A 247,346-nucleotide genomic window follows, 5' to 3' on the forward strand; every position below is an offset into this window, starting at 1 on the left:
CGCGGGATGTCGGAAGCGAGGAGCCTGTGCTGTGTGCTGTGTGTCGTTAAAGCAATTTAAAAAAAATAGTATTATTATTCGCCGATAGATGTCAGGAAGATACATTTTTCAGTTTAAATTGGGACTACTCAAACACCACCTTTTTGTTATTTTCTATCATTTATTCCTTAGCTAGATCGATTTATCGCCCCCGAAACCCCCCGTATACTAAATTTCCTGAAAGTCGTTGGAGCCGATCCCGAGATTCCAATTATATATATATACTAGCGGATCCGACAGACGTTGTCCTGTCTACACGTCTTTAATTTCAAAATTTCAATTTTTAATAAGCCATTTTGATGAAAATTATTATTCAAATGTTATGACAATATCGAACGATCCAGCACATGGTCACACACGATATAACACAATGATAACAAATTTTTTTTTAAATTTCGGGACAGACTAAAATTAAAATTCGAATATTATTTAAAATTTGACACTGCGATGGTAGCGCCGTCTGTCGGATCCTATGTAAAACATTCCAAAATCAACAACAACTAATAAATTGAAAATTAATTAAAAAAAACATTGTCCAGCGGACAAAATTGTGAATCTAAACCATTCCCAGATCCCCTTGAACACACACAAAAATATTCGTCTAAATCGGTCCAGTCGTTTAGGAGGAGTTCAGTCACATACACACGCACACAAGAAATATATATATTAAGATACAAGAATTGCTCGTTTAAAGTTATAAGATAAGATATAATTCGATTATTTAAAACCTTTTTTGCATTTTTGAGACGGTATTTAATTAAAGCAGGTTATATATATTATTATTAGTAATAGTTTCTGTTTCACATTACTCTATTTTACTTCAATATTCCATATACCCATGAGTATGGAGCAACTTTGGAATAAGATAGCAAAAGACGTGTAATGAGCTATGACGTACTTGGTTTCGCACTTGAAAATTATTTTGATTTGATTAAAGATACAAATATAATATTAAGGACAAAATTAACTAACACAATAAGGACTTATGATAGTCTGCTTGTATATAAACATGGTGATCTGTATCGCTCTGTATCTGAAAGTTACAGAGTACACTATTAAATTCAAATTCAAAATCATTTATTCATTTAGGTATATGTACACTCATGAACGTCAAAAACAGAAACTAAAACTTGACCAAGACCTATTATATTTCTCACAGTAGTTGCCTGGAAGACGTCGCTCAAAAGTGATAAGGCCGCCAGTTGCCTTCTTTACAGTTAATTATTTCATTTGTACTATATTTTTGTATGCAATGTACTACATAATAAAAAAAAATCATCTATTCTCCCCTCTCTCCGTCATATATGTATAATTATTATTTATCCATGAAACTGTTCTAGGATACAATAATTACTCTATGTTTTATGTTTAATTTCTTCTTTTTGTGTCTATTTGTGAAGTGTAAAGATACAACACTATCTGTTTGTTCTTAATAAGTAATTCAATATGCTGCTTCGTGTTGGACAAATTAAAGGCGGAATCTTTTCAGATTCACGAATCCTAGATTTGACCTTGATAGGATGACGTCACAGGTGTATTGAAATGCACGCAGGCGCACAATGTACAAGCGAAATCGGCCACACGAAGTTTTGGACATGTAATAAAGTGCGATCTACCCGTTTACTCGTAAACGACTTTATATCTTCCATTATATTGTTAATAGGAATTAGTTTTTTGTTTCTTTTTCAGACTGTACGAAACAACCAATATATATATTATATACAGAACAGAGTGACGCTTACTTTGTCAAAGTCATTGAATGTTCTCTATTGAATATATTGATTGCCACTTGGCTGGTGGCTGAAATTGGTCCTACCGTCGCCATTTTAAAATATCAGATTGACATTGTCAGTTAGCTCTCAAATACAACTATCATAACATCTATCCAGAATCTTCGGAACCTTGTCTAAAGGGACTCCTTTTAATAATATTTTTTAATTATTAAATTTTAAGGTTATTAGATATGTATTATGTTTTTTATTTTGAATAAATTTACCATTTAAATTCAACTATCTACTAACATCGAATAAAAATCGAACTAAAAAGTTCTTCATTCCTTGCATTATTAATTACAATTTGAATTAGATATCGGATTGCTAGGCATCATAACAGGTAACAAACCAGTTGTTCCTAAGTTTCACTCACATATTTTATAGAAGCCTAGAACTGTAGTATACCTTGTTTTATTAAGACAGTTCAAAAATTTATTAAGTTAGCCTGCATGACTAATATCCATTGCATCGACGTTCTTAAAGGCCAAAAAAAATAATGTGGCACTGTAATTATAATTACACAATTAACGAGTAATTTAAGGAAGTAATAAAAATTATATGTTTATTCATTATAACAGTGCATTAGAATGTATTACATTTTTACGTAAAATTATCTGTGTCCAGGGTTCCCAGCTCTTAAAAACAAACTTAATAGGTTAATAATACGTAATTCGTAATTACGCTTTTATAACTTGTTAGCGATAAAGCCGCCCTTATCAATTTATGTATGATTTTATTTGTAGTTTGAAGTATAAATAAATACATAAATAAAGGTAAGGCATCGTCTTAGTATAGGATGTAACAAGTTTTTTAAGCGTCATTCTTCGCTACATGTACAGAATGCATCTATAAAGAAAAATAGACAAATCAAGTCACCAATGCGTTATAGTGTCAAATATTTGAACGTTAGAGGTCATTATGGGATAAGTTTGTCTTGCGCAGTAGAGAACGATTTGCACATAAAACCTTTGTGATTTCACCGCCCCATTAACTTTTCCTTATCTATCAGCGTAAACGTATCCATTACTAAAGGAAATTTTCTCTTATTTACGACACATTCATTAACTTAGCGGATTCTACGTTTAATTATCACGATAAATAATTGCTTTACAAACTGAGCAGCCCCTTAAAAAGAAAAAAACTTGGCGTTTATAAAGAGTGGCGGAGAGTTTATTGCCAGTTCTTCTCTTTTGTTCCACGCCCTTAATTTGAGAACTGGCGGTAAATTTAGAAGCATTCAACGTATATTTCTTTTTTGACGTTCATAAGTGTATATTGAGTTACCTACATTAATAAATGATTTTTGATTTGATTTGATTCAAGTCTGAATTAGACGATCAAGCATTTGTATGTATGAAGTCTTGTGGTGCAAGTTAAACAAGGGGGAGGACATTGTTTCATTTCCTCAGATAAAACATAGTTAACTAGATTATCATTGCTTAAAAGGCCGGCAACGCACTCGCGAGCCCTCTGGCATTGAGAGTGTCCATGGGCGGCGGTATCACTTAACATCAGGTGAGCCTCCTGCCCGTTTGCCCCCTGCTCTATATAAAAAAAAAATATTTGTCGTGTTTGCGGTATATTTCATAGAATTTTTTTCAGTGCGTCTTTTAAATGACTTTAAACGAAGTTGTTGATTTAAACATTTAGTACCTGTTTTTTATAAATTGTGTTTTTGGTATTATATATAAGTACGAATAATATACTAATAAAATTATAAAATATGAATTATATTTTTCGATCTTAACGACAGAATAATAAAAAATATGAACTGGTTATTTAAAGAAAAAAATCCATCATCATTCCTAGATCTAGATCTAGCTACATCGATTTATCTCCCATGAAACCCCCCGTAATTTCATGAAAATCGTTGGAGCCGATCCCGAGATTCCAATTATATATATATATATATACAAGAATTGCTCGTTTAAAGATATAAGATAAATAAATCAGTAGCACTGTTTATGGTCTGGGCTTCGGCATTTATTTGTTAATCGAAAATGCAAGGATGCGACCACGCTGTCGACTATTTGTGCCTAAGGCGAGCCGGTTTCCTCGCGATGGTATTGTTTTCGCGCGAATGTTAACTGCGCATATAGGACGAACGTCCATTGAGTGCTTGGGGCATAGTCGGCGATCGAACCTACGACCTCAGAAATGAGATTTATAGACACTAGGCCAACATTGCTGTAATGATTTAAACAATTTATATGATGTTAGAATTAAGTTTGTTTATTTAAGAGCTGGGAACCCTGACACAGGTATTTTTTACTTAAAAGCTTTTCCAAATGTTACACCTAGGAATGGAAATGTACTTAAAATGAATAAACACTTTTTTTATTTGTGTATTTACCCAATTTAAATTACCAACGAGTAAATTCAAAAATGTGTAACAAACACGTAATATAAATGAATGTCATTTAACAATATTAAAAATGGAATTACTTTAATAACATCAGTGACCAAGAAATACAAGAAGACTTTTAAAAATATTTGCAAAGGCCAAGGTTTGTTTTGGTTATTTTACAATAAACTAGACGACCTTGAGAACTAATTGGCGATACCAAGGGCACACTGGTGTGATTTTTTTATTGTGGCACTTACAAAATATTGACGTTTATCGGCTGTAACATTATCACAGCCGAATTTTATTTGGCTAAGTTCTAGACTTGTCTATACCTAGAATTTTCTAGTTGTAGATGTAATGCGTGAGACACATTAAATAAATTGTGTATCAAAATCTACATATTCATTATAACATTAAAAATAAAAATAAAGGATTTGGAAATAAATAAGGCTTTAATATTAAAAAATAAAATATGTTTATTATGGAATATAAGTTCTGTATCTAGAGTATCACTTATTCCACGTCATTAAATTTGAATCGGACATCCCTACTCATCGGCCAAGAAGTTATTCGAGAGAAAAAGTAGGCACAAAAAACTCTCGGTACTCTTTTAAAATGGGAAATCATCATACAAAATGTTTATGTCACACAACACTTATTTTAAAACATTATATATCTGCAAACAGCTGAAGGGCCAGAACTGGATTTTTTTTTGGGACGCCTATCTTCGATTATCAAAGACAGAAGTATAAAGGTATTCTTTAGTATATACTCAAAAAGTTCTTTTGTAATTTGTCGTTGCCGTCCTTTTCTCGAGGCAGCCCAAGGATCTTTTTATGGATTAAACTAGAAGAATGTAATTTTCAGTTACCAAACAGGGATAGGTACAAATATTTCTTAAATTTGTCATTCACTCTGACTGATCGATCACGTAATCTCTAAGGCAGACAGATCCTTCAACTTTAGATTACAATTTGTGTTAAGTGTTAAAATCAAGTTTCAAACAAAACATATTTTAAAGATATTAACTAATTACGTAATAACAAAGACAAAAGGTCCCTCAACTAGGAATTGCGTTATTGACCCACTAGGTATCACAGACACATCTCACAACTTTCACAGTAGACAGTAGAACTGTTTCAGACAGTAGAACTGATTTGCGAGACTTGGTTTTACAAGATATGTATTGTGATGTCATATAAATTTAATCTACGTTCTGTAAATGCGGCGTCGTATATGATACCTAGTGGCTAACCTATTCTCGAAAATGTCCGCAAAAGTTCTACCTTTTTTTCTTTTTTTAAAGGTTAATATAAACATTATATTTTAAAGTTTTTACATTACAGTATTTAAAATTACCCTGAGACTAAAGCTTTAGATGTTTGGGGATCTTTTTACACATCGCAAAGACCAATATAATACTTTAATAAATTTAATAGAATTGAATAACATTTTCGTAAGAGAATTCTCGTTACCGGGTGTGCAGCTGTTACAAAATGGCGCCGACAAATGTTATTTTGAGGACTGAAATCTGAAACAATAAGGTCTTATTACAAGTGAATTCTCATTGCAACACATACTTGCTTTTAACATATAGCAGAGGATTGATTTTCGGACACTAAAATGAAAACGTTGAGTTATAGAGGAAACTACATTTATGTTGTAATTGGTCAATCAAAAATCTTGATAATTAGACTGCATTTACATTAAAAACAGGGAAAACAGTCTTGAATAACTCAAAAAACAAATGTATTAATTTTTAAAGTTTACCATATATAATGTATATCCTACAATACTTTATTTTCTAAAATACATGCATGACAGATTGTTTAAAAAAATTAAAATATAAGACTTCTAAATTTTCTAATAACAATAAATTTTTAAAAATCAAAACAGCGGATTAGGCATGAGATAAGCACTTAATGATTTATTTATTGATCAGCTAACTACCGAGTATGTGAAGCCCTCGTATTAAAAATAATTGGTATCGAGGTAGATAGCGTTCTCATCCAACTTGAGTGTAAAATGTTATAATAATTTCCTGTAAGAAATCAGTCAGTTGTATGCTACTTCTAATAATAAACCTGAGTTACACGATGTACCTAGTCGTATCAATATTCGGTAGCAGTTATTTAATACATTTGACTCAACAAAAATATTAACACAATTTAAACTTTATTACCGACTCATAAATATAATATTGAACAAAATGCAATCGTAAGAATCTCTTGGTTGTAGAACGGTTTATATATTGTGCTAGCAAATCGCTTTTATTGAAATATGTTCTCCATATATATAATATAACCTGTATGATAGATTTAGGCTTTGCATATTTTTTTGTATGTTGTCTATGGTTTACTCCAGTACTACATTTAAATAACTGTATTGATTCATCTTATGTGGCCGAGTAGGTAATGTGTTCTTTCAGTTGCCGTAACATCTTAAAATAATAAATGTTATAATTAAATGCTAATTAAAACTTAATTAACACAAAATACCGTGACCACATGAAATATTTTAACGAGTTATGTCACTTTATGTGTTTGAACCGCAAGTCTACGTGAACGGAATGCGTTATATTAATGAATAACTTTTGCAGTTATGGCATTGACTCAATGTGACGTCCGCACACATACTACGACTAACAATATATTTATTCATGAACACTTCGTTGCGTACAGAAATATAATACAGATGACAATTGGCGGCCTTATTGCTTTCGAGCGATGACTTCCAGCCCACCTATGTAAGAAAAGAGCGCTAACAAAAGAAAAAAGAGAAAAAATAGAAACATAACTTAGCAGTTAAAAATATGTAAATAGTGAAGAGCTGAAAAAGACATGAAAAAGAAAAGTACACGAATTTTTACATGAGTTAGTAAGAAAAGGATACGATTTGGACAGGTAATGCTTGAACAGTAGAGAGTTAGAGGAAGATAGAGAAGGAAGTTAAGTGAATTGAGACAGGAAGTGAATTCCATAGCCTCACAGAAGCAAGAGTTATCAGATGGGATTTCTATTATATAGTTTTCGGAAGAGCTTAGCTAGAGTTTAGCTATTGCTATGGGCTCCCGAAATTTGAAATAACTCATAAACATAATAAAATATCAAGTCTCTTATAAATCTACATTTTCTATAATTGCTGGTTAGTATTATACATAGACAAATTCAGCGAGTCTCATACTTGAGGACGTAGCTTTGAACCCCGGTTGTGAATCAATGGACTTTCTCTTGTGAGGAAAAAATCATGGCGTGGTCAGGTACTTGGTTAATCGGCTTAGTACCACTGTTAATGTAATTACGAAAAAAATATAGTATAATTAGAATTTACAGTTTGATGATATTAGATTAATGTTACATTTTTATGTTAATACTGTTACATCATTGTAGTTCCACAGTAAACATCTTGATACTTTATTTTAAAAAGTACATAATGCTCGTGAATAAATAAATATGTAAAGTAAATAACGCATAATAGAATGAATTTTAACCACTGCGCTGGTCTTTTTCACAAGATTTGAAAGTATCTAATATTAATATTATAATACTAGATCGATTTATTTTAAACACACAAATATACAGTAGGTACAATATTTATAATATTCTTGACATACAAAGTAATAAATAATAAAATTATAGTTCTATTTTTAATTGTATATATAATTTATTATACCATTTGTTTTCATTACACAAACGCTCAATTCTACTAAGTAATTAAAAGACATTTCAAGCGGCAATAAAATACTGTGTCTGCGCACGGCTTAAGCTTAAAACCACTCTATTTATAAGGCTTTAAATCGCACACTCGCGACTGTTCCAACGCTAAGCGAGATAACATAATTTAATTATTTTTATTTTTGTTACGGTTTCGTTTAGAATTTAAAACATTTTATACATATTGGTAGAAGCCTTCTTGCTGAAGGATTATTGCAACGTAATTAGAAAATAGAACTCCTACTTTACTAATATTTTGTTCTTTTGCAAGATATAAAAATGTTTATTTTTATAATAAAAGTCTTAGGGCCTGTTTCATTAGGTATAGATAAAGTACCAAATAGCAACACATAAATTATTCGAAAGATAAAAGTTTCGAATAAGAAACTTCGCGTTTCAGGACGAATAGCGCTGACAGTCGTGAAACGCAAAAATACTGTATATCCTAGCAATAAGTAATAAATAGCTTATTTGGAACTTATCCGGACATTGTGAAACAGACCCGTACTCCGAAAACATTTTAAGGTTATAAGAAGAATGGCAATTTACATTGCTCATACCAGAAACAATACACCGAGCAACTAAATATCTATTATAGCATTAATGTGGTTGACATTTTAATTATAGATAGTCGCAAGTTCAATCTCGTCATGGCCCGAAGCGATGCAAGGTGAAGATGACGTCACTTCGCCAAATTAAACTCAGCTAGTTAGTGTGACCCTGCACCGAGATAGGTCCAAAAACTATAGAACAGAATTATATTTATTTGTTGTATTCTAAACATTATATCTGCGTTAATTATATTGCCTTCATTATTTTTTGATTGAGCATGTACCACGGAAGAGCTCAGTCACTGAATATACAGAGTTTCCCTAGTGTCAATTTTGCCACTGTTTTTAATTCTTTGAATTAAGATTTTTTTATTTTTCTTATGGTAATGAGTTAGTCACCGCTCCACATCTATTAGAAAGAATTATGAATAAAATAGTCAAGAATTTTTACAGCTTCATTTAGTAGCGATGCGGCCATTTACCAGTTACTTTGATAAATATCAAAGATTTACATAATTTGAGGTACAGATAAAAAGCAAAATCATTTTGTTTAGTCACAGAAATAATTACCAACTAGAGATATATAACCTGACCTCAGTTAACACATTATATATTTTCATTAAATTAATTAAAAGTGTCAAAAATTAGGTTGTTGTTTGGTTTTTTTCTATCGAGCGAAGTAATGGTGTATCGATCTTTCAATACATAAATATCGATATCGATACATAAACTACTCAACTCTATTATATATGTTTTCCATTCGCGCTACTTTAAGAAACGATTACAAAAATTAGGAAAAAACAAAGTAGAAAAAAAAATTGGAGCAACCGGATAGGTCCTTAAAGTGGACTAGCCTGGTATCGTATGTTTTTTGAATGTATATAGAGCGATTCATCCCCTGTAATATATAATCTTCCACCTCTTATCCAATACAATCTACAGGTGAAATATAAAAGCTGCTTAGTTTTTCGTAGATTATATTTCATTCTCGTTCCCAGAAAATGAAATATTTCACACTTTGTAGTGACTGATAAATATTAGACTATATATGATTAAGAGATTTTGTTAGTTTTTTTTTAATGTAGCAGGAGGCAAGAGGCTCATCTAATGTCAGGTGATAGCGCCACCCATGGACATCCAGATTCCCAGAAGGCTAATCTTAAGCTCATGTTCTTTTAAGACCGGCAAACGCGCTCGTGTAGGGTAAAACTCATGGGCAAAATAAAACAAATAAATAAAAATTTACTTTATTTGACACATAACCAACATTATATATACAATATTGACTGTGGTTAACCTTATACATAATATACTTCTATAAGCACTAGCGTTTAAACTAGGCCTAGCCTGTATCTTAAACGCTAGTTTCTTCCAGTGTCATTAAGAAATTGGTTGAATTGTTTGCCATTAGACGTTTATTGAATTTTATTGTTTTGAACTAAACTGAAGTAGAACTGAAGGTAGAATTAAATTTAAGTTGTTGCAATTGGTTAGACTGGAGTAAGTGTGAACTTAGACAAAGATTTTAAGTCTTGTGGATGAACTTGGATATGAAATATGAATTTAATGTTAACGATAGTTTAGTATGGCAATATTTATTAATAAGATTTTATATTTAAATTAAATTTTCAACAACATATTATTAGGGCTGAAGTTAGAAATTTTAAATAACCTAAATTTATTATTTTATATTAAGTAACAAGCGGTATCAATTAACATAAGCCTCGTGTCATTTGCACTGTCAAATAAAAAATACAGTTGACAGTTAGCTTACAAAGTTGTTTTATTTATTTGAACAACTGTAAAACAGTATTCGAACTTAGGAACGAGTATTGTATGTGTTCGGTTGTCTTTGTCCATAGGGTTTTTCAATCTCAAATACCAGAGGACAGTGCGTGTAATTATTAAATTACTTTGAAACACATGTGTTGGCAAGAATTTAGTACCAGGTGCTAAGCCTATAAGCACACCTCCATACAAAGACATGTCGTGCCGGCTTCTCAATTTGCACTGCCCATTAGCATTGATCAAGGGGAAATGGGTCTTATGTTGTGGTGACAAGGGTCATAAAGGTTCGTGATAGGTTTGTCTCTTGCTTGCGATCCAATTAGAGTGTCGCACACTCACGTGACCTGGTTTTTTTATGGTTGACGCAAGCCTTTCGATGACGATGTACTTTGAGAATAAAGTTAGCACATGTTACAATGATCTAATATTTGTATCTAATCGGAGGCAAACTGGCAGGAGCCTCTTGATACGCTCTTTCTGTAAAGGACCCTAAGTCGAAGTGATTCGGAAATATTCCAGTCGGCAGCTGGTTCCACAGATTAGATTAGATTTAGCGCTGACTACCCAAAGACAAATCGTTTCTGAATCTATGGTATGACTCTTACCCAAAATATATTAATAATAATAATAATAAATCGTGTATTTTCTAAGAAATGGGTACATCCAGATTGATCGCAAGGTTCAAACAGAAGACGCACAATCAGCTATATAGAAATAGGTCATAATGTCATAATAATAGTTCAAGTGATTAATCATTGTTTTCAACTCATGATCTGAAAAGTTTCTTAACATTGCATTTCAAATAATATTTAAGACCATTAAATATGTTTTTCCTGTTTTATAAAGAATAAATATAGGTTATATATGTATTTATCACGCTTGAAAACAATGAGCTTATCTGGTTTGTTTTTAGTAAATATATTGACATTAAATTACTCACTTTAATTAAAATAAAACACACCAAAATAAACTTACGAACATTGGGATTAATTACTGGGACCTGTGTTCATTCAATTTCATCGTCCCAAATTTCAAATAACAGGTGAAAATTTAGTTTAATCAACATTTCCTGTATCGGTTTTAGCCCGTGTTTGATTAAGCATGATTATAATGAAATTGGGCTACCTGATAATAGATAAAACCGCAGGATTTTAAAGAAAATACACAATTTAAATAAACTTATACTAAAGCCGTGAGGAAACATACCAAAAAAAAATGTTTTATGTTCATGTTTACTTTTTGTAATATTTCGTCTTAGTCATAGTCATAGTCATAATATCTTTATTCATTTAGGTAAACATGTACACTTATGAACGTCAAGTAAAACAAATTAAATTAATCGTAAATTTACATTTACCACCAGCTCGCAAGTCAAGGGCGTAGAGCGGGTAAGAAGAACTGGCAAGAAACCGCCACTCTTTTCAATCGCCAAGTTTTTCATACAAATTGTTTGAACTGGAGCAAATCAATCCCAAGGATTAGAATCATTTAGGTATTCGTCACATTTATAAAAGGCTTTATTAATTAATTTACTTTTAACAAGGGCTTTGAATTTATTTAGTGACAGTTCTCTAATTTCACTTGGGAGTTTGTTGTAAAAACGAATACAATTTCCATATAAGGAGTGGTTTATCTTCTGGAGCCTGGTTGGTCGCACACTCAAATTAGTTCTATTACGCGTATTATACTGGTAAAAGTCACCATTTGTTTTAAAATCGTTTAAGTTTTTTTGTACATACAACAAGGCTTCAAGAATATATTGACCGGATAATGTTTATTAACATGTTACAAATGTGACTTCAGCCTATAAATTATTATTTCTATAGGCTATTAGGCCGCTAACTCATCGGGACGCCATGGCGACGCCAAGTGAGTTAACTTCCACACATTTCAATACAAATTGTTTGGATAGCCAGCGACGTCCGTGGCATCTCGGTGACTTTGCGTTAAATTTCTACCAAAAATACATTGACAAGCAATATAACCCGCCGTCTTCCTCAGTTGATATGTCAATTGTCAAATAGAATGACAATTGACAGTGGCATTTGGCGTCACATTTATTTGTATTTATGAAAATACTTAACCTCAATCACCCTACAATTAACATGTTACAAAATAGTATTCTCTGTATCACTAATACGAAGTGTGTGCCAAAAATTAAATCTGGCCGATTTATTGGAGGTCAACGGAATAACACATTTGGCAATACTTAAGATTAAATAATTACAACTGGTTCATTTGTATTTGGATTTGTGTATATCAGAAATGTTTATCAGAAAAACTGCTGTTTTTTAATAATCCGTTAATAATAATAATAATATATATTTTAGATACATAACATATCTATATATATAAAAGAAAGTCGTGTTAGTTACACCACTTATAACTCAAGAACGAAAGAACAGATTTGAGTGAAAATTGGTATGGAGGTAGCTTAGAGCCAGGAGACGGACATAGGATACTTTTTATCCCGTTCGACAGCGTTCCCGTGGGACTTGACATGAAACGTCAGTCACTATAAAAAGTGGTATAACAAATAAGAATCAGACTTGGAATAATAAAACGCAAATGATAGCTATGTAATTGACGTATAATGACAGCTATGTAATGACGTATATATGACAATTTGATATTTGTAAGAAATCAATATTCAAAATATTTCTATTAAATAAATACGTTTAATTATTTTTACAATTTACAATTTAATTATAATGATAGTGCTATTGCCCATTCGTATAAACAGTGAAGAGAACTATAAAACTCGGTATTGTCGTATGTATACAGTTCATCCAAAGAATGATGAATGTTTCTATTTGTTGTTGTTTTCGAATGACGCATTTAATCGAGTATTGGAACGGGAACGTGAATATGATCACCAGGAATTAGATTTAGTAGTTCAAACGAATGTACCCCTGTTGAAATACCAACAAAAGGAAGTTTATGATACTTTAATGAAGGCAAACGATGATGAAAATGGTGGTTTATATTTCCTAGATGCCCTTGGTGGAACTGGCAAGACATTCCTCATGTCATTAGTTTTAGCAACTGTTCGGGCGAGATCCAACATAGCGGTTGCAGTTGCTTCTTCTGAAATAGCAGCCACATTGTAAGAAGGATGCCGTACGGCTCATTCAGAATTAAAATTACCGTTAAATCTTCAAACTATTGGAGAACCAACGTGTAATATTGCAAAACACTCAGCAATGGCCAAAGTTTTAGCGGCATCGAAAATCATCATCTGGGACGAATGCACAATGGCGCATAAACGTGCATTGGAAGCACTTAACCGAACATTAAAAGATTTACGCAATGAATCGAGATGTTTTGGAGGAGCAATGATTTTACTGTCTGGCGATTTCCGCCAAATACTGCCAGTAATTCCAAGATCTACGGCTGTCGACGAAATAAACGCTTGCCTCAAATCGTCAAATCTATGGCGCTATGTGACGAAACTGCAGCTGACAACAAACATGAGAGTTACATTGCTTACTGATAAAAAAGAAGAAAAAGAATAAAGATGTAGATGACCTGAACTACATAATGGTATGCGTTTGGTGGTTAGAAAATTGAAGAACAATGTAATTTACGCTACGATAATGATAGGAAAATTCAAAGGTGAGGAAGTTCTTATTCCGAGGATCCCGATGATCCCAACCGATATGCCGTTTGAATTTAAAAGACTTCAATTTCCGATACGTCTTGCATTTGCCATGACCATCAACAAATCACAAGGCCAATCCTTAAAAGTTTGTGGTTTAAATCTAGAACATTCATGTTTTTCCCATGGTCAATTATACGTGGCATGTTCACGGGTCGGAAGACCATCAGCGTTGTTTGTTTTTGCGCCTGATAATAAAACAAAAAATGAAAAAATGTGTATCACAAGGTACTTAAGTGAAGAGCAACCTATGTACTAAAATACAGAAATAATAATGAATGATTAATGTAGGTATTTAATTTTTTTGTATTTTTTCCAATAAAAAAACCCAAACTGCTTATTTATTGCCATTAAGGCGGAACAAAGTTCGCCGGGTCAGCTAGTAATGCTATATATCTCATTCATTTTTAGATGCCTGCGTACTCCCTTCATTCCCGCCATTTTTGTCTGCACTGAGCCGAACCCTGTTATGTATCTGCTTTTTCATTAAATAAATAAATAAATAATCTAGACTATCCACCTTCTTAATAATCTACCTCTTTTGCGTTGAGTCTACTACCCACATTCTAATACTTTGTTGCTCCACTTTTTTGTTCCTCTAGCGATTTCCACTTACAAAGTTTGATTGATTTGTATTGTGCTACCCTAGTTATTAAAGATTAAATCAACACAAAAAGCAATGGAAAGTAGTATACCAAGTATAAAAAAGATACAAAATATAAAAAGTAATTGTAGGTATTATACAACATACTAAAGCAGCCGATGACCTATCACAAGCTGTGTTATTCAAATAACAATGGGTCATGTAACACGATACCTACACAACGGATGTACATTAAAGACAACATAATGGAAGGGACCTCTCGGGAAAAGACGAGTGGGCAGGATAAAAAATTTGGTAAGCTGATGACGTAATAGAAATTGTATAAAAAGATTGGCAGACTATTGGCAAATATAGAGTTACCTGGAAAGGGATGGAGGAGGATTTACACAAGAGGGCTCCATATCCACAGGTGACTAACATATTACTACTAACAACTCAATACCTACAAAACAGATGGACGTTAAAGATAACACAATGGACCACCCGGGGTTAGAAGAGCAGCCAAAAGAAGATGGTTTGCATTTAAGACATTTAATAATTAGGTTGTTTGCTGACCGATGTCCATATAAACGAATTAGGTATGGATGGATATTCCAAATCGATTTCTATTTAGTTTTTATGTATTTTTTTTATTAGTAATTGTTTTGTTTAATTCATGTCTTTGTCATAAAATAATTATATATTGCATTAATTCTCAAAGCTTAGATACTATCACAAAAACTTCGTCTGAAAATTCTGAAGCAACAAAGAAAGGGTCTAACCCTTTTCAACCTTTTTGCAAAATTGTCACTGGAAATATGTACTGTCAAACGTTATTTCTATGAATCTAACTGATCCCTACGATAATGTAACAAGCAAGCCGGTGTCGTTGACGACCGTGTACTTGTATTATATATTCCATATATATAATATATATATATTGTCATTATATATTGTCTACAACAGGACAAGACAGACAATTTGATAATGCGTTTACAATATTTGGTTGTGCAGGTGTGGACTGTTTTTACGCCACAATGCGCAAGTGGTCTGTATCCCTAAAACGCGTGCGGGGGAGTATTAACAGCACGCTGGAAATGAATACATTTTGAAATTTCAATGTATTCATGACTAAGAATAGACTTCCATTCTTTCCTTTAATTCTTGGTCTGCCCAGTTTGGCATCAGCCATGTTTCACGTACATTCAAGTAACATTTAATTGCTAAGAGTTATTTTAGATATATATTTGGTATATACACAAAATAAAATATATTTTTACACAAATGATGCCTTCTGTGATGCATCATTTGTGATCAGCCTTCTGTGCCTGACACATGTCGTAGATTATTCGATTTTAAGACCAGCCTCCACAGCAACTGTAAACAATCCTTGGAATTTCCTATATATAATTATTTCTCTTAGGAAATCCTTTGCTTCGATCCACAACTTCTTAGTTTTGAATGTAAAGTATGTCGCAATAGAAATTTTATACATAGTTTAAATTATTCCTAACTTTTATTTAATTATTTCGAACCTAGCTAAACTTACGCAATATTTTTAATTCTCTAAAGGATTTAAAAGTAAAATTAAAGAACCATAATTTCAAGAACCCGCCAAATCTAGACAAGATGGCGTCGCATCATTTCTTATGACGCATGTTAAAACATTATCAAACGTTAAGTGTGTGTGTGAATTATCATTGCGATTTGTATTATAATAAAATAAACCAGTGGCGCTACAATCTTTATAGTTCAGATTTGGTATCTGTTCGTGATAATAATTTGTCAATGTAAAAGGCAATTAAGTGATTAACTTGATCTGATTAATTTCTTTGGATACTTTTCGAAGTATCCGACGAAATTAAGTCCGAGTATTAGAATTAGACCCAGAAATTATTTACAAGCATGCAACGTCATCGGCGATTCGAATAATCACACGAGTGATAATATCTATCACGTGAGTTTCCCGAGGCTACCCCTTCGAATACCTACAGTTTATCCACTTTAATGCTAGCTTGGTTATGGTATTTTTGTCCCTTCTCTAGTTTTAAATTTACCTGGGCCAAATTTGGGACCAGAGAAGGAAACGTTAAACATTACTTTTATTTTTGTCTCTGATAAAGTAGGTTAAAGTCCTTCAACGATAGTAATTTAAATGCTTACCCAGTCAACGGATATGCAACTATTTCCGGTTCTGTAATCTGTTAATATTCATAACAGGATTGTAATCATTTTGCGAAATTATTAAAGTGCAAAATACATATATTTTGTCTAGAAATCTAAAATTCAAGAGTAATTTAACATAATCCAGAGTAATCCTAACAGTCGCAGTATTTAAGTCAATTATATTTATTTAACAAATGTGCTTTCTTGGTTTTAAAGCGTGCATTTTAATTATTGTGACGTGGAGCGCATTTTTTAAATTTTATCATCGATTTTCATATGTAATGGAGGGTGTTGTGGTGGCTTTCTTTTAGCTTTTCTTTTAACACACAAATATAAACAATCTTACCTACATAACAATTAAGAATGTAAAAAAATAAAAATTAATAATTCATTTCAATGAAGTATTCAACTGATATAACCATTCTGTGCCCGCCGTAAGGACGCCATCCCACACGGCACATTAATTTAAAATGTACACATTATATCACATCGTATTTGATACAATTTCCAAGAGCTGACATCTATGTCGTTTATTATTATTAGATATTATAACTTAAACTACTATTTTACATAACTAAATATATATATATATATATATAATTAAGATACGCTTAATGTTTTAAATAAGGAATAAGCCAAGGCTGTACATTTTGCTCACTTAGGTTTTGGTTGTTCACTTGAATCACTTATAAGCAAGACAATTTACTAAATCGTCGGAGTCACGTCCCGAGAGTATGGCAGTCCGCAGGCACTCTCTTCATCTGCATTAAACTAAGTCATGGGAGTTACACCCGGAGAGCATAGCCAGGCGTCGGCACTCTCTTCAATTGTTTAATTATAATTTTATTATAATTCTATTATATCGCTCATAGTCTATTGTTATACGGAAGTGGTGAATATAAGGTAATCTACAAATCTTCTATTATTTCTACCACCTGATGACCCAGGAACCGTACAATACATTGGACACAATTATACAGTTTTTAAAATTTTGCCAAAAGAGTCCAGGAGGGTTTTCTCGTCACACCGCGCTCAACGACATCATACGCCGCTCTCTTGACTCCGGCAAGATGGGATGTCGCTGATCACATGGAGATTAGGACAGGATGCTACTTTTGTGGACACGTTAGCCCCGTATCCCCTCTCTCGGACAAGATGTCGCGGCTGCCAAAGCAGGCCGAAAATAATAAACATCTCAAATATAAGTCTTTCCTTTAACTTCGTGATTCCCTTTCGAGTAGAGACTCTTTGGCCGTGTGTGCCTCTCTAGAAACGATCATAAATCAATTTCAGCCTGTTGAAAACGTTTCCAAGCTGTAAGCTGAATGAATATAGTGTATTTATTAAGATAACTAATTTATTATTTATTATTATTCTTTCATGTAAGCTGTGTATTGGGTGCTTCCCGGAATCATGCTTCAATACAAAGAGTCCCCTCGTGAGTTGTGCGATATGGGCTACTCGATTGTCAGAAAGTGGATCTGGTTAGCAGTGGTGTATCTATGCCATCTGAGGCCCGTGTCAAATTGTTTTGATGGGGCCCTATCAGTAAGTATTGTCACGTTTTACTCAGTTTTGCGCTAGCGGTTTTTGGTCTTCAACAAACCGTACTTTTAAAGCAAAATCGGCATCAAAACGTCCTGCCTGTCTCATTTTATGGGTTATTCATTTAAATGGGTTTAATGTTTTTAATGTTATTGAAGTTTCATATCTTATAAAGAAAGTGAGTCGTCACTTTCTTTATTAGATATAAAACTTAATAAAATATTCCATCTTTTGATGCCCAAAAAATATATAAATTTGTTGAACTGGTTCAAAAAAAATTGCTTTGTATTTTGACAGTCAATGGTAACGTGCTCAACTCTAAAAATAAATTAACATCTTTTTGTTTTGTTTTATTGAAATGCTTAACAATTACCTTGAAATTTTATAATGGTCTTGTCTAAACGTTGTCTCACTTTGGATTTCAAGCAACACCTATATAAATATACTTTTTAAATAAAATAAAATACTTAGGTACGATTTAACAAATATTTTTTAGCTCGCGGCCTCCTAGGCAGGGGGCCCTGTTGGGTTGGAGGCCTGTCACCTGTGGCATTATGCCAGCCCTGCCACCCTATTGTTACGTCACTGATAGTTTTTCGCTGCACTTTCTTAAGTTCTCGTGTTATTTTTACACGTGTATATCCTTCCTGTCCTCATTTTAACATGCTTACAAATATACATATAACTTATTAAGTTTTAATTTTACATACGTAAGTTAAAACACGTTCAACTAATCCAATCAAGTGTGAACATACCAAGTATTGCATGGATACATGAACATTCATACTTACGCAATATTGCTTTATAACACAAACAAAATGAAATGTTTAACACAGTAATCTTCAAGCTGACTTCATGCGATTTTGTCTTAGCTTCATTTTCTCATTTAAGAGGACACATTGCAAGGTCCAGAGACAAAAGATGGACCACCAAAGCCATCCTCTAGAAGGGATGTCCAGGAAAAAGGAACGTGGGTAGACAAAAGCTATAGGCTAACGGCTTCATAAATTTATTTGGGGAGAAATTCATGGAGGAAGCAAAGAACTGGCGCAAAAGAGTTTAAGATGAGGCCTTTACCTAAAAGGTCTATACTGCAGAACACGTATATAAATAACAATAACTAACCATCCAGCAAGTATATAATACCAAACTAACACCTATCTGATCTGTGTTTTTTCTATAATATGGAATTAAAGTAGCTCGCAGAGACAACGGTATATGGTAATGTGCAATTCTGCAAATTATTTATGGCGAAAAACAAGGTTTTTGCGATATCAAGGGTCACAACCAGTCTGTTCCACAGATCCCCGTTATCAAAGACGTTGTACCAACTGAATGCTGTCACCGACACTATTGACACATTTACATAAGCATTCCATTATTCCATCGTAGAGGAAATTCTAAGTAGCAAAATTGTGTATATTATCCCTCCTCCGTATGCGACATGATACACAAAATTGTTCCGTGTGCCCCGTACCGAATTACCTGCATAATTCGCCAATGTTTCGGGTTTTATCGAACTATGACATCCATTGCCAGGATAATGATCTTTTCCACCTCAAAAAGAAAGATGCGAAGAAGTACTTGCAGAAGCGGGAAGACTGATTTTGTTTAAGTAGTAGTTTTAATTTCTAAGTATTATTTGTTGTTTTCAAATGTTAAATTTCAGTTTACTTTAGTTTTTTTTAAATGTTTTTTTGACTATTAATGCACTTGTTGTTTTCTATTTTATATACATATATTGTTTATCTATTTAATCTGTTTTGGCTTTCTGTATTGTCTTAGTGTTTAGGCTTTTAATATGTATAAGTATAAGCTGTTATATTACTTATAATTAAATAAATAAATAATTATGCATTTAATATTACGAGTATATTGTAATTTATTTTGATCGACATTATCGTATATATAGTCTATAATCCTTGGTACAGGGCCGCCCCCACCGAGAGGTAAGGAAGTGATAACAGTACCCCATGTGGGGAAGAATTTCTGCTGTATACAATCCTAATCGATGGCCGGGAGTGAAATACTATTGCCCTGCTGAGCACACCAAGCTAATTTAGTCTTACCCTCAAGATGACCGCAAAACATCGTTCGATATGTCATCGCCAAATATGCCGATACGGGCTTTAAGAAGAGTGTCATCGAAATGTCTCACGATTCGCAATCCATTTTCTATTCTGATCTCTTCATTTTAAAGTATTCAGTTGTCGCAGAAATTCTAGTTATTGTGTCTGAAATTTTACCGCCTTTATAAATGAATTGAACTTGCTTTCTCATAAGGATATTTGAATAAAAAGAAAGAGATAGAGAGACTAGTCTGGTAGACGAAGGTTGAGAAACCCAACCGATGTTCGACGTTCACGACGTTGCACAGAACCGCTACACAGCTCTCAATCAATTACCTGTGCTAATTAACTTAATGAGGGCTTGTTAAACATTTTCCTTATATCTTGAGACGGCGAGCGCCTTTCATTAAAACTTTTAACATACATTTACTTAATTAGGCGATTTCCACTTTAGACATAATAAGTTTTCAAATCCTTTTTAAGTATTTACGAGATTATTACTGAGGTGATTAGCTTGAAAACTCTACAACGTGTTCAATTTTAATTTGCAATTGCCATACAAAAAAATTAAATCAACAGCAAGTAACACGCCCATAGAACGGTTTAGAAGGACTGGCTACAACTCTTTAATTGCGAAATACTTTGTTTACATGATATATACTGAATATTTTTAAATTGAATGTAAAAGTAAGTGTTTTGTTTTTCTTTACCATTTTTAAGAAATTGTCAAATAGAATAATACATATATGTAAGACATCGATTGATGTATTGATGCGAGAAGCAATTTGATATAGTCTTTCATACTGAATAATGTAATCCATACAAATTCGGCCACTGGGACGAATGTCTATTGAAATCAAATTTTAAAATTAAATCGGCTTTTTAAATTACTTTATACCATTATTAATAGTATTAAAAATGAAACTAAGAAGTCTCCTACAAATGTCGCCATTTTGATCTACTCTAGCCATGATTCATCCCGGCTATCCTTCTCATGCCATCATCACCATGTCTCACCGGTTCCCGTGTTTCTATCCCCAGTGTTTCCTCCTTTCGCACATTTTTCTTCTTACCGTGACCTATTGCAATAATTTTTTACATGTTATTATTAAATACTCTGCAAATGTGTACGTATTTGTGAACCGGTATACGCTCAAGTCCTCTCATAGCCTGATAAGACGGATGTTTACGTGACGATATCGCGAGATCAGACGCCGTTCGAAGAAAACGTGTCATCGTAATTTGTGTGAAAAACAAAAGCACGTGATTAATTTCAGTGGTGGTTTTTGTTTATGTTCAGATATATGGTATAAATGAACACATTTTTCTTGGGGTCCTTCAAGAAAAGAGCGTACCAATTCTTAAAAGGCCGGCAATGCACTCGCGAGCCCTCTGGCATTGAGAGTGTCCATGGGCGGCGGTATCACTTAACATTAGGTGAGCCTCCTGTTCTATAAAAAAAAGGTAACGGCGGATCCTGGGGGGGCATGAGGGTCATGACTCCACCCTGAGCTGGTTCCAAGTCTTAGGTGGACCACTAATTGAATATAATCTTGACTTGACCACGACTGGCGCCAAAGCTGGATCCGACCTTGGTTTGGAGCTAGGTAACATCTCACGATAATGGTTTAAAATTTGAGCTTGTAACACTAGGGATAATGGGGATGCGACGCTAACAAAAATACCTTGGTTTTTCTAAGGGTTGATAAATCTAAATTACACTTATTGGATATTATCGGAAACGAGACTGTTACAATTAATGAGTGTGGCAAAAACGATTATTACTTACATTTGTTTAGGCTTCCAATTAATAACTAAAATACTGTATGTGTTACTTAACTAATGTTAGGTTACATAAAGGTTTGGAATTTATTAATCAAATTTATGTAAAATTCGGTCAGAAATAAAAAATCTAATAAAGGAATATTTTGCAAAATTATAGTAGATTTACGCAAGATTTATATTCACATTCAAACTCATTTATTCATATAGGTTACACAATATACACTTATGAACCTCAAAAAATAATTAAATTTACCGCCAGTTCTCAAATCAAGGGGGTAGAACGGAAGAGACGCACTGGCAATCAATTCTTTTTAATCGCCAAGTTATTTGTTTTATTCGGTGTTGGTTAGTAAAATTGTAAGTATTTTTTCAGTCCCAAAATATGAATTTTATACGTTCTTTAGTCAGACATGTGTAAGCAAGTAGTTGATATACCAGTCAGTGGTTTTTGGTTCTACAAAAATAATAGCAAACTTGGGTTGATTATTCCAGTTTAATTATGATAAATACTTGTACTATGCATAATATATTGTTTCATAAATGTAATTACTGGAGTGATTGATTAAACACTCAATGTGAATTGACGTAAGTTATTTCGTCAGAAGTCTCAATAGAATATCACAAATACATTTCCACATAGTACAAGTACACAAGTGTTTGAACTTTGTGTTACGTAACATATATATAGGAATATGTTTCTTATGTATGACACTTCTCACTGAACACAATCTTTGTAAGCAATCCCTACTAATATTATAAATGCGAAAGTAACTCTGTCTGTCTGTCTGTCTGTCTGTTACCTTTTCACGCCTAAACCGCTGAACCGATTTTGATGAATTTTGGTATAGAGATAGATGGAACCTTGGGAAAGGACATAGGGTACTTTTTATCCAGATCCCGATCCCGATCCCGGAATTATACGGGTGGAAACGCGGGGTGCAGTTATGTATCGCATAATTCAAATACTCCTAGCCAGCTTTTAGAATACTTTCTGCCTGACATGTCCATCAGGCCCATCGGCCTATACACTATGAATGTGTGAGTGTGACGATGCATGGTGTGGTGTGGCGGGGCTGGCGGGCGCGGGCGCGCTGCGCGGCGCGGCTGCAAAGACGTGCGGGGGACGCGGATGGCTCGGTGGGAGGAGTGTAGATCACAAAGTATGCTTACCCGAACGGGCAGACACGTGAGGGCAGACGTTGTTGGCGGACGCATGCGATATCTACAATTTTGAGCTGCAACGTATTCGCTTTCTTTACGTTTTCATTGGTGTTTAGGGTTTCTTGGATAAGCATTTTGTGTTATTTACTTAGTTGTTTTGGTTGTTATTATTAGTTTAGCATAAGTTAGTAGTAGGTAGAATTATAGTTAATAGGTAAAATAAATACTTTAATTCATTTTTTAGGATAGGTATAAAATTGTAGTAGATTAGTAGGCAGGTTTTTTTAAGTTTTTTCACATTTAGTAAGTAGTTACGGTACCTAAGAAGGTCAGCATAGTTTTTATTGAGTATTAATAGGTAAGTAATGTTGTTTTGTGAATAAAATAGTTCCAGTAGTTTCGCATATAATTTTATCGATTCATTTTGTTTTTATTCCATGTGGATAGTATATTTTTTTTAACATTTAGTTTTAGTTTAGCAATTCGTTTTGTTTTTGTTTTATTTCATGTGTATAAGTACCTACCTTAAGTATAGTTTCGTACTCAGTACCTTTAACTAAATTTTTTTGTCAGCTAAAGAATTTTTTTTTGCATAAGTACTTACCTGTTTTTATTACTTTAGGTAGGTAACTGGTTAAGTAATATGCCTCGCAAGCGTAAATCTAATTTAGCGCGTAGCTCTAAAAGAGCTCGAACTGCGCAAGTAGCTAGATCCCACGAATCTGAGGAGCAGACTCAGGCCCGGCAGATTTTAGATGCTGAGCGACACGCAACGCAAAGAGCTGCCGAGACCTATGAACAAACTCAGGCCCGGCAGATTTTAGATGCTGAGCGACACGCAACGCAAAGAGCTGCCGAAACCTATGAACATTCTCAGGCCCGGCAGATTATAGATGCTGAGCGACACGCAACGCAAAGACCTGCCGAGACCTATGAACAGACTCAGGCCCGGCAGATTTTAGATGCTGAGCGATACGCATCATTGATAGCTGCAGAGATGCCAGAAGAATCCCAAAGACGACGTGTGTTAAATGCTGAACGGCAGTCAGAAAGGAGAAATGCGTTTACAATGTATACATGGGGAGCATATATGAGCAAGTGACATCGTTCCCTGTAGAATTTCTTAACTCCTTAGAATTATCGGGGGTGCCTTCCCATAAGTTGAGGCTAAAAGTAGGTGTCCCGGTCCTGTTGATGCGAATGCAAGAATGTGTAATGGCACACGTCTACAAATTACACACCTGGGACGCAATATTGTGAGAGCAATAATTATGACAGGAACAGCAAAGGGAGAAGAAGTGTTAATTCCCCGTATTCCAATAATCCCTACCGATTTGCCATTCCAATTCAAAAGAGTACAATTTCCCCTGAAAGCAGCATTCGCTATGACGATAAACAAAGCTCAAGGACAGACACTCAAAGTAGCTGGTGTTCATTTAGAAAAAAACTGTTTCTCCCATGGGCAACTGTATGTGGCGTGCTCACGAGTATCGAGTCCACAAAACCTACATGTTTTGACCAAAGAAGGAAAAACAAAAAATGTCGTATACAAAAACGTATTAAACTAAGTTAAGTCAGGGATCAGGGTCAGGAAAAGTCTACCTATGTTAATCTCAATAATTCAATGTGCCGGCTTCATTAGAATCGTTTCATTATAGTTTCAGAGCCTATTCAGTCCAAACAAATTTACACGAAGTAGTAGTTCTACGCAGACGAAGTCGCGGGTAACAGCTAGTCTATATATAAAAATGAATCGCAAAATGTGTTGGCACCTAACTTAACAATACCTGGTTCAATTTTACCAATTATTTTTTTAAAGGATCGTTAAAGTCCAAGAATGATTTTTGCGGCTATTCAGTAAAGTTTAAATTATTATGTCGGTTAATAACCCGTCTATGATATGTCATTAGGACACAATTTTTAAAAATTTGTCCCCTTTATGATCCCACTGTCCTTTTAGATTATTTTTCAATCAGGTTTGAACCCTAAGTTCACCTCTTAGTTTGCAGCAGACATTCCAATCAAGCGCAGGTACTTGGGTCACCCGGCTGAACCTCACAAACCTCCATCAGGGTAACGGTTCTGTTCAGGAGAATTTTTTACGCCGACTATAAAATAGGTAGGAAGGAAATTGCCACATTCAATCTTTTTACGGAACGACACGGACGATATGCAGCGTCTTTTTCGAGGAAAAGAGAGAGACCAATTGAGAGTGAGAAAAGGATATCAAGAAAAAATACGCGCTATTGGTTGATGTATTCGTTTAGTAGTTGCATATTAGAACTTTTGCCTTACGTTTACCATAGTAATAATTAATGTACAAAGAAGTTTCACTTTTTGCATGTGGACTTTGTACGCACGCACTTTTTTAATGAAAAAGGGAAAAATGGGCTTGAGGCTCATTTGATGTTAAGTGATACCGCAACCCATAAACACTATGAAAACCTAAACTATTCCACGTAATAAGAAACATTTTTATCAGATTATATTATTAAAATAGACAGACATACAGACATATCATTTACTGCTAACGAAACACAAAAAAAAATAATAATAATCAGAAAAAAAGTTACCAAAATTCCCATTTCATTGCATTCTTTGCGATTTCTTGTATCACTTTGATTGGTCAGAATGGTCTAATAGAGCACTGAATTGCAAATATATTAACATTCAATAAACGAAGTCAAGGAGATCAGTCTCGTCCATTTCAAGTTTCAACAACTATTAGGTCGACTGCATAATGTGTACGAAATACGATGTGAAAACAATTTAAACAATTCCTTATATGTATTTGGAATATCTAATTTAAATTATGTTATAATCTAATTAGAAGATAAGTTTGACACCAATTCTAAATAACTTAACTTACCTTTTATTATGACTATATTAATATTTGTATTGTATGATAGGTATTATAAAATTAATATGACATTTGCATGCCTATTTATATATGGCAGATTTTTATAATTAATGAATCTAATTGTACCACTACCATAGCCAATAAACGATTTCATTTCATACCCGATTTTTATACGCAATACGGTCCTATAATTTAAGGAACATTAAGTTTATGTTTAATACACGACGAGTAATTCCTCCATCAGCGTCGTCTGCCTTCAGGTCGTTCGTTATGAAGAAGATGAAGTATCAACTTAAATCCATATAATATAAAAGCTTGGCTTCTTTCCCCCTTTGAATAGCTCGGCTAATTCTTTGTCTGAGGTAGCTGCCAGCTAGTTAGTCGTCTGTTATGTCAACTAACCTTTTTGCTATAACCTTAAAAGTTGCCACATTACCCACGGACCAAGGGTCTAGACGCCGAATGGGACAAAATAATATTCGGAGCCTAGACCACGGTAGTTGCATGCTTTAGCTTTTTTAGCCGCATCACAAGCCACACCAGCTCTGATGTGGATTCCATGTAGATGGGATGGCTAGTGTCTCCGAACAGACTGCATCCCATACTAGCAGTCGGCTCATCTTCCATGGAATCAAACTCATACTCTCTTGCCATCACCTCTTGCAATTCCAGTTGGCTCAAGTAGACAAATACATGTATTTGATATAAATATATATGCGAATAATAATGAAATACTCGTAGTATTATCGTCGTATAACACAAAATTCCGATAAATTAGTACAGTTTTCCAAGACAACCTGCAAACCTATTTGTATAACATTAACAGAGTTAGGTTACATCTCCGATAGTCGGTTACTTGTTATGGTAATTAGTGTCACCGTTCTCATATACTAGAAATATACTCGACAAATTCTGTTTAAGCAATATGTATCTGCGCAGGAGTCATAAAATGGTTCTTCTTTTAAATATCCCCTACATTTAAAAAAAGAACCATTTTTAATTAAAAAGATCTTAGATATTGTTATTTGATGATTAAGTCAATAGTATTTATTTACCTTTTCACACATTGTGTATGCCCGAAAAATTAATACGTATTATATATGTACCTATTACTTTTGAGAGATTTGATTACTTTGTTTATGTAATAGAACTTGAACGGCCCCTTTAGACGATAAGCAAATATGTACTAACTTACGTATCGTTACAAATGTCTGTCATCGAGTATTTTATTTATATAGAGAAGGGCCTACAGGATATCCAGAAACGGTAGGTGCGTTCCGACCTGTGAGAGACCGCCTGAAAGATGTTCAGCCAGTTGATCAAACTAGGCAAATGACTTGGATCGATGACGTATCATTACTTGGTATATGGACTGTTATACAAACATGTTGGCACGGCGAAGTCCCGCAATACTTACAATATTTACTTCCCTAATCATTATAGGGAGATATAAAACACTGTAATCTGTGATATAACAATAGTCATAATTATATAACGTTGCACCGTTAATTGATATGCACTTGGAGAATCATAGCAATTCTAATTTCTTTAATGTAATTGAATTCAATTTTATACATTCTTTCACGAAGCGTTCATACGATGTTAATAGATTCATTACCATTTACTTTTCGTTATTACACTTGCTTTCATAGATAAGATTACTTTTATTTTCCACAGATGTTTTAAGTCAATGTCAGGTTCAATATATCAATTTTGAAATCAATTAATTTCTCTTGTATTATTTTGGTAATAAATATTATCTCATAAAAGATCGATTTTCTATTGAATTTGTAGCTATACAATTATAAACTAGGTAATACATATAATATTTTTCTTTTATACTACATTGTATGAAGTGTTAGCCTAGTGGCTTCAGCGTCCGATTCTCATTCCTGAGGTTGTAGGTTAAGGAAAACATCGTGAAAGCCTGTTTGCCTGTGTACCCAAAAATTCGGACTATATTTGCATATTAGATTGACCAATAATCGTGAAACAGATACAGAAATTTTAGTCCTAAACCAGACCTGAAACGCTTGTAGCACCACTGTTTTTTTTATCAGTTTGGTGTCGGTAGAATCCTCTACGTTAAATGATAAATCAAGAGGCAGTGAGACGTCATGAAATCTAGATTTCTATTCGAGATTGAGAGTGCAATTGAAACAATTGCTTTATTAGAGTGATTTGTTTATGACAATGGTTGAATTTTTACACTAGCTTTATACTGCCAGTATTAAAGCAACACACACAGGACCCAAACATTACATGCTAACATTATGCTAATTTATGTCGTTTTGACTCTGTGGTTTAAAAAGTAACATTATAACAACTCTCACTATCAAATACTAAGTCTTGTATCAAAATTAGAAGTATCACTAAGATTAGTTTTTATTTAAAGAATTGTTTAAAATATGTACCATAGAGTAATTGTATAACATAGTTGTGCTATAAAGTTATAACATTTATGTAAATATATAAAACAAAGGTAAGTTGCACCATTTCTAACCAAGATCGTTTTCTTCTTTTTTGATGGATTTTTCAAATAGCAGAATCACTAAAATATCGCATAGGTTATTGAATAACAATAAAAAAAAATTGTACGAATGCAACAATGTGGTGCCATCTCTTGACAAAACAATTCCGTATTTGCAAAAAAAAGTTGTAACAATGTACAACAATGTAATAAAATCTTAAATTAAGTTTTATTAACATTAACACAATACTATAAGACTGTAAGGCGGAAGGAGCTTCGCCGGGTCAGCTAGTTAATAATAATAATCATAATGTCATAATAATAATAACAGTTGAATTATTTATAATTATTATCAGAATTTATGATCTCTCCCACTGAAAGGCAAGTTTCCTTTAAAGTACTAATCACATTCCCTTTAAAAGCGTTATACGGCAGTGATCTATAACTTATATTAAATAGTCTGACAGCCATGGCGTAACCATTTTTCAAATACATAGTCATAACAAACTCGTAAAATTGTAATTAAACTCTATTAGGAATAATTATGAACGTCTCTTTGTTTGAAGAATTTGTTCATGAAAATAATAAATAAATGGCATAATTAAAACAAGTTTTAAAACAGTTTGAAAATAAACCCGTGTTTAAATTATATGTGTGATAATTATTTATTTAGAAGAAGGATCTAAGTCAAAAGTTATATGGAACAAAATAAATTATTAATAAAAAAGTGTTGTTTATTACTTTTTTTTAATTATTATTTTTATATACAATATATATATATTTTCTTTCTTGACTCAAAGTTGAATTAGTTCGGAAATCCTTCAGTGGGCAGCTTGTTATCATCATAGTAATCACAATTTTTGAATATCTTAATAGATTACGTACGCCTTAATAGATTGCCATTTGACTTTTTTCGAAAGGACTTTTAGTTTTGCTGGTAATCGAGAAAAACCGTTTTTATCCTTCCTCCCTCACCTCCCGACCTCAGATCGCCCGTAAATTATTTTTCCTTTCATTTTTATAATATTCCCCTCCTTTTCTAATGGATTTCATCCTACTATTATTATTTTTTTCACTTTTTATTATTTCTAAAGGCTGCCCTGGTCTATTAGATGGATGAGATTTCATTACTTGCCTAGCCTGTTGAATGTTAATTTAGTTTCACTTTCTGCCACTCTCAAACTCGAAACAAAACTCTTCCAACTGTCAATATGGCGTCGGCAAACCACAACTTTGACACAACACGGCGTTATCCGAAGTTTAATGAACAAGTACAATGGAAAAGTATAGTGACAATAGCAATGTGAATTTAGCTGTGAGTAACTCAATTTAATTTTTAAAGAAATATGTTCTATGTTTCTTTAATTTCTGCTACATGATTATTGTATCGTACGAATGGCCTAAGGCATTTATTAAATGTTTTTACAAAACCTTTTTTCAGGCCGCTAGTTAAATAGCGTTATTTAGTTAAATGGCTAGGCTTTTAATTGAACGACTTATTAGGCCAGTTGGCGATAGCTATATCTTAAAAACTAAAGATGCTAGAAGCAGTCTGAAAAGTATAAAATAATTATATCGTATAAAACAAAGGCGCTTTCTCTGTCCCTATGTATGGTTGAATCTTTAAAACTACGCAACGGATTTGATGCGGTTTTTTAATAGAGAGATTGATTGAAGATGAAGGTAAAATATATAAAAACATCCCACATCGAACAGTGAAGGAAGGCATCGTGAGGATACCGGCTTGCCTTAAACACAAAAAGTCGGCACAAAAGTGTGTCAGGCACAGGAGGCTGATCAATCAGCCTCCTGTGCCTGACACACTTTGTGCCTACTTGCCCATTAGATTGCAATGATCATGAAACAGATACAAAAATCTGAAGCACAGGCTTAAAACGGTTATAGCGACACTGGTTTATATATATTTTAGTTTTGTTTGATAACAAAATTGAATCCTATCAAAATTTTGTATTTCATACATATAAAATATAAACAGTTCTTCCGAAGCGAAAACATGTTTTTGTTAATTTTATCGTTATCTATTTTGCTATCACATGTATCATAAGTTTGCATCATCATACCTATTTCTTAAATTATATGTTAAATAAAATCCAATTAAATTTATCAATAAAGCTTTTTATAAATTTGACGATTATTTAAATTATCCTTAACCTTGGGATTGCTATCTCCATATCAAACAATTGGCTTGACTAAAAACTTGGCGATTAAAAAGATTGGCGGAGTATTTTTTGTCAGCTCTTCTTGCCCGCTCTACACATCTTACTTGCGAATTGGTAGTAAATGTAAATATAAAATGAATTTAACATCTTTTCTTTTGACGTTCAAAAGTGTACTAGATTGCTTATATGAATAAGGCTATTTTGAGCAAGTTGTGTTGATTTTACTACATGGTGTTCACTAATAATTAAGCCTCATTTACTTCTTGAACTATTCATCTTTACAAATAATACTAATTAATATTTAGTGTAAAGAAATAATTATAAATATATATATGATTTTTTTTATCCAAGGACCACTTATAAGAGTATCTAGGCATCCTGCAACTGGCTCGTTCTCTCTGTATCTTAAGCGTAGATGTCGATAAACACGGTGTTCAGCAAATAGAGAAAACATTCTTTTTGGAAAATATACTGGCTGGCTGGCATAGCCCAGTGATTAAATGACTATTTTTGAAAATTAAAAAAAAGTCATTTATATGTCTCGGATAGGAACGTGTTCTTTAAAAAGGGACAAATTTAAAGTTAGCAATAAAATATCTCTGCTTGGAAAATTTTACTCCGAACCTAGGAAAATGGAAATACTGCAGCTGATTCCATATAGTGGTGGCAGCAACTCTCTTAAACGCTATCAACGCCAGCACACCAACTAACATAGGTGTCCATGGGTCACGTAACTGACTTTTACGGCTTGTTTGTTCCCCATTTATATAAAAAATAATAGTATTTTAAATATACGCAAACGCGTACTAAAAAAACATTGTTGAGTATTCAGGTTGGATACCCATTCAATTGAATTCACAAAGCGAAAACAAAATATACAAGGCAGCATGAATTAATCATAAGATATTAGCATTTTTACACTCAATGACACCGTATATTTAGTCCATCAAAACTTCATTGGCAAGTCTTCAAACTTTAAAAAATTCTATTTGTATCTGACATTGCTCTTGCTCTGTGAAGGCCAAATGACAGGCTGGGCTCGTCTCGCTATTGTTCATCATTTTAATAATAGTGTTATCGTATATATAAAATTCTTGTGTCACGGTGTTACTAACCGAACTCCTCCGAAACGGCTCGACCGATTCTCATGAAATTTTGTGTGCGTATTGGGTAGGTCTGAGAATCAAACAACATCTATTTTTATTTCATCCTCCTAAATGTTAAGGGTGGTAACGCCACCCCTAAATTTTTTTATTTATTTTTTAGACAAAATTTTTCGTTTTTTTTACGATACACCATACAAAAATACATGCAACCCTAAATTTTCACCCTTCTACAAGCATCCCTTATGATTTTTTTGTTAATTATAAACTTTAATTTTTTGGCACAAAAACATGGCAAAACAACGTTTGCCGGGTCAGCTAGTACTGTTATAATAATCAGGGAAATCTAGAAACTGAAAAATAAAACAAAATAAAAATTACGTGAACAAACGACAATTTTTATTTTTAATTCGGCTGGTCCTGAAAGAGAAAGCGACCACGTCCATTACATTACATAGAACAAATGAAGAACAGGAAAATAATATAATAAAAGGTGCTCCACGTCATCAAATTATGCACTTTCAACGCAAGAATAACAAAACAAGACAGTTATATCTGAACGGATCAGAGAGAAAAAAAAAGAGAAATTAATATGGAAGAAGCTTTTACCCATAAATATTTATTATGCCATACAATACTAGACTGAAAAAAATAATTTACAACTTATACTAACAAAACTAATACTCGTGTTTTTACACTAATAAAGCTTTACATAAATCAAATACATATTAAAAAGCAGATATATTTATTAGTTCTGAAAATTGTATTGACGATGAATACAAAATTTCGTTTGAACTTTGTGGGCTATAAATTATACATTTTATATTTGTAATATTTGATTTGATTTTCATTTTCATTCTGCAGCCGCACAATATGGACTGCTGCTAGTTAAAAAACAATTGACTGTGTAGACGGGTTTGTTTGTTTTATAACTAACGTTTTTGACTTGTTGTATATGTCTCAAAAACATTGAAAAATTAAAGAAAAAAACGAAAAAAATCCAATACAAGTTAGTGAGCTTTATATGTATTTAGTATTCATTGTTTTACTTTTATTTAAAGTTACGCTTAACAGTAAGCAAAAAATTACAAATATTTTTATTTTTATTACTTTTGTTATATTTTTGTGTTTATGTTTACCAAAATTATCATATATTTAAGTAAAGATAGCTTGTAATATGTACTGCAAATATAGTATGATATGGTAAACTTCAATACACAAATAAAATTATAAATTAAGTTCAGCTAATATGTAACACGACAATGACTGATAGGCGGCACGAAGTGAGCCGGTTCATTAAGTTATTGATAATAATGCATTTGAGCCATGCCAACTTCTCTTCCCGATATTATACTTTCCCTCTACTAACATGCCGATTACCCTAGATTTTTCCCCTTATAATTAATTGAAGGAGGTAGCAGCATGGCACGACACATGGCCCAGGCACGCAATTTTTCATTGTTTATTTTTTTGACATTGCAACTCAATTTAGAACTTTCTCATTAGATACCTTAAGCAAGTGAGGATAACACCACATCTCAAATGCTAGTAAGCTTTTAAGATTCATCATAGGTCGCCAAGGCAGAATACCACATACCATCCGTATCACATTGATGTCTGTCGTTCTACAACTGCGCGTTTTTTAAGGCAATTTTTCCGCGCACCACCTCTATGTTGAATTAGCCGCCCTCTGAAGTATTTCCGAACCAATTCGACTGGGGTTCTTCAAGAAAAGAGCGTACCAATTCAACGCACATAAGATGAGCCTCCTACCCTTTTGCCTCGTGAGATATAGAAGCTTCACAGCCTTAAAGAACAGCCAACATTAGTACATAAATATTAAGTATATTTCTGATTGTTTTATTATTGTGTGCGCGATCTGATACACGCAAAATTTATTCGATAATCGTGTGCAAAACCAGAGACGTCACCACGTTGTGTAAACAGTGTTTAATATGTCTGCGTTTATGTACACATAATAATTAGAGTGTGACGTCTTTGCCATCCGCGTTCATTGTACTGGCAACTACTAACTATTCGCATTTCTTACTATCGTTGGTTGACTTGATAGAAATAGCACGACTGGCAGACTATTGGCAAAGATAGAGACATCTGGTTTTAATTTAAGGCAATTTAAAAAAGGCAGGCTGATGACTTCATAGAAATAGCAGGGAAAGACTTGAATACTATTGTCTATTGGCAATGATAGAGTTACTGGTTTCAATTTATTTATTAAATAGTAAAAAGGTGGACTAGATAGAAATAGCTGGAAAAGATTGGCAGACTATTGGCAAAGATAAAGACATCTTAAAAAGATTTGGGGAGGCCCTTACCCAAGTGGGGTCCATATATACAGGCGGCTTTATTATAACATACTATCGTGGGTTAGACTACATGCACTCTGCGGAAATTACATGGATTAAGAAAGCTATATTATATGCCTTCAATTCTTCCTTAATCAAAATTCGTTTATTCAGTTTAGATGCGTCATAGGGTATGCTTATGAATGTCATAAACGTTTACAAGATTCGCGAAAGAGCAAAACTACGCTAGCATCCTGTGTACCCACGCCGGTGTCTTTTTGGATCTAATTACAGGTTTTCTCAGGATGTTTTTCTTTACCGTTCGATGTGTACCAAATGTGTACTAGAAATAACGACGACCACGGAGATGAGTGAAGAGAAACCACTGGGTTGGACTATTCAGTTATCGAGTGTAATGCCTATAAAACATAAATATTAAAAGCTTTAGGGATTTGTAAATTAACGTATTTTCATACGTCAGTCACGTGACGCAAAACGTTTACAGATTAGTTGAATCGACGATTATGTCATCATGTGTGTAAATTATATGTGTTCACCTATCTAATACTAAAACTGTCTTGGAGTTTAATTTTGTCGGAGACTGATTTTGACCAACATATAATAATATAGTGGTTGCCTGAAAGAAATCGCTCGAAAGCGATAAGGCCGCCAGTTGCCCCCTTTTCATTTAATTGTGTTCAATTTTTATATTGTATTGTAACGAAGTGTTAATAAATATATAAAATATAATGTATGTTTAATGATCGTAACAAGCATGAAGTGTTTATTTTAAAGGCATGATACGTAACTTCACTAATAAATAATCTGAAATAAAGATTAAGAATTACCAATGACTAGTATGTCTACTATGATTGTGCATCTAATTAAAAATGAACCTCCAACGACAGTCTCTAAAATCTATGAAATTTGTATTCCAAATATTTACGTAACTACAAAATAATAACCAATTAACAATAGCATTGATGTCACTTCAAAACAGTTTGCTCGTTTACATAAGCTAAACTAATACACTATCGTTAAAATTGTTTCACACCAATATTCAGTGTTGCCAACTTCAATTTTTCCCCTTATTTATAAACGTTGAATGTTTTGTTATCACAAGCCTTACACTTTATTATTCCATTGTCTCTTACGAATGTATTCTGATCTTGACTCCCGATTGTAAATCGAACATTTAAAGCATTTTGGTCTACGGAATAACACACCTGAATCATTTTGTTTCAAAGACAAGACAAGTAACATTTAATGCAACGAAGTGAAAGTTGCTGACGTTTTGTGATAATTTAAATAAATCTCTTAATTAAAAATCTAATTTGTTTTCATAAAATAATACATATTATAGTAAAAAACATCTATTGAAGTCGAAAAAAGAATATTTAAAATTATATTGTGTATTTTTCGGCGACAACTTGCATCAAACAAAGATTATGTAAATAAAATAACAGATAAACGTGCGTCACGGCCACTAGACTGTATAATCTATGGTATAATTTCTCTGCTTGTTTTTTAGTAGCTGTGTTTGATTAGTTGCCGGGGCGTGTCTGCGTCTAAACATTTGGGAGAATTATAGCTTCGTTACATAAAGCCGGATTTCGTAGGTACATACATTTTTGGCAAGTGTTTCATACATAAAAATAATTATTCCGTTTAAAATAAATATGAAATAACTCAATGCTAATTGGTATGAAACGAATGTAAAATGAATGTTATGTAAATGTTAAAGAAAGTGCCTGCGTCTGGCTATACTCTCGGGGCGTATCTCTGATTCAAGAAATCCCCACGCTTTTAAAACTAAGAAAGCCTGAGTGACTAGAAAACAGCCTCGGCCTGTACAGATATGAACCTTCAACATCATTTGATCAGAGTTCGATTTCTGGTAAAGTAAAACGAAGTTTTGTTTTGAATTGAATTGCTCATTACGGGCTATATTCGGTGATGAGACTAAATATTTGATACTCTTAATAGTTTAGAGTAACACATCTTTAACTACACGTACACTTGCGATGCAGTTAGACTTTTTCATGATTATTTTTCGTTACGCGCCATCTTTTTCTTGACCCTACCACGGTTGATTCGAATAGATTCGAAGCCATTAATAACAATAATTATCATTGTTTGTTTTAATTCTACTACAACTCATGAAATTTTGTTATAATCTTAGTAGTGACAGGGTATATTTCTGTAAAGTTGCATATAGTAATCATTTTTCGAAAAATAAGGTCTAAAGAGTTTCTCTTCACACATATTTTTTTATAGTTCAACACATCATAATGCTATATCTACAGTATACAAGCTATGTTCTCTAAAATAAATTACAAAGACCTAAACATTAATTTTATAAAAAAAGTACAATAAAATTACAACGAAAACAGTGGATTAAGTATTTAGTATCACTTTACAATACTTTTTAATCGATCATCTCACAACCGTTACAATATTATTACATAATAGCCCAGACCCAATTTAAAAAGTCTGAAATCTTTAGCTGGTTTCTGATTGGCAGTTAAATATTTCTCGTAAGTTAGATAAAATACTAGTCTGGAGATCTTATCAGATCGACACGAATACCTTTGCCAACAAATTGTATTGCAATATAAAAAAATTCCACGCCACAGAATGTTGCCCACTAATTCCGATTTTACAAACCAATAGACGTCGTTGGTTTTATCGTCCATCTGTACCAGTCTCGCGTCTTGGATTATTAAAAATTAAACCTCCCCCCCTTTCCCCTTCTCGGGTAAAGGCCTCCTCCAGCTTTTTCCAACTGACTTTCTTTCTCCATTTGCTTCCTGTTACCGCTTTTATTTCTTCTATCCACCTCTTCTTCTCCTCCCCCTTCATACAGTTGTCTGTAAAGTCCACCTTTTATCTGTATATGCTACTTACACTACATATACTTCTGTTTTGCGACATTTTGTAAGTTATGTATTTTTCTTATTTGAAAATTTACTTCTTTCCATTGCTTTCTGGCATGCTACCAGTTTGTTTTTTATTTTTGTTTTACAAGTCCACGTTTGACAGCCGTATGTGAGAATAGGGAAGATACAAGTGTCCAAGACAATTTTCTTAAGGTGATATTGACCTTTTAAGATTGCCTTCATAGACAAAAATAAAAAAAATAATGTACATATTCCACAGTCTATACTGTAGTGTTTGTAGCTTCCGCACAATTTGTCATTAAGTTTTATTCTCGTTCATTTTAAGGCATACTTCTTCACTTTCTCCGTTTAAGGTAATTATCATATTTTCTAGTTCCTTACTTGTTTCAGTATATTATAACATATTATGTACAGTACATGTTATCGCTTAGGTTAAAGTTATGTTATGTTGTATGTAAGTTATGTTATGTATGTATTTTGTTAGTGAATAAAGGCTTATTTATTATTATCATACGTATGTATGTTGTGCACTGACTTACGTTTCTAAGAAGCTACTAAATCGATTTTGATAAAATCTCGACTGTTTCCTAAGAATATTAGGATCGTATCGATATTATCGTTTATCGTTATCGTTTCAAGAATTTGTGCACCAACGTAAGTACTACAAAATTTTGCAATATACACAGGTATCATATTCCAACAGGTCAAACTGATAATCTCCTTCGTGAAATCGGTAAAAGACTCCACAGACTACTTACCTTGTTACCAAGCCAAGTCCAGGATAGGACTAGTTTTGCCCAAAATCTACGACTAGGCTAAGTCTAGCCTTGGTCTTGCATTTGGGCAACACTAGATGGGACGGAGTTTTCTCAATTTCTATTGTTTTATTGATACGTCGAATTTTGTTACGGTTGTTCCGTAAACATTGAAATGCCAGCGTCCATTATTACACGTTACACGCAATTCACAAAGGATTGGACTGAAAACGGCGCTCTAAAAGAATCGCTTTTTGAATAAAACCTTTGATAGGTTCCCGAGACTGCATTGGGTAGGGCACGTGTTATGTTACCTAATATTAGTTAATTTACAAATATATATTTTACGATTTTTACACATTCATAGATTTTTCAATTTTTTAATTCAATGGAACATTCTTGTTTCCCATAATTACCAAAACGTCTGTATTTGTATTGAAGTGTCAAGATTTAAAAACGCTTAGATAAGCACATATTTAAAACGATTAAAGTTAGTTGTTACCCAGCTTCAAAGTCTCTGATTTAACATATTATATTTGAACACATTTACATCTATCGACAGTGAACTTATCTCACGCTTAAATTATTATAATATTATAACCTAAAAGCAACCATTTTTATTAAATTACATTCTGGATGCGGCAGAATCCTGCGAAATGATATGATAATTTATTTAGTCATTTGCGTCGCTAATGTAAACAAAGGTTACTTTTTTCTTTCACTTCGATACTACTACCTCAGGGCGCAATGAAAAACAGTGACCCATTTCCATATCTAATGTAAATGAAAGGAACATCAAAACCTAAAACTAAACTTAAATCCAGTTCTTGGATGGACAAAATGTAATTCACAGAAACGAAGGAATTCGACGTTAATAGACTATAGAATATTAAATGAACACGCTGTCTCTCGCTGTCAATAAAGTATCCGATTTACTGTCAAACCTTTGACAGATAATAAAAGGAATTAACTATGGACAATATCGTACATTCTCAAAGAGTTAATTTAAGCTAAGACGAGTTTATCATCTTGGCTCTGGCCCAAAACGGACAGTGGATTTACGAACAACGGTTGAATATAACTATTTGTTACTTGACTAACAGACTAAATATTGGCAGTGTTGCCAGTTTAGACTTTTCCATTACTTCAAATCAATTTTGGAGAGTAGTATAATAACATTTTTACAGAAAACGAAGTGACTATATATTATTCACGGCAACGCACTTGCGAGTGCGTTGCCTCTCTCTGGCATTGAGAGTGTCCATGGGCGGCGGTATCAATTACCATCAGCTGAACCGTATGTATGTTCTAAAAAATATGTTATTTATAGGTAGTTTTACTTCCTGAAAGCAAGATTCTTTCTGTTTATCACTATAATATTTATCAATTTCTCGTAGCCAACTCTAGAGTTGCGAAAAACAGTATAGTATAGTCTATACATTATTTTTGAACATGGTTTTATTCGTGAGTGTCTGTCTTATGTATCGAGACAGTAATAATAGATAATTCGAGATGTACATACATAATACTATACTATACTATACTATACTATACTATACTTTGAGACTAAATCACTGAATAAATTCAAAACTCTACTTAAACGTAAATTAATCAATAAAGCTTTTATAAATATGACGATTATTTAAATTACCCTAATCCTTGGGATTGATTGGCTCCAGTTCAAAAAAATTGTATGAAACAAAACTTGGCGATTTAAAAGAGTGGTCGAGAGTTTCTTGCCCGCTCTATGCCCTTGACTTGCGAACTGGTAGTAAATGTAAATTTAAAATCCATTAAACATATTTTCTGTTGACGTTCATACATGTACTTATATCTACTACCATAGAGTTTACTGTACTACCAATGATTAATTTTCTGACATTTTGAGTGATTTCGCAAACGAAAAAACATAATGTTTTTATCCGTTTCATTTAAATAATATTAGTAAGTATAATTGAAATTTCCATTTGTCAACAGGTCTCACCGGTTCCAACGCCAACACGCTGAACGAGTGTGATGATAGACTTATGATATACGATCGTACTAATGTGTGTTATACAATTATATAACCCTTAAAAATTATTTATTAATTACTTCCATTAGTTATTTTGTTGTATAATAATCTAAATTTTTAAATTTCGATTAAACTTAAACACGATATACATAATTATACATTCGTATAGGTATTAATGGAAAAGCGTGTTTTTTATAAAACACGCAAAAACAAATAGTGCATCAACTATCAGTCAACATATTTTTATCTTATAATGTGGTGTATCAAATAATTAAAAGAAACAAGGAAACTAGAGATAACCTTTTTAGGTCTAGACCTCAGATTTCTGTATCTGTCTCGTGAGTATTTGTTATATATTGGGCAAGTATGTGATCCACTTTCTGTGACACACGCCGTCGACTGGGTCTAAGTCAAGCCGGTTTCCTTACGATGTTTTCCTTCACCGTTCACGCGAATCTTACATGCGTGCATAGACGAAAGTTTATTGGTGCACAGCCGGGGATCGAACCTACAAGCTAGAGAATCAAATGTAAGATCAACAAGACGATTAAGCCACTAGGCTAATAATTCTCTCGTCTCCTATATTCCCATTAAACTGTGCTGCTAATATAAATTAAACATAATTTATGTATCTCACTATCTAATCAGCTACATTGTACGTTTTTCTAATAATGTAAGTGTTTGCGAAATGCAATACTAGAAAATCCATTAGGAGATAAGGTGCGGTACAATGTATTATGTTGTAGAATATTCAACTATGTCCTCTGACGTTAACCTGTTTCCTTTATAAATGGGTGTTTAAAAATGAAAGCAAGTGGTACATGGCAGAGAGTGGCACAGTGCGGAGAGGAATGGCGAGATTTGGAGAAGGCCTTTGTCAAAAAAAGGACACTCATACATAGAACTAAAAGGCATTTATTATTACAACAGCTGTATTGTAAACTAACTAAATATAACAAATATTACTCAATACATTCAAATCGAAGCTAAGTGTAAGACAAAGTTACTTTTAATTTAATTTCTTATAATTAATTTTTATTCATGTCTTTGTTTACTTTTATTTTTAAGTTTATTGCGTGTACGGCTATCGTTTTATTGTAATTATTTTGAGAACGACTACAATGTGATGTTTATCTAAAGTATTATTCGCATATAAGTGACAATTTTTGTCTTTTTTGAGAAATAAAGTCTTTAAACCTTTAAATTATAATATATTTGGCTACATCTGTGGTATAATTATTTGAATTAATTGTTATATATAATATATGATAGCTGTAGCAACGAAATAAATATATGATAAAATCGTTAAAAAAATTGAATGTCAAATGCAGACATCATGACAATTAATTTATATATTCAACTAGCTGACCCGGCGAACTTTGTTCCGCCTTTATGGCATTAAATAAGCAGGTTTTTTTTTATTGGAAAAAAATACAAAAAAATTAAATACCTACATTAATCCTTCATTATTATTTCTGTATTTTAGTACATAGGTTGCATATTTGCTCTCGTGATTGAGAAGCACGAAGTCGTGCCATACTATCGCGGCGCTGTTCACGTGCAATTTGTTGTTCTTCTTCAGTCCTTTCATTTGCAGTATTTCGAATTCTTCTTGCATTACGGCATTGTCGGGAAAGATTCGATCGTCTTTGAAAACTCAAATTTTCAACCATACCGAGTTTTATAGTTCACTGTTTATACGAATGGGCAATGGCACTATCATTAAATTATAATTGTTAATTATTTATTTAATAGAAATAGTTTGAATATTCATTACATAGCTGTCATTATACGTCAATAGCTATCATTTGCGTTTTCTTATTCCAAGTCTGATTCCTTTTTGTTATACCACGTTTTATAGTGACTGACGTTTCATGTCAAGTCCCACGGGAACGCTGTCGAACGGGATAAAAAGTATCCTATGTCCGTCTCCTGGCTCTAAGCTACCTCCATACCAATTTTCAGCCAAATCTGTTCTGCCGTTCTTGAGTTATAAGTGGTGTAACTAACACGACTTTCTTTTATATATATAGATATATTATATTTTAGTTTATTTATTCAATAAGTAAATGACAGATACGTACAGATACAAACACAAGACATCAAAAACATAAACAAGTTATAATTATAGATTTGTCCTTGAATTGTTTCATAGATAAGAGGAAAAAATCTATAAAAAGAAGAGTAACACTACTGATATAAACATATATAATAATAGGCACAATTATTTTCAGAAAGTTTACACACAGAGATGTGGTTTACGCAAACGCTGGGTTTGTGAGAGTACAATCAAAGCCTGAATAAACGGAGGGACAACCACCTAATCCACAAAAGACACTTCACTGTAATTTAACTTAATGTCCTATGTCTCCTACTGGGGTGGAAGGCATCTCCAATTATCTACTACGCTCGCTCTTGACAGTCGCGAATTATCCAAATAACTCCCAAATCTTTTCAGTAACATCTGCAAATGTAAGCAATAATAAAAGGCAACACCACGATAACAGGACCCTGTTAAGGAAATTCAAATTCATCAAAACATTATTATAAGTATAAACAGAGGAAGACAATTTAGAAGGTGGATAGAACAGACTGAGGAAACAGCAGGTATATGGCAGAGAGTGGTACATAGGAAAGAGTGACACAGTGCAGTGAGGAATGGCAGTATTTGGAAGAAGCATTTGCCAGAAAAGGACACAGATACCTTCAAAGTATGAGATAGATATAAAAATTTGTTTTAGGGTAAAATGATGAGCAGTGTTGGCCTAGTAGCTTTAACGTGCGACTCTCGTTCCTGAGGTCGTAAGTTCGATACCCGGCTGCGCACCAATAGACTGTCTATGCGCGCATTTAAAATTTCTCGATCGGTGAAGGAAAACATCGTGAGGAAACCGGCTTGCCTTAGACCTAAAAGTCGACGGCGTGTGACAGGCACAGGAGCCGTATTGACTATTACATTGACAATTCATGAAACAGATACAAAAATCTTAGGCCTAATAAGGTAGCCTCACAGAGTTTTAAGTGTAAAAGTATTTCAAATAAAGCTATATTTACCATAAGTATAAAGATATAGTCGAATATTTGGTAACAGGTATACGTGACCTCGACTTGTACAATGTAAATGAACGTTTAACGCTTTATCAATATGATAATAATATTATTATCAATATTTGGACAAGAGGCTGGAACAACTCGAATACAACGCGAGTGTTCATTTGATTATTGCAAGCGCAAATAAATGAAAAACTAAATTATAAACAATTTAATTCAACACCAACTCGTATCAATTCTAGATAATTTAGATAATTATATCTTTATACGGCTGATGACTGCTTACATATATAAAGAAACTACCAGTAATACTTTTTCACTGTATCATTTCTCCAAGAAGTCACAAACATTGGAAGAAACTTTGTAATGAAAATGAAAAGTTCCAAACTCCACTCCGTTCCAGTTTCCGTAATTAGACGCTATTTAGTCCTTTGGGCGTAAATGCTGGCTTATTAAGCTATTGTAGCTCCGTCAAGAAGCTGAAGAGTTTCCTAGGCACTTCGCAGGCATCTGATCGACTTCATTCATCACTGCTCTGATGATTTCTGTTCGTTGGAAAGCCACAGATTCCTCTCGGCCTCTGCACAAGGGACTGACGATAGGTAATGTAAATTGATACAACTCTGGGTACACACCATAATTTGTATATATTTTAAGTGTATTCTTTAACCATTTTGTTATATTTATGTTAACCTAAATTGTCATACTTTTAGATAAAAGGGTTTGTAACATATAGATATAGAGAACTTTAATAAATATATAAATATTTTTTAAATCATCATGAAGACCCGCCGTCTTCATGATGATCTGATGATGAGCCTCTTTATCAAAGGAGAAAAAAGTGATCGTGAATATTCATGTAACGTAAACTTTGGCTCTCGATTCAAAACGTTCACTTCGATTCTTGATGTTCGTGTACCTTCTGAAGTGGCATCTTATCGCTGATAAATATATTGTATTGACAACCTCCCTTATCTCACAAATACGTGCATTCAACTCGTGCCTTGCGAAGGAAACTCAAGGTTGTTTCAGGGCATTCCCGAACTGAACAGCTTTTGGCAGTATGTATATCGAAAGTAAACATATAACAACTAGCAAACTCGACAAAGCGTTGCTGTGGCTAAGGTTTTTGTTATATTACAGAGTAATAAACTATTCAAGGGAAAGGGAGAATTTATGTGAAAGGTAGATAGGTTTTGTGAAACGTTGGTACTTTTGACAAAGTGTCATATGTTAGAATTGTATCAAATAACTTGATAACTTTGTATCCACATGGCCATTGGCTGAAGCCCAAAAAGCCCTTAAGTAGATCCGTCTATAACGGGGGCTAAAGCCCCCCACAAAGGAGAGTAATGATCTCTTTTGTAGGAATAGACTTCGGAAAAAATAATTTTCACATTTCGAATGGTAAATACTAAAATAATATACTTGATTTCACAATAAATTGTTGATTGAAAAACTTGACAAAAATCTTGTTCATTTATTTGGAAAATAATTTGGGGCCAGAGGCCTTCATACCTCTCAATCCGGACCTGATGTCTGCGTTCTCTCACCACACCTTACATTACCTATCACGTTTTAAAAATAAGTGGAAAATACATCCGTAATAGTACTTAGAAGAACTTTCTTCTTCATACTCTCCATTACCGAAGGTTTTCAAGTACTCCGCCTCCAGTACACCTCTCCTGAACTATGTTAAGGAAGAAAGAAGAAGCACACAAAAACGAGCGCTTGTAAAATCTTTCTTGCCCTAATGTTATCAAACAAAGACAATCCAAAACCAAGTCTATTCGTGTTTCAATTTTAGTAAAATATCATATATCATTGCCACGTTTTATTATCTAAACTTATCACTATACATATTTATCATGCTAATCCCTCTAAATGAGTTTGAATGAGTATTCATTAGGAAATAATTTGGGTACAATAGAATATACGTAGTATACAATAGTATACAACGCTAAACTGGTTCAAGTGACGTAATCAATTTGACTGAATGGTTAAGGTGTGGTTTAAACGTATCCGGAATATTTTCCTCTATTGAAAGATTCAGTGCCCTTATTTCATTTTTAATTTGGTTTAGGTAGTTATTAAACTTTTGCTTTTGCGACGAATCCCCGAGCGTTATCTTACATTATACATTAATTCTTCGAGCCGTTTCTGCAAAACTGGTCGTAAGTAACGCGCTATTTCATGTATATAAATAGACTGATGCAAATAAAAAAAATAAAACGGGTAAATGAAAGGAATCATGATTTTTAAAAACGAATACACGAGAAATAGCAGCAAAATTGAATTTGGAATTCCTAACCAAAGAGGAGATATTTATTGTTAAAGTGGCCTGTACGACAAAACGCCAATTTCATATCTAACGACCATACATAATGTAATAATTCAGTATATCTTCAATAATATTTTAAAGATGTCGTTTGTTTATTTTGTTTTTTATCTATTAACGAACTTATGGTTTCTGTTTCATATATTCTTTATGTTTTGGCTTTGTAACTATATATTGTCCAAGTGCATTCTTTCATAATATTAATATTTAACTGTAATTAATAAATCAATTAACACATGCGCTTAAAAAAAATTACCATCATAAACTCATATCTAAGATATGTTTTAGTTACCTAGTTACATCATTGACCAAATTTTCAAACATTTAAATTACACATAATATTCATGACAAGGAACGCCAACAATTTCGCCTCAACCTCACAATGTCAGTTACTCAATGCACTCATAACTCAGACTCCTACATCACCAAAATTACCGTAACCTTCGAGCATTCATAAAACGAGTTCCACTTGCTCGACGTAAGTAATTTCGACAGTATCTAGTTACGTAAGACGCATGGAATCTTCAGCTGTGATAATAAATTGTACTTTTATGCTGAGACTATCAATATTTTCAGGGTAGGGTAAAGTAGTTCCATAGACTAGTTTCGGAATAAAATATTAAGGGATTAAAGGGATTAAAGGGAAAAAAAAATAGGGCACTTTCTTGGACCTTTAAGAAAAACGGGAATTAGAGGCAAAAAATATGTATACTGCCACATACACTTTCTTGGCCGGTAAGAGCGTCGCTGACATAGATATAAGTATTGTCAGTAAATAACAATAAACAATTATGAAACTTGTCAAATAAAATTTGAAGTCATGCAGGCTAACCTAATAATTTATTGAAATATCTTAATAAAACTGATGATACTTTGTAGTTAGTATTTAGAAAATACAGTTCTAGATGGCTTAATTAAATGTGACACAAATTTTGTTTGGACTTTTACTAGATGGTTGTATTTAAGAGCCAAGTGACAATGTCTGTCTGACATTTCAAAATGGCGACGGTTATACCAACTTCAGCCGCCGCGCCGGCCCAGAGAAGTATGTGGCACTGTAATGCCATTGTAATGCACCCATGGAATGCTGAGGCAATCCAACTCCTTGACACAACAGAAATAAGACGCCCAAAGAGAATTCTACCTTTAGAGTTAATAAAACTAGTGTAGTGAATGTAAGTGCAAGTGCGGTATCTCAGACACACGAAAGTGCCAAAACATTATACAACACTAAAATATTTTAGTTAACATAACCTGAGTTTAAGCTATTCACTTGTATTGTAGAAACTTAAGTCAACATAATATTACTTATCACTTAGCCATAAATCTTTGATAGGCTAGATGGTCATTTATACAAAATACCATGTATGTTAATGTAAATGAATTTCACTGTTACTCTGGCCTCCCATTCATAGCGAGCATATTGGGTGGTTTATATAAATTTTTTGAAGACGATAGAATTACGACGAAAAAACACGATCAAACATTACAGAATATTAACCTTGGTTAAAAGAAAGTACTCGTTCATCCATTAGTATGTACAGTTGTAGGTCATCGCGTGTTGCGTCATAATAATCCGCTAATTTGATTAATAGCTTGCTGACAATTACTCTCGAATCCACAGATTGTGTGTGAAGTGTTACAAAATTAAAATTGCATTAATATTTCACACTGTCAAGTATTGGCTTTTGTTAGCATTCATAATTTCAAGAACCCGCCAAAATACTGTTATAGGCAACATGGCGTCCCACGCCATGTTTGTCACACCGTAACAATTGTAAAATTTTAACGTTTCATGTGTAAAATACAAACACACTATGTAATTTTAAAACATTCTCCAACAAGATCAAGCTCCAAGATAGTATGAGGATTAGGCAGGTAAATACATATTATTGACTGGTACGTCGTTGAACCAAATAATCTGCTGTAATAGTTTTGTCCACGTCACTGAATTATAAAAATCAGTTCTTTTAACTATAGACGTTTTGATAAATTAATTATTTCCTCGGCGAGATTTTTTACACATATTTCTTTCAATAACACTTTTCATAACACTATCATATTTAGTCCTTCAATATGAAATACAAAACATAATTGGTGCGTAGATGTGCGTACTCCTCGCCAGATTGTAGGCCTCATTCATCACATACAATATCGTGATATTTTAAATTACATCGTGAAGTTTACAAAACTGATGAATCACAACTTATTACGTAATATCATCTGAGACTAGTTTTTGATAAAAATCAACGACAATGACGTTAATTTTGCCTGTAAAATATGTTTCTTTTAACGACACTTTATGAATTTAGAATGATCCGATTCGTTCTTCGTTCGTTCGTTCTTCTCGTCTGTCGCCCTTGATTTGTGAATTACCCCAAGCCTACCAGATTCATATAAATTAGTATCGCCCACATGTTCCCGCCGCCATTACTGGATTTGAGAACAACGCTTCATACATTTTAGAATTAGGCTGACGTCCAAGAAATTTATCATTCCAGCTGTACCACGTCCATCCACGCTTTCAACATTTTGCAACCAGCGATAATTTAAACAAAATCCGCTTGCCATTTTAATTTTACAGTTCAATAATTGCATTGGCTACCCCAACGTCACTTATGACAACCCCCAATTTAATGTAGTTTTTTATATAAAACGAGGAAAAAGGGAGGGAGGCTCACATTGTTAGAAGGCTCCCATGTGCGTTTCCGGGCTTTTAAGAACTGTTACCTACCCTCTTTTCTTAAACAACCCTAAGTCAAATTGCTTCGAAAATACTTCAGTGGGTTCAAAAAAAACTGCTGCTGGTTCTACAGTTCTTACCGTAATGTACGCTTCGTCTTAAAGCTCAATATTAAAATCGGAGTTGAAGTTTCGTGTCTTGAAATATGTTTTTGAAGTGAAACTTGAAACGGAACGTACCGAAGATGTGCAGCGTTTCTATGGAAGAAAAGGGAAAGAGCGATTTATAGAGAGTGAGAAAGGGAGATCTAGAAAAAATACACGCTAATGGTTGATGTATTCGTTCTGTAGTTACATACTAGAACTTTTAGATGACAATTCTGTCGCATAATGTCTTGTGCAGTAAACGCAGATTTTTATTTATTTATATTATCATTAGCACGTATACAGTGTAAACAGTATCAATATAGTTTCACAAATATGGAATATTTGTACATTATCATCTATTGGGGTTTTTACCTTAATAATAATTACTTTACAAAGGAGTTTCACTTCTGACTGTACTGATTGTACTTTGTACGCAGGTACTTTTTTTCCTAAAGTACTGTACAAAATGTATCCAAGAAATTGTGTCATGCTGTGTATAACAAATATCTTCTCCTCTCCTTCTGATCAAACATGAAATTCTGCATCTATGGTACTAAAAGCTATATGCAGCTAAAAATACGATACCTTTATAAGTATGCAATTACCAGTCCAACGACCGTGCCAATTTAAGCGATAAGAACCTAGAAATGTATTATTTATGTTTCCAAGCAATTCTAAATAGAATAATGAACGTAATAAATTTAAACTACTTGTGGTCACTAATTGATAACCTTATAAAGAATACGGTCGCGTTCAAATTGGTCCATTGTCTATGAAATAAAAAATCCAAACGCAGAATAAAAATGATACATGAATTAAAAACACAGCTAGACCAATAAATATAATTTATGATTTCGATGGAAACTTTCAAAGAATTAAACTCTTAAGACAGTATTAGAATTAAACAAACGAAAACATCAAATGTACGAGGACGTTACATTTAAATAGTGACAGTTTAGTGTCATAAAAATCAATAATTGAAATAGTTTTTTATTTAATTATATTTTACTAATTGTTTTACTCCATAAAGCTTTTTAAATCCAAGTTTCATACTTACTGTGACACACTTTAGTTGTGCTGTAATTATAGCACTAAGTCTCTCGGCCCCAGTGTACTTTTCATATAAGACTGACAATTTATCAAATTACCTACACTTGTGTGGATTATGCATGTTAGGTATCCCTAAACATAAAACAAATCACAAAATTACCTCTTCATTGCCTATAAAATAAATCAGTATTATTTTATCATTTTAGGTAAAGTATTCACGTTTCTCTAATCATAGGGTAGGTATACAGAAACAGAGATAAAACAGTGCAATTAGACTACGTATAAATTTAACTCTACTGTGACGAATTTCAGTAAAAATGATCCCTCGTACGCGAGTGAGTACGGGCAAATATAGGGAGGAAATAGACATTAAATCGACGTATTACAGAAGACTTGCTTTAAAAGAAAAATTACCACTTAAACCTGCAATCAGATGCCGGAACCCCTAGGTAGGATTATTTTTGTTTTGTATAAATACAACATAATAGGTTTCCTTTATTTCAGTTTTTGTAACACTCGGTGGATTTTATATCAATCTAATCTAAGAGCTAACAAGCAAAGTATGTAAAATACGTTTCTTATCAAAAACGTTGAGATTACAAACATAATATGAGAAAAACAAACCATTATCATAAATATATAAGATATATTCGCAGTAAGTGATTCTTATAAGAGATTTATTCAGTAATTATCTTCAGGATTAGTCTATGAATTAAGCAGATAATATAGAATCGAATTTAAACGGCCATCCTCTTTACTTTATCGGCATTAAATATTCAAGAAAATAGACAAATTTTCTAGAGTAACAACGAGTCATCTCTTGCTGTAACACAATTTGACGTGTTACTGCTTTGATAAAAAGAAACAGCAGTACTTTAGGTAATACAGTACAATTAATGATTTATTCGTTACAAATAACGGGGTAAAACTATTAAATTTTCTGTTTATAACATAGTAATAATTACAAATACATAATAGCCCGATTAAAAAAAGATGTCTCTCCCAATTGGATTAGGTGAACTTAAAACCTTTACTTAATATTTAAGGATGTTGACTCTCAATTAATGATTGAATACATCTGTGAGAGTTACAATTTAATTAACATGAAACCATCTTTCGAGTAGATGATTGTATAGGCTATCCCTCTTCGCAACATAAAAACTAATTCATAGAAAGAGATGCCAATACTTAAATCCGTATGAGACTTTTAAATTTACTTCTTAGTCAAATTTAACAACCATGTTGGTATGCAAAATCCACACCCATTCGTAATTTATGAATTCCAAGTGTTATTTTGATAATATTTACTATATTTATCTTTTACACAAAACCTAACATTCTAGCCTAATTATTAAACCATACAACATAGCAACTATTTCATTAAAATTATATTCTGGATCTATTTTAAATATCTTTACTGAGGAAGCTGCTTTTTATTTTTATTTGTGTTTGGTTTGTTACGTAAAGCGAACAGCTGGATCTATTTCTGTTGCGTCTCCAGCACGTCATGGCACCGACGGTCAATGCTAGTCTAGTATTAATAGACGACATTTTACCTGATATTTTATACTATGAGTAATAACAAATAATCTGAACGTTTTTTTCTCTAGCAAGTTAATTCTTTTGTCTGTTTTGTCCTTATGGTTTCGACCGAAAAATACATCAATAAAAATCCAAGATGTCAGTAACATACGAAAAGAATATAAAATAGTTATAAAAATATAAACTTCACACAATCATTAATCATGCGTATATAGTTGGGGGCAGACATTTCAGCAAGTGTTTCAATGATTCGATTAAAGAAAACAACCGATTGGTTATACATATTATACACACTATGAGCGCTGCGCTCGTGGTTAAAACTCTTGAGAGTAATGGTTTATTAATGACTGAATCTTTTAACTACAGACATCGTTAAATCTGCATTACAATTGACAATTCACTTAAGCCGATTTCATTAGAGCATCTTAAATAATTGTTTCATCAAAATAACGTACGCTAGTCCATGTCCATGCTGACTGTTTTAATCATTAAATGCTTATTATGACGGCAGCATAAAAATACGTAAACAGATATCAATGGATGACGTTTGTCGCCCACATTGGTAGCGCATACACAATATACAAGTAGAATAGATAATCTAATGTTTATGCTAATTTAAATAAGAATTAATATCTAAAAGTTTACGTAACCTATATCGCTAATTTTCTATTTAAAATTTACGAACTTTTAACTATATTAATAATTCAGATTTTATTATAAGGTAACATAAAATTCTGTATTTCATTGGCAGACAAGACCAGTGTACAAATCCACTTTATGAGGAAGTTGCATATTACGGCAAACGACCCCACGTGCAACAGACGTGTTCTGCCAAATGCGAGATCCATTAGACAACTTTATAAATTCAACCTTTGAGTTACACAGATCAAAATGATATTTAGATTGGCCTGAAATGTATTATATTGTATTGGTTTAAATCAAACAAATATTTACTGTTACATCGATATTTTAATTTCATCGTAATTTATGGAAGATCAATACATGATGACAAATAATGATTGAAATTAACTGACTTTTTACACTTGAACTTCAATGCTATAGGCACTCGATATAATAGATCTAGACGTGAACATTTTATAAATTAGTACGCAGATATAAAAAGACAGCTCTCAAATACACACCGTCACTAGGATTTAATATTCAAAACGACTAAAATGTTCACATTAGAAAGATTTGCATACATGGCAATGAGTTATTTTGAAAGCTAATGGAATGAAGTGTAATCAAAGCCAATATTGAATTTTATCCTAAAATGTGGGTCCAATCACTCTAGTTATATACAATGATTATTAAAGTTACATCATTTAATTTCTTATAAGTTTTAAATGAATGTATTCCTAACAGGAACACATTAAAGACATGACTATAGAAATAATGTTACATTATGAATGTCTAACTGGCGTATTTATGTAACAGGTTTGCATCAATTACTAAACAATTCTAAAAAAAACCTCATTCATCAACTCTTTCCTATTACCATATCCTGTTTATTAAGTCTCAAAACAAATAACCTTGTAATGTGCCAAATCATATGAATACATTAGCTTTTTTCCCTTAAAAATAAGTAATTCATAAAATTGTTTTACAAACATTATTCTATTTCTTGATATATTAAAATTTTAGACATAACTTTATTTGTGATTGTGACAGTATGATAAGTATACTGATAACATTGTTATATCTACTGAAGGAATAGTGTCTATCACATCAAATAAAGCTGCACTAATATGCCAATAACTTGCTACACCTATCCACCAGTTAGGACATCAAATTGCAGTAAAATTTAATCTAAATTAAATTAGTACATAGGAAACTTAACTAACCTGTAAAATATTAAAAGACAAGCAAATTGGTCAATATCTACTAGTACAAGAATTTCTGAATAGATTTAATAAGTTTGATATGACTTTGGATTCAGCGTAAATTAATATTTAAACATGTTAGATGAATGTGCAAGTTAAGTAACCTTCCCAGGACCTAAACTAATGACTATTGACACATACGCGCACATACCACATGTTAAATTCACTACAAATAACTATGATATTTGTACAGCCTGGATTCAAAGTCCTACATCTAATAGCTATCAAACTGACCACTGAGCTACAAATGAAATAGGAAAACACTATTCTCTCACTAACATCACATTATACAAGATTAAATGGTTAATTATACTTTTCCTAAGACTGCCTTTCAAGGCAACATTCATATTTTGTATTCCTGTATATAATACAACCTAATTATATTACCTATTATTACTGTTGCTATAATACATTCTCATATGGATGCAGTATTATCTCACAATTCCCTTATTATCTTGTGCTTAAGTAATCAATAATAATTTAAAGGTCATATTGCTATCCATGGAGAATGTTAGGAAATTTATTGCTCTTTAACTATGATGCTAATGAGAGATAGCTTTCCAATGAGACATTATATGCGGCTGTGTTCATCTTCGGTTACTGTACATTCACTAATAAAAGGAACTATATAAAATTACACTTAAAATTTAAGGTCTCCTTACATCAGATCACAAACGAGCTTGGATTGCACAACTGAACACTACATTATGGTAAATAAATTAATCTCTTTCATCTTTATTTAGTTATCCTTAACTAAAATATCAAATGATTCAACAATACATTTTCTAAAAATAAAATCAATAACAAAAGCTCAAAATTACAACTTACACCAAAAAACTTCTTACTTAGGATAAAAGGGACGTGTATCACCATTTGCTTAAAATGATAATATCAAAAGCAAGTTTTGTTTACAGAAATAATTAGTGGTACCTAAACATAGAGCATACTAGCAAAACCTCACAATTCTCAAATATAAGACTGTCTAATGAAAGTGATATCTATAACAACAATAATTAAGTAATGTCTTCTGATGTCTGACAAATCTAAAAGCAACAAGAAAAATTGCAGTACACATTGTATCCACATTACAAAAACAATATAAATTATTTAATAAGCTAACTATCGCAATTTTAAAGGCAGACTACAAAACTGATTAAACAGCCAAAAATGAGGGCTTACATTCCTTGTGGCTAGTATCATCAGAAATGATATAAATATCACCATAGGATAGATATATTAGCCTTCTTATCTATCTGGCAGTAAGCAAATGCCACATATCAGGGATCAGTTCTATCCTCACCAATTTTAACAGTTCAGATGTCAACATTGGGCACAAAAGTTTATATTCACCCAAAGCTATTGCTGAGAGATGTTCATCATTCCCCATGACTAATGTCAAGGAAGGTTCACTAAAACATAACACCTACTCACGGTATTTTCCGCGCGCAGGCTCCAATAGAGCGCTCAGAATTCAGCAAATTCCTTCGCGCACTTCTCAGTTGACGAAATGCGAAGAGCTTCTTCTTCATAATCATCGAAGTTGCTGGTATCTCCTGGACCCTTGCAGCGTGGGATGAAAGGTGCCTCAATCTTCTTCTGGAATACAGCTATCCAATCAGTGCTTGCAAACCATTTGTGACCTTTAATATCATTAACGCCCGCTTTTAGATTACCATAGCGTTTCGTCAAATCCACTTGGAGAAGGTTGCGCAACAGGTCTTTCAGATCAGAGCCAAAGTGTGAAGGAAAGCGAACCTTGCCAGACACGATTTTTTCGTATATTTGAATCGGCTGGTCTGCAAAGAAGGGCGGGTATCCAGCTGCCATCTCATAAACAAGTACCCCAAGTGCCCACCAGTCAACAGCTTTATTATAACCTTTGGACAGAATGATTTCTGGAGCCAGATACTCAGGTGTTCCACATAGAGTCCACGTACGACCTTTCACGCGCTTCGCAAAGCCGAAATCAGTTACTTTTAAATAGCCTTGCGAATCAATTAACAAGTTTTCAGGCTTCAGATCACGGTAGATAAGGTCCAAATAGTGTAGATACTCGAATGCTAGGACTATCTGAGCCGCATAGAATCGTGAATGTGGCTCCGAAAAGCGACCTACCTTACGCAGGTGGGAGAACATTTCACCACCAGGCACATATTCTAAAACCATATACAAGTTGGAGTTGTCCTTGAAATGGAACTTAAGGCTTACCAAAAACGGAAAATTTATAGCTTGCAGAATTCGTTTTTCGTTCAGCGTATGTTCTACTTGTTTTAGTTTTACGACCTTCTGCTTATCTAATATTTTCATAGCATAATACTCTTTCGTGGGTTTATGCTGAACTATCATAACTCGCCCGAATGAGCCTGTTCCGAGCGTTTTTATTCTTTCAAAGTCGTTCAATCCGGCGGTGTTGGTAGGATTTTTCTTCCATTTCTCCTCGAAATCCTCTTTAGCCTGATCGAGGAATTCTTTGACGCTTTCGGCGGCGTCCACCTTTTTATTAGCGGTGGCAGCATTATTGCCCATGGCGTAAACTAGAACTTATTTCAATGCCCCGAATTGCCGTTATACGGGCTACCTTGTACTAATCGATGCCTGCCTGAGCGAACGTAAGAAATAGGCAGGTCAACACAAACCAATTGGAAACGCAGACATTCTTTACGTTCCTTGCACATACACACGTCACAAAAGACACTTATAACAGGCACTCATTGAAATTATTAGATTTTAAAAGTTTAAACTCGAAATCTGACTAAAATTTTTCGTCACATTCACAAGAAATAAAATGGCTTCCTCAGAAACTCGATCGGCAGAGCGAGAGCGAACGAACGATTCATTCGCTCACGAGAGGCGGTCAATTATAAAAATGTTGCCACTTTATATTTATGGAACTACTAATTCCATTTCTACTAATATCATTTACTCTAATTTTTTTTAAAGAACACAAATGCAAAATAATGCATTAGCTTCATTAAAAATAAAACATAATCTGAATTTGGATAATTTGATATATTAGGAAAACAAATAATTTGTTTAAACTAATTTTACAAACAGAAGATTTGACTTCTGTTTAATTTAGAAAATAAAATCTACAGATTCCTTAACCATTATCTCCCCTTTAGAAATCTGTGGATATACATTTTACATTTTTTGCTGCCTTTAACTAGTAATTTAAAAAAATACAATTAATTTAAGTGGCTTAAAATTTTTTGGACGGGTCTGTCAAGTACTAGCTCCTGTATTCAACGGAACGCGGTTTAAATGATAGACATAGACAGACAGACATAGACATAAATCGTCCATGACCAATCTTTCCGAGTGTCTTGATCTTTTGGCATAGTGTAGAGATATGGGGTCTTTCTGCATCTTCTATCGCGTTTTACATGGAGAGTGTTCAGAAGCGTTGTTAGGATTAATACCTGCAGCTGAGTTTGAGATGAATTATCGGACTTAGAACCAGAATACGAAGCTCCACCCATATCATATCGACGTCCGTCGTTCTACAAGTGAGCATTATTTTAGGTAGTGTTTGCCACGCACCGACACAATGTGAAACTATATGCACACTTATGTATTTCTGAGCCAATTTGATGTATCTTGTTCTAGACAAGAGGAATCTCTTGACATAAGGTAAGCCTTATGCCCGTTAGCTCGCTGTTCTAAAGAAAAGGCAAATTTGATGGTGCCAATCATCTTCATGGTTCTCTAACAATCCCGTTAAGGGTGATAAGGGACACTATTAAATCGGTCCCAATTTAAAAATACAAGACGAAAACGATATCATTTTAATGTTTAGTGATTTCTTTTTTAAAACTAAATTAAAAAATACAACACGAAAATGATGTCATTTCAATATTTAGTGATTTAAACTACTATTTACTACCAAACCAATAGATTTTACATCTGGCAATTTATTAAACTTTTCTCATAACACTAAATAGATGGCGTTCTTAAGAATGAAGTATTATTACATTTTTTCCAAACAGTTCTATCTAAAAACTCTGTTAATAAATATACTATATTGAACTTTGTATTAACAATTATATATTTGTGTCTCTGCGTGTTTAATAATGATAAATAACTGAAATTATTTATGTTATTTTCATAAAGTATAACGCCATCTATTAGATTAAAGCAAAACTAACTAAACCAAGATGCAGCGATTAAAATTATAAATTTTTAAGTGAAGTGAAAAGTAAATCCAAAATAAAATAAATGTAGCACAAATTAAACAATAATTACAACAAATAATATAAAGCACTCGTTTTATCTTTCTTAAATATTTTATGCAGAAAAGAGACAAGACTTGTTAAAAAATTATAACTAAAAAAATATCGTATTTGATTTACAAGCTTATAACGTATCGTAGGTACCGACGGTACCGTGTCTACAATCGTTATACATATTACGTATAGGCTTATTACACTATGCGATATTCAGACTGACTTAGTAAGACTGTCTTAAAATCTAATTAGCAAGCTCGCTATTACACTAGACTGAATACCGCATGCTAACTCATTTTTACTCATTTGCAAGCGTACGTAGTCGGTGACGGATGTCGCCATGTGACTTAAGAAACTACCTTAGAGTAGGAGCTGCCGAGTTTGAATGACTATTAAAATGTTATATTAGTAATTTATATTATTATATGTAATTTAATAGATACTCCATACATTCAATATGGCTCTTATTACACTAGGCTGAATCTCAGTAAGACTGTCTGAATATCGCGTGGTGTAATAAGCCTAATAGTGTAATTAGTGTATTGAGTATTCTCATTTCCCATTCCCACCAAAAATCCCGCCTAAAGCTGAGTTCACAAGGTCATAGTCACAGATATCGTTTGCGATTTGCAGTTATGGTTAAAATATTTACACTATGCCTAATCAAAGTTGGTATCTAAATATTTCTTTTCTCCTCTTTATATTGACGACTATTCAATCTCAAATAACCTATTCTAGAGTACATATAGGATATGCAACCTATTATGAAGTTCCATAGTATTTGTTAAATACTTTAAGATTTGGCCGTTTAGATCGTTGGTAATAAAAATTTATAAACATTTTGTTTTTCCGCTCTAATTTTGATAATTATTCAGTTACCTAGAACCCTCAGAATATTATCAAAGAAGATGGTCACCGGACCGAGTAGCGACGACGCGCACACAGCGAAAATAATGTTACAAAAGATTATATTAAACAATACCGTATTCTAAAGAAATAAGGTCCACAATTTTGTACTCATATATTTTACTTGGAAAAAGGTAGTAGGTCGTTGACTTCGAAAAAATCTTGGCTTATGATGGTAAAGAGGTATTATTAAATTTCCCGAACGTTGTTTCTCACAAAAATAAAGAAGCCCCGCCACGCCAAGGCAAATCGGCAATATCTAAGAACAAAAATGTTCATATCCATTTTGATTACCTATTGTGGTAGAGAAATATAAAAATAAAAATTATCTAAGTAGGTACTTCGATTGTAGGTATATTACCTTTGTTGTGTACACCTTTTTGCAGTTTATTGTAGTCTTATTGAACTATTCATACTTCATAGTAATAAAAAGTAATAACTTGTTGTCTAGCTTAGTAAGCTAAGTCTACCTATATAATTATGAAGTTTAAATTTAACCTATGCTAGGTTTTACTTTTAACAAACCAATTTATAAAACGACTTTTCTTGTAAACTTATAGGAGATAAACATACGAGAAAATGTATGATTAATGTATTATTTGTCACTTGATATGATGCTCAATGAAAAATAAAGGAATATAAAATACATATACATACAGTATAAATAACCCAAGTCCCATTAATCGAAAATTTAAAAAATTTCAACAGGAGTAGACTGAGAAAGGTAGACTACTACCTCTTGCTCACCTCCATTAATTCAAGGTTGTTTAAGTGGAACAAGCATATAGTTAGCTATCCTTTTCCATCGCATAGAATACTTTATAGATGTCTCATAACGAAGTTGGCGCGAAACCGTACGCGTATGCGAAACGTTGCGTCTGAAATTTTCTTCCTTCCTCCTTCATTTGATCGTCGGTGTTTGTAGCGTGCGGTGATCGTTATTGTGCAAAGTGCGGAGCACGTGCTAAAGCATTTAATCAACTACCAATTTATTTTAAATTTATTAAAATAAATATGGCAGACGCAGCTGTCGACAAAAAGTAAGTTTTTTAATTTTTTGTGTTCTGTTTTATATATAAAATACACAGTTTTGGCGGCTTGTAAACGTGACCAAAATGGCTACCTTAATAATTTTCTATAGTTGTACGTATGAATTGATTTGCTTGTGGAAATATAACATATTAATAATAACAGTTTAAAAGGGGTACGTGCTTTGGTGTATTTATAAATTTAAACTTAAGTTAGTCATGAAACGTTAGTTTCATGACTAACTTACAACACGCGGGAAAGTTGTAAGTCATAAATATAAGTATGTCAAGTAATTGTACTGTAGTGCGTTGAATTGTATTAGTAGATAAATGTGTTAAGCACATTTTAGCATTCAACACAAGGTTCTAGAAGGTTTAATTGCACGGGAAAATTGAAAGCACGCCGCGGCCGGTGCGTCGGTTTCAAGATGGCGCGGGCTGCGCAGCGTTCCGGCGCGGTAGCGTCACCGAAGCGACGAACGCGCCCGTTTCAAATTTATGAATATGTACTAGCATTTTGCAACATCGGAGTTATCGCGAGGGCAATATTATGTTGTCATAAGTTATTTTTAACGCTTTTCATTCGTCTTGTGGAATTCAATGCAAAGAGCAACTTATTCATTCAACAATGATTATTACGCTTACGTTCATTTTCCTTGCAACTTTCCCACATTTAGCCTTGCGCAACAACTGCCTAGCTGTTTTTGTTACAAGTGCTTACAACCTTGCTTCCTGTTCTAAGTATTAAGTCGGTCGATGCGTTAACTGCATATTTCTAGTTGCAGCTACTCAACTACGCGACTGACTGCATAATACATCCGTTTTAAAGTGTTTTGCCGTAGAATAGAATAGAAAATGCAGTCAATAACGTCATTTAGTGCGATGGTAAATAAAAAATTGTTAGACAAAACATAAGCATATAATGGGTAAAGTTTACAATTCAGTACCTCGATTTTGAGGTCAGAGGGGGAGGGGAGAAATCTAAGAAATCAAAATGTAACCCACCAGACGCTAAAATATAAGCTAATCAATTATTATTATTACAGAGAGGTCGCGCCCGAAGAGGTTACCTCAACAGAGGTAAAAGAATCTCCAGTTAAGAAATCTCCCGCCAAAAAAGTTGCAGAGGAAAAACCAGAAAGTAACGGCAAGGAGGAGAATGGCAGTGGAGATGCCCCTGAGGAAACCCCTGCCGAGAATGGTGACGAAAGCAACGATGCTGTTGAAAATGGTGACGCTGAAGGTATTTTTTCATTCCAAACTATTACTTAATTTTTTAATTAATTTTCAGTAGGAATTTTTTAACAAATGAAAAATAAAATGTCCATATGCTAGTTGAAATATTAAAATTTATTAAACACTTACAGAGACAGAAAAGAAAGACACTGGTGTAAAGAGGAAATCTGCTGCTGCCGACAACGGTGACGTCACAGAAAAGACGACGCCGGAGAAGAAACAGAAGGTTTCAGAAGAAGCACCTCCCGCTGAAGCGGAGGCCTAAACCTTTTGTCCTGCTTGGTTTACTGCAATGCATCTTGTTCATTAGGGCCCAACTCTTCTTACCTTGTACTTCTACAAACCCATAGATACCTATTTTGTACTCCCTTTTACAAGAGTTGTGCTCTATGGACACCACTAAGGTTTAATTGCGATTAAACTTACCTGTGAAAATGTACCTGTAAAGTGTAAATTTATGTTTGGGTTGTGCATCGCAGTGAACTGAACTTTGAATTAAATTCGGTGTTGTATGCTGTTCTGCGTGACTCGGCATGGGTTTAAGTTAAATCGGTCATAACAGTCTGCCAGTACTGCCAAAGGATTCACCTCGGTGAGATCATTCGATCCGTTCTGTGAACGACGCGTTAAACAGCTTCCGAAATACAAGGTTTAGATAAAGTAAGATTTAAATTTAGATAATTCATTTGTAAATTTAAGTTAGCAGTAAAATGTCGCACATTAATTAATAGGCATTAATACTTAACAGTAAAACATTCCTTGACTACAAATTGTGTTGTGAAATTGTAGTTGCTGAATTAGTAATTTCTCATTTAACAATTGAAAAATATGTTTTATTTTCTTATGTATTTATTTCGAGACATTCTTCGAAGTGAAGATGGCGGTGCCTGCTTTCACTCGTCTGAATCAGTTTTCTATACCATTTTCATATTTATGACGTAATAATTGTAAGTTACGAAGTTCAAAGTTGACGTATAAGGTGATAGTTATTGACATACTAATACTGTGTGCTATTTTTTGTACTTCTTATGGTTCTTACCATATTTTTTTTATTTATTTTGCTTTGATAAATATGTGATAGAAAACTTCGAATATAAGATCTTTATCTATTCCGATACAGATTGTAAGGAAATATTGACTAACTTTAAATGTTTCTGGCAATAAATAGTTCAATCTAAACTATTCGTTTTAATTATTTTTAAGACTATAAAATCTTCAGAGGTGCATCAACTCGACGTGTAACCTTATATTATCCCTATTTAATTTATAAAAAATCATTGCGATAAATTAAAACTTAAATATTTTTTTTTACCAATATTTAATGTTCAATGACAACAATGGTTTCACTATTATAAACAGCATTTCTAAGATTAATGTTTTAGGTGACATAACTGCTCTTGCTTTTAATGTAAGTAGTAAATATTAAACGGAGCAACAATTTCATAAGTACCTACGTTGAATGTATGCTATTAAAGTGATAAGCGTAGAACCCATCAATTACTAAGGGTGAATCAAGGCCGGACGTAGCCGTGGTTACTGGCACAATACACAGTCCCCCTATGTCTATCAGTGCTCTTCTAAGAACCACATGGGAAACTCGAAATCTAAACATGCTGCTGTTTTTAACATTTATCCAAACCATATTTCATTATGCGTTATCACAAACAACTCAGAATATCAACGTTTGTAAGTAACGGTACTTAATTCAAATCGTTTTACATCGTTGCGCATACGTGATCTAACTGCTTAAATTTCAGTATTAATTAACGAAGAAAATAACGCTTTGGCCGAGAAATCTTTTGAAGTAGCTAAGGAGTATGTTAGGAGAAATCCCAGTTTGGGTCTTGCTGTCGATCCTATTATTGTCGTCGGTAACCGGACTGATGCTAAGGCATTTTTAGAAAATGGTGAGCATTTGAAGTGACGTGCTAATTTATTTCCGAGTTTATTATACTTGCACGTTTGCTACACTTGGTGTCGCAGCAGACATTGATATTTAAAATAACCATTTTACAGGAAATACGATTATTGCTTTAGCAAGGTCAAATATGCATAACTATTTTCAGTTTAATTTAATTATATCTGATGTTTTAGTTTGTAGAAAATATACAGACATGGTGTCGGGAAAGAAACCACCACACGTCGTACTTGACTTCACAACGACTGGAGTCGGGTCAGAGACTATCAAATCATTTACTTCAGCGCTAGGTTTGCCCACTATTTCTGGGTCTTTTGGCCAAGAAGGTGACCTTCGACAGTGGCGAGGTCTAAACTCAAACCAAACACGGTACCTACTGCAAGTAATGCCACCGGCGGATCTTCTTCCTGAATCAATACGTGCTATTGTTACTAAGCAAGGCATAACAAACGCCGCAATTATTTTCGACGAATTTTTTGGTTGGTAACAGATAATATATACAATAAAACAGCTGTTGGTCGTTGACCTGTTTTAATAGTGACGCATTCTTTGCAGTGATGGATCACAAATACAAGTCTCTTTTACAAAATATTCCAACTCGACATGTGATAACACCCGTAAAAAGTTTCAGTAAAGATGAGATTAAAACGCAACTTCGAAGTCTTCGAGAACTGGATATTGTTAACTTTTTCGTTATCGGCAGCTTAAGAACTATTAAGAACGTGCTTGATGCTGCTAATGAAAATCAGTACTTTGGTAGAAAAACCGCATGGTTTGCACTTAGTTTAGACAAGGGCGATATAAGTTGTGGTTGCAAGGATGCTACTATTGTTTACATGAAGCCCACTCCAGATGCAAAGAGTAGGGATAGATTAGGAAAAGTTAAAACTACTTACAGCATGAATGGGGAGCCAGAGATTACATCTGCGTTCTATTTTGATCTGTCCCTAAGAACATTTTTATCAATCAAGTAATGACCATTTTATTATACGAACGTGCGTTCTAAATTTCTAATTTTAAAACAGACGTGCAATGTAGATCATCTAATTATAGCTCGGGATTTTCCGTGAGAATTTGGGTTTTATTAATTTTCAGATCACTTCTTGACGCTGGCAAGTGGCCAAACGACATGAAATACATGAGCTGTGATGACTATGACGGTAAAAACACCCCCACAAGGACGCTAGATTTGAAAACTGCATTTCAAGAAGTACGTGGCATATCCTTAACAAGTCAATTTAGAGTTGAAAACAAATGTTTCATTTATAAAGACTACTTTATAGGTTAAAGAAACACCAACGTACGCGCCGTTTTTTATCCCCGAAGATGGTTCAATGAACGGTAGAAGTTACATGGAGTTTACAACAGATTTATCAGCCGTGACGATAAAAGATGGTGCCTCGATAGGCAGCAAACCGTTAGGAACCTGGAAGGCCGGTCTTTCAAATCCCTTAACATTAACCGATCCAGAAAATATGACCGACTACTCCGCCCAACTGGTGTACAGGATTGTCACTATTGTGGTATGTTGTACAATTACCATTGAAATATTAATGTACACTTAAAATTTACGTACCTGGCATATTGAAATATTCGTTTGTTTTTAAACAGTTGGGTAAATAACGTCTTTATTAGCACAGGCGCTATCGTTCGTTGACATTTAACTTATCTTTTGGAACGTCCAAAATTCTCATAAGCAAGAATTGAATTAACAAATCTTTGTATAAGATTCTGCATTTGTCATTATTGTTAACTGCTCCATGGGCAATAATTTTTGCAAGTACATTGTAACTAAGTTTTGATGGCATATTTAGGAATATTACATTTTTAGCAAGAACCATTTGTAATACTGGATGAGGATGCACCCAAAGGCTTTAAGGGTTACTGTATTGATTTGATAGAGGAAATAAGAAAGATAGTTAAATTCGATTATGAAATAACGCTCGCACCAGACGGAAGCTTCGGAAATATGGACGAAAATGGGAATTGGAATGGAATTATAAAGGAATTGATGGAAAAGAGGGCAGACATAGGATTGTCTTCTTTATCAGTGATGGCAGAGAGGGAAAACGTGGTGGACTTTACGGTGCCATATTACGATTTAGTTGGAATCACTATTTTGATGAAGCTGCCGCGAACACCGACATCATTGTTTAAATTCTTAACGGTTCTAGAGAATGATGTGTGGTTTTCTATTCTCGCCGCTTATTTCTTTACAAGGTAAGGCATTAATTTATTAAATGCACTTATTTATAGAGTAGCTCGACCGTGAGAGTTGCAGTGATAATGAATGTGTTATCCGCTTTAGCTTTTTAATTGGATAAGTGTGTATCCATTACACACATGGAATTCATCTATTATGAGAGCGAAAGTTGGGTTTAGCTGTAAACTATTTCTGTCTCTTAAAAAGACCCTAAAAATATATATCCTATCTAAATTGAAAAGGATAGACTTCTACAATAGGATTACGATCTCAATGGGTACCAAGTCCTATAGACTAAACAAGACAATCAAAATTTAGATTTTTACATGGATGCTCGTTCATTTTGCTCGACCTTAAAATCACGAAAAAAGTTTACAATTAGTAGCTTGACTTACAAATGCTCTGTAGTCTCTGTGAGCTCTGTGGTTTACTTTCCATTTAAATCAATCGTTTTAAAATAACAAATCGTAATGTGAATATAAGCTACATCCTATCCTGCTTTTGACCTTGTGATCAGACAAATAGCTAAAATAGTGTATAGGTTAAACTAAATTGCGTTGAGAACCCGTTTGTTGGTATAACGTGAGCCGGCGACACATACAATTCTATTGCTTATGGCCGGGGAATGTTACCATGTAAGACAATTGCTGAAAACATTTTTGTGTATAACGCTCTAAGCATTAAAGACGCCTTATCTAATCTACTAAATGTAGTATTTGACCTTTAAGAGTTGATTGTATTATACTTTTAACAATATTAAGTAAATTACAAAATGTTTTTCAATTGGTAGGCCGTAACTCGTACGAAGGTCGATTTGACAGTGCACAGCAATTCTGACTTATACCAGTAAACGCACAGCTAATTTATAAAACTATAACATTTCAATTATTGTTGAAATACTGCTATTAATATATAATAACAATGACAAAAATGTTAAAAAAAGAAAATTAAAAATTTCTTACACAATAATGACTCTGACTCATTTTGAACCCATGTCGGTTAAAATATCAATATTTTATTGATATTAAAGCTCCGGAAATACCGATTACAAATTAAAAGTTCCCGCAAAAACCTTTGATGACGCCATTATAGTGAATTATCGTTGTTAACAAAAAGAATATCAAATTCCTTTCATGTTTGCCTCTACTGTTTGCTTTGCTCCTTTGCAATATAATATGGTTGTTGTATATATAATATATATTTTGCGTAATATAATATAAGTATATGCCTTTAGTCACCTTAATCATAAGTAACGTCGTGACGTGTTTGTAACCAATATTTTAATCATTTTCTGATCGAAAAGTAACTTATTATTTTTAAAACACAGAGTATGTACGTTTCAGATACATAGAAATATAAACAGGGATACTATTTTGAATCTTTCTATTTAAGTATTCTTTTTACAAATTTTCACAAAACCGTTTATTATTTACATGTTAATGTGATTTCGTAAGCGTTGAACACTCATTTGTAAAACTCGAAGCATTAAATATTTTACTTTAGTCATTATTCAAGTCTTGCTTATGTACTTATTTTGTACTCATTGACGGCCAGGCCTTAGTGATACAGTTTTCATATAAAATTATACTACTGACGAAACTTATGAATTTTGAAAAAAAAATGTGAGCTGTCACGGGACGCCTGGCAGATGTGAAACATCGACATTATTTTGTAAAAGTAATATGCAGAAAAGAACAGATTGTGATAGAAACTAAATATGTCATAATGATAAAATAAAATATTACGATTTTTTCCAGATAACGATGACTATTAGTTAAATAAACATTATTTTCATTAAATATTTTGTGAAATTTACTACTGCATTTAGACTATATATCATATAGCGTGGCGATGCGTCACCACGGCATGCGTCGCCACGCCAGAAATCGGTTTTACGTGCGGCTATAGATGTTTAACATCAAAAAATTGTGTACCCTTTAAAATAAATAAAACAATCATAGATTATGTATCGAATGCATAGTCTATGACATTGTTACCGACAGGTTTATTATTTACCTGTGGCGCGTGTAATCATGGGAAATGTCATGGAAATAGGGCAGTCTCCATCTGATAAATACACGGGTCGATGTTTAATGTAGGCCAGCTGTTTTTCTTATTTTCATAGGAATGAGTTCAAGCACGGCACAATATTTAATGGCAAAGTTAAATATTACTTACATACTCCTTACAATACAAATCTCCCGCGTGAATTTTTAATTTTTTTTACCGTTATACAAGGAACATGGTAATCATGTGTCTGTCTCTATTGTTTCTTATTAAAGAAAGAAAGGTTTAGCATGTGCTGATGTTGTACATAATACGGATGATTATATTATTTAAACAACTTAAAAACACCTGCTTTGCTATTGTCTATAGTTTTAGCGCAGTTGGTAAAAATTATGGAAAAATTTTAAATCTGATTCACGTTCAGAGATTCAATTTCATATGAACTGTCCATTCATAGGTTTTTGAATACTTTATAAAAACGATGAAACAGATACAGAAATATGTATGCCCTATACGGACCTTCAAAAAATTTTGTAATCTAGGCTAGAGTAGTTAGAATTAGCACCAATGATTGATTATTTATATAATCTTATCGGTAACCGACTATCGATATCGATAAACATACATTATAATAAACTAGATCGCTCACAACTAAGACTATGATAACGGGATAGATTGGGCTTGAGACAAAATCACTTTATGACAGGTGTGACTCACTAACGCTAAACAAATAGGGAAGGGAATTACATTAGCTCACGCTTTGTCACGGGACCAATGTATCCCGTCTCATGCCTTTTGGGTCTAGGCTACCGAAATAGCGGAATACGGTCTACAGTCTACACGAACTGTCATTTTCATACGAATTTACTTTTTGATTTTCTACATACATTATACGTTAATGCATCTTGTGTCAGCCTCCTAGGGTTTGAGACGAAGTCACTTTACGTCAAGGGTGACCCAAAGGAATTTGTGAAATACATTGTGCTATCTAACGTCTTCTCACATGACCAGAGGCTTGAGACATTGTCACTTTACTACAGCTGTGACTCACTAACGCAAAATTGGAAATGACATTAGCTCACGCTTTGTCACGTGACAGGTTTTGAGACAAAATCCTATTTGTTTTAAATACATTAGAGTTAAATTTAATTAGCTCGTCGATTTCCATTACTTTGCATAAACGTCCCGTATAAATTAGACTTCGAGCAGCTCTGAATACTAGTATCATTTAGAAAATTCAGAGAAAATTACATTCGAAATCGTTCTTACGTCACGAATCTTAGGTCCTTATTCAGAGCGCTGTCAGATATCTTCACACAGAAAAAATGGTTTGACAGTTCATTCAAATAGTTTAGGGTATAACTACCATTGTAATCTTACTTCTGACGGCATAATATTTTATGTAATAAAGTAATATTTAACGATTAAACATACAAAATGTATTTTTCAGTTTAGTAATATTGTGCCTCTGTTCGTGAAACTTTGTTTGGTATTGTGAGATGTTTGAATGATAATATATTAAAATGGTTGTAGTTCTTTAATGTTTGTAATTAGACAATTTACGTTTCAATTCTCACATAATACGGAACTAAAGCAGGATTCGGATACTTTTTATAGACCCGTAAAGGTAGTAGGTAAAAAAAAACGCAGGGTTTTGATTTAAGATTTATTATACAGTCCATATTTTTCTAGATTTTATTGATCCGATTTCGTTACGCAAAAAGCAGAAAGTTTTTGTTTTGTTTGCTGAAATTCTCGTTTCACCTCGTTCCAATATACTTTTGAAGTGTAGACTCAACAACCGTGAAAACCTTAACCGTAGCTGAAACCCAAAATAAGCAACAAATGAGCCATAAACTAAAGGCGGCTTCATGGTAGAGTAGTCAATTGTCATTAACCGACGAACACAGATAATAATTAAAATTAGTATTGTATATTTCCGGTCTTCAACAGGTAAGTACATTTATTTATTAAAAACTTTATTGCAAGTGTAATAAATATAATAACAATATGATAATATACAGTATTTACAATATTGTTAATGATAATACAGTAATGAAAAAATTATAAATAGAAAATTAAATTAAATTTGAAAAGTTTGGCGAGTGTACTAATGCTGGAAGAATTTTCTCGTTGTATACTTATTCGTTGAGCGATTAAAGCACCAGCTCTGGGGTAGCCGGTACTATCCACCTTAACCAGGCGCCAACTTAATTCTTTAAATAGCGCCTGTGCCCATAAACGCCATAGATAATAAAATCAAAGTTACAAAGGTAGTGCAACTATAAGCGTTCTCTTTCATACAACTCATTTGTGTTCGTAATAACACGTTACAAAATAAGCAACTAACAGATTTATCTGTTAAATAAGTTTAATTAAAAAAAACATTTACATACCAATTTAAATGACAAGGGAGAGATTCGTAATATTATTGTGTTTAATAAAAATAAATAAATAATAATATAAAACTAAAATGATTAGTTTCATTTTACTTAAATATCCTTATTTACTAAAAAGGATATTTAAGACAAGAAAGTGTCTAATAACACTACTGACAGTCTATCAGTGAGACTATTACACTCTAACACACTCTTCTTGTGTATTTGGTATTTAATGAATTATGAATACGATACGTTTGATCTTCAAAGTCTTGTAATTAATTACGATCCCGTTTTAAAGGTAACAGTCTCAGCATATTTTATTGCTCCTTCAAAAATACAACTCAAAAGTAGTTTGGAAAATCGATATTTTTTTAATTTGCTTGGGTTGTTGCGCGAGACAAGAGCGACGCCTCGGGCAATTGCCCTTTTCGCCTCCCCCTGAGGCCGCCGCTGTTAATTTGTTTGGGTCTGTATCAAGACTGAATATACCTTGTTAATAAATAATTGCACAGATTAACACATGATTTAATAGTTCTGTGTGCATACCGTATTTATAAGTTAAGAACACACTCGGTGACTCACTTTCGGTCTCAGGAATGGATTAAAATACGTGCCAAATTCAATAGTAGTTCAATGTCGTATAATCAACGCTATTTTGAACCGGCAACATTATTGTTGACAGCTTTAAAGCTTGCTATAAAGATAGTGTTGCTAACGAAAAAAATGTAAATAGCATATTCATTATTAAAACTGTACAAGTAAGTGTAAAATAGTTTTTTTTATTTATTGTAAATGATAAATGTAATTATTATGAACATTATTTTGTAAATGCACAGATAATAACATCAACTGACATTGCATGAAAAATGTCTACGTTTTAACAGCTGCAAAAAGTTACGAATTATTAATACACCTCTTTTGTATTTTTAGTTCGGGCGTTGTGTAGAAAGCGTAACTTATATATAAGTATATAATTATGTAGGAACTATAATATGTTTTACAATCAAGCGAATCACCTTCAGCGGCAACTCGTCAACACGGATGACGTCTTAAGCCATGACATACAAACCGTAAACTTCAAGATTTACTTCGCATGTACATTGTCAAGTCTTACTAAGGACATAATACATGTATTGCCCAACTTTGGGTTTTCATTAAAACATTGTTAACTGTTTATTATTTTAATTGTAATACAGTGCGGTATTGTTAAAATACCACATGAAACAAATTTTCTTTTCTGATGTTTTGCCGTATTGAAAATATTACATAATAATATCGTAGTTAACAATGGGGTTGGGATGGCCACCCTTTTCACCGGATTCTCAGACCGCATATTACTCGAGAAAATTTCATATAATCGGCAAAGCAGTTTCGGAGTTTCTATATGGCTTGCATCGAAAGATGACTTTACATAGAACAAATTGTTAATAAGAATATATACAATATAATAGTCTTTTTATATATATAGTTCATGTTGTTCTGTGACCTGTATAATTCCGAAGCGACCACAATGATTATACAAAATTACGCATAGAAACTGGGCTCATAGACCTAGACTAATTTATTGATAACAATGCGCGCGTGTTATTTATTCCGTGATAAGAATTTCAAAAGCTAACTCTTTTAATTTAATTAAATTAATTATATCCAGTGCCGAAAGGAATTTATATAAAATTCCTATTTTAGTTTTTGGTATACCTATATACCAAAAACTAATAACAAAAATGAAGTTAAATAAACATATCGCTTTTTTTTCTTTTCAACAAAGACGATTAAAAGAAATAACTTTTTTCAATTCGGTTTCAATTTGTGCATTACCAAGAGCGTCACCAGTTGAATGTCAGGGGGGGAGGTGTGAACAAGGAATAGGACAGCAAGTGAAAACGTGGTTAACCTGTATGTAATAATTAGAAATGCAATATAAATAGATTTCGAATTATTTAGTAATTAATTTGTGCAATACAAATACATTTCGACAAATTAATTAAATTAGTAAAAAAATATTTGCCGTTGTCAAAAAATCAGCTGCCTATCCCGTCCCTTGGCAACGCCCTTCTTCGTTTCAATTGTTAGATTTGGGGACCCTTTTAAGTAAAACACACCTCTGTCAGGGTCCCCAGCTCGTAATAATTGCGTAAGTTTTTTTATATCTGTCGTATTTACGTAAACATCTATTGATTTTAATATCTAATATTGCACTAAATTAGAAGTACCATTTATATGAAATGTTCATTACTTCTCTTGTTTACTAGTGCTTATCTTTCCAGGAACTTACTTTATTATAGGCATCTATTATCGGACATAAATATTAAGTTACATTATAACCAGAATAATAATTTGTAATATGCAGGACCGGATTTAGAGTAGGTCAGCTGGGGCTACAGCCCCGGGGCCTCCACAATAGAAACATCGAAAAAAAAAGGTTTTTATTCCGGCTAATGAACAACTTTTGTTGTTATTTCTGTTAAATGCTAAAACAACTTACTTAGTTCCACAAATTATTGATGGTAAAACTCGACTGAAATTTGTTTTTCATTTTATTTGGGAAAATAATTTGAAGCCACTCATTTCACTCCTTTGTGGCTCCAAGGCCTCCAGACCTCTAAAACTGGGCCTAAAATGTGGTATCCACAGAGCCGTGAATGTATTATATCTATTTTCAAAAAGTTAATGTTAAAATACTATCATGAAGAGGATAACAAATGGGCTTTACCCGCATTGTAAAGAGAAATTTGCGTTTTTACTTTCAATCTTCGATAAAATATGGTAGCTACACCGCCATTTCAACGTTTTTTAACCTATAAAAAAAATATATATTTGAAATCAATTTAATTACTCATGACAGTTCAGAAAACGTGTAAAGTATTAAACGGCGTGGTTTCATAAGTAATGTTAGTTGTGGTTTGTACCACAGATTAGGAATGTTTTCACAGATTCTACTCACACACAGCTCTATAGACTAACTTTGTTTATCGCAGCACTGCGTTTTTTCTTCTAGTACAAAACAGTCATAATGTGTGATACAAAATTCTTTATATGAAACTCATTCTCTGCAAATTGAATAATCTTATTCAGAGCGGTCCAGGGACGGATAACTTACGTAAACATACATTTGCGCGCTAAATTTATTCAAAATTCAAAAATCAATTATTCATGTAGGTAACATAATGTACACTTATGAACGTCAAAAAAAGATATATACATTAAATGCTTCTAATTTTACATTTACTGCCAGTTCTCAAATCAAGGGCGTAAAACGGAAGAGAAGAACTAGCAATAAACTCTCCGTCACTTTTTTTAATCGCCTTTGATTACCTTCTTATTCGACGCAACTTCCAAAGGCTGTATAAACCAGAGTTGATTTATGCTTCATATAAAGGATTAAAAACGTTCAGATGTATATAAAAAATTATTCACTAAAATCGAGAATGTCTTGACTTGTTTGGCTGATTATGATCTTAAAATATTTGGAAAATACAAATAATTAAAAAAGAATATTATTAAAAACAACAGTTTTATTTTCAAGTAAAAACTGTTTATATAGGTAGTTGTTATATATATATTCCTTCAGAAATTTGTGCTTCATAGCTGTAGTTTCAAGTCCGATTTCCTTATATATTTAAAAATGATGTATTAAGTGAGACATAGTTTAGCGGTTCATCCAGAAACAATATAAAATCAATAAATTAGATTTTTAATAATTAAATTCTTATTATAGTCCCATATCTTTTAATTTCATAGCTCCATCTCTCTCTATCTTGAGCATTTTTTTTCTCTTTCTTTTCCCTGATGGCCCTTTTCATCTTGTTACCATGTCGGTCTGCCATTGTTCATGCAAGCGGTGTGGCCTAATTTTTGAAGGTTACAAGGAATAATCGAGGCTTAATTATCATGATCTTTAAGGTTTTATGTATTTGTGATATGCACATATAATCTAATGAATAAAACCTCTTTCAGTTTCCTTATGTGGGTATTTGATAAGTGGAGTCCATATAGTTACCAGAACAATCGGGAGAAGTACAAGGATGATGACGAACGACGGGAGTTCACGCTGAAGGAGTGTCTTTGGTTCTGTATGACGTCATTAACACCACAGGGTGGAGGGGAGGCGCCCAAGAACCTCTCCGGACGGCTTTTGGCTGCTACTTGGTGGCTTTTTGGGTAATATATCTAATTATCACTAAGATTTGACAAATTAGTCTACACACAGTGATGCCTCCTGCAGAATGTTCCCCCTAAAACCAACTGTAGATACCCCTTAAAAAATAATTTTGTTGTACAAAGGTATTTTAATAGGCCGTTTTGGGGCCGTTTAATTATTACGTAAGCAAATTTACTGTAATTTATCCCCCCCCCCCCCCTTCTTGACAGCAAAAGTAGGCAGAGTTCTCAAAAAAAATAGAACGTATTAATTTTTTGTAGGAATCCTCGACAATGTATGGATAATATGTGTAAATAATTACTGTTGACGTAATCACCATATAAGTAAATCAAAGAAACAATAGTTCTTATGTAATACTTGAATGGTCCTTTTTGTATTTCAGTTATAGCCACATTTGAGTCTATATTCAATTTAGTTTGTCGGTTAGGTTCTAGGTTTAATATAAATTGTATAGAATCGTACGTTTAAAGAGATACTTACCTAAAAACACCAAGGACATCTTGATTTTCCCTAAAATGGGGGGAAATAACATGAAATTACCTAATTAATTGACATCACTGCGATGCTTTACTTTTTTGTTATTGGCAATACTATGACATTGTAGGTCGGTTGATGCTTAATATGTTGCAAATAAATGAAAGCTTAGGTCATACAAATATTTTTTTAAGTAAGAACAAAAAAAAACACTATTTCGTATACATGTAACTTTCGTCTTTCCGTTTTAGCTTCATCATAATAGCGTCGTATACCGCAAATTTGGCCGCGTTCCTGACAGTCTCCCGTCTGGACACTCCAATAGAATCTTTAGATGACCTCTCCAAACAGTATAAGATCCAGTACGCGCCCCTTAACGAGTCCAGCTCCATGACGTACTTTGAAAGAATGGCCAATATTGAGATTAAATTTTACGAGTAAGTACTCTTAATTACATTAATTTGGGTCCACCATTTTTTAACAGGTCAACAGAAAAATTAGGTGTTAGTGAGCGTAATAATAATCTAGTAGTGCCACAGCCCTATATGTCTTGGCCTCAGATTGCATCCGTTTCTTTGATCATTTCTATTTCATAGACAAGTAGATCGGACATCTGTCTGACACATGTAACATTGGATTTGAGACATGCCGGTTTCTTCGCGAGGTTTTACTTAAGCGAGTGTTAAATGCGCACATAGACAGAAAGAACCTACGACTTCAGGGATAAGAGTCGCCACTAGGCCAAGACTTCTTTTTCTTCTTTATAAAACATAACTTTAAAAACGTTATGGTGAAATAACTGTATATAATAATTAATTCATTGATATCTTGGAATTTAACTCGTCATAGACTATGTTCTATCAAAGAGTAAGTTAAGAAACAATTAACAAGTAAAAACTTGACGTTTATTTTCGTGTTAGTGTCACAGGGTCTGGACACCATTTTCTCTGAGTATTTTGGCGGGTTCTTGAAACTAAGACTTTTTACTTACTTACTAAAAAATTTGAAATTAGTTCAAGTCTGTAAGTTGTCTTGCAATCATGCCCTCTGTGGTTTCGAGAGCGAAACGTCAATTTAGTTCAGAAAATGCAAGTAACATTCACGTGCTCTATTAACTAGCAATTGTAAATCCAGTTCAGAAATTTATAAGATGATTTATTTACGTTTCATACGCTTGAGATTATTATGGCATAGTTACTGATATAACTCTTATCAGAGGCTTATCGGTCACGAAGCCAGCTCATTAACACCGTTTCCGCCATATTGTATATGGAATTTTCACTGTTTTGTTTTAATGCAAAAAACATAAACAACACTTGTTTTGAACGTTTAACATTCGTTGAAAAACTATGTTTTTAGACTCTGAAAAGTGAAAACTTTTGATAGCTGTTTCGGTTTATTATTAACGATTTCTTTTTACAACTTTGTTGTTAATAAATTTATATGTGACGTGAGAATAACGGGATGAACCGATTTTCATATGAGCTTAAACGGGCGTTGCCATGTTGCACAAGATTTAGGTCTGGTGAGTAACTCCAACTTCCATTTTATTCAATTCATCATTGATATTTACGAAAAAGTCATATCATTTAATTAACGGTTAGGTTAATTAAATGTATACATAATTATGGAGTTGATACCACAAGACGTATTCAATTTTGCTTTCGTATAAGTCCAAATACATGCAAGCAGAGCGATGCTGCCTGCGATTTTTCTCCCGTCTCCCCGAATACAGAGCTAATTAAAGATCCATATTAGCATTGCAAAATATGTTTTTTTTTATTACATGAAGTGATCTATGAGTTCATAATCTATTAGTTAATCATCCATAAGTTATTAATCTAACAAATAAGTTTGCAGACAAAAGAAACCTGTGTTTCCCTTGATCATGGCATCACGCGCGAACGGATGGAACGATTTCCTTTTTGTTGTGTTTATTAATTAATAAATGTCCTAAGAAATAGTCGACAATATTTATATTATCACTACATATACAACTGTGTGTTCTATTAAGTATCTGTCAGCGTTTGACAGAATGCACGCGAATAACGTTTACCACAGACTACAATAATAAACTTTTTTTTGAATAATGTTTATTTCTATTAATTTTACCATATTGAATTCAATATTTATATGTAAGACAGGACGTATTTCGTGGCCAGTATTATTTTAAACCGAAAGATAGTGAAATACCGAATCGAGCGCATGCTAAAACCGAACCGGTTTGAAAAGCAATAATTCTTCGTAGCAATATTATTCATTTAATTCTAGAGTGGAGGTTTTTACCCTAATAAGGGCCATACACAAACTAGACCATTAAAAGAAAAAAAAGAAATCTAATACTCAGAAAAAAATTCCTGTATGGATTCATCAATAAATATTTAATAAAAGATGAAATACATAATATGTATAATATACCAAAAAGGTTCAACAATTTACAAGAGGAAGAAATAGAAAAAATGATTTAATACATTTAACTAGGTTACTACCTTGTGAAAGTGAAGGTCCATGAGACTGCATGTGAGGTGTGCTCATGATGCAGGTATTTAATATGGATATGGATATTCTTAATACTCCTTTTAAGCATATTCCGTTATAGTTTAAACAAGTCAAGGCTTTAATAGTCGTCATTTTGTCCCGGGTGTGCGATATAAAACCGAGCTCTTTGGTATTGATGTGAGTAACGTGTACAATAATACATTTCTGTGTTGATTATCAACTTATCTAAGACTGGTTTAACAGGATATGGAAGGAAATGAGCCTAAATGACAGCCTAAGCGATGTGGAACGTGCGAAGCTCGCGGTATGGGATTACCCAGTTAGTGACAAATATACGAAAATGTGGCAGGCGATGAAAGAAGCCGGGCTGCCGAATACAGTAGAAGAGGCTGTCGCTAGAGTCAGAGCTTCCAAGAGTTCAAGCGAAGGTTTCGCGTGGCTTGGTGATGCTACTGATGTGAGGTAAGCAAATAGAATAAATTATTATTCAATCATATTGTTTAATTACTGATTCATATTTTGTTATTTCAACAGATTTTCCCGAGAATCCGGGTTTTTTTTAATCAGACTCATGTCAGGCACCTGTAACATAAGATGATAAATAGATATATAGACAGACAAACATGTGCAGACCCCTGGTGTAGTATGAAATATACGTATATACTAGGAAGTCTGGCCATCTAAACTATCTTGGTTTACATGAGCAAATTGTATTTTACTTCCTGTAAGCAACTTGCTAGATTCCACTTATTTTAAACACGTTTGCGTTATATTTCTTCAGGTACCAAGTCCTGACGAGCTGTGACTTACAAATGGTAGGAGACGAATTCTCCAGAAAACCGTACGCTATTGCGGTTCAACAAGGTTCACCACTGAAAGATCAATTTAATAATGCGTAAGTTAATTTTAATATTAAAGTGCAGTGTAAATGAATTAAATCATCAGGAGGCAAACGAGCAGGTGGGTAATAAAGTGATAACCGCTGCCCATGGATATTAGCAACACCTGAGGCTAGCGGGTGTGTTGCCTTTTTGATAATAATCAATAATTTATTTTTGATTATTTATAAAACCACCGCACACTGAGCCATATAAAAATAGGCATGCAAAAGTTATATTAATTAAGAACAGTTAAGATATTTATGATTTCTGACTAAACTTAAGGTGTTAAAACTAAGGAGAGTTTTGCGAGAGAGAGAGAGAGTCTATAAAGGCAGCTTGACTTTAAAATTCTTATCAATATTGTTACGAGCTAGGAGATCGGATAGAAAATGCCGTAGTACAGTCACGGGTTTATTTTTAAAATAAATCAATGAGGAATTTAAATACACGAATTAACCGCAAATTACTCGCAAAAATTCACTTATTACACACCAAACAAAATACTGTCACTAATCACTTTAATAACGTACACTTCAAACAGTACTTTATCACATGTGTTCACTTTATTCGCATATTTTTCGCTTCGGTGTTTATCTCTTGATATCTAATTCGAAACTTAATTAATCGGTTGCGTTTCGGCACGCTTATAATATGTATGCCTCGCCTCGCCCTGGGAATAATCCTGAACGATGTTCGAGAACACTCTAGGCAGGATTGCTACTCATAGCGATTGTACAATTCTAGAGCGACGTACCATCTATCTCTTTCTTGCACATTGCTCCTTCCTTGTCGTACGCCGTTCTAGTGTAGTCGTAAGTCAACCCGTCATCGTAACAATATCTACCCTCTACTGGCAGTTGGTTCCACAATGAAACCGTGGTAGAAAGCTTCAAAACACATTTTTTATTTAATAATTAAATAGCGTATCGGTTGTACCGGTGTTACATATCGAATATAATAATAACAATTAAATAATTTCGTTGCTACCAAAATGGTAGAAACTTATAATACTTATATAGTTAATAATCCTCTATCTACATGTTCAAACACCTCAACTATATAAATTAGAAGAATAAGTATCAAAATACAGCGAGGAAATGCTGCCAAACTTTACAAATTTAATTTTTTTATTATTTTGTATATGTAGGTTAAGAAAATTGTTTGTATTGTATTTGTTATGGTAACTAATTCATATTTATTATTAAATAAACTATAAATAAAAATAACAAAATATGCTGCTAAGCGCAAAACTCGAAGACGGTTGAACCAACTCGAATTTATGTTATTATACACTGATGTGGATTTGTACAGAAAAATCGAATAAATTATTTAGTTCTTAGGTTATTATTGAAAGCTATGAGTTTTCAGCAAACTTTTCTATATTATGTTGTCAAGTAACTACTAAAAATATTAAGGCGAAACGCGGTCATTAAAAACTAATTTATCTCATTTCATCACATCGTAAACATTTCGATAGAAACGGACGAAAATGTTAGAATTTTTCAATTTAGTTTTTTATATTCAATATATTGTTTTACAAACGCGTTATCAGCGGGTTTTAATTGTAATTAACATTATTACTTAACTCTTTAGTATTACATAAATACTTCCCTAGTTTACGTTTAACATGTACTTCCTGAAACGATAGTCTGAACAATTTATTGTTACATGAATTTCTAAGGCCTATTACGTACGTCTTATTATTCGAGTCGGTACGTTCTAAGTTCTAACTTCAGGTGTTAATTGATTATGTTATAGGATGAATAAAGGTAGTAGTTTCACGATTGTATACAAGGCCCAATATCTATATATATAAAAGAAAGTCGTGTTAGTTACACCACTTATAACTCAAGAACGGAAGAACAGATTTGGGTGAAAATTGGAATGGAGGTAGCTTAGAGCCAGGAGACGGACATAGGATACTTTTTATCCCGTTCGGCAGCGTTCCCGTGGGACTTGACATGAAACGTCAGTCACTATAAAACGTGGTATAACAAAAAAGAATAATAAAACGCAAATGATAGCTATGTAATTGACGTATAATGACAGCTATGTAATGACGTATATATGACAATTTGATATTTGTAAGAAATCAATATTCAAAATATTTCTATTAAATAAATAATTAAATGTAATGATAGTGCCATTGCCCATTCGTATAAACAGTGAAGAGAACTATAAAACTCGACATGGTCGTATGTATTCAGTTCATCCAAAGAATGATTAATGTTTCTATTTGTTGTTGTTGTCGAAAGACGCATTTAATCGAGTATTGGAGCGGGAACGTGAATATGATCACCAGGAATTAGATTTAGTAGTTCAAACGAATGTAACCCTGTTGAATTACCAACAAAAGCAAGTTTATGATACTTTAATGACTATATATATAAAAGAAAGTCGTGTTAGTTACACCACTTATAACTCAAGAACGGAAGAACAGATTTGGGTGAAAATTGGAATGGAGGTAGCTTAGAGCCAGGAGACGGACATAGGATACTTTTTATCCCGTTCGGCAGCGTTCCCGTGGGACTTGACATGAAACGTCAGTCACTATAAAACGTGGTATAACAAAAAAGAATAATAAAACGCAAATGATAGCTATGTAATTGACGTATAATGACAGCTATGTAATGACGTATATATGACAATTTGATATTTGTAAGAAATCAATATTCAAAATATTTCTATTAAATAAATAATTAAATGTAATGATAGTGCCATTGCCCATTCGTATAAACAGTGAAGAGAACTATAAAACTCGACATGGTCGTATGTATTCAGTTCATCCAAAGAATGATTAATGTTTCTATTTGTTGTTGTTGTCGAAAGACGCATTTAATCGAGTATTGGAGCGGGAACGTGAATATGATCACCAGGAATTAGATTTAGTAGTTCAAACGAATGTAACCCTGTTGAATTACCAACAAAAGCAAGTTTATGATACTTTAATGAAGGCAAACGATGATGAAAATGGCAAGACATTCCTCATGTCATTAGTTTTAGCAACTGTTCGGGCGAGATCCAACATAGCGGTTGCAGTTGCTTCTTCTGAAATAGCAGTCACATTGTTAGAAGGATGCCGTACGGCTCATTCAGAATTAAAATTACCGTTAAATCTTCAAACTATTGAAGAACCAACGTGTAATATTGCAAAACACTCAGCAATGGCAAAAGTTTTAGCGGCATCGAAAATCATCATCTGGGACGAATGCACAATGGCGCATAAACGTGCATTAGAAGCACTTAACCGAACATTAAAAGATTTACGCAATGACTCAAGATGTTTTGGAGGAGCAATGATTTTACTGTCTGGCGATTTCCGCCAAATACTGCCAGTAATTCCAAGATCTACGGCTGTCGACGAAATAAACACTTGCCTCAAATCGTCAAACCTATGGCGCTATGTGAAGAAACTGCAGCTGACAACAAACATGAGAGTTACATTGCTTAATGATACATCTGCTGAAGATTTCTCGGAGCAATTGCTGACTATCGGTAATGGTCAAGTACCTGTCGATGAATGGAATCAAAAGACGAACTTATTAACAATGTGTTTCCAAACATTATTTCTAACTACAAAAATAATGAATGGTTGAGTGAGCGAGCAATTTTAGCGGCTAAGAATAAAGATGTAGATGACCTGAACTACATAATTCAAAATAAGATCATTGGAACAATGCTTCATTCAAATCTATTGACTGCGTCACAAATGAAGATGAAGCCACCAACTATCCCATTGAATTTTTAAACTCTTTGGACGTGCCTGGCTTACCACCGCACAATTTACGCCTAAAAGTTGGCTCCGTAGTAATCATGCTTCGAAACATAAACCAACCGTTGCACAGTTTTGCAACGGTATGCGTTTGGTGGTTAGAAAATTGAAGAACAATGTAATTTACGCTACGATAATGATAGGAAATCTCAAAGGTGAGGAAGTTCTTATTCCGAGGATCCCGATGATCCCAACCGATATGCCGTTTGAATTTAAAAGACTTCAATTTCCGATACGTCTTGCATTTGCCATGACCATCAACAAATCACAAGGCCAATCCATAAAAGTTTGTGGTTTAAATCTAGAACATTCATGTTTTTCCCATGGTCAATTATACGTGGCATGTTCACGGGTCGGAAGACCATCAGCGTTGTTTGTTTTTGCGCCTGATAATAAAACAAAAAATGTCGTGTATCACAAGGTACTTAAGTGAAGAACAACCTATGTACTAAAATACAGAAATAATAATGAATGATTAATGTAGGTATTTAATTTTTTTGTATTTTTTCCAATAAAAAAAACAAACTGCTTATTTATTGCCATTAAGGCGGAACAAAGTTCGCCGGGGCAGCTTGTATATTATATAAATAGAAATGTTTAAATAGATAAATGGAACAATAGATATATTGATACATAGATAAATAGATAGATATGTTTTATATAAATCGCAGTGTTTAAATAGATAAATGGAAGAATAGATAAATTGATAGATAGATATGTATTATATAAGTCGTTAAATAGATAAATTATCAATTCATCAATATAGATAAATAGATAGATGGTATAAATCGAAATGTTTGAATAGATAAATGGAACAATAGATAAATTTATAGTTAGATAGGTACCTAGTTTACTTGATAGGATGGAAAAAACTTTTTTATGACCTCTGCACTCCTGCATTCTCTGCTCATGATGTCTTCATGTCAATAAATATATAGTGAAATCTGGTTAAAGAAGGTTAACAACTTAAATCATAGATAGATATACGTTTGGTACATTTAAAATGCACGTAAAACTCACTTAGTAACAAAATTTGCCGGTTATCAGGTTCAAGGTCGCTACGTTTTGGCGAAAAACAATGTCTACCCGAGGTAGTACTGTTGTAACTGAAACACTAATTTACATTTAAATATTGTTAGTATTATTATTTAAGTATTGTGAAAAAAGTGTCAAAAAAATAATTTAAAAAGAAACAGGATTATTCTGATCAGAAAAATCTCAGGTCTGTATATCTCGTTCGTTTCGCTTGACTCATGAAGCAAGAGTAACGTTCTAGAATACGGACCTTAAACCGATTTAAAAATTATATTTACCAATATAAGCGAAGTATCAATGATAAAGATTTTAAAAACCATTGAGATTATTTATAAGTGAAAATATATAATTTAAAAAATACAGTTAATCATTCCTAATTTTAAGAAGCCCCCTAAACACTTCAAGATGGCGTCGCACTAATGCCCCGATGATGTACCGTAGACACGTTAAACAGACGTCAAGTTTTGTAGCATAGCGTAGCAATTAATACAATATTATATAATATTGTATTAATTAAACAAATCCAATATTATATTTCGATATAAAACACTCAATTTTAATTGAACTCCAATATGGTGTTATATATTATATATGTTAGGATTAGGCAGACATAATGTACAAGCATGACGTTATCGTCAATTTGGCTAACCTGTCACCGCTTTGTATCATGTGACTGACGTATGAAAGTACATAATATACAATTTTTTACAACACTTTGTTTCATATGTATCATAAATCTGTTAATCACTTTAAAAAGTAAAAAGACTGCGATATAAACAAACAAAATCACATTGTGCCACGACATTCAGAATAAAAATTCGAATCCATGAGTGAAATTACAAAATATCACGAAAAATTAAAAAATCAAAATATAAATATATATTCATTATTCATATACGAACGTCAATAAAAAAATAGTTCTAATATTAGATTTACAGCATAGAATATACGAGAAGTTCCGGCAATAAACTTGCAGCATATACATAGAATTTTTCTTTTAAATGTTTATTTATTTAACAAAATAACAAACAAAACATTACCACCCCAATGCGAGAAATATTTACATTAATATTTACATTAGTATTTATATGCTTTCGCCGTAAAAAAAAACATTTTACGGCGAAAGCATATAAATACTTATAACCGTCTAACATTAGGAATTGACATATTTTGTCAATTCACTCAACTAGGTTGCTTTGTCCATAGTTTTCCATGTAACGTTAATTTAATACGAGCTATAATTGTTTAATAATAAATTGCATACCAGTAAACATTGATAATCTCCGCTAATTCTGACCTTGAAATTCTGAATAACAGAATAATACTGATATTAAAATAACAAACATACTATTCACGTGACGTATAGTGGGGTCAAATAGGTACTTTACCCGGTTTATTTTTATTTTTAACGAGCGGGGCCAACGGGCTCCTAGTCTTTTGCCCTCACCTGATTAAATGATGAGACATAGACACTCAATTCCAAGTGGCTCGCGAGTGCGATGTCGACCTTTAAAAAATTAAGATTGGTCGTCCACGATTTGAACCTCCAGGTGTGAACAGTACTCCATGTGAGGCAGAATTTGCGATTTATACAGTTGCAAGCGGTGGCCCGGAGTGAAGTACCGTCTTGCCTTGCTGAGCACACCAAGCGTTTTGGTAGCCTTCAAATAATAAATGACCGCGAAACTGGATGTCATTCGAAATGAAAACATATCGAATTACGAATTAATTACATTCGATACATTAACGTAGTTAATTCAAACAAAATTAAAGCACGATAAATTATTTAATCTTTTAATTATATATTTTCAAAACATTCGTCGTCCCCCGCTTTACATACTGAATACTAACAATTTAAGTGTACAATCTGGAATTATTAAAAAAAATTAAACACATTATGTAACATAAGCTGATGAAAGATAAATATCAAATACAGTGTAATTTAAAAATGGCAAAAGATTTACAACGTACTAGGGTTAGTTCTTTTTAAATAAGATTATTACAAATAATAGCATTGTTGTAATGACACAATTTTTGCTTTTGTTGTAAATACAAAAGCGTTTGGACTATAGGCTGAATACTAAATACCTATTTAAAGTATTATATTTGCTCATTGCAGCATACTCCAATTGCTGAATAAACGAAGACTAGAAAAGCTCAAAGAGACATGGTGGAATAATAACCCCAAAGCCGTGAAATGTGAGAAACAGGACGATCAATCTGACGGAATTTCTATACAAAATATTGGTGGTGTTTTTATAGTTATTTTCATGGGAATCGGACTTGCTTGCGTAACTCTAGGCGTCGAATACTGGTGGTACAAATGGAGAAAGCGAGCTGTCATTGGAGATGTCACTCAGGTATGCTAAAAAGAATACAAATTTAGCCGACCCGGTATTAGATAACGTCTGGCGCCATCTTACGGTCCATTTATAATAACTTATCCGAATCTAATTTGATTATAATTTAATGTGACGACTTCACTTTCAAATGAATATACATATATGTTTGCTATATACAAATTGATTCTGCAATTACCATGTATGGCCGAGTGATTTAATTGTACGGCTAATGTGATTCTTTGAAGGTTACCAGTGCCTTTAGGTATAGTTGGCTTTAAAGTATATGTGGCGCCATCTATTTAGATGTTATTGAAACGCTTAAAATTTGGATATGTATTTAACTACTAACAGTAACAACAGGTAGCGCTGGTGACGAAAACAGTAACAGAACTGAACTATAGATTTCTGTTTATGATATTTTAGGTAATTCTAGCTGTTGGTTTGATCAGCTTTTATCGTCCCTGCAAACGAAAATAATAATTTTCTATTACAGGTGCAGCCAGTTAAACAGTCAAAGAATGAAGTTTCGGCCAATGAAGAAAAGAAAAATGAGAATTTCTCGTTTAGATCTAGGAATTTAAACTTAGCTGACCTTAAACGAAAGTTTTAGTTGAAATGAAAAGTCAGACATGAAATCAAAATCTTGTTTATTCTTCAACGTTTGATTATTATGATTATTATTATTTGTTGGAAGTAGGGAGCTTATTTTCACTACCTCAATTGACACACGACTTTAATATAATATGTATACTATAGAAATTTAATATTTTCACTCATGATAAAGTTAATAAATGTTATTTATTATTATAGAGGCAATTAATGCCTTAATGCACCAAATGGATTTTGTCAAAAAAATTAATTGCACTTTTTACTAAAGATTTATAAAATCCCATAATAAAATAGCTTTTGATAATCTTCATATTAAATCGAGTGTTTGCGGTGTTTTAGAGGAATAATAAAAATGATATTATATCGTATTTCACGATGCACAATTTCTTATACAAATTAGTGGGAAATAAATACTTGCACCGTTATTATTTGTTTTATTTACCCACCGTCGGCCGACACTACAAATATCGGTATCACTTCCCAGCACATGATGTATTCGGGGAAGGATAATCAGAATATATATCAGAGAAATGCTCGTATATCGTCACTCCATTTGGACATCGTCATTAGCGGGTTTAGTGGGCATCATGTGGCTAAAGTGTGAGCAGAAAAGACACGAATAATTACAGTATTAAATTTGGACTGATTTACTACTAGATACTTTAAGCTTAAATTATTAATAATCTGGCACCGATCTCACTATTAATCACAATCTACTGAACTACAAATCACATAGACCCAACCTGGTCCAACGTCTCATCGCTGCTACGCTCTACTGAATACTCAATCAGAAGTAAGAAATACCCTGCCGCCGTATAGGTGCCTATATAGGTGGTCGTACTATATATTAACATCGTGGTGATAATTAATATAAACATAATATCAACACTAAATTCTGGAGGAAGCTATCAGAAGCTTGATGTAACGGTTATAGTCAAATATCGTAAATACTTATTTGATATAACTTCGACGATAAGAAATGTGTTTGATAATAATCGTGCCGTTACACACTAGTGTGTTATTAAAGTAATAATTACGATGGGCAAATTATAGCCGAGTGTATACCCAATTAGTGGGATAATAGTCTGTCAGTATTCTTCTGAAAATCACATAGGCAACTCGAAACCCAAACATGCTACTGTTTTTAACATTTATCCAAACCATATTTCATTATGCGTTATCACAAACAACTCGGAATATCAACGTTTGTAAGTAACGGTACTTAATTCAAATCGTTTTACATCGTTGCCCAAACGTGATCTAACTGCTTAAATTTCAGTATTAATTAACGAAGAAAATAACGCTTTGGCCGAGAAATCTTTTGAAGTAGCTAAGGAGTACGTTAGGAGAAATCCTAGTTTGGGACTTGCTGTCGATCCTATTATTGTCGTCGGTAACCGGACTGATGCTAAGGCATTTTTAGAAAATGGTGAGCATTTGAAGTGACGTGCTAATTTATTTCCGAGTTTATTATACTTGCACGTTTGCTACACTTGGTGTCGAAACGTCTGCTGAGACATTGATATTTAAAATAACCATTTTACAGGAAATACGATTATTGCTTTAGCAAGGTCAAATATGCATAACTATTTTCAGTTTAATTTAATTATATCTGATGTTTTAGTTTGTAGAAAATATACAGACATGGTGTCGGGAAAGAAACCACCACACGTCGTACTTGATTTCACAACGACTGGAGTCGGGTCAGAGACTATCAAATCATTTACTTCAGCGCTAGGTTTGCCCACTATTTCTGGGTCTTTTGGCCAAGAAGGTGACCTTCGACAGTGGCGAGGTCTAAACTCAAACCAAACACAGTACCTACTGCAAGTAATGCCACCGGCGGATTTACTACCAGAGTTGATACGTGCTATTATTATAAAGCAAGATATAACAAACGCCGCAGTTCTTTTTGATGATTATTTTGGTTGGTAGAATAAAGCTTATTAAACAGCTGTCAAACTTAATAAATGAGAATTTAATAGTGATACATTATTTGCAGTGATGGATCACAAATATAAATCTCTTTTACTTAATATTCCAACACGACACCTGATAACACCCGTGAAAAGTTTCAGTAAAGACGATATCAAAACACAACTTCAAAGTTTACGAGAGCTTGGAATTTCTAACTTTTTTGTTATCGGTAGCTTGCTAACTATTAACAACGTGCTAAATGCCGCCAATGAAAAGGAATATTTTGGTAGAAAAACTGCTTGGTTTGCAATGACTCTGGACAAGGGAAATATAAGTTGTCAATGCAATGCTACTATTGTTTTAATGCAACCAACTCCAGATGCTAGCAGCCAGGACCGATTAAACAATTTAAAAACAATCTACAAAATGAATGGAGAGCCTGAGATCATATCAGCATTCTATTTTGATTTGTCACTACGAACATTTTTGGCAATCAAGTAATGACCTTTATTACTATAATAATGATAGCCTGTTATACCATACTACTACCATATTACTGTAAAATACTTATCCTAGTACATAAAAAAGTACTTTAAATACTAATAACAAATCGGCAAGCCGGTTAATTACTTATTTACAGCTAGTACATGAACATAGGCCATAGGCCATTATTACTATAGTGCGCTCGCGCTCATTTTACACACGATAATAACATTTTATAACACATTTACATTTTCACATTTAATTGCAGATTCTCGATGTGGTTATTTGCATTTTATGAATTTACAGATCACTACTTGACTCTGGCAAGTGGCCAAAAAGCATGAAATACATGGGTTGCGACGACATTGATGGTAAAAACACTCCCACGAGGATGATAGACTTAAAAACTGCGTTCAAAGAAGTAAGTATTAAATGCTACTATTCTCTCCTCATTTTCGTAGTTTTCATTACTGATGGACGTGTTTGTCTTGAAAAGTCCTAACCGATACGACTCGTTGCCTCCACAGCTCATTCTCAGCAAATCTCAGTGCATTAGAATTGTTGAGACCCAGAAATGTCTAATGGGTAGACCAACGGGTAGGCGAACCCCAACTCCTTCTGACATCACTCCTACGGCCATTACCAGCTCGCCGAAAATATTCAGTTCTCTCCTGACATTATGGCCAAAATGGTGAAGCATCCATTTGCATTTTAATTATTTGACTAATATGTTACAGATCAAAGAAGCTCCAACGTATGCACCATTTTTTATTCCAAATAGCGGTTCTATGAACGGTAGAAGTTACGTCGAGTTCACAACGAATATATCGGCCGTGACGATAAAGGATGGTGACTTAATTGGTACCAAGTTGTTAGGAAAGTGGAAATCTGGTTTCTCAAATGTTTTAAATCTAACAAAAGTATATATGACCAACTATTCCGCTCCGTTGGTTTATAAAATCGTTACTGCCTTAGTAAGTAAATGCGTGAAAACGTGAAATACACTGACAACTGCATATTGATTTTTTTATTGATGCTGGCATCTCATGTTTGATTTAGAATTGGCATCAGGTAAAGTATCTCTGACCTTATCCCTGTGGTCGTGGGTTCCATCCCCGGTTGTTTAACTGTGGACTTTCTATGTGCGCATTTAATATTCGCTCGAATGGTGAAGGAAAACATTGTAAGGAAACCGGCTTGCCTTATACCCAAAAAGTCAACGACGTGTGTGACGGCTGATCAATTGATCACCTCCATACCTATTAGATTGACAAATTATCATAAACAGATATAGAAGTCTGAGGCCCAGTCCTAAAATGCTTGTAACGCCTCGGATTTACTTATTATGTACTTTCAGAAAATACCATTTGTAATAAAAGACGAGCAAGCACCTAAAGGATTTAAAGGTTATTGTATAGATTTGATAGACGAAATAAGTCACATTCTCAAATTCGATTACGAAATCAGTCTTTCACCAGACGGTAAAATTGGAGCCATCGATGAGGCTGGCAATTGGAATGGAATTGTAAAGGAATTGATGGAGAAAAGGGCAGATATAGGTCTGGCCTCGATGTCTGTGATGGCTGAGAGGGAGGACGTGATAGACTTTACAGTACCATATTACGATTTGGTCGGGATCACTATTTTGATGAAGGTACCGCAAACGACAGCATCATTGTTCAAATTTTTGACGGTTCTAGAAGATGACGTCTGGTTCTCTATACTCGCCGCTTATTTCTTTATTAGGTAAGGCTTTATAAAGTTTACAGCAAATAAAAGTAGATACATATACGCCCTTGTAGGAGAGGCGGATGTACATTTTGATATTTTTATTAAGTGGTACTTTGTTCTAACTATTCTTAATTTACTAATACCTAAGAGTTCAGGCACCTCGCATTCGAATTCTGCGTGAACATTACAGAATGAACATTACTTATCCAGAGCTTGATCTATTCCTTAGTGGGCTGATTAATAAAAAAAACAGGACCTAATAATTACATAATTAATTAGTCTTATGTCACAGGTAGGTTATTGTGTAACATTATAAGTGCGATCGTCATTATCATACTGTCATGTAAATATTGCAGTGTCCATCATTATTATTTATTCTAACAAATGATGGATTGCTTTTAACCAAACATTGCTCACGACATTCTTTAAATACAACAACCACGAAAATATTTTTTTTTCGTATAAAACCTTATTGGTTTTTCAAAGAACTCCACCTGGCTTTTTATTAATGTGTGAGATTAATGGGAGCAGTGTTGGTCTTCAGTCGTTCGTAGGTTCGTTCCCCGACTATGCATCAATTGACTTTCTACGACTTCTTAAAACATTTCAATTAATAATAAAATATTAATTGAAATATTTCAATTGTTTAAATTTGGCTCTATGTTCCTAACTTTATAAAGAAAATTGAAAACTGAACAGACGATTTGTAATAAGGGAAAACGTTTCAGTTTCTTGATGTGGATTTTTGAAAAATGGAGCCCATACAGTTACTGGAATAACCGAGAAGTGTATAAAGATGATGACGAGAAACGCGAGTTCACTCTGATGGAGTGCTTATGCTTCTGTATGACGTCATTAACGCCACAGGGCGGAGGGGTGGCCCCCAAGAACCTCTCCGGACGGTTATTGGCTGCTACTTGGTGGCTTTTTGGGTAATAATACAAAAAAGTACAGTATTGATATATTCTGGGACCTACAAAGTCTTACGAGGGAGCAACCCAAGTGTTCTGCAAGAACTCGGTTGATTTTGTGCCTAGGAGATAGATATGTGTGTAGGTCAAGGCGGTTTGCGATATCAAGCTTCAGAACCAGTCTGTTGCAGTCCCAAAATAACAAAGACGCTTTCTGAATTATGTCTTTGACACTATCGACATCTTAAGTATTGCGATATTGTGGCGAATAATAAGTTGTCAATAAAATACTTTATTTACAAAAAAAAAAACAAAGCTTAACAGTTATGAATCACGAAATAGAGGTACCCAAAATGTTTAGTTATATTTATCAGAAGAACAAATTTGTTTTATATCAATGTTTCAGTTTCACCATAGTATCATCATATTCAGCGAATTTGGCTGCATTCCTGTCCGTCTCGCGTATGAATACTCCAATAGAGTCCTTGGATGATCTATCCAAACAGTACAAGATCCAGTATGCACCTATCAACCAATCTAATACCATGTTCTACTTTGAAAGAATGGCAAATATTGAGGCCAAGTTTTATGAGTAAGTGTAAAACTTTCAAGAAAACAAAACAAATTTATATAATGGGCGTCAAGTCGAACAAAAATGCGAGCGCAGCAACACTATGCGGTAACTGTGCGGTTGCGGCACCGCTTCGGCTCCGCAACATTATACAACATACTACTACACTATGTCTCGCACCGCAAGCGCGCCGACGCGACGAGACGGGGAGTAATAAAAAATATTGCCACCGCAACGCCCGTGTGGCACACATAAATAATTGCGGTGCCGCACCGCACCTGTACCGCATCATTTGGCTTTAGCCTTACTCGGAGCGTTTTAGTATGTATAGTAGTATGGTGAATATATTTCATTTCATTTCCATTCAATTTGAACCAGTAGTTAAAGAATACTCATCAAAGATTTTTAATTTTGTCATTGACCGATCATCAAAATTTAAAATAGTTTTAGCAGACACAGAACCTTCAAATTTAGAACACAATCAGTGTTTAGTGTATAAATCGAGGAAATATGAAATATTTTGCAATTTCTGTCCGGTTTAAAACATAAAAGATGCATGGAAGATAGGCGTGGTCTGAATAAGATGTTGGGTTAGCTAATAATGTGAGACAGACAAGAACCCTAAGACAGAAGGTCCCTTAAATTACATTCATCATCATCTTTACTGTCACGATGACCACGAATCGTGCCTTTCAAATGCCTTATATCACACTAGGCTTCAACAAACAGGAAATGGAATTTGTGAAATAATTTTTTGATTGTCATTATTTTATACCAGGATATGGAAAGAAATTATTCTTAACGATAGCCTGAGTGACGTGGAACGAGCAAAGTTAGATGTTTTGGAGTACCCAGTTAGTAACAAATATACGAAAATGTGGGAGGCGATGAAGGAAGCCGGGATGCCGAATTCAGAAGAAGAAGCTATAGCTAGAGTTGAAGCTTCTAAAAGTTCACGGGATGGCTTCGCGTGGATTACTAATGCCAATAATGTCAGGTAAATGTAATACATAGTTAATTTAGTGAAACTGGATATTTGAGGTGTTTCAACTTGATTCAATTTTATTGGTAGATCAGAAAGTGCCCATCATAATCCTACATCGCGTTCACTCTTGAGCTTCCCACGATTCCACCTAAATTTAAAGAAAAAAAAAACGTTATTATACATACTAAGAAAAGGATATTTAGGTTAAAACGAAAGATTAGGATTCCTGTGTCGTAGGCAACTCTCTTCCCTTTAACATAATAAAGGTACTTTATGAATTCGTTATTGATAATTAAATAATGATTGGATTGAATTTATACTCAATGTGTGGTTCATCCAGTTCTACTTGAACTTTCTATCGTGGTTTTAGGCAGTGCTATTGACTGAGTCCCTTTAAAATAAAAGACATTGTATCGACAACTACAATTTGCGGTTACAATCAATGTGATTACCACAATTAAAGCGGAAACACGTAATTAAAACGCCACGCGCCGCAACGTGGCGTCAGTCGTCACCCGATGTGCATCGTGCACATTACCAAGACGAGACCTGGGGCTCCTGGAATCTGGGGCCTCCAGGTCAGCCTGCAATGTATTGTAGGGTTCACTTCGTTCTTCCACAAGTTTCTGTTATAGAGTATATATATTTCGATTCTGGTATTTTTACAGATATCTTGTGATGACGAATTGTGATTTACAAAACGTTGGAAATGAATTTTCTAGAAAACCTTACGCCATCGCGGTTCAACGTGGATCATCACTAAAAGATCAGTTTGATCGAGTGTAAGCTTAATTGTCTATAAATTCGGACGACAGCTATACATTCTCAGCTTTATATCTGCATCAATTTGTGGAGAATTTTTATGATTTACGAATAGTATTTTCAAATATTCTTAAACATCAATTCCATAATAATATATTTAATATTATTATTAAATATATTATTATTATACATAAAAAATTTAACTGTCAACCTAAGAAATATAAATGAAAGGTTTAGATGGAAATAGTTAACAAAACGAACGAAAGTTAATTTTCAAAACATAATGAAAAAATGAAACTCAAATTCCAAATAATTTTAATAAAGATTTTTCTTTTAGCATAATAAAGTTGCGTAACGATCGTATACTAGAAGCACTCAAACAAAAATGGTGGAATGATAATCCAGAAGCCGCTAAATGTGAGAAAGTGGACGAATCGTACGGAGTTTCTATTCAAAACATTGGTGGAGTATTTATTGTTACCTTTGTAGCTATCAGCCTCGCTTGCCTTACTATGGGTTTGGAACATTGGTGGCACGTATTTAGAAAGCGAACCGTCGTTACATCTGTCTCTCAGGTAATTAAGACAAAATAGTGTAGCTCCTAGCAGCTCCAGAAGCTAAATAAATTCCGACGATTAAAAAACCAAGATTTAGGCAAGTATATGTTATAGATTATCTTGATTTGAAATATGGCAGTAAATGTAAAATTAAATTCATTTAATATTTCTATTTTTGACGTTCATAACTGTACATTGTTACCTACATGAATAAATAAATTTTGAATTTTGAATTGAATTTGAATCCATAAAACAAATGAAGATTCTATGAAAATTTTAAATTATTATTAATTGAAATAGTACTGATAATTAGATATTAATAAGTTTCATATTATATTATTCACAGCCTGCGTTTGTAAATAACCATAGAGACCCCAAATATTTATAATCACTTAGTGGCATCAGTAGTGGCCAGATTGAGAGTATTATTTAGAAATCGCAAATGTCACAGCCAGCTATTGCAAGTTAGACTATATGTAGATAACGATCCATAAATATTTTTCCAAGATCTAAGTAACGCTACATAAGATACTATTCGTTACAGATGCAGCGAGAGACAAAAACCTCCAAGCTTCTTCTATTCACAAAAAAACGTGATAAAAAAATTTCTCGATCAAATCTAGTAATATAGTCTTAACACATATATATATCACATCAATTGTAAATTATTATTTTAATTAAAAAGAATATTCACTTGTGATTCCCGATTTTTGTATTAAATATAATTTTCGATTGTGGTATATTTGGATTTTAATCTTTTATATATTGAAGTACGTACTCATTATGGCAGATCCACTCGTTACGGTCCTGACATACCCCTTTTGCATCATCCACTTCACCATGTGGATACTTTTAACTTGTACCTCCCGGATTTGAACCACGCGTCGACAAGGCCTACCCAACCCAACTTCGCTATTCACGGTTGCATATTATATTATTTACGTCATGCCATATTATTATATTCTCTATTCACGGTTGCATATTATATTATTTACGTCATGCCATATTATTATATTCTCTATTCACGGTTGCATATTATATTATTTACGTCATGCCATATTTTTGTCAGAATATTTTCGAACTGACGTGACACTACAGTCTGTTGGAGTTTGTTTTATATATATTTGAGAAATAAACACTTTCTTTAATCATTATCGTTTAATTTAAGCACCTACGTCACAAACTCTAAATAGAAATTTCAGAATACAAATATACAACAACAAATAGTCGAAGAATTTTAAAAGTGATGGATTAATAATCCTAAGTACGGTGTACACAAAGGTTGTATATTTAATGAAATTATGTAGTTAGTAATATAATAAAAGTGCCTTATACACCCGTATAATTGTTTGCATTCAGTACCAGTTGCGCTTTTTGTTATTTATTGTCTATAATTTCAACAACAGATGGCGTTATTTCAAATATATTAATATATATAAAATATTAATGTATAAAATCGGGTTAGTTGATTTTATGCAAATGTTTTAATTATTTATACCTATTAGATGTTTTAGTACTATGGTGAACATGTCATATCTGTGTGTTTGTTTAATATTTATTTAAAACTGTTACTTAAAGAAGTAATTAAGAGAGAGAATTATGTACCCTATATTGTATAATGTGAACTAAGTTATATATTTGTCATTAATAAGCGTGACAAATAAATACGTCATTACTATCAATTCAATTAAAACACCAATATTTTAAGGTACTTTTATTAACTATATGAAAACTCTTATAAAAATAGTATTAATCTCTCTAACCTAGCAATGTACAATTTACTCTATTGAGTATTAAGTCGACATCGGCAAGAATATTTACAAAGTCTAAATAAATAATAACTTTAAACATTTGGTTTACAACTCAATGGTTTTTCCGTGGTTCATGTTCTTCATGTTTTTATTACAAAGTTCCAATTCCAATCTCAGCCCATCGATCTCCGCCTCAAGGGTGCGCGAGCGTTTAAACATTTGTACATAGTTCATTTGCAATTGCTTCTGGTACCGGAGCACTTTGTCCTTTTCCTCCGACCATTTCCTTCTCTCATTGTTAAATTGGGTTTCCTTAGATTCTAGTTCGCATTTCAGCCTGTCCACCATTGCGTTGGCTGGACAGGCTTCGTTGCACGGGTCGGGGAGTTCACCGTTAAGTCTTTGTACTTCTGCGTCCAGCGCACTGTCGTTAGCTGACCAGTATTCTGTTTTGCAGACTTCGTAAATGCCCCTCATGGTCCTTCCACAATCGATTCCCTCATATCCACTAAGAGACACGTCAGACAGCTCTTGTCTCAGTTCCTTCAGTTCAGTTTTCAACTTGTCTATTTCGTTTTTGCTAGACTCCTTATTCTTGTTCAGGTCGGTGACGTTGTCCTTTAGGTCTTTCGTCAGTCTGTCAACATCGGATTGCAGTCTTTTGATCGTTTTTTGTTTGTCTTCTGATTCCGCTCGGAGTCTCATGATTTCTTTTTCCTTTTTGTCAAGGGTTTCACGGAGTTGGCGGCAATCGGCTTTCAGTGTGAGATACTCGTGTCCTTTAGTAGTTTGTTCGTTCTGAAAAGAGAGTTTAGATTAAGAAAGGAATTCGTGAAAGTGTAGTAAAGATTTTGTAATGCAGTATTGCGATGGTGGTTCATTCAATCATTACCAGGGCGATTACAATTATCTAAATAAACCATGAACGAATGCGTGTTATGTTGTAGCGTTAATTTACTCTTGATTCATAAAAAGAAAGAGAAATCATTGAGAAAGTAGATAAGAAAATACCCATTATTGATTTGTGTTATTTTCCTAGATATATGGCCAATAGAAGTGTATTGGGAAAATAGGACCTAATAAATTATGAGAGTAAAATTATAGTTCAGTTTAGCTTAGTTTTCTATTGTATTAGTATTAAGTTACTGTAAAAATAGGAAATAAGGAAATAAATAAATAAAAATAAATAAATAAATTTAATGGTACGCATTGAGCATGCGGTTTTGACAATTCTAAATTTTGTTTCTGATATAATTTTAACAGATATCGCTCTGTTTTTGTTCACAAGAAGCATGAAGCAGAAAAAATGCACCATTAAGATCCATTTTTTTAATAACGTCAAATATTAATTTTCCTTAGCCAACAATCAGGCAAATAATTCACAGAATACAAGTCAATACACACCTGAGCATCCTTAAGCTGTGTCTTCAATAGAGCGATCTCTCCAGCTCGTTGGCAGAGACTCCATTCGGTATCCTCTAATCTCTGCCTCAATAGCGCTCTATCTCTTCTTACTCTGGCCAGTTCACTGTCTCTTTCGTCTCTCGTTCTCCCGCCGTACGTCTGCAGCATGAGTCGAGGCGCGCGTAGTCGTGCGTCGTGGTTGCGGAAGCGGTCAGTTGTACTGAAATTAGAGAAAGATGGTAAAGATACATTCATAATATTAAATATTTAAGATATTGTTTATAGCAAAGAAAAAGGCACATTTTTACAAGTCATATTGAGTTTAGGCTTGATCATAAGATTGAGACAACTGGATTACATTTTGTGCTCATTTCTTTAGTCTATACGGAGCCAATTAAATCGATTGCAGCCTTATATCTCTAAATATATGTCATTATTATACCCACCATTGCCAAAAAGTGATACAAAACTTGACTAAAAATCGACATTATCTTAGTCGTGGCCATTTCACAGATATCATTTTTAATTGCCAAACCAATATTTTTTTTCACATTTGAATTTATGTTATCTATTATAATTGTCGTTATAATTGTCATGTATTATTCTGATCTACAAAACAAAGTTCTTGTTGAAAAACCCTATTTAAGATTACAGTTTCGTTATAAAGTAATATTTTATAAAAACCCGCAGTCAAACTTTGTATCTAGTATAATAACAACCATTCGATAATTAGTAATAATACGTAAAACAAGGGACTGTGTGATTTTAGTTGCATATATTCAGACGTAGCGGGATGTTATACAACATATAGCCAATGTGGATGAAAAATAACTACATACCGCTAAAATCAAAAGTTAAATGTTTATATATAAAGTTACAACGTGTAGGTTTAAATTGATTTCAATTACGTAAATCAAATATAAAATATTAATGAAAGCAAGAAACATCTGCTCGCACAAATAAAGGATTCATCCTAGTTTAAATTATATTCACAAATATCATTAAGATACCTGATATTATAATTTTTGATCAAACGAAACCTGTTATCGATCTTATATAAGACTTAATTAATAGAACGATTTTTAATATATTAGATGTATTATAAAAAGCGGTTGCTAGATAACAGCGAGATAGTATCTTTGATTTAAATAGAAAATAGTATCATTTGTTTATATCAATATTAAGAAAAGGCTAGCTTATTTTAAGCTATTGACAAAATAGTAATTATTCTTAATACAAAGTACTAATTGGTATCCATCGATATTAAGCAGGGCTCCTCTGTGAGACTAGTAACGATTTTGGATTATTTGCTCATAGAAACACGTAATTATAATGATATTTTCATATGAACTCTACCAGAGAATATAAATCTATATACATATAATCCTACTTTACGTGTGTATGTCTCTGAACTCCTCCTACTGGACTGCTTTGAATGAACTTTCTAGGATGCGTTTGGGTGGTTTCAAACAAATCCGCCCGGCAGATGGCGCTGCAGTTGGTATCAAGGTTATTTATTTATACTGTAACTAAACAGCTGGTATTCCAGATACGAGTCTCGGAAAGCTTATCTCATAGAGTTCATAAAATATTTGAATTTGATTACCTATTCGACTCGGCAATTTTTAAGAGTAAAATGGACTATAGTTTGTGTCGAGGAGGTCGTGTCAATTGACATCAATGCAATCTTACCTATAATCATGCTGATCCCTCTCAAGTTCGGAGACTCCGGAGTCAGCTGGTGAAGGAGCAGGCACTGGCTCCTTGCTGTCCACAAGACCACCACTGGACTTTGTTCTGAAATGTTACATTTTCTATTAGCAAAGGTAATACAATTTCGAATAGTCAAATTGTACCCACGTCGGTAAATACTGGCTTAGAAGGTTAAGATTTTATGAAGGTTCAAAATATATTCAACCTCCGTGCCATATAGAGCGTAAAACAAAAACAGTTACAAAATAACATCATTCAGAAACTTAAGTACAAAAGATAAGGTTATAGCCAGTAATTGTCGTTATAACTCTCGCATCTGAATAAGTATTCAGAGCGTGGCAACAATTTAAAAAACCGCTAAAGCAACGACTTATTGCCGATCTCGATGACAGTCGCAATTTTAAGAATGACGGAAATCGAAAAAGTGTTTTGTGTGAAAAAGACAATACTTTTGCGCAAAAATTTAACCCAAATGAAATTGAATACTAGTAAACTTTAATACTAACCAAGTTTAATACTACTAAAAAAAAACACTAAACAAATATAATTAATAATAAAAATAAATCCGGGGATCGAACCTACGACCTTATGAATGATAGTCGCACGCTGAAGCCACTAAGGCAACACTTCGCTATATACATTAGTCTCTCACTAACGAATACTTGACACGTCGTTTTATGTTTATTTTATTTATGTATTTTACAAAATATAGCCAGTGTTATTATAGTTTACATGTATAAAAAAACTATTTCTTACAGTAAAGGAATAGAAGCAAACCCTTTGTCAGTTCACTCAATGGACAATTAATGTCGTAAAAAACATCGCGTCTATTTCCGTTAAACAAATATTTTATTGTATAGTCTGAAACAACTGAAATATTTACCGATTAATGAGTGCGAACATTCACGTCTTCATGAATTGGATTCTTATCGTAACGTACGATTGTAAATTGTCGTTAAACGGTAAAGGTTTTAAAATATTATTCGTTTTAATGCGTCAAAATGGTAAGCAACCAGCATTTTTGTATCTTTTTCAGGTTAGACATTTTAGGGCACGTGTTTTTATTACATATAGAAAGAAGTGATATCAATGTCATATAAATTAGTTTGTAGTACAATTGCGCAGTTAATCGCGTTTCCTTAGTTTGTGAAAGAATTGCGTGAATGACTTTAATAACGATATATAATCGTATATAACTGTAAAATTGCATATGTTATTTATAACTTAATTTAAATTTATATAACACTATCTTTATACGTCATATGTTATACAAAAAGTATTGTATTTTGACATACGTCCATATGTACGCGCCAAGTCTATATAAGTGATAAAGTGCCCCAACGTGTGGCCCGAGCCCCACAGGAGGCAATATGATTGTTAAGGTCCCCTTAATTAAGTATAAAAAATATAAAAATTATTTGGAATGAGCATTGTTCATTATATGTTTTACTTTTATCGATAACAATTACCTAGTTTTTTTCTTCCTTAAAATGAAAAATATATATGTATATTTATAATTTGTTGAATGAAGTGGGGCATAAGAATTTTAGTGAGGCTGAGGCAGTGCACATAAAAGTTTGGTAAAAACTGGTCTTAATATTTCAGTACGCTGTAAGATTGTTTACTCTTTTCTTAAAAATATCGATATTCATGGTAAAAATCTATCTTTAGAGGGCATGACTGTCGTATATTTCTATATACTATTTACGCTCAACGTCCATAATTTATGCCCTTATGTATTTTATATAATATTCACTATCTACTCCTATATATCTAAAGAATCATAAACCAAGGCATGTCTCGGTCGACAGCCCGCCTTGCTTCAGCAGCGAAGCGTGGCGTGTTGCAAGCTCACTCTATCAATGAGATCATCTTAAATTGGCCTTAAAGAATTATGAAATTCTCTATTAGACAGGCTTTATGTCATCTATCGACCTGCTAGATCAGCTGATATTGAAAAGGTCTTTGACTTAGAAAACAAACAATGTGTGTTGGTAGTTTTTATGACTGACTCGATGGCTATATGTTACATTTTTACGTTACGTTATATTATTACATATATTTTGATTATTGGTATTTAATTTTTATTATTTGAAAAAAAAACAAAATTTTATAAATTTTTCATCTTTAATAAATTTGTTTATTTTAATTTTATAAATTTTATTTAATTCGTTTATTTAATAGGTGCAAAATATTCTGCATTAGCGTTCTCGAGCGATGTACAGACAATTACTCAGAGGACAAAAAAATCCATATATTTAAAGAACGAAAGAAAAAAAAAAGAAAAAAGAAAACTACAAAAAAAGGAAAAAAAACACATGTATTATGTTAATTTATTGTGTTAAGTGGATACCGGAATGATTTAGATTTACATTTTTTTTTGTTATTAAGTGTGCACATCGTCTATCTGGTCCGCTAGTTATAGAAAAAAATCTCCTTTTTTAAATTAAGGGTTTTGAAGGCATTGAAAATGAAAATGGGATTTTTTTATATAATTTCATAATATAAAATTTAATGATTTTCGAGCAAATTTCTTTCCAAGAAAACAGAAGACATTGCGTGCTCATATTGACAATTTCTAATAACAGTAAGACGGTTGATGCTTGGCTAAAGTATTTTACGCATGCAAATAAAACTCTATAATATTATTTCATCAAATTTATGTATACTATTAGGGATTAAAAACCATACGAGAGACGAGAAGACTATAACAAAATTTAACTGCTTTCTGATGGCGTGCAATTGGCGTAACAAGTTATCATGAAAATAAAGTTTTCATTCTATTAACATAATAATAATTATAAATCAAGCAGATAATCATAAGTCCTTATGGTTATATGGTGTTAGTAAGAATATTATACTAAATAAAATAAAAATAGGCACTTCCATTGCAACGAGTCATACATACATACATACAGCCTTACTGCCTTTACCGCTAGTATGCTGTTAGTATTTGTATCCCTTGTAAGGCGCGTACACTGATGTAAAAACAATGCATGAAATTAATGAGAATAAAGTTATTGAAAATATAATAAACAAAAAAATATATTTCAAAAAGGCACAGTAAAGGAAACATATTACACCTACAGAACCCAACAGACAAACACACAATACATACGTGCATCAACAATGCACAATGTTTTAATGAAAACATTACAATTATGAAAGAGAAATAAATTAGGTAATTTCTTTCAGGCCACTAGTATGTATACATAAATACTAACTGAAGTTAAAGTACAAGAAGTGATCAAAGTTTTATCATATTCAGGAATAAAAATAAAACCATATATAGCGAAGGAATTCAGATAGCACCTACATTATCAAAATCCGTGTTATCATTGCGTGACACATAAACGATTCCACAAACAGAATTGCATTTTAAAATGCATTCTGTAAAAAATAATCGTCGCAATGACTTCCTTCACATTGATAGAATTAATTTCCTCGCGTCATATTATAAAAGCTAGAAGTAATGGAATTTCATTGATAAAAAATTGTATTTGTTTTATTTATGTAATAATATTACATTCGTATGGTATTCGTATACGAAATTATTTGACTGCATGAATTATTCGGAGGGTTGGAAAGTACAAAAACTAACATAGAAAAAGTCTTTTATTTAGATACCTATTTTGATTGAATTATTTGCCTTCGAGAGCGATCCAACAATTTTAACGATCATACAATATTTCCATGTCTATCATTACAGGTAGTAAGATACCAAAATAACCGTTAATAAATTTTACTATTACGATAACTATACAATCTAATGTAATGTGACGCGAGTCGAAGTCGAACTCCAATAGAATGCTTTGTCTGTGCGCAATAATCACTCATAGATTATTATATGTGGTTTACAAAATATATAACAAAGCCAAATTTTTCAATTTTTTAAAGATGTTTGGAATGTTCAGTACTGTTAGTATTTTTCATTCACCTTACATACAAGGTTAGGTTTAATTAACTCCAGCTAAAATAGCCCTATGGAGGCATTGTTTTATTCAAAATGGTTACAATGCGCTGGGATGTACCGGAACTGCGCAAACGCCTCATTTGCAACACTCGAAAGGTTTTACTAACAGTTATTTTACACATTGTATTAAATCTATAATCAACAGGGTTTATTTGAGGAATTTAATGAAATGAAACTTTCTAGTACGGAAACATATAATTCATTAAATTTAGTTGGCAAAAAACGAATAATTATTAATACTTATCTTACACTAAAGAGCCCCTATGTTGTAACTGGCTTACAAATGTTCCGTGCTACGTGGTGCTTGTTTAAAACACTCTTTTTTAATAAAAACATCGTGTTACGTCTAATAAAACAAAAGTCGTATAAGTGTGTGTGGATATATGAGTTTGTGAATGGGTGTGTGCGCGTATTTATATTTGAGTGTGACAGTGTAACAGCGAAGAGATTTAACTTGCTACAGGATAAAAAATTAGAATTAAGGTGTTAATTATTATGAACATGTTAAGTTGAATGTGCTAAAAACACCGTAACCGGACACCAATCAAATATTATTATTTTAACAATATTTCGCAAACAATTAAATTTAAATACTTGATTTCTTTTGCTGCAATCTGTGGATGATTTTTTTTTGAGTTTTGTGGAACGCTTATCTCAGCAATTGTTCAAATTCAAATATCTGATAGATGAGTATAAAACCATTATGCAGTACCTAAGATGAAAAATCAACTGTACAGGAGGCTCATCAGATGTTAAGTGATATGGTTAGGGTCCTTCAAGAAAAGAGCGTACCAATTCTTAAAAGGCCGTCAACGCACACGTATCAATTAGGTGAGGCTCCTGCCCGTTTCCACCTGTTTTATAAAAAATAAAAAAATAAACACTAATTTTGATCTATTGATCTTGAGACTCCCCTTTCCCTTGTTGGTTATTTAAACACTTGTTATTTTGAACTCTTGGTCATTTGTAGTTTATTGCTGGTCCCTTGAGTTTCAAAATATCGTGAGTCTACTGTATTTTTAGCTCAGTTAATAGCAATTAACACGTACGCGTTTTACGAGCGCACGTGTAAGTTAAATTAGCTTCAGGAAGAAATCAGCGCGTAAAAATCTATAGATATAGGTTTCCGAAATAAGACGTAGCGAACCGAAATGACTCTTGAATGACAAAATGGTGTAGATTTCTGACCTACGAACGTCGTATTTTACTCAATACCGCGGTGAGCCTTCCCAATAACTTCGGGAAATCCAAATTCGAAGTTTGAAATCCTGAATTACCACAGTACACATTAAAACATACTTATAATAGATAATAGAATTACACTCGATTAAGGATTACTGAACCGATTGCAAAAATTATTTCATCTTCAGAATGCTTTCTCTGACGAAGGCCAAATGTGTTTAAAAAGTATTAATATAATGCATATCCAAAATGGAATGCTATTTTTAAAATTATTTCGATACTAAATTGCTCCAGTTGTTCATAACTATAAATGGAAGGAAGCGAACTAGATAATAGAGTTGAAGGAAATTGTGCATTATCTGTGGTGCAGCCAATTGTCTCATATTTATGAATGAGGTTGAAAATTGTTTGTATAAATTTTAATATAGATTAGTTCTTAATTTTTTTGAAATTGTTGTGATTGCGCTTTTGTTTTGTTTGTTTTGGGCACGTGTTACAAGTAACAATTATTTTAAAATGGCATTAATTAAAAACACGTAACACAATGTAAAAAAAAATATGATAGGAGGAATATTGTTTTTGCGTTATGGTCACGTTCACAGATTACAATTTCACTAAAACCTCTTTTGAATTGGGAAATTGTTTGTTTCGATAATGCGTTCTATTTTTAAATAATCATTTATGCAGGTAAAGTCTGGTAGATGGCTTGATAAATATTTCAAGCATGAATCATACATGCTCAATAACCTACAAGTCTGGGACAAGGTATCTTTTAATTACATATGTACATTGTCCTTAGGCAAACTTTACGTACTAGTAAGCAAGAAAACCTTTTTTTTTAATATGAAGAAATTTACAAATGTACAAACATTTTTAAAAGTAAGTAGAATAATGTTCATTCATTTAGATAAGGATGAGTATAAATCAACTTTTTAAATTTGTTTATACCAATAAAATCACAATAAAACATACTACACAACAATACAATAGAATTTAAATGCGTAAATAATAGAATATTTCATGTATTTTTGTATTTGATAGGCCAAGTCATACATAATATAATTAACAATCCCTCACCTGTACATGGTAATCACAGATTAAACAGAGCACATCCCTGTCACTTTCACTGACAATTAACAATCATTTTCTTAATAAAAAATAATAGACACGCGCGGCAGGCGCGATGCGCGCTGTATGAATGCGATGAGCAATACTGTACGTCTAAAATGTCCAGTGTAATAAACAATTTATTTTTTCATTCGTGTTTTTAATATCACAATAGTAATCACCGATTTCGTTTTTTTAAGACCTTTGTGGAGCGTAAAGAAGGACAAATAGTTGAACTACGGTGTCTATCTAAACTAATTATTTTTTTGTTAAATATGAATAATCCATAATTATTGTATACAATTTCAGCTGATTGAAATCATGTGATCTAATCAATGGTGCGATCGCGGTTATCCGCTTGGATATTCATGTCCCATGGTGACAGTTTATCTGAAACAGTGTTCAGAGCGATTCAGAGCCGGAACTAACTGCATACATCCTCTCCCGCGTTGCAAAGATTGGATAAAATCTCGACTCAAAATCTAGCTACTTTTGGTAAATAATTAATTTCATTCAAGTGTTATAAGTAAAATTTTGTTTGTTATTACAATTTTAATAACTATTTTTTTTTAAAGAGCAAACGAGCAGGGCTAGGGTACTCATAGAAATGTTTATTTCTCAAACCACTAGGTATATGTCATAATTATTATGTATTCTAATGGAACTAAGTGACCAAACCAATATTTTTTGTAATCGTACTCTACGTATTATTATAATTAAATAGAGTAATATATGAGATCAAACACTTCCCGTCCAATTGTCTTGTCAATAACTCTATAGAATCTTTTCGTTTTTTCAAATGAATCTTGTTCTCTTCGATAAAAACATTTATTTTTATAGTTTATTGATAATGAATTACGTCTTAATATTAGAATTTCGTTCGTAATATTAAATTAAGTATTTAATGACTTAATTATGCACGAGACCTACATATATTAATATCATAGATCATAACAATTTAAGTTTATGAGGAGATAATGTTTCTGTACGAATTTGAATATATATTTTGCCTCGAGATTTTTTTAATATAAATATTTATTTCTTTATTAGTAGGACAGTTGATAGTTGACTTCATCTGTCAACTATCAAAAGTAAAAAAATGATATAACTCAAAGAAAAAAATTACAGTTACCGATTATGAGTTTCTTAGCTTTAAATATGTATGTATAAAGTAGAGTTTTATCTATCTATCTATTATCTACGTGTAGCAAACATATTTCACTGATAATTGTACGTGTCAAAAGTTTTAAATTAGGAAGTTTTAAAAAGCAAATTTGTATGCAACAAGCATCATTTTAGAGCTCCTTTCATTCACAAATATCTTGTCACATTCACAAATGGAGGGTTCATTAATAAGTTTAATTAGTATTGAGTCACTGACATTTGGTCCAAATTGTCTCGTCCTGGGAACCAGTTGCTATCATATTCTCAGGATATCGAACTAGTTACGGCACATGTCGAAAAAATAGCTTAAGAGGACTTTATGTAAAATAAATGTATGTAATTAGCTCATCTAGAGAATTGACTAAAAAATATGTTTCCACTTCACTCTCTTTAAATATATAATTCATAAATTAGAAATAAAATTACATAAGTATAAACAATCGTTTAGAAATTTTCTATATCAATTTTAATGATTGATTTTATATTATTATAAATTGTCAAAATCAAATTGTCTGTAACATGACGTCAGACTTAAAACTAACCTGATAAATATATATATATATCATAAGAAAGTGTTAAAAACACTATTTAAAGTCTCTATTAAGGGGAAGACAGTTTGTTCTTGTGTACGATTAAACGAACATTAATAATACCCGTGTAACTTGATATGTAGTTCATTGAATAGTATTTTTTTACAACATAAATAAATCCCAAATTCTTTTTGGATTGTTCATTAGTCGGACATGAGTAAAACCACATTCATTACCAAGCTAATCTAGCAGTTAAATATTGCAAAACTTACCTTGATTTTGATAGCAGTAATTTAAGTTTGAGAGTCAGTTTTGCAACTAATACGTGTGAAGTTACGAAATTTAGTAATCTAAGCTACTAACGTTCTAGATAGTTCATGAACTACAAACAGAGCTACAAACCCGATCCTGGGGATTTTTTGATCAGCCTTCTAATCCCGTCAATAATATATTTTTTTATATAACATTTGGTTATTTCTTGCTTCTATGAGTAAAGTACTCATCAATTTTTCTTTTGTCTCTTACTTGGGTTGCCTGAAGATCGCTTGTTAGCGATAAGGCCGCCCGTTGCATTCTTTTATGTATTGTATTATGTGTGTTGTTTTTATTGCAACGAAGTGTAAATAAATAAATAAAATTATTATTGGGTCTAAGGGATGTCGATTCCCCCCATATTTGACCGCATGAGGGAGTATTAACAAAATTCCATTGGTGCACAGCCGGGTTCTAATCAACGACCTCAAGATTTCAAGCCACTAAGCCAATACTGCTTCAGTAGGTATTTATCATTGGTATTTTCATATCTTGAACAATTTCTGATGCGTCAGATGTACTATCGAGTAATTTCTATCATATTTTAGATAACAGTTATCGTTATGAAGTTGTCATCGTCGCGCTATATTTTCTATTATTTAATTAGCAATTTAATTTGATTTGTTTGGGTCTACTTTTAATTGAGAAATGTGTTGCTTTTATTATTACCCACTATGAACATTTTTAATTACCTAACTATCAATTAAGTATTGATTCTTCAGATTTACGTATGTATTTACTAGCCTGCTAACTGTTTCGCTCGCGTGTTTTGTTTGTTTTCGCAGGATCGTCCTCTTCCACTGTTATCGTTATGTTTAATATTGAATATTACCTGCCTTAAGAAGTTAAGAATCACACTATCTCTTAGTTAAAACTGTACAAAAGGCAGTTAGGTAGTTTTTATGTTTCTCGCATTAAACAGGCAGACGCGTACTTCTTTTTACAATGTAAGGATAAAGCCCTTGGCGACCTTGATTCTATAATAAGAATAATAATTCAGATGATTCATAGTAGAGCATTAAGCCTATTGTTAAGTTCAATTGTTAAAAAACAATGTAATAAGGGAATTTATAAAACAAACATGTACAAAAATTGTATGTAAATTTTATGTATGTAAAACATTTATTTATCACGTATGATAATTCCTAATTATTTCAATAATATAATAATTCATGCAATTTAATCCAGCACTATTGATAGCAAATTGACGGTGCGATATTCAAGCCCGAGGTCGTGTGTTTATACCTTGGTTAAAAGATTATTTTTCTGTGCGCAATTATTTTGCTCGATCATTGGAAATATAATATATTTTTTTTTAGAACAGGGCAAACGGGAAGGAGGCTCGCATGATGTTAAGTGATACCACCCATGGACACTCTTTTACGTTACGCTCTTTTCTTCATTGGTACAGAAATACTTCAGTGGTGCGTAGCGAAAACTGTCTTAATTAACAGTCAATTGTGGAAAGATATATATGGTATTCTAACTCGAAGTCCTATTATGAAACTCAGATGTTGGTATTAATCCGAACAACTCTGAACACTCTTCATGCATATGTTCGGATTACCAACATCTGAGTTTCATATATATATGTTTGTACAAAATATGTGAATAAAATAAGGATATTGGGAAATTTATTAATAAAAAAAAAACACTCTTCATGCAAAATTCTGTACAAGATGCTGTAAAGTTGGAAACAAGTTCAAAGTCCACTTAACTAGTTTCCAATGTATTCCTGTAGTATTTGATATGAATGATATAATCCTTAGATTAGCATTAACACAAAAACGACAGACGTCGTCGAACGTCTTTACGGTATGTTCATACGATAATTGTCTGTCGCATTGTTTAGTGTAAATTCTTAGTAACTGCGGTTACGATGTTTAGCAGAGCGGGTTAAACTTTAACAATCCACTGTCTCGTTAAAAAGTTGACGGTTATATAACTTGTAAGGAAATATTTACTATACTAATGTTGATAGATCGAACTGGTGCTTTCATCGCTCAATGAATATCGCGATCGCGCAATAGAGCGATGAAATGCTGTCAAAAATAATAATAATAATATCTTTATTTTCTCACAAATTAATTTTTTATTAATGTATGCAAATAATTGTCATTCTTCTTTTGAAGGAAAATTATTGTTAATGTGAGACTGATGCCTGTTAAACGTTAGAGCACCTGTGTTGCAGATCATCAGGCCTCCACCACTTCGGATCGACAAAAGATAATAAAGAATGGAGAATAGACAATTATGGTTATAGTAGGTAGTAACGTTAACAAAAGAAGAAAATATAAACATAAATCTATAATCTATAATAGTATATATATAAGGAATGTATATATTATAAGAAATGCATATATTATAAGGAAACCACATAATTAAGTTATAAATTAGATAGATAGTATAAAAATAGAAATTTGTGTTAATTTTTTTTATTATCATGAATGTTTTCAAATAATCCATATTTATGGTGAATTAAAAATACATTTCCCGTTCCCTCTAACACCGTTGTCGCTATCAACTTGAATCGCCCTCACGAATAAGAAATAAGATTCATCGCGCTCAAGTAATTAACCATTAATTATCCGTCACTAATCATTAATCTAACAAACCAGCTCGATGGTACACGGTTAAACTCTTGTCTACTCAACTACATTAGCGATATCATTAATTATAGTAAATAGTACTGGCAATTACTGGCAAAAATATTATACGGTGCATGGTTGTAATGAATCCGAGGCTTAAGACTGAGTTAATGATATAGACGTCTTTAGATTGTCTATGGAAGGCTGAAATATATTCAGTCAGATTAATGAGCCATGCATGAAAACGTCAAAATAGTACCTAGACCTGTTCTCTTTTATTGGACGTGAACAACAATGAATTGTTGTTAGAACTCTATTCGAGAGAGATTGGTTAAGCAGCTGGCCCTATGTTAAGCTATTAGAGGAAGCTATGTCAAGGACAAGCTGTAAAAAAAAGCTGCAGGTATTAATAAGTACCTTGGTTCTTCTTATTAGTGTTTATAGTACTTTAACATTTTTATGTACTGGGATAAGTATTTTACAATAAAGGCTGTTTTTATTATAATAAACTTTAGAAAATAAACAAAAAAAATAAACAAAAAAAATAAACAATGAACGTGCTGCTTCCGTATCTGTCAAGCATTTAAATTATACGGTTAACTCTCAATTTAAAGAACATATTTAAAAATGGTTACGAACCGACAATTTTTTTTACATTATTCAGTTAAAAAGTAATAAATAAATCAGTGGTGCTACAACCTTCTTAGTTCTGGGCCTCAATATAATATAATGCAATCAAGGCAAGTAGGTGACTCCTGTGCCTGATTCATGCCGTCTACTGTGTGAGTCTAAGTCAAGCCGGTTTGCTATCGATCCTTTCCTTCGTTGCGCAGCCGGGATCGAACCTACTCACTCACTGCTCACTGCGCAATATTCTGATAATTTCGTACTTTATATGTTCAATATGTAGAATAATTTAAAGAAAAACACTTTTTTAACGGATTGAAGTTATGTATTATTCTAAACTTATAATTATTCAAACATAATTTTAAATTTAAACGACGTTTCGCGTGCTATACAGCGTGAGTGGTCACAGTGACTGAAGAAAAAAGGTGTTGAATGGCAAAAAAGTATCACAGCTGTAGAAAATGTTGCATTATCTGTATTTATTTGAACCTAATTATTACACTGCTAAAATCACTTGTTTGTTTATCGTAAAATTTAAATATACAAATGACTTACACTATAGCGGAGTGATGCCTTTGATGAAGAGGTGCGGAGAGCGGAGGAGGTGGCAAGGCAGACAGGGATGCTGGCTGTGGCGACCCACACCAACGAGCTTCTCGGACGTCTGAGGAACCTAAATAATATAAAACTTATAATAATATATTTAATAGAAATTAATTAGAAATCATTTTCTTGGTATAACTAAACGTGATTTTTTAATCTTCAATAATACAAATAAATCAATGGCGTTACAGCCTTTTGAGGTCTGGGCCTCAGATTTCTGTATCTGTTTCATGATCATTTGCTTATATAATAGGCAAGTAGGCCATCTGTGCCTGTCGCACGCCGTCGATTTTTTCGCTCTAAGGCAAACCGGTTTTCTCACGATGTATACATGGAAAGAATTGGTGCAAAGCCGGGGATCGAACTTACGACCTGAGGGATGAGAGTCGCACGCTGAAGCCACCAGACCCTACATTGTTCCGAATAATATAATAATATAAATGCTAAACAACCAATAAGATCACACAAAAATAAAAATAAATACTTTACATACTAGAACATGTGTGGCCTCGGTAATAGATGTGGACCATGCGATAATTCTATTATGTAAATGAAGAATAACTATGGGAAATAGGCACATGCCAAGAGAACAAAAAAAAGTAAAGCAAGAAAGTACCTAACTGCTGCTCATGGTACAATAAACGCAAAAGAGGAAGACAATTTAAAAGGTACATGGCAGAGTGCTGACAGCAATAGCGGGATTTGGAGGAGGTCTATGCCAAAAAAGATGATAAAAATATAACTGTCTTTAAGTTTAAGATATTAACAATAAAGGGATTTTATTATTATTATGTATATGTATAATATAGTATGTACATCCCTTCTTATAATCATTTAGCAGAATGTCTCATAAATTAAAAAAAATGCATATTAATTTTACTTTCTTTTCGTTTCTTAAATAATATTAGTTTATTACTTACTACCGTATAGAGTCATAAGTGACGGTGGACGACTGGCCAACACTGGAGTAGAGCCATATCGCTCCCCGCCCGCAGAGAGCCGCCCGCCCAATGGCTTGAACGCTATCGGTCGGATAACCGTTTTTCCCTGTAACAAACAAAAGAAAAATTATTTTAAGTTTACACTATAGTAGTTATAACAAACGTAAGGCACTACAACTCTTGGTGTTGTCTTCAGATTTCTGTATCTGTTTTGTAATATATTTTGAATAGGTAATTCTGTGGCAGACATGCGTTGTCGACTTTTTGGGAATAAGGCATTCCTTAATCGTAGCGAGTGTAATGAGCACATAGACAGACACTTGGGGCACAGCTGAGGATTGAACCTACGACCTCAAAGACCAATAAAATCAAACCACTAGACTAACACTACTGTTAGTTAGCCTTCATTAGTTGTACTTCATTTAAATTAAGTATAGGTAATTTAGTATTTTAATTTCCTAATCAAGTTAAATTGAATTAAAACCCCAAAACCACACAAACTACAATCTTTTGTCCTTATTGATTTGAGAATATAAAAAGTGACAAAACATATTTAAGCTCATTGATGTTTGTATCCATACATTACGCTTCGAAATGGGCACAATTCATTTATTACAGTAGAAATAATGTTTGACCTGATCTAATAATGATCACAATAAGGAACATTTCTAATCTTTATAGAAAATACTGATTCAAACGCTCGCTTACCCATTATGCGCACAGTTTAAAACAATTTATCTATTCATCAAGCGTAACCAATTCAGAAACTTACATACATTATGTACAACTATAATTACACCATACATGTCGAGATTTGAAAGGTGTAATCCCAATTGATGACAATATATAAAGTTAAAGATAATTAAATGTTATGTGATGTGTCTTGATAATAATATAAAAATAATAAAATAAACAAATGTTTAATGTTATAAATAACTGTGTTTTTAACTATATTGTATTGTCACTTTTAAGTACAAAAGAAACGTAATTCAGTAGAAAGAGACAAAAGAGTACTGTAGTTAGTAGTTGTATAAACGAATGCTGTTTTTTTATAAAACTGTGGGTAACTAGGTAGGTAGCCTAATGTTAAACGATAGTCATGGACACTCACATTTCCAGAGGGCTCGCAAGTGCGTTGCCGACCTTCTAAGCATTAATTAAATATGTAAATAGCAGAGTCATAGGATTGACCGCTAGGAAGAAATATTTGTACTAATTTATATGTACGATTATTTTTTACAAGTTTTTTTGACCAGCGATTTCGAACGCTGAAGGAAAAATATTGTAAAAAAAACCGGCATCTTTAAACCAATAAAGTCGACTACGTAGACACAGAAGCCTGATCATCTACTTGCTTATTAATTGAAATTACAAAATGAAAAAAAATTAAAGACTACAAAAGTGTAGAAAAAAATAAAGGTTTTTCGGACGGCGGCCAAATCTTAGGCATGCAAGTTGTATTTTTTTATGTTACAGAAGGCAAACGGGCAGGAGGCTCACTTGATGTTAAGTGATAACGCCGCCCATGGACGCTCACAAATCACAATTCCACAAAGCTCGCAAGCCCGCTGCTAAATATATCTGTGTATTTGTATATCGTATGTTAACTACATGTCACGTCACATCAAACGCATAGGTTATTGTATAAAATGACTTTAGTATTAAACTCAGGGCCGGATTTAGGGGAGGGTAACCGTGGCACAAACCTGGGGCCTCCATTTTCTTATTACATATGTATTTGTCAAATACTAAAAATATCTACTTGGTCTCGCAATAAATTATTGATAGAAAAGCTTGCAAAAAAATATTCCAAATAAATTAGGAAAATAATTTGGGGCCTCCAGACCTGTAAATCGGGCCCTGATTAAATTCACAATATTATTGTATAGTACTTTTCGAATCCTATTCGCAACGGTAATTTCAAATAATATAATACATTTATCTCATTTATAACTGCACGGATTTGACATTTTGTACGCAACAGATGCGCAATAGTAAACAAAGGTTAAGCTCCAATGGATCAGTGGTTAATACCGCTTGAGAAACATACGCCTGGAAGTTTGAAGCGAAAGTTCCGCCCATGTACCTTGTACGTATTTTAATGAATGTTTATGATAAATATTAGATACGCACAGGTCGCTTTTCCTATTCAAGGTACGAAAGTCCACTATAATAATAATACTAATCATAATTTATTTATTAAAACAGATAATCAAAAGTAATGGTTATTATTGTGTTGGTTACAATATGGTCTTTAATAGTATATGAGTAGCTTTAAAGTATATTCAATCATAAAATTAAAAAGAGCACATGCATTGCAATCCATGACCCATGTAAGGGTAAACCGAGCGTACCAAACGGCCCGCAACGCACTCGCGAACCCCCTGGTGAGCGTCCTGCTTGTTTGCCGCTGTTCTATACAAAAATCTTCAAGCTATTACCGCCAGCCCTGTGTCATTATTATTTTAACTATCTGCAATCAGCCTAGCTTTTATCAGTATTGTGTGCGTCATTAATAAGACAAAGATCTTTTGTCTTATTAATCAAAAGATCTCACAAGGGCACCCCTCATTCCTTATCATATCGTTACATCTATGTACCCATCACTCATACTATCATACTAGCAAATATTTGAATTTCCAAGTTCGATACAAAATAATCAGGGTTCATTGAACCCGATATTAAAGAAGGCAGTGTCATTTATAAAATAGATTTCGTAACATATTTAACGGCTTGCTTTTAACGACGTTTTTAAACATAATACAGTGATGTTTTGTGTAGTAATTTTTGTCACCAACTGGCGGCCGGCGTTTCTTGTTTGAATTTGTTTCACATGTAGGTTAAAACTGGTACTTGACAAATTAGCCTACAGAGACGCTTAAAGAAAGTGCTAATCTAGCTTGCTCAAGGCTAGATTTTCTAATAACTAGTAGTGACAGAATAGTAAATGGAACAGATTCATAAGATTATCAAATTGAAAGTTTTTAAGAAAATCGGACGAAAGTTAAACAGTCGATTCCACTTTTCAAGAAAACACTATTCAAGAATAATGTAGTTTATTTAATAATTAAGGTATATCAGAGGCGTATTATTTTTCAGCGTATTTACGAAAATATTATGGCGAAATATATCTTGTTTATCAACTGAACAAACAATACAAAAAAAAAACCAATTAAACTACACACCAAAGTTTTAACTGAAACGATAAATTAGTACAAATAAAAGAAATAATAAATATAATCTGATTTAAAAAGAAAATAATTCTAAAGAACATATTGATTACATACAACTGAATTTATAATGAGAACAAATATATCAGTAACTGTCTCGTTTACATGAACCAAATAAACTCAGTTTCTGGGTTATACGTGGCGCAGTGATAATACTTCACGATCGTGTCCAGAAATACAAGAATTGAGATCTCAATTGGAAACGTGACCAAATCTACATTGTGTATGCATTGATGTTAGGAGGATAAGCTGTCTCCGTCGACAGTGCGAAAAGCACTAGAAAGCTCTCTTAGTGACGGGGTGAAATATCGATGGAAGCTTTCTTCAGATTACGTAACAAAACGCAGCTCATTCAACTAATCATTGAAGGGAAATTGTAAGGAGACCTACTCACGAGCAACTGGTTGAAGAATCTTCGGTAATGGGTTGGCCAAAGCACCATTTATCCATCACCCATGATAATCGCTCATCTACGAATTATGTCAGATACGAAGAAAAGTTCTTAACTATATTTATGTCAGACATAGTTTACCGCTTTTCATCAAAATGCAGTAAGAGCTGTCGGTCAAATCGTTATAGTTGTTGAGAGGGTTCTCCAAAAGTAGTACTGCATTGTGGAAAAACTAAGACGTCTAAAGTTCATGTCTAAGCAATTAATATTCGATAGGATTAATCTTCTCGTATATACGTTATTTTGTGGTTAAAATTATATATCTAGAGATAGTTAATATATAAACCAAAATAAACCTATGATTACATTGAAAATAACATGTGTTCCTAGTAGTTGTATTTTTTTACGTTTTATAACCATATATTCAAATAGCCTTTTGAATCGACGTCGTTAGCATGAGATTATCGATAAATTGCTCATCACTATACCTCCCCAGTATAGAATTGTGGTCGACCCACATTGGACACGCCTGGGTGGCTTCCATGATTTATTGCACCTTCATACAAAATCACCGTTGTTACTATTATATGCTATTAACTCTTACCTCCGCTGATACACTCCATCATAGGAGTTTGACCTCTATCCTGTTGATTATAATTGCATAAATCCCATGAATTTATCATCTTGTTTATTTCATTCATATGCATTAATGCACTATCACATACGGTAACTGTGTTTTAATAGAAAGTATTTTAAATAAAAATTTAATTCAATTTATTAAAAAGATTTAACACAGTACAAAAATAGATGTGTATATATATTACAATGTGGCCCAATATAATCTTCACATATTATAGTTTATTTTTAATAACATGCCAATTATTTTGGTTGTAGAACAAAAAATAAAATGAAAATTTAATTAGTTGACAATGAATCATTCATCATGAGATAAGATGTGAAACGTTTCGAAATTTAAATGCATATTTAATTTGAAAATATAATTAAATTTTCCACACTTTCAAGTGAAGTCTTGAAAGGAGACAGCCGAAACTACAACGGACTTAACTAACTATGACATTTCTTTTTCATCGAAGTTTCCTTTAAACAGTCTATCGAACTGTTATTTGTCTGATAATATTTTTGTTCATTCAATAGATTATTATAATAACAACCGCTTATTACGTGTTTTTATACGCGTATTAGACATAAATTGTTTTGCGTGCGTAAAACAATTGAATTTTAGCGTTTTTCAAATCCCTCGGGGCTCTCCCACAGTGGCATAAACATAGCTGTCCTTGTCTTACAAATGTAATATGTGAGAGACGGGTAGTGACCAGACGTAGCCTTTGGCTGTATCCCAGGCTTTCAATATATGCGGAATGACGCAGCCTGGGGACCTCTTTTGAGTTATTTATGTGATACAAGTGTCAAAAAAGTGATGTTAATTGAACCAAAGCTTGTAGTTGTTACTGGTATTGAGTCTGTCAACAACTTGATCTGGGTTTAACTCACCTCAGATTGGCATGTTTTGTGATGTTTTTTATTAATAGGCAAGTAGGTGAACAGCATGTGGCTAAACACGCCGCCCCTTTTAGGGATAGGAAGACATACTGGTTTCGTCACAATATTATCTTTTATCATAGCTGCGAGTTTTAGTGCACATAGATAGAAAGTCCATCAGTTCACACACGGGGTTCGAACCCACGACCGAGATGACAGTCACTCAAAACTCTAGAAAAAAACTGCTCCAAAAATATTATGTTCTAGTTAAAATTGTATTAAAACTGATTTAGTTTTTGTTAATAAGGATCTCTCGTGCGAAATATAAAAAGTGTTGAGTCAGGAAACGCATCAGAGCACTGATCGGCATTCCTGTTCGAAGATTCCTAATTAATTACGCATCAGTAAAACCTTTTTATAGGGCTTACTAGCCTCGGCCCCTAACTTCGGCGGTGTGGATTTTTATCAAGATTTTTTCCGACCTCTTGAATAATACATCTGTAAATTTACATGAAATCATATGGAATCTGAACGGAGACTCCACGTATTGGACGTAAAATTTTTGTTAAATTAATATCATCTCGTGGTCGGTATAATTTATAACAACAAAAAAAACTTGTATTGTAACAATTTGACATAAGGAACATTCGTCCATGTAACAAGATACTAAAATGCAAGTAACGAAGAAACAATGAAATAGCCACAATTTTCTTGTATCTTATCCTTCCGTGTAACATAATTGCTAAGCTTAGAAGCATAACCAAAACACAAGCGCTTATTGAAATAAAAAAAACAAATCTATATGCAATCATAACCCTATTCCATGGCAGGCCACTCCACTCAACATGACAGCACCACAAAAGAGATTCTTCTGCTTCTCTTCCACAAAAGACTGAAGAAATTTATAATTCAAAATTTTGCCTTATAAATTATAAGTAATGGCATCCTGAATTGTGCAAGACTAAAGTAATTAATTTAATCTTTCATCTTGAAAAACCTTCATAATAGAATGTTTTCCGGTAAATAATAACAATAATTGTTGGATGTGGAAGTTATAAACTACCATTAAATATAATAACAAAAAATACGAATTATTTATTGCAATACAGCGAGGAAATGCTGTAAGCGTTAAAGGAACACAAGGAACCAACTTTTAAAATCTATTTTAATTTTCCTTATATAAATTTTTATTGATTTTTATTATAACTATATGTAGGTAAAGAAATGTGTAAATACTGTATATTTGATTGTTTAATAAACGATATTAAAAACTGTACATTGGAATAGCGGGGTACGTAATATTGAAAATGGGATTGATAAGGCAAACTATACACGAAATTTATTTATGAGGGTAGATGAATCTAAGTTGTATTTAAAATTTTCCTTTGATGCAAAATATGTTGTTTTTATTTATATTCAATAACTTCTATAGCAGTTGAATCAATTAAATTGAATGTCCATTGAATTTGATTGCACCAAAGCAAAACTTTACATACATACTTATTACCATATTCATCTACCCTCATAAAAAATGCATTTCGTTTCTTAAATTTAGCCTACGTCATACAAACACAAGAAGAACTTAGTAAAAAAACACAAAGTTCCGCTACTGTAAATGCATTTCAACCAATGTCCGGGTCATAAAAGAAAATACAGTACGTAGCACGATCGTAAATTAGGCGATTACGATCAACAAGACGCTTTACAAGGCCAAACAAACTTGTCTGACAGATAACCCTTGTTAGGACAATGTATGGCCATACACGCTTTCGTTAATGTTTTATTGAAATCCTCAGAGAATTTGGGTAAAAGTTGCCTATTAAGAAGACTAGAAACAATTATTCATTCTCGCCTGTTTTACGTTAGTGCTAATCTTTAACAAGAAAACTATGATCAAAAACGACTTCGAGGACATATTCAGAAATTTCAGAGACATTTCGATAATTCGTTTTATCAATCTTGAAGTTTTAATTACTTACTATTATTAATACGTCAAAATCTGTTATAACGACATCAACGGGACTTCTCATATTTGGTCGTAAAAACCGATAGTCCTAACAGCCATTATAACTAGTGGTAGGTAATGTGTTCTAAACGAAGTCGTCGTAAACGGTTTTGACAGTATTTTCTTTTGCTTTGCTTATATTCCTACTTAATTGCTATTTATTTATATCGTACCTTCTTTAGTATTGGTATGTCCTTGTTAGGTAATAAGTATTCTAAGGCTCTTCAGGACACGTCTACGTAACATGAGTGTTGGTATTATACAATAGTGATCTATCAAAACATTTGTATTAGTCATGTAGGCACAGTGCATCCCCGTTTATAATTCATTCATTTCACTAACCAACTCAATGTAGACTCAATTGAAGATTGCTAAGATTGTGAATACACATTAATAAAAATTGAAACGCATATGCATACGACTTTTTTTGGTTAGTACTTAATTCTAAATACCACTGCTCGTTTTCCTATTTCTCAATAAAGAAAATTTATGCTTACATTTAATTTGTATCTTACCTAAACAACGATTGCAGCATATAAATTCCATCATATAAAATAAAGTTATTTCCTATCATCAAAACGCTGCAAAAACCCAGTTTTATAACATCCTGTGCAATTATATTGCATAAAACATTTTAATCTCGATTGCAGGCTACCTTTTCTATATCAGTTATTAGTTCTGATTTCAAAAGTTTATAAAATATCATACTATTTCATAATCTCACTCTACCTAATGCTTTTACTATAGCGTTGTCTCCCAGCGTAAACCCGATTTGTAAGACATATTGTATAAAGGAATGTTTCGAGGAGACGGAATTTTTTTTGAAGTGATAAATTTATTAGAAGAATAAATATCTGCTCTTTGCCCACTAATAATCTTACTAAAAGTTTCCTGGTATAAGAAACATTTAGTATACGTATTTTATAATTTGGGAGAAATCGGTATGATACGCGTATCATCTTTAAGTATTAGGCGTATCTCGTTATAATTCCGGTATAATATAGAGCATTCGGCAGGTGACCTCAATCTCAAACCGGTCTTTTTACGCTAGGTTAGGGTCAGAATCGCACGTGTCAGGCAGATGCAGAGACTATGAAGCATCTGCTTAGCACGTGTGCCCTTTTCATCCCTATTCATTCCAGGTCCTCAGATTTCTTTATACAAATTCTATTTGGCACCTTTGAAATCGTAAATATTGTGATGCGCAAATTCAATTATTATTAAACAAAATAAAAAAGTTCTTTTATTAACATTTATAGCAATACGATCGTCAATTATTAGCAATTTGCTGTTTTATTACCACTTGATTATACGTGGATGATTTTATAGGTTTAAATTAATGTAAATGATTCTTCGAACGTGTACTTGGTGTAACATATCATTACTGTTTAATATCGACACACCCGATACAGGATGAATAATAAAAACTCTGGTTTCGGTGTCAAATTCACTTTCGTAAGCTTATTTATAAGTGATAATGACAATCAATAGATGCTCGGAACAGGTATCATTTATGGGGCGGTGAAAGTTGCCGAAACGAATGTCAAGGAAAGTAAACACAATATTCAGTAAATCTACGAGCTTTTTAAGAAGTTTCATCGCCTACATTTGGCCTGCAGTCAGACTCAGAAGAGAAATGTTTTTATTGGCTCTTATTTCTCTTAAATAAATAAATAAATCAGTGGCGCTACAACCTCTTTAGGTCTTGGCCTCAGATTTTTTGAATCTGTTTCGTGATGATATTTTAAATCTAGGCAAGTAGGTGATCATCTTCCAGTGCCTGACACACGTCGTCGACTTTTTTTTTGTTTTTAGGTCTAATACATGTCGGTTTCCTCACGATGTTTTCCTTCACCGTTCGAGCAAATGTTAAAAGCGCACATAGAAATAAAGTCCATTGGTGCATAGCCCGGGATCGAACATACTACCTCAGGTATGAGAGTCGCATGCTGAAGCCACTAGGCCAACACAGCTCTTGTTTCTGTTACGCAATTTATTTTTGATAATTCAGTCGCAGTCTTTATACTACATCGTCTCTCCTACTGAATTTGAATTTAAAAAAAATAAAAAAGCTCCCTATAACACACTAGATGTGTTGTGTGGTACTACTTTTATTCATAAAACTGCCAGCAAATATCTCCTCCAAATGTCTCTGATATAAAATAATAAACAATAAACAACACTCCACGATATATTAATAGAAAATTATCATACACAAAGACTGGCTAAAGGCTTTCGAAAGGCCGTTTATCATTCCACTTATCAATCGTCCTTCATTAGATTAGTCCATTGTATCCGCATAATAGAAACTAATATAGCCTGTAGGCGCAATCATTTATCTGTGAATTGTGAATTTCAAATTATCAGGGCTATTCATATCATTACCAGTATGTCTTAGTACATACAAACCAGCCACACGGGAATCATGACCCAACCCTGGTACCTGTTTTATTTTATAGAACAGGGGGCAAACGGGTAGGAGGCTCACCTGATGTTAAGTGATAACGCCGCCCATGGACACTCTCAATGCCAGAGGGCTCGCGAGTGCGTTGCCGGACTTTTAAGAATTGGTATACTCTGTTCTTGAAGGACCCTAAGTCGAATTGATTCGGAAATACCTAAGTCGGCAGCTGGTTCTACAAAGTGGTGGTGCGCGGCATAAACTGGATAGTCTTGCTGGTTTACAGATATTTCATTGATTATGTTACAACGTCATTTTATAGTAAATATAATATTTAGAGATTCGGTATTATATCGAGTATTATTCATAAATATGGAAACTTTTACCCGAACTTTTGCCTTTTAGAATGTAAAAGAGCATACTAGCATTTTAATATGTTAATAATAAAATGTAATAGGCTTCGTAGCTAACGTAACTTTATGGAAACGCAAGAATTAAAAAAAAACAGCAGCTGAAATGGAGACTCAGAGCATCAGTGTGTAGAATGAAACACGACACTCTTATTCATAAATATTTAAACTTTAGATTCAGGAATCCTCGTTCACTTCGCTCACACTTAACCTATGAATTTTCATAGAGAAATTTACAACTTAGATATACCGTTGATGTATAAATAATAACCCTTCATTCATCCACATCTTATTGACATACATTTAACAAAAATAGATAAAAATATAATTTTTACTACTCTCAGATGTGGCCAATGTTCGGAAGAATGTGTTCTCCAATTTTTTTAATATGTGCCATCTTCATCCCGTCGACCCATCACTGTATTGGTCAGCCATTTATTTTTCCTTTTGGACTAGTCCATTCCTTTACTGTTTTAGAGCACCTGTAACCTGCATATTGGGCTACATGCCCATCTCCATTTTGGTTAAAGAGCATGTTACTCAGTAGCAACTATTTTTGTTTTTATGCGTATTGACGTATTCAAACTATTTAATAAGTTTATCCTTGACCCGATTTATACTTCGTGACACGACTTACGCCATTCACGAAGTGAACAATTTGGGTGATACCATTTAAATCTACGATCTAGATTAATGTAATTTGTCTTACTCTGTAATGACGTAAACTGCACGGATTAGTGTGTTTATTACACAAAGTTTAAACTTTTATTTTTTTGTTGCTAATAAAAATCCCATTTATTGCACTCAAATGTCATGATTGATTAATTCTAAGGAAGAGACTAAAAGGTTAACGGTTATTATAATCAATTTTATAATTAAGAACCATTCAAAATTATTCAAATTTTCTAAAGAACTTGATTGAGTTATATTGGGTAGAATCCAGGGTAGAAGGAAACATTCGTGATTGTGAAGCCACGATTGTTACTGGTATTGCGACTGCGGAATAGTTGCTGCACCTAGTTCAGGCTTCACGAGACTGAAGGCCCAGTACGGAAAAGGCAACAAAAGAAAAAATGATTTTACTCCGATTTTTAAGAGTCAACTTAGCGCTTAGTATAACTTGAAATTTAAAAGTCTAGTCCAAAATTAGAAAATTAAAAAAATAAATTTTTAAGTAGTATTTCCGAACCAATTTGACTTGGGGTCCGTATTCGAGCGTACCAATTCTTAAAAAGCGGGTAACGCACTCGCGAGCTCCCTGGCATTGGGAGTGTCCATGGGCGGCGTCATCACATCATCAGGTGAGCCTCCTGCCTGTTCTATTTTTTTTAATTAAAACAATATATGTACCTTCATTATAACAATATTTTATTTTTATTTTGTAATACAGTGGGCAAATGGGCAGCAGCCTAATCTGATGTAAGGTTGCCAAAAGGCTTGCAAGAAAGGCCATTTAAGAAAGCAGTAGAATAAAAAAACATAATCTCTCCTTCATAAAAACTACGGTTCACTTAAGACGTTCTCTAATAAAAAATGCGTATTTGTTTAAACATAATTTTATGCATACACGTTGTTTAAGAACATCAAGAACCTAAATTCTAAGGTAACAATATCAACTGGTAATTTTCTTTCATAACACGTTGCTTCTATTTGTAACATTAGTACAACCTAAACAATAGCTTTTGTTCTTTTCGCATGTGATTTACTAGTTGTGCGTGTAGGCATGATCATTTTGACAGGTTGTAGGCGCAAAACCTTCGAATGGTTTTCGTTGCAATTACGAACATTAGGTCTTTATGTATGTGAAATAAATGTAGGTATTACAAATCTTCATCATTAGTTGTTTCGTTTTTATTGGCTTCTAAAGTATTGCTATAGGCTTTGTCAAATTAAGCTAGGTCTGTTTTATTTTTGTATCATTTAAAGCTAACTTGTATATAAAGGTCAAAAGAGCAGAGTTGGGCTAGTGGGTAAGCAAGCGACTCTCACCCCTTAGGTCGTAGGTTCGATTACCGGATGTACACCAATGGGCTTTCTATGTGGGAATTTAACAGTCGCTCGAAAACACCGTCAAAATAAAGGATACCTTTACTAATAATTAGTATAAATAAAAAAAGAGAAAATTTCTACTTAATAAAATTTTAATTAATAGCTTTTAACACAATTCTAACTGGATTGTAAAGTATTTATATAAAATTATTATTTAAAACAAGAATAATTAATTTAATGCCTATTTAGAATATTGATTTACGACTTTCTTTAACTCATAAAGTCCTTTATGCAAACTATGTTTTAAATTTTACGATGTAGTTTGGATGTAAATTGTGCTTTTTCAAACAATTATTGATTGCCTATAAAATCGACGAAACTTTTAAATATATGGCAACTAAACTAAATTTAAATATTTATATGTCTATAAATTACGTACATAACTATGACTCGGTAGATACAACTTCTCTTTTGTTCCTGTTCTCTTTACAATTAAATTTCGTAGTAAATTACTCACTATTACTAAAATATGCGACCCGTTAATAAAAACATTACTGTACAGTATTACGCATTCGTATGTTATTGAGATATTTATGGTAAATAATTGTTTTTATTTTATATTTGTCTACGTATGAAAACTAACATTATAAGATGATTTCAAATTTAATTACTGTAGAAGAGATTTAATATCGTTGGCAGTTGTTCAGTAATAATAATAGTAATATGTTCAAACATACTATGTTAAACGAAACACTTCGTTTGAAGCTGGATGTCAAATCAAGCAGTAAATACATGAGCTTATAAATAAAATAATATTAGAGGAAGTGGAGTTGCGACGCTGGTTTAATAAATCTAACGTGTGTTTTATTTAAGGATTCTCAAATCTAAGTGATACTTCATTTGGACATTATCGGAAAAGCAATGTTATAAATGTATAAAATAAAGAGAAAACTAAAGGGCTCATTTTGGCTGCGCTGTTTGCTAACATTTGGTTTACGCTTCTACTTATATATGTTACTTTTACTTTTTTAACTTTACAGTTGCATAATTAACAAAGTAACAAGATTTTGTTTGGAGACCTATAAGATTGCTGTCAACTAGACGTTATTTTAGACTTGCCGTGTAACTGCTGACGGATTTTATTACATTTTCTGGCCGAAATTTGTGTAACTTAAAAATTCAACCAAATAATAGGCAATTGGCGAGCGAATGTTCGTATTATTAGTTGATATAATTCTGTTTTGGCGAACGGAATTTAATCAGACACGAGAAAGTGAGAGTTATAACGATCGACTAGTTTGAAAATAAAAGAAAATCTAGATTTCAAATGTTTTGAATTAATTTAAGATTAATTGACTTTCTCCTATTGTAATAATCGCTTATCATAAAGTTTTGTATATAAAATTCATTGCATATACTAACCTATACAGGTATAGGTTAGAAACTATGACACGATTAAAATAGATGATAAGATTTAAAAAAATAATACCTTCATTTGGTTCAACAAAAATTATTGAACGAACGAGATGTATGTTTAGTCGTTATCATTCAAGTGCACAGTAAAAATAAAGTAACAAGGATTAGTGTTTTTTATATCAAACGGGCAGAACGCCTATCAGATGTTAAGTGATACCAATAGCCATAGAGACATTGCCAGTGAATTGTTACGCTCTTTCTTGGAGAACCCTCAATCAAATTGATGCGGAAATATGTATTTCGAAATACTACTTCGGAAATACTACGAATTAAAAGGCGCAGTTGTTTCCACTATATAGAAGTGGTTCGGGTCTAGTGCCTTAAAAAGCGCTCAGTTGTGTACGACGGACTTAAAGTTGGCATTTTGTATTCTGCCTTGGCGTCCGATGATGAAGCTATTACTCACACCTCCGAGCATTCAGACTGGTCCAAAAAAGAAATGCTCACAAGTCAAATAGAGAACTACGTTTTTTCTAAGTCGGTTAAAATATACTTATTAGTTAATCTAAAGGGCGTAGGCGATCTAATCTCAATGCGGGCGTCTTATAATGCCTTGCCTAACATGTATTGCAATGCATATGAGTCATACATGAAGGAAGAATACGTCTTGATTAAACGTGATCTGTTTTTCATCAATAATACATAGATACATTACATATGTACACAATACTTAATTAGTTTATTTATTTATTGGTAATAAATAAATAAACTATATATATATGTATAATATTTTAAAACAAAACACAAAAAAATATACAAACTCAAAACAGATTACATTGATAAACAATATAACAAAAAACAAAAGCTTAAATATATTATTAAGGTCCCTTTGGGTCTAGCAAGATAACTGCAAAAAAATCAAGATACTGGCAGCGTTCCCCCTTTGAATAGCTAGACTTTTTCTTTGTCCGAGTTAGCTGCCAGCTCTCCTGTGATGTCGACTAACTTTTTGCTATTTTTTTTTCTTTTTGCTGTTTCGCATGTACATGTAATATTAGATGAGGCTTCTTCATATACTCAAACTGTTTTAATAGGATAGTAGAACTGTTTTAGTAGGAGTAATTTACTTGGAAACCTTCTGATATCGTGAATGGGCCTGGGATGGATGTTAAGCGATGAGCATGTCATCAGTTGATCCTTCTGCCCAATAGCTTTTCTATACGAAATTCCGTTCGCGGCTTCGAATCCCGCTTGAGTAGCGGATAGCTATGTGTGCGTACGTACACACATGCGTGAAAAACTGTCGATCTGTAGCGACAGAAGGCTGACTACTGAATCTACGTGTATAATAGAAACGCGTACATAGGTCACAACGTAACGCCGCCAAATGTTATACGTATAAGACATCGCATATCTGTGATTCTAAATTAGAATTAAATGCTAAAAGATATGCAAATGTGTGTAAATATGCATAGCCGGTGGTCCAAACCATTGTTTTATTGTGATCCCGACCATCACGCATGTTAACAAGCCGTACAATGCCCCATTTGTGTTATTTCATAATACCCATTGTGTATTTCTATATCAGCGCAAAACTTTAGGAATAGAAAACTAGCTTTGTTTTCTATATCTAAAAATAATACTATGAAACAAAATGTCATACAAAAATTGTCTTGGACAGCCGAAACAAGGAAATTATATTATAAATACTAAATAGTGTATACCTTTATATGAATTAATTCAATCCAGATTGTTACCAATACCAGAAAACTATTCTTAAGGAGATATTGACTTGAGACTGAAGACGTATTTTTGTAGGAGTCTAAAAATTGGAGGTTAATACAGAATAGAAAAATGCATGTTTTTTTATTTGTAATGTAACGAAGTATAAAATCTATAACGATTAATATTTCAAGGTTAGCAGTTTTTTTTTATAAATTTGTTTATCCACGACTCATGTGGTGTGGGACCTTGGAAAAAAAAACTAACCTGAACCTAAATTGACTTTAAGCTTGGACTTAAACAAACAACAAACTTACACACAGAACACAATAGAACAATAAATTTTCATATACAATTTTATTTAATTTGTATATACGGAAGTAGATAATTACGCCGTTACATTTAACTGTCCATTTATATTTTGTCATATTTATTCAATAACATAAAGAATGTTTGAAGTCAATACGATCTTGTCGCTAAGTTATAAGACTTATATTTTGATACCTCATCCTAATGCTTGATAGTGAGGGGAATTCTTTAACGTTAACGCTCAAACAGCCTTTACAGCTTGCGTTCGAACGTACATGGATTCTTCTATCTTGCTATCTACAAGAAACAGCGGCACAGAAGGCTGATCATTCAGAATCGGATCTGCAGAATCTACGAAATACCACACGTATAACTTCGACGTTCGTCGTTCCACAACTGAGTGTTATTTCGAACCAATTAGACTTAGGGTTCAAGAAAAGTGCCCATCAATTCTTATAAGGCAGGCAACGTATTGCCAGAGGGCTCGCAATACGTTGCCTGCCTTATAAGAACACTCACATTGTGTTCATGGTCGGTGGTATTACCGTACTAACATCAGATGTACCTCCTGTTAAAAAATCTAATTAAAAACAATTATTAATGAAATCCAGAACAATAGTTACGGGTATGTTATTAATTAAAAAAATAAATGTTGTGTTATCAATAACATTTATTTTACATTTAAAATATGTATGGATTGCTCACCGTCTAAAAAACACGGGAAATCCCAATAGAAAATGGATTACGAAAAATCGTTGAAGCATTGATATCCGTGCATAGCTTTCAATAATAAGTTTTAGACAAAAAGCACAAATAGTTCCGGTTGAACGACCGCTCTGAGAATTATACTTCGTGACCATGGTGATGTCTGGGCCATAATGTCAATGCAATAACAATTCGAAACAAATAATAGATATTGTTCATCGGCTTGATATAATCATTCCGCAATATGATTCAAGAATCTCGGATATTGCCACAAAATTACCTAAAATTGTCCGAACTCTTACTCCTTCTACTTAATATATTTTATAGTATAGGGGGGGGGGGGGCAAACGCCGCCCAAAAAGAGCAGTCATCATATCCCTTGGACATCCATGTAAGAGGGTACGTTGACTGAGTTAACGGACGGTTGAGGAAAGAGTAGTCTCTTCTTTTTAACAATTAGAGGTCGTATCTGCAAGGTAAGACCCCCCACAAAGTTACAACCTGGTCATGAATTTCTTTTTATATAGCCAACAGGCTTCCTGCATCTGCTTTTCCCATGCTGTTTCACTGATCAAGGCCTATCACACCTACAAAGAACTGGTGCACAGCATCACCATGGGTTCTAACGCATGACCACAGCGTTGATATCTGCCCGCCGCAGACTAGCCTGTTTACTATTCTCTCTCATAAATTATAATCTATATTAATCGCGGTTCTTTGATATTTAAAGTAGTTCCGACAGTAAATACAGATTTATCGCCTAATCTGTGGCGCCACATAATCTCATGATAACAGTATTCTATTGATTTTATTGCAATTATCGACTGCGTGACCACCGGATTTCAAGTCTCTACCCGTTACCCTTGGACTATATGGTTCAATAAGCTCACATTTGCAAAGGTCAATTGGAAAGTTTGATCTGGATTGAACTGGTTACAACTAAATCGCTTTGGAAGGTTAGTATTGGTTTTAATAGAGAAGCGGATCTAGTAATGATGACATAAAACTAACGTATCAGGAAACATTTTCTGGTTTCGGATGTTTTTTCATTTACATACACAACAATAAATGTAAAAAATTAACCATAAATTAGAGGCTACCTTTTGAGGTCTTGGCTTCAGTTATCTGTTTCACGATAATTTGTCAATCTAATAGGCAAGTAAACCTTCTGTGCCCGACATACGTAATCGACTTTTTGGGTCTTAGGCAAGCCAGTTTCCTCTCGATATTATTCTACACCGATCGAGCGAATATTAAATGAGCAGATAGAAAGAGAGTCCATTGGTGCACAGCCGGGGATTGAACCTACGACCACTGATATCAGAATTACAAGCTGAATCCACTTGTAAATATGCAATACATAGATGCAATAACATTAATAATTATCTGTATAATCTGACAGTCAACGCAATGAAACGTCACATTATCTATGATTACAGCATAATCTGTGCTAAATAGCTGGAACAAAAGCATGATGTAATAAGAATAAGGTCAAGTTCGATGACATTAAATCGATTTGCGATAGTTGATTTCTAGGAAACCATGAAAACGTTTATTTGTCGATTCTATATAATGGATTATCTAATCAATTGTATCGGTGTTTAAGTATTGGTATAAATTTAGTTTCATCAAAACGGATGTTTAGACTTTAGCCAGAGTTAAGAAGTAGTATTCTTAAGTATCTGGATATATTTAAATAAAGATCTGGTATTTTTACGACATTCTTTAATATCCAGACAATATTTTTCGAATTAAAAAATAATAATCAACGGCGCTATAACCTTTTTAGGTTTGGTCCTCAAATTTCTGTACGGATTAACGACGGGTAAGTGTTCTACCAGAAGTCTACAACTTATTTAAAAAAAGTATCTCAAAAAAGATACATCTAAGGCCTATATGTCTAGTGATACTTAAAAATAGATGAAGTCTTGTGAGAATTGTATCGCCGGATGCAGAACCCGCCAACATTTTTATCTTTCAATTCAAATAAGGTTGGATCAACATACTTTATTGATTCCGGTTCGGACGTATTATGAACTCCGGAAGGGGCATAAGCTTAATATACTCTTAATGGAATTTACACATTTAAATGTATATATATTCTAATAATAACGTTTAATAAATCTTAGTATATTTTATCTAACACAAAATGACCGATAATTTAATAAATAATTAATTAAAAAGAAAATCAAAACAAATTTAAATAATTGCGTTTAAGGTACACTACCACAGGGACCAAATTATAATTAATTATACTTAATTAGATTATGTATTTTTATTAATATGTTTGGATTTAATAAAAAATACATAATCGTTTATATTGTATTATATATAATACAGTATTATTATATGATTTTTTTAAATATTTTGTTTATAAATTCTATACTAAGATTCTTAGTTATTTTCTTTATCCCACGAGTCTGTTTGTAACCTCAGTCAAGCGTCAGAACTCCCACGTTTTGGCCTACAGCGATCACCTTACAAAAAACAAAATAGTTTTATAAGTATGACCTTTTAAATAAATCAATACCGACTATGCTAAAGCTATTTATAAGTTCGCTAATTTTAACGACAATAATCTTAAAAAAAACCTTTTGGCATTTGATTTCTATACTATTTCATGATATTTTTATAAGCAAGTAATGTGTTTTGAACATGACTTATACCGTCTGAGTTTTGGATTTAACTCTGGTTTCCTCACCTAATCTTTCAATGTGCACAAAGATGGGAAAGTCAATTGGTTCAGGTGGTACTCTGAGATGAGATTCGCACGCTCAAACCACTACACTTCTGAATGTTCATTGTAGGTAGTCTCTCTAAAACCTATAATCTCTCATTATTAGGATCGGGTTTTCTGTTCCATCGCTAATGAAAGTTACATTCCTACAAAAGCTGGCATCGCTTCTGCAAGCCTTATGATCTTAGTCGGCGGCGGTATCTCCTCCTGTCTGTTATATAAAAAAGGGTTCATCTGGTATGCCAGCTTCTTAAGGCCGTATTGTGAAATTGGTCAGCCTTCCATATTTCAAAATTTTAATCAATTCCGCCAACGTTCCGTGATACGCATTAATGCACTAAAATGGCGAACCATGAAACATAAAACTGTTTTTGGCAAATTAGCATAATACAATTTGGTCAAATACCAAACCCACTCAGTATGTCATTGTAGGCTTTTTTGCAATGAGTCAGCCTTAGCCACAGTCTAATTGTAACGCATCAGTTACAAGAATAATTTTGCAATTTTTTATTCTGACATTATAAGAACATTAAGGTTTTGTTCGTTTTAAAAATAAGCGACTTTGTGGCTGTAATCAGACTGTGTTTACAATATCGCATTTTAAAGATATTAAATGTGGATTTATAATAAAAAAAGTGTTCATTAAAATAGGACCTAATTGAATGCCTCGATTGGGTGATAGGGCCTTCCTAATTATTTAGGTATTCTAGTCATTACATTTTTTTCTTATCGTATGACGTAATTGTATGAATTTGAATAAATGATTTTAAGCCAATTAGGGAATGCAAATTTCATTAGATGTTTTCTATAAATCGAAAACTATCGTTTATATATTATTTAAAAAAGAAAAACATCTTTTATATATTATTAAATAATATATAAACAATAGTTGATGCTTATCGACGAAAAGATGTTATATGTATAATAACAAAACCCTTATTAGAGGATGTTTTCTTCAAAATATATAACACCTGATTACACTGCTTTTTTAACATAAATAAATTGACGTAATTTTCCAGTAATTCCACCTAAAATAACGACTAAATCACGACGGTTTAAATTATATAATTGAGAGTAATTCTTATGACAAAAATGCATGAAATGCATACAGAAGGCCACGAGGAGCACGATAACAATGTAATTGTGTAATTTAACACACTATAATTACTTCAAAATATACCACGAAATTTTAATTGTGCACGTTCTTCGCTAATGTCTTCCGCTAAGTATTTTTAACGTGAATTCGAGAAATCCTGGTACAAATTTAGATTACCATATTAAAAAATAATATAAAATTTTGACAAAAAATACAGCTCGAAATTTTCGAGGTCTATAATTATAGGCGTTTATCCAATCATTACTAACTTCCTTAAATCCAAACTGTACAGCCATTCACAAGTTAAAGCTACCTCCAACTCTTTCCAAATATCTTTCTGTCCATGGCTTTATTTTTCCATTCACTTCTTTCTTACGATTCTTTAGCTCCTATTCAATAATTTAGGCTGTCCTCATCTCTATCTTCTATGGAAAAACGTGTCTTGTGTTTGGAATTGAACTAGAGGTTGACCAATGACAGTCAAACGAACCCATCCTTCATTTGTTTACCATTCCCCCTTTACTCTGATGTTTATATATTCGCGTTATCGCGTTAAGTATATAATTAATGTTTTCCTAAGCTGCACTCTACCATTTACAAAATTCTATCCGTCACAACATAACTAGGTATTTAATTGAGATTCCACTAAAACCATAAATTCTATTACCCTATTCCGCGGGGCATTGTATATTAAGGTCAGTATGTGATATAAATTAACTGTTAATAATATCGGGGTGACTGTTACAGAGGTAATATGTATAAGCTATAATATCGTAAGAGTAATGTGCGATTTCATTCATACAATTTGTATAAAATGTGACTCCTTCAAAATGGCGTCGCAAGTGCTAATATAAATACAATCCTCTTTTATCTATTCCTTGAATTATGTTAACGTTATTTAACTTAAAAACAAATAACAAAACATAACGCTATTAATATATTTCGTAATCCAAGTTAAAATAAATGATAAATCAAAAAACAAGTATACAAAAGACGTAGCCAAAGATTGAATACATCGTATTAAAAAATTAAACATTTATAAAAGAAAATATCTATAAAAATTGTCAATATACACTAAGTACTAAGTAATACCTAATTAGGCTGTATTGTGTGGTGGTGTAAAAGTGAGGATATGTACCCACGTAAAAAGGGTGTCTATTAATAATTATTTTTCAAATCTGTATATTTAAAGCGAAACATCTAGTAACTTTGCAGTTATCTCGGACCTCATTTAATCATGAATCCTGTCCTATAAAAGTTTGAATAGCAATTTTGATCGTTTGATCACCTCACGATAACCAGTTCTTATCTCTTGGAGGAATCTGTAGGATTTGTGAATGGGCACAGTGAGTCAGTGAGTGACGTCACCTAAATACTATATACAAGTTTACCATACATATCAACCGTCTTCAAGCTAGGGGGTTATCAGTTTTAGTTGTTTGGCAGTTCTAGTATTACGGAAGCAGATTTAGTGTAATTTATCCCCCACTCCCCTTGTCAGCAAAAGGAAGCAAAGTATAAAAAATAATAGTACGTAAAAAACGTATTAATTTTTTTATAGGAATCCTCAAAAGTGCATTTTGTTTTTAAGCATAGATGAGTAATATGTGTAAAAAAGTAAATAAATACTGATAACATAATTACCAAATAAGACAATTAAAAATCCAATATGGCTATGATAGTTAGCTAGACCAATGCCAGTTTTTATTGTCAAGTGGAAATTTAGGAAAATATAAAAAAAAACAATTAAAAATTTCGTAAAAGCAAACTGTTTTAATTGGGTAGCATAACAAAATATAGAATATATTTTGTTATATGTAGCTACTAAGGGAGGCTAAGTTAAACATCATTTTACGTCGAGACGAAGTTCAGGAAATTAAATCGTTTATTTGCTAAGATTCAATTAGTTAGACTAATTGACTTATTATAAAAATTCGCACAATCATACATAGACATGCAAATGCCATATATGTCATATAATAAGAACTAAAAAGCTTATATAAAAATATAGCTTTATCGGGCAATAAAGGTATCACATTTTTAATTTACTGTGAAGTCGTAAGTTCCGTTAAAACAATATTGAAACAGTACTTATGAAGTACTCAATATCGAAATGATAAAGCGATACAACTTTCTCTACTTAACAAAATAGTTGTGCGATACCCATCATTAAGCTTAAGCGTATTGAGAGCTTTCTCTGTGATTACAAAATTTTACGACTTTTATCTAATAATGTTTACAAAAAGAAAGTGTTTATGGGTGTTAAACATTTTGATGGAGTAAAGTAATTGAGTCTAAAATAGATATTTATATGAAATTAATATTTTCTCACAGTTTAATATTTAAAAACAGGAAAAGGCTACAACTCCATATGCCACTTGTACGAGAATATCCTAGCCTTATATAAGACACTGACAATAATAGAACTCCGCTTTTTAACTTCTAAGGGTTCTGTTTTACGTAGACACACATTTTATTATGTAAGTGATAACGCCATCCATAGATTTCCAGGCCCAGTCTCGTCGTGGTTAATGTGACATCCTCCCTCGGGAGGGGAAGGCTTAGGCCCGTTTGGGGCAAATGTCCCCTTCGTATGGTGTATGTGTTCGCGCTCTGCTGAAACAGGGCGGTACGGGGCGGGCAATAAGCCCCTTGATGGGGCTGCGGCGAGCGAAGACCTGGCGCGCAGCCGCAGGCCCGCAAATGCATTGCCAGCCTTTTAAGAATTCGTACGCTGTTTTCTTTGAGAACCAAAGTCTTAAATTAAATTTATTTTATCTATCAGTCTGTCCTGTTTCGTATTTGTTTGATAATAAGTTCATTTGGAATAACTGTTCAGAATTTTTGAAATCAGTCCAGTAGTTTTGGAGCCTCTTTAATGTAAAAACTTCTAAATTATTAGCGTTGTTCTTCCATTCGTCCATATTAACTGTTTAAACTCTTTCCCCAATATCTCTTTTAATTGTAAATTTAGGGAGGAATAAAATTGGCGACATTTAGAGGTCTTTGCATTTTGCTCACTCAGGTTTTCTTAATTTTATAAACGTATCGAGTTCTTAGATCGTCGAAGTAACGAGAGTATAGCCAAACGTAGCCACTCTCCTCAACTGTTATGCATTCATTTGTTTCATGGCAAATAGCAAGTCATTATTTCTTGACGACTATTAATAATTAAAACTAAAATCCTCTATTATTTAAAGCACCACGATGACCGATACTGAAACCGTACATAAATAAAGAAATTTATTGCTATAGCAAGACAATGTAGAATACTCACAATTGTATACAAATTCACACCTAATATAACAGAACATTAAACCGAGAATATAAAGATGTTCAGACTTCCGTCAACACTTGGTAACGAATGGCTCGACTATTGTGAGCACTGTTTACTAACAAGCAGCAAGTTCTATGGCGAAGTGCATTGCACTCTGTAATAGGCAAAACAAACATTTGAAATAACATATTTGTATCGTGGCTACAATGATAATTTATGCGAATTAACTGTGTACAGTTGTGACGTTGTCATCGGAAAATGTTACTTCCTATGTTAGGCGTAGAGGCTGTTGCTATGATCGCCTTGTCTATGTTATCTCATCTCGAAGTACATAGAGATGGAATAACATAGACAAGGCTAACTGGCTTTTTATTCTAGAAGTGGGTTGACAGCTAAGTACACTGATAGATGACAAATCTTTGTTTTTAATTGTACCGCCGCCAATAGACACTCCAACTACCAGAAGCCGCAAGCCTTTTCCGAGCCTTTTAAGAATTGGTATGTTCTTATCTTGAAAGACCCTAAGTCGAATTGATTCGGAGATTGAGACAGCATGGCATCACTTGGATCTGTTCATAAAAAAGCTGTTAGAGGGCTGAGGATTATCCTACATTGTCAACTGGCCCTGACCCTTCCAGAACGCAGTTATGTCAAAACATACCACACAACTCCCCTTAAATGTACGCTTTTATCATAAAAATAAAATACAAGTTATAAGAATTAGTAATTATTTGTATAAAGCGTACATAGAATTTGACAGAACTATAAGAGAAGGAGCGCAGAGGCACGATCATAAGTCCTCATTTTTGAAGTCGGTTAATACTAGAGCACGTTACCGTTTCATAATACGCTAATAAGATTAATAGACAAGTTAATCTACTTATTTACTTATTCGGTATTTTATTTGTGTCAATAGTTCGAAAGTAGAAAGTATATATTTATAATTTAGTCGACAATTTTATATGTTCACAGTAAAATCATAATACTTTATTATTTGGCAACAACTGTTGGACCTTTTTTAAATTGTAATATTTATATACCTTATTTTGTTTGCGTGTTGATCAGGACTAATCTTAGGCAGACCGGTAGTGGTATATTTGAAAAATCGTTAAAATATTCGATAAGCGTTGAATAACTTGTGTAAATATTTACTTATGGAAATCGACCGCTGCGATAACACAGCTGCAACTCCAACAACACGAGCAGAATATTCAGCTTTAATGGCCAAACAGTCTAATTTGAGACGTTTGAAAAAAAAAAAACGTATTTACACCGCTACTGGTGTTAGCCGCGGACAATATAGAATCTGGCATAAATAAACAATCTTGTCCAAAACAAAAAAAAATACTTTAATTATTTTATATATTATAGTAATTAATCTAAATAATTAAACTACACTAAACAAATTAAATGAGCCAAACACCTATTTTTTATGAATTCAATCTCAAAACTTATAAAATAAATTGATTTCAATATTGGTAACCCAAATAGATAAAATTCAGAATCGGGTTTTATAATCTATATCTAAAGATAATAAAACTTCAAGATAAGTTGTCAGGACGATATTTTATGCACTGTATCCGGTGAATATTTGTAAACATCCATTTCTAATCATACAATAACGAACGCTGTAATAAGATCGTGATAAAGCTATAATGCAATATCTACGTGACTTTAACAAAGAGTTCATACTTCGCAACTAAAAAGTTCAAAGCATAAAAGTTCATTTAATAACTGTTGTGTCTGCAGGCAATTAGACAACAAAAGCGTTAACAAGGTCATTAAAACAATTTACTAAACTAAGCGTTAAATGCCAGTAAATGTCACACTCACCTCGTATAGAGACGTCATGTTGAACTCACGACGTAAAATCAGCAGAATCACAGGCCTAACACATTTTTTTTAAATTAAAAAGAAAATAAAACGTCAAAAACAACTGTCAAAGTTCGCGCCGAACGCAGCGCAGAGTATGCAAGGTTTTCGTAATTCGAATATACGCTCTCGTATCTGATACACGACCCGCGCGTGTGACGCGTTCGGTGTTTAGACTTGGCACTGAACGCTACGGGCTTCTACCGTTGAATGGCGCTGTTGTGCTCAATGAACCGGAGTTCGGAGGGCACAGATCCATTTGACCCCATAGCTTTTGAATTTATTTTGTATTTATAGGGGCTCCCATTAGGATTTATATGACATGTGACCATCGGTGGGCATATAAATGCTTGAATAAATAAAGTTAGATAACTGACAGATACGTTGCTATTAAAGGATTGTATACCATTATAAATCGGAAATACATCAGAATAACTTGGATTTTATTCAGGTCACTTCCTAGTAATCAATGTTTATCAGCTGAATATTAATACAAGATAAAAATACATTCAATAAACCCAAATGTTTTGATATGCATCATAAAATACTACTCAAACACATTTAGTTCCAGATTTCCGAAGCATTTCTTAATTATCCATAGTAAAAGCCAGCGGTGATGAAATTTCTAAACAATGCATGCATATTATTTGCAAGTAATTATTATAATTTATAAACAAAGCATTCGCCAAGCTCATAGGTGCCAATATGAAGGTGTACCGTTAGTGCAGTATATATACTATAGTATAGCAACACTATACCGTTTGTTAATAAACTTAAGTCGGTCAAAAATATGAAAATACAATCCTTATAACATAAACGATCCAATATTGCTAACATTATACAAATTATAAACAAATAAACGTTTAAATAATCCTGTTTTTATATAATTTTTCATTGCATTAACACGTTTAAAAAAAAAGAAATTACCCTATATTGCAATTAAAGAGATATCATATCATACTAATTAAGTAAAAATATCAATACTTTTTATTTAGGTTATTAGGTTGTTAATGGCTATATTTAAAAAGTAAATCATAATAATCTTTTTTTTTAAACTGAAGGTTCCCGTCAGTAGGTATCGGGTTGGCTTACTAAACACCGCCTTGAATATTTAGAGTATCAAACAAAACAATTAGAGGGCCTAGGGAGAATTAAAAACATTATTTACATTTCTATTCCCACGACAATCGCGTATTAACAATCCTGGGAAAAATACTGTAGCGAAGAAGTAAATCGACTAACTGATTAACTGATAACAATCTTGATAGATGTGGGCAATGAAAATTGATTAACGACGATACGGCCCGTATTGTAAACGATAGTTTTTTAATTTGCGGTACGTATGGACAAACTAAACACTTGTTATCAAATCCGAATAAGTTTGCAGAATATGAAGGGTGAATAGGAAATTATCGTTACTACGATGCGTCCAAATAAAGTCAGGAATTATATTCAGCGTTACATGGTTCGTATTTGTGTACTATTTAAAAAAAATATTTTTTATGTTTTATTTCGTGTTGGTGCCGTTAAATTATAAATAAAGATTTTCATTAAATTATATTTTGTAATTATACAATAACAAGGGTAATTTTACCCTGATATTTTATAATACATACACACATACAAAAATAACATTTTTTTTTCGCTTCGGTCGCAGTTCTCTGCTTATGTTTCGAGATCTATTTCTTGTAATAGGCAAGTAGGTGATCAGCTTTCTGCGTTTGAAACACGCCGTGTCCTTTCTTTTGGTCTAAGGCATACCTCACCAGGTACAGCAAATAAACAGTTCTGTTCACTTTGAATTATCGTTACGAATATATATTCGTAATTAAACTCCCAAATAGATTTTGAAGCAATTCATGTGTATTCAAGTGGAGTCCACAATTTACTTTATTATACCTATATTTTTTTGTATATTTGTATGTAAGACGTGTATACAGGAAAATGTCTGTCGGATCCGTTGGTCTAATAAAAACAAATGATAAATCATTGGAAGACTAATTTCTGGTAACATCTTAGACTCAAGATTAAATTCGATACGTACACTTGTTGTTACTATTTATATCAGGTGCCTTAATGGGATTCGCCTGTGTGAACTTGAACTTCATAAGACATATAATACGAGAGATTGTGTTTCAAATCGCCTTATGTTTCATGATTTCTTTGAGGCTTTCACATGAGTAGTAAGATTAAGGTTTTAGTTACAGTTTTCACTTTAAATTGAAAGAAACGTTTTCATTATAAAACTTAACATAAAAAATAACTTCAAAATCATGTCCACTGAAATGATATACAATTGACATTGTAATGGTTACCATAAGAATGTAAGTGCGGGCTTCTATTTTACTATACCTTCTGCTGATGGAGGACAAATTTTTGTTTTTAATTTATTTTATTATAATTAATTACTTACAAATATTGTGTAAAATAAAAAGACAAAGAGTTTATTGCCAGCCTACTCTTCCGTTCTATGCCTTTGATTTGAGAACTGACATTAAATGTAAAATTAATACAGTACATTGTGTTACCTATATGAATAAATGACTTTGACTATTTCTCATATATTAAAACTACTACACCGGTTATACTATAGACATTTTGAAAGTCAAAATTACAAGGTAAAATATTTTAAAAAATCTAGTTTCCCCTTGTAATAGGTAATTTCATGTGGAGAAGAATGGGCAGGGAAATCCATTTCTCGAGAAGCTGTATTAAAAATTACACTAACGAAATTTACGTGTTTACACAAACTTTATCAAAATCCAATAGTATAACGTAAATACGGGACGAATAGTTTCTTTTTTGTAGTCATAGATAGAATGCACAAAAACAAAACCTGTCTGTTTCTTGTTCTCAATATTTCTTGGACCTAACAAATATTTCTTCTAAAAATGATTGAATAAAACAGTGTAACGACGAAAATCTATCAAAACTTTTTTCTCTTTAACTATAATTTCACCTCGATAAGACACTTAGGTATCTTGCCCCAAGCTTAGGTATCTTGAATTCTCCGGTTACAATAAGTAATCTTAAGGTAAACCCTAAAAGTTAAAACCTGTTGAGATCGCACGTGTTTTCGCGAGACGAATTTCGGCGATGATCCGGTTTTATGACAACTTTCTAGTGATTCCCACATATCCTTATAAGTGCTAATGGATTTTATTGGACAATACGATAATGCCTGTCATTTGTTTATGTGCTATTCAACTTCATAGAGCCATAAATGATGAGCTTTTGTATTGTGTGAATTTATTGACATTTGATGTCGCTTCACTAGAGTCATTTATCTATGAATGAAAGTTATTTAAATATTTATTTATAAGTAATCTTGCAGCTTCCCATATACATATTACTAGCAGACTCGGCCAAGCGTTGCTGTGGCTAAGGTTTTTGTTATATTACATAGTAGTAAACTATTCAAGGGAAACGGTAGGAGAACTTATGTGAAAGGTAGATAGCTTATGTGAAACGTTGGTATGTACTTTTAACACAGCGCCATCTGCTAGAATTGTATCAAATAATAAACAAATATTTGCAATAAAATAATATTGCGGGTATAAATTGAAATGTACGCTATTAAGTTACTCGTATCTTTTAAGTTAAATCAAACTGCACACGGTCTGCAATTTGATTGATATCGGTTCAGTAGTTTAGGAGTCCATAGCGGACAAACGACGTTACACGTAATTTATATATTGTATTAAGATAAAAGAAATTAAGAAGAAAAAAGAAGTAGTTAATGTACAAAGCCAAAACAATGATAAACAAAATATATAACAGAAAACATAAGTACATTAATAGAAAAAAAAGTCTGAAATTAAACTTTAAAGAATATATTGAAATTAAAACTAAATTATTACTACTGTTAAAAAAAGTCTATAACTTTCCACTTCTTAAAATATTTCCGCACGTCCTCTTTGTTAAGGTGGAAATTGTCACCTTCATAACTTGTGTAATTATTATGATATATTCATTAACTATGTTTTGAAACAGGAGTATAAAAGTGGAGGAAGAAGATTATTTAGAAGATTAAACTGGTGCTCGAAGTACAATAAACGCAAAAGAGAGAAGACAATTTAGAAGTTGGATGGATCAGATTAAGTAAACAGCATGTACATAACAGAGAGTGTACAAAAATGGAAGGATTTCTAGGCCTTTGCTTAAAAAGGACCCTAAGGAAGTCGAATTGGTTCGGAAATACTTCAGTATCTTTTATTTTATATTATTATTATGTTTTGTACAGTCTCTTCTGACTTTTGTCTGTGTATAAACGACTTAAAATGTGAATGATTTTATGGTACGTTTCGAAAAGCCGTAAGAATTAAGCATATCGTTATAACATTAATTACTGTTAAATGCCAATGTGCTTATAATCGAATCTCGTAAAATTATATTAAGTGCAAATAAAGTCAGCGCATTCATTACTTTGTATTACTATATAATTATTATTGTGAGGTGTTAAATTTAATGGCATTTTTACTAAACTTGGAATTATGACATTAGGTTCTTATTATGTGACATAAGAAAATCATATGACTTTTATAATTAACGGATCTAAACGAACCACATTCTTTGGAAATAAACGATTTATTATTTATTTATTAAATATAACTTTTGGAAATTTAGTCTTGTCGTGAAAACCTGCAATATAGGCAATCGTTTATTTTCATTAAAACCAAAACACTTGTTAACAGTGAGAACTTAAACTATGCAATCTACAAACGTTTTAAACAGTTTTAAGCAATTAAAAATGTCGCAAGTCAGGTAAAATGCGAGTGACAAGCTACCGATCATTGGGAAACAGTTAAAATGTTAAAAAATCGTGACTCCAAGTCACGAGCGACCAGTCTAGTCTACTTCTCGCTGACATGTTCATAAATATACAGTATTGTCTTACTAAATGCCGTGGTATTTAAATTTATAGAAATAAGAGAAAAATACTAATTAATTGCTCTATGCTATAGCAAAGTAAAATAAGTCAGTGGTCACAACCTTTTTAGGCCTGGGTCTCAGATTTCTATATCTGTTTCATGATCATTTGTTTGTAGGTGATACCTGTGCCTAACACACGCCGTCGACTTTTTGGGGCTAAGGCAAGCCATACATACCTCACGATGCTCACGTTTTCCATCACCATTCGAGCGAATGTTATAAAGAAAGTCTATTGTAGCAGTCGGATTGAACCTACGACCTCAGGGATAAGAGTAGCACGCTAAAGCCACAACAAAAACAGGTTCTAATTTTTTTTATTGAAACCCATGAAAAAGCAGTGTGAAAAATTTCCTATATCCCATACGCTGCGGAAACTATCGACAATAGAGCAAAATATATAGAGTACATACCAAAATGGAACATTTGGAGAAACTGCCTTTAGGGAAATGAAAAAGAGTTGATATCAGATTCGTAAACCTAACCAATATGCAAAAAAAAAATCACCGTGACACGAGAATTTTGTACATAAGATAATCACTAACCTGGCTGATGCTAGCGTCAACTAATGTCACTTTTAAATCAATAATTTGACAACACAGTCATATACATAGTTTGAATATTCATATAGCTTTCACAAAAACTAACGTAATACTTTAATGGTAGCTATGAATATGTATCTTCATAATGGATTCCATTAATATGTGAGGTGACAAGTATGATTCAGAAGCAGCCATTACGTCCTATCAGCAAAGGTAAGTATACTACAGTGTTTGGGGATTATTATTATTATTATTAATAACTTCACGTGCATTGAGTTTTAATGTGGTAGTAGTGGTACTTTCAGTACCGCTACCACCAAAAATGCCTGATAGAATGATCAACAGAGTCTATCCAGGATAAAGAGCGCGTCGGTAGAACGAGAAATCATAATTTATGTTACTATTACACAATCACACAATAGACAGTAATAGATTAAAATATTTACAAAAATACTATTCCTTATACAATAGGAACTGTCATAAAGCAGACCATCAGTGCACTCAACGGACAAATAAAAACGTCTGTTAATTTATGCAGTTCATTAATAATTTTAAAGAGGGTAGTTTTCACTTTTCACCGAGGGTACCAACTAGTAACGGCGGTCGATGTCGCTTCTTGACGTAAACATCAGATACGCTGTGGACTACATAATTGTACGATTTTACTGATAGCCAACCTCCAGTAGGAGAAGATGAATAGTTAATCTTCTACTAGTGGAGACTACAATCGTTCAAGGAGGTGTTGGTTATAAATAACTTGTACTCTTTCATATTTCTCAAATGAAGAAACCAGAACTTGAAGATCCCACCACGCAAATGTGATACCAGAGCTATTGCTGATAGTACTTGGTATAACAAATAGCAATAAGATACAGCAAAAGAGCATTAATATTCATAGATAGTTTACAAACAAATGGACGGAATACATTGGTGTATTTGCGAAGATAATGTTCATATTCCCCTATCTATAAAGGCAATCAGACGCAGAATGGCGCTAGTGTCGTACCATTAATTGTATCTGCGCGTTGAGAAATTGTTGTAATGCCTTTAATGCTTTGATAATTTATCAATAGGAGAGTCTTAAGAATGCCTATGTTTTAACATACCTATACTTATTTATAACAAGTTCAATGGATTTTATGGGATCCGAGCATTCATTATTCGTCAGAATCGTAATGCGGAGTACATTATTATCATTACAGTCGCATTGGCTCCAGTAAAATTATATATTGTTAGTTATAAGATTTAGGAATTTTAGTTTAATTTTTTAATGTTTGTATGTAGGTTAGTTGGTGTGGGTAATATAATGGAATTCTATCGCATTAGTTATAACTGTAAAGATAGGAAAATTTAATGGAAAATAAATAAATAAATAATAAATAAATAAATAAAATATTTGTTTCGTAATCCTTTAGCTTATATAAATTAGATATAACAAACAACAATTAACTAAAGATATATCCAAAAATTGGAATATCTGATACAGGTTCAATCATTTACGAAAGGAAAAAAAAACAATAAAAATGATTAAATACATTTAACTAAGTACATAAATAAATTGGAGATGTGTGATGGTCTAAAAGTGAGGGTATGTATCTGAGTGGGTGTGTAAGTAGGGTGTGCTGATGCAGGTGATTTAGCGCTATCCATATTCTTATTACTTTCTCTTCTTATATAACTACGGTGGTGTAATTGTAACAAGACGGGAGAAATTTGAGTTTCATATTGAATGAAGCTTTACACAATCCCACCTGATGCTAATTAAGATGCAGCATTTAATCGTCGCTTCAATGAACCCATATTATACTGTCTAGGGTAGTTGGAAGGGTGCAAATAGTTCCAATCCCTTGCTGTTTTTAGAAGAATCCACGAGCCAAAATGGGGCAGTTCCTGGGGATGTCAACAACAAAGGGTTGAAACTCCAACTTTATTCCTCTTGTCTGTTCTACGTCCTTAATTTGAAAACTGACATTAAATTTAAATTTAGAACTTTTTATTTGTTCATAAGTGTACATCAATAAAAAAAGGTTTTACTTTTAAGATAGTCGGAGCTATAGAAGCGTTTTACGTGATTGTACATAATATTAAGAGTCTACGTACATTCTAATGAGACGTCGCTTGCAAGGGTAATTTACAATCGTATAGCTATTTCATTGAATAAATTCTAGCCTAATTAAGTGTTTAAATATATATGTCCGACTCACGTTTTGCAACTTGAGATATTTCTTAAGATAAATGTCTATTCCAGCCCATTTTATTATATGTATTTATTTTACTTATAAATTAAGTGATACTGCCAGCCATTTACACTCATATTGCCAGAGGACTCGTGCATTGTCGGCCTTTTTAGAATTGTCCCTTTTTTTGAAGGACCCCAAGTCGATACGGTTTGGAAATACACGACATATATTTACAACCACAGATTTTCTTTAACCATATTTACGTACTTTTTAATTTAACCAATTTTTACATTAAAAACAAAATAAAATGAAAGTGTGTTTCTTAGACAACAGATCATTATGTATGAGATTTGTGAACCCTTTAAAGTAAAAAATACCTGTGCCAGGGTTGCCAGCTCCTCCATTACAAACTTAATAGTACTTTTTTTAATTAAAAAAAAATGCTTTTGAAGGATCGAAAGGCGTTGGAGACATATGACATAAGGCTCGCGTACTCCTTACAATAGATTTAAAATACAAAAAATATTAATTCAAATAAACAAACGAATCTCGTTTTATATACAGCTACACCACAAGTATTCAATTTGACAAGCATGCCTGTATTAGATTGCCTTCCCATGACCTCCGCAGATTGAACCATCTCATTGTACGCGTCAATATTAACCCATACATTTTTGATTTCAACCTTTATATAACCTCGACTGATTGCTCTACTTAGGTTTGAGTGTATATTACGGAATATAGTTTAAGTGTATATTACAGATAGCCAGTTAGTGTATATTATAGATAAGATTCTTTTTTTTCTTAATCCTTTTCATAAATTCTATATAATTACAAACAAATACACTGAAAATATAGCCAAAGATGAAATACATCATACATTTTACTACAAAAAGGGAACAAACAAACAAAAAGTATTCAATACATTTAACTAATTGTGATTCAATTTATTTAACTAAGCCTAATTTGGTTGTGTTGTGTGATGGTGTAAAAGTGTGAGTATGTACGTGATGGTGTGTATGTGGGGTGTGCTCTTGACGTAGATGATTTTGCGCTATGGATATTCTTAATACACTTTTTAACCACATTCCGCGATAGCCTAAACAACTCAAGGCTTAAATAGTGGTCATTTATGTAGGTTCTTCAAGTTGTTCAAGTATCGCGCAGCCCGTATGTCCGGACAAAACAAAACATTTTAGGATTTTTCAATGGCACTCGTAAGTAACAAAATTGTTGTTTATATTTTTAATCCCCTATTGGGAATTCAATATAACAATCTTTCAATATTAAGTTTAATTAATTCCTGGAAACGACAGCGCTACGAAAACGAATTGTACAATTTTCCGTTTACTAGTCGTTTTTGTATTCCAATCCATTGGAGTTTGGATTGGTATAGTACTCTCATTAAGCTGCCAATTCAAGCATTAAATAAAGAAGATAAACACGAAAAAACAATGAAACAGCGTGGGAAGCTATCATTCTAATGTACGTAAAAGTTCTAGTGTTTTCAGTGTTTCTATTGTTCAGAAATCAATGTTCTAAATTAATTAATTAATTCGTTCTTTCTTAACATAATAAATCGTGTCCGTTGTGCTGTCAATTTCTAATTTATCTTTAATTACAATGAATATATACTTATAATATAAAGTATAGTATAAAGTATAATATAAAACTTTTCAGTGTGTCAAAATTGAACTAAGAGATAAAATATTTAATTCCGTATTACCTCGACGCCCGTCCAGCTACTGATGTATTTCCAAGCCAATTCGACTTAGTATTCTTTGAGAAAAAAGCGTACCAATTATTAAAAGGCCGACTACGCGCTGGCCAGTCCTCTAGTAATGTGAGTATCTATGGGCTTGGATGCGGCTCATGCCCCTTCTGCCCAAATCCTCGAATTTGAAAATATATAACTAGTTTTGCTGTGATATAATTGTCATTTAACCTAGGGGCCGTTCATAAAATACGTCACACTGAAATCAGCTTTTTTTGACCCCCTCCCCCCCCATTCTCACGCTGTGTCACACTTTTTGTGACCCCCCCTAGAAATATTTCGTCACAAAAACTAAGACCCCCCCCCCCTACTGAGTATGATAAATTCTAGAGAAATAGTATTTTCATTTGTTACTGAATCGAGAGCGCAGGGTACGTGGAAACGTTACTCTCTCAAGTATTGGAAAAACAAAGAAACCCGTTGTGAGCGCTCATGTCATGTAATAAACGGCGAACGTCACGCTGCCCTATACCCCCCCTCCCCCCTTGTCACATCTTGTCACTCGGCCAGACCCCTCCCCCCCTTGTATGCGAACGTAGTTTATGAACGGCCCCCTAACAATAACAAAAAATAAAAATAATTCAAGATTCCTAGTCTTGATATTACATAAATTTCACACAACGTAAGGTACTAATTTAAATAGATATATGACCTAAGCGATTTCATTACGTTCATAAGACTTTAATTATATCAGAAGCAATTGCCAATTACATTGTAATTATATAACATATTGAACTGTCCGGTTGTTCGCATTCTAAAAGCACACGGAACCAGGAAGGCGACAGAGTTCAAGACTGAAAGACATGGATGTATAGAAAGTGGTGGGCTTTAGTAGTTAATAAAATTGTTTTCTAAACAAAAGCTTCGTAAAAATTATTCTTTTAAACTTAAAAATGATAACTAAAAACTTCCACAGGCGCAACTTACCACATTACATTCCAGTATTGACAATTTAAAATTGATAATTGACAGTTGACACTTGATACTTGAATGTTGTTTCACGATTTCATGAATTATATAAAAAATGTATTATTGGCTGCATTTTATTAGCTAAAATTTGTGAGTTTTCGCGTTAGTATTGCTACGCCACTGACAATAGAAAATTCAATAGCAAAACTCCAGCGCAGCGTATGTTATATCACTACACAGAGCAATAAAATATGTTACTGACGTATCCAGCAACTGTAACGCACTTGAACGAAGACAATACGCATTGTACTGTTTTTTGTGGCTATGCGCCTGAGTTTGACGTAATTTACAAGCGTGTAAAGGTCATGAGACTACCGGTTTTGCACAATTATTGCATACGCTACGGGTTCTAACACAATTTTAATAACACGCACTTAGTTCAAAGTAGTAGCCGGCAAACGCACCCGCTAAAATGGGTATCCCTGTGCTGGAATGAATGCCATTTTGGGCGTCCCGTAGCACTATGGACAATGGTAGAACGTTTTACTGATGTTGTTATTGACGCAATTTAAAAGTTTATTGAATAGAAAGAGTAATCTTTTCAGATCTGTTCGCTTCAATATTTTAAAATTAATTTCTTACAAATATTTGTAGGAATAAACTATAATATGAAGATTATGTTACATAGTATGCAGATATATATAATATCTATTTATACCATTATATTATATTTATATCACAAAAAAATTGTCGCTTGAAATAATCGTTTTTTAATTTTAACGAAATTAAGCTTCAGCTAAAGCGAAATTGGACAAAAACATAGTACCTACAGTTGTGCTACTACTAATATGTCACAGGCAACTTGCTAAATTAGCCGTTCAATTAACAGCCTTGACTTTTAACTAAATAGCGCAGTTTAACTAGTAGCCTGAAAGATATTCAGTCGTAGCGTACGACCTACTATCTATCTAATTAAAGATTTAAGTTGGGGCCTGTGCACTGGAACCCCACGGCCCAAGAGACTCTCCAAACGGAACAAAATCGAAGTTGGAGGGAATAATTCTAAATGATTTAGTTTACTGTAATTTAAAGCTATTCCACATTTTTTTGTTATATCTATATAAAAACTAACCCAAGGAATAAATAACGTTACAATTTTTTGTAATTATATATGCACTGTAATATAAACATTTGTTCAAGTTGTTCAAATCTATAAGGAAACGAATAAATTCATCTTCATCGTGACGTGAATTGAGCTTTCTCAAAAACTGTTATCGTGTACACTTATCAAGATCAGTCAGCAAATGAACTGGTTTTTGCACGATTTTTTAATAAAAACTTTGACCCAGTTTACTCCAAAATATCTATATAATTAAAAAAAAACACGGACACGGCACAGAAGTATGCCCAGGGTGAGGTACACAAACTATAGATAAAATTGGGATGGTATAGGGTTTACATGAAGCGATTACGCCCAAACCACTTTGACCTTCGCACCGGATTGGGCAACTTAGAAGTTTGGCTCGCAGTAGCGCAAGCAGTAGGAGACGCTTTTGACGAGGACACGGATTAAGGGAAACTGTTATCGTGCCTCCCGTCCATAGTAGATGGGGCTTATGGGTTTTAGTTAAGTTAATTTAATTCCCATCAAAAACAAAAAGCGATCGCTTACACCGTTAAAGCGATTACTAAAGATTTTAATTATTTATACATGGAATAAGTGTAATTTAATAAAAATATGTGCTTTATTTTTTACGAATAATTAAAATCACTTCCAAGCCTTTGATCAGACTGTTCAGAAACTGTAAATAAATAAACAGAATAATTAAAATAATTAAAAATGTATAAACAAAATTAAAACAAATATAAATATTGTTATTTGTTGAGCGAGGAAAGCGCCAACACTGGGGTGACTTAAAGATTACAACCTAGTTGTATTTCAGGAATGTAAAAACAATTAATTTCCACAAGAAACAAACCCGCACCGTACTTCGCTTGCAAGTACTTTCGCTGCTTGACCTTCATCTGGTGCCCCACTGTACTACAACCTGAGGCAGGCTTTCTCGATACATAGGGCTGTCACACAATATTTAATAATTTTCTACACCAATAGGCTTGTCACGTAATTGTGATTGTGCCATCTTAACATTAAGTTATCGAAATTACAAAAAAGACCTGCAGGTTAAATTAAAAAGAAAGTATGATTAAATTGACATTTTTGCGGCTCCTATGTAACGTCAACGTTGACGAGAGCTTCTGGGGACAATAAACTAATACTTCCGGTGCCTCTTTATTACTAAAGGTCGACTGTTAACAACTAGAATTGCCGGGTATCTTGCGCTACTCTAATCAGCTCCTCGGATGTGATGACGGTCCTTTACGTTCCACAACTACAACTTCTTCCTTCAACCAGCCCGTCTTAAGCCTTGAACTTTACCATCATTATAAGCTGCGCTGTCGTATTGATAATAAGAAAAAATATAGTAACTATTAAACACGCAAAAAATTGTCAGCCTCAAATGCTAACGGTTTTCATACATACGGCTGTAGGAGGAGTTGCTTCTCTTCTGCTTGTTTGATGTCATAAAATTTAATAATATTGCCAACCCTAACACATATATTAACTAGTATTGTTCGGACATGGTCGTTTACGCGTGTACTAATCGAGAATGTGAGAAAATATCCCGCTTTTATCTAAAAGGCATAACTATTTGATAACTCTACGAGAAACCTCTAAGCTTAATAGAAATAGGCAAACAATATTGCAAGGTACAGATAAAAGATGTACCGCTAAAGATTCCCACTGAAGGAGGCCTCTAGGAAAAATAAACTGAAGGCTGAAGACAAAGTAAAGGTTTCTGAGGAATAATGGATGGAGGAAGCTAAGAACAGATCCAAATTAAATTTGAATTTTTATTTATGTTTAAAATATGTTTACCCCCAGCCCCAGCACTAGAAAACCAATTACAATTGGTGCATGTAAAAAAGATTTTATGAATAAGTCTTGGAGGTGCGTCTAATCGAAAAAATTCGTAGCAGACGTGTATACGTTAATGTATGGGTATGTGAATGTGTGCGTATAATGCACCCTGTATTTGTGTGACTGAGAGTTGTATGTGTTAGTTTTTAGAACCTCAAAGTTATGCCAAAATATGTAGTAAGGCCTTTGCAGAATTGAAAGCCAAATTGGCTAGCACATGCGATTTGTCAGATCACTGTATATATTGGGAGATTTTATTATAAACAGGCCAAAAAACATATAAATTAGTATTACTGGACTTTTCAAGAGCTTTTGTTTAACGACCACAATGCATTTAACTTTACAAGCTTATTCAATTTAAGTTCAACGAAGCATTGTTGCATATTCGATTAGCAAAGAGCTTTCAATGGTCATCATGTTTATGTCGACTTTCACTCGATTATCGTCAAAAAGATTACAACTCCCCTTTGTTATAGGACCTTAAATCGCATAACATTTTTAAATAGCGAAAGTGGGTTATTTAATTGACGTAAATATTGAACGGTTGTACAATGAACAACGCAAGTTGGGGTCAAATTCAATCACTTTCTATTTTTTCTTCTGTTTCATAGTTCAATTGTTTTTAAATTGAATAAATTTATAAAGTGACTTGCAGAAACTTATATGAAAGTTCTATACTAGTTAGTACACGAATAACATTTCACATATTCATGAACAGAAGCACCAAATAATTCCAAACACACAAATGGGGCGCTAATCAAGTTTTTCGTACAAAAAAATTATGTTGTATACGTATTAAATTAATCTTTTTTTTGTATATTTATAGGGGGATGTCAAGTGATACTGTTTCATTGCAAGAGGGCTCGCACCTTAAGAATTGGTACGGTTTTTTTCTTGAAGGACACTAAGTTGAATTGGTTCGGAAACACATCGGTGGACAGGTGGTACCACATAGAGGTAGTGCGTGCTAATAACTGCCTTTAATAACGCTAAGTGGAACGACGAAGTGATACGGGTGTTTATTTGTATTCTGCCTCGACGTCCGATGATGCAACTTAGATGCAGGTATAAATCCGAACAACTCCTCTGAACACACCGTGGTACATGCGGTAGAAGATGCAGTGACAGAATTAAGTCAACAGCTAACACAATTAAACAGAAAGAAATAGTACTTTATTATAGTCTAATAACGTTTCACAAGAAGGAATTAATCAGTCAAAAATTCTTTTATTTCCGTAGAACTAAAAAAGTAAATCATAATTTGTCCACTTAGACATACATATAGACATTGAATAACAAAGCGTCTAAAAATCTTCACACGATTCCTTTACGTAATTACTTCTTACCATTTATGGATGGATGTTAGAATATATAACGTAATGCTTGACAAATTATCTAAGACTAATCTATGTATTGTATTATTTAATAAAAGAAGTGTCATTCGAATGGATGGACAGTGAGGACGTGTTTTTGAATCGCTTATGAAATACGGCGAACAGCTTTCGCACATAACTAGTAACAGGTATAAGTAGTGGTTTATTAAACCCCAAACATAACAATCAAAAATACGTTATTTACAATTATCTTACCCTACATAGTAATATTAAAAATAGTTAAAAAATAATCAACAGCAAATTAAAAGTGTACCTATCTTTATCTGTGGCAGCATTGTCTCTCTGTATTAAGATATTTATTCGTTGAGCAAGGAAAGTACCAGCCCTGGGGTCACCACTACTATCTGCCGGGCGCCAACTTAAATCTTTTATTAGCACCTGTTCACTTGAACACTACGGTAAAAGAGTCTACTTCAAAGGAAAACTATAACATAGTGCCTGCCATGCCCTGGCTGTCCACTTCTGGTTTTAGCACTGGATAAAAAAATTATATGCCAAACAGACACAAAAGTTTCAATATTAGTTTCGATGTAGTTCGTAATCTTGCTTTAAGAGTTTATCTTCGATTTTAACTGTTCATCTTAATGCCTGATAAACATAAATTGAAGAATCAAAGAGCGCTTTATATATAACGTTCAAGACTTTTTTGTTGGATTAAAAACATAAATGATTACACATTGACATCCAATCTAATATTTTTTGCTTAAATTCTTAAACGTTTCGTGTTTAACCGTTAATTCTTTGCAGATTTGTCAGAAGCAATTGATGTCAAACGGAAAGTACAGTTGCGTTTTGTCAATCAAATCAATTGTTATACAATATTCGATTGACATTCGTTCAAGATTACGTTGATCTGTGGCATAGTACTTATTTTGACAATTGACGTGTATTATGCAGAGGCATAACAAGATTACAACTGTAGATTTATTATTTTTATTTAGTCTGTCTGTAATATTGTACTGACACTTTTAACCCGACTTAGGACCAGCACCTATAAAGTGAATGTAAAAAATCGGGAAGTTTTATAACGAAAAAGGTGATATAATTATAATTATTTTATTTTCCATCCAACAGTTTCTCCTTCAACCTATCCCGATATGTAATCACTAAATTATGAAATAAACTACTCGGCCGCGTAATTTTTGGTGCACTACACAAAACAGCAGCTGATATATCTATAACCCGAGTCGTTCATAGCTAATAGAGTAAAACAGTGTCACCGTAAATAACTTCCTTCGGCTCCAAAATATCTTTTTAATAACCATTACAGGCAAGTAAGCATATCGGCCAATATCTAATTGCACAGTAAACCTATAAGGTCATCAATTAAAGTCCGACATTGCGCTTTTTTGAAAAAAGGCTTCACATTGAAATGTCACTCTTCTCGCTTTGTTAAAAACTCGTTCGCGTTATTTATTTTTAAGTCTGGTCTAGGTTGAATTATCTGTAAATGGTTTCACAATGAGTCGGCGATAAATTCTATACACTGCGATTCGAATTACATTGTATATAAAAGTATTTTTAAATGGAAAAGGGTTAAAGTCCTTGCCTTATCACAATTAACAGAAAGACTATGTTTTCATTCTCTCCGGAAGTCGAATGAGAACGTCCTGAGGAAGTGCGAGACTAGCGGAAGGCTCATTTGACTTCTCTTCCCTATTAGCTTCTTCTCTATGTACCTTTAAATCACTACTGTACAAGCATTACCTGTCCATATGGTATCCGTAACTTTCGTACTACTTAATTGATCAGAAATTATTGTAATTCATGTCCTTTTTTTTAAATATTGTCCAGTTCACTGTTTACATGTTTTGATTGCATTGTTTTGGTCCATTAGTTTTGTCTAAATAACTTAATTTTAGAGTTCATGTTTTGAGAATTTTCGGGTAAATAATAACAGATTATTATAAGAAAGAAAGAAAAAAGTTTCGCTTCAGTCGTGTGGTCATAAGCACACTCGTTTTTTTTTTAATTATTAAATTGTACGGCTCACACGTGCAAAGCGTACGCATGTTTTACTAAACTCTTAAACAAAGCATTTGAAATGCATAAGATTTATATCGCAATTGTTACACACCATATATGGTAGTGTCAGCCTGCTTGTAGCGAACTATGTAATGACTAAATCGCTAACTAAATATTCGGCTATTGTTACAGATACCTCGTAAATTAGTGAACGAAATTAATTTGTACTAAAGAGAATTATGTCAAGTTGAAATTGTTCAAAACAATATAATGTTTCAGAATATAACTTAAGCGTGGAAATGCTGCCAGCATTGGTACGGAGTGTTGTAAAATTATTACTATTTTCTTGTCTATATATCCATTTTTACCTATTATTATAACTGTAGGTTAAGATTTAAACGGGCAGAGGCTCACCTGATGTTAAGTGATTTGATGGACACTCTTAATGAAAGAGGGCTCGCGAGTGCGTTGCTGGCTTATTATAAAATTGAACGCTCTTTTCTTGAAGGACTCAAAGTCGAATAGGTTCGACAAAAACTGCCTTAAAAAACATATTGTGTGTTTTTAAATTTCCTCCTCTTTTTAAATTTAGAAATTTTCGTTTTTTAATCCGAGATTCATTATCAAACTCAACTCAATTAGTGTTAATATTTTTGTCGGATTTCCCGATTCGGATCGAATTTCCACTGCTGCTATAGCAACAATAAAAATGGACTGATTTTATATTGTAAGCAATTGTTGTAATAAAAAGTCAGATACAAAGTTTTATTTGAGGTTACAACTTTACATAACAATAAAAAAATACTAATAAACTTTTGTCCCCGACATCATTTAGCGCAGCATATTCAATTCGATATTCAAAAAGAGACCAAGGCGGAAATCCGTTAATGTTAGCACTTGTTACAAGCCCTAGACATGGATGGATGCGGTGCGCCGGCGCTAATTGGTGTTTTGCATGCGTCTGTGGTGATTAAGCTTGTTTACTGTTACTGTTCTCGTGCGGTCTGCAACCGGACAGCCTTGGCGAGATAGAAGACTGTATTGAATAAATTAGCGTATTCTATACAATAGACAAGAGCGGATCTATGTGTATGACACACGAAATCAGTTTGTTTTTTTTTACTAAGGACTCTTCCGTTGTTCATATATACGAGTAACAAGACAAAACATTCAATAATGTTATCAACAAAATGTATTAGGTCTTAAATAATGTAATTTGTTCGCCTTCTTGGAAAGCCCTAACCGATAGGTCGACTTGCTGCCTCCACACCACTCTATCAGCTTGTCTTAGTGTATTAGTCAGACCCATAATAAACTTATTTATATGATAAGATAAGACCTGTACTATATGTCTGAGAGGTGTGTACTAGATTTTATATGCTGTCATTTTGTTGGATAAATGCAAATTATTTATATGAGTTATCATAAGCTTTTCAAAGCTTAAAAGCTATTATAATTTAATTAAATTAAAATGGTAATATAGTAATCGATTAGTACACGTCACCACACAAGAAACGTTCACAGCGGGACATTCTAACCCATAAACGTAAGGTATATTAGCAAATGAGTGAAATATTCCGCTAACAAGTTGCAAAGCCAGAGAAACTCACCTACATCGTGGGAGATAGGCCTACCTTTGATAGATAAACAATATAGTGGATATTATTCGATTAATTTTAATAGTGCAATCACATATAATCATTCCACAACTGAACGTTTTAAGACTGATTTTGCTAACACTGATCACTTATGTATTTTCGACCCAAATCGGCTATCCAAATCCTTTTCTTTCTCATTAATTTAATCTCACCTCTGCTAGCATTCTTTATACCGGGCAAACCACGCGAAATAGTTTTTATTCGGCCAAATGGCATGCGTCGAACCAAATCTACAAGTTAAACAACATTTCAAATTCAATAGCGCCACTGAGGACTATGCACTACAAATTGCATTACTGTTTCTGTAAGTCGAGCGAAGGCGCCGGCGGCCGCCCACGCTTTCTCTCAGGATATATGGCTAATGCAACTGTGAAACGATGATGGTTTGAAACAGACGAGTTTCCGAGTAATATAATTTCCCGTATTTATTTATTACATAATCCTACAGCTAACATAAATTTTATAAAACAAAACAATAATTATACTAAAGAAGAATGGAATATATATCGCAGTCAATTAGTTAAATTAGAGAGTTAATTTAATCTCTAGACAATTAATTAAATATCGATATTCAATCAACTCGCTAAAGTACCGGTTAAGATAAGTTAACATTAAGTAAAGTCTTTGATTTAATAACTTTACTGCGACATAATATATATTATAATATACGGAAGGAAAATATTAATAAAATGATTAAATACGTAATACCTAATTCAGCTGTGTTGTGTTGGTGTGTGTGTGAGTACGTACCGTACGAAAGGGTGTATGTGGGGTGCGCTTATGATGCAGGTGATTTAGCGATATGGATATTCTTAATTTTAAGCATATTCCGCTATCACCTATTATATTTCTATTATCTATTCTTATTTTTACAGATACTACAGCTGTAAGTAATTATCCTTACATATACATGCATAAAAAAGATTGATCAGGTGTCCCAATGGCCAATTTCCACTCATTTATTATTGATAGTTTTGTTGGGATTGTAGCTTTGTACAGGAGTTGATAAAATCGAGTCTTTTCGCCAAGTCGTTTTAGGAGCCTTTCCATGTTATTTGCTAATATTATTATTTTGTTATGCATTAACAGTGTATATTCGCGGATGATTGGGGGATCAATGCGACTTCTTCTCCTACTCAACTGTGAGGGAGTTGCATGGATCTGGTGAGTTCTCATGTCTTTCTCACGCATGTACATACATACATTCTATAACATATTTTTATGAGTATATGTCAAAATTATAAAGCATAAACAAAACTAATACGAAATCTGAAGAGGATTGAACTGTAATAAGTTTATTGAACCGTAAAAGAAAAGAAGACGAGCGATTATAATAACATCCGTAGCTCTTACAAAAAGCCGCGTCTGGCGCATCCTGCTTAGTTTACTATAAAGTATGGATTATAAGACACAGCAAAATGTGTACAAACCGAGGTCAGTCGTGCGCTGGCCTTTATTGTATGGGCAATTAGTTATAGTATTTACTGTTCAAATAAAATAGATTTTATACAACACTAAACGTTGTGATTAGTTAATAATAATGAATATTTGCTTAACTCGTGTCATCAACTTTAAGGTTACAAATGAATCAGTTATATTATTATATTTATTGCCGTAGGTTCGATCCACGGCTGTGCACCAATGATTTCTTTATATGTGCACCTTTAACATAAGCTCAAACGGTGAAAGAAAACATCGGGAGGACATCGACTTGCTTTAGACCCAAAAAGTCACGGGCCTGTGTCAGGCAAAAGAGGCTGATCACCTACTTGTCTATTTGATTAAGAAATGATTATCAAACAGATACAGAATCTGAGGCCCAGACCTCTGATTGATTTATTTTAATTTCATAATCAATATATTTTGGTTTTAGTATGATTTTCAAATGGCAAAAAACAAATGAAAAATAAAACGCAATAGAAAATGCGTTTTACATTGTTTTTTTTTGTTTCTGTTCTTATGCATTCTTCCTACACATATGAACTCGATGATGATACCACACTATATGGTAATACTGAAAGCTTTGGTTTGATAATCAATCATGTTGTCTGAAACTGGTAAAGTCATGTTAAATTATTGATACTAAAATGTCTAACACACACCTTAAGTTTCTATAAGACTATTGTTTACTTATATAACAATAGGTACACAAGTGAAATTCGCAACACATGTGAAAGCTTAGACAATGACAGAAGGATCACCTGTCATAACGGATTGTCATTTGTCAGTTGTCACCAATTATTACTTCAAAGCTCTCTGTTCTTTACTGTGATTGATGTTATATTGTTTTTGTACAACTTTCATGTTTTAGCGCGTAGTAATTTGCATGTCGTTTAGAACGGGGTAAACTAGCGGTGGCAGGTTAGCAAATAAACTTCAAGAGAAATGGGGTATGTGTTATTAATAATCCTAGATTAGATATTAAATGCATTGGTTTTTTGTACGAGAGAAATAGTTCAACCCACCACCCATGAACACTAGCAACGCCAGTTTAGGATTTGTAGCCAGCCTTTGCTTAATTGTATTTTTAAATGTTAAATTTTGTGAGTTACTTTTGAGTAAACATTTTTGTATGGCAATAGTTATAACTGTGTAAACAGTTTTTTTAATGGCAATAGAAGTAGTTGTGTCATAAGCTAAACCTTCTTTTTAATAAAAAATATTTTCAAACAGATAATAACGAAAACAGTTCCGATTATCTCAAGAATTTATATTCGAAAGCTGCGTTCGCCTGAAGCGTAAATTGGAAAATTGTATTAAATAATAGTTCACGTTAAAGACATCCAGTTTAGCTTTGTTTATGATACGTCTAGATCTTGACCATTCCTAATAAGCGTTTAAGCTTAGAGGCCTCAATGGTGAATTTATGGGCCTAAGAAGATTGTATGTAAGCTGCGATGGCCGGCGGCGACTGTTCAACGCAGAAATTGCTAATATCGAGTTATCCAGAAATGTTCTTTAGCATTATGTAGCGTAAAACGCTTCTGGTACTAACGGTCACTCGATTTAAAACAATAAATCGGCAAGTTGATTGAACTTTGTTACATTTTAATCCGAAGTTAGCTTCAACCCTAATAGTGCTCAGGTAAAAAATATATTATTGATACTCCTGTCTGTGTACTTACATTTTTATATTATATATGAAATTAAAATTTAATTAGCAGCGTGCGATCGATTCATACCTAAGGTCGTAGGTTCGATTCCCAGCTCTGGAATGGACCAATGGAATTTCTTTCTATGGACTCCTCTAACATTCGCTTGAACGGTGAACATTGTAGTGACGGAACATCGTATGTCAGGCACAGGTGGCTAAGCAAAGCTACAATCATGAAACAGATACAGAAATCTGAGGCCTAGACCTAAAAAGGTTGGTACCACTGATTAATTTTATTTTATTATAAATACATATTTGTATAGATAATATGACGGAAGAACCATAATATATAATATCGGTCTAAATGTTCAAATTTATCTAATTTTACTTATTATTTTAATATTTTACTTATTTTTTCTCGTAATTCAATTGCCTGCGTTTATATCATACATGAATAGTAACATTACTAGATATTTTTTTATTTAACAGGAGGCAAACGGGCAGGAGGCTCTGATGTTAAGTCCGCCGCCCATGGACATTGGACGCTCACATTGCCAGAAGGCTCGCAAGTACGTTGCCAGTCTTGTAAGAATTGGTACGTTCTTTTCTTGGAAGACCCTTTGTCGAATTGGTTCGAAATACTTCAGTGGACAGCTGGTTCTACATAGTGGTAGTGCGCAGTACAAACTGTCTTAAGAAACACTCAGTTGTGGAACATGAATCGTAGTTATTACAAATTTAATAATGTATTTAATTATCACTTTCGTAATTCGGCCTGTAATACAAGACATACACGTTTAATCTCAGAACGTTACCGTACAATAAACTGTAATAAACATTTTAAGTTGTTTAAGTGGTACACAAATATATAAACTCTTCGTTACAATTTCCATACATACGTGGACCATACATCAACAGCTTTGCCGATGAAAGGGACAAGAAATCTTTGATTTACGCATCACTTTCTTCCGAATACCGTTAAAGCTTTTAAAGGCAAGACAGATGGGCGGCTTTTTAATGAAATATCCCAATAAATGACGTGTAATGTCATAAGGTGCTGATGGCTTGAAATATGTGACAGTCTGTGTCGTTTATCGTGATATAAGTCGAAAGTTGGCGTTCCAGAAACCGATATTTTGACTCTATTGTATTACTTCTGTATACCACTTAAAAGTAAATTCTGTAATTCAAATTAATTTAAGATTAATTAAGTTAAGATAGTTTTAAACGAAAGCTAAATAAGTCGTTTAATTATTTCCAATGCTTACTTGAGTAAATAATGAGTCGTTCTTCTAAAAAAAAAATATTAAAGGTGTCATTGGATGTTAAGTGGTACCGCCCGTAGACAGCCGCAAGTGCGTTGCAGACCTTTTAAGAACTGGTCTTTTCTTGGAGGAACCTACGTCAAATTGGTTCGGAAATAATTCTGTGGACAACTTGTTTAACATAGTGGTGGCGGCAAAAACTGTCTTAAGAATCGCTTAGTTGTGTAACGATGGACGTCGAGGTGATACGGTTAGCATTTTGAATTCTGCCTTTATGTCCGATGATGAAACTAATTGACAAAGCCTGCATAACAATATTTTATTAACACCGGCTATAAATATCGCATTTTATTATTATTAATCAATCAAGCAATGTCCTTTAATCTATTCATAAAGGCTTGAACATAATTTTATAAAAACGACTTTATTTAAAAACATAATTCTAGTATAGACATTAAATTAGCATATATAGCGAAACAAAACCCATATTACAATAATTTAAACAAAAGACGGTTATGGTGGCCAGTGGAGCTGGTTTTACGATAATGGCCAAAGTTTAAACGGCGTGTGAAGTGGAACGAGCCAATCTGACCTGGTTATGGAGATCAAGGAAATGATCGATTCTAATTCAATTCTAAAGGTTTATTGGGTGGACTTATGAGAATTTATCTAACGCACAACAGTCTCGAATACAGGATTTAGTATTTTCTTATCTGAAAGAAAAATCTTTAGGTCTCAGATTTCCGTATCTAATTCATGATCTTGCATTTAATTGACAAATAGGTGATCAGCCACCTGTACACACCTTCTAAGCCAAGCGGTTTCACGATGTTTTCCTGTGCCGTTCGAGCGAATGTTAAATACTCACAGTCCATTGGTGCACAGCCGGGGATCGAACCTACGACAACATAGATAAGCTAACAAAAGCCATGTCGAAGATGCCCGAACCTTCCGTTATCATGCTAAAAAGTTGATCATATTTATTCAAATCATGCTCATAGGAGGAGACTTTGTAAATATCAATTTGTGAAAATGTGTATTCAGTACAAATTCTGTTCGGAGTATGACAATTAATATTTTAATGTGTCATGTGTCAATGTGTGTCATAGAGAATTGTGACTTGTGTTTTCGATACCGAAACACGACAATTTTTAAGTTAACATGCCTTGAAAATTTTGTGACATTTTAAAACTGGAACCGATACCATACTATATTTATATATATTGTCTTGCTGGCCTTTTAGTAAATCGAACAGTATTTATATGTATAGGGGGGCAAACGAGCCTGCGGGACGCCCAAAAAGGGCAGTCATCGCAGCCCATAGACAGCCATTTTTAGTTGGTGCGTTGCCTTTAAGGGAAGAAAGTTTTTTTGAAGGCTTCTAAGTGGCATTGGTTCGAAATCCAGCCTGGTGGTGGACATATTATCGGTACGCGGCAAAAAGTGCCTGCAGGAACGCACAGTTGAAAAAGCCTGATGATAAAATTTGGGTACGATCCATGCATTACACATAAAAATTATAACACTACTTTCCCCCACACAAACCAAAGTAACGGTTATTACAATACATCAATACGCAAACTAGAATGAATCAATTTGCCGGTAATTTTAATCAAACAGTCGACGACATTTTTATCTATATACCTCCCGGTTTTTTATTCAAATCTTTCAATTTGTATGCTTCCGGTACGCTTTTAGAAAACTTCAACCAAATTAGTATATTCATTGACTTTCATGAGGTTTTTGTTATGTATATTAATTTGCGAAGTAATACTTATCTTAATTTAAACTTTCTAGTACTTAGTAAATTATGTAATAAATACTTTGGTTATCATTAACTCAAACTCAACATAACTTTATTCATATAGGGAACCAAGTACACTTATGAACGTCAAAAGAAAAGATGTTAAATTGATTGTTAATTTACATTTACAGTTCGCAAGTCAAGGGCGTAGTGCGGGCAAGAAGATCTAGCAAGAAACTCTCCGCCACTCTTTTTAATCGTTAATTTTTAAGTCATACAAATTGCTAGTGAAACAGAGTAGCGATACATATTTCAACTGGAGAATGTCAATCAAAACAAAACAGAATCGGTGGATATTCATAGTAATCCAAAAAAAGCGTAATTCCACGTGTTCACCAAGGTTTTATAGAATCTAAAAATAAATTATTTTAAATCTGAAATATGAGATACAGGTATCACTTATTTCACGTCATTAAATTGATATCGGTAGACATCCCTACTCATACGTGTAGGCCGAGAGATAAAGGCGAAAAAAATTCTCGGTACTCTTTTAAAATGACAAATCATCAAACAAAATATTTAAAAAAATATCGCAAATTAATTAGAAGTAGCCTGCCCAGCACTAGTCCCAGGCTCTTTTATCAACTATATAATCGTTATAAACTTTATAGTAAGCCTTAATCGGCAAAGAAGACAAAAGTATGTAGGCCGAGAATTGAGAAAAAAGACGGCGTAAAAAGGTAGTCTATTAAAATTTATATAATCTATGGCGTTCCTTAATATAAATTAATAAATTACAAAAAGACTGTTTTATAACAATGACAAATATACATATCTTTGTTAGAAACGTATTCCTTTGAAATACTCTTTAAAATTAAATATCACAGCCAATATATTCTAATTTGTACTATAGTTTTGAGGATAAGCAAATCTTATACAAAAACTAGATCGCGTTATTGCAAAATAAAATATTCCACACCGCAATTTTATTGTGTAACTGACGCGACGTTCTAGACTCTAGTTTGTGGTTGACTATGCGTATTTTTTGTATACGTAATTAATTATTATATAATATGCTGATATAATATATGATAGCATTTTTCTTTATTTTTAAGGAATCAGATTATAATAATTATTGTGACAGAATGTATTAACTATTTCTTTCTTTATTTGGTTATTGGCTAATATTTACTTTTGAAGAATTAAAGCAAATATATTTTAAAGAATGTTACAGCAACACTTTTTAAACAAAGTTTTATTCATAATAAATATTATTCATAGTTCAAAGCGCGGCATAGATACATAATGTAAGGGTAATGAAGGTATCATTAGCGTTTTAAATAGTCTGTCGCGTGATTGACTTATATTGACTGAATAAATGTTGCGATGATCATTGAAACAAAATGGTGGACGTCTAAGGTCGTTATATAGATTACTATATATAGGTATTATTAAATCCTGGATTGAAGGCTTATTTATTTTTATAATAATTAACTTACAAATTATTACAAATAAACATAATCAATACCGTATATTTCATAGTACTCATTGGTACACAAGAATGTGCCTATACTTTGGTTGGCGTATAGTTATTATTCATTGCTAATTAATACTATAACTTACATTGCCGAGGAAGCCGCTGCATGGTTGTATAGGTGGCGGCATCGGCGGCAGGTCTGGAGTTCTTCGCGGAGAACCATCGCCTGGACCCATCTCAGCGCATTTCTAAACAAAAGGTTGTTATTTAATATTGTTTTTGTATGTTAATGTATAAGATACTTGGCCAAAATTACGGACAGACAAGAAGTTGAGGCAGTGTAAAATTGTCATCTCAGTACAGTAAAAAAGAGATATTTATATATATATATATATATATATATATATATATATATATATATATAATTTTTCTTTGTAAAGTTTAAAGAAAGAGTACAAAAAACGAAAATGCTAGGAATCCCTGAATTATAATATTCTTCAGAAATGCAAACATATATGTATATATGTATACTTGTACTATTCCTGAAATATACCTGGATCAAATTCAACTCAAAATAACTTTATGCATATAGGTAACCAAGCACACTTATAAACATCAAAGGAAAATAAATTAATTGTAAATTTACATTTACTACCAGTTCCCAAGTCAAGGGCGTATCGCGGAAAGAAGCTCTGCCGTAAATATTAGAGCTGAAGCAAATTTAAAAGGATTCTTGATCTTCTTTAATTATTTAAAGGATTAGGATCATTAAAATAATTGTCAAATTTATAAAAAGCTGTCTTGATTAATTTTAACGTATTAAATTTAAGTATTGAATTTATTTATTCTTGGGTGTCTGTTATAAAAACAAATACAATTTCCATATAAGAAATAGTTATCATCTCGTTATAATTTAGTCTTCGAAAAATTTGTGGAATTACAAAACCTATAACATACAACCTGACAATCCTGAAATCGAATAGCATATCGTTAATAATATCTTGTTATCACGATTTTCCTTCTCGTATCGCACACATCGTATAGTTTGCACATGGGACCTGTTTGAAGCAGGTCTAACAGAAAATTGTACATAAGCCGTTATGCAGTTTCAGGTTTCTGGGACAATGAAGGCTGGTAATCCTTGAGAATTAGCAATGCTAATTTATTCTTGCTTTTTATGTTTAAGTGACTGGATATCTAGATTCTGCTGGATTTCACTAACATTTGTTTTCATAGTCAGTATTGTAATTTGATACTTCTAAGTGGGCAATAGGGCAGACAAAACGGCGTATTGTTTTACGGGTTACACAATGTTATTTTAATGTGTTTTATCCGTATATTTCTAAACATTAGAATAATTCACTTTAGTTCCGTTTAGCTTCAAAGAGAGCGGGTTTTAACTTTATCAGTTTAAATAGTCTATTAAATTAACTAGCTAATTGAGCATTTGCAGAGACTTATACTACTTAATTGTATACATTAAATTCAAGTACATTTTAGAACATTTTGGATTATATTTTGAACGTTTATCTTACAATTTTATTAACATATATAAACTAAGGGATATTTAATACAGTCACAAACAATTAGCTAACCAGGTCAAAACAAATGAATCGCCTTCAAATATTTCGCGTCCTTATGTATTAGATTAGGCCGCGCCTGGCCCGCGACAGACGCGAGTGGAACCGGAAGGAGGAGGCCTATGTCCAACGGTGGACAAACCAAAACTTAAGTGAATGACGTTTTATTGTCCCCTAATTTTAAAGTTTTTTGGAAATAAAGGCTATTATTATTATTATTATTATTATTATGTATTAGATCAAATTAACTTATTACAAAATATTTTGTGAAGTTGTCTGCCCGTTAGCCTCCTATTATATAAAAAAAATATAAAACCTTCGATCCCACCAGTAATTATTATTCCAGAAGTAACATTTTATTTTCTTTTCACGTATTTCAATGTTAAAATTGTGTGGATTTTTTTAACTGATTAATAAGTGTATGACAGTTTCTTATCTTTTCGATAATCTGTTAATTAAAAGGCTCTAGTCTACTATATCTTCGTTCTATTACTAACTTGTTCGTTTGATTTGTATTTTCCAATAAATTCCTGATAAAGCCTTTAAAAAGTATAAATTGAAAGGGTTTAACATGTTTTACAAATAGTCCGTTTATCCCAAATTTCACTATAGAGTAAATATATTATTTTTGTATCCACATTGGCTGATGAAGATTTGGAACACTCCAATAAGAACTTCAAATTTCTACGGATTGTAAGCAGCTTCGGTCCAAAGCTTTGGCGAGTTTCTCTAACAACACATTGCACAATTCTGCGAACCGTTAAGTATCGATATCTGCTCTCGTTCACACAGTCAAATAGAGATGACCACGCCTTTTCGAGGTGAACAAACGACCTCGACTTGCCACCGGTTTCTCATATAGCACAATACATCCGCAAGTTTTTGGCTATATGTATATTAAAACGTCTTTCTAATTGAAATTATTTAAAACAAATTTATTGATACATCGAACCAGTTCGAGTTTTGTCGTCGATATTTTTAAAATAATTAATCAGAGCCGAAGTGTTCTACTTAATTCCATGCTCTAATAACCTATAAATATAAACTGGTGGGACTTAGTTAGGCAGTTAAATGGAGTCCCTTTTTAGGAAAGAGAAGTGTTAACTCCCCTGCTGCTTCGCTCGGCCACAGAGTGATTGCACGAGTGGTTGATAGACTATTGTTCTATATATAAGGGGTAGGTTTAATTGTTGATACCTCGTTCACCTCAAGTGTGCTGTCGCCAAGGAGAGCTATGACCTTTGAGTTCCTCAGTGTAATAGTGTATCCTAAGGTTTAATTTTTAAATACAATATACAATTAAACTACTCTTAGTGTTCCTTAACAAATTTTTAGTTAGTTTTTTTGAAATAAAATGATTTTATTGTTTCCAATCCATTTAAAAATTACGTGAAATATGTAAAGATAATTTTTAATGGCCTTAGAAGTACTTTATAACGCTTTAAATCTTTTCCAATCAATAAATTTAAAATAAATAAAAAATGGAAAAAAGTAAAGGTTTATAAATGAAATACATATAGTCATATACAATATTTAGTTTAACACACTTGTTGTCATCACATCGTATATAATTGCGTCATGGACTGGAGGCTTTGATGATAACTTCGTAACAACTAATTATTATTGACTTATTTTTTTATGAGAAATGAGAACTTACCAAAAACCTGGGAAGATGGAATTAAAGGGATCGGAGACAAGTGGCAGAATTCCTTCACTCCGTCGTTGGTCGTATTAATAAACATGTACTTAATGTAATACACAGACTTAGTGTAATCCTGATTATGCAGTACTCGAATAAAGCGATTTTTATTTATTATATTGAATTTGTATGCCTACTTTCTGCTAAGTCTCAATAAATGCCTAAAAAATAAATTAATCTAAAAAGCTGTACCATTTTAGGTCTGGGCCTCAGATTACTGTATCTGTTTCATGATCTTTTGCCAATGTAATAGACAAGTAGTAGACTTTATGGGTCTATGGCAAGCCAGTTTCCTTTTCTTTTTATTGTTTTCCATCACCGTTCGGGCGAATATTATTTGTTCACATAGATGAAAGTATATTGGTGCAAAGACGGGTCTCAAACCTAAGACTTCAGAGATGAGAGTCGCACGTTGAAGCCAAAACTCCAGTATGTTTAGGTACTTAAGTAGTTAATATTTAACTTAATAATGTAAATTATTAGCATAAATCTTTTTAAGCTTGCAGCCCTCAGTTCACCTGCAAACGCGTTCCTAACCTGCTATTAGCATTGCAAGCTTGCAGGAAGTGCAACATAATTATTACAAACATTTTAAATTACTCTCTTCCTTTCTAGATCACACTTTCACCGATCTCAAACAGTTTCTAAGATTTTTGGTTTTCTACTTGTAAAATGTATTTCTGATATAAGAATCCGTTATTGTGTTACCTAGATAGGGGTTTGGCTCGACAATTCCTATTATATTAAGTGCTTATTTGTATTTAGAAGCCTTAATTTATCCACATATAATATACAAAAAGAGATATATACATAATTAGCTAAGCACTTGTCCGGGAGAAGGAACAACTTCACCCTATTTCATTTATTATATATTATTCCTACTGCAATTTATTCGATGTTAAATTAGTAATTGGTAGTCTAGAACAAAAAAAACTGCACCGATAATTTGTATATTTAAAATTTATGGCCCTGGCTTGAGATTCTAGTCTTTGCAAGATCTTCATTTGACGGTCTGCTCCTAACTTATAACTAATTCAAGGAATTATTAATAATGTCTGGGCAATGTGATAAATTAGGATAATATACTTATTAATTTCACCCTAAGTAGATTCTTCATTGCCCCTATTAGTTGGACCATAACGTATACTAAGGACGTATGTTACAACCTTGGAAAAGCTTGTTTTTCAATAATGTCGATCTCCGGTTCTCACTCAATCATATCACAATTTTATGACACTATAAAATTTGAAAAATTGCCTGCTTTTACAAACACCCACGTACAATATATTACTGAACGTTAGCGCTATAGACTATAATTTTATTAGCATACCTGACTTGAAGCTAATTTGATTATGCTCGGCCAAGATATCATTTGTTTTTGCACTAAATGAATCATCAGAAAAGGACACAAATTTAAATTTAAGTAATCTCTCTTTACGTTCCGAACCTCGTATAGCTTCCTGCAACGTAACACCTGAAGATTATCTCTATCAATTTTTTACTCATCCCTATATAGATGGTAACTTAATTACCGTATCATAAGATATATAACGTTGTTTACGCGAATTCGTACTGAGAACATACAACTCTATACCTACTCAGAGACAACATAGGAGTAGGCTACTTTTTGTCTTGCATTTACAAAATAAATCGGTTTTTTGTGAGAACAATAATAAATATCTTGTAGATAAAGTTATAACGTGGTGGTCTAGCTTGCGATAGGTGAGGTGATGGGTGATAAATATTATGTTATCGGGACACGATCGGAGCAAGCCGTCTGGTGAGAACGGATCGCTTTCAAAACTTTGATTACATACACCTGGTAGAATTGTAGGTTTGTTTTATACACATGGCATAAATGCATAGGTATTGCGTTTTAAGTACTTTAACACCTAAAAGGTCTAAGTATATTGGTTTTAAAAATATTTTGTTCCTATTTATTAAACCAACCACACGACTAGGTAAGCATATCTTCACTTACTTGATCGCAAGGAGGTCCTGAAGTCTTAAAATATTACTTTTATATATACGAGTATTAGTAAAGCTGGCGTTTATAGGTAAAATCTTTGTTAATATAATTATTTCCCGCAAAATTTAAAGTTTTTAAACAGCTAAGATGGCGACTACCAAAATGGCGGCGTGCGAATCTTTTCAAATGTAATATGCACGCTTTTACAGCTGGTAGTTAGACCGTTAATGGTAATCTTTATGGTTCGGGTGGTTTGCGTTTGACAAAGCCGTATCTCGCAATCGATCGTGACTCATCCGCTCGTTTATCTCGAAATATGCCGACTCGTGAGCGTTCTTTGCTAGGGTTGGTACTTGTTCTACATACAATAAAGTAGAGCCTTAAGATGATACGATAGGGCTGAACACCCATAGGGAAGGTTAAAATATACTTAACAACGCGCCCATGATCACTATGCTTGCCAATTTCTACATAAAATATACACTCTTATTAACACAAGTACAAACGTATTATCTGCTATAATTAACACAAATTGACTATTTACTAACTTATTACAGTACTTTAAAACATTTTGTCTTAGTACACTGTTTATATTAGTATAACACCGTGTAAAAATCAAAAGTACTAAGGCTATTGGCCGAAAGGTTATCTATGTAGTAGTATGGGTGAATGAGACATAGAGAATATTCTTTTTTGAACTGTCGTAAACTTATTTATGATGACTTTATTGATGCTTGATGCTTGTAACTCCTAATGCTTCATAATTCATATTCAATAAGGCGGTAAACTAAACTAAACTAAACTACACGACAACATCATTTTTTTTATATTGGTTGACAACATTATTTGGTCACATTATAATAACAAGATGTTACGAAACGTCAAGTCCTAAATATAAGCTATGGTCATAATGATTTGGTCACCCTATGCTAGAATAATATTGGATCCGATATTCATTGAGTTATCGTGGTTCCTATCACTTGCCTTTGTTGTCTTAATTCGTGCTTTTATTGTTGACCATGAAATGAAAACTCGTTCATAGCTGCTCTAGAAGAAAGCTAGAAGCGACTCCTCGGTCCAAGATAATGGTGATAATTTACACGCAACGTAGAACCGTTTTCTTGTTTCTGACAGCTGTCATTATCCAAACAAAATTTTGAAACATAATCGAAGGAATTACGACAAGGTTTTGTTTGCATTCACAATTATGATTTCAATTTTAATTAAATGACGTAATTTTGCATGTTGGTTGATTTATTGATTTCGATAATATACTCGAAAATAACAAAAGGTTTCGCAATATGATGTCAAACCACACAAGAAACATAAACCATCAAAGATTATTTTGATTCTATGGCAATTTTGTAAATACGTAAAATCATTAGCATTGAAGAACTTTGAACTTCATATTGCGCAATTAACATTTATATTGTGATATTCGTTTAAGTAGGTTAATTTTAATTATAGTGTTTTCACTTTTATTAAATTATTTGTTTTCTTTACCTTTGTTATATGTACGCACTTTTTGTGTTAAGAAATAAAGATAGTAAGAAATATTTATTTAAATTCATATTTTCAGAACATGGAAACCTAGACGACGATAAACTTACAATATTTATAACCAAATAAAAAAAAACTTTCACAATGTTGTATATCTTGTAATGAATAACACAGAATTACTTTGAGTTTTTTAATGCCCATATTACTTAAATAGTTTAATTTTCACTACTGAAAAACTTGCGTGATTTTTATATGGCAATATTTCCAATAACAGGCGTTTTCTATGTTGGGAACAATATCTTTTTCTTATTTTTACATTAAAATTACGTTCCATTTGTCTTAATATCTAGAGCGATTTCACTACAAATTAATTTTGTTCTGAATGTGCTGAAAGCTTTTCGTGAAAGGGCATAAGTTCTAATAAGAACTAAGTATATTGACGTCGCCTTACCCCCATTTTTTGCATATTACGTAATTAACGAATATAGGTTTAATGGTTTCTTATTTGTATATTATTATTATAGTGCATTTCGTTAAACATATTTGCAAATAGATATTAAAGTAAAATCAAAATATCTGTTTGTTATTTATTGTATTTATTATAAATTACACTTTAGCTTCAATAATATTTAAAAAATCCTAAAACTATTTTTGACAAACTACCAACTAGAAACAAACCCAATTCAAAAATTTAAAAATATAGAAGGTGACATATAAATCGTATTAACTAACACAGACTATTAACTGTAAAGATTTCTTTGTGGTCTAGAGATTGTCATCATATGGGAAAATTGTGTAACGTAAATATGTATACTATGTATTTTAAAAATAAATACCTACTACCATACGTTTGCTTACAGGTAATATTTAATGTCAAAGACAAAGTCAATGCGATAAGAATGCAAAATTTTATCATTATTCGGCAGGAAATATGATCGGGAAAGAATATATCCATGAGGTTACCCTACCTAAGCCGTTAAAACCTACGAAACCACACTTTTGTAAAATACACATTTAAATAATTAAGACTTATAACAATTGTCTACAATTTAATGATTATCCGGAAAAAAAAGTGGTCAAGGTAAAGACTCAATTATTAAAAGACGCAATATAAAAATCAAAAGATTACATTATCGCGATCAGTTCTAATATGTAAATGTTATGCGGAAATAAACGTAACAGCCGAATGGGGTTACCATATTATTATTGAGTTATAAAATTATAATATTGGCAACACGACAATCGTGTTTCTAATTTCAACACAGATTAAAAATATGGAAAACATATCCAATGTCACAACATCGGTTTGCATGTCCCACAACTTACCAAAAAGAAGTAGGTACAATATAAGAAATAGCCATCTTTAGTGCTTTGTACAGATGCTGCTAAAAATTGTAACCGATACTCCAATAAGAAATTTTGCGGCGCATCACAATGACTTTTTTTGACTGTAAAATTACCTTAGTACAATACATCCAGGAGCCGTTCCCACGTGGTTTCATTTAGACACAAAAGGAGACTGTAGTAAGTAGTAGTAAGACTGTTTTTAAGTAATATATAATAACCGAAATAGTCGTATTAATATCCCTGATTGCTATCTAAAACCATTCCACAGCCAGGCTTTATGGTCAAGCCTGGACAATGCCTGGTTATAATTATGGTACTATTTATTACTTGTGGGCAATTTCCTAAGGCTATCTCCAGCATCAAAGATCACTAATAAGCTAGCTTACGCCTAGAACACGTTGTTCTCATTGCCTTTATATAAATATCGCAAGTATGCGTTATTAGGTAAGTATGTAAGATTTTCTATTATCTAGTATAAATTTAAGGTTAATAATAGATATAGAATAATAATAAAATTTGTTTTGTGAAGGCGAGCTTATTTTCCGTTATCCTCATGTCATGTTAATAATTTTCACGTCTGAAAACTTCTTTAAAATGTTTTGGGTAAGTTATCGTTGGTATAATATATTAAGTCATAAATATAATAGAAAGTCTAAAACTTTAAAGAGAACATTATTTTAAGGTGCATAATTATATTTCAAATTTAAATACTACTTACATTATTTTATACTTAATAAAATAATGTGAAATTATATTATAAGATAAGTACTGAATCTAAACAAAAATTTATAAATATTTGAATTATTGTGTTTTATCGCAAATTTGGTTTTTACAGCAGATCCAAATTTGAAAATGGAGTAGGTAGATTAAACGAGGCTTAATTCAAATTTGGAGAATAAATATAAAATTATTGCCCATCCACCCACTTAAATTTTCGCAACTTTCATAAATACACTGGAGATTCTGCTAATAGGTAGTTCTTTAAACACTCAGAGACTGCGAGGAGCAAAATTTTATTGACAACAAATTCATCAGTTAGTAGTTAGTAGGTCTCTCATCTTTCCCGCGTTATAAATTGTTCCATTACAATAGTTTAAGCGCGAATAAATAAATAGGAATTGACATGACATTTTAAATATGTACATAATAAGATCATACAATGACTTTTACCGAGTTTTTTAATATTTTTGAAGATAATAAAAACTTAGATCATAATAAATATAATACATAATGTATGTATCAAAACTTTAAAAAAGCCGATGCTCACAAAAGTTGCAGTTAGATCAATTAAGTAACTATTTTTTGTAAATTGCTAAATATACTTTGCTCATGTACATTCATTCAAAGGAATTGTAGTAAATGATTCGCCATCTGGAACCAAGATGATATTTTGGCAAAGCTTAGTTAGGGCGTTACTTTAAAAAACTTGAATAACTTATCCTAACCTAATCTACCAACTTCGTCAATAAAGTTCATTCATCACTACAAGTGCTTTAACCTGTCTTATTCGAATTGTACACGATAATAATTCTGTAATTTTAAAGTATAGATTTGACGAGCTTTATAATTTTTTTCAGAGTAATAACAGTAAGAATAAATTTCGCTCACCTTTTCTCCGGGTACAGTCCACACGAAACAGTTGAAAAACTTCACAATGCGTCCGCAATTCACAAAGTTCTTCGTCCAAAACTAGGTTTTAGTTTATTTGTTTGACAAAATAGTAGCTTCACTGTTATTTCAAATCAACAAACCGGCTCACTCCCGTCGAGGCACCGCGTGCATTTCAATGGATGAAAGTGTAAACTAAGGTTTTTGTATCGCGCGGTCTTGCTCTAACACACGCGAAAGAAAAGGACGAAATTGTCGACTGCTGTCAAGTGTGGTCTAACCGAGTGGCGACTTCGCCCACTACTTTTCTATTAAATGTTTTTCGAAGAGGATAAAAATTTTATTGTGATTAATTTCTAAATATATTATACGAATAGCTGTCAAGTATAGTTAGGAACATAAAGTACTTATATATTACATACTTGCTTTTAACCCAGAGATTTCAGGTTTGTTTACCGATAATTTTCGTTTCCAAAGCACGGAGTACTTTTATAATACAAAAACTAGTACAATACAAGCGAGTTATCAGGCCTATGGGCTATAATATTAGAACTCTTTTTAGAACATTAAAAGGAAAAAAGAAAACACCAACGGATTAGTTTAATTTTTATTTTCTTCCCATTGATGGCAAGAACCAGAGTAGTGAGCACAACCTAACATAACGAAAATGGTAACTATTTTCAGGGATAACCACTTCTAAGCGTGTTTAATTTCGTCTAGAAACATTTTTATAATAATCGATCTACAATAAAGTATGAAACTACATGAATTAAACAATAATGATAGGTGCCAATCAAGTAACGTGCATATTTGTGTACAAATTTTACTGAGAAGGCAAATCGAAGTGGAGTATTTATGAAAAATGTTTGAAAACCCTGAATTTTATATTTGGCACCATAAATAAAACGTGAAATCCCCCGATGCTCATACCCCGGTATAAAAATACTTTTTTGAGTTAACCACTGTAAAAGTAATGACCACTAGTTAATTTTTTCAGAAATCGAGTTATGATAAGATCTTGCTTAGTCTATAATCTCATAGTCAATTTTAATTAGCAATTCTTTACCGGTGGTTTTACTTTATTTGTTAAGATTTACTGAAAATTACTAAAAACGGCACCACTCGTACAGTGTTTTATATTTGATATTTAGAAAGGAAAGAAATTAATATATTGATATGCAACAAATATGCATGTAACCAAGGCGAGACGGCAATCGGTTACAAGCCGACTTGTTCTTGAGACGAGAGCATTGCAAGATAAAATGTTTAACTACATGCAAACTTTTTTTGTATTTTTTATTTTACGTGTGCTGATTAGCGACGTGTCCGAAATTAGATTGCTCTCTACTCAATGTTAATTATTCGACGATCGTGAAATTGCCATTACATATCGACAAAGCTCGAATACCACTCGATATTAGGTGGTTTATTTGGGGACAACAGGTTTACCATCAAATCACTAGAACCAATACCTTCCACCACAATTGATTAAGTAATCTAACAGTACATAATCATTGGTACTAGCTTATAAGGCCTTTTATTTCAATGATTGAGCTCTTGCCAGCCACAGACTGAGTTAGCTTATATGATATTTAATACTTTATGTAGGTTTCATATACAGTATGAAGATTCTGTTAAAATAACTTAGTCTGTGACCTGCAAAAGCTAATATAGAGTTAGCACCGGTGGTTCAGTCCCCAAAGAGCACCGTTGCCAACTCTGTTGTTTCACAGGCAAACTATGAAACAACACTTAGATGTTTAAACTATCAAGTTTAGCACATTACATTAGATTAAAGCTAATCAAATATATCATATGCAAACTTGACTAACAATTATTTTTTTTAGATTTTCAACTTTTTCCGAGGTTCGTTTTAGCGAATATATTTAATGGAGTAAGTACAATAGTATGAATCTATGACAAACTGATGAAACATAAGATTAAATGAATCGAAATGATAATTAGTTGTATGGTTTAAAATACCCAACCGTTCTAATATAGTCATAGTTGAAAGTAAAGTAACATTCAATGTTTAAAGTATCAATGGCCTCGGGCCAATGATCAAAGATGGAGTACATTGTCACTGTAAACACAGAACCGACATAGTTAAACAATATAACATTTATAAACAACTGAAATCCTCTATAATACATTATTTTCACAATTATTTAAATATACATAATACATGTATATACAGTAGCCATTCCAATGCAATAATTTGCAAATATATTTTTTTGTTCTTTTTTCTTTTTCAGTTATTACAAACAGAATAAATCACATTACAGAAAAAATAGTAAATAATTACAATATATAAACACGACACAATAGTAAGAACTTGCATTTTGATGATAATGTTAAGGAAGGCTCTTTTTATGATAAATATATATATATATAGGAGTATTTATACAGAGCGACAGACTTATCGGCTGACACCCCAAGGTTGGTCTCTGTATAAACTGTCACCCCGTGTGACACGGCGATCTCGACTCCCTAAACAAAAACCAAGATATAAAATATAACATACACTTCTTATGCATTACATAAACTATAATAACTGTTACGCCTATGAACTTGCCCATCCATCTGGTTAATATGTCAACACTCTGTGGCTGATCAAATTTTCCCAAACTGGCAACACTGTCTAATAAATATTATACAACAATTATATTGCAACATCACCCGAGAAGTGGGGAAATTTGACCGGCCGCATTAACCACTCGACGTCCTCGTCCGATCCGAACACACTAGAGGTGTTGCCACCTCGACGAACATTGTCCTTCGTATAAAACTCTACACTTTAATTACTACTAGGCAGACACGATCCAAACTTCGCCTGCCATCCTAAAATAAACGGCTAATCAATAAAATCGCCGCGTTTAACTTAAGACACATCGGACTTTCGTCAACAAACCGCATTGGCAACATTATACTAAACATTCTAAACTACCCAATGCCGATAACGGAAACAATTTTGAATGCACCGAACGGAAAACAACAAAATCCAGTTTTCAACAAATTTTAATAATGGACGACGTTTTGTAAGAATTATATTAAAATCGTCCGAAGAGCTCGACGCGAAATACCTCTACGAGTAGAAATTCGAACGAAAGAGTTCCGCCGAGCGTTCCTTTATAATATAAATCGCTACAAAATATTGAACTAAAAATAAAATAACTCCATCGAAGATATGTAGCACTTTCGCCCTCGTGAGATTTGATTATATGACGTCTCGCTAATTATCCTACGACTATTGCTATCATTTTAAACGCCTCAAGAAATATTAAAAAGGCTTCTAAAGCTCATCGCGTTATCTTTATCCTAGAGCACTAGGATTGTTTGTCGAATTTATGAGAAACAATGCAGGCAATTAATATATATATGCGAAATGTTCAATAATCATCGATAGAGGCCGCCTTGACACGATATCTACGAAGCTGCGGTTTCTCCAAAGGCCATTTCCGCAGATTATACGTAGATATTGTGCCCAAGTGGCCTCTCCTAACTAAGTGTGGCATGGCGCAACGATATACTGAGACGATTCATTTTTAATAATTTAGTTCATGAGTAATAATGGTTTTTACGTTCGCGTCGTAAAAATGAACAATCACAGTATAGGCGTCTACGCCGAACGGAATCCATTAGATCGCAACGCGGCTGTCAATGATGAGTTGCCAACCTATCGTTATGTATATAAACAACAAAACAAAATAGAAAAATGATTAACGTCGTAAAGCTCAGTTAGTTCATCGACAAGTTGGCATTAGAACTGTAGCGAAACCTCGCTAAACACAATGACATTTTCAGATCCCTACAGACGAAGTGCGGCCGACTGGAAGTTCGCTACAGTCATCATTGAGACGGCAGAGGCCTACCGGGTGAGCGGACGGTCCAGGGCCGGTTCGCAACAGTGGAGGAAGCGAGCGTGAGGGTGGTTGCACGAGGCGCCTCCCCCGCAACGCAGTGCGGCCGAGTGACGTCGCTTCCGGTCCGAGCCGACCGCGTTATCCTCGGCGACGCCCAGCTCGTTCTCCGCGTCGCCCGCGTACATCCGGTGCGCGGCGCTGATGTCGGACAGCAGCTCCTCCCAGTCCCGCGACAGCTCGTCCGGCGGGACGGACGCGCCGCTCGTTCCCGTCTCCACGGCGCACTCGCACACGCGCGCGTCGCTCCATATGCTCTCGATCCCGCTGGGCCTCATCTTCTTCGCCGAGCCGCCGCACTCGTCGCACGCCCACGCGTCGCCGCGCTCCGTCTGCACCGCCGCGTCCGTCTGCCGCACCGGGAACCGCAGTTTGAAAGTCGTGTCTTCCAGGTCCGGGCAGCGCTGCGCCTCGGTGAGGTTGAGCCGGCCGTAGTCGATGGCGTTCGGCATGCGATACTCGAGGTAGCGCTCGCGAGAGCCCTCGAGGTAGACGCCGCCGGACGGGCTGCGCTCGAACTCGACCGCGTCGTAGTCGCCGCAGATGTCGAAGGTGTCGCCGTCGGCGTAGCGGGGCGCCTCGGTCTCCTGCTCGCGGCGGATCGGGCGGAAGTGCGTGCGCGACGAAGTGAGCGGATCCTCGCGGTCGGCGTCCGGTGGGGGCCGGGGTCGGGGCGGCGGAGGGGGCCGGAGGACGGGGGCGAGACGGTCTCTGCGAGGCCGCGGGGGAACTTCGACGAATCCGCTGTTGTCGCGGCTGTGGTTGATCGCGGTGAAGGAGCGCATCGTCTTGGCGACCGTCGACAGAGCGTCGTATAGCTCCTCGCCCTCGTAGAGACTGAACGATTCCAACTCGCGGGGGCACTCCGGCTCCCTTATGTTCAACGGGCGGAGTCGATCGTGCAGGCCTTCAGCTATCTTCGAGGGAGATTCGGTCTTCTGCGGCCGGGCGACCGGGAAGTTCGTGGACCAGATGCTCTCCGTCAACAGGCTTCTCTTCTCGGCGGAAGGTTCGGCGAACAGGTGGTCGGAGGGCGACGACAGGAGGTCTTGGAAGTCGATCGGCAGATCTTGGTACTCATCGTCTGGAGTGTTTTGATCTTTCGACCAGAGAGCCTCGATGCTGCGGTCGAACTTGGCCTCGAATTTCGCGTAGAGTTCCTCGTCCATCGGACTCCGGACCCTCGGGGTCGGGTCTTCGGCGATGACCCAGTGAGCGTCGAGATCCAGGCTGTCGTCCCAGTCCGGCACCATGTTGTCGTTCAAGCGAAACTGGGCTTGGCTGATCTCTTTGATCTCGTCGGTGACGGTGTTCTCGCAAGTGGCGTAGCCCTCGTCGAAGGCGATGGCCCGAATGAACTCCTTGACGGGGTCCTGGGTCTCGATGTCCCAAACTCCTTCGTGCGTCATCCACTCCGGCATGTTCTCTTTGCTCTCGAAAGATCGGCTGTAACTATTGTATCGTTTTCTGCTGTTCTTCTTTTGACCGTGATATGAGTTGCGCCGCTCTTTTCCCAATGAAAACTTTTTATTTTTGCAATTCCAATCCTGCGATATTGCCAATTCACTCTGCATTTTGACCTTTGTGTCGTTCTTACGACACCAAGATGGCGGCGGCAAATAGTACTGCAACGGCGACTCTTGCGCTTTCTTCAGAGCCGGGAATGCAGCGTAGTATCGACGAACAGCCTCAGTTTGCTCTAAGGAACAAGTTGGCATACCTAAGAGAGTTGTGCTCTCTTGGTCCCTGATGTCTTGAAGTCTTGTGCACAGTTGATCAACAATGTTGTCAAGACTGGACTCCTGGAATGAAGAAACTATATTTACTTCACAATTCTAGGCTTCAAAACTTTATGAAATTGCAACCATGAAATACCAAACTAATAATGTTATACCTACACAACCTACATTAAAACAAAGGTGTTTATGATTTGTCAGTATGCACTGAAAATTTTAATTAAGATTCAAACAAAGGAACAAAAGGAAGTATGCAAACAATATGGACCAGCAAAATCAAACTTAGTGCTCTTCACAGGCAACATTATAATGTCAAACTTCACTTTTGATTATTGATTAAACAAAATGCAAGGCCAAATTAATATTTCCAAAATATGTTGCCTCTGAATTATCGAGTGGTGATATCACAAGAAACCGACCTTTGTGTAAGGGCTCTTAAAACTGTTTAACGTCTTCATTTTACTGTTACAGCCCCTTTCCAGAATTACTGAGCACTGCATATCCTCTTGACAGTAAAGAAAATAGTAAAAAATTATTAGGGGTTTAAGAGTTTTATCTAATAAGTTAATGATCTTGTTTATACAACATACTTTATCAGTAAACTTTGAAGGGAATTATTTATTAATGACTGCATTAACTAACAATACATTCCTCTTAATGGGCTGTAGACCTACGCATTATAAAACAAAGTTTTGGACTTTGATACTTTCAAAACTCTCAGAAGGCTAATTTAATTAATTGCTATCTTTCATTGTCCTTGAATCTTGATGAAATGTAAATGATAATGATTTCAATTAGTGTTATTCTTTGTTCACATTTACATTAAGCCAATACAAAATAATTGCAAACCTAATGTATCAAAATACAATTAATATCAGACATGATCTACTTTGTATACAAATACTTGTTAGATTAATTTTTTGAAATCATAAAACCACTTAGATCTATTACCTAATGACCTCGACAATATTGTATGCAAAGGTAGAAAAATGTAAACAAAACAAGACAATATTGTTTGTTCCCACTGGAGTTTTGTGTATTGTATTAATTATAGTATAGGCATACTGTTTTTCTTGATGAAAATTTTCTGAATTAGCTTACATCATTAACTTATAACACTTACCGGTAGAGTCTGTGTATATCAGATGGGGAGCGGGATGAGGTGAAGTTCCTTTGACGTCGCAGGCCAGCCGGCGTGGGCCTGGCTTCCTCTCTTGTTTTTACGCATTCTGCCCAAAGTAATATAACTCGCCATAAAATTCAATCATCGTGCTCAGAAATCGAGTGTCCATTATTCAATCGCCGTTGGCCGTGTTAAAGTATCGATCCTCAAATTGCCGTCTTCTTCTTAATACATGCTTATGTCTTTGGCCTTTTTCTTTGCTAGTTTGTAGTTATGTACAAGCGGTCACGTCTAACAAAGTTTGTACAATCGCATTGTAACTAGCGATCAACGAATGACGCACTTCGTGCACCCCTTACTTCTGAAACAACAGGCTATTTATTTACAACTATGTCACGTGTTGTTTGTTATATATATATCGTAATGACTTGCAAGGGCACAAAGAATTTCATGGAAATCTATACCCGCCCCGCCGTCCTAAATGGGTCGATGGCGCCAAATTAACGTCATTCATGCAAGGGTGAGAATATGCACTCTTGCAATAGTTACGATTCTGTCGTACCACAGTAAACATTTGATAATAGAGTTAACACGAAATTCGAGAGAAACGTAGTTCAAGTCTTTGCGTTCATGTGTACTTAAAACAGAATTCTACAACCTGCAATCGTAAACTAAACGATGAAATTTCACAAGGCGATAGTATTACATGATACACTTTCACTGAGGATGCGTGGACCACTTCCCAATGGAAATCAATATAGAATCAAATCAAAACATAAACTTACCCGTAGTAATTTATGTGGGGAAATTATCATGATAATTTCTATACACACACACCCCGCATGAAAAAAAACATGGCAGCCACGATTAGTGAGAGTCGAAAATTACAATTTGCGCAACGCCGTCAAAAGATTACTATGACGTCTCTTCCTCGGCCAATAACGATGCTTCGATTTTCGAAAAGTTTCAAAATGGCTGACAGAGAGCCCGTGATTATGAGATTAAATTTTTTCAATGACGTGATTCGTCAATATGTGTGTCGGCTTTTCTATTGGTCGTGCTATATTGAACGGCGACCAATATAAAAGCTCATCTGGCAAATCTGTCATGATTTTCGCGCGCATACTTTCCCGCGTCATTTTAAATTACAGATTCATGGCGTCCTACAGGTTCATCTGTTGATTTAATACCTGTGTTACATTTACTAAACATTAGATACATCCTTCTTTATTTTTTAACCTTTACATGACACGTTTTGTTATAGCTTTAATTTGAAAAATTGTGGATTCTCCACAACTACAAGTACATAATATATTATATTGATTTATTTTACATTTTTAGAATATATTAAAATTATTTTAATTACATACTTAAAATTACTTCAGCTAAGTCTTTATATCCATATATCCATTGAGGATATATATCCAATATATCCTTAATGGTCTTACTGATAATTATGAGTACAGTAACTGATTAATCAGTTCCGTTGTCGGCTTCCCCGAGAATTCCTGCCAGCGGATTGAGTGACTCAATACACATCACAATTTTACAATTATTTATATTTTTCATTGTGTATTGAGTGCGTGTTCATCATCGCTCTTTTTTTTTATGACCTGGTAACATAGACCTTTAAGTCATAACTTCATAATTATTAATCATAACTTATTTGGAAAATGTTCAGTACTTTGGAGTCACACTTGACTTAATATCGTCACTTAAATTTTATGTACTGTATTTTTTATGTTATTATAAATAGGTTTATAGGATGTTGGATCTTATAGTAAAACGTTGAGTGGCGGCGGGCGGAAGGATATATACATAGACAGGTGTTACCAGGTTTTCATAGATTCGATAGAAATATTTTTCAATAAAACAAAAGGTAATCTTACGACATCTTTATTATCTTAAAGGCTTTTCAGCATCTATTATATTGTGTAATTTATTACTTCACAGATACTTTAAAATAAATACACTTTAAATAATACTCTTCACAAATAAATTACAGGTTTAGATTCTTTATTTGCATTATATGCAATTTACCAGCCCCACGATGAAAGATTAATGCATTTACATACTTTTATATCACAAACTTAGTATTAAAACTTCATACATTTTGTCATACTGAACAATATGAAGAGTAGAATTTGTGCTAATATCTACTAAACGAAAGCAATCTACAGCAAGGTGATCACAGATAAATAATAAATTTCTGAACGGTAAAACAGAACCATAGAATAAATAAAAACTTTGTACGTGACGGAATAGTTTGGTGATTATATTTAAATAAAATGCTTATTGTCATAGTTTACATCGAAAAGACATATAAAAGGTAAAAATATAAGATATCAATCCGATACAAGTCCTTCCTAATTTGACAAAGCAAACCGGAAGAGAGTGCTAATTATCATAGCAAATTCAAGCACCAATGGCATTTATATAAATTTTATCTTTTGCCAATGATATTTTGATTACAACGCCACCTATTGGCACTTACCATATAAAATAAGTTTGGAACGCAATACTTGAAATACATACGATCATTCCACGTAAAGATTCGTAACCGAACCATTATCCTACAGACGTAGATAAGTACTAAGTATTTAAATATTATTTGATTATCCTATCGAGATGTCGCTGTCAAACGGGTTCAGATAAAAAGTTAAAATCCAGTGCGATTTTCAATAACGTCTTAAATTTTTAAATACTTTAAATATTTTGTATGTAATAATCGCTCTGATTAGCCCAATGTGCAAGCGAATCCGCAAAATAATCATATCTATATTATTTCTCATGGTCGTCTGTACGACTAATACAAAACACCTGTGTGTTTTGTATTAGCGAGAACGCATATCCCAAACCCTTACATCAGAGTGAGATGACACCACTTCTCTCGCTCGCACCCCTATACCAGTGTTTATATAAGTAAGAACACATATCTCACGCCCTACGTCTGAACGAGATGACAATATTTCTCTCGCTCGCAACGACATCTAGCGTTTACAAATCAATGGCTTTCCGGTCGCTTTCCTTCTTCTGCCTTGACGTCACTCTTTGGTATCGGCGCTTCTACTTCCGAAGCTTGCTTTTTCTTCATGACCCGCCGTTTATGCGCTTCACGGATTAAGTCGTATAGACTCTGTAATATGAACAGGTTATTTTTGCTGAGTATTTATTAAGTGTGATGACAAATTGTTCAAAGATCTAAAACTATTAAAACACAAATAATTTTACGGCCACAGTTAAACAATTGAAAATAAGACACTAAATTTAAAACCAGGCAATACTCTAATAGGAATATCATCTTGAACACACTGTAGTGGCCAATCCATAGGTTCCAAGTAATGTTTAGTTTCCAACTAATAACTAATACATCGTACAACATTTAAATAATACATTTTACCGTGGATAGCCAATCATTTCTGTAACTCAACTTAAAGCGGGTCTATAAAGAAAAAATAAAATATTAGTTATATATGTGGGAATTTTCTAGTTAAAAGATATATTATGAAATGCATATTGGAAATGTAAAACAAAAGACAGAAAAGAATAGAAAAAAAGGTTCATCCATTTAAATATAGTATATACTCTATTTTTTAAATATAGTATCAAATCTAATAACAAAAAAAAAATTTAATACTACCATCACAAATTAAAATTAAAAATTAATTATGGAAAACATATTTTTTAAAGATTTTAATCGAATGACATAATATACATTATTGAGAGCCCAAGGCCAGTTCTATAAAGTCAATAAAATTTAAATCTAGTTTCGAGAGCTGTCAAAACATTTTTCTGCTTGACATATTTGACAGCGCTTACGACATACGAATGCGAACCTATTTTCAATTATTTTTTAACTTGTTTTTTGCAATGCCTTTATGTTAAAGTTCCTGAGTTCAATTCCCAATAAAACCCCTGGGGTGAAAGAACCCGTCGACACACATATACTACAACATAAAGAATAGAATACCATCATTATTAATCCTAAATTACCTTGCCCTCGCCATCGTCTTTCTTATCCTGTTCCTTGGCAGCCATGGCCGCTTTATCCAGAGCTTTCTTTATCTTACTCTCCACTTCCAAGATCTCTTCTTTATCCAGAAGCTCTATCAGCTCCGCCATCTGCTTCTCAGAGAGGTTTACGTTCTCGTTGCCTATTATTTCTAACATCTGAAAACCGAATGGAATTATCATTATGAAGTGTACAATGGTAAACAGGTTTTTAATCTGACCTTGATAGATTTGTGTTTTAAAATACAGGAATATAAAAAAATATAATAAATTTTTAAGTCCCTTTCAGACAAGTTTGGTAACATACATTTTGATAATTTCTATATAATGAATATTAATAATTTCTTCGACCAATTCGTCAAGTAATACTTCGTCAATTCGTCGGTAGTCAAGAAATTCTTTGGAGCCAAAAAACTAATTCATTCAATATAATTAATAACAATGTTTTCCGCAAATTACATATCTGTAGACTAAATATAACCTACTTATTAATCACAGCACGTGAGAAAATGACCTTGGCGATAAGTATGTTTACGGACTTTATTCGACGATAACGATAAAAAAATCACTTAGGTCAGTTAAGGACAAAGATTACTAAAATCCTAATAATATTCCCGCTAGTTTTTTCATAGATATGTCAGATTATGGCAAAACAGAAACGCCGAATAACTACCAAGAGCAGAACTTTGGCATTTCCATATTTTTGTATGTCAATGTCAAATCATTTATTCCAATTAGACCACCTAAAATGGCACTTTTCATAAAAAATAAAGATGAGTCTAGTTGCCCCAAACCAAAAGGTTTCGTGTGGAGAAGAATGGGCAAGAAACTCCACACTTACTCTTTTTAAATAGAATTTACAATATTTGGATACATTAGTTAAACAATTATATCCGAAGACAATGTACTCCTGGAACTAAACTACTATACAGCATGTGGGTAACAAGTTGAAAATATTTAAAAAAATACTAATTGCCCTTTCAAAAAGGTTGCTTCATATGGAACCGAATTGTCAAGAAACACGATACTTTTAAAATAGTGATAATACATTGATTTGATAATTATATGTGATGACCATGTTAAAGTTTTTAATCTAGGTAAGATTAAAAACGTAAATTTATAAATAAATATCTCAGGTTACAGATTTTATGATAGGCCAGCGTCGCAACTCCACTACCCCATTTACTTTATGGATAAGTTCTTTTCTAACCCTTAAAGAAAGTCTCAAACCCAAAAATTTATGACACATGTCACAAAGAGGAACTTGTCTATAAAAATAAATCAGGACCCATAATAATTTGTTAAATACCTTCAAAACATCATCAATCTTCAACTGCCCGTCAAAGTCGTCGTCCAGCCTACCCAGGACATCTTGTATCAACTTAAGTTTGGCCTCATCGGGGACTTTCTGAAGACTTTTAATGGAATGCATCAGCTCATCGATCTGTATCAATTGCTCCTTCGCCTTTTGCGGTTCGGATTTCGTTTGCTCCAATGTCGTTTTGAGAGCCTTTTCCTTATTATCAAGCTCCACTAAAACCGCATCCAATTTACCTATCATATTGTTGACGGCACGGTATAATCTGTAATATTAAATTTAAAAAAGTTAATCTAAATGGCCCTTGATTTACTTTAATTTCCTGGAATGGGGATTGAATTACGCGTTATTGTTAATATAATTTTGAACTTTCCGGAATATAATGATGCACTTTAAACGTAAAAACCCTATCAATCAAAAAAGAGGAATGGAAAAATATGGAGGAGGCTTTTACCCTAAAATGGGCCATACAATACTAGCAACTAAAAAGCACTAAACCAACTAATACTATTATCAAACTAATTTTTGCATAGATTCATTAATAAAGCTCTAATCATAATGTTCACGGCAAACAAATTTTCGAAATCGATCGAGCATTTTCAGTTCATCCGTTGTATACAAATTTATTTTAATAATATTACTATGGATTGTACTTTGATCCCAAGTCTGTCCTTATCAGCGTCACTTTAAAAAAACGAACACGAAATGAATGCACGAGAATATGTATCAATACAGGTATGAATAAAACGTTTATAGGGTTGCTACCCGTACTTTATAATAAAATATTGTAGGTTATTTCAGTTCATTGTATTCTATACTTGAGAACAATGGATTCTATTCATAATTCAAATTCATAATTTTTTTTGTTTAACAGAATTTATCTATTGGCGATAAATAGATGTTTAAATATATATTGTAAAAACGCTGTGTTTAGTTGAAATACTAATTTAATACAATCGGCAAGATAAATAAAAATATATTTTTCTATATAATAATAATAAAGTTTAATTGAATGAATTAAATTTGTATTGACTTTCATACTGTACATATACTTTGTTTTTCTTGTGTATAATTTTAATTGCAAAAAAAGGTGGCAACCCTTACCGTTTATCATAAACCATCTATATTTGCATTACATATATATTATTTAATGAAAAAATACAGCCATAAATTGGTAATAATAATATCTTATTACAATTAAATTATATCAATACTACGAAATCTTATGATCGATTAAGTAACGACTGATTTAAGAAAGCACCATTTTAATTATTACCTCTTTAAGTCGCCAAGTCTAAGTATAATCGTATGACGCAATTGTTAAAATAAATGTGATATAGGTATGACCTTGAGAAATGATTCCGTGTTTCGAAGGACAATAGTTTATTGACATGAGTCATAAATAATGTTGCAATATGGAAACCTGACCTAATTATAGAATTTGGATTTATTTTTTCATACAATGTAAAGAACATATAGTGATCCCAAACGTTGTTAGTAAATAACGTGGCTGTTAAAAAAATGAATTAAAATAGAGGCAAACACCAAAATTGTTAGCACTTTAAGTTGTATTTTTAATTTAACTTTAATATTACCTATAAAAAAATAACTAAACAAATTAACATTTAGTTTTAAACTTACCTCCTCGCTCCCTTGGTAAGTTTAATATCTGCCTGTTTGCTCTTCACAATCTCATCCATCTCTTTAACATCCTCGCTATAATCCAAAAGTTCAGTCTTCAGCTCTTGAATACTTTCCTTCTCCAAAAGCAAAGACTTCTTTTGTTCCGCTGAAATTATTAGTTCATTATATATTTTTTTCTCACACAAGGTACCATTTTTGTCACACATAATGAATCACATATTATTGCCAAGGCAAGGGGTTAAAATTATTAGTTTTGTGATCTCCGCTTTTACAATCAACTCTGGTCCAACTCAGACATTATTTGCACCTGATGTGTATGGCCATGACTCGGGATTCAATTGTGACACAAGATTTGATCTGAAATATTTGTCACATGCCAATGTAGAACCACTGTTGTCTTACTGAGTAGATTTTATTTATTTACAATTCTAAAGTGATCCCCAAGGTGTTTTATTTACAATAGAATAAACTTGATAATGAGAAATAAGAAAGAATACATAAAATGTTAATGACCTCATTCCTAAGAATAAATGTCAAAGTAAATACTATTTCTGTGTACAATTCATTCACTTTTGCACACCTTGACCATTGTGAAATGGCACTATGCCAATCTCTATAAGATTAAGAGGTAAAGGCAATACTAATATTATGAAAGCTGAGGTGTATGTCAGTTAACTGCTTAGGTCTGGAAGAACATTTTTATATGCAATTCAAGAAATTTATTGCAATTTAGTGTCATATTTAATCATAATTTACTATATTGTTTTTTTTAATTTTTTCTACCACATAATAAACTTATACAGAAAAAAAATAATACAGTGATATTTTTGCAATACTGTTTCAGTTTCTAATTTTTGGTATGTGTGTTTTCCAAATGGACCATTTGTAATGTAAATACTAAGTAAAAAATATCATACCTAATTTTTCTAAAGCATCCTCAATAACCTCAATGTCCTTGGCGGATAATCCCTCATCTGTCTTCGGCTTTGGAGTGTCAACGGCAATAACTGGTGCAGGATCCACTAACACTGAGTTAATATCTTGAAGAATGGGAGCCTTGTCCTTAAGTTCCTCCTTTTGCTGTTTTTTGGTTTCAAGCAATTGCTTTTCCCTCTCTGCTTCCAATAATTCTTTGTTTTCCTCTTTAATTCTCAATTCCTCAAGTCGAATAACTTCCATTTTAGTCTGAAAATTATAATCATTTAATAGCAACATTGTTTACAATTTTATCTGATACAATATATGAATGGAATAGAAGAATTATATTAGATATATTTAATTTACCTTATAATATATGAACTTTAGACAAATTTTCAATAATTGTTTTATTTGCAATATAAATATAATATACATAAATATACCTTGAAGTCAACTTTGCCCTCTTTTTCCCCAATTGCTGCCTTAGTTTGCATAACTACATGCTCTGGTAGAGCTGAAATTGTAGCTTTTAACTTGTATGTTGTGGGAACATGCTCTGGCACCATCAGAGCTCTAGAGAGCAACAATAGAGATGGTGGAACTTTTTCATTAAGTGATAAGTCCAACCAATTCCGCAATTCTTTTCGTAAACGCTCCTCAGACACACCATAAGCACGCATACCTCTTGCCCTGCAAGCTTGTTGTAGTTCACTAAAATTCAAACTGTCAACACCTTCTTTAGCTATCATATTATCATCTGCGGCTAAAGAACGTAATTTCATTCTCAGATTAAACCTAAGCATTGCACTTGTACCAATTGTTGACACATTTAATACTTTACACAGTGCAACAAGATGAGGTCGTTGTAAGGAATCAAGTGTTATTTCGTCTTCAAACAGTTTTGAAAACTTCATAATATCTTCACTAGTTGCTACATCATCAGATGTTCTTATTTTAGTAAAGAATGAAGAGAATTCCTTGGCCAATTCAGAATGTCTATTTCCAGCTTGGGGTGCCATTTGATCCAATGTTTCTTGAAAGAACTTGGCCATCTCAAGCTTTACCTTCAAATGTTGTTTTAACTTTGCTTCCTTCTGGCTGGTACTTTCAAATGTAGATGGTAACATGTTGGGAAATAATTTAATGAAAAGTGGTAGTGCAAATTCTAAGAATGGCACTGCAATAAACACAATAAACGGTACCATTCTGAAAAGATCTCCAATTGTTGTGACTAACAACCTATGTTCTCTTCGTGTTAAAGACTTTCCTCTTAGTATCTTAAAGAGCAAACTCGCTGAAATGCGCACTTCTATAAATAATAATCTGAAACCATGGTAGTAATGCCTGAGTTCGGCCATAATTTTTTCTTTTAAACTCTTTTTCGGTTCTTGTTTCTTTGGAAGCTTCTCTTTTTCTTCAATTTCTTTTTTTATTGTTACTACTGTTGTTTCAACTTTTGAAGATGGTTTCAATGGTTCCTTTTCTAAATAACACTTGCTAGTAGACAAGTGTCTTAAATAAAATGGAGAATATATTGTTGTATTCGATGGTGTCTGATTGATAACATGCTGCAACTTCAGTGGTTGTGTGGTGTAATAACAGAGTGACCTTGACAGTGATATATACGGTATGTTTTGATATTGTCTGGTTTCCCATAATAGAGCTGCAAGTTAAATCCAACAAATAAGATTTGAAATATATCGAATGAGATAATAAAGACTTTAAAATAGTAACTTTTATTATTTTAGGCTTGTTGGGCTGTTCTACATTATAAAAAAATTAAAAATTAAAGTACTTTGTGTATAACAAAAAGTTATTCACATTATCACGCCGTAAACATAAATTAAGTAATCGCAATCAATCAAATATTAAGGTTAGGGAATCTGATTTAAAATAAAACAAAAAAGTAGTTTAATAAAATACTCACAAGACTTTTTCATACAACGACAGTGGTTCATTACCAATCTATTCATCTTGTTGTTATTATTATTGCTTATTTCTTAATTAATAAGAAAAATATGAAAACTAAAAACAAATTCAACCTTTAGGCACCATGACAATCTAGAAGATATACAGATAACCCTAAAAAAGTATAATTATCTATAAACGAATCGTTAATCTTACTATCTGTGGCTTTTGGTTGGTTTGGTTGGCTTAAAAATTGAGTTTAATATAGCTTTTTTTGCCCTCTAACGTTGTACGGCTATACCAAGACATTGATATTTCAGGAGGCTCCTAAAAAGTATTTTATTCTTAAGTATCTATTTTTGGCTAGTTATAGCTTTTAATATGTATACTTTGTTAAACCATCGGTTTGATTGAAACCATTGATTTCAGGTAACATTTAACATTAGTGTTGTCATGTCAACATTTGACATTCCGAAGCTTTAGGTTGCTGCTTATTGCATTTATGGTTTGAATTTTTGACATTGCTTCTCTGCAGAATCGAAAGTGTTTGAGTAGGGAATATCGAATTGTCAACTCATACATACAGATGTCCCAAAAGTCGACGTCAAGTCGAAATTTTCTGATAGGTAACTCCACACCAGTTATCAGAAAAATTCAAAAAAAAATTAAGTCATGTATTTTTGAAGTTATGGAAATTTTACTTTTATTCCAGAAAATGTACACCATGTGACAGTTTTTTCATTCCTGTTGTTACAAATATTTACTTTTTGCCAATTTTTTTTCTTTTACGTCATCCCGAATAGTGTTTTATGTAACCTATGATCCTAAACACTGTGCTGATCACTCCAACTTTTAGGAAAATGTCATTTTATACCGTACCAAGTTTTCAAAATTAATTTTCGCACTACTTCAACTGATCGTCCTGAAAAAAAAATGAACTACTCCAGTTTGGCAAGTAGTTTTTAACAAAGTTTGCGCATTTAATAAGGATTCTAACGTGGTATAACACTTACTTCATTATTTCTTAGATCAGCCATAAAAAAATGTTTTGTTAAACAAAGTCTGTTTTTAAAAATTTCTCTGGAATTACAAAAAAATATTCTAGCGCACCCATAACGTTCCTAATAACCACAGCGTGGTTTAAATAAGATGAAGATAGACATTCCATAAAATCTGAGCGAGACCGATAGTGATGCTTGTGACATACGGACGCAAATAAGTAAAATAGACAGTTTCTTTTTTATGATTAGATTTATTACTTTTTTTATAAAAGGTGTTCAAAGTTCCGTTTTATATTTTTTTCCTTAATGTCTGAACAATCTGATGTAGCATATACATATATTTTACTTAAAATGTTCTTTGTAAGTTATAAATACTGCCGAAGTAGGTTTTTTAAGGTTGTCATTGACTACTTAGTCCAAACTGTATGAATGATATGCTGTTAGCAAGCATTCTATTATATTCTTAATTTATTATAACTATGATCAACGTGATGTTTCCATCAATACTAAATTTATTAACCATATTACCAATATTTATTAACCATCCCTATACGGAATATATACATATATGAATAGTAGCCATATTCTTTTTTGCAGAGTATAGGCAGGCGTTTTTGCGTGACTATGTGTTATTTACTATTATTTTGAATTTGAAGCATAAACAAAAAATACGAAAAGCCAAGACCTATATTAATTGAGTTATATTGTATATGGGTTTACGGAGCATAGAATATAATACTTTAATTCATCGTGAGTCACAGATTGCGCTATCTTCTTACTGAATGTCACCCAGACGGGACAAAGTCAGTACTCAGTACCAGTTGACAATTGACGCCATGAATAAGATTTGCTATTCTGGATACCTAGTCGATTTTGTTATTTTCATTTTTAAATATTAACATATAACAAATAAATTTAAACCAAAATTTAAGATATTAGATTCCTAATGGATTTACTATTAAAAAAGATTTATCCCATTTATAGAAACTTTGTACGTACTATAATTAAACGCAATGGTAAGTCTGAGAAACCGATACTTAAAACTTTTGTAACTAGTTAAATGTTTTCTTACGCATATGACAGTTGAATAGTTGTCTGTTATTATAGTAACTCGATGGCTTTTCGAGTGGTGCCGCGCAAAATATTTCAAGAGTAGCTTACGTTAAACTACAAGCGTCTATATTGTTGATATCTTACTAAAACTAACTTTCAGCGTATCAAATTATGTCGGGAAAACAATATATTAACCCAAATTTAGATAATATATCTAAAAGAATAGTATGGGTAGATTTAGAAATGACTGGCCTTGACATAGAAAAAGATCATATCCTGGAGATAGCATGTTTAGTAAGTGATGAAAATCTCAATGTTATTGCTACTGGCCCTAACATAGTTATTCACCAGCCTGATGAGATTCTGAATTCTATGAATGACTGGTGTATATCAACACATGGTGAGGTAAGTCACATTGTCTATATTTTTTTATTTTCAGTATCAGAGATCGAACATCAATATTTTTTTTAGTAATTGCTAGGTTTTTATAGTAATTGCTTTATTTAAAAGTTTAAATTAATAAACGCTTTATTAAGTAATTACCCATTAAGTTACAGATAGTTAAGTAACTTTTTAAAATTGTAAGTATCTTTTTAAAATATTTTTTTTATATATAAAGTGGTTATTTATTTGTATTATGTAACTTCAAAATAAAGTGAATAGTAGTATTCTTACCACACAAGTTTCTGTCTGTGATTATTTTATAACAGTTTTAATTAAACTTCAATATATTATTTCAGAGTGGGCTTACTAAATCAAGCCAAGAATCACAAGTAAGTGTAAAGGATGCTGAAGAAAATGTATTAAGATTTTTAAAATCACATGTACCTGAAAAAACATGTCCTTTAGGAGGCAATAGTGTTTATATGGATAGAATTTTCCTAAGAAAATATATGCCTACATTAAATGACTACCTACATTATAGAATAGTTGATGTTAGCTCTATAAAGGAAATAGTGAAACGTTGGTATCCCAAAGAGTATTCAAATATACCACAAAAAAAATTTGCTCACCGTGGTATGAATGATATATTGGAAAGTTTAGAAGAACTTAAGTATTATAAGAATAATGTATTTAAGCAGTAGCGTAGTATAAGTTTAAGATAACAACAACATAATTATGAATAAAATGCATTTCTATTGTAATAATAAATCAACTAAACAAACTGTAATTGCTTATATCTTTTTATCTTCCTTATCTACAACTACAAACAACTTGTACCTGAATAAGACTGAATTAAAAAATACTTTAGTTAAAAGAAGAATAAAACGGTGGTAAATTATAGTTTAGGTTAAAGAGATTGTGTCATGGAAGCTAATGTTATTGCAGCAAGACAATATGTAAAAAAATATATAGTGTATATTTTTTACATAATATCTAGATATAGTTAGATTGATTAATATTTGTTTCTCAAGACAATCTCTCCTTAAGACTGTAAAATATTGGATTATGTTTTCCTTTGTACATGAGTTTTCGATTTGGAGTACCAATTACTTGAAAAATTCTTTTAGTATCTATTAATATTGACAAAATTATTGATTTAGCGCCATCTGCTAGTGAGTGGCGAAAACAGTAATTTTTAATAAACACTCTAGCTAGTTTGGTTTTCTATTCGATACTAGATGGCGCCGAATGGTTACAAAAACAAATATTAATAAGTGGGGCTGTATTTAAATAAAATATGAATATTTTTTATCCCTGACAAATATTCATAATTGAATATATTATTTGACAAACTAATGTATTCAATGTCAGCTGGAGAGATTTAATTACCACATGAATGATAGACTTCCGTAATAATTATTATTTATATTAACTACATGCAAGAAGTGACATTTAATTTAATTGTCTTTGGTAATATCGGCTGGACAATATCAACTAGTATTCGTAACGGTAGTACAACGAGTATTTTTCCTCTTTTCTTGTCTTATTTATATCCAACCAGAACCTACTAAGTATGGCTCCCGAAATGATAGTCTACTACGTATTTTACCTACGAAGTTTCCACTTTTTCGAATTTTATGGTAACATTCAGAAACGAGACTTAGTTCGGTATCACAAGATTCCAGGTTCGAATGCAGGCAGAATCGCCACGTACGGTTCTCGGAGATGAGTGATCAAACAATCGTGTGCTCGAATGATACTACCTCAATATTTGAGTAAATTCCTTCATTATACTAGATACCGATACTAAAGAGTGTATATTATGTTGAGGTTACAACACAGTCAGATATAGCTTTCTCAGTCTGAAACTAATAACTGTAGAATAATTATTTGTGTAACTGTTGAAATAAAAATTTAATTATGATGATTTTGTAATTGAAAATTACTATACCTCACAATTTCAAAACTGCTATTTCTATCTCATATAAAAGAAAAATTTTAATGTAAGTATTTCTTTATTATAATTTTTTTACTAAATATATATATTGCAAACTGATTTTATAAATAATCCCAAAAATAAGTAAATTAATTTCTAAAAATCCCGTTTATATGACCACGAAACACATCTATGACATAAATAAAACAAGGTCTGGAAACATCAAATTATTATTTTTTTTATAAAATATACATTAATTATTAATTTATTATTTTATTTGACAATATTACAAAAAGATATAATTATAATTTACAATTATTATTTTTGAATATTCGTCTGATATTACGTCCGAATCCAATATATCGCAAATAAAGTACTAATTACAACAATATAAATATATGTAACCCATTATATATAGGATACTTAACTGAAAATACAGCATAAATTATAAAAATCTGAAAAACAGACGCTTTATTTAAGAATTATTTAATATTAATAATGAAATTAAATTTTTATGTCAAGAATTATAGTAAGTACTTATTTTTTATTACACTTCAAAGTGAAAGTCTATCGTATATTCTATTTCAATAGTTTTCTATTAAAAAATCTTATTTGTTCAACTATTTTAGTAAGGTACATTTGTTGCGCTCTTTCATATGAATAAACCTTAAAATTGATAGAGAAAATAATGTCTTCATATATTAACTACAGATATAAAACATAACAATTAATCACAACACAGCGGATACACGTTATTAAATAAAATTATAGGTAAGAGTATTTTAAATGTAAGTAGGATAATAATTATAATCCATAACAATTCCTATAAACAAATTTTATGAAATTTTTGGCATATAGATTTTTTATATATATTTCTAAATTAATGTTTATACAGAATTTGACAATTTCAAGTACGTACTTGGTACACAATTCAAAAGATAAATCTACAAATTTCAATATATAATTTAGTCTACAAAACGTTTTTTTTATTTTTACATTTATCTCTATTATTATTACACATCTAATTTGATTACAATAATTATGAATGTATTTTTATCTACAATGCATCTAAATCTTTATCAATTGCTGAATTAAATAGGTTTCTTTAACGTCTCATTAAAATCTAAATGAGAAATCAGTAAGTACATTATCTATCACCTAATGTAAAATACATTACGAGTTTAACATACTACAAATCGAACAGATACTAAAATATCCGGCTACTCCTGTTATTCAACGTACGCCTCCCACGTTACCTGAGATTGTTATGATAACATCATCAGCTGATAGCGAACAGGTTAATATTATTCGCGTACGAAAACAAATTCGTTGTAGTGATTCCAGCGATTTTCCTCTGAATCAACTCCGGGTTTCAATTCACCAGCCGCACCTCCAGCCGTTCCGCTACCACAGCTCGCCGTCAACTTAAACCCCTGTTCTTGAAGCATGTCAAAGGCTTGCTCTATGAAAGAATGCTTCAAAAAGAATCTCGAAGTATACCTGTCAGCCAAGCCATGGTCAGGATCTCGCGATTCATTCAACGTTTCTCCAAACACATCTCGACATAACGTCACCTTTCCGCACACCAATATGCGTGATAATTTTCGGAATTTAACATCAGCGAGACCGTCTCTCCCGAAAGCAAAACTGCCTCGATATCCCACCGTAATGCAGCCACGCTCACGATTAGGAGGTCGGGGATCCGCTTCCCTCACCGCATTCTCGAGTCCGGGAAGCCTGTAATGTCTGGCTTCCCGCGCGAGACGTTTGTGCTCGCGAAAGCATTCAGGAAGCACGAGCCCGCCATCACGGAGATAATCTAGCACGTATCGGAAGAGAACACCGTCGCGGTCGAAAAAGATGCGGCCGCGAGCATCGCGCGGATGTTCGGAATCTTCAAGCGCGGCGGCGGGCAGCGAGTCTGGTTCGCGCAACAGCGTATCACGTGTAGTCGCGTAGTGCACGCCGCCTACGTTCAGCTCGAGGACCTCAGGCGGCACGTCCGCCATGGCTGGAGCCTGTCAACGCAATGCCGCGGCTGCGCGCCCCTCCTGACCCACTTACCGTCCGCCGCCCGCCCATCAATAACGCACGCCCGGGTTACTGACTTGGACGTAATTATTTCCTACCCCTTCGTTCGAAACTCCTGAAAACCTTCAAGGTCGAAGTTCATTGTTAGTTAACAGATGGTCTGATATTCTCAATAGGTATTAATGACTTTGGCAATTTTACAGTTTGGTTCTGTAATTTTATAATAAGTTCGTGAATCAACAAATGATTATAGCTTCTGGGAAAGTTCACATAAGCCCGTCGAAGTATTTCAAGTAAAACATTACCAAAGTTTAATGAGTTTTATTGCTTCGAGCCCTGCTTCGCGATGAATTTTATTTTTGGAAAATGCAAGACGAGAATTATGAATGGTGAACTGGATAATCGTTCTTGGGCATTACTGCAAAACAAAATAAATATATAATTAGTATAAAGGTTTATTTTTAAATTTAGAACTGTAAGCTTTCAGGGTAAGTATTTTGATTACGTGAAAACGAGAAAAATGTACGGCACGGGTAATAGTTCAGTGCCAAATCAAATAATGAGGAGCGCTCATTTACTAAATAATTGAAAAAACGCCGGGGAATTTTAATAACACTGCGCTCCATTTTAGAATGAAAAGCTGACCACCGCTTATGAGTTTTCCGAAAAAGTTTTATTCAAAAAAACCGGTCTTAAATGAATTATTTAATCTGTGGAAAGCATTAAAAGATCTGCGACGAAACTGTTCACGGGTCTTTTACTTCGCTCATTAAATTATGCATCGCATTTTGACTGTCATTCCAAAATTATTTCATGTTTTACGTATGTCGCTAAAATATGTCAATACATATATTAAGCGCAGCCCGTTAAAATAATAGTCTTATTTTATTCTTTATTTTTACATTTAGGTACAAAACAGATTGATTAGATACATATAGTTATTACACACTAATCAACATTTGAAAATCTGAAACCCAATTACATCTGTACACAGCATTTTAAACTAAATATCAACCACACAACATACACATATTAAACTTAATGACAAAAAAGAAAAAATATATATTATATAAAATTAATATATATGTTCATTAATTAAAATAAGTAATTTAGGTTGCAAGTTTTCACCGTGAATTATCTTTTTAAATTTACAAATACTATTGTGAAAAATATCAACTTCAGAACATACAGAATTATAATATTTGCACATTCTAACGAGCGGTCCATTCTGGGATATCTTTGTAACTATTTTAAAATTTAATTGCACCTATCGTTGTCATATTATTCAAATTGATTTTGATAATGTGTGTGTGTTAATTTACAAATTTAGCGCCAATTATGTCTCCGTACGTCAAACTTCAATAGGTTTTTTACATGATTAGTTAGCGCTAAGAGGCATAAAGTTCTGTTACAACTAGAAAAAGAGGATATATTTTCTGTGTAGGTACCTGATATTCATATATTTTAGGTGTTTAAGCCATCGTTGAAACAACTAATCTATGGCCAATTTGTGTTATGTGGTGGCCGTATGAAATTCAATATTTGGTTGACTAAGAATTTTTTTAACAAATTTGCTTATAAAAGGATGATTTTCAATTTTTCTCTTTCATGCTGTCAAATAGCCTATTAAGGGACTTGATATTTGTGAAATGAATTATTGACATCGTTTCAAAGCCGCAGGATATCTGAAATTGGATTTAGGCCCAAAGGAATTCGTTTGACTTTTTATAAATTCTATGAATTCACAAATAATTATGTTTGGGCATGAAAATGCTTTTTGATATATTATAAAAAAAATCATAGATTTATGCTTTGATTTTAGTATCATTATTGTTTTTCTACTTTGAAACATTTTTGAGTTAGTCCCTTAATCATATTTACACATATTATATGTGTTTGATAATAATTTTATGAAATGCCTCGCGCCAATTCTTTCACAGTTTCTGCATCACTGATGTAATTTAAAAGAAAATACGAATTCACCTCTTTGAAACCTGTTTGTTTTATTTATTTAAAATTATTGTTTCTAAATTTAACTTTTTAGAAGAAATACGTTAAAGCCGCGTATATAAACAGTTGATGTGATTTAAAAGACAATATAATAAGTTTTCCATAATAAGTATTTAATACATAATAAGTCGTATTAATAAGTTATAACTCTTTATTTTTTAAGTATAGAATCTCTAACGTGAGTTCCATAGAATATGCAAATTTTGAGATCGGCTCTATCATTCCATGCAATAGTGCATCCATTTGCACTAAAAGGATATTAAAAAAAAACAATTTATTTACATAAAAAATCTTTATTAAGACTTAAAATCGTTCTACGATACACAACTAATATCACATGGGATTTTAAAATAAATACTATATTGAAATAAATTACGTAGCTATTTTTAATACAATTCTATAGTGCAATTAGATTTTTACATATAAGTCTATTTTCACCAACTTTCTCTTTTTCTCGTCTTTTACGGTAGTTTTCTCAAGTTTAAATTGATTTGATTTAGGAACACAGATTTTATACATTCGGTGCACTGTAAAAAACTATTCAAACATTCGTGACTCGGTTTAGTTCCAAATACTGAGCGCTACTCAGGTTTTCAAAACTAAATTAATAATTACTATTACAATTTTTAAATTTACAATTGCTTGCAGTAAGGCGTGGAACACAATTTTTGTAGCAAACATTACAAAGTGTCTAATCAAATAATAAACTATTGAATGCATAAGAAAAAGATTGCGTAGCTAACATTATTGTATATATGCCATTTAAGTATCTAATACTTGATATATATCGTTAATTTTGCGGGAAGAAAATCTAGGAATTTCGCAACACAAATTAATCATCCCGTCTAATATCGAAGCTTTTAAAAGTATAGTCGTCAATTTCCTTGTTGTTAGTGAAGTCGGCTTTATCAATCTTGCTACTTGGGCTGCCGGTAGTTTTCAGCCATTGCATCCTAAAAGATAAAATTGTTAAAATAACTATTTTAAAAGTTCTTCTCCACACACCTAGCAATTTACGTAGTTTTAATAAATGGCGCAATTTGTTGAACTTTGCTACATTACATGATCTGGAAAACGAGAATTTTAAGATTTTAACTTAGCTACCTACTTATGTAGATTATATTGCAAATGGTTAGCGAAAATAGCTGAGTTGGATTCCCGAAACAATAATTGATTCCCATTAGGTAGACACAGTAGGACGAACTTTTTAAAACTAAATAGACACAGAAATATATATCCAGTTAAGATAATGATATAATTTTTAAAACTGGGCCCCCTAGTGAGGGACTGGCCAAATCAATTTTGTTATGAATAAAGTTTTCTTTGTAGTTCTTAGTTTTATAATGAATGCCGAACCTAAAGTAATGACCAAATCCAGAAGGTAATAATACTATAAAAGAATACGTAGCTGAACACTCGTACCTCCATCAAACAATATCTATGACCGATGCAACAATAATACGACACAAGAATAGCAAAAGCTAGCAAAGCAAAGCTTAGAAAGGTCATGAAAAATAAGAGCATGGTAATTAAAATGGTCTCTTCAATACCTGTATACTACCCGAACCAACATAAGAATCTCAAACTTGGTGCCCACTAAAGCGCAGCATACAACGATACAGGTGTAACAAAGATCGATGATAGGGAAGCAAAGAATAGCTAAATAAAGAATACAGCTTTAAGAGAAACAATTAAGGTAACAGATATTACAATAAAAATAAATAAACTAAAGTAGAAATAGGCGGTAAGAGGAAAAAAAGTACTAAACTGGTTCAAAAGTGCAGGAAACGAAAAAGAAGGAGACCACTTAGAGGGTGGATCTAACCCATTAAAGATACAGCAGGTGGCACATGGCAGAGAGTGGCATATTGCAGAGGAATGGCCAGATTTGGAGGAGGCCTTCGCCAAAAAAGTGCACACCGCTAAAAGAAGATTGAAACTGAAACGTGTTAAAGTGAAAAGTATCTGAATAAACAGCTACTATTATTTTAGAGACGAGAGATTAATTTGTTATGTCGTTTATGTTAAACAAATTTCTCCATTAATTAGTTAAGATAGCTTTGACACTTATAAGGACTATAACTTCATCAAGTTTGAAGTATTTTCGTGTTCGAGACGTAAAATTAATGTGGATTTACGTCAAAATAGGAACGGAAAGTTTTTATAGAGGAGTGTCAATGCCAGCTTATTATTATTAAGTAGATTACATACATTAGGCTGGCGGCTTAGTAAGATAATGCGCGCTTTGAGGAATTGGAGAAATTATGCAACCTATTTCTAAAAGAGTTTAAAGAGTCTGCACTAATTACACTTTCTGGAAGGCTATTCCAGTCAGCCACTACTCGGTTTGCGAGAAAGTTCTTTGGGGAATTATATTGAGTGGTCTTCAGTTTTAAAGAACTACCCCTCAAATGTGTTCTCTATAGTGGAGGTAGTGTGCTGCTAAAATTGCGTTTGATTACGCTCAGTTGACGAACTATGGATGACGAGGTGCTACGGGTTAAATTTCGTATTCGTCCAATGATGAAATTCAGTTGCAGGTATTAATTCGAATAACTGCTCTAAACAATCTCCATGGTAAATATGGTAGAAAATGCAAAAGAAAGCTACAGTTATGCACTTCACATCCGAAAGTAAAATTAATAATTAAAAAAAGATTTAAAATATACGTCACTATATAACTACATTACATTCTAAATAATCAGTAAAAACCTTTTTACGTATGAATGTTAAAACTAAATGTGTTCAAAATTAGAACAATGTAGTTTTACAAACACGCGCTTAAAGTTCAAGGTCACACCGAGAAGTTCATTAGGGCGTCTCATTATCATTAGCACTGGTTCTTAACACACTGAAATGACACGTATTCTGTCGAGAATTCCTGAGTGGCCCAAAGCCTTGGACCGTCAGTAATGTTCCACATTAGACCTTTTTCATAATGAAAGTGCTAAGGGTGTGACCACTCGTGTTACGGCGATAAATTGTTCGACTTATCGATTCTCTTGAGAAATCTAAATATGTATCTATTTGCTTTTTGTAAGTGGTAGAGATAAAGAAATCGGCATACTTGTAAATTAATCGTTATGTCATATTTACTTATAATTAATTAATAAAATAAAATAGCCATTATTTTGGATTAGTTCCTTTTCTTCTTCAGTAGCACTGTTCATGTTTAATTCTTAGTGGCGCCGCACACCACTTCTTTACCCACAATAAATTAAATCACAAACTTAAGTCCGTTTGCCGATTCCGACAAGCGCCTTCCTCTGTACCTTTGGTTAGTTGGAATTAGCACGTGGGCCTTGTCTGGAAGTAGTTTTACTTCATCTGCCCATCCCTTGTACAGTCCGCCTTTTTCCTATGTTTGGACTCTGAAACCAATTATAGTTTAACTCCATGTCTCATCTTCTCGTAATGTATGTCTTGTCCATCTTCGTCTATTCGAATACTCCTTGAAAGGTCCTCTATCCTTGTCGTTTTCCTTAGTTACTTCTAACTGTGTCTCTGTTTAACTTTCTTTATGGCTGTACCTATGTCTCCATTTTGTATTATTTATTATAACTAACATTCCTTCTATGCATTTGCTAATCTAATATCATCTTCTTCAAAACAAAATTTTTGGACGTATATTCAGTTTCGTTTCCTTTAAGTACTACAATAGGGGTGAGGGGAGTTTGTCAAGGCTTTGGTTCTCAGTGGGTTCATTTGTACCTACGCCAGTGTTACCACTTTCTTTATATAAGTTTTGGGCCCTCTTCGTCTACACTCTACATTATTGGATAATAGGAATATATCATCATCAAATCTCAGATGTGTCATTTTTTTTCCTGTGAATAAACTCCCTCGCGGAGCCAATGCATATTTCGAAATATCTCTTCGAGAACAGCGGAAAAAAGTTTAGGAGACAATGGATTCCCCTGTCTTAAACACCACAATCTATTTTTATTACTTCTTTATGTTCTATGTCTTGTGATTAAAATAACTACATGCTTAATGGACGTGTCCAAAGAAAGTCTGATTAAAGATCATTTAAAATGTTATGCATAACAATAGTGTATTGTAGTTCAACAAAGAAAAATATTATAATTATATAGCCAGTTTCCTCCTTTTTTTATAAAACTTTGAATAAATTATCATAGACGATGGGTCGTACCTACTAGTGCCTCAGACACTGTCTAACTTATTTTAAAATATTGTTTCTGAAGCAAGATCATTTTATCTCGGAAATAAATACTTTTACAGTAGTACAAAGTTCTGTTTCTACCGAGTTGTTCTAAAATATCATTACGCAGACCTGAGCTCCTATAAAACAAAATAATTCATATTAATGTAGTTTGAAAATGTCAAAAAATATTTTATACAATACCATGCCTTAAAAAAAATTAAGTTTAACCACTATGAACCAAGTAAGTTGGCATAAATAACAAAATTCTAACTTCCCACATTAAGTATTAAGTTTGGGAAAAGCAATAGTATTTATACAAAAAAAGTTATATTTTCAATGCCCTTCGCACACATTGCTTTGTCATGATATAGGCGCCTCATCAGTGTGCAATCAAGTTGTTAAACTATATTTATCTAGTATATATAGGAAAAGCGATTTAATGTGCCGTAATAAATTTTATCAAGGCTGTGACGCACCCAAGGAGTGCCAAATTAATCTAATTTATTATGATTTTTGTCTGGTATAATAAATAGGATCTTCTTAAAATTACCTGTTATATTTTTTCAATTAAGAATGATGTCTTTAGAATTTTTAATTAAAACATAACATAAATGAAACAATCTCATAGAAAAAAAAATTAATTAGAGTAATGAAGATGTTATTGAGCAGGAGCAGCTAATAATAGATGAAAGCAGCCCAGTCTTTGAAACTTCCAACTCAAGAAGTAACTAACTTGAGTGGTGAGAATGTAAGTAATCCAAAGGACAAGAAGAAACAAGAAGTTATAAAAAGTTTCTTACATAGATTCCACTTTATCATTTGGCCCTTGCATCTGCCCTTGTACAGTTCCCCGAGATGTGTTCATACACCATCCTTTTAATCCTAGTTTGTCGGCTTGATTTTTTGTGTACTGAGTAGAGAACAATTCATAACAATGAATAATATATTATATTCATTATAAATACAATTAGTACTAATAAGTGTGTGTACTACACTATAGAGTAGGTAAATAACTAATAATTTAGTTAAGCCTTTAGTTCAAATAATTACTAGAGTCAATATCCATATTGATAATTTTAGATTTTTTATAAAAGATCAAAAAAGATTAAATGAAAAAGTTTAGAAATATTAATATATAAAATGCATAATGGGTTTAATTAGTAGGGTATGTCATAATATATGAAATATGACATACTGTATATTCTCATCTATAAACTGCAGATTTATTGAGATTGAGATTTTAATAACATTTACCTTGCGGAAAAAAACACCTTGAACTCTGCCAAATATTTCAAAATCAACATTTCTTAGCGCCATCGAGACAGATGCGGAAACTGTGCAATGGCTTACTTTAATAACAGAATTTGTTAGAGTTGTAAGAAGCAATAACCGAAGCATTTAATTAAATTTTACCCCTATGTATCAAATATAATCTGCAAAATTTTAGATACTTTGATACGATTATTTCGCTGATACTTTTCCAATTTCCAAAATATATAAATATATTATATCTGACAACGTCTTACATCAGTTCTTTATTGTCATTATGGCAAAATGCAAATGGCAATACATATTTTAATTTTTGTTATTTTATTGAAACTTGAGTCACAATAAAATCTGTATGAATTGAGGTACTGTACTGTACTGTACATTAGAAATTAGAACACCAGCCAGTAGCCACCAGAAATTGTGCCACCAGCAGCCACTATACATTCAGTATGTACAATTTACTGAATCACTGGCAACACTGTTCTGAATCTCACCCATGTTTTCTTCTTAAGTTGTCAAATCGTCAGATGTGATATGTCAAACGTCAAAAGAATTGACTACTAAATAAAAAAGAAAGATCTACAATAATTTTAATTTTTAATTTGTCTTTTGAAAAAATCTGAATTATTTTCGAAAAATAATTGTTATTATAATTTGATAAAATCTAGTTGAATAATATATATTTGAGTAAAATGAATTTTTATTGCTGTGCCAGGTAAGTTTGTATCACAACATTATGTAATACATTATTTTTGTTTAATAAATTGAGGATCTTATGAAGAAATTTGTTGTAGATTAAGCAATAAATCACTTTTGGGGAGCGTGGCCAAGCTTCGACCTGCGTTAAGAACAGCGCAATATGCTTCGTCAGCGACAGTACCGAAAATATCATTCAAACCATATGAGCCACCGAAAGATGAGCATTTCGATGTGAAAAATGAACGACTAAACCGACCTATGTCTCCTCACCTCACGATTTATAAGCCCCAACTTACGAGTCTCCTTTCCGTCACACACAGAGCTGCAGGTTAGATTTATGTTAGAAACAGTAATGTTATTGTGATCTTGTAGTAATTTGGGTATACTTTAAATGACTGATGATGCTCTTATTACAAAGTTCATTAGTCTGTGTTGATTTTGTTTAAATTGATTTCTATTTCAAGTTAATAGTTAGATACATTATTTTAGGTATGCTGCTATCGGGATACATAACAGCGTTAGGTGTTGGTGCTTTAGTTCTGCCTAATGATGTTGCTCATTATGTGACAATGATTGAAGGCTTGAATTTGTCACCAGCAACTATTTTCCTTGCTAAGGCCTGTCTGGCTGCACCCTTGGGATACCACTTTGCTAATGGAATCAGGCATTTGTACTGGGACACAGCTAAAGGCTTAACAATTAAAGAGGTTTACTCGACTGGATATGCAATGTTAGCAGGTGCAGTAGCAATTAGCTTATTTTTAGCAGCATTGTAAGTAAATTAAGTAGACGTTTTTGAGTATTATTTATTTGTGTTGTAATAAATCATGGACAATTAAACATTGTATTAATTTTGACCTTTTTGTAGTTGCAAACTCATGCAACTCCACAATTGTTTAGAACATCATGGATTGTTTTGAATTTTTCAAAGTCCAACTTTTCAGTTGTAGCTAGACCTTTGGCAGCATTCTGAAAAGAAAAATTAATTTATTAGATCTTTCAATTTGCTTTGAATTTAATATGTGTAAAATTACTTACATTGAAAATTATGTTATTATTCTTCAAAAATTCTCCATAAATATTAAATAGATCAGATCTTTTATCAAGCAGTTGTGCCAGACTTAAAGGTGTATGAGCAATAGAGACATCTGATAGGAAGTCTTTAGCAGATAACCAAGTTCTAGACGGCTCCATTGCAATGTTACAAGTAGCAAAGCTACTAAGATCACCCCTGCCCCCAGCTTCCTTGTTAAGGCATAGTAGTTCATATTGAGATGCATCGAGGTTAGATAAGTCAGCACCTAAAAGAAAACATAAGTTAACAATTTTATGATGTCAAAGAATATTAAATTAAATTATTAAAGATTTTGTTTGAAGTCTCAAATCCTCAGGTTAATGAGTGTTTCATATAAAATAATTCAATGAAAATGATCAGACAAAGTAAAACAATAACATTTTTTTAAATAATAATTAAATATTAGATTTCTTCTACCCTACATATGAATTGTAATATCTTACTAGAAACAAATGCAACATCTCCCCTATCTTCTTTCAAGCACTTGACTGCATTGCCATCTCCTGAGCATTGTTTCTTCAGCTTTGATACATCATCACCTAAAAACGTTAGGTAATTAAACATATTTAAGGACATAAGTAATAAAAGGTATTAATATGTAGAAATATAGTATATTTTTGTAGAATTGTCAGGTTTTTAGGTAAGTAGTTTGCATAATATAGAAAATTGTTTAAAAGTAGATACATTTGTACAATGTTGTGATTTTTATTACCTCTAGGATTATTTTCTGCTTTGTCTACACCAGGCACACAGGACCCACCAAAGAAGCCACCAAAATTCTTGATACACTGTAATTGTATTATTTACCTATTATCAAACATCTATATATAGTTGTAACCAACACAAACCCAAACTCAACCCAAACTCATTCATTCATTCATTCATTCTATTTTTAATGGCGACTTCTGTGTCAATCACAATTCCGCCAATGTCACGTTCTAAGCATTATCACGGTGAGGATAGATTTGATGGATTGAATTAAATCTAAGCAGAGTTACCCAAAACAAAAATGACTTCACAGAAAAAAGACAACACACACAAAGCTTACTTCAATCATAGATATATACTAATATATACAAGAGGTTAACATAATACTACAAGTTATGGAGGGGAGAATCCTATAAGTTTAATTTATTAGCAGAAATAAATTTCCCTAACATTTTGACGATAGGACTGGATGGGAGGGAAAGAAGGGAGTTAAGGTTACATGGACGAGGGAAGTTTGGAGGTAGGTGGTCATATAACGAGTCATTAATTAGAGAACAGTTAAAAAATATATGATCTGTCGAGCCTTCGTCCATACCACACTCACAGAGAGAACTGTCTTTAATTTTAATTTTGGCTAAGTGAACGGGAGTACAAGCGTGCCCTATACGAAGACGGCAGATTAAAGATGTGACCTTTTTGCTTAAAAACTTATGTTTAAAAAACCACGGCGAAGAAGGGATTGAATATTGAATATTGGCATAGTGCTTGCCGGTTTTTTCTTTAGAAGATTGCCAATCAATAGTCCAGGATTTTAGAAGGTGGGAGTATGCAAGAGCTGTTAGGTCGTGGGCTGAGATGTTAGGGTGCTGACAAGACCCGCAGAAAATAGCACCTCTTGCACAAGAGTCAGCAGTTTCATTACCCGCTATACCACAATGACTAGGTATCCATATAAGTACAATTTGAATATCTTTTTTACTACACCTAAACAAAGCTTCTCTTATTTTTAAAATTGTAATATGTTTTTTTTTAGATCTAAATGGATTAGAAAGAATTGCCTGTAAGCAGCTGCGAGAATCGGAAAAAATTGTAACTTTATTCAGGTTATGGGACTCAGCGTACAAAACAGCCTCCAGAATTGCAAAAGCTTCACCTGAAAATACGGAGGTCAAAGGAGGAAGTTTATAGCTCAAAACTGTTTTGTATGAAGGGACCCATACAGCCGCACCGATGCACTCATTACTGGGAAACTTGGAGGCATCAGTATACATCGGCAACCATCCCTGCCAGTCTTTAGAAATTTTTTCTAGAAAAGAAATGGAAGCTTGGGGGGATTTTATATCAATTCCAAAGTTTAAAATTATTTTAGGATCAAAAATGAGGGATTCGTAACTATTTAAAAACAAGGGATTACTAGGGAAACTTTCAACGGGATTAGGAAGACGAGATAGTTTCTTAAAACTGAGTAATAGGCATGGAACATTACCTGTACTAGATGGCATCGTAAGAGAAGATAAGCGACGTAATTTGGACAAGATGGAGTGTGAAGAATATTGAAGGACTTTGATGAAGAATCGGTCACTTAAAAATTGTCTACGCAGATACAGGGGGGGGTCAGCACATTCTATTTGGAGAGCATTGATGGGTGAGGATTTCATAGCACCAAGGATGATGCGTAAAGATTTTGATTGAATTTTGGAAATTTTGTCAAGGGCTTGCTTGTTGCCAGGATCTAAAAGGAAGGTGCCATAATCAAAATGACTTCGTACTACAGCATTGTATAAAAGCTTTTGCGAGTAGGGATGTGCTCCCCATCTCACACCAGATAACGAACGAAGAACGTTAACACCCTTCTCACTTTTTTTAATGACATGGTTGAAATGGGGAACACCGTTTAATTTTGAGTCTAAAATAAGGCCTAAAAATTTTACATGCTTAGAGCAAGACACCGGGGACCCTTTAAATGAAATGTTACATTGAGGAACCCTGTATTTTCTAGTAAACGTGACTGCCGTACATTTGGACACAGAAATGGAAAGACCATGATCATCTAACCAATCACCCAAGTAATCCAGAGCCGAATTTATGCGTGATGATGCTTCTTCAATTGAATTTGATGAAAGGTATAAGGCTACATCGTCCGCGTATTGAAGGATCTGACAGAAGGAATTCACTACAAGCTCCAGATCATAGGTGTAAATATTATACAGGAGTGGACTCAACACAGAACCTTGAGGTAAGCCCCTCCATATAGATCTAGGAGACAGCTCGGTATTTTGGGATCTTATAATAACACAACGACACGAAATAGAATTGCAAATAAAACGTACTAACTTCTCAGGGATACTCAGCTGAAGCATTTTTTGCCTGAGCACTGGAACCAGCACGTGGTCATACGCAGATGCGATATCCAAGAAAACACCCACAAGGAACTGTTTCTTTTTAAAAGCAATCCGAATATCGGTGGTTATGACACTTAAACTATCCGTCGTACTCAAGCCCTTCCTGAAACCGAACTGGGATTTTGCGAGGATATTGTTATTTTCACAAAACCATTCTAAACGATTTTTAATCATATATTCCATAATTTTTAAGAGGGTGGAAGACAAAGCAATAGGTCTGTATGAAGAGAAATCTGATGGGTCCTTGCCAGGTTTAAGCAGAGGAATGACGATTTGTCGATTCCATGAGTCAGGAATAATTCCAAGATCGAAAAATATGTTGACTAAATCAAGATAGTATCTTTTCGTGCCTAACGAAGAATTTATGAGGAATGAGTAGGGGATTCCATCTACTCCAGGGGAAGAGTCAGAAAGACCATTTAATGATTTGTTGAGTTCTTCCAAGGAAAATTGACAATCCAGACTGTTTGAAGAGGGGATAAAAGAATTATACTTAAAAGGAAGACAATCATAAAAAGGGACTGAAGAAGGAGCCAATTTGTCGGCAAAGGAGGTAATCCAGCTGGAAGGATCATTGAAAGGGACATCGTAGGAATTGAGCGAACATCGGAATCTTCTGATCTGCCTCCAAACCACAGACGAAGGGGTACCAGGAGACATGCTCTCACAAAACTTATGCCACCCAAGACGTTTTTTTTTATTAAAAAGTCTACGAGCAGCTGCAGAGGCTTGTTGATAAATTAAAAAGTTTTCCAAGGTCATGCAGAGACTGTATGACCTTTCTGATGCTTTTCTTTTTTGAATCATCTCTGTGCATTCGGAATCCCACCAAGGAGGGGAAATTTTTCTATGTGTTGAAGGTTTAAGAGGAATATGTAAACAGGCAGATGAGTTAAGGGAATTGATAAAATCATTGTATGAAGATAGACAGTTTTCAGCAGAAACTGCGGGGAGCGCAGCTATTTTTGAGTCCATAGTGGATGAAAAGTCTGACCAATTGGCCTGGTTCAGATTAAATTTTAAGAGAGGAGAATGGCGAATAACACTCCTTAAATTGGATGGGAGATCAATGAAAATAGGGAAATGGTCACTTCCACATGTGCTCTCAAAAACCCGCCAGGATAGAAAAGGGAAGAGATCAGGAGAACAAAGTGATAAATCCACTGCGCTAGCGGGATTCTGAGATGGAAGACACCTTCTCGTAGGACACCCATTATTCAAGACACTTATGTTTATATCATCAAGTAAATCGAGTAGAAGGGACCCAAAAGAATCTGAGGAATGACAACCCCAAGCAACATGGTGGGCATTGAAATCACCCAACATGACAACAGGAGGAGGAACCGAAAGGATAATAGAACGTAAATCAGAAATGAGGTCAAAATGGGGATGGGGAATATAAACAGAAATAAATGAGATATTAAAAGCCCTCATAGCCACAGCATTAATACCATCACTATGAGGAAGGGATAATGAGTGGAAGGTGAGAGATCGACTGACCAAAAAGGCACAGCCAGCATAGCCATCATCCCTGTCATCTCGGAGACAACGATACCCAGAAACCCTAAAGCGGGAATCCGGCAATAACCAAGTCTCCGATATGGCTAGAATAGATGGAGAGAATTTGTTGATCAGAAAGGCTAATTCGGATTTTTTATTACGAATACTCTTACAATTCCACTGAATCACCAGATTCGCCATTTTTGGTAACAAATGAGTGGAGCAAGTTGATTTTTTGGGCAACGTGGGACGGTACGGGGATATCATCATACTTAGATAGCATGTTACAAATCAATGACCATAAGCAGTCAAGAAGATTTTCATTAGGGGAAACTTCATTGTTGATAAGGGAAGAGGGGCTTATGGCACAACCATTTGGTAAACATGAGGGAAAATTGGAAGTAATGGCCTCATGGGCCGCTTTATCATAAGATTTACCTGATGTTGGCCTAGAGCGAGAAGGGAGAAATATAGTTTTCCTGTATGATGTAGTCTGGGGGGATACTTGGGAAGGTATAATAATGGGCTGGGATAAACTGAATGAAGAGGACGGGGTAGCTTTTGCAGAATCTGCAAAAGATTTGCCACTGCTAGGTCTAAAGTGAGCTGATGCTTCCAGATAGGATATATTTTCCTGCGACATACAGTGTTTAATATTTCTTTGTCTATTATGCTCGGGGCATGCTTTGTTGGTTGCAAAGTGTGGGGCAGTACAAAATAAACATAATGATTTTGTTTCCGGGATATTACATTCATCGCCAGAATGGGCTAGAGTACAACGAAAACATCTAGGTTTCGACCGGCATTGTGACTTAACATGGCCAAATCTGCAACAGTTAAGACACTGGATTGTCGGAAGTTGGTAAGTATCTACGGGGAGGGAATTATGACAGGAGAATATTCTCTCCGGAAGATTTTGTCCTTGAAACGTCAAAACAACTGTTTGTGTTGGAGTCCATGTAATTTGACCATCGGAGATTGTCTTGCGATTTAGGCGTCTGGCCTTGAGGACTATACCAAAACCTTCGGGAATTTCAACAGTCTCAACAAATTCTTGCATCGACCAATCAGCTGGGACACCTCTCACAAGGCCCATACGGGAAACATTATAATTGGGAATAGTAACAGAATAATTGCTGGAAGGTACTATGGGACTAGATATAAAATTATTGGCATCTAAACCCGACTTAAACTCAACAGATATTCTGTTACGACCCACTTTCTTAACACCATCTCGAACAATGTTGGCTACTTTGTTTTTGACCAAGAAGTGACCAAACTTAATTGGGCGGATTGATGTACCAGCGGATGGGTCAGCTTCAGGGCAAGAAACATGTACTATAAAAGGACCCTTGTCATTGACAAGGTAAGTCTTGGGTGAGTCAGTTAATGATGGATGGGTATAAAACCCAGGGTTGACATCATCAGCAGATGACCGGCCTTCAATCAATGGTTTTTTAGAGGGTTCCATTAAAACTTCTTTGTCAGTGTCGAGTCTGCGTTTGACACCGGGATGGGAAAACATTGAGGGGGATGAATCCATTAACTCAACCGGAGAAGAGACCCTATCCGGAGGATCCGGAGGGTCTGGAGGATGTTTCTCCATTAAGGACTACTAAATATATAACAAGTTAAAGGGAAAAATTAAAAAATAAATAAAAATAACTTACGTTATTAGTTGATGTTATTAATTAACCACCACCAATTAGATAAGTCAGCTTAAACTACGATAAAAATAGAAAAAACTAAATAATTAAATCCGAAACACGTGTTAACACTTAAACCCGCAACGACGGAAAAAAACCCAAACTCTTAAGTAAAGGAAGAAGGTTACCATTTTTATTTGCAATGAAATATTTTTATGGATACTTTAAACTCATAATATTAAAATATTTTTTAATTTATTTAAAAATACATCAGGTATTTTTTTTCAAATACAACTTGCCTAAAGTTTTAATAATTTGTTATTAATACATACCTGATCAGAGGTGATGAGTCTTTTGTTGATTAAATAATATAGTGGAGCCTGCAGCCCACTGAAAGTGCTGAAGGAGTTGTGACATGAGCTGTAAAAAGGTAATTGAAGTGATAATAACTGTACCTGTAACAATGTGTTTACCTACCTATAACACCAAATAGTGGCAAGACTGGCCAAATTTATTTTCATGGCAACCCCCTAAGTATGGCAATATTGGTTGGTATTTTCAAGAGTAAGTGCCAAATTTTTAACTTATATATACGGTACGTCATATATTATGTATATAAATAATAATAAAATTAGTGATGGTTAAAGTGATAAGTTAAAGTTTATAAATGAAATATTTTTATTTTCATCCTAAATATTTAGTATGTATGTGTGTCTATGTTTAACTTTCATGGTTATTTTTTTAGTTTTGAGAAGATAGGTCTTAGATAAGGACTAGGAAAAAAATAATTTCTCACCGTTTTCCCCTCAAATCGTCAATTTTATTAAACACACTGTTTTTCTTTACAACCGCAACAGCATAATTCGGTATTTTGTTATCTCCATACACTTCGTGGAATACGGGATGAAGGTTGTATTTCTTTGAGGCAGACGCTACCCTCATTCCCTCGACGGAGACCAAATCTGATCCATTGTCTTGTACCTAAGGAAATAACTTATCTATAACTCTACGTGTATATCGCTGAAACCGAAATTGATGAATCTATTTTGATAAATACTTGCTTGGTTTTATAACTATTTATTATGAATTATAGGGGCTTATATTATTATGTCGGGTTTTATGTATCTTTTAAATTATTCATTTTCTTTTAAAAGTTCCTGATTTTATAAGCAAACCTCGAAGATTTATTTTTATTTAAATATATGAAGATACCTATGGTGTAAAACGGGAATCATACTAAAAATTTACTTATAAAAAAGAATCAAGAAATACTACCAAAAAGACCTACCCGGCCTTATCTCAAATAAGATATATTTACCAAGCAACCAGTTTCGAGATTTTTTTTATATACATATATAAAACAAACATGTGTAAATATGTAAGATAATACAAAAATGAATTATTACTTACACTTTTAAGACAGGCATCATCCGAGGCCTCTTGTACGCAATCCAACTTTGGTCTAATATCTCTACTGAAGGCAAACACTGACATTGCGCGGCATTTTGCTAACGCCACGTTTGATGTTACACATAACCTATAAAAGGGTTTAAAAACACTTAATTATACATGAAAAAAAATACAATTAAACACAGGCCAGGTTAAATATTATAACAACCATTGCATTGTTCGTTACCAATTATTTTAGTTAAATGAGAGACTAATTTCCAATGTGCTCATTCGTCCCTTTCTGCCATATTGAGTTTACGATGTGTTAAAAGAGAGAAACACATAAAAATAACTTGTCTACTCCTCATTTATACTTACCTCACAACTGGCTCAGGTGGTCCATGGCCACGTTCAATGACTTCAGTGTAGTTAGCCTTTTGCAAGTAGTCGGCTGGTTTGATTGGTATATTATCAGCGACGTGATGGATTTTATCAGAAAGACCCAGAACGTTCACAAACCAATCGGGCTTGGAGCTGGCACCTATGTAATATATTTTTATTTGAAAATAGCAGCTGGTAATAATTATTATTTTTGAATCCCATTTATATAATAGAATAGGCAGAATTTTGAGGAGACTGCTTTTTGGTATCGAGTAGTTTAAATTGTATGTTTAAATTTAAGGTCATAATCGATTACCTATTATACTTTTAAATTTATATTTTTATATATTTCACAAGAATATGCAAATATTTTTTGATTCTCAGTCCGTACAATAATGAATGAGAGATGGTTATATTTTCAAGGGACATTTTATCTCGTATTTGACAACGATCTTTATTAAAGTTAAATCTTTTTTATGCAATTAGGTATTTCGCTATGGAAATCCATACATTATACATTTATACAAGAAAAAAATAAATAGTTAAAATAATTAAATACAAGAAATAGTTTTTTACATAATCATATTCCGCTCTGACATAAACTACTTACCAGCGTCAGCCAACTGCTTTATCTTTTCCCTAAGTGGGGAGAGCTTGGCAAGGACGTCATTATGTCCTAATAGCCCTTGCCAAGGTCGAGCGGCCCAGGAACAAGCCTTCTCCCTAACCGGAACCTTAGACCCATCCACGCATAGATATGAGAACTCGTCAGGGTTCTCTGGTGATTGGCTGGCGGGTGTAGTGCCTACTGGCAACTGTCGAGATATGTTTGAATTACGTATTTATGAAGATGTCTAAACCGCAAAGTTTCTGAACTAAGACTTAATAGTGTTCATACGTTTATGTTACGTGAACAAGATGCGGCTTCAGATTTTCTTTCAATAGGAATAAAATAAATAAAAGTAATACACTGGCGCTACAATCTTTTAGGTCTGAGCCTCAGATATGTGTATTCCTTGCATTTGTCAATCTAATAGGCAAGTGCCTGACACGCAGTTGACTTTTTACCCAAAAGTCGGTATCCTCACGATATTATCCTTCACCTTACGAGCGAATGTTAAATGTGCAAATAGAAAGATTTCATTGGTGCACAGCCAGGGTTCGAACCCCGGGATGAGAACCCTTCTCTGAATAGGGATGCCGATCCTAACAATCCTATTTTTTTTCTGTGCTACGAATATGTAACAACTATATTATTGTGATTGATTTGCTTTTTCATTTTTTTATATTATATATGTATTTATTGGTAAAAACATTTCGATAGTTATTGAGTTTATTGCGTTTATACGCGTATCTAATTAGTAGTAAAACTCATCTACAGGAAAATAATCGGCGTAGTAAGAAATTTTAATTAAAATTTAAACTAATAAATTAAATAAGTAATATACCTATATATGTATATAGTTAGTTAACTCAGGTGAATTGTTAGGGATTTGAAACTTCAAAGATAACATACCCCGAAGAACTTCCGCACATATATGACCTTAGTGAACGCGACTTCTCCACCATTATGGGCGAGGCACCTTAAAGCTCCCTCATACCCGCTGTAGTTGTCCGGATAATCACATCGTTCGGGGTGTTCACACATTGCACACAATTGGCTATATTGACCCTCTGTAATTAATAAGGTTTTATAGAGATGGAATCTAATCAATATATATATGAAATTAATAAATCAATATATTACTCAATCTGCCCGGTTTTGTATTTATAAGCATTACAGTATTCTTTGTTGATATCTTTCACGCAGTAAAATTATAAATTTAAACACGTTAAAAACATAATTGTTAGTATGCGTTATCGTAAAGTTACAAGTATGTTGGAAAATATTGGGATTTGTTTGAAATCTCAAAATTTTTACGAAAAATATTCTTATAATTTTTTATTTAGTTTATTGTTTCATTGCACACGAGTACACCAAAACACACATGTAAGCTGTGCTTGTGATTGCTTATATGCGATCTCTTTGCCGAGTGTAAAAGAGGCTAGTGTAGCTAAATAAGAAGAGAAAAATGACTGAAATTTTGTCAGCAACAGCAATTCGTTCCGTCTTCTAAACTCATTGGAAGTATATATGCATATAACATTTTGAAATATGACTATGATATACACTAAATTATAGTGTATATCATAGTCATATTTCTAAATTTATGGAAGACAAGTAGTAAAACTTTCCTCCGGTTTAATCAATCATTGTGTCGAGTTGCGAAGTTTTTCGAGTATCCTCACTTTGATGTGAAAAATTTCTGAAAGTTCTTTATGAAGAGCAACTTGTTGCTATAACCTCATTTCTTTTTGAGTCTCATTTTCTTGATGACCCTTACCTGAACCTCGCTTATTATTAAACGTTTATGTTTAGTAAAAGGGTTTAGTTACGAATCTCATTTTTATAACGATGAAAACGATTTATTTACATTATTAATTAAACTAGTATCGTACCTTGTTTTAAACAAATTTATTGTTAAAATTACTCTATAATTAGCATGTAAGTAATAATGACACATTATAAAATAGATTTTTGACTAGACACTTCAAATTGATATAACTGCTTCGTTTTCATTTAAATATTACTAAAGTTTTAGGAATTCAAGATTCGGACTTTTGCATTAAAAATACAAAGTAAAAATGTTATCTTTACTTTGTTTTGACTTTTCTCTGTCTGTAACTACGTTCATTGAAAACTAAAATTAATAGGATGCTTTCACAAAAGCTTTTCGTAAAATATAATCTTTAGGTTTCTATACTGAATCCAAGGTTTGAATTTCTATACCTACTAAAATATTTAGACAATTCTTTTAGTAGAATTTTGGTTATACCTTACAAACTTAATAAATAATAAAGAGAACATTCTAGAAGATGTGACTCTATATAAATATAATAATAATCAATCCAGTACTCACTCCACGCAGCCGTTGTCTTTGGATCCGGTGACCAAGTACCAACGATACAAGATTTCTTGAAGAACGTCGATAGGGCGCGTAATTCATTCTCCTTAGGCGATATTGTCCGGTCAGTCATTTTTGGGAATATTTCCCGCTTCATTAGCATCGTTAGCGGAATCTAAAAAGGGTATAATTAAAATTTCCTTAACTAAACCGTTTATATAAAACTAGATATTAGATATTATATGTAAACGTGTCTCAAATGCGCCGTATGAGGCCGTAAACTACATATGGACAATCAATTCATGTCATGACAATCGCTGTAGACGATTTCGTTTCCTAATAATAATTAGGACATGTATGTATGTATGTATGACAATAAAATACTATGAGTGCCTTTGCTTATCTAACAGAATATAGTCTCAGTTGTGTTGTCATCGTTAATTGTTGCTCCCGCCCACACTTTGAAATCGATTTTACATTGAAGAAACGGATAGGTACATTGGTACAATTTTTTTTTTATTTTTATTGTACCGATGTAACTGTGTGCTGTTGGCAAGCCTTTTTCACAACAACAAAATAAAAAGTCTTAAGTTAAAGCATTGAAACCGAATGTACTCAATATAAACGTTTGCGAGACAGTATTTCTCCTGTATTACGTTCACGTATAAAAACCTTATTACTTTGCGGCATGTATCGAATATCAATCTCCAATAAATTATAATATTCCCTCCGCAAAAAGAATCCATTTCTGGAAACATGATTTTATTCTATGTTGAATGTCTTAAGGAGGCTTACGCGACGAGAATTGTAAAACTATTTTAGATTTAATATTCGTTGTTTTACTCTTGAAATAATTAATTAATTTTATTTAAATTAATTAATTATGGGTGTCATACTTTGAGCTAAGTCTCGAATTACTAATTAAATTAATAACAAGTGTTTGTCAAAAGTTTTATACGGAATTGTGCTTGTTCGGATCATGCAGCATGCGTCTGAATTGGACGAAGTTACTTTTGGGGAACTTAATTAAGCTATCGTTTGAATATTGTTATCGATCTGGTTTTGACGACTTGCTGAAAACTGTTTCGCCGGGAATGTAAAGGCTATTCGGATTATACTTGTAAGTTGACAGCTCGTGTAGCAAAGGCCTATAGAAATCTTCTAAATCAATCTTTATATTTAATATTGGATGGAATCTGGGTCGCTACTCTCGTTTCATTTGCAAATTTTTATTGAATTTATTGGCGATGTTTTATTTATTGATATAAAAACATTTATAATAAATATCGCTATGCCTTGACTTTGTTCTTGTCGCACAGTTTTAATTATATCTCCATTCCATGGTATCTACTTTCGCTTTGTTTATTTAGAGTCCAAATTAAGATCCTAACTTCTCGATAATTCACAAATAATTTTAATATCAAACAGTAAAGTGAATTGAAATGTTTCAAATGTCTTTCATATTAATTTTATTTTAGCTTATGTTAGTTCTAACTAACCTAATAATAGACACTAAGGGCCTGTTAAAATCAAAATGTCAAAATGTCCGGATAAGTTACAAATAAGCTATTTAATACATATTGGTAGGATAAACACTATTGTTGCGTTTCACGACTGTTAGGTAGAACATCGAAATTTCTTCGGAACTTTTATCTTCCGAATAATTTATGTGTTACATTTGGTACTTTATCCATACATTGTGAAACGGACCCTAAAACTAGCAAATATGTGTGTGACTTGACGATACACATTATACAAGCCAAACAAATTTTACGTCTATTGTTTTTTTTGAGTTCGCGTTTGTGTATTTAATGCAATCAAAACTCGCACCTATAACATTAATACAGGAAAAGAGATTGTTGATATTTTGTCGTCAGACCAGTTTCTGAATTATTAAACAGCTTCAATTATTCGTTGGCAAGGAATTAATTCTAACTATAATACTTACTTTGTATCCGACGTTTCTGTTAACTCCCGTGTGACAAGACTTCAGACCCTTGAGTTGATCTAAGTTATTTATGTTCAGGTCTTTGTGAACAACTATTACCGCCTCGTACCGAAATTCCGCTGCAAATAAACAATTGCTTTTTATAAGGCGCTACATTTCTAGTCGCGACGTCGGTATTTGGTATATTCGCCGCAATGAAGAACAATCTAACATGAATCGGCCAATTCATAAAATGCCCGGGTCATGTTGTTGGAACAATTCGATAAAGAACGAAATAGGTTGCGATGGTAATATCTTAATAGGCGCAATTTTGTTTATTTAATATAAGTTCCCAGTTGTGTTAACTGATTATTTGCTGGACGCACTAGCTAGTTAGTGTTGTGTTTTAAGCCCGGTCAACGAAGTATATAGTCGTACATGCTCAAATCGCTCTAATATTACCCGATTCCACATGACATGGAAGATAAGATAGTCTATTAGACGAATACTTCTCTTAAACTCTAGTATAGATCTTAGTTCGATTCTTAAGACTCGTCCAATATTCATATGTATCGAATTTTCATATATAATCTGTTATCTAACGCCTTTGAGTATATATAAATATCCATAATTATTTTCAATAACTTTTTCGATTTTCCGTATTATTCATGCGTGAATAAACGAATTCATAATGAGATTTAAGAAGAAAACAAATTAACGGTCTTTATTTGTGAATTCCGAGGGTAAACACGAATTTAATCAAATAATGAAAGCGGTTTTCTAAAGCCAACTACTGAGCTTGCGTTTCGTTAATTATCTGGCATTGTGCAAAGAAACAGTCTTTTGTCCTCGGAGACCCAACAATATGCTTTCGTTTAATTACGCCACTTCCGCGCTATTTAATAATTTAATTACAGTATATCCATTAGTGTACTATTTTGGGAGAGACGTTAAGCTCCCACAAGCATAGTAGGAGATTTTAGGGCATTACAATGGATTATTCTGAAGTACTAGATTACGTTAGCACATTAATACAGCAGGAAATGTTGGACAATTTAAGTTTTTATCTCGCTTCAAATTAAAATTGAGGGTAGTAAGAGTCAAAACTTAACTAAGTATGGGCCCATTTAAGTATTACGTAAGCAGATTTACTGTAGTTAAACCCCCCCAGCTCTGAAAAATAATACTACATAAACGTATTAATTTCTTGTGTGAAGATGCATTTCGTTTTCATGAAAAGGCAATATGTGTAAAAAGTAAATAATTGCTATTGACGTAATCACCAAATAAGAAAATCAAATCTCTTCCAGTCATTCCAAAAATTAAATTAGATAAGGTAATCAAGGAGTGCAAAGTACATAAGACATAATAACAACTTATTAAGACAAAACGAATGGAATAAAACATGTAAATCAGGACAATATAAAAAAGGGTCATTCAACACATGAATCACGCTAATTTTCGATCAGTTTCACATCGATTCAGGACTAAAGTTAGGGATTTGATGTGTACAGTAGATTCAAAGGAATATCTATCATATACCGCTAAGTGCCGACTAAATATTACCCAAAAAAACTAAGTAAGACTTGATACATGCAAATAGTGACGAAACTATAACTGTTTCGGGTTAGTAATATGAAAGTAACAGACGTAGAAATTTACTCAATAATTTATGGGATGATACTTCTATGTATATATCCATATAATATATATATGGATCAGGTATGGCATGTCTTAACTATCGTAGATACCTAGTGCAAGGTTTTTTCATTTTCTTATATACTCGTATTATCCAATTTTCATATATTTCAGGGGTTTTATTCTCAACCTTTATGACGTCCATTTTTCCAGAAACGTCCTGATTTATGTCGGGTCTAAGGTTGTTTGGGTTAGCTTTGTGGGGCTATAGCGATTTCCCAGGCATTTTTATGAAACATACGAGTTATTTGGGGACGATATTTGAATAATTCAAGGTGTTGAAAGAATTCATATATAATACATATATCAAACAATCAAAAGTGATGATGTTTTCTGCTGTAGAGTTTATTTAGTCGCACTTCAAATATACCGGCTAGTAGAATGCCTCAAATTTCAAAGGATTAAAGCGCTAAGAGAACATGTGTACATGCATACTGAATAGCGTTTACTGAATGCTGGCTGAACTCCGAATGCAACAATCTTGTGTCAGCGCTATTCACTCGATATCAGCATTCAGTGAGTGTCAAGTGTGTTTACATAGAGCTGAATTGAAATTTTCCCCTTTGTGAACCAAATGTGCTCTGATTGCATAGGTGTTTTTTAAGCGCTACTCTCGTTTCATTTCTCGTAATGTTGCATAATTATTTGAAGCTGGATGATAGATATGAATGGTGTTGCTATGAAAGCTTTTACATATTAATTTTATCGATTTCAAGAAGATTCTCGCAAACTATAATACAATGATACGGGAGTGTGTTATGTGCTCTTGCCCATAAGATAATAAAATACCGCCGCCAATGGTCACTTTAAATTCCAAAAAGTTTGTGAGTGCGTTGCCGGCCTTTTAATTTATTCGGCTCGGAAATGGTATCGTGGGCGATTGGTTTCACGCAGTGATGGTGCGCGGCAAAAACTACATTACAAACGCTCATTTGTGGAGGAACGGACGTCAAGGTGATACGGGTGGGATTTCGTATCCTGCCTCGATGTCCGATGATTCTGAATTCCCTTAAAATCAAAAATAAAAAAAAAACCCTTAGAAGAATTAGATTCTTGTGCCGCTTAGATTATACTCTCATGCCTGAAACCTGGATAACTGAAACGCATACAACAATTCTGCTAGCAATTGCCTGTGATAAATAAATAAATCTGTATTTCGATTTTGTCGTTGAATACGCTCAAATATTCGGCTTGTTACCAAAATTTAACCAAAACATTTGCGTATTTCGCCTGTTATGTTCAACAATTCTGTATCGCAAATTCCGTAAATAGTTTTACGATGATAAAGCTAACATTATTCGCGTACTCTATTTCAGCTACTTGGAAAAGTGGAGTGAAATATTTCCATCAATATTATTGGATCTAGCGATCAGAAATATTTGAATTGGATACGGTCCCGATGAGAATTTGAGAGCAATCTAAATAAATAGGAATTGTAAATGGCGCAGAAACGTTGAAGCGATTCGAGAAATAGCTAGTTGTAAGAATGTTTTAACATTAATCAAAATTGCTTTTGGATGTAAACTGTAGACTATTTTATTCGACTTACAATTTATTCTTTTCTAGTGTTATGATTCTAAAGATTAGTTGATTAAATTTATTTTTTAAATCCACTAGTGCTAAAACGAATAAGACATCTTTTTGTTATGTAAGCTCCCATAGTACTGTAGTACATCGAACATGTTTGCCTAAGCCGGTGTTCATGAAGTTTTTGGAATAATTTGGTTGAGAAGTGTGTAGTTCGCGGCTGCGAAACTAACAACACGCATTCTTTAATGTATGTACTTCTTTACATACAAATATTAACATTACCTTATCGTACCTAGTTTTTAAGACACTAAAGAAAGATAGAAAAAGCTTTGTACACATATAAGTCAAGAACTTTAATACGTTTGATATTATACAAAGTTATTATATTAAATTAATTAAATATTGAAGATATTTAGTTACATAAAAACTGTATGGTGACAAAATATTGAAATAAAATCATTATGTTCAATTAGTGGTTAAGTCCTGGAACCAGTTCATGTCATGGGGCGGGGGGTCATGCCTCTCCTTTTGACATGACATAACACTTACATATTATATTTAAACCATTGTTCTACAAATACAATTTTACAATACAATAAGGATCTTTTCTGTTTCAGCAAAGGACATGTCGAGAAGATTTGGTTTAAGATGTTAGTGTATGTATAAAGTTTGGTAACAAATATGAGAGTCATTCGGAAGTTAGTAAAGCATAAATGACATGAAAAGCGCCTGTACGAAACACGTGCCTGAAAATTCTGTCACGGCGTTTCTGAATTTCACTTTATGTTCGGGTTTACGATCCGTTGTCAGAGTAATAAAAATTTAATCCCAGCTTAGAAATATCCGCAAAGGAAATTAAAATTTTATGTCTGTTTCTGATAAGGTAAAGTTATTTGAATATTTAATCTTAAATTCGGACAAGCCTTTCATAGCAAATTTCGATTAAATATCGCAGAAATAATTTTCTTATTATGTTTAATAATAGTAAAATTTTTACTAACTACTAACTGACGTGATACTGATCTTGAATGAAATGATCATGATTCATGTGCACTTTTTACTTTTTATTTTTCATGTATCCTGGATCAGTTTATTTTTTTTGTTCCTGTTAAGTTTTTTTCTTCTTATAATATATGTAATATGTATTTTTGCCTACCTTATGTAATTTAATACATTTTTTCGTGGTTGCCTGAAAGAAATTGCTCGAAATCGATAAGGCCGCCAGTTGCCCTTCCTTTTAATTTAATTATGTTCAATTTTTATACTGTAATGTGATGAAGTGTTGATAAATAAATAAAAAATTAAATAGACATTTATATTGGAGAGTTTTCAGTGCCACAATTTTAAGTAGAAGATTTCCGTTTCTATGGTGATTTAAAAAGTGAAATTTATCTCTACACCTAATTACAAACAATTGATTCCAGGTTCACGTATCATTTAATTAATATTCCTTTATCGTTCTATGAAATCTGTTTTGAGCTGCGATGAAACGCGTCGAGGGTTTTAGTAGGCTGATTATTTTTTAAAAGGTGAAACAATGCCTTGGTTCTCCTACACGTGCAGATGGACCATTGAACCGTAAAATCTCTATCAAGCTTAAATGTCTCTTACGCAATTAATAGCTTTGGTCTCCGTCCTATTAAATTAATTCCGATCTATTAGTCAAACGGGTTCTATCCCACGTGCATAGATTGGTTACGAAACATATGAAAGTTGGGACAGAGTGAATATTCATGTTCATATTAATTAACGTTCATCTTTTTGTCCCTTGTTTGTTGTTTTGCTAATTGCGTATTGTTTTTAGTTTATTTAACATTAATTTATTTATGTTTTAAATACTCTTTTTAAACACCTGTGTCTGCACTGAGACTATTAAGTCTAAACTAATTAACGAATAAGGATAATTAACATAAAAAAGTGTACAATAACACTATTCACAGTTTCTATTAATGTGTTCTATTTTTTCACTAGCCCCTATTTAGTTTGAGACTACGACTTCGAATTGTCGTCGTAATCTTCGCACTAGGCCCATAGTCTCAAGAAGTAGAATAGCCTCGACATTCATATTAATTGTTCGTATTCTATTGTTTTTATTATTGTGGCAACGTCCTTTTCTTTTAAATTTTGGCACTCTTGAATAACAATTGCAATTTTTTCTCAATAATGCTTGATAGTATCGTTAATTTTGGTAAATGCAAATAGTCATGCACACACTAAGCTTACTTGGTAATATGTATGACGTCATAAAACAAAAGTAGGTATATATAGAATTGATAAATAGAACTCCTCAGCCAGGCTACACCCTGAAAATAGCTGGCCTCGGGTACACCTATAGCTATATTATGTTTCATGGATTAAAATACGCTATTTATCAGTCCCGTAGCGCTTACAGTATAAATCGGACTACAGTATAAACTGCACCGATTTGTCTATGTGGGAATGATAAATTGTGTTCATTCGTTGCACGTCATTTTAAAAAACAAAAACAAAAGAGAATCAATTTTATGAGTTTAAGCTTAGTCTTAGAAAAATGTATACACCCCAGTTTTTTTATACAATAAGGACCAACTCTACGAGCCTTCTGCCTTCTTGATGTTGTCGTCCATGGTCACACACTGGCAGAATGCTTATGTACGGGCTCTTAAGAATTTGTAAGAGTTGCATACATAACAATTACCATACTCTTAAAGAACCCTAGGTCGAATTTGTGCGGAAATATTTCAGTGGATGACATATGTGATGTCAGTCAATAACGTTCAGGTAAATAGCTAAATAGAAGTCGTAGTCGTCGTAGTATATTTCTGGAGATTACATTTCTTCTTAAAAAGAACTTTAAATTATGAAGGAATCACTCCATTCACATAAAACACTGCACCAAAGGGCATTGTATTTATTTTGAGAAACATTTGAAAGATCAGTGATTAATTAGTATGTTTATCGAGGGATGCCGATTTATAATTACTTAAATACGATTCAGAAGCAATTTAACACGCATCTTGAAAAGCTATTTTATCATATTATTAATATTAATCGTATTTAAATATAAAGATTGTTTAGTTTAGTTACTACACATTTTGATTCTGCAAATATTCTTTTGCGGTTTAAAAATCTTGTCATAATATTTTTATATTCGAACATTAAATAATTGAGATGAGATTACGAGCCTGAATAGGAAGGCTTTGTACTTTAAAAAATGTATTTTACTAATTGAGGCTTTTTGTGTTGGAACACAGCAGTTGTTTTATATATATTGAGTTCTGATGTATTGCCTATATGAAGAGTTATTTATTTAATTTTTAGTCTTTTTACTATACTAATATTACATAATAATATATTTTAAGCATATTTACCGTCTGGCTCCTCATCCGTCCTGTACTCTTGGAACACGACGAAATCCTGGTTAGGGATTTTGGAGGCTACGTACATGTCCTCGGGATCGACGGGTACCAAATCAGCCTGCCGTTGTTGTACATAGCTCAAACATTCCACTCTACAAACAAAATATTCACGAAACATTACAATATAGAAGTTATATGTTTGTTATTCCGTGGCGATGAAACCCTATAGTCCATATCATTTACCATTTTCTTTTATAGACAAGAAGGTCTGTTGCGTGACAGTTGTAGATTTGGGTCTTAATATCAACCCGAATTTAATTGATATGTATCTTTGTTCACTCTTTTCAAAAGTGACCTGTAAGCCAAGGGATTCTAAAGAAACACATGTAAACATTTACAGAGAACACACTACACTATTTATTTATTATAGCCAGTATTTTAAAAACCTCTACTATTGAAAGCGAAAATACAGGGGGTTACAGGGTTTCCCAATTTTAAAATATCTATACTTAGGTGTTCATATCGGCAAATGGATGGGCACATTAAGCCTCCCCTGCCTCATATACGTAGCATTACATGACATGACAGGAAATTGAAAACGTGTATTGGTAAGCGGTATTGACTATCGTTTACAAGATTGATAGTCTTATTGTATATAATTTATTTCTTTATAATATAACAGCGGAATTGGCAAATGAATCCCCACCCGTGTAGCTGGGTTTGAGTGAATTTTGGAACTATTTCGCCTTAAACGTTACTACATAGATTATAATTACAGTTGAAAAGTATTTTTTAGTAAATCTGTAATTAAAATTAATGATCAAATCACACGAACTTGGAATGCCCTGGGGAGCGTATCGGATAGTACAGTTTTATATAGTAAATAATTTTTCAACTAGTTTTATGTATGAATATGTTTTGGTTTAGGCGATTTGAGACATTCTAAGAACCGTTACTCTGATAATTTCTTAATTGATAAATAATTATGTATCCTCGAACTCAAACATGTATTTTGTATCGGCAGTAGGTATTCAAGAATATAAGAATTTATTATTAAGCTTTCCAGTGATAAATTTTGATAATGCATACATAGCTAGCTTTGAAATAATAACACTATTAACATCACAAAAATTATCACGTAAATAGGCGTGGCCTGGCCATCCCTAACAGATCTAAACGTAATACAGAACATAAAACTAAACTAAACTACTTAATATAAAGATACATGAACAGGGTAACAAACGATTGGTAAAAATAACAAATGTATATTTATTTAGACTAAAACACATGTGACAATCAAGACTCTGACCATCTATCTATATATTAAACTATTGTATATATATTATTTCTCTCAATTATTGCGTAGTAATCCTTGGGAAAGCATCTCGAAGAAAATATCTAATTCACGTAGATTAACACTCGTAAGTCTCTAAGGACAGATAGAGCGATAGAGTGAGATTTATATCTCCTTCAAGAGAAACATAAGCTCAGTTTATTGGATCTTGAGCACGCTCGTACAAAGTGAATGGGGTTATATAAAGCAGGTTGGCATCCTCCATTGCGTCTGCTTTAGAATTTTAGAGGTATAGATTACTTCAGCAATTGATATAGATAGTATTGAGAATATTAAACAATTTAAAATATTAATGGTGTTTCATTTATTTACCCTGCCTTTGCATCTTTTATTTTTTTTAATTTAGTATAATTTCCGCTTTATTCTCATGAAAGTCACAATTGTCTTAAACATATTGTGATTATTATTTTTATAACTAATACTGTGCGATATATAAGAGTTAGCGAAAAATAGATGTTGTTGACAAAATTTTATATATGAAAAGTTTGTTAGGGTAGGAATTAATATCAATAACGTTCTTGTTTTAAGAAAATTCGTCATATAATTTTAATATCGCTGCAAGCGTTCGTGTTCTCAGTGGAATCATAAAATAAATCTTCATAGTGATACAGAACAGAAGTCGTAAAATTCAACTGTATTTGATGTAACGAAAATTCTTTTAAGTTTAAAGTAGTATTCTTTGTAGTTTTCTTTTGATATTTTTAGTTTTTATTAAATATATTTTTTGCTAAAATCTAATAACTTATTAGTGAAATATAATAAAAAAACCTGTGATTAGAAAAAATAGTATAAATTTTAAAATATTCGCAGCATAGTGGTTTAAAAAAAATTGTATTTGTTTAAAAACTACTTTGCTGCGAAAGGACATCCCAATCGTGATGGACATCTGAATCGAATAGAAAAAGAGATAAGAATGCTGATAATATCATGGACCATTGCATAATTTTCCAAAATTACATCATTTTCAAATTAGCTTCAACCTTCAGCTTTCACATGGATTACCTACGACCTGGATTACGTGTATTTTGCGACCTCTTCGACAATACATTATTATTATATTATTTCAGTCAATTTACAAAAACCATCTAGTTGTTACGACTCAAAACAAACATTTCTTCGGGTTTGAATTTTTGCGTTCATACAGGCAAATGCGGCTGGGGGATATTTTAATTTTATAATATGTTTAATTTAAAATGCTATTATTATTGTCACAAGTAGATATTTATTCGGTAATATGCAAAATGTGCTATGTACTTTGTATCGAAATATCATAATAATTTTTATTAATTAATCTGGCGCGTTGATAAAATGAACGTAGCAGTAACCTCCCGAGTATAAAGATCAATCGTCATAATTTGTACAAAATTGCTTTGAGGCAATTGTACCCTTCCGTTTTATTAATCTCATGAGAGAATTTTATCAATGCCGTGTCTGTTATCTCTGGTTATCTTTTGTTTATATTTCTCTTTATATTTGCCATTATATCATAGGTATATGTTAACATATCCCTAGGTCACTGACCTCTATATAAGAGAATTCCTAATTGGAACGAATCGAAATCCTTTGTATATTAGCTTAGTTATAGCTGGAAATACATTCATTGTCAAATAAACCGTGCTGCTAGAATAATAAAAACCATGTCTCGATTAAAATTCCTCGTGTTCTTTGTATTTTCCTGTTAATGTTAAACAACATTGTACGTCACGCGATAATAATAAAAAGTATTTTTAAATCGTATGTCATGTATAATTCGTAGTCTTAATTATTAAGTTAACAATTGACTATATTATTTCGGCGTTATGCTTATAAGTGATTTTGATAAATATAATATGGCATTTATGTCGTAAGGCTATACAAGTCTAAATTAACACTAGAAAGTGGGAATTATGTCTGGACGACCGAAACAGTGTCAACGAAAAAGGAAGGTTTGTTAATGGGTTAAAGGTTAAAGGATGAAAAATTTAATTGTTGATTATTTAAAAAAATGGTACGTATATAATACCATCCTCTAAAATTAAAAGGACAAAAATTAAAATTCTTACCTATCTCTTGCAGGAACACATTCTAGTACAGCTTTGCTTTTCGTAGGTATCTCCAACATCTCCTCGCATGATTTTAAATGTTGCGCTGGCACACATATTTTATCTAAAAATCAAATTCACAACACATTTATTACGAAATTTAATTTATATTCAAACAAAAATAAAATTTTCATCAAAAATATCGCCAATCGTAGAAATGCTTGCAAAAGGTTCGTCTATTTAATGAAAATAGAACGATTATAAACCACAGATTGTAACATAAATTTAATAAAATATTCCATTTTTAAATTGTCCAAGCTTAATAATGCAAAAAAACTTAAATTACATACATGCCGATTTACTGTTGACATTTTGAGAGGTCAAGGCAAATATAAATAAAACACTCGTAATGTATTTCAAAGTCATGGTCAAGCAGTCGACCATGCGCGCAAATAAAGACGACTGGACGTAGCTTCGTCTGGTTCTTTTATATATTCACGATAATATGTCCTATCGTCGTTATTCTTATTTATGCACACAGTATCATCTTAATTATAAATAATGGAAACGATTTAGTTATCATATGTTTTATTACTATCTCACGGGAAATGTTTATATATGTAATTAAAAGAAAATTCATAATAAACTGAATTTATCACTTGAGTTACTGTAACTTAATCATGACACTTTTTTTAAATTAACCTAATTAAACCTAATTATCAAATAACAATTGACATCTAAAAATACATTTATTATTTATAAAAAAAAATTTTCTTTAAAAAATTTTGACATAATGTCAACATTAATTATTTTAATGTAACTCTAATCTGTGGTCAGCCGCCATGTTATTTCAAGTAGAATGGCGCGAAGTTATAATGATGCGTAAAAAATATGAATAATGTTTTTAATTTGTGTAAATATAAAAAAATTCATATTATTAAAATATTGTGAAAAAAAATGGATTGGATACATTGTAACAATTGTTTTACTCAATTAGAACCTGGAGTAACTTTGCACCTGACATCATGTGGTCATATGTTTTGCAACAACTGCTTGAACAATGGTATGCTTTCTTTCAATAATTTTCATTGATACCGTGGTAATAACAGAGTTGATTCTCCACGTTACAAAGTAATGTTATCTGTAAATAATAATTATAAATGTTATTGAAAATATATTATTTTCAGGCGTAAAAGAAAGTACATGTTTAGTATGCAGAGCACCATGTTCTATGATGAAATTAGTTCCCGACGTGAGTACATAATTAGTATGTAAATGACAAAAGTTTAAATACTTGAAAGCGGTCGGGCCTTATCTCTAAAAAATGTTTAATATTTTAGATGAATCCAGATATTCAAGATTATTTTACTGACCCGGAAGAAATAATTAAGAAAAGTTGTGATGTAATACAATTTCAACGGCAACATAGACGGCGCTTATTGTCATATTTGTTACAATCAGTAATTATGTTCTTTTTTCTTTTACACGCATACTACTGTTGTATACGATAATCCAGGATCGATTCTCTGGACTCTCTGCACAATGGTTCAAAAAAACCTTATATACGTATAGGTATCAAAATGTTAAATATGTAAAAAATACGTATTTACTCGGTCATTGTTGTTTTTATGCATATATTAAGTACGTCTCCGAGATAACATTCCTAATTAGGGTCAAAGGCTATTTATCTTTCATGGCTACAAAGCGACGTTACCTGGACTTTTGGGGAATCCCATTGAACCCTTAATTAACTAAGCTAATTAAAGCACCTTTTTGGGCATTACTTTCGTTTAAGCTGTACGAGCAAAGTTTAGACTTATTTTTTAACAACCTAAATAAATAATGTTCTTAAGGCACATTATTTCTACGGTTGATTAAACCTGGCTTTGTATACGGTATTTGAATTTTCTCTTTAAAAATAAATAGCGCTGTCAGGCACAGTTTGTTGATCGACTTAAATAAATAAATCTATGAAAAATTATATGTTTATACCTACCTATTTTATTAGCAGTATTTTATAGAACAGATAATTTAATAAAAATGTTATGTAATTAACGTTTAATCGAAAAAAATTCGAATCAAAGCGTTTTCCCTGGTATAGATATTATAACTGCTCACTGATACTGTTGCTAAGATCAGCGTTAGCCTAGTGGCTTCAGCGTGCGACTATCATTCCTTAAGTCGTAGGTTCGATCCCCGGTCGTGCACCAATGGACTTTCTGTCCATCAGCATGTCTAACCTTCGCTCGAACGATTACGGAAAACATCGTGTGGAATCCGGCTTGCCTTCTACCCATGAAGTCGACGGCGTGTGTCAGTCAGCCTATTAGATCATGAAACAGATACAGAAATCTGAATCCCAGACTCATGTATTTATTTATTTAGATACTTTACTGTGCTTATATACTTTGGGTAATTTTTTGTATATTATATAAGTGAAAAATATCTTTGGTAGACTAAAAAATTCCGCGCGGCGAGAACGGAGCTACGGCGTATGACGGATGTGTGTCAGACACAACACAAACAGTTGCGCGAGTATCAAAGGATCATAAAGAATTTACAAAGTCAGCTTGATGGACAATCAAGTGAGTTTTATAAAACCTTTAATAGAACGGGAGAATACGACCGCCCATTGACAATCAAATATAAAGTGTAACTCTATCCAGAATACCAATTTTCTTATCTACCCGACACTCAATAAAAACAATGTTATACATTTCTGTATATGTTCGTTCAATGTATAAGGCAACCTGTCGGAAACAAACCAACTACACGGTATTCAATACTTCAGTAATACAATAATATTTAAGTTTAGAAGAAGAAATTATTGATTATTTATTAAGTATAGACGTCCGCTTTAATTGTTTCACAAATAAGATTTTTGTAAAAGTATAAGTAACAACTAAAATAAAAACAAAACAATGTCAAGCACGAAAATGTTTAGGATAAAGTCAGTCTAATGCTCCTTTCAATTTTCTAAAAGAATGAAATATGTATTAGTAATTTATTATCTTATGGTGTTATTTTTAACTGAATAAAAAACGTGAGGTCACGGTCCACAGAAATAGAAAAACAGCACAGAACACAATCACTGGCCTTTAGATAATTTCTCGGAAAGGTTAAATTATATTCAGGTCATAGCATCGGTTCAGTCATCAGGAATGAATCGATTTTTGAAAATAGTCTGCCTGCTGTCTGATTTTCAAGATTTTTTTATGTTTAATGTGGCATAAGAGATATTTCTACGTCTATTTCATTGACAATTTATGCACATATATAAAGGTATACCTTTCAAGTTTCATTATCGGACGTCAAGGCAAAATACAAAATATATTCTATTTTACCAATTCCAAATTTCAAATTAATACCAATTCTTGAAAGGCCGGCAACGGACTTGCGAGCCTTCTGTCAATGTGATTGTGTATGTGCGGGAGTATCGCTTAACATCAGGTGAGCCTCATACATTATACATATAAAAAAATATCAATCTTTCCTAAAATTTTAATCTTTAAGGTTTTTTAGCATCTCGTTCATCTCTCAGTTGTAGCTTCTCGTTTGTTATATACAAGTTATATAAATATTCATATTTATTAAATTTTATTAATAGAACAAACGCCACCATTCAACGTGCCTATTTCGCCTAGCAATTTATCCCCTGGTTTTATTCAAACACCGCCTACATACAAACGGCCCGCAAAGAGTACTCCTTATAGCGTAAGTGATTTCTATTTATACACGGAAAAGTATTTTATTCTTTTTGTGTCAAGTTTTTGATAATAAACGTTACCCGTATGTTTAAATTACAAATAATTCGATTTCATTATTCCCATTAACATTTCCATTATTACTCTGAATTTTTATTATATCTTACATTGTTTGTGTTTTGACGGTGGTCATAGTAACTGAGAATTTTAAGTTTACGGTTTTGAGACTCAATATCTAATTTTGGCTTCTGAGAAATCCTTCAATTGAATCGAATTCGGTTAGACCAAAGTTTTAGTTCCTGGCAATCTTATCTTAATAAATATAAATCTCCTGTCACAATGTCCGCGATAGACTCCTAAACTACTTAACCGATTTTGAATTAAATTGGCTCACCGTGAGCAGTCTGGGCCAACTTAAGAGATAGCATAGCTTAGATCTTTAATTATAGTCGTAATTTTATTTTATTGCAAATTATTTGTTTATTTTTTGATACAATTCTAACAGGTGGCGCTGTTTTTTGAACTTTCACATCAGTTCTTCCCTTGAATAGCTTACTACTATGTAATATAACAAAACCCTTAGCCACAGCAACGCTTGGCCGAGTCTGCTAGTTTTATTATATGACGTAATCGGTGCGATTTAGCAAACAAAAGATATTTATATTACTATTTTTCTCAATATTTTCCTCAAACAGGGTAACTCCCTGAAATTCGTATCGAATATAAACAATTTTATTATGTGATAGCAACCGTATCAGTCGAACTTGGTGACCCCTACTCGGATAAGCAAACAGCGTTCAAGCAACTTCAGTATTAATAGTCAGGTAAATTGCTTGTAAATATACGCGATTAAATGTAGCGGAAATATTCGCCGGTTCTTCTCGTCACCTCTTTGGAAACTGGTAGTGAATTTAAACCTACAAATATAAAATAATACTGACTCAACTCAATCAATAAAAACGTATCGCAAAATGTTTTGAAGCTCTGAACTCGAAGACAGCTGGACCAATTCGAGTTTTTGATGTGAAACATCTATAGCCGCACGTAAAACCGATTTCTGGCGTGGCGACGCATGCCGTGGCGACGCGTCGCCACACTATATGATATACAGTCTAAATGCAGTAGTAAATTTCACATTAAAAATATTTAATGAATATAATGTTTATTCAACAAATAGTCATCGTTATCTGAAAAAAAATCGTAATATTTTATTTTATCATTATAACATATTTATTTCCTATCACAGTATGTTCTTTTCTGCATATTACTTTTAAAAATAATATCGATGTTTCACATCTGCCAGGCGTCCCGAGACGGCTAACATTTTTTTTTATTTATTCTTTGCACTTCGAGGTTTTTATGGAGATGTAAATTGGGAAAATTTTAGAAATTGGTTTTTATTCCGGAAAAGCAAAAAGTCTATGGGTTAGCGTATTAAAGCGAAATTAAATTAGCGGGGGTTGTATACCTCAAATATCAAAATCTGTTCTTTGATCATTTTTTCCAATTTTATTCCTATATGAGATATAAAAAACTTTTTTACACAGTACTTATATAACACATATGCAAATATGCATAGATAAAAATGGATAATAAAAAATTAAAAGAAATTTAAGAAATCCCTGTGGCAGTACCTTTAATAGTACCTTTAAGAGTACCTTTAATGCTTGCAGCAATTCCTTGCTACATAACGATACTTATTCTTTAAGTGAGTATGTATAAACTACTGAATTGATTGAAAACTTCGTTCACCAAAGTAAAGCTACTTTATCTAACCGAAACAGCGATAAATGAAGCAAAATCTGAAAAATTATTTCTTTATTATACGATCTCAAGAACTACCGGTCCGAATTGAAAAGTTCTTGTGTAGGACCACGGGACTATATATATTATAACTTATAGCTACACAGCTATTAATATATAGCTCACTCAATACAAATGGTATACACAAGAATCCATTTTAATTTAAACAATCTTTTTCCCAGTGCTCCAGTGCTTCAAACAAAATATCGACAACGGTGTTCACGCCTCCAACTCCTGGGTCGGTCGGGTACAGCCAATTTTTAAAGCATCTTTAACGGTATTGTGCACTAGCACTAAAGGCATTGCGAAGTTTATATTTCTTAACTATATTAAAACTACTAGACTAATTTTGATGGAATTTGGTCAATTAGTACAAGCTCTGCCCGATACTTTAGTATGTATTTGACTTCAATCGCGGAAAAACAGACGTTTTTATCGTTTTGTTTGGATGGCCTCTAGCGACATATAGGGTATATTTTTTAATATATATTTTAGTTTAAAGTTTCATTTAAAATTTCTAATAATTTTAAAAATAAAGCGATATCTTCTATTTAAACATCACTTTGTATCTCTTTTAATTCAATTGATAAAAGTTTTGAAATTCAAATCATAATACATGAAACGATAATATACAATTTCTTGTTTGAATTAATCAACTAAAATAATCAATAATGACTAATTAAATTATATTTGTTTTGTCTTCAATGCTTTGTGTTGGCTTGATTGCTCTTCTTTTATTTACTTCAGTAATTGTATTAATTTACAGAGATATTTTAAGCCAGACCAGCAATGAATCCGGATATTTGTCTGGACTTAAATCGCCAAGAGTTTTATACTGCAATGGTTTTAGCAACAAGTGCGCGTTTAAGAAACATGGGCGTTTCAATTTTTAGTTTTGTTTTGTTTAGATTAATTTGCATGTAATTAAAATTTTGATTTATTATACTGGTATTATTATTTTAAGTTTAAAATATTTAATTTATAAAACAATGTTGAAAAGATTTTTGATTTGAACTACTCTAAGTAGTTCAACAACTAGTTAGAAATCAATTTGCACATAAAAATTTGATTTTTAGTCGTTGAATAAAACAAATCAATCATTCAATAATTACGATTTATTTTTATATTTCGGGGGTTCAAAAGTCGTTTCTTTAATGTATGGGTAATATGCCCTTATTCTGCTGATATCCGCCACTTGCCTCTTGGTGTCCATGGACGGCTTGTGCACCTAGGTTGTTGAACTTTTCCAACAGTTCTGCGCCGCCCTTATAGCCCTTTTGCAGAAATTCACCCTGAAATTATATTATGTAAGTGAGAACATTCATTGGAGTGAACTAATAATAAAAGTTTCTTGATCTACCATAAGCCGCACAGATTCGAAATTTCCCAAATAGTAATATTTAAAGCCAAGTTATGCATTCAATTTTCAGAGATTCAAGAAATGCGTCATATATATAAAAATACTGTAAACCATCTCCCCTATAACAAGGTTTCGTATAACGTCATTTAATTAGCATATAACGCGGTATTTCTCCCCTATAACATGGAGATTTCTCAAGTAATTTATTTTTTGCTTGAAATTTAATGACGAGCCAGGTACAAAATTAGTTTATCATACCTGTACCTGTTTCAATTATTGTTTAAAATTAAACTAAATAACTTTATTGAATTCGTGTTTCTAGATTATGAATTCTTAAAAAAAGGGTTTAAGGAGAACACTACTACAACCGGATTTCCTATAACGCGAACCCGGTCTATAGCGTTTTTTGAGGTATTACTATAGTAGGTACATTAGATGTCTGTCCTATCCCGTCAATTAGGTTACGTGACTAATGACTTAGATTTTTTTACGTACTTAAATTTATTGTCACGTCTGGTTTTATTAATATATTTCAATTCAGCAACAATAGCATATGTATCGTTTATATGAATAATACAGGATAATTTCAAATAAAAAGCAGAATATAAAATGAATTTTTCAACGCTTTCGTCCAACAAAAACTATGAATGCATATCATTTCAAACAAGTATTATAAAACGGTACAGTGTTCAGTCGCGTGTATAAAATACAAAAAGCTATTTCTATTTCTTTTTATTTGCATTGGTCCACATTTAAACGGTTAGTTTCACTGCATAAATAAAAAACGTAATACTTTTGTGGACGTCCTTCGTAAACAGAGGAGGTTAAGGGCACGTCAAAAGATAATACATTACAAGAAATAACAGCTATTTATCATTTGCACCTGCCGAGACGGGCTATAATAAATATTTCATATACACGCAAGCATTTTCATCGTTGGCAAATATTTGATGTACCGGTTTGGAATACGCAGAAAAATGGTTTAAATAACATATTATTTTAAAGTGCTCACCTTGTTTGCTTTGGCATCATCGACTTTTTCTTCCGATACATGGTGTCCTTCCTTGCCCTGGGAATTGGCATCGAGGACCTTCTCCTCATGAGCGCCTTTGAAACCTTGCTGCGCATTTTCTCCGAATGATCCCGCGTTTTGTCCAGCGATTTTGTGGTCGGCCTCATCGTGAGCTTCGTCATAGAAGCTTTCCGACTTCTCTTCTTCATTCTTGCTGCTGGATGACTTGAAACCCTTACTGACATGGCCCTTCTTGTGACTCTTTGCCTTCTTTATTTGCTCCTCGTTAGCGCCTATTAATTGATTCAATATTTAATAAGTTACCTATACACACATTGTGATTCCTATAATTTAAATATTAAGAAGTTATTAAATTACTGACCTTGTTTGTTGACTTTTTGTCCACCTTCGTAAAACTTCTCATCTCCGGCAGCTTTCTTTTTTGCTTCTTCGTCTTTGTAAAAGCTGGATTCTCCCTTTTCTGCCTTAGCAGCAGCAGCACCTTGTTGGAATCCTTCTTGACCGTGCTTGATTTCCTCTTCTTCTTTTTTTTCTAACTTCTCAACATTGTGGTCGGCTCCCTTTTTCTGAGCAGCATCATATGCGTTTTTATCCACATAACCTCCTTGAACTTGTGTTCCTAACACTGGATGATATAGAAGACCATTCCCAACTCCGAAACCACCGACACCAACGCCTCCTAACCCTGGTTGAACTAACCCATTTGCTACACCAATTCCTCCGTTGCCTAATCCTACACCTCCGATCCCGTTAACTGCACCAATACCGGCCCCAACGCCACCGAGACCAATACCGTTTCCAATTCCTCCAATGCCTAAACCACCAACGCCACCAACACCAAGACCACCTAGTCCTATTCCTAATCCCTGGCCTAATCCTATTCCTCCAAGACCACCTAGGCCAATGCCCTGGCCATATCCAACACCAGACACTGCGTTATGTAGAGTTGACGCCGCTCCCTTGATTTCCTCGGGATAATCTTCTGTCTCTTCAACCTCATAGGAACTAGATAACGGCATTCCACTCCTCGTGTCCACTAACATTGAATCTATTCTATCCTTTACATAATCGTATGGAGTTTTTTCCTCAGCCAGCTCTAACTTGATGGCTAGCGATCCAACAATCGAAATGAGTGTGATAGTGAGAATTGTTGGCGACATTGTAGTGATGGTGTCGTTATTGACGTAGTACGACTAATGTCACTTAGAGATTGCAGTGGTGTTTTATAGTGATGTTAAATTCGGTGGAACGAAGCTGTCTTTGTTGGCGTGATAGTTTTCACGCTGGTGTCAGTTTCCTTCCTGTGTTTTGTCTTAACTAATTCTAATGAGAACGTTACTGTTAAAATACAATGAGTCGGGTCCCGACCTTGCTTTCCAGGCCATTGGAGTTGGAAGTTACGCAATGTATAGTTTCTGTTACGTTTTCTCGAATACTTTGTTTTGGATAAGAATCTTAACATCTTTGATGAGGTTCCTACATTCCATTCATTACTAGTATTTATTTTTTAATAAACGCGAGACGCACATAAAGGGCAGTCATCGCAGTCCATAGACACCCATTTTTAGTGGGAGTGTGCGGTGTTTAAGGGAGGAGTGCGCTTGAATTTCGAATAGTTGAAGGTCATATCTCTTATGGACCCAGGGGGTCGATTCCACAGTTCGCTCGTTCGCAAAAGAAAATAAAATTATTTATTAACTTATGCCTAAGCGAGCAAGAAAAATAAAATCCTCGGAAAAAAGTTATAAAATGCATTTAAGTATAACTCAGCTAATCTAATAATTCCTTTATATTTCTGTCAACTTTTACATTTCTATTGGGGTAAGATTCTGATTTAAACTTAGCCCAAATTAATTATAATTATTATTACAATCTATTGTATTTGAACATTGAGGCAGGACCAGGTGATGATGGAAAATTTCAAACAATAATATTTATTCAATAAAATGCGGGCTTACACAAATTTTCACGTGATTGTACAATCAAAATATGTGTCGAGGGCTCAAATTAAGGTTATCCGTTGTCAATGAGTCATTTATATAATTATTTTTTGCATGGTTTAAGTCAATCCGTAATTGTTAATTAAAAGGCAATTAGGTCTTATAGAAGTCAAATATTTGAGGTTGATTAATAATATGATTCTAAAGATATTGCTGAAGCAAGTCTAAATCATTTAACTATATGGTAGTTATATAATAAACGTTGTAATAGAAACGCATTTTAACCGGCTAAAGTTTTTGTGTTGTTGACTTAGCAAATACAGTCTAATAACAGCCTTATTACGTGCTCACGCGTTCTGACAAATTGTGTTGACGCTATCATGGATAGAGAGAAAGAGATAGAAGAAAGTTTTAGTTATAAAAAAAATACATTGATTCTACATTTGGGCAAATTTTCTCCAATCTAATGTCGCTATTTCTCAGTATTGACTCATTTTTCTTTCATAGATCACCTTTCTCAAGTAGGTGATAAGCCTTTTGTCATATTTCTACATTATATGTAGTTGATAAATATGGATGCTTTAAAAACACAAAAGCTCCAAGTATAATTGGGCAGTAAATATTAAACAATGATAAGCAACACAGTTCTGAATACTTCATTAGCTCGCGCCTGCTACAAAATACAGAGCAAACACAAAAGGCAATTTATTTCAACAGGCGTCGGTTATTAATTTATGTGGTTTCTCTTATTACGGAAACTTTAATTTGAGTACAAATGAATTACGAAATGTTTATTATTTAACATTTCATGGTCGAGATAAAATGGCTTGGTGAAATATTTTTATGTATATTTTGTACTGTGTAATAAGTTTTTGTTCACGTCTTTAAGTATATCCATACATTAATGTAATAAAGACGATTGGTTGCCTAAATATGGAAGGTATAAAAGTTAAGTATTTTGTAACTGAGTTACATGAGATATATGATTACTAATCTTAGTTACTTTCCGTGCGGCATTACCCCTTGGCGTTGCGTAGAGATGTGGGCTGTCTCTGCATCACCTACAGCATTTACCATTGAGAGCGTTCAGAGGAGTTCGGTCTAATTCCTGCAGCTGAGTTTCATTAGCAGACGTCAAGGTAAAATAGAAAATATCAACCGGATCACCTCGACGTCCGTGGTTCCACGATTGAGCGGTTTTTAAGGCAGTTTTTGCAGCGCACCACCGCTATGTGGAGCCAGCTGTCCACTAAAGTATTTCTAAAGCCGTTCTGACTTATGGTTCTTCAACAAGAGGGCATATCGATTCTTGAAAGGCTGGCAATGCTAGCCTTCTGGTAATGTAAGTGTCCATGGGCGGCGGTATCACTAAACATCAGGTTAGCCTCCCGCTCCATTTCATAAAAAATATAATTTAATAGACGATCGTGAGTAAGCCCTTTACTAAGTTAACTTAGTTAGGCAATATGTTACTTTTATGTTAGTATCTCAGTATATCAAAGGAAATAACAAGAAACTCATCTCCTGTTGCTAAGATAGTATTGTATGTTTTGAAGTGAGGTTTTGCTAAGCTGTTACTTTCACGATTATTTTTATTAAATTTCTAATTGAAATATCAAAATTAATTATTATATTTAATTTCAATAATGCTATTAACAATTCGATTTCTATTGTTCGTAGTATGTCACAAATACTTTTTATGTATATTCAATTGAGAGTAGAAATAACAAAAAAAAAATATAAGTATGTAATTATTTTCTTGAGAGGTAATTTGAGGAAAACATTTATTTTTTCCTGTAAATACAATAGAAAACTTTAATTTGTAACGAAAATTGTATTGATATTGCTTTGTAATCAAATACTGAATATATTCGTTAAGGTCTGATTTCCTGTGAGACCTCAGCCTGGAGCGTTGACACAGCCTTCTTGGAGTAATGAGATTTGCATATTTCAACGTTTTAAAAGCGAATAAAACGTGATGGAGGCTGGTTTTATTAAATTATTAGGTAACGTCTGTGACTTCGTCAGCAAGTTTTAAGACGTTTATCTTGTTAGATGTTTGTATATATTCCGTGCAGACTGAGGGTGACATTCTGAAACGAGACGAAGTCGGACTACCGTAAAAAAATTATTGGATTTTGATATACGGAGTTTTGCGGGTCTGTAATACAAAAAAAATGCTGTTGCTAAGTAACTACACTATTAAACTATGAAAAAACACGTTAACAGTTATCATAAAATAATGAAAAAAGTCCTAAATTATTTAAGTTCATTCTTATAGGCATTTTGTAAGGCATGTTATTTTGTTTAGCATTCGTTTATTATATACTTTTATAGTACTGAGGGTAACAGAACAGAAGCCTTACCAGATGTTAAGAGATCATGGAGACTCAATGTCAAAGAGCTCGCAAGAGCGATGTCGCCCTTTTAAGAATTGGAACGCTTTTTTCTTGAAGGACCCTAAGTCGCATTGGTTCCCAAATGTTTTAGTGGGCAGCTGGTTCCACAGAGTAGTGGTGCACGGCAAAAACTTTTTTAAGAAGTGTTCATTATTGTTGATGATGAGTAACTATAAGTCCAATGATGAAACTCAGCTTCAGCTTTAATTCCTAGCAATTCCTCTGAAATATAAATATCGTAAATTATTATATTGGTTTTCAACTATGGTTTGTAGTAATAAAATAGCTGTAGTCTTTTTAGGAGCGCGACATATGTTTAAGAATTCACGGGGTAGTCCATTTACCAGCCGCAGGAATAAATATTTTAACACTTCTCTGTATTTGCCTATAGACTTCAGTCTCGTTTCTGAATCATTACATACTTTCAGTGCGTATTGTATGTCGCAGACTATTGGTGACCAAATAAAATCATTTAATATAAATTCTGTCTTTAAGAACTAATAATATTCATGAATGAAATGTGTACGTATGAATATGTTACAAAACATTAGCGTATTAAACTTGTAGTATATAAACATACACATTTTTTATTATTAGTTATTATTATTACTTTTTTAGTTATGATTTTGTGGTTGCTTGTTTATTTTTTCCCTTGCTAGCTTACTTATGTTCTCATATAATATATATGTTAATTTTTGTGATATCATTATATATTATCATATTTTGTTGTATAATTTTATGGGTACACATTGTTCAAGAACTTACAAATAAATAAATTTAGGAATTACATGTAAAAGAATGCGCCTTATTTAAAATATTAAGCAAAGTAGATATATTATTTAACAACACTATATCAGGCGTTACGTTGTGAAACATTTTTTTACTATACTATAATATATAGCAGGTTATTAACCTAATCCAATATTATATATTTGAAGTCTTATAAATACGAAAACTCGTTAAAACTTTGCCCACTTCTACTACGGATTCAGAAATACTCGTAGTGAAGGCTGTATTTCAATAAGGGCTATATGTGAAACGAAGAAAGTTTAATTTAATAGAAATGAATATCAATGTGTGGTGGTGGCAAGGGGTGGCTCTTTAAATGTTAACAGCGTTTAATTGATTACCTCTTACAATATATTTAGAAGATGTTTGACGGTTAGGTGATTTGTATAGAAAACAGAGTGTTGAATCAACATGGACAAAATTTATTCAATAATTTCATATTGTTTTTTTTACAAAGAACTGGACAGACGTTTTGCCACAACCCCACTATGTTAAGTGATTTATACCCCATTGAAAGGAAACGCTTGTCTAGAAGATGCCTGTTTAACTGCCACTTAAATTAACCATATTATACTGTCAAGGGAACATGGATAGGGGCAGCTGAAGATGATGCCTGCTTCTAGATGAGCGTTAATTGAAAGGGGATGTCGGAATTTGATTGTGTTGTTACATGAAGCATATATATATATATATATATATATATATATATATATATATATATATATTGCATTCTTGAACATTCTCCAGAGTGCAAAATATATAAGCCTGAAAGGCAGGCAACTAAACGTCGATAGTCAAGATCCAAGAGTTGTGATTCAATGAGTGAATCGTTGTCTATAATTAGCTTAGCCCAATCCAATAGTATCCAGGCATCCAGATGATATTTGTTAGCACCTACCGCAACATTTTGGCAGCAGAGATGACTGGAGTACTCCACACACGTATCATGTATCTTTTTATTACTATTTAGTTTTACTTCACGCGGTCTTGAATAGTAGATTATGATTATGTAACAACTGTGTAGATAAACGAAGACGCATTTCCCACGCGTAATTCAATTCCGAAATTGCCATACAAGCCAGTAAGGTTTAAATATAATCTGTATAAAATAAGTCTATATAAAACTTTATACACGCCTTAAAACATAATACGCATGTCGGTGACATTTATGACCGTTTAAGCCCGTAATTAAACGTCAGAGCAAGCCACAATTTTGAATTTAATTTATAATTCAGCTTTGTAATTTTAGGGGATTTGCATGTCACAAGCTTTGGGTTGTGCAATACTTGGGCAGCTTACAAATTATATTTAAAATATTTATATTACCTCTACAATGGGCTTAGTGGAATACCGCAGCCTATTTGGTAACGAACATATATTTATTTATTGATGATCAAAAATCTAGGGCCTTACATATTTATAAATTCAGAAGAGAAATATGGCCGATTTGGCTTGACATTGTTATGGTAAGTAATATTCTTACGTTAAAATATATAAAATTTTGATTAATATAAAGTGAACTATTTGATTTTTTACCTACATACAAATTGTCTTCAGTATTTCGTTGTCATGAAAAAACTATTGTTAATATTTGATTTGATTTTTGACCAGAGAATATTGATCGACTTGAGTAAACACAGAAAGCTATATGAGATTGTGACAAGAAATAGACACACGTCAACTAAGTTCTATTGAAACATGCTCAAGGCAAGTGGGCGAGCCTTCTGTGCTTGACTGAAAATATTAAATCTCGTACCTAAACTGGTCTTCAGTCGACTAATAGATAACATGTGCTTAATTTAGACAGTTTAAAAAGAAATTGATAGGGTAATTTTTGAATTTCGACTGAGCCAAATGCTTTAATACAAACATCAAATTGTACATTTTAAAGGTTTTTGAATATAGAATAAATATAATCTGTTCGCGTCTACGCATTAGCTAATTATCTACAAACAGGTCATGTTCGATAAATCCATAGACTCGACAGAGTTAAACACATAATGATGAACCGGTAGCAGATAGACTATGCAACTACCTATTATCTGTGATTTATGGTGCCTGCCCTCAAATATTGCTCACGTTTTCTTTCACTTGTCAATTTCGATTAACAATATCGTGACAATAGATAATAGATGAGTAATCATAGATAGTATTTACAGCGAAAATCTTAATCTGTACAGTATTAAATGTTTACCTATTTACAAACTTATTTAACGTAGAAAAATATAATGTTATTAAAAATATTTACGTAATAGTATCAATAAAATTATGACGAATGCACGTTCTTTTACAGTAATGAAAAGAGACAAAGGCCTAGGGTTGCTACATCAAAGCGAAAGTGAAAGTTTTAATGATAAAAGAAATTTTAAATTAATTTTTATTTTAAACATAGTAAATGGATTAGTCCACAGTCCACACTCATAAATAAATAAATTCATTGAGTATATTTTTTGAAACACGAGGCGCAAGACCGAACGGGATGGAGGCTCGCTGTGGACGCCCTCTGCTCCACCTAGGGGTTATAGGACATAAAGAAGAAGAAGATTGAGTATATTTTAGAGGTATATTAACACTTATTGTCAAATGATACAAATAATTTTTTTATTAGTCAATTATTATTATTATTAAAAGGAGTTTACTCCGAAGTATGTATTCACCAAACATAGAAGGAGTAGATGTAAGGGATATGAGAGAAGTAATTAATTAAAAAGAGACATTTAAAAGACACGTCAAAGTGTATTTCTTCGCCTTTGTTTTATTAAATTTAATTTGTATGTAATGGGTGACTACTACTTAAACTTTTTAAGAACTGAATATAAGGAATGTTAAATTGTGTCTTCTATTACTTCCTAACCCAAACAAATTTACGCGGAAAGGATACCAGGAACTCCGGTAGTGGAGTAATTATACCAAATCACTACATTCTGAGTTGACAAGCTGGCATTACATACTTATAGTTAACTGGTAAAAGGCTAAACAGAACAGGAATATCTTATGGAATATTAACTAAGTCTTTATTACGAAGGTTCAAAATCAGAATCTTCCAAAACCAACCTAGGAGTAGGCAACATATTTAAGGCAACTTTTATTCGAATTCTTCACGAGTATAACACGCAGAATGAACGTACTTATTGGTAGATGCGGCTGTGGGCTTATTATTTGAAAAAACCTGCTATAAACGAAACTTTATTAAATAACTAAGTAAAAATATAACTTATACTGTATAATATATTATGTGATCAGCTGATAACTGGCACGATGCTTTCAACTTTTTTAGATATAAGTACTTCTATATTGTCTTTGTTATAAAAAATAAAATCTTATCATTGCTGAACTCGAAATAAAAAGGTTAATTTTCGAGTAATTTAAGCTTTATTTATTTATGTATTAATACCTCGTTGCAGAATGAAATGAAAAGGAAGGCAACTGGTGGTTATCGCTTTCGAGCGATCTTTTCCAGGCAACCACTTAAAACCACTAAAATGTAATATGTAAATTAATTCTACGAAATAAGTAAATCATAAAACTTTTATACTTATGTGTGAACCCTGAAAACTTATAAAAATTAACTAATATGACTACTTTCACATTTAAGAAACGAAGAAAGCGTGCTTCCAAATTAACAAAGTGTAACAAACGAACAGACAGATTTATAGACGTCATAAAATTATAAACTTTTAAAGTGTTCATACATTATCTGTATGAAATCTTATATCCTAACGTTATCTTATGAAACATAGTTTCATATGTTATCTAAATTAAGTATCATGTCGAGAGTAAACATATAATTACTCCGGTTAATATCTCGTTAAGACTTGTATGAAAATTTGTTTGTTTTGTTGTATTCACGAAATAGTTTAAGCCATATATAAATCGTTTATAACCGAAAGGTACATTTATAGAGATAATACTTCGTCGTTAGATTTTCTTCACCACAGTGATTTATTTAAGGACTAATTTCAGACAATAAAGGTAACATCGATACAAGTACACATGTATACACATAAACTATACCCCCCTCCCCCCTTTAGTAGGTGATTTTAAATGTCTCGTTTATTTTAGTTGCTTATTAGTTTGAATACAATAACCTCCGTACCTTGACGTCCGTTGTGCCAGATCTGTGGGTTTCTTAAAGCCGTGAACTGCCACTGCGTAGAACCAGCTGCCCACTGAAGTATTTCCGAACAAATTGGACTTATGGTCCTACAAGAATGAGCGTATTCTTTCTGCTTTCAGTTTTAAAAGGCCGGCAACTTGCAAGCCTTTTGACAATGTGATAGTCCATGGGCAGCGGTCAGTCAGCGGCAGGTCCTGCCCGTTCGCGCCCTGTTACATTAGAATAAAGTTCACCTATATTTAATGCATTGTTAAATCACACAGACATAATAAACTTTCGTTTCATCACCACGTTTAAACAGTTATAGATAAGTTTAAACGTAATTAATTCTAGTGAAGGCTTTATTTTAATTAGATTAAGCCCACGCGCAGTGTATATTTACAATATCGTTATCCGTGTGTACAATCCGTATACAGAATCGCATGAGGAAACATAAAGGCATAGTTTTTAGTATTACCTTCGTGAAAGGCAATTATCGTAATTATAACGTCGCTTTCATTCGAATGAATCTGCTAAGTGACATATGGGCTCCTATTACGCCTAAGCGAGGAGCGTAGAAAGCTGTCTCACATCAAGTGTAATTATTTTTTAAATTAGTGTTTGACTTCGAAAGTGGAGAACTTTGAAATAAACATAACTTAATAAATAGAATAATAAATGTGCCTTATTTATTCTTACGTAGTATTGACATATGTAAGTCATAAAAAATAAAAATAAATAAAATACGTTTATTTTGGAACATAAGATCATCTAGGTATCACTTATTCCACGTCAATCAATTCAAAGTTGTAGGCATCCCTACTCATCGGCAAAGAAGACAGAGGGTGTAGGCCGAGAGAAAAAGCCGGCGTAAAAAACTCTCGGTACTCTTTTAAAAAAGCAAATCATCAAACAATATTTAAAACAAATATATCAATAAATTAGAGGTAGCCTGCCCAGCATTAGTCCCAGTCCATATTAAGTTAGTTGGACTCCAGAATGTCAATAACGTATTGAGATCTGTAAGTCATACTTAGTATGTTCTACTCCAAAATGCCAATAACGGATTACGAACGGAGTAGCGAAGATAAGATACAAGTGAATTTGGAGGAGGCCTTCACTCAGTCAGAGGTCGTGTACTATATTAAAAAATAAACTTATTGTTATCGTTATTATATAAATATGTATTGTCAAAACTACAATATGCACATGCAATTGTTAGGTAATTGTGTAATAATTGATAGCTTAATCAAAGATAATTATCATAATTGTCTCTGGCTTTGCGGACTAGATTAGGAGTTCATCAACCTCATAAACATGCTTGATTTAATATGTAATTTACTGCTGATTTCTAAGTCATTTAACACATATGGTTTCATGGAACCGTATACCCAGTGTATAGTGTGCAGTGGAACAAAGTGTTAAGTGCCGCACATATAAGCAGGCCTGTTGGCCATGTTGGCCTAGGCGTTAGTGCCACCCTCATCCCTAAAATGGTTCCACAGGGAGCGCTGGAAGACTCTCATTTCGGGGGCCATGACTTTTTGGGTCGTAAAGCCATTGGATTAAGTGAATGTGTGTTTTTAACAGAAGGGTGATCGCTTACTTGTCTTTAGAATAAAAATGATCGTGGAACGGATGCAATCTAAAGGAAAGTCTTATGCCGCCCATGGACACACGAAACGGCTAAGAGGTGTGGTACCAGCGTTTAACGTTAAACTCTTTTTTTGAAGGCTTCCTTGTCGCTTGAGAGCACCTGGTGTATTACCACGTTGTCATTGCGGATTTCATGATTTATAGATGAATAAGTTAAGACTTCAAAAAAATAAAACATAAGCTTCACCGTCTCTTACATAAGTATTATTACACAGGTCACGTTAATAGATAATTACAATTTAACGCGATATTTCTCTGATTATGACTGAAAAGCTTTGAGGTGCCGGTACTACTGTTATTAAATAAATCTCGATGTTATCTCACACTAACAAGCAGGAAAGAATCTAGATAGCCAACTCGATTAAGAGCAATTAAAATCTCGCATTAGTTCGGCGCGCTTTGTGACCACGTGACTTGGACCATTCTGAAACGCATCGCGTGACTCTTTGCACTTCAACTATTGGAACTCACGCGAACTCTCATAAATTAGTTACTTTCGGAGAATTTTAATATTTTATTATAATACCTGAACATAAGTTCTTTGCACTATAAGTGATAAGGACAGCCGAGTTGGCTTAGTGGACACGTCATAAGTCGTGCGTTCAAATCATGGTTTCCACCAAAAGTGGAAGTGGCGATACGCTCCGGACGCATCCAAGTTACAAGCGGCGGTTTCACTTAACATCAAGTGAGCCTCCTGCCCGTTTGCCTATTCTATTGCCTGTTCTATAAAAAAAAGTTACATTGAAAGCAAAGCGTCGAACACACCAATCTCACCAATCAAACGAGTCAAACTCACCAATCGACTTCCAGTAGTAGTGACTCTGCGATATTATCATGAAGGCAGATTGCCTGCGCACACTTGTTTAGAGATAACGCGGCTAATGCTCAGTGTTTCTATTTAGCAATTATTTGCCAGCTCATGAATCATTTATAACTTTGACTTGAACTTTCCACAATTTTCAAATTCTCTTTTTATCACTTCGGGGGTCCCCTAATTTGTTTTGGATTTGAATTCGATTCGCCCAACTCCAAATCAAATCGATTTCGATTCACACAAGGTCTATTTCGAACCAAGGCAAGAAAGAACAGTTTTTTTGTAACATAGCTACTTATTTCCATTGGCCAGATATTATCTATACTTAGGTACAAAAAACTTTGCGTTTTAAATACATTTCGAAGTTAATCTACAATGGATGTGGAATATTTTACGGGGGCGCGTCAAATCTTATGCCAGAGACGCGCCAAAGAATTGGTAGACTTTCTTGCTTTTTCTAGTCCGTTCTACGCTTTTGGTTGGCTTTGATTTTTGACATTCATAAGTGTACAAATGTTATCTACATGAATATATGATATTTAATTTACAATTACTGTATTGAACAAACCGATTAGCACATATTTTCTATTTTTGCAACGATACTTGAAAGCAACATAGTTGCGGTAACATCGGCCAAATAATTTGACATAGAGAAGTCCTATATAGTATGATCTAAGACGTGTAACATATAATTATCAATTATATAAATCCTTTGGGCCTCACTTTGACTACTGTAAGCATATAAAGCAATATAAACAATCGTTACATTTTGAACATATGATAGTCAAACTAAGCTATAAATCAAGATTTTGATTATAAGGAGTCAAAATAAAACCTTTAATATGCGTCTGATATATTTTATACTTCTATAGTAATTACTAACATACTTCATCAGGTTATATGATATTGTGAGAACTGGAAAAAACGGGCTTACATCAAGTTAAGTAATAACGCAATCCTTTGTCTTAAACTATTTATAATAGTAAATACAAATATACTTAAAGTTCATCCCGCTCGTGTGCTGTCTATTTAGATCAGTGTTTCCCATGTTGGGGCCTACGCCCCATAGGGGGGAAATTTGCTTTTTAAGGGACCTACTCGAATTTTGTTTTTCATTATATGTTTTGAAAATTTATTTACTGTGTTTCGAACAACAACAACTTCTTAGTATTTTTTTCTTCCTAAAACCTATCATTTAAACTTGATAAGAAATCAATTCAATTGTTTAATATTCAAAACTATGGTTATTACATTGCTTAAGAATTTATAAAGCTTAAAATGGCATGATACATAAACGGTTCTGAAATACTGATGTAGATTATGTTGATTTGTACACAAATTTCTAGGAAACTAAAATGAGAGATAGTTTACTAACCAGGTATTAACTTACCAATTCAGGTTTCATCAGAATCGATTTAATAATTATTGACATACGGGTATCCACGTGCCGTAACAGTTAGTTGCAATTTAGTTTGGTTATGTTTTGATCTAAAACTTCTTAAGGCGCATGAAGGTAAAATTACTAAGGATGAAATGTCACCTAGATGTGCAGCGTTTTTGTCGAATAAACAGAAGAAGACGGATTGAGAGAGAGTAAGAAAGGGAGATCGAGAAAGAAACACGCTATCGGTTGATGTATTCGTTTAATAGTTAGATAATATTAAGATGGCAATTCTGTCGCATAACGTCTTCTGCAGTTAACGTAGATTTTTATTTATTGATATTATCATTAGCATGTATACAGTGTGTTAACATTGTAGATATAAAAATACATGGAGTGATCATATTTGGTACGTGATCATCTATTAGGGCTTTTACCTTAGTAATAATTAATTAACATACAAAGAAGTTTTACATCTGACATATGACTTTATTCGCAGGTTTTTTTTTAATCTAGTCGGCTCTTCGCATATTCATTATTATACATCATGAATACAGCTGTATTCGTATGCAAATCCTGTAAAAAACGTTGAATACTGACCTAAATGTTTTCTGAATAACTGAGCTCTCACAGATATCACGAACAATATTATTTTATTTTTAATCCACTCTGTTTTCGTAGTATTCGCGAGCGTTTCCAAATGAGGGAATT

General features: G+C 33.2%; 14 protein-coding genes across 21 annotated transcripts; 6 read left to right on the forward strand and 8 right to left on the reverse strand.

Annotated features, from left to right (window-relative positions):
* Window positions 1-51,521: 51,521 nt before the first annotated feature.
* Window positions 51,522-55,314, reverse strand: LOC110992626 (cAMP-dependent protein kinase catalytic subunit 1). Its single transcript, XM_022258514.2, has one exon. The coding sequence runs from the start codon at window positions 54,979-54,981 to the stop codon at window positions 53,920-53,922; it is 1,062 nt and encodes a 353-aa protein (XP_022114206.1). The 5' UTR covers window positions 54,982-55,314; the 3' UTR covers window positions 51,522-53,919.
* Window positions 55,315-58,466: 3,152 nt separating this feature from the next.
* On the forward strand, window positions 58,467-61,027 carry LOC110992591 (ATP-dependent RNA helicase has1). Its single transcript, XM_022258471.2, has 3 exons — window positions 58,467-58,624; window positions 59,659-59,855; window positions 59,980-61,027. The coding sequence occupies exons 1-3, from the start codon at window positions 58,599-58,601 to the stop codon at window positions 60,111-60,113; spliced, it is 357 nt and encodes a 118-aa protein (XP_022114163.1). The 5' UTR covers window positions 58,467-58,598; the 3' UTR covers window positions 60,114-61,027.
* A 401-nt stretch (window positions 61,028-61,428) lies between these two features.
* Window positions 61,429-84,556, forward strand: LOC110992629 (ionotropic receptor 25a). Its single transcript, XM_022258519.2, has 13 exons — window positions 61,429-61,534; window positions 61,606-61,755; window positions 61,943-62,245; window positions 62,322-62,736; window positions 62,862-62,976; window positions 63,050-63,289; window positions 63,598-63,986; window positions 72,315-72,518; window positions 73,245-73,430; window positions 75,736-75,954; window positions 76,274-76,387; window positions 83,300-83,540; window positions 84,016-84,556. The coding sequence occupies exons 1-13, from the start codon at window positions 61,459-61,461 to the stop codon at window positions 84,130-84,132; spliced, it is 2,769 nt and encodes a 922-aa protein (XP_022114211.2). The 5' UTR covers window positions 61,429-61,458; the 3' UTR covers window positions 84,133-84,556.
* Window positions 84,557-85,491: 935 nt separating this feature from the next.
* On the forward strand, window positions 85,492-92,969 carry LOC110992600 (ionotropic receptor 25a-like). The gene is made up of 12 exons (XM_045629499.1): window positions 85,492-85,560; window positions 85,756-86,058; window positions 86,134-86,545; window positions 86,838-86,952; window positions 87,269-87,505; window positions 87,889-88,277; window positions 88,991-89,194; window positions 89,580-89,765; window positions 90,523-90,741; window positions 91,398-91,511; window positions 91,829-92,066; window positions 92,593-92,969. Exons 2-12 carry the CDS (start codon window positions 85,776-85,778, stop codon window positions 92,677-92,679), a joined length of 2,484 nt encoding a protein of 827 aa, XP_045485455.1. The 5' UTR covers window positions 85,492-85,560; window positions 85,756-85,775; the 3' UTR covers window positions 92,680-92,969.
* A 778-nt stretch (window positions 92,970-93,747) lies between these two features.
* On the reverse strand, window positions 93,748-170,801 carry LOC110992618 (leucine zipper putative tumor suppressor 2 homolog). Of its 4 annotated transcripts, none has more exons than XM_045629542.1 (7): window positions 170,618-170,801; window positions 161,061-161,162; window positions 109,926-110,049; window positions 108,955-109,072; window positions 96,896-97,000; window positions 95,204-95,423; window positions 93,748-94,597 (listed from the first exon to the last, which is right to left on the reverse strand). In XM_045629542.1, the coding sequence occupies exons 2-7, from the start codon at window positions 161,148-161,150 to the stop codon at window positions 93,905-93,907; spliced, it is 1,350 nt and encodes a 449-aa protein (XP_045485498.1). In that variant the 5' UTR covers window positions 161,151-161,162; window positions 170,618-170,801; the 3' UTR covers window positions 93,748-93,904. The 4 variants fall into 4 exon arrangements, with proteins under 4 accessions (XP_045485498.1, XP_045485497.1, XP_045485499.1 ...); XM_045629541.1 differs by having other exon boundaries at window positions 109,923-110,049; window positions 170,618-170,800; XM_045629543.1 differs by lacking the exons at window positions 161,061-161,162; window positions 170,618-170,801 and adding an exon at window positions 134,965-135,198 and having other exon boundaries at window positions 109,923-110,049.
* Window positions 170,802-171,210: 409 nt separating this feature from the next.
* On the reverse strand, window positions 171,211-178,333 carry LOC111001944. 4 transcript variants are annotated; one of them, XM_022272020.2, is made up of 5 exons: window positions 178,182-178,333; window positions 177,397-177,757; window positions 176,693-176,778; window positions 174,490-176,339; window positions 171,211-173,107 (listed from the first exon to the last, which is right to left on the reverse strand). In XM_022272020.2, exons 3-5 carry the CDS (start codon window positions 176,771-176,773, stop codon window positions 173,077-173,079), a joined length of 1,962 nt encoding a protein of 653 aa, XP_022127712.2. In that variant the 5' UTR covers window positions 176,774-176,778; window positions 177,397-177,757; window positions 178,182-178,333; the 3' UTR covers window positions 171,211-173,076. The 4 variants fall into 4 exon arrangements, with proteins under 4 accessions (XP_022127712.2, XP_022127713.2, XP_022127715.2 ...); XM_022272021.2 differs by having other exon boundaries at window positions 177,397-177,754; window positions 178,182-178,324; XM_022272023.2 differs by lacking the exon at window positions 176,693-176,778.
* Window positions 178,334-179,276: 943 nt separating this feature from the next.
* On the reverse strand, window positions 179,277-187,374 carry LOC111001955 (mitochondrial proton/calcium exchanger protein). The gene is made up of 7 exons (XM_022272038.2): window positions 187,215-187,374; window positions 185,731-186,950; window positions 185,287-185,554; window positions 184,367-184,514; window positions 182,717-182,990; window positions 181,390-181,566; window positions 179,277-180,532 (listed from the first exon to the last, which is right to left on the reverse strand). The coding sequence occupies exons 1-7, from the start codon at window positions 187,258-187,260 to the stop codon at window positions 180,401-180,403; spliced, it is 2,265 nt and encodes a 754-aa protein (XP_022127730.1). The 5' UTR covers window positions 187,261-187,374; the 3' UTR covers window positions 179,277-180,400.
* Window positions 187,375-189,023: 1,649 nt separating this feature from the next.
* On the forward strand, window positions 189,024-190,409 carry LOC111001949 (probable oligoribonuclease). The gene is made up of 3 exons (XM_022272029.2): window positions 189,024-189,212; window positions 189,410-189,654; window positions 189,990-190,409. The coding sequence occupies exons 1-3, from the start codon at window positions 189,143-189,145 to the stop codon at window positions 190,332-190,334; spliced, it is 660 nt and encodes a 219-aa protein (XP_022127721.1). The 5' UTR covers window positions 189,024-189,142; the 3' UTR covers window positions 190,335-190,409.
* A 2,002-nt stretch (window positions 190,410-192,411) lies between these two features.
* On the reverse strand, window positions 192,412-193,616 carry LOC111001943 (BTB/POZ domain-containing protein KCTD12). The gene has a single exon (XM_045629646.1). The coding sequence runs from the start codon at window positions 193,576-193,578 to the stop codon at window positions 192,874-192,876; it is 705 nt and encodes a 234-aa protein (XP_045485602.1). The 5' UTR covers window positions 193,579-193,616; the 3' UTR covers window positions 192,412-192,873.
* A 2,273-nt stretch (window positions 193,617-195,889) lies between these two features.
* LOC111001946 (acylphosphatase-2) lies at window positions 195,890-201,287 on the reverse strand. The gene is made up of 3 exons (XM_022272026.2): window positions 201,030-201,287; window positions 200,576-200,685; window positions 195,890-196,563 (listed from the first exon to the last, which is right to left on the reverse strand). The coding sequence occupies exons 1-3, from the start codon at window positions 201,171-201,173 to the stop codon at window positions 196,443-196,445; spliced, it is 375 nt and encodes a 124-aa protein (XP_022127718.1). The 5' UTR covers window positions 201,174-201,287; the 3' UTR covers window positions 195,890-196,442.
* A 393-nt stretch (window positions 201,288-201,680) lies between these two features.
* Window positions 201,681-202,583, forward strand: LOC111001945 (succinate dehydrogenase cytochrome b560 subunit, mitochondrial-like). The gene is made up of 3 exons (XM_022272024.2): window positions 201,681-201,759; window positions 201,839-202,071; window positions 202,233-202,583. The coding sequence occupies exons 1-3, from the start codon at window positions 201,737-201,739 to the stop codon at window positions 202,517-202,519; spliced, it is 543 nt and encodes a 180-aa protein (XP_022127716.1). The 5' UTR covers window positions 201,681-201,736; the 3' UTR covers window positions 202,520-202,583.
* Window positions 202,533-226,168, reverse strand: LOC111001948 (transferrin). Its single transcript, XM_045629348.1, has 15 exons — window positions 226,008-226,168; window positions 225,679-225,781; window positions 222,295-222,434; window positions 215,738-215,856; window positions 213,805-213,964; window positions 212,361-212,518; window positions 211,455-211,659; window positions 210,842-211,004; window positions 210,485-210,611; window positions 209,871-210,055; window positions 209,407-209,494; window positions 203,531-203,606; window positions 203,262-203,357; window positions 202,782-203,044; window positions 202,533-202,712 (listed from the first exon to the last, which is right to left on the reverse strand). The coding sequence occupies exons 1-15, from the start codon at window positions 226,099-226,101 to the stop codon at window positions 202,620-202,622; spliced, it is 2,070 nt and encodes a 689-aa protein (XP_045485304.1). The 5' UTR covers window positions 226,102-226,168; the 3' UTR covers window positions 202,533-202,619.
* A 349-nt stretch (window positions 226,169-226,517) lies between these two features.
* On the forward strand, window positions 226,518-232,075 carry LOC111001952 (probable E3 SUMO-protein ligase RNF212). 2 transcript variants are annotated; one of them, XM_022272034.2, is made up of 8 exons: window positions 226,518-226,720; window positions 226,845-226,909; window positions 226,998-227,117; window positions 228,113-228,242; window positions 229,265-229,371; window positions 230,108-230,185; window positions 231,347-231,411; window positions 231,931-232,075. In XM_022272034.2, the coding sequence occupies exons 1-8, from the start codon at window positions 226,615-226,617 to the stop codon at window positions 232,055-232,057; spliced, it is 798 nt and encodes a 265-aa protein (XP_022127726.2). In that variant the 5' UTR covers window positions 226,518-226,614; the 3' UTR covers window positions 232,058-232,075. The 2 variants fall into 2 exon arrangements, with proteins under 2 accessions (XP_022127726.2, XP_045485504.1); XM_045629548.1 differs by having other exon boundaries at window positions 231,347-231,441; window positions 231,931-232,037.
* Window positions 232,076-232,261: 186 nt separating this feature from the next.
* On the reverse strand, window positions 232,262-234,851 carry LOC111001951 (merozoite surface antigen 2-like). Its single transcript, XM_022272033.2, has 3 exons — window positions 233,919-234,851; window positions 233,537-233,829; window positions 232,262-232,456 (listed from the first exon to the last, which is right to left on the reverse strand). The coding sequence occupies exons 1-3, from the start codon at window positions 234,715-234,717 to the stop codon at window positions 232,316-232,318; spliced, it is 1,233 nt and encodes a 410-aa protein (XP_022127725.2). The 5' UTR covers window positions 234,718-234,851; the 3' UTR covers window positions 232,262-232,315.
* Window positions 234,852-247,346: the final 12,495 nt, after the last annotated feature.

This window comes from Pieris rapae, chromosome 9, assembly GCF_905147795.1.
Source record: "Pieris rapae chromosome 9, ilPieRapa1.1, whole genome shotgun sequence".
NCBI lineage: Eukaryota > Metazoa > Arthropoda > Insecta > Lepidoptera > Pieridae > Pieris > Pieris rapae.

Bases quoted from the DNA above. Each gene is read 5' to 3' on its own strand.
- LOC110992626 (XM_022258514.2), bottom strand. From the start codon at position 54,981: ATGGGCAATAATGCTGCCACCGCTAATAAAAAGGTGGACGCCGCCGAA.
- LOC110992591 (XM_022258471.2), top strand. From the start codon at position 58,599: ATGGCAGACGCAGCTGTCGACAAAAA. The intron at 58,625-59,658 runs GTAAGTTTTTTA...TTATTATTACAG, and splicing joins GACGCAGCTGTCGACAAAAA to AGAGGTCGCGCCCGAAGAGG. The intron at 59,856-59,979 runs GTATTTTTTCAT...AAACACTTACAG, and splicing joins TGAAAATGGTGACGCTGAAG to AGACAGAAAAGAAAGACACT.
- LOC110992629 (XM_022258519.2), top strand. From the start codon at position 61,459: ATGCTGCTGTTTTTAACATTTATCCAAACCATATTTCATTATGCGTTA. The intron at 63,987-72,314 runs GTAAGGCATTAA...AACCTCTTTCAG, and splicing joins GCCGCTTATTTCTTTACAAG to TTTCCTTATGTGGGTATTTG. The intron at 83,541-84,015 runs GTATGCTAAAAA...TTTCTATTACAG, and splicing joins TCATTGGAGATGTCACTCAG to GTGCAGCCAGTTAAACAGTC.
- LOC110992600 (XM_045629499.1), top strand. From the start codon at position 85,776: ATGGTGTCGGGAAAGAAACCACCACACGTCGTACTTGATTTCACAACG. The intron at 90,742-91,397 runs GTAAATGTAATA...GTATTTTTACAG, and splicing joins ACTAATGCCAATAATGTCAG to ATATCTTGTGATGACGAATT. The intron at 91,512-91,828 runs GTAAGCTTAATT...TTTTTCTTTTAG, and splicing joins AAAGATCAGTTTGATCGAGT to CATAATAAAGTTGCGTAACG.
- LOC110992618 (XM_045629541.1), bottom strand. From the start codon at position 161,150: ATGGGTCCAGGCGATGGTTCTCCGCGAAGAACTCCAGACCTGCCGCCG. The intron at 110,050-161,060 runs GTAAGTTATAGT...TGTTTGTTACAG, and splicing joins GCAGCGGCTTCCTCGGCAAT to GGAAAAACGGTTATCCGACC. The intron at 94,598-95,203 runs GTGTGTATTGAC...CTCTCTTTTCAG, and splicing joins CACAGCTTAAGGATGCTCAG to AACGAACAAACTACTAAAGG.
- LOC111001944 (XM_022272020.2), bottom strand. From the start codon at position 176,773: ATGCAGTGCTCAGTAATTCTGGAAAGGGGCTGTAACAGTAAAATGAAG. The intron at 176,340-176,692 runs GTCGGTTTCTTG...TCTTCATTCCAG, and splicing joins TTAAGAGCCCTTACACAAAG to GAGTCCAGTCTTGACAACAT. The intron at 173,108-174,489 runs GTAGGCCTCTGC...GTTTTTGTTTAG, and splicing joins CTGGACCGTCCGCTCACCCG to GGAGTCGAGATCGCCGTGTC.
- LOC111001955 (XM_022272038.2), bottom strand. From the start codon at position 187,260: ATGAATAGATTGGTAATGAACCACTGTCGTTGTATGAAAAAGTCTT. The intron at 184,515-185,286 runs GTATGATATTTT...TAATAATTTCAG, and splicing joins GGATGCTTTAGAAAAATTAG to CGGAACAAAAGAAGTCTTTG. The intron at 180,533-181,389 runs GTAATTTAGGAT...TTCATATTACAG, and splicing joins AAGACGATGGCGAGGGCAAG to AGTCTATACGACTTAATCCG.
- LOC111001949 (XM_022272029.2), top strand. From the start codon at position 189,143: ATGGATTTACTATTAAAAAAGATTTATCCCATTTATAGAAACTTTGTA. The intron at 189,213-189,409 runs GTAAGTCTGAGA...ACTAACTTTCAG, and splicing joins TACTATAATTAAACGCAATG to CGTATCAAATTATGTCGGGA. The intron at 189,655-189,989 runs GTAAGTCACATT...ATATTATTTCAG, and splicing joins GTATATCAACACATGGTGAG to AGTGGGCTTACTAAATCAAG.
- LOC111001943 (XM_045629646.1), bottom strand. From the start codon at position 193,578: ATGGCGGACGTGCCGCCTGAGGTCCTCGAGCTGAACGTAGGCGGCGTG.
- LOC111001946 (XM_022272026.2), bottom strand. From the start codon at position 201,173: ATGCTTCGGTTATTGCTTCTTACAACTCTAACAAATTCTGTTATTAAA. The intron at 200,686-201,029 runs GTAAATGTTATT...TTCTCTACTCAG, and splicing joins AAGGTGTTTTTTTCCGCAAG to TACACAAAAAATCAAGCCGA. The intron at 196,564-200,575 runs GTAAGAAACTTT...TTTATCTTTTAG, and splicing joins AATGATAAAGTGGAATCTAT to GATGCAATGGCTGAAAACTA.
- LOC111001945 (XM_022272024.2), top strand. From the start codon at position 201,737: ATGAATTTTTATTGCTGTGCCAG. The intron at 201,760-201,838 runs GTAAGTTTGTAT...AATTTGTTGTAG, and splicing joins AATTTTTATTGCTGTGCCAG to ATTAAGCAATAAATCACTTT. The intron at 202,072-202,232 runs GTTAGATTTATG...ACATTATTTTAG, and splicing joins CGTCACACACAGAGCTGCAG to GTATGCTGCTATCGGGATAC.
- LOC111001948 (XM_045629348.1), bottom strand. From the start codon at position 226,101: ATGGTCGACTGCTTGACCATGACTTTGAAATACATTACGAGTGTTTTA. The intron at 222,435-225,678 runs GTAAGAATTTTA...TTTTGTTTGTAG, and splicing joins TGTGTTCCTGCAAGAGATAG to AGTGGAATGTTTGAGCTATG. The intron at 210,056-210,484 runs GTAAGTAATAAT...TTATTTCCTTAG, and splicing joins ATGATGCCTGTCTTAAAAGT to GTACAAGACAATGGATCAGA.
- LOC111001952 (XM_022272034.2), top strand. From the start codon at position 226,615: ATGGATTGGATACATTGTAACAATTGTTTTACTCAATTAGAACCTGGA. The intron at 227,118-228,112 runs GTAATTATGTTC...TATCTTTGGTAG, and splicing joins TGTCATATTTGTTACAATCA to ACTAAAAAATTCCGCGCGGC. The intron at 229,372-230,107 runs GTAAGTGATTTC...ATTATGTGATAG, and splicing joins CAAAGAGTACTCCTTATAGC to CAACCGTATCAGTCGAACTT.
- LOC111001951 (XM_022272033.2), bottom strand. From the start codon at position 234,717: ATGTCGCCAACAATTCTCACTATCACACTCATTTCGATTGTTGGATCG. The intron at 233,830-233,918 runs GTCAGTAATTTA...ATCAATTAATAG, and splicing joins ACAAAAAGTCAACAAACAAG to GCGCTAACGAGGAGCAAATA. The intron at 232,457-233,536 runs GTGAGCACTTTA...ATATAATTTCAG, and splicing joins ATGATGCCAAAGCAAACAAG to GGTGAATTTCTGCAAAAGGG.